Source organism: Siniperca chuatsi, linkage group LG7 (genome assembly GCF_020085105.1).
Source record: "Siniperca chuatsi isolate FFG_IHB_CAS linkage group LG7, ASM2008510v1, whole genome shotgun sequence".
Taxonomy (NCBI): Eukaryota; Metazoa; Chordata; class Actinopteri; order Centrarchiformes; family Sinipercidae; genus Siniperca; species Siniperca chuatsi.
In genome coordinates this window covers 6,304,134-6,566,429 of record NC_058048.1, presented here as the reverse complement: position 1 = coordinate 6,566,429, position 262,296 = coordinate 6,304,134, and the positions used below count along the sequence as shown (strand labels likewise).

At 40.8% G+C, this 262,296-nt stretch overlaps 13 protein-coding genes and 2 long non-coding RNA genes across 20 annotated transcripts; 7 read left to right on the top strand and 8 right to left on the bottom strand.

Annotated features, from left to right (window-relative positions):
* Window positions 1-2,784: 2,784 nt before the first annotated feature.
* LOC122878857 (E3 ubiquitin-protein ligase RNF182) lies at window positions 2,785-6,101 on the bottom strand. The gene has a single exon (XM_044202324.1). It carries the CDS (start codon window positions 5,798-5,800, stop codon window positions 5,030-5,032), a length of 771 nt encoding a protein of 256 aa, XP_044058259.1. The 5' UTR covers window positions 5,801-6,101; the 3' UTR covers window positions 2,785-5,029.
* Window positions 6,102-7,855: 1,754 nt separating this feature from the next.
* Window positions 7,856-26,960, top strand: sgpp2 (sphingosine-1-phosphate phosphatase 2). Of its 2 annotated transcripts, none has more exons than XM_044202322.1 (5): window positions 7,856-8,448; window positions 9,772-9,933; window positions 14,827-15,006; window positions 25,184-25,273; window positions 26,243-26,960. In XM_044202322.1, exons 1-5 carry the CDS (start codon window positions 7,993-7,995, stop codon window positions 26,786-26,788), a joined length of 1,434 nt encoding a protein of 477 aa, XP_044058257.1. In that variant the 5' UTR covers window positions 7,856-7,992; the 3' UTR covers window positions 26,789-26,960. The 2 variants fall into 2 exon arrangements, with proteins under 2 accessions (XP_044058257.1, XP_044058258.1); XM_044202323.1 differs by lacking the exon at window positions 7,856-8,448 and adding an exon at window positions 10,131-10,213 and having other exon boundaries at window positions 9,796-9,933.
* On the bottom strand, window positions 15,656-16,136 carry LOC122878859. Its single transcript, XR_006378561.1, has 2 exons — window positions 15,829-16,136; window positions 15,656-15,735 (listed from the first exon to the last, which is right to left on the bottom strand). It is a non-coding gene; the product is annotated as an uncharacterized LOC122878859 (long non-coding RNA).
* Window positions 22,987-25,177, bottom strand: LOC122878858. The gene is made up of 2 exons (XR_006378560.1): window positions 23,160-25,177; window positions 22,987-23,066 (listed from the first exon to the last, which is right to left on the bottom strand). It is a non-coding gene; the product is annotated as an uncharacterized LOC122878858 (long non-coding RNA).
* A 573-nt stretch (window positions 26,961-27,533) lies between the features above and the next one.
* farsb (phenylalanyl-tRNA synthetase subunit beta) lies at window positions 27,534-45,378 on the bottom strand. Its single transcript, XM_044202321.1, has 18 exons — window positions 45,241-45,378; window positions 44,732-44,787; window positions 44,323-44,477; window positions 43,957-44,029; window positions 43,708-43,823; window positions 41,788-41,938; window positions 41,591-41,699; window positions 41,194-41,264; window positions 41,038-41,099; window positions 40,445-40,496; window positions 40,271-40,332; window positions 39,318-39,525; window positions 39,132-39,212; window positions 38,610-38,702; window positions 37,643-37,760; window positions 36,919-37,071; window positions 28,981-29,128; window positions 27,534-28,538 (listed from the first exon to the last, which is right to left on the bottom strand). Exons 1-18 carry the CDS (start codon window positions 45,296-45,298, stop codon window positions 27,761-27,763), a joined length of 2,544 nt encoding a protein of 847 aa, XP_044058256.1. The 5' UTR covers window positions 45,299-45,378; the 3' UTR covers window positions 27,534-27,760.
* Window positions 45,379-48,211: 2,833 nt separating this feature from the next.
* On the top strand, window positions 48,212-85,836 carry acsl3a (acyl-CoA synthetase long chain family member 3a). Of its 3 annotated transcripts, none has more exons than XM_044202949.1 (16): window positions 48,212-48,390; window positions 54,618-54,695; window positions 54,919-55,476; window positions 58,075-58,252; window positions 67,113-67,222; window positions 68,262-68,400; window positions 72,250-72,400; window positions 74,386-74,509; window positions 74,913-74,984; window positions 78,418-78,557; window positions 78,690-78,862; window positions 80,599-80,673; window positions 81,211-81,402; window positions 81,851-81,965; window positions 83,870-84,027; window positions 84,155-85,836. In XM_044202949.1, exons 3-16 carry the CDS (start codon window positions 55,102-55,104, stop codon window positions 84,310-84,312), a joined length of 2,160 nt encoding a protein of 719 aa, XP_044058884.1. In that variant the 5' UTR covers window positions 48,212-48,390; window positions 54,618-54,695; window positions 54,919-55,101; the 3' UTR covers window positions 84,313-85,836. The 3 variants fall into 3 exon arrangements, with proteins under 3 accessions (XP_044058884.1, XP_044058882.1, XP_044058883.1); XM_044202947.1 differs by having other exon boundaries at window positions 54,618-54,729; XM_044202948.1 differs by lacking the exon at window positions 54,618-54,695.
* A 2,076-nt stretch (window positions 85,837-87,912) lies between these two features.
* Window positions 87,913-90,374, top strand: kcne4 (potassium voltage-gated channel, Isk-related family, member 4). Its single transcript, XM_044203297.1, has 2 exons — window positions 87,913-88,002; window positions 88,600-90,374. The coding sequence occupies exon 2, from the start codon at window positions 88,639-88,641 to the stop codon at window positions 89,173-89,175; it is 537 nt and encodes a 178-aa protein (XP_044059232.1). The 5' UTR covers window positions 87,913-88,002; window positions 88,600-88,638; the 3' UTR covers window positions 89,176-90,374.
* A 45,487-nt stretch (window positions 90,375-135,861) lies between these two features.
* Window positions 135,862-139,672, top strand: scg2a (secretogranin II a). The gene is made up of 2 exons (XM_044202408.1): window positions 135,862-136,012; window positions 137,429-139,672. The coding sequence occupies exon 2, from the start codon at window positions 137,437-137,439 to the stop codon at window positions 139,351-139,353; it is 1,917 nt and encodes a 638-aa protein (XP_044058343.1). The 5' UTR covers window positions 135,862-136,012; window positions 137,429-137,436; the 3' UTR covers window positions 139,354-139,672.
* ap1s3a (adaptor related protein complex 1 subunit sigma 3a) lies at window positions 139,453-145,146 on the bottom strand. 2 transcript variants are annotated; one of them, XM_044202412.1, is made up of 5 exons: window positions 144,989-145,146; window positions 143,759-143,937; window positions 142,895-143,003; window positions 140,162-140,299; window positions 139,453-140,073 (listed from the first exon to the last, which is right to left on the bottom strand). In XM_044202412.1, the coding sequence occupies exons 1-5, from the start codon at window positions 144,989-144,991 to the stop codon at window positions 140,038-140,040; spliced, it is 465 nt and encodes a 154-aa protein (XP_044058347.1). In that variant the 5' UTR covers window positions 144,992-145,146; the 3' UTR covers window positions 139,453-140,037. The 2 variants fall into 2 exon arrangements, with proteins under 2 accessions (XP_044058347.1, XP_044058348.1); XM_044202413.1 differs by lacking the exons at window positions 139,453-140,073; window positions 140,162-140,299 and adding an exon at window positions 141,976-142,686.
* A 1,697-nt stretch (window positions 145,147-146,843) lies between these two features.
* On the top strand, window positions 146,844-155,597 carry dhrs12la (dehydrogenase/reductase 12-like a). The gene is made up of 10 exons (XM_044202411.1): window positions 146,844-147,000; window positions 149,169-149,302; window positions 150,390-150,472; window positions 150,580-150,675; window positions 150,866-150,947; window positions 151,040-151,101; window positions 151,645-151,749; window positions 152,598-152,688; window positions 152,818-152,955; window positions 154,589-155,597. Exons 1-10 carry the CDS (start codon window positions 146,945-146,947, stop codon window positions 154,702-154,704), a joined length of 963 nt encoding a protein of 320 aa, XP_044058346.1. The 5' UTR covers window positions 146,844-146,944; the 3' UTR covers window positions 154,705-155,597.
* Window positions 155,598-155,682: 85 nt separating this feature from the next.
* wdfy1 (WD repeat and FYVE domain containing 1) lies at window positions 155,683-171,260 on the bottom strand. 2 transcript variants are annotated; one of them, XR_006378570.1, is made up of 14 exons: window positions 171,128-171,260; window positions 170,383-170,661; window positions 167,823-167,890; window positions 167,550-167,623; window positions 167,294-167,348; window positions 164,248-164,398; window positions 164,037-164,149; window positions 162,158-162,284; window positions 160,846-160,951; window positions 160,308-160,409; window positions 160,095-160,225; window positions 159,864-159,972; window positions 159,110-159,314; window positions 155,683-158,492 (listed from the first exon to the last, which is right to left on the bottom strand). XR_006378570.1 is itself a non-coding variant. In XM_044202409.1 (13 exons), exons 2-13 carry the CDS (start codon window positions 170,517-170,519, stop codon window positions 159,255-159,257), a joined length of 1,233 nt encoding a protein of 410 aa, XP_044058344.1. In that variant the 5' UTR covers window positions 170,520-170,661; window positions 171,128-171,260; the 3' UTR covers window positions 155,683-159,254. The 2 variants fall into 2 exon arrangements, 1 of the variants encoding a protein (XP_044058344.1); XM_044202409.1 differs by having other exon boundaries at window positions 155,683-159,314.
* A 2,626-nt stretch (window positions 171,261-173,886) lies between these two features.
* Window positions 173,887-183,939, bottom strand: serpine2 (serpin peptidase inhibitor, clade E (nexin, plasminogen activator inhibitor type 1), member 2). The gene is made up of 9 exons (XM_044203678.1): window positions 183,712-183,939; window positions 181,910-182,188; window positions 181,477-181,704; window positions 180,709-180,906; window positions 177,763-177,961; window positions 177,574-177,671; window positions 175,577-175,663; window positions 175,339-175,422; window positions 173,887-174,504 (listed from the first exon to the last, which is right to left on the bottom strand). Exons 2-9 carry the CDS (start codon window positions 182,169-182,171, stop codon window positions 174,467-174,469), a joined length of 1,194 nt encoding a protein of 397 aa, XP_044059613.1. The 5' UTR covers window positions 182,172-182,188; window positions 183,712-183,939; the 3' UTR covers window positions 173,887-174,466.
* A 2,240-nt stretch (window positions 183,940-186,179) lies between these two features.
* On the bottom strand, window positions 186,180-201,081 carry prss16 (serine protease 16). Its single transcript, XM_044203677.1, has 9 exons — window positions 200,831-201,081; window positions 200,336-200,517; window positions 199,422-199,654; window positions 198,290-198,425; window positions 195,737-195,851; window positions 188,840-189,041; window positions 187,775-187,865; window positions 187,412-187,614; window positions 186,180-186,515 (listed from the first exon to the last, which is right to left on the bottom strand). Exons 1-9 carry the CDS (start codon window positions 201,035-201,037, stop codon window positions 186,406-186,408), a joined length of 1,479 nt encoding a protein of 492 aa, XP_044059612.1. The 5' UTR covers window positions 201,038-201,081; the 3' UTR covers window positions 186,180-186,405.
* A 477-nt stretch (window positions 201,082-201,558) lies between these two features.
* Window positions 201,559-214,682, top strand: psmd2 (proteasome 26S subunit ubiquitin receptor, non-ATPase 2). The gene is made up of 21 exons (XM_044203676.1): window positions 201,559-201,749; window positions 203,111-203,167; window positions 203,257-203,421; window positions 204,735-204,856; window positions 205,573-205,797; window positions 205,943-206,101; window positions 206,837-206,981; window positions 207,551-207,611; window positions 207,852-207,998; window positions 208,205-208,311; window positions 208,746-208,873; window positions 209,116-209,203; window positions 209,292-209,454; window positions 209,721-209,822; window positions 210,017-210,168; window positions 210,314-210,397; window positions 211,459-211,627; window positions 212,282-212,376; window positions 212,473-212,599; window positions 212,743-212,861; window positions 213,933-214,682. The coding sequence occupies exons 1-21, from the start codon at window positions 201,627-201,629 to the stop codon at window positions 214,113-214,115; spliced, it is 2,721 nt and encodes a 906-aa protein (XP_044059611.1). The 5' UTR covers window positions 201,559-201,626; the 3' UTR covers window positions 214,116-214,682.
* A 1,032-nt stretch (window positions 214,683-215,714) lies between these two features.
* On the top strand, window positions 215,715-258,671 carry LOC122879504 (eukaryotic translation initiation factor 4 gamma 1-like). Its single transcript, XM_044203675.1, has 33 exons — window positions 215,715-215,813; window positions 222,251-222,304; window positions 222,608-222,726; window positions 223,404-223,490; window positions 225,711-225,743; window positions 226,680-226,700; window positions 227,320-227,514; window positions 227,836-227,938; window positions 233,692-233,831; window positions 240,481-240,573; window positions 241,336-241,426; window positions 243,385-244,395; window positions 244,535-244,623; window positions 244,895-245,096; window positions 245,654-245,787; window positions 246,162-246,287; window positions 246,393-246,803; window positions 247,638-247,784; window positions 248,000-248,236; window positions 248,415-248,519; window positions 250,502-250,795; window positions 251,086-251,197; window positions 251,298-251,412; window positions 251,605-251,864; window positions 251,982-252,109; window positions 252,593-252,765; window positions 254,692-254,817; window positions 254,946-255,027; window positions 255,239-255,337; window positions 255,645-255,779; window positions 256,386-256,467; window positions 256,712-256,852; window positions 257,111-258,671. The coding sequence occupies exons 3-33, from the start codon at window positions 222,655-222,657 to the stop codon at window positions 257,290-257,292; spliced, it is 5,226 nt and encodes a 1,741-aa protein (XP_044059610.1). The 5' UTR covers window positions 215,715-215,813; window positions 222,251-222,304; window positions 222,608-222,654; the 3' UTR covers window positions 257,293-258,671.
* The last annotated feature ends 3,625 nt before the right edge of the window (window positions 258,672-262,296 follow it).

Here is a 262,296-nt window from a genome sequence, read left to right as displayed (position 1 = left end):
GTGGACGCTGGGTTTGAAATAAGCAGGGCAGGGCTAACGGGGGGGGGGCTTTCACCTGCTGAGGAGGATGTCATTATCTTCAGGCAGAAGATTATCATCATGCTGAGTGCTGCCAGTTGTCATAACGTCGCTTCAAAGAGAGGGGAAATGTGAGTTTGTTTTAGACTGATTTTACATTTGTAATAAACCAGATACGCTTTGAAGAATGGCTCAATTACTATACTGCAGTTGATCATTATTTGAGAGAATGAAGTATTTCTGATTCTGATTCTGAGTCCCAATGCAGGCTCAAATTATCATCCAATGAGTGGTGGGCTTTTGCAGCCTTTAGGCAAAGAAATGAATAGGCCACTGTTTGTGTACATGTTTTCAGCAGTCTGAGCAACAGAACGCATTTAAGGATGAACTGTTGGGCTGTGTAAGCAGTCACTCACATACAGTTCACATTTGTTTGTGTTTCTCGCATTTGTACTGACTTATTCCCGAAAGGATGGAACCATCCGTCTTTACGCTGACGAACGTGACGATTTGGGAGTGTCCGTGAGCTTATTGAAATTTGATATTTCAACTAAGAGGCAAAAAAAAAAACAAAAAAAAAAAACAGAGGGGCAAATGGAAAACAGAGAAAGTCGTGATGCATACCTCGGCTCATTCTTTAAAAGCGACACTGAATCTCCGTGTCCAATCCATTACCGGGGGATGAAATTCAAAGTCAGAAATCTCGCTTGATGAGAAATAAATTAGTTGCATCACATGCTCTGCTGGAGGGCATTCACAAACACATATTTGTCAAATCAATTAGTTTCCATTTAACCCTATCACGGTAATAATTCACACAAAGATAGAAGGGCCACAATAGGGCTTTGTCTGTAAAATAATTGTATCCTAATAATTTCAGTTATGACGTACATTGAGCCTCCAGGCAGGATAGTGATCTTACATACTTTGTTGTATTGTTTTAATCACTTTAATATTATCTAATCTAGATCAAATACAGATGAAAATAAGATTCAAGTGACGTATTCTTAATATTTTTGTGCTTAACATTTTTATCTGAAATGGTCAAATCTAGCATTCTCATAAATGAATATAGTTCATATTCAGGCGTGGAAGAAGTATTGAGATATTCTACCTTAGTAAAAGTAACAATAGGCTACCACATTGTAAAAATACTCCATTACAATAATGCACTTAACATTTTACTTAAGTAAAAGTAGCCTACTGTACATCAGAAATAGGATATTTTATATATATATATGCCTGTTATTGGAATATTATTAGGCTAAACTTAGGTGGCCTAGAGCTAATTTTAACAACTAGCCTATATACACTGCTGGACGGTTTAATCTGTAATAATGCATAGCTTATTTCATAAACTGATCATATGTTTTATGTATAAAATCGGGAAAGTAGTAGGCTAACTACAGATACATGTACTGGAGTAAAAAGTACAGTATTTCCCTCTGAAAAAGGCCGAGCTGAGTGGAAGTGTAGAGTCGCATAAAACGGAAATAGGCTACTCAAGTAAAGCAGGCCAACCTCAAAACTGCAGGCTACGTAAGTAGCTAACATTCAACCACGTATTATTTTCATAGAGGTTAATATCGTTTAATATAGTCAAATGTGTTTATTATGGCTATAGTTAGAACTATGACTTACTGTCTCCTGACGCACTTAAATGTTTGAATGTTTTGTTGAGTGTTTCATGGTAGTTTTAATATTTTACTCTGAACCGAATAAGCCACGTCAGATGTCATCTCTGTAGCCCGCGCGGAGATAAGGCCCTGTGTAGTATTAGGCAAAACAAGGCGGAAATAAGTGAGTAGCCTGAGAGTAGTAAGCTAGGTTGTATGCTAGGCTATATGTTTATTCTCCTGTTGTTGACTGACAACGTCACGCTGTGTAGCCGAGAACAGTGATTGGAAATTTCAAGTTAAAAGGTTAAAAATAGCCAGTCATACACAGAGCCAAATGTTCGAATGAGAGGCATTAAAATTCATTAGCCCAGCATCCTTACAAAAACATGGCGTCTGATCTTGTTTGTTGTCATGGCTAATTTGTAAACACACATTTGCCTCAAACTATTTGCCAGTAATCAGTGTAACTGTAGCTGATTGAAAAATACAGCTAGGCTCCGGTACAATAGGCTGTAGTGTTGTGCTGCTGCACTGATTTTACCAATCAGTTAACTTGTGGTGCTACATATGGAAGAGAGGAGGTGCATCATTTAAGGCAATAGACTGTGTGACACCCTGAATTTATGGGGCATGAAACTTTTGGTCAACGTAAAGTTTTTATGTCCTAAATAGTAGCCTAACCTGTAATTGGATGGTGATTGGTCAACACTGGTTTTTATATATTCAGTTTGTTTATGAGGGGAAAATCTTCTTGCTGAATGGCTTAATTTATATCAACTAAAAGGGAGCCTTGTATGAACAGGTAAACACATGTGGAAAATCTCAGTCTGTGATATTAACGGCACAACAGCATCCAGTCCATAATGAAAAATGTATTTACTTTTAATCAAGTTTCAGCTACCAGAAATTTACACAACTAGACCTACATGAGAAATGACAGTTGACACAGGGTTTTTTTTTTTTTTATATATATATATATAGCATGTAGCACCATTTGTATTCCAGTAGGGGGCATATTTGATGCACAGCAGCAAGGGCCAAATCTTCAGTCAGGCACTGGGGGAACCATCATAACATACAGCCTTGGTAACAAGCTATTCTATGAGCGGCTGGCTTCACTGTGCCAAGACAAAGAAAAAATGCAATAGGTAGTCATGTTTCCTTTATTACTGAAATGTGTTTATGTAGCCTATGTAAAACAGCACATAAAGAACATTTCTCTGTGCAAATACGTTTGGTACTTTAACAACAACCACAGATTCTCAAAAAAAACCAACAACATTTTCTAGGTCCTCTGAAATAAATACAATATGCTTACATTTGTCAAAGGTAGACCCCCATTACTTGTTTCAAATAAGAGGGTGAAAGTGCATCATCAGAAAGTTGGGGAAAAGGTTGAGCAGGATGATTGAAGCAAGCATGGGAATCAAACAGGGCGGCTTCAAGAATCACGTTGGGCTGTTTTTTTTTGCTTTTTCCCCGTGCAGTGAGGTAGGGATACCATGAGTGTGCAAGGGCAATAAGTGCTTAGATTAAACCACTTTGGTGTCCGAATCATCTCCGAATTCTATACTCAATGCTGACAGGAAGGTCAGGGAGCCAGAACATAACACGGGAGTGCAATACACATGCTTCATGGACCATCACACATTTGTCAATATGAGGGTCTTACACTGCACCACAGATAAGGTATATCTTGTTGCCATATTCAAGAATTATAAATAAATAATTGTGTAGATTGTAGCAACAATTACATAAACAGAATTTACCAACGCTTCACAGTAATATTCATAATAAGAAGTTAGCTTTTTTGATTACACTGGTGTCTGAAGCTGAGTTCACTGAAACGTTCATTCATGTTTTGAGACAGACCCACAATGTATTTCTGAGGGGGAAACCCATATAAACCAAATTATATTAAGTTTTAGTTTAGTTTTAGCAAAATTAAATATTTGCATTGTGTAAGTGCAGGCACTGAAATAACACAAACTTTCTCGGCCCATACTGTAGTATTTTTTTCTCTCTAATCTCAGCCACACAGCTCATGGGGCTCTTTAAGTTTCCAGAGGTAATTATCACTCCTGACAATCTCAGAGGAACCAGACTGACACCAAATATATCCTTTCATAAGTTGTTCACCATGTCTGGCCTGGCCAAGAAACAGATTCTTTCCATTCTCACAAGTGGCTTTGAAAGAAGAAGAGGAGTGAACTTAAACATGGAAGCAGCTGAAGCTGGACTTCAGCCTGGATTGTATACTTATAGTCCCCGGTATCTGTTCCGACCTTTCTTCAAAGCCAGATGCGAAGACCCACATTTTTCAAAAGTATAAAAAGGTGCCGATTTGGGAGGCAGCTCCGTGTTGGAAACCCTGTTTTCAACTTCCGATGTGTGAATGATGTGACGGAAAGAGGAAATCCCTGCCGACACCCCAGCTGGACGCTGTCTGTGGCAGGAGGCCTGTGCATGATTTTGATCATGATTACAGTGAAGTTTTGCTTCATTCAGCAACAAGGTGAGGCACACGAGTCAGGAAACCACAATGTCCCTTCTGTTAAAAAATGTCAAAACAGAAAGCCTTGACCTAACATGCACAAAAGTAGCCAAACACAGGGTCAAAATCACAAGCTATCGCTTTGAATCCCTTTGAAAAACCTGAACGAGGTGCAGTTTTCATTGTGATAAAGGAAACAGTGCCATCCTGTAGGATAAGTTAGAGCACAAGGATTAGGAATGTCTTCAAGAAAGGCTGATCACGCCTATCCTGTACCACTCACCACTTCTCTGTGGACTATTTACAGGTCGGATTGTGGAAACGACTTCTTTGTAACGGAATGACATTTTAGAGGCTTCACATAAACATACAGGCCTTCATAAAAACCAAAATCCATCACCCGAAAACTCAGACGTGAACAATGCCAAATATCTGTACAATACAATAGTGCTTGGTTGAGATTTAAGAGTGAATCATCGTTGACAGTTATCATACAGTGAGTGGCATAGTGGGATATGCATATTATTTAACAGGATAGGGTGGGGAGGGCATCGAACCCTGGAAATAAGCACTTCACATTCAGTCATCAAACCCACCACAGCTTAGACCAACACCAGGGATCGAAGTCTTGGACTCATCAAGACGCCCAGTCAACTGGGCCTACTTTAATTCAAGTGCATAACTTGAGGAAAAGATTATCAAGGATCATGTCGGCCTATTGCTCCAAACAACATGAAGGCCTTTGGGTGTTTGCTGTACTGATAAAAAGGCCATTTTGGACGAGATTGATTCCTAGAAAAAGTAAAGGGAGCAGGAGTAGGCCTATTGGTTGTCAGTAATATGTACATAATCACACACCCACAGTACACCTTCATCAATAGTCAGAGCCTGCAGCCTATCAGGCGTTTCTCCGGGAGTTACTGGTGGCGGATGAGCGGCTGGTCTCATGGTCCGGTCTGTATTTGAGCCAGCAGATGAGCCATGTGACGACCACCGAGAACATGGCCAGGATGCTGGCTACCGACAAGCAAATGGGTCCCGCCGGCGAGGGAGGAATGCTGTGACTGTGCACAAAGATCAGGCCCATGAACAGCAACACCAGCATGGACAGAAAGGAGAAGATCACGCAGACGCAGCCGGTGGTCAGCGCCACTCTCTTGCAGCTCTGACAGCTGTCGTAGCGCGCCGAGTCCTGGGAGAGGGTCGTGGCTGTGGACACGGTGGTGGACGGGGTCGCCTGGCTTGCGCTGGACGCCCCCGACGCCTCCTCCCGGCGGAGGGCGACAAGAGCTGGGTGCAGCGGGGGAGGGTACGGCGGCAACGCGTCCTGAGGCAGGGGATCCGAGTCGATGTAGAGCGGAAAATCCTCGGTCACCTTGGTGTTGTTGGGCAGGTTTTGTATCCGATAATCCGGCACCGGAGTCCGGTGACGACAGACGGGGCAGCTGATGCGCCATGGCCGCTCCTCCCGGAGGTGAAGCGTGTTCAGGCACTCCTCGCAAAACGTGTGCAGGCACTCAAGGATCTTAGGAGCCCGGCGGTCAAGGTCGAAATAATTGTAGCAGATTTTGCATTCGAACTCCTCGTAGGGAAACACCGAGGAGGGCTCGCCGGGGGGTTCCGCTCCGTTCGGTGCCAAATCTACCTCTGCCATGTCATCTTTCGCCATTCACATTCTCCGGTGAACACAAAGGGAGCTGGCGGACAGATGCTGATGACGGTGCACGTCTCTCCTCCTCTCCCCCTCCTCTCCTCCCCGTTCATTGAAACGCCACCATCCCCAGCAGACACTGTGGACGCGTTCTAATAATCCCCACCGCGTCCGCTACGGAGAGCGGGCCGTCTGCCGCTCAGTCCGAATGATCGGGATCCCGGTCAAACATTAAAAAGCTCTCATTCCGTGTTCGGCTGCGTGGGAAGAGATGATGTAATGGTGGTGACTCCGATGCGAGGGCTCATCCATCCAGAGAGTCCGAGCATCCCACAAAACAGAGAGAGGGAGGGAGGGAGAGAGAGAGAGAGAGGCTGACACACACTCTCTCTCCGTTAAAGAAAGAGAGTGTGTGTTGTTGTTGTTGTTGTTTTCAGAGCTCTGTGGGCGCAGGGAGCAGCTGTGACAGCCGTGCTCGATCGCAATTACGTAGGTTAGACCATGCCAGACCATACCAGCTAATTTGGTCAACTGGGGGCGTCAATTCACTGTTTCCTGTAACAAAGAGAAGCTAAAGTCACACAGTGTGCCAGCATAACTTCCAGCTAATCAAACAATGGCAGTAGACTTTATTATTATTCAATCCGTATAAAAAGAGAAGGGGGAAGTGGCTCCAAAGTTCTGCACTTATTCATCAGCCACGTCAGAATCATTTGGAGGCTCCAGGCGTCTCTGCATGGTGCTGTAGAAAATCACAAATATTTCACCGTGTAGCCTATTTTGTAGAACCTGTTATTTGTACACTGTAAACAACAATAAGGTAGCTACTTTGAAATACAAGTGTTATTGCTGCGTTTAGGCTGTCTCAAAAACATGTTCTAATCTTGTGAAACTCACTACCTTAACTCAGTTCAACAAGCACATTTTCTCCCAAGTGTGCACACAAAAAAAAAAAAAATGCATTGTAAACTTGTTTTTAGAGATTTCAAATAGTCTATTGAAAGGGGTCAAATGGTCTGTGGTGACCATGTGGTGAAGATTCGGTTCTGAAGCAACAAATCCTTCCTGAAGTCCAGCTGATTACACTCAAATCACTGAGACCCAAATATCACGTGTGAGCACATTAGTCCTTAGAGGTCACCAGCTGATAGAGGCTATACAGCTGTAAGACACATGATTGTTGTTACATGTTATTATTGTATGATCAATGCCGTGTGGTTTATTTCCCTGCTCACCTGCTGTCATATATCCTTATTTGCTGACCAGACGAGTGCAAAGTGGATTCAAGTGTTCTTTCCAGCGCCTGGACAGAGTTGGCAAAAGTGGGTCATTTTCATAACAGGAGGATAATAGAGTTCTGAACTAAGGGGTCGCACGCATTGTCACAGTCCCCTTTGTAGATACACATCAAGCCTCGCAGACCAGAAACTCAGGAAGCCTGAGCCGATATATCTGTCTGGTATTAGTGGTGAGAGTGGATCCTTGGATTGGCATTCATACTGTGCAATTTGCAGAGTTTCCATAAACATATGACTAAATCCTCATTTTTTTCTGGCACCTTGAGGACGTGCTGAGGGTCCCAAGACTCCACTTTGAGGACCACTTCCCTGACTGATGACCAGGGAGCTCTACACCTACATATGAGACCTACTTCTGCATTTGTTCTGGAATCGTCCTCTAAATGTTGCTGTTTTGAGATTTCTTTAGCAGTTAGCAAACAATCACTGGGTCTCTGTTGGCGGGGGATTGATAGCAGCTCTGTAGCAACAGGAACAACACCATAGAGCCTAAAGCCTTCAAAATCCAATTTTAAAGCTTCATTACCGTGGTGATGGTGATGGAGAATCCTCTTTTAATAATGCAGTCTCTTTATTTTATCTAAAACATATAACCACATTTTCTGACAATAACAAGATAATAAATTAAATACATTTAATTTAAATTTTAAAAAAAAAAAAAACTAATTCTAAGATGCTGTTGATTTCTCTCTCAGCCACACACACACACACACACACATACAAATAGATACAAGTCTGTCCCATGGTACCCATGTATTGTAGCACATCAGCTGGGTCTTGGCCAGGATAACAGCAGATTACTGAATCAGAGGGCTCTGAGATGAAAATAAGATCAGTGCTTTGTATGACCACGTACTGCAGAAGGCCTCACAGAATGACCTGAGCCAGTTATTAACATTCCTGTCATATTTCATGTTGAACAATATAATTGAATCCCATGTCAGCCTGGAGCTCGGCCACTTGAACTGCCTGCGTACTGTATATTACCACTCCAGTCAACCGGTTCAGCCCCATTCTAGCCCCGCCCCACTGCGCACACCTGTGGCGCACAGCAGCCGCACCTGTGCGGAGCTCTGCGCCCTGCCCGGGCAGACATCACCTTCCATTACCGCTCACGCGCTTGTGTCTCCTTCTCCTGACATGCCGGAGCTCCTGGCTTACCTGCATGACCCGGAGCTCGTGGCCCGGTTCCAGAGACGATGCGGACTCTTCCCCGTCGAAGCCGCGCATCACAGCCGAGGGAGGACGGGCGCTCCGACTGGAACCCGGGTCCACGCCGACAAACCTTGTGGGCAGCTGAAGGGAAGATGGGACCGCCAGGATAATAATTCAAACTATGAACACAAGGAGAATGGATGTGCCGTTGGTGTAAGTCACTATTTAAGGGCTTTGAACCTTAAAACGACATTTTAATTAAAGAAACCAAAATGTCCACTGCAGTGACGAAGCCTAACTGCATTTGCGATTCATTTAAAAGGAATAAATGGATGGTTTTGGTGTTAGAGCTCTGGTCTGCTTTATTTTTAGAACGCTGCCATCGAATTCTTGAAACATAGGAAGTAAGAGTTAAACACGCAGCAGCTTTACGAGGTTAAAGAGCTTACTAAAACGGACACTGACACTTCTTTAGAGATGTTTAGATATGCTAAGCAAAGTGTCACTGGCTTTTCTCGTTTGTCTGGGTGTCTCTGTCTCCCTTGTCTTGGGCAAACAATTGATTTAGGCTATTAACAAAGTTAAGATGACCACAGTCAAATTACTTTGGCTTAGGGATCTAGGATCCTTTGATAATGTACAGTAAATGGAGCTCGTGGTGTTCAGCATGTGCATTATTATTGTAAATATTGTTGTTTATGAATCCACAAAGAGCAATATTAATTTATTTAAATACTCTTGAAGCTCCAGAAGCTGCAATCTATTTATATAGCCCATTAGGAATATAACATAACACTAAGCAAGTCTAAATGGCGTAAGTTTGAGCAAATAACCTACAAATGTAGAAACTCTTGAAGGGGCACTCCACCAATTTTACACATTGAAAATTACACTTCAGAAGTACTACTACTTGCATAATGCCTTCTGTGGCTCTGGAAGTGCCTTGTCAAGTCTAAGAAAGTAACCTTGATGATGTCATAATGATGTCATCAGGGTTATCTTGGCTTGGGCTTGGAAATTACAGATTTATAACAGAAAGTCTGCGTTACAAACTGGAGTGGGGTTTGAAAGATGTGGGCATTTAGGAGGCAAGGCGGTCTAATGAAAGATGCCAATCAGTTGCATTATGGGAAATGTAGGATCCAGTGTTTTTGGAACTTGATGCATACTAGAGACTAGAAGTCTCGGCCTCTGCTGCATCGATTTTTGACTCTTTGTCTCTTGTGAGTCCCCTAACTAAGTTTAAACTAAAATGTGCTTGCTATATATATGTGCCTGCCATTTTAAACTAAAATGTGCTTGCTATATGTATGTGCCTGCCATATAAAGAAATCCAATACATTTTGACTTGCTTGCTGGCATAAATGATGAAATGTAATGTAAAGAAGCTGCAAAAAAAGTGAAATGTGTGTAGCCAAAATAGGGTGTGACTGCAAGGTTGGCTGGTAGACCTAATCTGATCTGATACCGTTGCAGGAGCCATCTTTAGGCACCTGGTCCCATCATTTTGTGTTCATCAGTGTTTATTCTCTGCAGAGCTGCAGCAGGCCTCAGTATGAGGTGAGGAACTGGCTATTGCACTTCCTCTTCCTGTTCTCGGCAGGCCTGGGGCATGAAGTCTTCTACATCACCTGTCTGCCCTGCATACACTGGAACCTGGACCCATTCCTGTGCCGACGCCTGGTCAACATGTGGACTGTAAGTCACAGTTAGAGAGTGTGTGTGTGTGTGTGTGTGTGTGTGTGTGTGTGTGGGTGGGTGGGTGTACATGTCAGTCAGACCATCTAGTCTACAGTCTGATGGCCATTCGTTCCACAATGCCACCTCTCTTCCCTTTTGATCTTCATGTCCCTCTCTTCACCTTTCAACCTCCTTTTATCCTTCTCCCCCTCCAGTGACCTGTCTCTGACACCACCATGTTCATATATCCCCAGGCCTGGGGGCCACTGGGGCCAGCCTGACCGGGGCCCCTGACATGGTGAGAGGCCACACATGAGGACACATGAGTGGAAAAAGACTGCTAGGATCTCCCCATTAGATGTTTATTCTGATAGAATCCAGTACATGGCGACAAGAGACCCTGAAAACATGTCACATGTGATCCCAGAAGGAGTGTATTTGACACTTCACAGACAGACACAGACAGCCGTACACCCTCACTCCTGCAGTGTGTGTGATGGGCAGTGTGTTTTTGTGCCCTTTGTGTCCTCGCCCCGAACGCTTGGTGGGTGCCCTGTGTTTGAACCCCTTGTTTGGCCCTCAGGGGAAGAGATACCATTCTTCTGGCATCTTGGCTGCAGCAGGCCCCTGTGTGAACTCCTTTCAAACACACATAAACACCAACACACACACATGCTCGCACTCCCCACCTCGCCTGCTAAACACACTCATTGCCCTCCCTCTAGTTAGACATTACCAGCTTTACTCTGTGTTCTCCTCCCCCTAGTCTACCAGCAGAGTGTTTTATTGGCGTCATCAGCTCTCTGAGCTTTCTCTCTCTGGACCGACCATTTGGTCTGTCAGCCCTCGGGGCGCTTCACCCCACACTTCTAACTTCTAACAGCACCCTGCCATTGTGCTGGTGGAGTTATCTAAGGTTCATGGAGGGCTGTGCACTCTCTCTCCTCAGTCGCTCTCTCACACACAAAACTGGCAACTCATGCCAACGACTGAAGTGCACCCATGCTAATTAAGACTTGCACGCATGAGCAAACACATTACAGGCCCATGAATGACACACATACCCGCACATTATACACACACGTACCATTGTGTCCTTCACTACTCTCTGTTGCCTTTACTTGCAGGGTGACTTTGGTTGACTTAGAGAACAATAACTGTCATTAACCATATGGTTATAAATTACATTACCATGTTGTATTACTGTCGCATAGTGTTATGCAAATCATACACCGACTGTGCTGTTTGGAATATCAGAAATCTCAAGTAGTACTTTTACATAATGACACAGAGGGCATACACTATGATGTGGATAACTGAAGAATGTTTGGAAAGAAACTGCATGTAAAGTTTTCACTAATGACGACAGATGCTCACACTCAATGACAAAAACTCACTTTACTCCCAGAAGATAAAACTTTTTCAGCTATATGGCCTTCTCCGGTCCTGCATCAGTGATGAAGGCTAGACATCATTCAGTGTTCCGTCTGTGAGTAAAAAGACTTCTCGTCACTTGACAGAGTGCGACCTGGTCCTGTCATCCCTACAACCAAACTGTGGTCACTGCTGTTTGTACTGGCGTAATAGCTGCTACAAGATCAAAGTGGCTGAAAATAACCAGAACAAAAATGTACAAATTATAATTGACAAAAATCAGTAACAAACCGTGAGCTGTAAATTAAGAAAAGTATTGTATTAATGTGACGGGACGAAAGGCAGGGGCACACATTGCGAGTGATTAGCCGATAGCTGGTGTTGACAGTCAACAGATCATCAAATCATATTTGTGTACACACACACACACACACATACACTCTGATCCACATGTTGACAGATCAAAGTCCAAAGCTGCACTGGCCTCGATCAATACATTTATTCACGAGAAAACACACACTAGCACAACTATCGCTTTGTGTGTGTCCTCTGACTCTTACCTTAATGTGACCACACTGTCCCTGGGTCTGTCCTTTGATGTAACTCGTACAAAGACACCAATGAGACACTGGCTTTACTGGAGGCAGTTGAATATGATGTTTTTGTTGATGGTGAGTGCAGAGGGCGGGGTGAGGATATCAAATCATGCAAGCGCTTGAACTGGTCGGCAGATTCATTGTGTGAAGGCAGAGGGGGGAACACAGTGAATGTTGTGTACACAGTATGACTTGTTGTATGAATACACAGTCATGGTGAATGGATGGGGTCAGATGTGCTAAATAGGTTTACCATTGTCTGTCCTCTGTTTTTTGTCCACTTCATGGTACCAATTATTCTGTCTGGGTGCATGTGTGTAGGTACAGTGTAGGTAGATGCAAATATTGGAATAATAAATGCTACATTCGGGCACGACCAGAGGACAAAGAGCAATGGAAAAGAAAGATTTAGCTATTGACATAAGGTTTAATCTCGTTCTCTCCCTTATTTATGCTCATATAGCTTACTCTCAACTTACAATGGCCAAAAGTATGTGGACACTACTGTATACATGCTTTTGTGTACTTTTGGTCTGGGGCTGTTTAGGCAACTTAGTTCTAAATTAGAGAGTATGGAGCTAGAGACTGAAGGCTGTTAGCTTACCTTAGCATAAACACTGAAGGCAGGGGGAAGGTACTAGCCTGACTCTATCCAGTTCTAGTTCAAAAAGTATGCCTACCAGTACCTTCAAAGCTCACTAATTCACACATTGTACCTTTTTTGATTAATCTGTCCACAAATCAAAATGTAAAAATGCCAATTTGTAGTTTTGCTGCAAGCTAATGTGCTGTAGGCCTAGCTATCTCTTGACCGGGCATTGCTTCCCAGAGGCTTGTCGTCTCTGTGAGGTAGCCAGGCTAACAATGGAAACGCTGCACAAAAGTACTGGGTGGACAGATAAACTGTTGTTCTTCAAAAAGTAGTTACAGCACTTAACTCCCCCTAAAACCACAAATTGACATTTCTAGCAATGGGTCCAACAATACTTTGGTTTATGTCTAAATACGTGCAAAACGAATAACATTCCATTCAGCTTCATCTGTAACTCTGTGTTTAGTGCTAATTAGTAAATGTTAGCAGGTTAGCACACTAAGCTAAGACGGTGAACATGACATTATACCTGCTAAAAATCAGTATGTTTGCATTGTTATTGTGAGCATGTTAGCATGCTGACATTTAGCTCAAAGCACTACTTTGCCAAACTACAGCCTCACAGAGATTCTGGCATGGCTGTAAATTCTTGGTCTTGTTACATTTCTGATGTGTATGGATTAAACAAGCAATGTATAATGTATTAATGAGATGTTGAGGTGCCATTTGGTATATATTTGAACGTTAAAGGGAGCCAGGCTAGCCATTTCCCCCTTCTCAGTCTTTATGCTAAAACTAGCCTAAATGGGCTGGCACAGATATGAGTGTGTATTTCCCAAAATGTCAAAATATTCCTTTAAGGTAAATCTTAATGCCGAAGCATACAATGATGATGGTGTGCTTCTAACTTTGTGTCAACAGTTTGGGGAAGACCCACTGCTGTTTCAACATGCACAATGCCAGGTTCATAAAGAAGTGTTTTTCCCAGTTTGGTGTGCAAGAACGTGATTGGCCTACACAGAGCCCTGACCTCAACCCCATGCAACACCTTTGGGATGAACTGGAACGCCGACTGCAAGGCAGCCTTATCTCCCAACATCAGTGGCTGACCTCACTGATGCTCTTGTGGCTGACAGGGAACAAATCCATGCAGCCAGGTTCCAAAATCTTGTCCAATCTCTGCCTCCACTTTTAAGGGAAATCTTTTGGATGTTAGAGCAGCCTATTAATTCTCATGGTTTTGGAATGAAATATATATATATTTATACCCATTTTGTGTACTTGAATTTCCATCTCTTCCTTTGTCACTTTCTCATCCCTCTCTATCTGCGTGCCTCTGTGTCTACAAATTGCTGCACTAACAGCAGGTCAGTAGACTTACTTTTATATCTCATTTGCCATGGTAACAAGCATTTCCTGATTACAGTGTCAGTAGAGAGGGTAATAACAACCTCTCTATTCTCTCCCTTAAACACACACATTAGTGTCCTGCTTGCTCTCTGTGCGCTGCCTCCCTGCTCCTCGCTAAGACAGCCATTCATTAAATATACAAGGCAGAGCTTTAAATAAACCTGGAGCTGGAGCAGGCTGCCCCTCCGAGGGCCGCTGGGGATCTCATGAAAGAGAATAGGCAGCACATTTGGCAGGACACTCGCACACCTTGCTCTGACTGTGTCATTGTGTCAAGAGCCGTCTGTCTGACTGCACCAGCTGAAGACGCTGTGTCAGCAAACCCTGCCTTCTTATATTCTCAGTTTCTTACAAAAGATTTTGTTACTGTACGACTGCAGCATCTGCACTTTATACCAGGGTGGGTCTCCACTCATTTTTCTTCCTTTTTCTTTTTTCGTTGAGTGGGAACGGTGATTATTTATTTATAAGAGTGTGTGGTTAGTTTTAGAGCATAGCCTAATCGGGATTTTACTTCCTCTGCTCGTTATTTTATTATCATCTTCCTCCATCTCTAATTTGCGCTTTTGTGGCCATCACACTGCAGTACTCTTCTGAAGTCCTTTCTGGTATTTCATTGTAATGATGCTGTAGACTTATTTATGTCAGGTATAGATGATAAATCTATATTGCGTGAAGCCAACAATACTATTTAAATTCTCTGCATTCTTTAAATATGGTTCAGTGGTGCAACAAAAAGACACCATAATGGTTCTTTTCATGTAAAATAGTGTGAAATCTGATTTAAAAAAAAGTAGAATTTTTTTAACGATTCACAGTTAGGTTTTCCTAAAAATGACATTGCTAAAACATTAAAAATAAAAATGCCAGCTGAATACGATAAAAGATATTTGGTGGGACCCTGCTTCTAAGAGACTCATGTGCTCTCTCCTCTCTCAGGTGGTGATGTACGTTGGCCAGGTGATGAAAGATGTGCTGAAGCTGCCTCGCCCTTTCTCACCCCCTGTGGTCAAGCTGGAGACACGTGTCGATGCAGAGTACGGGCTGCCCTCCACCCACGCCATGGCCGCCACCGCCATTTCCTTCACGGTTTTACTGAGCGCTCCCTCCAGGATACAGGTGAGCATCACTGATAGCTGTGATTAAATACTGTAAACCAGCTCAAAATATAATATCTGAAATACCTGTTGAATGTGATCCCCTGACTTTTCCTCTAAAGCCACCATGAGGTTGGCATTTGTGGTTTTGAGAGAAATGTCTCGACAATTATTGGGTGGATTTCCATGAAATTTGGTTCACACATTCATGTTCCCCTCAGGAACCAGCACCATGGTTCCATCATACATTGTCTAGTTCATGACCAAATATCAGCAAAACGAATGACATTCCCATCAACCTCAGCTGTACGTTGTGTGTAGTGCCAATTAGCTAATGGTAGCATGCTAACACGCTAAACTAACCTGATGAACATGGTAACATGGTGTTATTGTGACCTTGTTAGGATACTGATTTTAGCATTTAGCTCAGTACAGTCAAGTACAGTCTCACAGAGCCGCTAGCATGCTGTAAACCCTTGGTCTTGTTTTGCTATACATACTCTTACCAAAGGTGAAAAATGTATTTCCATGCAAAAACATTTTACATGATTTGTTATATTTTCTCTTATTTTCTTTTCTCTAAATACATAATCTCTCCTGTGAATGAACAAAATACCGTTATTGCCCCATGATATCTTTCACTCCCTCCGGGAAATAAACGACGCCATGGGTCTGGATACTGATGGATTTATTGCCTTTCTCTTTCTTTTCTCCGCTATCACGTTCACCGTCAATGAAATCCACCGTCAAACTACAGTATGACAATGTAAAACATAAACACATTCACATATATTGCAAAACTCTATACAAATACACTCGGGAAACACAAACATACTTTACATACCTCGCTGGCTGCATATAACCAAGGGGGAATGAGTTCTTTAAATGCCCCGATCAAAATACAAAAATAAAAAACATCTTGTCTTCTTTGCAACTTCTTCACAACTTAAATTCACATGCAGAGACACCAACCTCTCACCAAAAGTCCGTTCTTTCCTATTGCATCCCTCAAAAATGTCCGTGTGCAACACATATGCACCCTAGTTCCCACTCAACATAAGCACTCAACATGCATGAATTAATTTAAACAAACACATGTTAAAACAACAGAAACAATATGTATGGAAATTATAGAACATATTAATTGAAAGAAATATGTACGGCAGTTATATACTCCCACCAAATGACAATTTTGTCATTTCACCTCACAATTTCGACAATTTCACACCTTAATTTCAACCATACTATATGCCTTTACCTTACAGTAACCTAAACTGGGAACAATAATATTTATTCTGCTTCAAGCAGTAAAACTGTCTTCTGTACAGGCCTATCAAGGTAGACTGGCTTGGAAACGCGTCTTCCCTGGCTGTCTAAGGTTGAGTCACTAATTAGCAGTTTCACTTTTCGAACCTTTCCATCAGGACTCAGATACACTTCTGTCACTCTTGCCAATCTCCATTGATTACGTGGCGAACTGTCTTCCTGTAGGATGACAATGTTGTCGACCTTTGTATTTCTCTTCTCTTTTTGCCATATTTGTCTTTGTTGAAGATTAAGGAGATACTCCTTCTTCCACCTTGTCCAAAATTCATTTGCCAAGAACTGCACCTGGCGCCATCTCTTGCGCAAGTATAGATCCTGACTCACAAATTCACCTGGAGGTGGGAATATTATGTTTGACTTCATCATAAGAATATGATTGGGCGTGAGAGGTTCATGACTTGTTGGGTCATTTAAATGCTCAACTGTCAGTGGTCTGCTATTAATAATAGCCATCACTTCGTACAGAAAGGTTCTGAGCGAGGCACTGTCAAGTCGTTTAGCAGACTGGTCAAGGATTGTGGTTAAAACGCTTCTGATCGTTCTAATCTGCCTCTCCCATACGCCGCCCATGTGGCTCGATGATGGGAAGTTCATTATGAATTCACATCCATATTCCTTCAACTGTTCAGGATTTATCCTTTTCATTGTGTTCATGAACTCTCCTCTTGCACCTACGAAGTTTGTGCCTTGATCACATCTTAACTGTCTTACATGTCCACGTATTGCAATGAATATTCGTAATGCATTGATAAAGGCATCTGTAGTGAGATCATCAAGCATTTCAATATGTATGGCTCTAGAACACATACAAGTGAAAATGAGACCATACTTCTTCAGTTCCTTCCTTGCTTCCTTCACGTAAAATGGTCCAAAACAATCAATGCCACAATATGTAAAAGGAGGTGTCATTTCCATTCTTTCCTCTGGCAAGTCCGCCATTTTGGATCTTGTGTGTTCCTTCTGTACTTTCTGCATGTTGTGCACTTGTAGATATGTGAGGCAACTGCACTGCTGCATCCTGTGATCCATATTCCATTGGATCGCAATTCATTCATTATCAGTTATTCCTCTTCCTTGATGATGCACCCTTTCATGGTAGTGCTTAATAAGCAACGATGATACATGACTCTTATTTGGTACAATAGCAGGATGCTTGACATGCGGATGAAGAACAGATCTTGTCAACCGTCCTCCAACCCTAAGTACACCATGCTCATCTACAAAAGGACTCAGCTTATGTAGTTTGTTAACTTTGTCTTTGGGTTTTATATCTTTGCCTTGCTTTATACCTTTGATTTCACTGCTGAATGCTTCCTTCTGAGCCAACTTGATTATGAATAGCTCTGCTTCCTTTCTTTCCTCAACACTTGTAGCTCCACTTACTTTATCTTTGATGCCCTTGATCTGTTTAGCATGGCGCTTTAAAGAGCAATAGCCTTGACAGCTCTTTTCCAGTCAGAAAACTTTGTTAGGCGGTCTAACAATGACCTATCCTCCCTCGCTTTGGTGTTGAGCACCAGGGTTCTTTTAAGTTCCGGATCATCATCGTAGACCTTTCCCACCATAACTTCTCCTTTGGGTAGCTCTCTTTCCCATAAGAAATCTGGGCCAGTAAACCAATTTGAAGCAAGAAGCTGATCTGCGGAGAGACCTCTCGACGCATGATCTGCAGGATTATCTTCAGACCTTACAAAGTGCCATTGTGCAGGATCTGTAATGGACTTGATTCTTTGGATTCTGTTTGCTACAAACACTTGAAACCGTCTGGCATCATTGTTTATATAGCCAAGGACGACCTTGGAGTCAGTCCAAAAATGTTCTTGAAGATCCTCTATTTCAAGCTCATTTCTGAGCATTACACTTGTTCTTGCTGCTACAACTGCAGCCGACAACTCAAGACGTGGCACTGTGGTTACCTTGGTAGGAGCAACCCGTGCTTTTCCCATGACTAGCTTGCAGTGAACATTTCCTTCAATGTCGACCGCTCTGAGGTAAGTACACTCCCCATAACCGATGACACTTGCATCAGAGAAGTGGTGAAGTTCGTACTGCTTTACCTCCTTGAAGTTATCTGGGATATAACACCTTCTAATTCTCACATTAGATAAGGTTTGAAGATCTTTTAGCCACACTTCCCACTGTACTCTTAGCTCTTGTGGGAGTGGCTCAAATCCAAGTTACTTTGTCTCTACACAGTTGTTGTAAGATCTGCTTTCCACTGAGAATAAAAGGCACTACGAATCCCAATGGATCGTAGATTGAAGCCACTGTAGAAAGTACTCCTCTTCTGGTATTTGGGTGTTCCTTAATGGTCACTCTGAACTGGAAGTCATCAGAGGATACACACCATTGAACGCCAAGAGCTCTTTCCATTAGTGGCTCTCCCAAAGCCATGTCCATGTCTTTGACACTTTCAGCACATTCATCCTTCGGTATCGATTTCAATACCTCCTTGCTGTTGGAAATGAACTTGTGTAGTCTAAGCTTGCCTGTGCTGCAAAGATCTCTCGCTTCCTTAATCAGCTGAATTGCTTCAGCTTCAGACGTTGCGCACACCAGTCCATCATCAACATAAAAATTTCTTCGGATGAACTTAACAGTGCTTGAGTTAAATTTATCCTGACCTTGAGTGGCTAGATGCTTAAGTCCAAAATTGGCACATCCAGGGGAGGACGCTGCCCCAAATAGGTGGACCTTCATCCTAAAAATTGAGGGTGGAGACTCTAGATCACCGTTCTCCCACCATAAGAACCTTAGGTAGTCTTGGTGCTGAGGCCTTACATGGAACTGGAGAAACATTTTTCCACATCACACATTATGGCAATCGGGCCTTTGCAAAACCTGCAAAGGACTCCCACCAAGGTGTTTGTGAGCTCTGGACCAGTAAGGAGTTGGTCATTCAGTGACGTTTCTTGGAATCTTGCTGAGCAATCAAAGACCACTCGTATCTTTCCAGGCCTTTGGGGGTGGTATATGCCATGGTGGGGAATATACCAGGCTGGTTGATTGTCAACCTCATCTTCAGGGACCTTTTCTGCGTGGCCACGAGCAATGATATCTTCCATAAACCCCAAGTAGTCAGTACAGTACTGCTGGTCTCTCCTAAGCTTTCGTTTCACTGACATTAGACGTTGAACAGCACATGAGTTATTATTTGGTAGACTTGGTTTGTCTTGTTTGAAAGGTAAGGGCATCTCAAAATGGCCATCTTGCTTCTGTCTGATTCCCTCTTTCAGTTTAGCCAAGAAATTAAGATCTTCTTGAGAGAAAGTTGTCTCTTCTTGACCTCTCTCATTGAAATCAGATTCCAATATCTTAATTATGTCATCTGGATTGACCATTTCACTGACCTTTGTATTGCAAACATAGTGGACTTCTCCTTTAAGCTTGACCATTGTACTCACTTCAGGCATTACTTGCTTCACAATGATACGGTGACTCACTCCAATTGCATCACCGTAGTGTTCACCTGGATCGCCATAACTCACTATGCTCCATCCTAAGTCGGTCTTCTGAGCAAATGGCTGGCCTTCCTCTCCACAAATGACTTCTCGTGGCATTAGAGCTTGTGGGCAATTGTACCCGATCAACAAACCAATTTCACAATCCTTTTGAGGCGCGACGTGATCAGCAAGATGCTCCAAATGAGGCCATGCCTTTGCTGTCTCAGGCAGTGGGATGTGTGTGCGATTAGCCGGGATGAAGTCACGAGTGTAAACTGTTGGCACTGTTAACTTCTTGGAGGAAAAGAGTCCCCTTATTTGTAGGCTATTAAGTCTTTTACAATGAATGATTGTTCCTTTTGATGACATCGTAGAGAGTTTTAACTTCACTTGTTCAGTGTTTGTATCAAGAACATCTACCACTTCATCAAGAATGAAAGAAGAATCACTCTGTGTATCTAACAGAGCATAAACAAGAACTTCCTTGTCTGGATTACTTGGCATTGACACATAGACAAGTACTATCGCAGAAGTCTGTGCACTATTAGCATCTTGTACAACTCTGTTAGAGGTTGATTTCTTTGTGACGACTTGTGGTGGAGATGTTTCTTTAGATTGTTCTTTCCTTAGTTCTAGGTTCCCCTTTGAACATTCTTCGTGCAGGCACGTGGGGTGCTTCTTTGAGCATGAATCACAGACCATTCGGTTACTGCAGCTCTTAGACTGGTGGCCAGGGTTCAAACAGCCAAAGCACAGTTTTTCACTTTGCATAAATTTTATGCGCTCAGCAACTGGCTTCTCTCTTAATTTGTAGCACTTGTGTAAGTTATGCCCTGATTTTTTACAAAACACACACATAACTATTTTCCTTTCAGTGGTGTTTGTTGTGAAGATCTTGGCACCACCGGTTCGGTTCTTGGATGTTGAAATGTTGTGGTCCCTCATCGTTGACTTATCAGATTCACTTTGCCGTAATGCATGGAAGGATGTAATGGGGTTGCAAGCGATGCTCGCCTCCATTGAAAGGAACGTCACAAAATAACTGAAACTTGGGAACCTTCCGTGTTCAAGTTGATATCGTGTGGCCTGTCAGTTCCATCCAGAACTTAACCAGTCAGGTAACTTAGCAGCAAGTTTTTGATTCTCAATTCCATCATTAAGAATGTAGAGACTGTCATTGTTAGCCATAGCACTTTCACAGCTGCGTAAAAGATCCACAAATTTTCTCAACTCAGCACTCTCTCTTGAAGCTATTTTTGGCCATGAATGTAATTTGTCTCTGAAAGCCTTGGCAATTACAAAGGGTTGGCCATATCTTTCATTGAGCAGGCTCCATGCTGCATTGTATGAATCTTCTGAACCAGACAGAAAATAACCTTCTAAGGCTTCTCTAGCAGCTCCTCCGACATATTTTTGAAGGAAGAAGACTTTCTCTGCAGTAGGTATATTCTTTTTCTCTATAAGTGTCTGAAAGGATGACTTCCAATGATTAAACTTGAGTGGATCTCCACAAAAATTGAAGGCTCTGGAATGGGTAGCCTGTTTGCTGTCATAGCTTCAGCTAAGACCTTTACCAGCTCTCGCATGTCGTTTTGGTGTTCACTTTTTGGAGTCACATTTCTGAACAGTTGTGGATGCTGATCAGCAATACTCGCTTGATTCAGTATCTGCATATCTGTAGGCAACTCCATCTCACATTTTTGTGGTACAAAGTCTTGTGTTGGATAGAACTCATTTGCATTGTAAACTTGAAGCTTTACTTTGGCTGCATTAAGCCTTTTTAACTCTTCCAAACGCTCAAGTTCTCTTTTCAAATTTTCCACTGACCTTTTCCTTGCAGCATTCTCTTCATGCTGTTTCTTTAACAGAGCAGCCTCTCGTCTCTCTCTTTCTATCTTGCGTTCAATTTCTTCCTTTTCTCTTTGAAGACGGCGAGTAGATGCAGCTGCTTCTTGGTCTGCAACTATCAACTTATCCTCAGTTTCAAGTCTTTGGAGTTCTGCATGGTGGCCTTCTTGCTCACACATAATTTTCAATACAGCCTGTGAATGTGCATACTCAGCAACAGCTTCTTGTCTTTTGGATGAGGATACAGCAGAGTGAATGGAATTAGACTTAGTATTACTACTCTGAAATGAAACACTGGAAGTTGAAGATGCAAATACAGATGAAGCATCAGGCCAAATAATCTCCTCCTCATTTCCTTGAATCTGAGACTGTGCATTCTGCATTACAGATCTGGTGACGGATGCACATCTGTCCAACTTGCGTCTCATCTCATGTGTTGGGCTGTCAATTTTTCTGTATTCATCATAAACATTATTCAGCTCTAATTCTTCTCTTTGAATACCTTTAATGTGTTCTTGGAGGATATCACTGGGATCTTGTTTGATTATGGATTTTTTAGCCACTTTTGTCAAAACTTTCCAGCGTTCATAAATACTGTCAAAGCGAAGTAATAATCCTTTCACCTTTTCCTTCTGAAATTCTTTTCCCTTTTCTGTTAATGTTCGATCTCTTTCACTTCTCTACGAGGCTCTGCAGGCCGTACTGTTTGTTGTACAAAGGTAGACTTCTCTGATTTTTGTTTTCTTTCACTTGTTTGTGACATCTTACTTATCTGGAAATTGCTTGTACACACTAAATTTTAGCTGCGTAAGTTACAGCAGATTTTTTTTTTTTTTTTCTTTCTGAAGTGAACGATCAAATTAAATTAGTTTAATGTCCTTTAAATCAGCACTTCAATGTAAGCAAAACAATGTAAAGGCTTGGTAATATTGTATGGTTGATTACACTTGACAAAATTCTTATGACCATACTGTAGTGAAAATGCTTAGAAGAAAAACTCTTCAAATACTGAAATGTATATATCAGCTTGCTCAAAATGCACAATAATTCCTTTCCAAGTTATCACCTATTTCAACCACAGTTAGTATTATTAAGGTTTCACACAGTTCCTTGTAGTGCTCAAACTTATTGTCACCTTTCAGTACACAAGCTTTAGTGTCTGCCTTATGGACGTCTTAATGAAACACTGATGAACTGCAAGTCCTTAACGCTAAATGTGGGCTTATCTGTGTGAAGTTACACATCTCCTTGCCGAGTTGTGACACAGCAGGTCCGGACCGGGCACGAGCGGGTTCGGGAACGCTTGCGCAGGTCCGAGTCTGACTCTCATGGTGCAGGTTCGAGTTTGACTTTCACTCCCTCCGGGAAATAAACGACGCCATGGGTCTGGATACTGATGGATTTATTGCCTTTCTCTTTCTTTTCTCCGCTATCACGTTCACCGTCAATGAAATCCACCGTCAAACTACAGTATGACAATGTAAAACATAAACACATTCACATATATTGCAAAACTCTATACAAATACACTCGGGAAACACAAACATACTTTACATACCTCGCTGGCTGCATATAACCAAGGGGGAATGAGTTCTTTAAATGCCCCGATCAAAATACAAAAATAAAAAACATCTTGTCTTCTTTGCAACTTCTTCACAACTTAAATTCACATGCAGAGACACCAACCTCTCACCAAAAGTCCGTTCTTTCCTATTGCATCCCTCAAAAATGTCCGTGTGCAACACATATGCACCCTAGTTCCCACTCAACATAAGCACTCAACATGCATGAATTAATTTAAACAAACACATGTTAAAACAACAGAAACAATATGTATGGAAATTATAGAACATATTAATTGAAAGAAATATGTACGGCAGTTATAATATCTGTCATGATCTGACTCATTAATAACCAAGGTAGATCGAATACTTCCAACTGACGAGTAACAACGTCAACAAGCTACAACATCAGTCTGATATTTAGAGATGGCGATAACAATGACTGTACATCGTTTCTTGATTGGCAACTGTGATATTACTGAAACTGCAATAGTCAATGGTTACACTACTCACTGCTATGAAAAATTATATTACCGCCATTGCTGACTGCAAATTATGTACTTAACCTTATTACAGCCAGGAAGCGTAGGCTGCGGACGTTGAACTGTAATTGTGACTTTAGGTATCTCATTAACAGTGCTATTAGATTGCCATTGACTTTTATGGATTCCTTTTAAGATTAACAAGGCACCAGTTAAACTAGTCGATCCAAATGAAAAGCTTCTCTCAAATCAAAATGTTGAATGCAATACAGTTTGAGGCACTGGCAGCCTGTGGATGGCAGCTTGCTTACGGGTAGCTGAGTGGGATGAAGGGAGTGGCCCCACTGTCCATCACTGAGTCCTGACTGAGCTGTTGGACAATGGGCAGGGAGGGGCGGGGCCAGCAGTCACCATCAGTCACCATCAGCCACACCCGTCGAGCTGCTGTTTGGTCTTCTGATGGACTCAAGTGAGTCAATGACTGTCAGTCTCCACCTCCCTCCTCTTCCTCCTCCTCCTGCCTCCTCCCCTCTTTACCTCTCCCACTCTACTGCCAAGTCAATAAAACACTCAGTGGCTCAATCATAGGCCGTCTTAATCAAGCACTGTTTCAATGAAGACCTGAGAGAATGCTAAATACTTCAGTTAGTAGTTTCCGGCCTCTACAGCTGTCAGCCTGATTCATGGTCACATCATTTCAGCTGTTTGCCTTCATTTTCTTGCAGTGCCGTTCCCAAGGTCAGCGAAAGATGTACAGTAGAGCACTTAACTGTGGCCTGGAATTCCTCGAGGATTCCCCTGAAAGAAAAGCTTAGCTATAGATGAGTAGCAGGCTGTTGCAGAGGCTCCTGAATGGCCACAAGGCCTCGGGGCAACTCGCCCGGTTCCCGGAGCAGGTCGGAGGTCGCGACAGTCAATCACAGAGTGACCCCCTCCTGTCCCCGGCATCCTTTGTGACCATTCAAAAAAAAACCTCTCTTCATGAACTACCAGTGAATAGGCTTCCAGCTGCAAAAGACAGGAAAAGACACAGGAAAAAAGGCAGAGAGGAGGAGAGGAGGGGGGCACAGGAGGGGAGGGTGGAGGAGGTGAATGAATACACAAGGCTTCTCTTCTCACTGTTATTGAAATAGAGGGGGAACAAATCCTGCCGCCATAGGTAAAGGAGGGAGGGTAGAGAGGATGGAGAGACTAGAGGAATAAAGGAGCAGTGACTTGATGACGGGCACTACGTCAACCCAGCAGAATGGACAAGTGGCAGAGAGAGGAGTTACATGTCGCCATTAAGAGGATTGACGAATTAATGATTTGATCACAAACGAACAGGAAAAAGAGGAGAAGGGTTGGAAAAAGTACATGACAACTGTTCTTGTGTTTTCACTGAGGAATGTTAGGAATGTTAGTCGCATGTGACGCATAACATTCTACTTCCTCAGATTTCATCTGTTGTCAATCAGGGAGTGGCGTTTGTCATTGCTGGTGTGAGGTATCTGCATATCAGTCGCTATGATGGAAGTGTGTGTTTTTTTGTGTCTCAGTTCCAGTTCGAGGTGGGTCTGCTGATCGCAGTGACCCTGTCATCTTTGGTGTGTCTGAGCCGCCTCTACACTGGCATGCACTCAGTTCTGGTGAGCTTGTGCCACCCCACACACACACACACACACACACACACACACACACACACACACATATACATACATATACATACATATATACATAATATACTACAGCATAAAACATTCAATTCATATCTATCTTGGTTAAACTGTCTGGCTTTGATGTTGCCTTCCTTTCATTTAAAAAATTTTGAGGCCATAATATTAAGTTATAAGTTATTAAATCAGTTATGTTTAAGTACACATTTATCATGGTGGCCTCATCACTGAAACACTGCTTTATGGGTAATATTTTTTTCCTAAATAGTTATTACACAATAATACACAATTCACTTTCTTGCTGAGAGTTAGATGAGAAGATTGATACCACTCTGTTAAATGTCCGTTAAACATAAAGCTAAAGCCAGCAGCCGGTTAGCTTAGTTTAGCAGAAAGACTGGAAATGGGGAAACAGCTAGCCCGGCTCTGTCCAAAGGTAACAAAATCCACCTATCAGCAGCTGTAAAGTTCACTAATTAACACACATAATCCGTAAGAAGGACAAACGTGGGGAATAAAATGAAAGTTTTACAGGGGTTGTGTCAGACTATTTCTTGTCCAGGACTTTGGGAAGTTACTGCGCCCGGCCAAGGAATAGTTGGGCACATAACCCCCATAAAACCACAACCTGTAGTTTTTACACTTTTTAAATTTTATTTTACAGAATAAACAGACACCATATAATGTGCTAATTAGTGAGCTTTAGATGTACTGCTAGGCAGATTCTGTTTTCTACTGACAGAGCCAGGCTGTAACTGCTGTTTCCAGTTTATCTAAGCTAAGCTGAACTAACTGGCTGCTGGCGGTAGCCTAATATTTAACAGGCATACATGAGAGTGGTATCAATGTTTTCATCTAACTCTTGCTCGCAGAGAAGCAAATTATTTAACTATTAACTATTGCTGTGTTCCTGATAAAATATCATCATTGTTCTGCTTTCAGGATGTGATCTGTGGCGCTTTAATCTCAGCCATCATCATCTTCCTCAGCTACCCATATTGGGAAACCTTGGACCATTTCCAGCTCAAGAGCCACATCTCCCCCGTCGTGGCATTGTCACTGCCCCTCTTCCTCAGCTACGCATACCCAGAGCTGGATCATTACAGCACCACGCGAGGGGATACGACCACCATTCTAGGAGTAGGGGCCGGGTGCTCTGTGGGATACTGGGTGAATGAGCAGCTGGGGCAGACTTTTGAGCCCCAGGGGGTATTACCTGTTCCCTTGCCCACACTGACGGCGAATGTACTGGCACTAGGTGCTGCCCGCTTCCTCGTGGGAGTTGTAGCATTAGTTGGAACTCGGCAGGTAGTGAAAAGACTGAGCCTGCACGTGTTGTATTCGTGGTACAGAGTGCCAAAAAATGACGACAGTGCCAGGAGGAGGAGAGAGATTGAAGTGCCGTATAAGTTCGCCACATACACAGCTGTTGGACTTGTCAATTCTATACTGGTCAATAAAGTCTTCATTTTACTCGGGCTACTATGACCTGTTAACATACGACTAGCAAAAATGTACCTCATATTTATTTCATTGTGTCTCAAACAACCTTTTTTACATGTTAACTTTCACATACAACAAGCTTCCACTGGGAATGATTGTGTACTTGTAACTGAGCTGAACACAAATAAAATATTTTGCTCACTTAGTGAGTCTCGAAGTTTTTATGACTTCATTCCCAGTGTGATCATTATGTGAATTGCGTAATCAAGGCTGTAGCACTGTTACTGAACTTGTGTATTTCAGAAGCTACACACGCCACATTTCCACATGCAAGTTCCCCGTTACCTCTTCCAATGGGAGAACCCCACCTAGAGCCAGACAAGCTCGTACCAGTCAGGAAAAAACTATAAAAACCAGTTTAACTGAAACTTGGCAACTTCATTTCAATGGCACCTGTCTTTGTCTGTCTTCAGCAGGTTAGAACAGGCCACGTGCTACACTATATGGGCCTGTTTACTATATCTTCGGGACTGACTGAGCAGTAGTGAAAGAGTTAACCTCCCTTTGCTACAGTAGGGTTTGAAGGAATGCCGGAGCACCTGTCAGACTGAATTTACAAGACGGCTTGTTATCTGCACAGCTCACTTTCATATGGGAGGCTACTGACTGCAACAATTTCCCTTTGAATTGACAGTAAAGCATCAACGGATACAGTGGAAGTCTGTGTACTTGTTACCTGATAAAAACATGTACTACAAAAAAAAAAATAAACAAGATTCAAAGAACTCAGTCAAAAGTTAGAATGGCTTTATTTGATGTTTGGAGTCAAGAATCTTTTGTACTTGTATCAAAGGATAGACAGTCTTTTCAAATGAAGGACCTGAGTTTCGGTTATTGCGTTACATGGATGTTGGAACAGTGGTTGAGCATTGTGTTTCATATTACATCACCTGTCTAAAGCCAAGATCAGAAAACATCAGATGGTACCATTCGGCGAATGTATTCTTTCAGTATGATTCAGATCTTATTGAAGGCAGCCACGTCCACAGACTGAACATATTCCTCAAAGGCGGTGATGGCTTCCTCCAGCAAATCCGTGCCCACTTTGTCATCCTCCACCACGCATCCTATCTGGAGCTTCTTGATGCCGTAGCCTACTGGGACCAGCTTGGACTGCCCCCACAGCAGCCCGTCCATTTTGACGCTGCGAACGCACTCCTCCAGCTTCCCCATGTCCGTCTCGTCGTCCCAGGGCTTGACGTCAAGCAGGATGGAGGACTTGGCGATGAGAGCTGGCTTCTTGGACTTCTTGGCGGCGTACTCGGCCAGGCGCTGCTCTTTGATTGTAGCCGCCTCGGCACTCTCGGCCTCGTCGTCCGAGCCAAACAGATCGATGTCGTCATCGCTGGCGTTGTTTGTCGAGGCGGGGGGAGTAGCTGGGAGGACAAACTGACTCTTAGCTGATGGGAGGCTGGCTCTTTCCCTCTGGAATGACTTGATGTGGTTATACCAGCGCATGAGGTGGCACAATGTCGGTGAGGGAGCAGAAGGGATGGCGTTGAACATTGCAACGTCAGCCTGGGACGCCACAAAGCCCTCCATGTAGCTTTTGTCTGCCAGAAAATGATTGAGAGCTTTAAGGCCGGCCGGCGTGCTCATGTCACCAAACACAGTTTTTGTGGAAGCTGGATGGAAGGACGGGGCCTGCGAGGATTCATCTTGCGTGGAAAACTTGTGCTTGATAACTTCCTGCATGGGGACGTCGTGTGTGAGGGTGGTTTCAGCAGTGTGGCCACTGGAAGAACCAAGGCAACAGGTAATGAGTCACCGACTTTAATCACCATGCACTAACCCCAAGGCACAAGTAACCTAAATGAAGACCAGGCATGCATGTACAAGCCCACACACAGATGCACACCATTCACATCACAAACACAATGGAGTCTTGTTAATTTTTAATTCTTCTGACTTTAGTAAAAACACCCTTGTGTCTGGTATATAAAACACAAGGGCTCCACATAGTGATGGTGCAGATTGGTCCTTTAGTTTTCTCATGCACCAACTAAACAGATAATCTGCAGCATATTTCAACCACAAAAGTCAAACACCCGTTATCTTTTTAACAAATCTCATGCCCCATATATTTTCCTTTTAAATCTAATTGCTTTCTGTTTTGATCTGAGAATATAAACTATGTATTTTTGAGTAGGGGTTTAGGTTTAGGAAGGTGAAATCACAGGAAGGGCTCGATGTCCATCTCCAGGGCCGAGCAGGGCATGGTCAGCTCGAAGCGGTTGACGACGTCTGGGTGGAGGACCCCGAGACGCCCTACGCTCTTTCCATGGACAAAGATCTCGGCGCAGCGACCAGGGAAAAAGGTGGAATCTAAGAGAAAAAAAAGAAGAAGAAAACATAATAAATATAAGAAATGAATCATTACTTTAAATGAGAAGACTGTTCCATGTGGATTTTAGGGTTATATCATTTAGTGGCTAACACCTACACCTGGCACTGACTTCTCTTTCTCTTACTAAAGCCCAGACTGTGAAGGCAGTTCACATCCTCTCACACTTCCTTTTTAAAACAACAATTATCACCTCCACTAGCTTGTTTGCAATCTGTTTGTATCTTGACAAACTATTTTTGACCAGTGTGTTACAAACGAGCCATCTGTTTGTTCTTGGTGTTTCTTGGATCATGTTGCTGCCACTATATAGTTACACACTTGTAGATGTATTTGCATGGAAGCATTCATTTTTCTTTTAAGTACTGATGACATCCTTAGTGTCAAGCGTTCAGCTTAAGTGGTTTTTGCACATAATATCACAGAATATGAGTCAATCATACAGTGTGGGCGGTACTGTGCTGCCTTTCTTGTTCCTGGATTTTCTCTTGATAATCATTTGGTTATCAATGATCAGTTCTTTATCGGTTTATTCCAAACTAACCCAAGACCTAAAAGGCATCACTTCCTGTGCACTAGATATTTCCAATGAAAGCCCTTTCAGGTGTGAAAAAACAAAAGCTTTGATGAACAGGGAGAAGCTGGATCGCTATTGTTTAATATCAAACATTGACAAAGCAGCAAAATGAGCACTGTTTATGTGAAACTGTCACAGTTCATTACTCTAAAGCAACTATCTCCGCAGGCCATTTGACCATAATTAGATTGTCTGTCTCTGTCACTTTCACACACACATTTCTCCTTCTGATTAAAATCGGATGCTCCAGTTTGTATGTCAGTGTCCGGAGTAAAGGTCACTTCAGTCCAGATGGAATAAAAGGCCCCCATCGACAGTGAGATGAAAACACACTTGCCAGTGTGAGAGGCGTTTGCTCACTTTGTTCAAAAACACTGACATGCAAACAGGCAGAAAGACGGACTTGTCAGAGATTTAACAAGATACAGGGGTTGCCATGACAACAGCCCCACACACAGAGACATGGCATTCTCCCATAGTGCATCACTTCTTCCCACGCTGCCTTGCTAATAGGTTCCAGAGCCCACAGCTTAGATGTTCACTCATTACTATGGATGAAGGCTTCCCAAAAACACACTTTCAAACGTGTGTGTGTGTGTGTGTGTGTGTGTGTGTGTGTGTGTGTGTGTGTGTGTGTGTGTGTGTGTGTGTGTGTGTGTGCGCACATATGTGAGGAAGCGAGTAGAGAAGGGAAATTCTACCATTTATTTCAGCTGCCTGTTCTTTGTCTGTTAGGTGTATTAAATCTGTGGAATGTGCTTGAGTCGGTTCACACGTCATCCACTTGTACCATGAGCGGGATGCCATGGCAACTATATAAATAGCTCTGGTATATCTTAAATAACCAATCAGTCAATGAAAATCCCACACTTGAGCCAGGCCACTTTCCGCCCACTCTCCTCCAACTTGAAGCGAGCTTTCAGCGGAAAGGAGAGTTAGATGGTTGCATCAGATAACCAATACAACTGGCTGGTACTTCCATCATTTTGCCAGAGGATTTATTACTATTTTAGACAACTGGACAGAGAATTCACAAATGCCTGATCCTGCATTAAGGAGCTGCTAACACACACAAAATGATGATTACTCGTATCTGTGACTTTCAAGGATGATTAGTCTGCTGAAATGTGTTGAAAATCATCACAATTAAAAAAAGATAATTCCAGTTTAATTCCTGGTCTTGTTTTCATAGTTTTGGCCATCATTTCTATTGGTTACGATAACATTGTGTGAGATATGGGAATGCGGTGACATCTCTGAAATGAAGTCCGATGGGAAAGCAACACGAGCAGTCAGATGATGAGTTAAAGGATAAGGCTGGCGATATTCTGTATTTTTGTTTTTTCTCAGTATTTTCCAACTTCCAAAGCTGTCTGCGGCTCTCAGCCCCATGACTTTTCACATCTACTGACGACATACATTTCAAGAATATAGAAAAAAAAAAAGACTAAACTATTTCCTAAAACAGCTGGGCACTGTAGTTTTTAAACAAATGTAAGTCAAACAGGAGGAAATGATCCATTTGTTTGGGACTATTTTCAGCTGCAGATTAATCCACATTTGGTGGACAGTGTATGTGGGATAGAGTCAAAACAAACTACAGTGTGTGTGTTTATGGCAATGAAGCAACATGTCCTCCAGTGCAACAGTGTGGCTCATTGGTGTGGTTTTAATAGTTTTTAAACAACAATTCATGATGGACACAGTTTACAGACCAACTTCTTTGTTCAAGAACTTCTTAGTTTACAACAGACATACTGGGTAATGATTTTACTGTTCTTTCATTTTCCCTTCCAAGTAAATTTGGATAATCTGGGGGGTTATTTAAAACCTGCCTAATCATCTGACTATTTCTTGCCCTGTTGGACTTCTTTTTAGCAATGCCACCTTGTTCCCAGAGCTCAGCAATTCATTTGTCAGTGTAATGTCATTATTTTGTACTTACAAGAATGAAGGCCAAAACTACAAAAATAAGACTCAAGTTGTAAATAAACAGAATGGTCCTTTAAAGGACCAGTGTGTAACATTTAGGAGGAGCTGTTGGCAGAAATGGAATATAATATTTCAATTTAAGTATGTTTTCATTAGTGTATAATCACCTGAAAATAAGTATCATTGTGTTTTCATTACCTTAGAATGAGCTGTTTTTAATCTACATAGACCTTCCACGGACACCAAGTTGCACTGTCATGTTTCTACAGTAGCCCAGAACGGACAAACCAAACACTGGCTCTAGATAGGACCGCAAACTGCAATTTCACCGCTAGATGCCACTAAATCCTACACACTGGACCTCTAAAGCGGCTATAATCGATATTATAATTCGTGACAATGTGAAAGTGGTGTCTCCTAGTGATTAACCTAGAGAGAATTATCACCTGAATCTGTAGCTTGCAACTTTACTGTTTTGGTTCACCCTCACTGCTCTCATAGCATTGTTTTTGGCACCAGAAGGCAGCAATTTTCAGCAAGAAAGTCCAAAAAACCCACTGTACAATACTTGTTCAGCAACAAACAGCAAACTGTTAGCAACTAGCTGGTAAATAAAGTGGAGCATTTAGCAGCTAAAGAGTCAAATATGTCCCTCGAGAGTTGGTAGAGACCAAAAACAGAGCTAAAAGAGAGTGAATATTGGACTTACAATCGCCAGGTAGACACAAACACGACTCCAAATGAATGATCATGTTGCTCCCTAACTGCTGGATGTGTAAATAAGCAACTGTTGGCCACATCACTTTAAAAGGTGATGACATCAGTGTTGTTCACAGCTTGTTTCTGCTCCCCCCAAGTGGCCAAAAAAAATTAAAATCAGTTACTGCAGGTTTAAATAAACTTAATAAACATCAGTACTAACCCTCAAAAATACATATAGGCTGAACACTTCAGGTCAATTACTGAACAAAAAAAAAGTCATATGAACATGGTCTATTTCCTAACAAAGTGTGTACAGGCCAAGACTTTGCATTGGACACAGTTAAGTGAAACACAGGCATCTGTCTCTTAAGTGGTTTCTTCTTGCACTTCTGATCCCTTGACTCTTTATTTCATCCCTTTCCCCCCGCTGAGTGGAGGAAACTCAGCTGACATGTATTCCCTCAGCCACTCACTCTCTCTCTGTGCTGGGAGTGATGGTCAGTTAGCTGTAGTGCTGTTTCACCCTGCTGATGGACACATCCTGAGGGTGTGTGTCTGTGTCAGGTGAGCTCTTACACTGGGGTCATGACCTTGTAATGGGGTTAAGGACACACTGACATATGTGTGTGTGTGTGTGTGTGTGTGTGTGTGTGTGGGGGGGTAGGCTAATGGTGCATAAAGTGTGGGAAGAAAAGCAGAGAAGATAGACACTGAGTGTGAGTGTGTGTCCAGTGTGTTGTGCATTAGTGCGTACTGTGAGAGCATGTCCATTTCAGCTCCCTTTTTAAGTGATTGTGTGTGTGTGTGTGTGTGTGTGTTTTGTGCCTGTCAGATGGACACTCTAAGCACCCGTGGGTGGATGCTGTATGTGCCAGTCTGTCTCCCTGCTCAGCACTGCAGTGGGTGACGTGACTCCCATGCACTCTCCCACACTGCAGACTTTACGCGCTTTCATAGCCTTTCTTGCTTACGCCTCCAGCCGTCGCTCTGTCGCTCTCCTATCACCCCCCCCCCCCTCCCTCTAGTCTCATCTCACCCCTTCTTCCGCTCCCCTGTCTGCCTTCCCTTCTCCTCACTGCTCTCATTCACTGATACTTGAGCTCATTGATTTGCAGTCTGAATGGGCCAACAGAGCCAGAGTATATATCCTGCAGTGTGACCTTGGAGCATGCGAGCCAAGGGGAGAGGGGGGGAAAAAAAGAGGTTGGAGTGTGAGAGAGACAGTATGGACAGGGGAAGGACTGAACGAGGAATCCAAAACTCAAATGATGTATGAGAGTCTCTCTGGGAAAAAGGGAGACGAAATGCATACAGATTGGCCTGTGCACTGCTTCAGACCCTTAGGTTGAACCTTTCTGATTACTAATCTCACAGGAATGGATCAGATGCATCAGAAAGATGAAACCCAACTGAGTCATACCTCTATTTGCCTTTTACACAACTTCATTGCAAGTATTATTGTGCCAGTCGCATGCCACCACTGGTTAATGTAACTCTGCTATGAAAAATTAAATTAACTTGCACTCTACAGTTTACAGGACTGTTGTTCTCCATTAATGTGCAAAACAGCCTTTCAGATTAAAGCTTGTCAAAAGTCTTACAGACGTGGGACGCTGACGCAACATGACTGACCGGGCCATCTCTTTCATGATGACTTAAGAGAGAAAACCTTAGAAAAATTTGCACTCTTACTCAGATGCATTTCATCATTAGACACAGTGAAGTTGTCTGAAATGAGTTCTTGGTCCACAGCCCATGAACCACGAGTGCTGATGGGACACCTTTGATTTTTATTGAGCAAAAAGGATGACAGGACATTGTGCGCCAATGCCATTTGGTTTCCCTCATCGAATGAACAGAGTTACCCTGAGTTATTAGGGTATGGTGATGAAATTGGTGATTTTGGAGGTAGAACAGAGGACAAATTAAATGGAATATCGTGAATTGTGGTTTAGAGGGGATGAAGAGCAAGTTTCCCCACAGTGGGCGAAGTCAGAGCCCATGACCTAAAAATGACACCTGTTCATTCATGGCTTGTTATTGTCAGTTTTTTTAAAAAGTGGTTTCTATTTCAAATGGGTTAAAACCTATCAAATAAAATCATTGTATACAACAAGTTGTCAAACATGTTCTACCGTAACCCTATAAAGTTATCCATTTGTATATTTCCCTGATTTTCTCCTGTCTGGACTAAAAAAAACTCTTAACTTAAAAGTGATGCTCCACAACTGTCATGGCCAGTTGGAACCTTGAAAGCTGCAGTGATGGCATTACTTCTAAAAAAAGGAGAAAATATTTTTTTATATCTGTAACACACAGTGGCATTGGTTCCTTTATCAGCAGGAGAACATGGAGGCTCCACGACCTGTGAGCTACGCACAGTGAGAGGTATCGTTTCTATAAAAAGAACAATCTCTAATCACAGTAGCAGTGTGACTTTACCGGAGAGAAGTGGTCAAGTAGTTAGAGCTTCAGAAAAAACACTTAAGTGACATTTGCGTGACATCTGTTTAGTGTTAGCTTGTGTTCACTGCACAGAGAAACAGAGACGATATCAGACAGCGTCAGATGGAACCAGAGAAGAGGGGAAGGATGAGTGTGCACACTACACATTTTTATTGGAATTAATCTGTCTCAAGACATATAACTGTATGTATTTGGGGTCTTTACAATGCTGCGTAAAAGTCTTGCGCTATTTTGATTTCATGATAGTGTAACTAATGATTTAGAGACACATGTTGGGTTCAATCGCTTCTCACTGCCTGGGCAGATCAGACTTGAGTAAACAACACCATATTAACCATATTGTTACAACTCAGAGTCTCAATTTACTCAACTTTTAAATCAAAAATATGTTGAGAGATAAATGTGTAAAGGGATAAACAGCCAACAATTTATTTCAAAATAAAAAAAGGCTTTGAGGCTGATATTTAAGGTGTAACTGAAGCCCAAATTCTGCCAGCTGCCTCCCTCCCAGCATATTTAAAACATGCAGCAGAGGCCTCGTGTGTGCCACGCCCCCTACCGTTGTGGAGGTTAGGAGACAGCGACCAGCGTGAGCGACAGACCGCTAACCGGCCATGAGCAGCTGCTGTCAGACTCCGTGTCCGCAGTCACAAGCACATTCATGGCCCTTTGTGAAGGTTTCTGTGTGGTACCTGTGTGGTAGCTGAGCTAACGTTAGCGGCGCAGAGTGACTGAGGGCTCTCCGGTGAGTGCGTGTCAGTACGTAGCCGTATCCCTGCTGTTTATCATCATCAAGGGGAAGAATGCCGTCCGGCGGTGCTTCTACAGCCGCCAAAAACACAAGGCCGAACCATTGCGCCAAAATTGAAAAATACGAAGTAGAGGGTTAGCGAAAACTAGCGTAAACGGCAGTGAATAATGCGTCTCGACCTGCATATATTTGAAAATGAGCGCTGTTTCACAGACTCCCACTCAAAGGCAGGGGGAGGTGGGTCGGCCACGTCTGATTAGAGGGCGTTAACAGGGCGGGTTTTTAGTTATTGTTGTTGTTGTTTTATTTTTTTATATACAAGTGTCATGACCTAATAGTCCCAAACGGTCGACTCTGTGTCAGTTTTGGCCTTGCGAGGTTCAGGGTGATTTAAAACAGTAGATGGCATGTTGAGCCATTTTCAACCCATGAAATGCAGATTTTCATAAATTTGGTAGGAATGTCAATATTAACACCAGCATTGATGTGCTTCATCACAGTACAGTCATATAATTTAGTTTACAGCTCAAAAAACACATTTGAGTGTGCAGTATTTTTTTCAATATTTGGAAGCTTAAACAAAATTCTTTTTTTTTTTACATAAACAAACAATCTTGATAGGATCCGGATTTGTTTTTTTAAGAAATGTGACCAAGATACATACTGAGCACAACATTTTGACAAATCATCTTGTCAGTGCTCTCTGGTGGACAAACTATGTAATGGTGACACTTTTTCCAAATGACCTCAAACCTTGTTTGGTATTTCTGTCCTGCAGGTTCGTGTTACTTAACAGCCGACATATACACCGATATATCTGCAATAAGCTAATATCAGCCGATGGATTGATCTAGCTCTAGTTACAATACAATGAAGCAAAAGTCACAAAAGTGATTAAGCGTTTGAAAGCTGCATTAATGACCCTTTTTTAAGCACTGAAGCGCATCAGAACAATCTCATCAAAACCCAGTATCTGAATATGAAAGTAAGCATTGATATTTTTGTCTCTGCTACCGAGATCAATATTAGATACTTGTATACCAAATTCTTTGTCTTTCCCCTCCATACATCTAATCTAAACTAGCCACCCATGTTGTAAGTTAATTTTGAGTTGAAGCCAAATTGTGCATGTCACTGCCATGGAAACAGTGCCCCCTCAATAAGACAGGGTACATAACGCCCTGGTAACAAACACAACAACGCAGTCGCTGCTTGTCCTAGACTGGATTTACATAATCTCAACAAAACTTGACTTTTAACCTCACGTGACCCAGAAGTTGCCCAGCTTAGCAAGTAAATAGACATGTTCTAGATCACTAAATCCGTCACTGGGATTTTCTTACCGTCTGCAGCCTGGATGTGGTAGCCATCCCCGCGGACGGACTTCACCTCCAGCAGTTGCATGGTCCGGTCCAGCAGGCCGTGGATCACCTCGAAGCCGGGACTCTTGTTGTAGTAAACGGCACAGAAACGCCGGCTGTTCCTCGCCCCGACATCTGGTTGGTGGGATGAGAGGGAGGGAGTGTTAGGGACACTGAGAACAGGGCTATACCAATGACATACTAATATTGGGTTTTTATTAAAAATATATCTGCCAGTAACTGTCATTGCCTTTCACATGTAATGAAAATGATGCTTTTTTTGGTTTATTTTTCTTATATTTATGGAAAAATGAATCAAGACCACATTAGTCGTCTATGATAAGCTCTTTACTAAAATTCATTATAACAACATTATTTCTATATATTCATTATAATATAGAAAACCTTGTCAGAGCTCACAATTGTATAAATTTAGTTATTATAGGCAATAATTTAGCATCCTGGTATCTAAATGCTGTTTCAGAGACTTTTCCAAACCCAACAAAGAAAAAACTGGGTACTTCATTATTTTGCACTACCATTCATTGTCAGATTACATGTTGACCAGCTATTATCAGCATCCGTCCAAAAATATCAGCGAGGCAACAGGGTTTCAAACTGTTTAAAGGGCGAGTTAGGTACAGTGTGTATGTGCTATGTAAAACTAAACGATTTCCTCCATCACTTCACACATGCAGACACCCACCTTTCGTCTCATCCTTCAGCACTACGTCAGATATCTCAAACAGTCTGAGGGGAAGGGGCATCTTCCTGTTGGCAGCCAAGGTTTTCAGCAGGCCTGGCAGCAAGGTAGTCCGCGCCACCTGGTGAAGACAGTGGTGAAGCTGGATACACAGCTACAATCTCTCAGGGAGGAGAAGAGTGCCCTCTTCTGGAAAAATAACACTACAACTTAAGAGAGTGGAAACACTTAAACATCCTCCCAAGTTTTAATATCATTTTTAGTGAGGCAAATTAGCCATAGTAAAAAAGAAGTATAATTTTCTTGATTCAATATCAACATTTTCAAATTTGTCCGCAACATTGAAATTATGACCCTGGACATTATTTGCAGTGCATACTAATCTGCAAACCCACTAGTCTGCGCTGTGGCTATTAAGATTGGTTTCACTTTTCACTGTATTGACATTAGTTAGCAAGGTGATTTTTCAGATGGCACAGAACTACCTTAAAGTGTCCACTAAGCATACAGAATATTATACAACTTTACCCAAGTATGGGCAATATGAACATTAAATACAAAAAAGTGAAACTGTTACTCATCCTCTCCTACACATCTGCAAATGAAGGCACAGGCCTTTAGATTATGATCTTTTGTCTTGCCTTACAACAAATTCAGATAAAAGCCTTTTGGATCAATGCAAGCCTTTGTTCTCCCAAAAGGAAACTGACCCTAATGTCACCTGAAATGCCATTGAAGTAGAAATGAGATTGACAGACTTACGAAAGCTTTTCTGGCTACATGTTTGTTTTTTTAACCAAATTGTGGATGGATAGAAAAAGGCTGAAAGATGACTCGAAACCAATAAATGTATTTATTTTCTTGTTTAAAACAATGCTACAGGTGTAGCAGCACTGCTTTACATCGAAATCTAACATATTAAAGCATTGTAGAGTTTTATTTATAGGATCTCTGTTATATTCTTTGTTACCTGGAACTCAGCTGTCTTGGGGTTGGAGATATGAGCTGCCCTGGTCTCTGAGATCTTCTTTCCAAGCTTGTCTGCTATATCTTCTTGAGAACACTACAGCAAGAGAGAGGGAACAAATTCCTTTGAGAACATTTCAAGTAACTTTTGGATACAAATGACGGTTATGAGATAATGCTAAATGCTACTGTTAAGCATTTAGCTAACTGTACTGTAACAGTAACACATGTGGAGCACAGTCAAAGTTAGCGAGCTGACTCAGTAATGTACGTTATACAGCAATATTTACCCACATTTTGCAAACATAAGCTATACCATAAGCTACTACTAGACCAAATAAGCCTGTAGCAGCAAAACCCCTGAGTGTTTTGAATTGAGCAATGGTGTGTTTTACTGCTTATGAATTCAGCTTTTCAATTGTAAGAGGAAGATTGTGTTATTTCTTCCCTCAAAAGATGCATAGACTCACTTTAAGGAAGAAAAAAAAATCTGTTTACATTGGTGGTCTTTGTGTCTTTTTCTTACCAGGGCAAAGTTGAGGGCCTCTGTGAATCCAGCAGCTGCCAGGTCTTGTCTCAACAGCTCTGTCAGTTTATTCAGTGGGAACTGTGAACATATAAAGAAAATACATAAGAACACACACCATATTTGATGAGATACAATGATATTTGGTTACACACACATCGAACATGCAGAAGAAAACCCAGGCACCTGGTTGGCTATGGTGTAGGTGCGTGGTGTGGTGCGAGTGATGTTGTTGAAACCGTAGGCCATGGCGGCGTCCTCCATGATATCACAGGCGTGGATGATGTCTGAGCGCGTGGGTGGGATCTCAACCTCGATCTCATCACCAACACCTGTAGCCTGGGAGCGAAGGCACATCCTGGTCAGCAGCTGGGCGATTTTCTCAGTTGACTCACTGTCAGGAGAAAACAAAACGCTGTTCAGTAAAACGTATGATTTATCAAGGTGCCGAGGATACAAGTAAAGTGTATGTAAATATTTTCTCATTACAGGAAATAGCTTTATTACAAAATGTAGAAAGGGCAAACGCTGATAGTTTACTTTTTCTTTTAAGAATTTAAATTGCAGCAAAGAGCACAGACAAATCCATCCAAAGCTATAAACTGGCTGGAAGACAGGTTACATAAAGTGTGTCTAATAAATCAGGAACTGTTCTGTGTGACTTTTGTATGAAAGCGCAGATTTACTTGGAAATTGTGAAACTAAATAAAACTAAATAAAAAAGTGCAACAAGGAAAACTTAAACCACAGTGGAGAATAATGAAAAGTTTGACTGTGTGTAACAAGTGGAAGAGCACAGTAGTAAAATTAACCCCTCAACCGCCTCCCATCGTGTCATGAACTGCTTTGGTTTAGCGAAAGGTTTTTTTTTATTTTTTATAGCATCAAACTTCATGTCAAACTATTCCCTCCTTATTTCTGTCACACAGTACAATGCTGCTCTGATGGCACGTTATTGACCGCTTGGTCCCCCTAATGTTGCAGAGCTACTGTACTAGATTGTGTTAGATAGTACAGGTGTACCTAATCAAACTGGTAAGCCCGTGAATTTGCTGAGACATGCACAACTTGTGACAAAAGCAAAACAGAATGCATCTTGTACTTTTGACTATTGTACAGAGTAGGTCCAAATGACTTACTTGATGCCAACCTTTCGGTTGATAAACTCGCTGGACAACTTCTCCTTCCTGTAAGCCAGCTCCTAAAGTACAAACCAAGAAACAGCAGCAGAGAATTAGGGGACAGTAGTAAAGACATTCATGTCACATTTAAAAAAAGGACACAGTACAAGATGATTGTAGTGACTACAGTACTGGGTATTTGCAGGTCTTGCCATCTGGGTACACCACCTCAGCCTCCTCTACCCTGAAAGAGCAAGAGACAGAAGAAAATATCACTCTCACTGTAATACTCTTACACTCCAGTCACTTACTGATTTTATCATGGAATTTCCATCACTTAATATGAAGAGAAAAAAATCTGAATCTTGACATATGACACAAAACCTCCTTAGGAGAAATGAAAGTCTTACAAGAAAGGTTTAGTATTTGACAAGTAATTATTGTTATTTAGAGTTGGTTAACGCAGGGCATATTTCATGCTGTTTTAAGATGAAAAACAATAATAATAACCACACTGAAATATTGCACAAACCAATGCCATCACATCCATGATATGCACTTTATTATATGTTCATAGTAGACAATTCACTGGGAGATGGTGGTGGCCACACTGCTAACAGATACAGCAACATCACCATTTTCTGCCGCTGAGCAAGTGTACAAATGTTTATTAGTAACCAGGGAATTTCATCATGTTCCACCTCGACATGCTGAGATGGAATCCCAGTTCTTGTCCATCTCCACGGAGATGAAAAGCTTGTATTTCAGACAGATTTGTGACTTACGTGAAAGGCTGTGAACAATACTCGCTGAACATGGTCACCATCATGTCCAACACGATCTTTGCCTGAAGAGAACAAGGTCAAGTTTAAGTCCGTTTTCCCTGATAACATTGACTGAACAACATATGATGGGATTCCTCTGTTCTCTCTCAGTTGTACCTTGGTCAGGTCTGTGGCCGTGCACTCAATGAAGACGTTCTTTGTTTTTAGCGCGATTTTTGAATGGTCCCCTGGAAGAAAGAAAGAAATGTTTACTATTATAAGACAGAGGGTATTATCTTGGAATTCAAAGTTCATTTTTACTTTTTCGTTCTAAAACTTTAGCTCATGATTTTTGTATGTTACTTTGCTGGTTACTCTTATTTATTTATTTGAACCTTTGGATTTAAAAAGCCTGAAACAATGTAATTTCGCTAGCTGGTAAGTCAGATCTCTGATGTTTCTGTCCGTCAGATGTTTCCAAGCTAGAACGTTTCGAAAAATACTGATAAAATATCTATTATGTGTAACAGAGGCAGAAAACAAAGCCAGAAATGAAGGCAGAAACAGTACTCACCATTGATGATGGGAGGCATGGATAGGACAATACCATTGCTGTCGTAGATGACGGGGTACACAGGCTTGTCTTCAATAATGTGAAGGTAATGCCTCAGGTGGCTGTCTGTCTGTATCAGTCAAAAAAACACCAGGTTAGCGCTGCTCAAAAAAGACAAACTGCTCTTCTAACTAAGGTCCAGCCAATTAGCTGTTCACCTTGTAGAGGCTCATGAGCTGGGTGGCAGTGTACTCTTTGGTCTGGTTGAGGGGTGTGAAGCTGATGTCTCCGGGAGGTTTGGCTGTGTATGTAAAAGGACCAGAGATGGTGTCCAGGTCATGGGTCCCAATGGCCACTAGGCTCCTCTTCCTGCACACAAAACACAGTTAACGGTTGAATAACATTAAAATGACAAAGTACATTTTCTTAACAACTACTATAAAAAGAATAATAGTGGTGTGTTTTTTGTATATCAGGCTTTGGCTACACAGAATATACTTCAGTAGGATAAGTAGGATGCTTTTGGTCACTTCAGGAAATCTCTTAATAATAAAAGAATGAAAGTACAAAAACATTGTCCTTTAAATAGTAACATATTTCCCTACTTCATTCTTAGAAAAGCAATATTCATTCTCACATTGAGCACAGTATTTTTTTTTTTTGTTTGTTTTTTTTTAAACAGGGTCACTGAACACATTATTATGGAAGCCCTGAGAGGCAAGGGAGAAAAAAGAATTCTGGTCTGATTTAAATTGTTTTCTCTCCTGTGTTTATGGCTTAAGAACAGGTGAAAAAATAAGGTTTTGCCAGGATAATATTTTCGTGGTAAGTCACCAGTTAATATTTTTTTCCATCTGTGAAAACAGGTGAAATAAAAAGGCATGTGAAAAAAAAAGGGTTTGTCGGGATCATTTGATGTTGTAATACTCATTTCGGCCACAAGAGACAGCAGTACACCACTACCCCATGTTCTAAATGGGACTAAAACTATTCATGTTTTCTTCCAGGTGATCCACTGATTAAAATACATTTCTAGCCAAAAGAAAAACATGACAGTAATGTTACATAACTTACTAACACACAATATCTGTACATGGAGAAATTCAAACTCACCTGGAAGAAAACAGGTGATCCTGACAAAAATAAATTTTTTAACCTGCAAAACCTTTTTTTTATTTCGCCTGTTCTTAAGTCATAAACACAGGAGAGAAAAGAAATTTAGATTAGACTTAGACAATGGATCATCAGAATTTTTTTTCTCATTTGCCTCTCAGGGCTTCCGTACATAATGGAAACAGATGCTAATAAGTACTGTTATTGTAGAGCTGAACCGATTAGTAAATTAATCGATCAACAGAAAATTAATCTGATAATCGACCAATCATTTGAGTAATTTTCTAAGCAAAAATGCAGAATATTTGCTGGTTTCAGGTCGTTACATCTGAGAACCTGCTGCTTTTCTTTGTCTTGCTTCATTGTAAACTGAGTATCTGTCTATACTACATGAAATATCTAAAATATCTATACTGTTGGTCTGACAAAAATGACAATGTGAAGATGTCACCTTGGGCTCCAGAAAATTGTGATGAACATTTTTTACTATTTTCTGGCATTTTAAAAACTAAACAATTGATCGATTCATCAGGAACATAATGGCAATTAATCGATAATGAAAATAATCAGCCGTAGTTAATTGTTCACATAATTTCCTCAAAGCTTGTACTTTGTTACTGTAAAGCTAGCACTTAATGCTCTGTAACACAAGTGTAGTGGCTGCAACATCTCAAATCCCCACCCTGCTGGAATTTTCATGGAATTACCTCGTTAGTAAAGTTCCAGTAAAAATCCTTGAAACAAAACATGAACATGTGGCCAAAACAAATTAACAGGGCATGGCAGCATCTGAATGGTGCTTCCATTGAATTGTTAAAAGCATGCTGAAAACAAATTCAGGTTGTACAAGGCAGGTGTACCTAACAAAGTGACTACGGAGACTATGTAAACAGGTTAAGCCAAGGCATTACACAAGTGGTAGTAACCACATTTCCTCCAGTTAATTTTGAATGACATCACTTAACAGAAAGTGACAGAAGATATTTCAGGTTTGCTGTTGTACTTAGTGCAACAGTTAATCTGACCTGCAGATGTTCTGGTGGAGTTTCTCCTGCAGCTCAATGAAGCTGTCATAGCGCTCCTGCGTGAAGGTGATGTTCCTCAACACTGCTGCCACAGCATGGGGTCGCACTGCCGCCGTCTGCACAGAAAAAACACATCAGTAACAAACTACCACGGTAATACACAGATTTATTTGATTCATAAACTAAACTAATGATAGCTTCAGGCTAAGTATTTGTTTGCCATTAAAAATGATGAATGTTACCACCCACCTCCTTAGTAATAATGAGCTTCTGAGGCTCCCCGCTGGCCGGGCTAACACGTCTGTAGCGAGGTGCCTCCAACCTGCAACACAAATACAATCTCTGTAGTAACAGTGTAGCAAGTCTACATGCACTACACCCATAATGGATGGAACCCAAGAATGTTTTAATGCCATTAAAACATAATCATACATATTATTCCTAAACACAGCCATCCTCCTTACTTTGGAGAAGGGCGTTGAATTACACTGTTATGCTTCTCTGTTGTGTCAGCACTGAATGAAACTGGTCTGGCGTGCATTTATTAATCATTCTTCACTTAGATTATAGCAACCACAGCAGTATGCCAGTTCTATCATACAAGATACCACTCACTTATTCTTGAAGACCTGTAGTCCACGAACCAGTCCTTCCAGACACAGCAGGTCATAGCGGTTAGCTGGTACATCAATCTTGTACAGGATGGTGTCAGATGCTCCTGATGCCTTGGAGTCACCCTGCTCTCGGCTGATTAGCTCCTTCTCTGAGGTCTGTAATGGGGTCAGCACTGAGTTCATTGGTTACATGTCATAGTTTCATACAAATGAGCTAGCAGACCTTTCTCACATTGGACACTTTGACTTGCCAAACACAGGTGTAATAGTTTTTTTTTCTTTAGTGATTTTATTTATTTATTTTTTGCAATGGCAAGTCAAACTGTACACCATTAGAAAGATCTGTTGTAATCATGAAAAAGGATACATATTAGCATACACTGTGGTTTGACATCCTTTAGTTTACTCACAATTTCATCCAGCTCCAGCCCAAATTCAAAGCACAGCTCGTCAAACTCTTCATCAGCTAAAATAAGAAACAAACAGCCATTATTGAAAACAGCTTTATATTTCGTAAAGTACCCACCGGCTACTATCTTCCCATTAAAGTCGCTGAACAGCAGACTGCTCTTATTTAAATGACAGGAGCCGGCTGAAATGATGCAATCACGTTGATAACCAATACAGAGATGTTAGTGCACGAAGACTACTTTCTTGATGCCACAAACATCAGCAGAAATAAGCTAATATTAAACGAATTTCATTCATTCAATTTTATTTTTCTCATTCAAGATAGTCATTGTAAAGCCAAATAACTAGGTAACGTTAGCCGCTCGTGAGCAGCTGCTGCGCTGCTAACCATCAAGCTAATGAGCTCAGACAATACTCTGAGTTCCTCTGTCGTTTAGAACAAAAAGGACATTTGATAACCAGGCAGGCAATCTGTCCGTTCCTTGAATATGTACTAAATATGACTTACTGTATGTTCTGCCCAAAGCTTTGAAGAGAAGATCCCTTTTTACTCCGACAGTCGGCATGTTGGCAGCTAATCCTCCTCAACCCAGTGGAAAAGGACCCCAACCGCCGGCTGTAGCTGTCTGGAGCGGTGCCTGAGTGAAAACCAGTTAAGTTAGAAACACTGTAGCCAAATTGTGGCTACAATGTTTCTAACATAACTGGTATCATCCATTTGTGACAAATGTAATTAATTCCATCCGAAATAAGGTCTCTTGTCCTAGCCACAGATAAGACATAACAAATAATAACCATGTCATGTTTCCCGTGGTTTATGGAAATAAGTATAGTTGCATAATATTAATTGAGCTCCAAGAGAAAAAGAAAAAGCATTAAATTGAACCCATGTAAACTTTATTTTATTTTATTTTTTCGTCAAAATAAATGTTTATTTTGTATATAAATATGTAATTGAAAGAAACATAATTAGTATTGATTATTTTAATGACAACAGAAATAATATAACTAATTATCCCCTTTAAAAACAATAAGTTACAAAGTGTTCTCCAGTAAACAAATCTTGAAATTTAGGATTTAAAAAAAATAGAGGAAAAAATATATTTAAAAAAAAAGGCACAAACAATATGCAGCACAATGTCTAATGTCTAAAGATTTAAATCGACATACAGGTGACCAGAACTAGAACTATTAATGGGACGTCATACCAAACAAACTGTTCAACTCCATTCAACTGGCATGACTGACATGCTATACAGTTAAATATAGCCTACTGTAAGGACAACAGCCTTGACCCTTCACTTTAGAGCGATTGATGAAACATTTCAGTTTGAAGATGGTTTGTTTCTTTATTTTAGAAAAACATCAGTGATATCACACACAGGACTTATACTGAATAATAGTGGAGTATAGTGCTCTTGTCACAATCAACATGTATGCAAATATAATTTGAATGATTCTGGTGAAGGCTAGATTGGAAATCAAAAACATGTTGCTATTATCCAGCATGTCTAAAAGTTGCCTAGAGACCATGTTTTCAAGGATTCTATACAAGAAACAGAGCTGGAGATGGACATAGAATTATATGAAAGCAAATAAGGCAGCAAGGGCTTAATATGCTTTAAATAATGATGCAGACAGTATCGAGGAAGTTACTCACAATAACAAGCCTTCATGAATAGCACCAACGATCTCTATGAGGACAGATTGATGCACAGCATGTAATAGATGACGTCTGCATATAAGATATATACAGATGACAGGACCATCAGATCTATTTTCATTAAAAGAACGATTAAAAGGACAATCTTACATCCAATTTTTGTATTGTTAGCAAAGTATGATAAATATTTTCCCTCGTGCTTAGAGGAGATAGCCTAAAGAGAAAAAAAAGTCTTATTATTTCTGCAGGACAGCTAAAAAACAGATGGTGTTCAAATTATAAATTTGAAAGAATCTGCTTGAGTCATCTGACTTGGTGCTTAGTGGTTAAAACTGATGACAGATACATTCCAATCATGAAATGATGAATTAACCACATTCTCCTATTAGTGATCAGATGGTGGAGTGCTGGGAATGAATGATTATTATTGATTATTATTACAACCCTGCTGTGAATGTGGAGACAGAGGGCAGCAAGCCTCATTTCACCATTTAATTTTTCCAGTAATAAGTCTATAATAATCTGCTTGTCTTTCTGTCTCTATGATATATCATACTGCCTCTGCATGACACTGCAGAATGAGTCATCACACCGCCAGTGGCACACTTTCATAGCTCCATTTTCTTAGGTCTATGACAATATAGCAGTCAACATAAAAAGCATAACATTTTTCACAGAAGAAAGGTCAATATTCATCGTACATAACAGATAATGCAGAATAAAGCCATCCCAGAAATTACAGAAATTTTACATCAGATAAACTGTATTCATTCTCTGCTTCAAACCCCCAGATAGCATCATGCATCAGCATTGTATGCCCAGGCTTGTGATCAGAGGGTTGACAGTTTAAATCCACTCATAGCCCTAGAAATGGATGACAAGTACACTCCCTGCCCTCAGTAACCTCCATGCGTGTGTGTGTGTGCAGAGTGTAAGTAGATACACATTTTAACATACATAACAGGCAGTACATTTTCACAAAGGCCCTTAGTGTCAAGGACATCTTCATTAAAGCAATGCTTTGACAGGTGGTTTGACAGCATCCCAACTGTGCATGTGCATGCACATGTGTGTGTTGTGCTGGGTGGGGGCTTTACAAATTGCACTGGGTCAAAGTAGACAATTCTGGGTCAAGCCATGATGCTAAAAATTGGATGGGTAGTGTTTTCTGTATGATCGAGGCAGTGGTTGTGGTGAAGCATTCTGTAAAGTCTGAAATTGTGCATTGTTCCTGGTCATGGTCAACCTCAACCCAACTCCCCCAGTGGAGCAGATAAAATCACGTCACCATATGTTTAACTTTAGACCATAATCACACACAAAATTTAGATGCACAGAATTGTTACTGAGCTGCAACCATATGCCTCATCTGCAAAACTAAATGCCTCAGTTAATGTGGGATAAGTCCAGGATGCCCACTTGGATCTCATCCTTATTCCACTTGGGTAAACTTAGGTGGACCCTTTGTGGAACCTGAAGAAAAACTCATACTTTACCTAATTATTTATCATTTGTATTAACGTTCACAAGAGATGTACAGGAGCATCACATATGACAGTTTTAACATTAGTGTTTCCTCTTTAATACCCTAAATAAACTGACAGTCCTTTAACATTGAACGCTTGCGGTGTGCGCGTGTGGCTGTGTGCGTGGGTGCCGTGCGCGTGGCCTCTATAGCTCCTTCTGACACTCAGTAACCTATACAGCCACCTCGAGCCCTCCATCCATCTGGCCCGGCCCCTAGCACGCGCCACCTTCACGAGTCCAATCATAACGCGGGGAATGCCTCCCCCCTCCCATTCCGCCATCCATCCTCGCACAACAACACGACGCGCGTGTCACTTCCGGGCTCAGATTGCAGAGTGCAATATCAACGTTTAGATTAGAGCCGCTGGATGATTCATTTCATACAGGGCTTGAACACAGCGAGGTTGAAAGTCGGCTCTCCGCTGCTGTAGCCGGGATAAACTGACACCCGGGCAGAAACATTCACAGGTAAGTTTCTTTGTCGTTTAGGTAGCCTACTGTTTTGTGATGCGCGTTTATACCCAGATGTGCGGGATGCTGCAGTTGCGTCAAGTTCCCCAAGACAGACACAGGCAATTTTGGAAGTAATGAACTTTATTTTACTAAAAAGTTTGGCTCACATGTTGCTGACTTTATTTCATGTTGTTACGAATGTAACACGGTGCAGTTACTTGCTAGCTAACGTGATGTTATCAACTGAACCAAACTGTATAAAGAGTTCGCTCGTCAAAATGAGAATAAAATGAGTAACTAATGTAGCTAATTCATATTTTTACCCTCAGATGAGAACTCTGGGGATATGGTATGAATGTATGCGCTGTTCAAATGCCATTGTGTTTAAAATGATAATTGTGCTGTTATATTTACAAGGCTATATTAGGTTACCTAATATATGATATGCTATACGCCCATGCTTAATGTGTTTTTGGACGAAATTTGGTTACCTCTTGTGTCCATTGCCTTAAACATTGTTTTGCCATTGATGAAATTAAATTTCCAGTAGTCAAAAATGTCGCAACACGAGTTTAACTATTTTATTTTGAAATTCTAAACCGGAAGTTATCTTGCCATTGTGGGGTTCTTCACACTCGCAAGTGCGCTTGGCTATTGCAGCTTGTGGCTCATCTCCGAGGCCACTGTAATTATAATGACATCTAAATTCCACAATATGTTTGAGTCTTTTGTTCTCATTATTAATTTTTAGTGTCATATGGTTTTCAGTGTTTCTGCACTCTATACTATACTCATTGTAATGAGCATATTTTTACATGGAAGTGAAATTTTATAAACATTGGCACATTTAAAAAAGAATATTTCTTTAGGTAGACACATCTATACAAATATGAACTGCAGACAAATAGTACACATTTCATAATAGCATGTGTTTTAATCTAAGGCCAGAACTGAAAATCTGTGTCACTTCACAACCATCGTCACTTTTACAAACTCAAGCTGCTTTGCCACTTTTAAGATCTATTTACACAGCTGAAGTGAACTGGCCTTTGGCAACCGTTATCAAATGATGCAGGTCCATTAGAGTGCTCCTGTACCTACTGACAGAGATGCTATTGTCTTGCAGGGATGGTCCGATGTGATTAGAAAACACACACAGACGCACACTCTTTACCCTGGTAGCCATATTTCTCAGAAGTGCAAGTGAGGAGGACACAAGTCTGCATTATTATGGTGTTATAAAACACATCTAAAAAGTAAATACATAGCGCAGAGTCTGCTGAGTGATGAGTGAAAAGAGTAAAAGTTTTCTTGGTTTTTATTTACTTTACTTATTTCACATGTGATAAATAAACATACTTAAAACAGAATCATACTTTTTATTGATTTAGCTGCGGTATAAATAACCATAAACCCAAGTCAAAAGCATTAAGAGAGCTTACAGTAGAGAAAGGAATAGGTTGGTGACTGGCATGTCTGCCAGTAGTTTATGTCACCATGTGCACACAAAAGCAGAGAAAAGCTGCAGTCTGATCCACATAATCCAACCAATTGTGTTTTGTGCTTTCACTCTCAATGAAATCATACTTCAAACTTTTCAGTCCTTTTGCAGGATTTTGATTATGTCCCTAATTGAAATGGGCAAATACACCTCATGTGTGCAAATCTGCCCTGCACCCCCACACACCCACGCACATGCACAAACACATCACATACATCTCGTCTTTCTCTTTCTCTTTCACACACACACACACACACACAGTCTGACCCTTGGGACCGAGTCGTGTGTGTGTGCGTCGTCTCACCACAATGGCCATGTTGAACTTTCTGCAGGACTTCAGCCTGCCTGCTTAGCTGAGTGGGTGAAAGCACGATGACGTCAGCACACAAAAGACCCCATTCACACAATCTCTTGAGGAAGCAATGATTCCCTCATACACACACACACACACACACATGCTTGCTCACCCCACCACTACATAGACCATGTCACAATATTACTCAATTAATCCAGTGAGTGGAGGCTGCCTGCAAAGCGCCTGCTTGTTGCATGAAGCCACCCATTGAGCAACTACTAGTCTACATATTGCGACTACCCATTTCTCGCTGTTAAAGGTAAGAGATTAGAGTCAAGCTTGCTTGTGTATTGCTATGGTGCAAATTAGGCCTTGGCCTTTTACAGAGACAGATAGAAGTTGGGCTTGTTAATCAGGTTGTGTGTGGTTGGATCTTTCCGAAAGCCCAGCAGGCCCACCCTGCTTATCTAAACCAGGGTTGGACTTGTTTTTTCTGGTCAGTAAATGGCTAATCATTGCTGCAGGTGATGCATATCAATAAAAAGGAAGAAGTGACTTGATGTTCTAATCACACGGATGCATGTTTATAGCAAAGCAGTTTGGTTACAGGTGGATCGCCATCATTATTTATTTTTTTATGCAAAGCTTAGCCGACATTCACGATTCCATCAGGTTACAGCCTCCTCCCCTCTGTGACTGCATCACCTTATCTCTCTGCCCTTGTGTAATCTGACCAGTAGTACCTGGCACTGCACACAATAGCACTCCCCACTGTTACCTCATATAATCATGGCGTAGTGGTGAAATGATTAGTTAATTGTAGCAGAGAATTAATCAGCAACAATTCTGGAGTAGTATTAAACCCATTAGATCAGTTGTATGACATATTCTGTGGCTCCGAAGGGAACTTTCCAAAGTATGGAACAATCTTGGCTTGAGTTTGATACTTCACATTTGTAACGGAGAGCCTGGGTTACAAACTGAGAGCCTGGGTGTGGAGTTTGAAAGGCGTGGGTGTTTACCAGTCAGGGAAGGTCTAACAAAAGATGTTATGGAGTTGCATTATTGGAAATCTAGGTTCCAGTGTTTTAACATTCAGGTCTAGATATTGTAATGCTTGCTTAGAAGAACAGACAATAGCCCTAAGATGATTTTCAGTGATCTCTGTGGGGGAATATGGTTATACCAGTGACAAGTTTTGGTTACAGCACTTGTAACCATTCAGAGTCTAAAGAAAAATGAAAAGCTTTGGTAGCTGACATGAGAACTGAAAATGAGAAACCCAGTCATTGAGCTGTCGCTTAAAGTATGTTAGTTGTGTTTTTTTATGGTGTGCAAAAAATAAAGGAAATTAAAATGGTGGGTGCATTTAAAGGCAACAGCCTAATATTTTTTACAGCAGACCTAAAACTTCTGTTCATTGTCTACACAAAACAGCAGTGGAAGAAGTTAAAGGCTGCCAGCTCTGTTGATTCTTTTCCTCTAGTCTGACAGTTTGTTTACCCCAGTCGACCACACGGCTTGTCTGTGGCCTCTATTTCATTGACCTTGACTTTCTGCAAAAAAAAAGAAGAATTGCAAGAGACAGTGAAACCAACAAGCAAAGAGTGGATGATAGCGGGCGATGGGCTAAAGCATCTGTTCCACCAGGGTGCAGTTTTGGTAAGCTGTAGCGTCCTGTGATGAAGCAAGGCATCCAGGCCAGGTAACAAGACACCAAGCAGAGCAACAGCTCTGGAGAGAATCCCACAGGGAACAGATGGTAGTCTGGGAGAGCACTGCTGGTAAAATCTTTGACTTATTTATGAGTCTTGAAGGGACACTTGAGGGATGAGTGTATTTGGAGACAAGTGCGTGTCAGTGGGGAGTTTTAGGAGAGGAAGGATGCGGTGCTTCAGGGGAGCAAGATGAGCATCTCCCTCATATCAATAATGAATTACTGCTGCTAGAATACTGCTGTGGGCCTTTAGGGTGTGTATGTATGTGCATGCATGCACACACCATTTTGACAGGGGTCATGGTTTTTTTTTAACTGCACGATTGCAAAGACAGTTGATGTGACTGAATAGAAATGTCACTATGCATTATGGTTATTTCTCACACTGGTGGCCTTAAATAGCAGTTTACAAACCTTTTTACCCAGAAATCATGTACCATCTAATGGGGGTTGTGAGAGTGAAGAGGTTCAGCTACCATTGGTGAGTCCAGCTGTCTCACTTGTAAGAGAAGCACTTTTGCAGTTGTGCATAGTAATCAATAATAATCATAGTTATAAATGTGATCACTGTGTGGTATCTGTAAGAGTATGGGACACTCATCTAGGGATGGCAATAAACCAAATTTAATAGAATCTGAAACACTTACAGACCCAGATTGTTTACAGATCCTTGAATCTTGAATCACAATTTTCAATAAATACATTGTCTAAATCCAATATAATCCAAATCCAAAGTCCCCCTCCGCTCAAAAATGTATTTTGCTTATTGTTACTTCACTTGGATGTGTGTGCTTCTCTGTGCAGAATGATGCATGTGCAGAGTTTGACACTAGAAGGCTGTTTTCACATTCATCACTTTCGAGTTTCTCTGAGCTCACCTTAAATCTGAGTTTAAGATGTGGACGTACGAGCAGGATTTTGTGACATCACAACTGACAAAATGAAGATAGATGCTGGATTTTTCAATAAGGGAGAAGGAACAGAGATCATTTTAAGAATGTATGTATTTATTTATTTATTTAACTTATTTGTGGAAAAAAACAAATCAGACACAAATTATTATTCAGAGCAGAATATTTTTATATGTCTTAAATATGTCTAGAGGGGATCTTTAAATTAGATTAGCCACAACAAATGGTGAAATACATAACCAGAAGTTTGTACCGTGATAATACTGCATTAATCAGAAAAAACATCTGAAGTGCAATAGCACAGAACATAGCACTCATGTACTAAAAAAATACTTAAATACATTTATCATTATCAAACTAATATGTGATATTGTGATTGTGATAGATTTTAGGTCATATCGTCCAGCACCTACACGTCACGCTTTGTAATTTATGGTGATAAGTAGGGCTGGGTATAGAACCTCCATACTTTTTTTTGGTTCTAACTGGAATATGTCTGTAGCACAAAGTATCAAAAACCAAGAAGTACAGAAAGTCAGCATTGGCTGTCTGGTCAGAGTCACTGTTAAGACTTCTGTTTGTGATTTAAATCAAAAGTTTGCACGTTTTAGACTTTTTTTGACAGAATAATCTTGACTTAAGGTCAATTTACTAGCTTTTTGCTGGGCTTTCAACCACATCTCATGGTCTTCATCAGCAGATGGCGTTTGCTCAGTTTTCATGGAGATAGCTCAGTTATCTGCTGAAGTAAAACAAATCTTTTACTTAATGTAGCCTACTATTGCAAGGCCAAGAAGGAACCTGCACGCTCAACTTAGACGTTTACTAGGCAAAATGATTGTGCGGCTACTTGTGTTTAGACAAATTTAACATTTAATAACTTTGGCTGCTTTGTTAAACAAAAGAAAAGGGTTTTTTTTTATAGAAAAACATGTTTATATTTCTCAAAATAAGGTTCAAAAAAAGAAGCAGTTTTGGTATCGGCCCTTTAAATCAGGTATCAGCCCTAGTATCAAAATTTGAAATCATACCTATTTATAAGACACCGTATATTTACATACAAATCTTGCCTAATTGATCTTGAATGCGAAGTCAAGTGTTGGCAGACATAGGTTAAAGTATAGAGAACTAGTGCTAACAGGAAACCTGTCAGCCGTGGTGGTGGGATTACCTTAACACTGATCTCTGTTCAGAACTCTGGACAGCTCCCAAACTCTGCCAGCACCTAATGCATGTTACAGTCTCCATCACCACCCTAGTAGTTCGCATTGAGTGGGTGTCCAACGATACAGTATTGTTACAATCGAAACTAGGAAGTGAGATTTAAAAAAAAAAAAAAATACACTCATACAGTCCAAACACCTGTCACCCAGTTGAGGAGCCGTGTGGCAGTCCATCTGAGCAAAACCCCACTACACTCTCTAAATCTTTCGTCATCGAGTTTAATGGGTACAGTTTGGCTAGTGGATCCACTACTTGGCAGTACACACTCCTCTCTCGGCCGTCTCCTCCTGTCTAGTGGCTTGTACACTGTCACACACACTCACATATGCTCATTCAGAAACCTCTTGTACATCTCGTACAACCTCTCGTCTCACACTCAGTGTCGTTTACGTCTGGTAGAGACGATCTTTTTCCGTTTCATTTCTTCACTTTCCCTTCTTTTGTCCTCTCTTTTCAGATCTTTTTTGTTTGATTTGTCTTGTCTTTCCATGCTGCTTTCTTTCTTTCTTTCTCTCTCTTTTTTCTTTGTCTCTTTGACACTAACAGTGTGTGACACTGACAGTTGCTTGTGCTGTATTCATGCTGTTTTCATAGTGAGTGCACTGGATACGGGGACTGCAGGAAGGAGAAGGAACATTTGAAACACAGAGCCAGTCTGCTTGTCACACCATGGTTTGCCAATAACAAAATTTCTCTTCTGCTTTTTGTGAGTACATGTGACTGATTGTTATGTTTCTGTTTCTGAATGAGTTGAGATTCCTGTACTTTAAGGCACTAAAAGCTCCAGATCATTACAAGTACAGGCATAATCTCATTTGGAAACTAGTTTAACAATAAAAAGGACTTGAACGTCAGTTGTTGCTATAATGCCAGGTTAATGTCATTTATTTTCCAGGAGTATTGTGGACCTGTGGGCATTTTCTTGCCAGGAAGGGTGAGTCAAGCTCTCTAAAAGACAGAAGGGATAGAAGAAAAGAGGGACTGACTGCAACAGCAGGAGTAGGAACTTTTTCTCACAACTCGTCTTCCTCCACACTCTCTCCTTGCTGCCCTCCATCATCTTCACAGCTTCACCAAGATGAAGCTGAAGGAGGACCTGAACCCCATGCTGCTGCTCCTCTTCCACCTCATGGTATGGATCTACACCTTCATCACCTTCCTACCATCCTACATCCTCAGCTGGGTCTCCAGGCCTGACGGGTGCTTCTACGGCTCCGAGGCGGAGCGAGCAAAGAGAGCGAAGGCCCGCTCGGTGCTGGGACGTCCCGAGGGACCCTACCGAGCGGTGAGCGCCACCAAGAGGTTGGTGACGTCGCTACACCCAGGAGTGGACACCCTGGATAAGATGTTTGAGTACGCAGCCATGAGGTTCCCACACAGAGACTGTCTAGGGACGAGGGAGGTGATCAGTGAGGAGGATGAGCGACAGAGCAATGGAAAGGTGTTCAAGAAGGTAAAGAGTGATGCGGAAACTTTGGTTATAGAAGCAGCAACATAGTAATAGCATGCAGCAAGGAAAAAAATCTAATATAAATAAGTGTAGAGAAAAAAAGGGACATTAAACACAACGTTAGAGGTACTTTAAAGGAATAGTTAAACATTTTGGAAAATACACTTACTAGTTTTCGTGCCGAGAGTTAAATGAGAAGACCACTCTCATATCTGTCCGTTAAATATGACGCTACAGCCTGTTAGCCTAGCTTAGCATAAATACTGGAAACAGTTAGCTTCATGTTTAGCATACAGATACGAGAGTGTTATCGATCTTCTCATGTAACAGCAAGAAATTGAATCAAAGTCAATTTCCCACCCTGCGTGTAATTCTTACCAATACTATCTCCCAAATACAGTGCATATAGCATAGATAATACTAAATTACCACCAATAAAGGCTCTATCATGTGGCTCCGTGGGATAAAACTGTATCAGTGGTGGCTCTCAGCCCCAAGCCCATTTGTTCCCACTGTAGACATACAATTTTAAAAACAGCTCACAAATATATGTATTTAAAACATTTTTAAAAGCCTAAATAATTCCTAAAACAGCTGGGCACTGTAGTTTTTAGCAGAAGTTACTCAAACCAGAGTAAAAAGTCCATTTGTTGGGGAATGTTTTTAAGTGCTAGTGAGTATTTACAGCTCCAGGACAGTGTATGTGGGATTGACTCAAAATATAGTGCAGTGTCCACCGTAATGAATGAATATGTCACCCAATGCAACGGTGGGGCCCATTCACAGTGGAGCTCCAAGGCACAGAGGAATATGATGTATCAGGCATTGGCTACACGGACTTGTTAGTAGGATCAATTGATTTTTAGTGTTGTTTTTCTTTCATGGGATTTGTTGATAATAAGAAAAATATAGAATATTACCAGACTAATCCTTTAATTTGTGTTTGTTTGGGGATCTACTGTAGTGTGAAAACATCTAAAGGCCCCTGCATTATGGCAAATTTTGTATAGTTTTTTTAAATGCAAGGTGGGATGAATGGAAATGAGACAGAATAAGAGATTGCATATCCAGGGTTGGACTGTGGTGTCAAGGCATTTAAAGAACCTTCAGAACGAATAGAAAAAGCAAGAATGAATAGATTAGAATAGTTTTCTGCACCACACATTTGTCACATTGTGTGAAGAAAAAAATCTATGTCCCTCCTTCAAATCATAATAGGATTGTTTAAATTATCAGCATTCCTCATTTTAACAAGGGAACTGCAATATCTTAGCCTTTAAGTCTTCTTCTGTGACTTTCTCGACCCACTGTCTAGAAAAACCTCTTGTAGCATTTTCAAAGTTTAAATGTAATGGTTACAATCATCGTTAACTCTTTGTCAGCTGACAACTTATTATTCGTCTAGACAACCTAAATTCCATTGACCTTACAAATGTTTAGAGAGGGGAGAGAAGTATGAATATGGAATGAAAAAAGGAAACAGGAAAGAGAGACTGGTATTTGTTCAAGAGTATATCCAGAATTTGTTCAAGAAGGAATGGCATTATGAAAAACAAGTAAAATTCTTGCTAAGAACAGACAGTTTTGGTGCTAACATGTAGGCTAGTAGCATGATTTGTGACTATATCATCTATTAGCTTTTAGAAAATGTACTAATTTAATTAAACACCTGTATTCACAGATTATCTAAACAGTTACTTCAGCATTCAGTGTAAACTTTACCCGAGCAGAGCACTTTGAAACGGTGCCAGTTGTGTGTTTTGGAGTGTGCATAGTGCCTGCACAGTCAGGAGTTGGCAAACTTTGCAGTTACATTACCTCTGAATTATCCCACTAATCCCAACAGGCTAATCTTTCTAATCCATTTAAACCCCGCTGTTGAAACACTTTTTGCTGCAAGAGAACATATCTTAACTGTTTAGCTCTTAGCTATTGTTTCCAGCAAGTGGAAAACAGGACTGTGTAGTCATCATTACTGTGTGCCTTTCTGTGTGTTTGTGTGCACTACCATTTATTAACCACTAGGAGCCAGTATAACCTCACTAAAACGTCCAGGAAGCTCCTGTGTGTGTGTTTGTTGCCTTTTACTGTATGTGATCAGTGTGTGAGTGTTGAAGAGTATATCCAGAAGCCTGTGTTTATCTTCTTCTCATGCAGATGATGACCGTGAAATGCCACAGTATGAGAGTGACAGCAGAAGAGGAAGTAGTTCTGTCTGGCAGTAGTGAACTGTTGCTGCCTCTCCTGTGACTTTTTAATATGAAACAGGCCAAACATGTGACTGTGGGCTATAACTCGCAGCACTGTGCTCCTGCAGTAAACTCTACCCATGAATACACACTAAAAGGAGGAATCCTCAAATGTTCTTTGGTTAGAGTAATGCAGATTCAATGGCTCAGTACATCCTCTAAATAGTTTTTTAAAAAAGAACCCAGCGTTGCATTTATTGAACACTTGTGTTTTGGAACATTGCATACTTGGAGCATTCTTCCTTCCTTCCTTTATCTACTGTACCTTTTTATTCCCCCTTTGCTTCATCACTTTTAAAACCTCACTGTACTTCTCTCTCACACCCTCCCACTCCCCTCTCTCCCCCTGCAGGTGGTTCTGGGTGAGTACCGCTGGCTCTCCTATGATGAAGTCCTCACGGCAGCGTCCCGACTGGGCAGTGGTTTGGCATCACTGGGTCAGCGGCCCAAAAACAACATCGCCATCTTCTGTGAGACACGTGCCGAGTGGATCATCGCTGCCCAGGCCTGCTTCACGTACAACTTCCGATGTAAGTCCAGCATGTCTGTGTGGAATACATAGAGGATGATGGACAAATGTTAATACCTCATGAAAAGGGCTTAAAATTTAAAGTAACTAAATCTTTATTATAAACACTGCAGTAAAGGTGCATCATACTATAGTAACTTATAAGTTGCATGTCAGTTAGAAACATCGGTCTCTTACATACTGTGTATGTCTGTCACATCCCTGTTGGTTTGTCCCCTTCTGCTTTGTCGATGCTGTTTGTATGTGTTTGGCATATGTTGTAATTTTGTTTTTCCAATCATTTCTTACTTGAAAAATCGCGTAAGCGGTTATTCGATTAACAAAATAGTTACAGAACAATCCTGTCAATTGACTAATCGATTAATCAACTAATAGTTGCAGCTCTAGTTTTTACGACAGACAGTTTTCTTTCACATGGTCTATATTTGTTTTAGACATTTGCCATTCTGCAAAAAATAAGTCTAGAAAACACTGAAATCCATGGTGACATTTACTTCCATTGACAGTACCTTGTTGGCATTCCGGCGTAAGTGAACATAGAAACACAAAACCTTTCCTAGTAGACCTACCCTTTAATATTTTTAAGGTTATTTTTTTGGCATTTCTGCTTTATTTGATAGTCACAGTAGAGAGAGACAGGGGATGACATGCAGCAAAGGGCCCGGGCCAGATTCGAACCCGGGCCGCTGCGGTAAGGACTCAGCCTTGATACGTGGTACGCGCTCTACCAGGTGAGCTACTGACCCTTGTAATGCTGAAAGTATAATATTATATTCTTACTTTTTCCTACAGGAACTAATGCTTGAAAATTCTAATGGTTTAAAGAGTATTTGTGAAAAAGATGGGAGACTGCAGTAGAACAGACTGAGCCAAGGTCATTTTTTTCATGAGCATTAATGGGAACAGTGTGCTTTACACTATAGTGTACTTTCAGTTTAGCTTGTGCTGCACTGTTCTCTTCAGTTTGGTCTTTCCCACTGAACGTCTTCCAAATGTGTCTGAATTAGGCTGAGTTATAGTCCTGTGTGTGTGTGTGTGTGTGTGTGTGTGTGTGTGTGTGTGTGTGTGTGTGTGTGTGTGTGTGTGTGTGTGCGCACATGTTAGTGTTTGCAGTGGAGAACTTGTCCACATGCAGGGCCCAGCTGAGACAGAAAAAGGTCAATTTGTCCCTTCTGCTTTGCTGTTATATAATTGTCCCATTTCTTCTTCTTCACTCCCTTTTTTTTCTCCACCCGTTTCATTTTCTTGTGCTGGAAACACACTCAAATACTGACAACAGTGCATTTTTATTTTATACATGTACAGCATTGCCACTTATACATTGGTTGTACTCTTAACAAAAAGGCTCCTTTTGTACTGGAAATGGTTCTTTCAGCTTGTATGATAGTAGCCATCATTTCTTTCATTGAACAAGCTAATCAGAAGTGTAAAATGCTGTACCTGTCAGCTCAAAATAGTTCTTGGTTTCTTCAGGTGAACAAGTCCAAATAAATCATTTAATATTAGCACAAGGCTGATTGTTACAGGGAACATTATAGCAGCTGTGACATTAAAAAAACATTTACTTTGAATTACTTTAAATAAATCAAATCAAATCTATATAAAATATGTTCCTTTGAATAAAACACTTTTTTCACTTTGAGAAAAAGCTGCTTATGTTTGTGATGTTAATGTTGAAGGACAAGTCAACACTGTAAACCACAGAGAAGGTTGAAGTTTTCAGTCTTGTTACACTTTCAACCTATAGAGAGCAGTGTGGCAGCAGCTTTCTCCCCTAAGGGACTCTTTACTCTTTAATATTTTCTGTACCAAAGAGTACTTTCTTTACTATGAGCATCCGCAGCAGCACTCTAAGTTCATTAAATCTTTTTGATTGTCCTTGAAGGACCCTTCATTTTCTCTGTGCGCTTTAGTTTATGCTCCATTAAGCTGTCACGCTTTGAAATCACGCTGCAAGTACAAGCCAATAAAGCATCTTTGTAAAACATCGTTCTCTTTTGCAAACACAAACATTAAGACAGTGGAAGGCCCGGGGCAGTGGATAACACATAGTGTGTGTGTGTGTGGGGGGGGGGGTGATGGCGTCAGAAGAGGGGTGAGAGAGTCTACGTGAACATCTGATGTTGACAGAGGCATCAGGGAGTCAGCCAAAGGCCCCCAGTGAGCTTGAACACTTGGTGTGTGTGTGTGTTTCTCTGTGTGTACATTGTTTATTTACTGTATATTGGCTCTTTGTCAAAAGGCAAATGTGCTCATCATTTGTGAGTTCTACGCACTTGTCATATGTGTGACATATAACAATCAGTACTTACATACTCAACATACTGCTGCTGTCATATAAAAACCTCATAATGCCAGTTTTGGCTGCTTTTTATGTTTTAACGTCAGTTGAAGGATGATGTGTTCTTCAGTCGAGGAAATTTGACTCTTGGGACCCTTTAAAAAATACCGTGGCCAAGTTAACACAAGGCTGAATTTCTCACAAATTCTTTGTATGTTGCTACGGAGTGGAGCCTGGACGTTTTCTGTATTAAAATGACTTGTAGTGAGGTGTGTGTTTGTCTGTGTGTGTGTGTGTGTGTGTGTGTACTTGTACTTGCTACATAGTGAGGACTGAAACATGTTTTTTAACTACAGAGTGAGGACATTTTTGGAGAGTGAGGACATTTTGGCCAGTCCTCACAACTTCAAAGGGCTGTTTGAATGTTAAGACTTGGTTTTAAGGGTTAGGTTAGAATTAGGTTATGAGTATGGTGAGGGTAAGGGTTAGGGTTAGACATTTAGTTGTGATAGTTAAGGTTAGGGTAAGGGGCTAGGGAATGCATTACTGTATGTCAATGATGGTCCTCACAAAGTACAAGTGTGTGTGTGTGTGTCAAGCTGGGGCCCAATCTAGTGTTTAGATCTCACGGCTGGAGGTGTCACGGCCCTCATCCACAGTCACTCACGCACACACAGAAGCAGAGCAGGAAGTATTGGAGCTCCATGACGCAAGAATGTGATGTTACTAAGCCCTGTCCCATAAACCCCTGTGTCTGTGTCAGTGTAGGGACGTGGGGTTAAAGACTGTTACTCTGTGTTTTTTTTCTACCTCTCTCTCTCTCTCTCTCTCTCTCTCTCTCTCTCTCTCTCTCTCTCTCTCTCTCTCTCTCTCTCTCTCTCTGTCCATCTACCGTTGTTTCCTCCTGTCATTTTCTCTCCTTCTCTTTCACTCTCACCCGTTTTCTCTTCCTCTGTCCGTTTTTTTCTCAGATGCGAGGATTGACCTGAAGCCAGTTTGCTTCTGGTGCTCTAATCTTTTAACAACCACCCACACACACACACACACACACACACACACACACAAAAGCAGAAAACAAGCAGAGGCACCAATTCACACAGCAAAAAAAGTCCCCCTCCGCTCAAAAATATGTTTTGCTTATTGTTACTTCACTTGGATGTCTGAGCTTCACTGTGCAGAATGATGAATGTGCAGAGTTTGTATTTTAGATATCTTTAAACATGTCTAGAGGGGGGTCTTTAAGGAGTGAGCCAACTGTTCAGACCATCATGAGATGCGATCTGTCAGATGACGTTGATTGATCTAATCGTACATTCGTTTTGCGGTAATTACATAATCAGGACAGCAATGTCAGGGGGAAAATGAAAACATTTCAAATTTTTATAAGGGGGGAAAACTCAAGGCAAACAGCTCAGTCAGTCTTAGTGAGGTGGGGATGTTGGAGGAAAAAGTCACTGCTGCACTGCCAGTCAGGCTCCAGGCTGATGTTAGTTTGGTAATCACCTCCTGGACACAGGTTGGGATTTATACTGTTAGCATGCTTCTTGTTTCTAGTTAGCATGCTTCTCATTTTTAAGCTGTATCAACATTTATTTCGTGAGTTTGGGTCTGGGGCTGTTTTTCATGTTTTGTGCTAGGCTCCTTAGTTCTAATTTAGAGAATACTCGCAGACTGCGAGCTAGGCCTTATCACCCAACATCAGTGTTGGACCTCACTAATGCTCTTGTGACTGAATAAGAGCAAATCCATGCATCCAGGTTCCAAAATGTGGTGAAAAGCCTTAAACCAGGAGAGTAGAGGTTGTCATGGCAGCATATTAAAGTCCATGGTTTTGGAAAGGCAAGTTTAACAATCACATATTGGTTTAACGTTCCGTTGTCCACAGTCTATCTCTTCTGTGAGGTGTTATCAAAATTGTATAGAATTAAGTGAGTTACGGTCTTCCAAAAGAAACACATTGTAATCAATCTGTATCATATCCACCACATCAGATGTGGAAGACACTGAAAGTATCAAACTCTAACCCTTAGCTCCAACTACTGATGCTCCTATGTGGATGCATGTATGCAAGCACACATACCAGCGCTCCATCAGAAATATGCACTTAGTCATAACACACCAACGCCCTCAGATCCCGATACTTTGTATATCCCCGAAAGAGCTTATCAGGCAGTGAGAACTTGTGTTCCATTGGCTCAGAGGCTGAGGCCTCTTGAGGTGCCTGATGATGTCATCAGTGTGAGGGGCCAAATCAGAACGACTGAGCGATGTAGACAGAGTGCACATACATTCTCCAAGTTCACGCAGGCTTTACTGTCTTTATGATGACTTTATACACACACACACACACACACACACACACACACACACACACACACACACACACACACACATACTTGTCACTAAGTTAGTGTCAAGCAATACAATTTATTCATGTAGTCTAGATAATTGGATTATTATTTATTCACAAATGTAGATATTTAGTCCTCTATTTCTGTTGATGTATTCATACCTGTAGCATTTACTGCCCCTGTCAGAGTAAATGAAAAAAGCAACCCCTGTACATTACAATAGTACAGTCCAATACAATAGGTTTCCAACACAACACCACCACAGAGTACCACTTCAAAACATACCATAAATAGAGTCAACACACAAACAGCTATAGCTGTAGTCTCAACAAATGGGACATTTTAAGGTTGACAGAGGTCTCAGATAGTATTTATTGCAGGGCTATTGCACTGTATTACATTTTTATATCTCTAGCCAGGCAATTTACCGTCGGTATCTTCAAATCTTAGGGCTCAGTTTAGTGACACTTTGAATTTGGCTCCGGTATCTGGCATCTGGCAATCTGACATTTTGGGAAAAGGCATACACATATGGAGTCATTGTGGACAGCAAGCCAGATCACAGAAAAAACAATAAGTCATCTGAGTCTGTTTATTCCAAGAAGTATGACTTATAACCAGTGTGTTCCCATGAAAACATTTTGTTGCGTAGTGTCTGTGTCTATTACTGCTTTCCTGAACTCAACAAGAGAGAGCAGCTCTTTCAATCAGTATCATTTTAACCATCCATTTGCAAAGGGACCAAGGCTATGAATCAAATTTGTCTTTCTTTGGGTTACCTTATAGATATGTACTTATGTACGTAAGTAAGGGAAACCAGGGAAGGCTGGGTGACTGTCCGAAGGAAGCATAGCCCTAAGCCGAAGCCCATGTTTCACCACCAACCTGTTCACATTTCTAACAAGTTCTCCCCACTCAGTGACACACCCGCTGAGAAACCAACTCTGATTATTGGCAGCTCCATTTTGAGAAACGTGAAGTTAGCGACACCAGCGACCATAGTCAAATGTATTCCTGGGGCCAGAGCGGGCAACGTTGAATCCTATTTAAAACTGCTGGCTAAGGATAAACGTAAATACAGTAAGATTGTTATTCACGTCGGCGGTAACGACTCCTGATTACGCCAATCTGAGGTCACTAAAGTTAATGTTGAGTCGGTGAGTACATATGCAAAGACAATGTCGGACTCTGTAATTTTCTCTGGGCCCCTGCCAAACCTGACCAGTGATGATATTTTTAGCCACATGTCTTTATTCCACCGCTGGCTGTCGAGGTAGTGTCCAGCAAACCATGTGGGCTTTGTAGATAATTGGCAGACTTTTTGGGGAAGACCCGGTCTTATTAGGAGAGACTGCATTTATCCCACTTTGGATGGAGCAGCTCTCATAGCCAGAAATCTGACCGAGTTTATTAGAGGACCAAAACCATGACAACTCAGAGTTGAGACCAGGAGGCAGAGTTGCAGTCCTACACGCTTCTCTGTGCTTCCAGAGCAGTTACCCACCCAAAACTCGTTAGTGACGGTGTCTGCCCCCCAACCACTTAAATTAATAAAACCAAAAGTTAACAGAAGAGGAGCTGTACATAAAAACCTAAACAAAAATGCTGAAATAGCACAACAAAATAGGAGAATTAAATGTGGACTCTTAAACATCAGATCTCTGTCATCTAAAGCTGTACTAGTGAACGAATTAATATCAGAATATCATATTGATTTATTTTGTTTTACTGAAACCTGGCTGGGTCATGAAAAATATGAAATGAATCCACTCCGCCCAGTCATATTAATTCTCATATTCCTCGAGGCACCAGCCGAGGAGGTGGAGTTGCAGCCATCTTCGACTCAAGCCTATTCATCAACCCTAAACCTAAAGTTATAACTCATTCGAAAGCCTTGTTCTTAGTCTTTCACACCCAACCTGGAAAACAAGACAGCAGGATACTGCGCTCCTGGTCCTTATTCTGAATTTTTATCTGAATTCTCAGAGTTTTTATTAAGTTTAGTCCTTAAAACAGATAAAGTAATTATTGTAGGTGATTTCAATATTCATGTGGACGTTGAAAATGATAGCCTTAGTACTGCGTTTATCTCATTATTAGATTCAATTGGCTTTTTGAGTGTACATGAAGCCACTCACTGTTTTAACCACACCCTTGACCTTGTTCTGGTATATGGCATTGAAATTGAACATTTAATAGTCTTTCCACAGAATCCTTCTTTATTGGACTATTGCTTAACTTTTGAACTGCTATTACTGGACTACACGCCATTAGGCAAAAACTCTTACTCTAGATGTCTATCTGATATTGCTGTGGCTAGATTCAAGGAAGCGATCCCATCTGCATTTAATTCAATGTTATGTCTCAATATAACAGAGGACTCCTATGCAAATCGCAGCCCCTCCCAAATTGACCATCTAGTTGATAGCGCTCCAGGCTCACTGCGAACGACACTTGATTCTATCACTCCTCTAAAAAAGAAGATAATAAAACAAAGAAGGTTAGCTCCATGGTATAACCCCTAAACCCGCAAATTAAAACAAACATCACTAAAACTTGAAAGGAAATGGCGTTCCAACAAACTGGAAGAATCTCGTTTAGTCTGGCAAGATAGTCTTAAAACATATAGGAAGGCCCTCTGTAATGCCAGAGCAGCTTATTACTCCTACTACTACTACTATAATTTTTTCAGCACTGTAGCCAGGCTGACAGAGTCATAGCTCTATTGAACCATGTATTCCTATAGCCCTCAGTAGTAACGACTTCATGAGCTTCTTTAATGATAAAAGTGTTTTGGCTGCTTTGCTCCTGCTGAACTTCTTCAGATGACTTTGACGATTAATTCATCTAAGCCATCAGCCTGTCACTTAGACCCCATTCCAACCAGGCTGCTTAAAGACGTTTTACCCTAAGTTAGCACCTCTTTACTGGATATGATCAATCTGTCTATTAACAAGCTATGTACCACAATCCTTTAAAATAGCTGTAATTAAACCGCTTCTTAAAAAGCCCACTCTTGATCCAGGGGTTTTAGCCAACTATAGACCTATATCTAACCTTCCCATTCTTTCTAAGAACCTCTGAGTTATCTTTGATCAGGATTTATCCTTTAACTCCCACATGAAACAAACTTCAAGGACTGCCTTTTTTCACCTACGTAACATTGCAAAAATCAGGCACATCCTGTCTCAAAATGATGGCAAAAAATGAGTCCATGCATTTGTTACTTCTAGGTTGGACTACTGCAATTCATTATTATCTGGCTGCCCGAATAAATCCCTTAAGACTCTCCAGTTGATCCAGAATGCTGCAGCACGTGTACTGACAAGAACTAGGAAAAGAGATCATATTTTTCCAATATTAGCTTCTTCGCACTGGCTCCCTGTAAAATCCAGAATAGAATTTAAAATCTTTCTCCTCACCTACAAAGCTCTTAATGGTCTGGCACCATCGTATCTTAAAGATCTCATAATACTTTATTATCCAACTAGAACACTGCGCTCCCAGGATGCAGGGTTACTTGTGGCTCCTAGAGTCTCCAAAAGTAGAATGGGAGACAGAGCCTTCAGTTATCAAGCTCCTCTCCTGTGGAATCCCATCCCAATGTGGGTTCGGGAGGCAGACACCATCTCCACATTTGGGTGAGTCCTGAACCATCCCTTAGTTATGCTGCTATAGGCCTAGATTGCTGGGAGACTTCCCATGATGCACCTCTTTCCTCTCTCCTTCTCTCCCTCTCCATCTGTATGCATTTTTATGCCATTACTGCATGTTACTAACTCAACATCTTCTCTCTCCCGTAGTTCTGTGCTTTCTCGTTTCTCTCTTCTCTCCTTTTGTTGCTTTCAGCAGGTATTTCTGCCTCCGGAGCTGCAGAGTCTGGATCTGTGGTTTTGGGCCACAGATCCAGTATCTGCAGTATGCACCCAGTATGGTGGGATTTGTTGGGTCTTTGTAAATAATATTATAAAGAGTACAGTCTAGACCTGCTCTATAGGAAAAGTGCAATGAGATAACTTCTTTCATGAACTGGCGCTATATAAATAAAATTTAATTGAATGTTATATGTACATATGTTGTATTAGTCACTAGGGCTCTTACATTATGTCTAGAAATGATTAGCTGTGTTACATGACTGGTGTGTAAATATACTGAAGAAACAAGGCCAGTAGAATATGTATGATTCAGTCATTTTTGATAATAGTGTTTTTTATGGGTGTGTGTTGCAGTGGTCACCCTTTACTCCACACTGGGAGGTCCAGCCATTGCTCATGGGCTGAATGAGACTCAGGTCACCCACATCATCACCAGCAGAGAGCTCCTGGAGACCAGACTCAAGGTTAGAATACACACACAAACGTATACTGAAAATGTGATATTATTCTCTGCAGATCTGTTTACACACATTTAATCTTCCCACAGACTTATCATGTGCAACTATGCATGGTTAGTTCAGTAGTTCTGTGTTAACAGGTAAATAAGACAAATAATATCAAGCAGTGATGACTAGTAGTTACCATATTTGTGTAGCCCAATATCACATATCTCAGTGGGCTGTACAGGCCAACACCAGCAACATTTTCAGGTCCCAAAAAGACATGAAAAAGTGCCCTTGGTAAAGAAAATGTAAGAGATCTCACCCCTATGGAGCATTAGATGGGAAGTTGCAAAAAAAAAATTATATTTAAGTTGAGCTTGAAGGTTACAAAAGAAGGTTTTTAGATAATAAATACTGTAAAGAATTACAAAATACTTTAGAATTACAAAAAGTCCAAAACTGATATAATAAGTCCAATATAATATAAATCACAGCTGCAAACAAAGGGTTACATTTTAAGAGACATTTCCCTTCATCTCAGTCTACAAACTCTTTTCCTGAAAATAAAAAGCTAAGTAAACTAAGTTAAGGTGAGTTTATCTCACTGATCCAAAGTCTGTCAGTGGTTCCTGTCATCAAAATGTGGCTGGTCTATATGACTAGAACAATAATATTAAGGCGACTTCTAGACCACCAATGTCCATCAGAGAGAATCTGAGATATTGGGGCAGTGCTGATTGAGGAGGAGGAGATGTTGAGTGTGTCACCATAGAGACATAACAACAAAGAGAAATGCATGTGCTGGATGTTAAGGACTGCTGTGGACAGGTTCAATCCCCCAAAGACAAATGGTTCTCTGGCAATTCATCTCGCCTTTTATCAAGATGGCATAAACACAGCTCCTCTGCTCTCTCTCACACATCCCCTCTCAGACCAAATATTGATGAAGATGATGTGCGTGGGTTTTTTTTTATTTTACTCATCCTGGTTTTCATCATGTGCTAATGTGTGCTTCTCACATTTGTGCTCATGCTTCCATTTGTGTGCGTGTGTGTTCCAGGCTATCCTAACTGAAGTTCCGAGGCTGCAGCATATCATTGTAGTGGACAACACACCAGCCCAATGGGCCGGCTATCCACGTGGCATCAGTGTCCACAACATGGCTGATGTTCAGAAGCTGGGAGCCAGGCCTGAGAATGGTAAGTTTATGTGTGTGTATTTGCTGATTTAAGTACAGTATTACTCATATGATATCTAAATACATTTGGTGAAAAGAAAAAAGTAGCAGCATTTTGTTTTGCTTTGTAGAGTTCACTGGAGTTGTAGAGTTACTACTATGGGGTTGTTTCAAAACCTAACATCACAAATGAAATTCCAGTGAAAAACAATGATAAAACCAAGGCACTTTCATGAATTTTAAATATTAAAATACCTGTTGAAATACAGCAGGGTTGTCATGGTGAAAAAAATAATCAAAGCGTCCACAGAAATATGGGACAACACGAAGCTTCCAGCAAAAAGGCTAAGAGCTTTGAGGAGGGAAATGGTTTGGCACAAAAGTATGGTATTTAGCCATAGTTTGACAAAACACATTCAGACCACTTCTTCTTCAGAGGCAGTGTCTCTATTTTTTGGTCACTGAGTGTAGGCGGAATCACTATTGCGTATTTAATATTCATTAGTACTGTGTATTAATAAGTATTTAATACATTAATATGCTGCTCCACAGGGAGTACTGTAGCAGGGCAGGCTGGCCAATTTAGGGCAGCCGAAGCAAGCTGTCAACAAAACATTGACATATTATCACCTTTTAAAGTTGATAAGACAAACTTGTTAGCAAACAGTTACTTATTTACAAATCCAGCTGATACAGAGCAACATAAGCATTCGTTTGGAGTCATGTTTCTGGTCAACTGACGATTGTAAATCCAATATTTACTCTCCTTTTAGCTTTGTTTTGCCTCCACCTACTCCTCAGAAAAATCTGTCTCTTTAGCTGCTAAATGTGCACTATGTTCACCTGCTAGTCACTAACTTTGTCTGTGTGCTGTTGTAGTTCTGAGCAGGTAGTGCTCAGTTGATTTATCAGAGCTTTTTTTTGCAGAAAACAGCTGTGTGTTGTGTCTGGAAATGATACTGAGAAGCGGCGGGACTGAACCAAAACAGCAAAGTTGCAGGCTGTAAACAATGACAATAACAATGAGTTAAAAGAAGCTAAAACGTTCCTTAGACCTGAGGGGAACTGCAGAGTTGTTCATAATTCTGTGTGGGTCACTACAAATGACCCCTTTCACACACACACTTCGTCATTTGATCCATTCTTAATATAAACATATTGATTATAGCAGCTTTACGGCAGATGAAGAAAAAACATTTAAACAGCACATTCAAAAGATGCCTCTACACTAAATAACAAATACTAGTATCAGCCTTCCAAAACCTCTACTTATCAAACCTAGTGCTTCACCTGTGTTTCACACTGTGCATCTTTGTTGTTTTAGAAGCGCAGTTTGAAACTATTAGAAGTTAGTAACAAATAGTCCCACTCTAAATGGGATGGTCATTGTGGGGGTTTTCTTGGGGTAGGAGGGTGGGGGCGGATTGGTATCAGTCCCATTAGGTCATGTGAATGAGGAAGTGCTCACATCTGTGTCAGATTAAGGTCGATACTATGCTTAGTCAGTTAGTGGATTGAATGGATGAGGAACAATCTTCGCCCCCTCTTTGCCTTTTGTGGCCCCTTGAACCGACTGACCCGAAACAAGAGAAGCTGGTAGTGTCATGTGCAGATAAAGAGGAAAGGAAGTAGGTTTAGGAAGGGAGGATGGAGCACTGGGATATAGGGGAGGGTCATGTTTACACACAGCACTGTTAACTTCACATGACATCAACTCTATGAGCACACACTCCTACATGCCTTGTATCCGAGTAAGAGGAAGAAGAGAGGCCTTCCCCTTGTGACTGTACTCTCCCTTCCTCTCCTTTATGCCCCCTTCATCCTCTGTTTGGTTTTTCGGGGCCTGCTGCACTCAAACATCTTAGTTCTGTTATTGTTCCACAAAATGCTGAACAGAGAGGAAAACCAAGACCGATCTCTCATTTCCCACATGAAGAGTACAATGCTGCTAGCCTAGCAAACCACCGACTGGTTCTGTTTCCCCCTTTACTGATTTGATCTTTACTTATTTATTCAGACAGGAGCCGCTTGACAGGGATCAGAAGGCAGGGGACTCATCACTCTGTGTCCTGTCATCTAGACATGGGACTGTCTTATCAACTATCTCCTAGTTATGCATTCCTTGATTTCAAGAAACACTCATCACAAGCTTTCTTTGCCTTGATAAAAAAGGCCCCCTGATTGTAAGCCTCGCCTACTGGCAGGCAATGATGTAAACAGTCTGTGTAACTTTGTGCAACGACAGCAACAGGAATCATGGAAAAAAGGGAAGCCTTAGGGCTCCCCTTAAGGACACGTTAAGACTGACTTTAGTTCTGGGTGAAAACACAGCCCTTTTATTCATTTGATTGAGTCAGTCCAGTTGGAGGTGCCAACTCAGGGGGCTAAACAACGCATGTGCAACAGGACATAATCTGGCAAGACGCTGCATTGGCCAGTCAAATACATGCAATCAAACATTCTTGGTGGATTACTTTGCAACAAGGACAATGTCTTTCTACTGTTTACCTTGCGATTGTCGCAATAAAAGTTAAAGTAGTAGTAGTAGCTGCTTTTCAGAGTTGTAAAGTCTTGTCTCATAGTATTATAAATCGCTGTGCTGCATTTTGGCGTCTGATAAGTTTTCAAATTCACAGATCTGTTATACTGGACTTCCTGGATTGTATTTCATTGTCTCACTGATGCCTGAAGCAACACACCCCCACTAACACAGCCCCTTGCATTGTTTTAACACAGGGCAGTTATCGGTCTGAATGCCCGCTTATGTGACAAATTTTTACTTTCCAAAATCAACAGTGCAACATTCACACCCACTTTTACGCTGAGATTGGCTACGTGTGTGGGGGTGAGAAAGGAGCAAGGGTTTGAAGTTCACTCTCAAACTCTCTCTCTACTGCTGTCACTTTTTGTATGTTCAAAGGAGTGCAACACCATACATTACTTTGTAGAAAGATTGTCCAGAAGTGTGTGATGTTATTCCCATTTGTATGATTTTTTTGCATCTTGCCCCTCTTTCTGATGGCAGTATTTTTGCCCTATCTTCGAGTGTGCTCATTTTGAACAGCTACAAACACACATTCCTTCAGACATGGTTGGATGACACTTAGTATAAACTAGTTTGTTTCAAGCATAACCCGGGCCGTCAGATTTAGCACCTCAGACTTTTATTGTCAACTGAAGAATCACACTTGTATTGGAGTACTTGAATTATTATGGTACTTGGAAACATGGATGGATACAATATCCATCAAAGAAGATTTAGGCCTACAAGGTGACTGGGAAGTCAAAAAAAAAAACACACACTAAGCTGACAGCCAGGGCTGGATTAACAGAAGGTAACATAGTGCCTACCAAATATACGCAGTTGAAGTCCTGATAAGAGAGAAAATAAAGAACAAGATTAAAGAGAAGAAGAATAGATGAAGGAGCAGGGACAGGGGCAAAAGAAGAAAGTGCAAGAGAGGAAGATGAGAGGAAGAGGAGAGATGAATAAAGGAGAGGAGATGGTGTTTTTTGGCTAGCAGTCAGACACAAACTCCTCATTGTGCCAAGAGGGGCCTGATTGTTTAATATCACAGCTGACTATTTTCCATCCATGTGCTTGAACTTTTACACAGCCTCTATTGAATTACAGACACTCTCAAATAGACAACCACTACATTTTCTTTTATCAGACACTGTTTATCTTGCACACATGCAAGAAATGGAACAGACAGAGGCTATTACTTTTATTCCAAGAATGTGTCTGTGTGGACAATGTATAAACATGGATGCATTACAATACAATATACACAAATCACAGTGTCATGTTACAAGCCATAGCTCACGTGTGTTTTTGCATGTATGTGTGTTTTCTCTGTTCACATTACAGCAACACGTGAGCGTAAGCAGCCGCTGCCTTCAGATATTGCTGTCATCATGTACACCAGCGGATCCACAGGCATACCAAAGGGCGTCATGATCTCCCATAGCAACATCATCGCTGGCATCACGGGCATGGCCGAGCGGATACCCAACTTGTGGTAGGCAACACAAACTCATCTAAAAACCACATGTTACACACTTGGAAATGTGTTAAATATGAGGGACCTTTTAGTACTTTTTTTGTTCTTGTATAGCAAGACTGTATACAGCACATTTCCAACAATGTCTGGTCAGATTTGTAATCTAGTTTACTTATTATTTGATCAGATAGTTCCTAGTAGTTTAATCAGAATTTTGTATTTTGATCTTTAGGTAAGGTTCCTGCATGGCTGCTTGTGTTAATCAACAATTAACATTTAAGTAGTCTGACTTTATTTTATTAAATCAAAAAAGATTTTGTAGAAAAACATGTTTATATTCCTCAAGGCAAGGTATCAAAAAAGGTATTATTTTCGTATCTGTACCAAAACAGATGTCGTCTTTGCATTAGTATCAAAAAATGCTTATTCACTTTCTTGCCAAGAGTAAGATGAGAAGATTGATACTACTCTCACATCTGTATGCAAAATATGAAGCTACAGCCAGCAGCCAGTTAGCTTAGCTTAGCATAAAGACTGGAACGGGAGCAAACCTCTATCCGGGCTCTGTCTGAAGTGACAAAATCCACCTACCAGCACTGCTAAAGTTCACTCTAATGCTCCTTCAGTCAGAAGTCACTGCCCCCAGAAGTCACTGCCCCCAGCCAAGAAATAGTCCCAGACATAAACCCCTGTAAAATCACAACTATTTGTTTTTACACATACGTTTTTGGACAGATTGATGCTAAACTAAGCTAACCGGCTGCTGGCTGTAGCTTCATATTTAGCGTATTGACCTGAAAGAGGTATCAATCTTCTGATCTAACTCTTGGCAATACAGCGAATAAGCGTGGATCCCAAAATGTAGAACTATTCCTTTAACCTAAACCAATTCAAGCCATTTGACTGGTGGAGCTTTTTTGTGGGAGGTGGGCTGCCTGGGAGGAAGTGTCCGGGACACAGTTCAGGGCAAAAGTCGTATCTTCGTACTTTTTACATTACTATTGTTGTGAGCAGAATTATGCACTATTACCTTTTTTATTTCTATCACTATTACTGTTTGCCCAAAGTGTGCAGGGTGCTGTATGCACCTAAATCCATTTATGCCTAAGAAAGTCTTCTCAGCTCAGTGTGTCTGAAGAAGAGACAAGCAGTTTAAATTGCATTATATCAGCACAGTGAGGACATTACCTTTCTCTTATCTGCTGTTTCAAACTCTCCTCTTTGACTAATCTCTGCTGTCACTGGCTAAAATGCCATCAGCTATAAGGTTGTGTGATAGCACTGTGTTTAAGGAAAAATGCCAAATGCTCTTTCAGGCTAACTTCTTGGTCGAGGCTTCCATGTCAACTGAGCATGTGCACAAGTATGAGTCAGCCAGTTAGTACAATCAGACAACACAAGTGTTTACATTAAAACAAAAACCGACCCTTCTCTCTGGTGAACGTGACAGGGGTGAGAGGAAATGCAGAAGGGAGGGAGTTCAGTATGAGTGGTGAAAAAACTGGGAGGATGTGAGTTAAGGTGTGAAGGATGTAGGTTAGAGGAGTTACGGATGTTACAATCTCAATCAGACTCCTTATAAAAATGATGGCTTTACTTGCCATATTAAGTAATATGACAGTTACCTCCTCCTCGTGTATGGCCTGAATTGCATACACATCAATTGAAATGTGATTCCTGAGAATTTGGAGGATCCAGAAGTACTTGTGTTAAGATAAATATGTGGCCAGTAAATCATTTTTAAGTCCAAGCAACGGAAAAGACGGCCCCTAGTTTGTACAGATAATCTTTCTGATGCACAACATTTATCTTCTATAGATTATTTTGATATGATTTATGATTCCAGAGATCATGATAGTTTGTAGTAAAACTGATTATACAGAAGATTGTACATGTATAAATTACATTTATTCAGCTTGTTGAACTTAACTAGAGCTATTGCTTGAATGAGATGGTACTGATTATTCTCAGAGCGGTTTATAAGAGTGTCCTTGTGTTTACAGTGAGGAGGACACCTACATTGGCTACCTGCCTCTCGCCCACGTACTGGAGCTCAGTGCAGAGCTTGTGTGTGTTTCTCACGGCTGTAGGATCGGTTATTCCTCACCTCAGACTCTAGCTGACCAGGTACAGTAAGACTGAAACAGGACTGTTTTTGCATTAAAATTATAAACTTAATGTACTTTAGGATTAAACCATCAGTATTAAACAACAGTATTTTGTTAACTGTGAAGTACAGAAAGATGACTCAAACCATAACTTTGTAACTTTGTTTTAGTCAAACTTCTAGTGGCTGTTTGTGTTAAGACAATGATAAATGCTAATGCATTTAAGAAGCTTGGCTTATTTTGTTAAATGAATCAAATCGATTAATTGATTTAGTCTGAGGTCTTCTTGGTGTATACCAGCAAATGTATCATTGTATCAAATGATAAATTAATGCATTCCTTTTATTGCGCATAATGCAAAGTTGAACAAAAAACATGTGTGCGATCATTTTTGTGATATCACTTCTTTTTCCCACCCAAAGTCAACCAAGATCAAGAAGGGAAGCAGGGGAGACACCAGCGTCCTGCAGCCCACTCTGATGGCAGCTGTCCCGGTATGTCAACACAGTACACTCAGCACATAATGTTTGAGAAGCCTTAACCTTTACAGTATCTCTCATCAAGTCACTCTTCCTTAAGTCTGTGTTTGAGCAATGCTGTTTGGCCTCGTCTGGCAGCAGATCAGATTTCACTCTGTCTTTGTTCATAGTCCAGCTGTGGAGTAGCAGTGACAGAGTCCAGCAGATCCAGGCCTGCTGGACTCTGTCACTGGACTGACTGATGTAAATACTCTCTGCCCCCTACCGCTGGCCAATGCTGCTCTTCATCACGAAACACTATTAGACACCCAGGGGCTAAAATGGCATATTTGAGGTTGGCTAGCCGTGCTTGTCTTTGAAGTATATTTGAGTGATTAATCTATTTCAACAGTGATGATGCCAGGATATGCTTTACTTAAGACCTTGCATGGCTGTATTTATTTTATCAGTGAAAGAGCAGAGCACGTATTTCACCCTTTTTAGGTGCTTTATTAGTTTTAGAAGGAGTTTACAGTTTGAGGAAACAAAAAAAGTAGGGCATGCAGTCAGTGTGAGCTGAAAAGTGAAAGTTTGCAGTCAGGGTGTTATCTAACAGAAAGTATTGGGCAAGCTACTTGGAAAGCGTAGTGAGCTAATACACTGAAGCTACCCCCCAGAGAAATGTAGCAAGCTAAGCTACCACAGCATGGCAAAAGTAGCTTATTACATCAAAGCTTTTTTTCTTTTTTTTTTTACATTGAACCAACTTCATTCAAAGTCAATGCTATCTCAGTGATCAATAAAACTGTCGATAAGCTGTGCTCTCTGCTCTCACTGCTCCAAAACCAACCACACTTAATTTTATTCATTTTCTGCCAACAGACAGTGAAGAATTTATAGCTAGGTAGAGGTTAGCTGTTGACAAGTTGCTGGATAGTGTTTGCAGACTCCACTGAATTGTGATGTTTAGCTTGGTTAGCTTATTCAATAGTTGTGTTGGCTTATTCAAGAATCACCTGAATGTGTAAACTCAAGCTCACATGTCTGTATTAACCTGCAGCAGAGATGTCGTAGGCATTAGCCCAAGGATTGGTACGTGATGTCACGTTATACGGAAGTGCTTCTGTCGGCTACACATACGTCCGTGTGTGACGGTGGCGTCACTTACCGATCCTTAGCAGTTTTATTTCAGTCTGCAGCAGAACTTCCTGCTGCTTTAGTTTCAGAAATGCTCAAGTTTACTCAAAATGCTTGGGTAAGTGTAACGTTAGCTTGTGTGGACGCTACCGCACTACTTGATCAATAAAAGAGCTAAGCTACTGAAAAGCTATTTGATTCAGAAAACAGCGACGCTACCACCACGCTACTGAGAAATGTAGTTAAACTAGTAATGCTGCTACTTGTAGCGCCACTACTGCCCAGCACTGCTAACAGGGTATCCATACAACCATCAATAAGGTTGATGGATTATTGCACTCAAAAATATGAGCTGCTAAAATGAATATTTTTATATGAATAATGCATCAAATGACTCTGCGTATGTGAAAGGGAGAATTATTATTCGACTCTGCAGTTCCCTTCAGCTCTACGGTGCGTTTTAGCGTCTTTCAACTCATTTTGAGCTGGTTTGAGTAAAAAATCTCTAAACCCTGTACGCTACTTGCCTAGCACCAAATAGTAGATAGACAAAGCAAGCGAAAAGGTGGTGAACATAGTGGAGCATTTAGCAGCTAAAGAGCCAGATATTTTCCTCAGGAGTTGGTGGAGACCAAAACAGAGCTTAAAAGGAGAGTGAATATTGGACTTAAGTTCACCAGGTGACTCCAAGACTCCAAATGAATGCTAAGGCAAGGCAAATGTATTTGTATAGCACCTTTCAACAACAAGGCAAAGTGCAATTCAAAGACAAAGACATTTAGAGAAGAATGTTAATGTTGCTCCGTAAATGCTAGAGGTGTAAACAAGCAAATGTTTGCTAAAAAGTTCACCATATCAACTTTATAAGTTGATAATGTGTTTTCTGACAATAGGAGATTATAGTTCCTTTCCTCATGTTTGCTAGACTGTTTGCCGGCTAGTTCAAGACTGTACGCCCTTGCTGCTGTATTCTCTCCGTCTCTCTCACACCATGAGCTCAGCCCCACCCCCATGCCCCATCTCCCAGTGGTTGTAGTGTAAAGGGCAGAGGGCCCCAGTGTCTGGAACCATTCACAGCTGTAAACAGAACGTGAGAAAGCCCCATGTGGTTATCCCCACGACACACACACTCATACACACTAACACACATTCTCACACACACATACAAATTGTTTGCTGTGATATGACAACAGACTGTTGCATGAATCCTGTGTCGACTTCCTCTCTCACTGCTTTAGCTTCACCCACACACACATGCGCACGCGCACACACACACACACACACACACACACACACACACACACACACGTACACACACACCAGCTGGTTTTTATTGTTGTGGATTTTCTTGTGCCCTTTACTCCATTTAATTATGAGTCCAGCTTTGGAAGACACTGCTGATTTGGATGATGAAGTGTTCTCTCCACTACAGTCCCTTTGGCAGTAGAAAATGCAAAAGTCAAGATACAAAATAACAATTCCTTTGATATTCCAGTTTATCCCTGACAAAGAAATCTAATCCAAATAAACAAAATTCACTGAATTCACTCTCATACACCCACTGTATTCTACCTGCCAGACCCAGCCAAAGTTACTGAGTGGCTGGTGAAAATTTTCAGGCATCTAGCTGCAAAACCAAAACAGAGCTAAAAGAAGAGTATATTGGACTTGAATGAAAGCTAATGTTGCTCTGTATCTGCTTAATGTTTAAGTAGGCAATAGTTTGCTAACAGTTTAGCCATAAGCTAGTGATGTGGGTGGTGGCTCTGTGTCTTTCAGTTTTTTTTCTGAATCCATCAACAACATTACTAAATACCGATATACAGTGGTTTCCAGCTGAAAAAATAATTTGGGGGTTTAGGTACAAAAAGTAACAGAAAACAAGCCCTGAATATAAGATATCCCAAATGTCTTTTGGTTTTGACCTCATCAAGTAAATATGTACTATGCCTCTGTACTTCAGATCTAGTACTTTGGTTTTATCTGGGCAAAATCTGGGCTCAATATTAGGAGCAGTAATGGCAATGCAACTGTGCTGCACGTCATATCTCTCAAACTTGTATCTTTTCACCAGGCAGATAACTTCTGTTCTGCTTCTGGACTTACTGACCAACATTTATGATATCTTCCCATAGTGTCTGGCTGTGTCTTTCCTACATTTCCAGTGTATCTCTGATTTGTCCCTCTTCCCCACTTTTCTTTATCTAATCTCCGACTTTTTGGCTTCCTCTGCATCAGTCTCATTTATTCATTTAGTCTCACTCTATATCTCATCATTTCTCTTTCTTTCTTTCTATCTCACCTCCATTTCTGTCCCCCTTCCTGGCTCCAGGAGATCATGGATCGTATCTATAAGAACGTGATGACCAAGGTGGAGGAGATGAACTGTGTCCAGCGAACACTCTTCATTCTGGCTTACAGCTACAAACTGGAGCAGCTCGCCAAGGGATACAGCACACCTCTATGTGACAAGTGTGTAGATGAGTTGTTACAGTGGCATTTTGTTTTGAATTTCTTTCGTCAGTAGAAGAGCATGTTATTCTCAGGTTCACTTACCTGCCCCCCCCCCCCCAATCTACCACTGCCTTCTGTTTATCCTTCCAGGCTGGTGTTCAGGAAAGTTCGCTCTCTGCTGGGAGGTCGGACACGAGTCTTGCTATCAGGTGGAGCGCCGCTCTCGGCCGCCACGCAACGCTTCATGAATGTGTGTTTCTGCTGCCCGGTAGGTCAGGGATATGGCCTGACAGAGACCTGCGGTGCTGGAACCATTAGCGAGCGTAAGCAGTAATGTCGCACAGTAGTATACTGTTAGAGAGATAATAATAATATTAATAATAATAATAATATTTAGGAATATCCAACAAATCACAAATAGAGAATAAAACTGGCCTTAAAACCTAACTCTGCGCTCCACACATTACACAACTGCTTATCACTGTTACTCAAAAATTCTACTGTAAAATATATATTATATTTACAGCTGTATACCTAACTAACTAACTAACTGACTGTAGACTGAGACCAGAAAGTTTAAAGTGATTGTACATATAATTTTGGAATTCAAAAAAGTGGAATTTGTGTTAAGCTACTCTTTACCTTTTGAAAACTCAGAATATCTTTGTCAGCTCAACTTGTCTGAACAAACCATGAAGGAAACCAAATTGTTTTCATGTCCAATATTCATGTCATAATTTTTCCTGATAAGATATTAGATTTTACTTTTTAGCCACATTAGCAGCTTAGCTGTATATTTGGCAATGCCATGAAATTTTTTACCTAATGACTTTAATGATCCCAACTCTTCCTCTAGCGCCACCATGAGGTTGACATTTGTGTTTTTTTTTTTTTGTGAAATGGCTCAACAACTATTGGATGGATGGTCATGAATTTTGGTACAAACATTCATGCCCCCCTAAGGATGAATTGTAACAACTTTGGGGGTCCGTTAACTTTCCTCTAGCGCCACCATCAGATGAAAAATGTTTATTTATCCACTACTTTGGTTAATGCCCAGCAAAACTAATGACCCATCACCCTCAGCCGTGCTTTATGTTTAGTGCTAATTGGCAAATGTTAGCATGATAACACGCTAAACTAAGATGGTTTAGCGCAGTTAGCTCTAGCGCTGCAGTTCCAATGTCACAGAGCTGCTAGTGTGACTGTAGACTTGTTTATCTGCAATAACTCAATGTTTGAGGACAGAAATATATAACAGTAATAACTACTTTTTAACTAGAACAAAATTAAAATCGTAATTTGCTCCAAATGAAAATTCATTAACTGGAAAAGTTGCACATCATTGAGCAATTGTGGGAAGTTACTCAGAAAACGATGGAGTTTCCAGAGCCTACAAGCAGAGATAAAAGCATTGGGAGGACATGAAGAGAGAGGAAAACAATAAGTAGATATATTGTGCGTGGGTTGTAATCAGAGGGCGAGTAGGTTGTTTTGAAAAGGAAGAAAAGCAGCATTACGAACAATTAATCGTGCACTGAGAATCCAGTTAGCATAAAGTTACAGCTAAATTAAGGGATGTGAAAATTTCCGCTGATGTTGTTTTGTAAAATAAATACAAATGACTGTCCCCCCCCCCAAAAAATGCAGACATTACAGCTGTACTATATTACAGCTTCTCGTAAACAGGGAAATCACTTTCTTATCTCTTGATAATGTGCATAAATGAGTGCTATTCATATCTGCGGTGGTGATGGTTGTCCCAATGATCTTTATGAACTTCGTAGCTTATCTCTGGCTTTCATTTCCAACACATTTGTCAAATGGTGGAAACACTCCCAGCTTTTCCCAGGCAGACTAAACCAATAGAGCGGTCCGCTGCCTGTCACTCTCCACTGCGGTCATTTGAGCCAGGAAAACACTGTTTTGTGGACATTCCTTTGGGATGGGGTTTCCATGGCGAGGGACCGAGTGAGGTCGGGTTGCTATGGTAATAAATGTCGTGCCTTGATGCTAGTGTGCTTCCTGATCATGTGTGTGTGTGTGTTGTCTGTTCCAGTGTGGGATTACAGCACTGGGAGAGTGGGAGGGCCGCTGGTTTGCTGTGAGATCAGGCTCAAAGATTGGGTGGAGGGTGAGTGAGACTGGAAGAGGAGCTACACACACACATACACACACACAAACACAGAATCCATGATGAAATGATACACAATGTCACGTGGATTCACAGGGACATACATCAGTCCTTGTTCCTTTTCTTTCTCACGTGTCATCTCATGCACACATTAACACTTTTCTGAGTTTACCAATCCATCCACCATTAATCATTTCCCAGGCCAGTGAGACTGTCAGCATATCAAGAGAGATCATTGTAGCAGATATATAACCTTTTAAGGAAAGCATACTTCTTTTAATTCCACTCCTGTACAACTTCCATGTTTTTACATAAGGGATCATAACTCACTTTTATTACACTCTGTTAAATCTTGATACTTATCAAGTTGAGTTTATTGCTTGCTTGGTTCGCAGAGCAGAAATAGAATTTAAAGTAAACATGCTGTCAGGTTTTTATCTTCACAAAATTATTATGTGGCACAATCGGGAGAATTGAAGGTTTGTTTTATTGCAGTTTTTTTATTTGCAGTCCACTGAATTCAAACCCTGCTTTCAGGTGGCTACCGTAGCACTGACAAGCCACATCCAAGAGGAGAGATTCTGATTGGTGGACCCAACGTAACCATGGGATACTACAAGAACGAGATGAAACACCAAGAAGATTTCTTTGTAGATGAGAACAGCCAGCGGTGGTTCTGTACAGGAGACATCGGAGAGTTTCACGAAGACGGGTGCCTCAAGATAATTGGTGAGAAAAGGTGGATGGAGGGATGATGGTTAAATGGAGAAGTGGGTGGAAGTGTAGAGGATATATAGGTGGTGTTACAGATGCAGATAACCACTTGGTTAATCTGTCGTTCGGATGCGTCTACATCAAAAGCACAAATGATCAACATTGTGCCCCAGATTCCTGGATTTTTTCTAGACAACCCCTCTGCTCCGCTTCCATCCGTCAGTCTGGCAGGAAACCATTTTAACAAATCAGATTTTACCTCTCTTCCCAGAAGAAGTCCTGTTTACTTCAGTCAGCCAGAACCCCCAAATTTTCTCTGCTATCTAGATTATGCTGGTTAGATATACACAGTTCAGTGGAAAATGGGTCCTTCCCCCAGCTTCTTCCCTTCTTAAGAAATACAAACATACCCACACTTACAGATGTGCACATGGAAATACACGTGTTTCTGCTGTGTTTCCAGATCGTAAGAAAGACTTGGTGAAGCTGCAGGCAGGAGAGTACGTCTCCCTGGGAAAGGTGGAGGCCATGTTGAAGAACTGCGCTCTGGTTGACAACATCTGTGCCTATGCCAACAGGTGTGTGTTTGTGTGTCTGTGTTCAAGCATTGATTGAAAAGACTACATTGTGATTCTATTGTTCAAATATATATACCACTGCACAAAACATGAAATATAGCTGAAATAGACTGTTAAACATTTTTATTGTCTATGTGGCTCACGCTTGCTTACATTTTCAGTTAGATGCAAGAGGATTCATTGAAGGAGTTGTAGTGTGTTAAAACTGCACTTCAAAATAAAATGACTACAAGTCATGTGAAGATTCAGTAGTAGTGACAAACCCACTGCGAATTATCACCCAACTCTGCAGCTCTGCCAAGCTTTTTAGCCTCTTTTAGCTCATTGTTTACATATGTTTTACAGTTTGCAAATTGATTTATTTGAATGTTCACTCACAACTCTCATCAACCCCAATCCTGTTCGTAGCAACAGCGGGTGGCTGCTTACAGCAAAAAGCTATAAATCCAACCGCTCACAGCATGGTCTGTTTCTATCCTCAGTGACATTTACAGGAAAAAGTATAACTATTATAACTATTACACAACTGCAATGCTTCTGGTGAAGCATCAACATAATAGGATGTAAAGCAGCTGCATTGTTTTCTGTTAGTAAGTTACTACATTTACTACATCTTATGAGTCACAGGGGCTCCATGTACACAAAGTTCTTGTCACACAAAGTCCTTTTGTGTGACAAGAACTTAATACCTGTTTGTTAATCATTAAAGGTAACCTGTGGAGTTTTTGGTGCTATGTGTGGGTCCCGTTTTGTTTGTTCCCGTGCACGCACACAAGGACACACAAGCACTAGCACGCGGGTGACGAGATACACATTCCTGCCAATGGTTTCACACTATTTTAGAGTCGAATCTTCAGACTCTACAGAGCTTTTTAGCTTCTTTCAGCTCAGTGTTTTGGTTTTATGGCCTACAACTTTACTGTTTTGGTTCTGTCTCACTGCTTTTATCAGTGTTGTTTTCAGCTGCAGCAGGTGGCTTTTTTCAGTGGAAAAAAAAGATCAGATTAGGCCCTGTACGCTACCTGCCCAGCACCAAATTACAGACAAAGTTAGCATCTAGCAAGTGATTTAAGTTGAACAGCTAGCAGCTGTAGAGTTGGTGGAGACCAAATCAGAGCTAAAAGGAAAGTGAATATTGGACTTACATTCATCAGGTGTCCAGAAACAAGACTCCAAATGATTGCTAATGTTGCTCCTTGTCTGCTGGATGTGTAGGCAACTGTTTGCTAACAAGTTCGCCATATCAACTTTTATGAGGCGTCAATATGTCATGCCTGTGTGTCTGCTCAGCTTGTTGTTGCGTTCTTCCCCTAATGACCAAAAAAATATTAATACAGCTTTAACCATCATCTTATTCAATCTTTGCCTTACTAATCAAAATGGTACCATATTGGGACAAAGTCTGAAGGTAATTCCCTTAATGCCCGTGGCTGACGGCACACTGTGGGACTTTTAGGAAGATCATAGCTTCTATTACAGATTTTCATTTACATAACAACTGATTTTGAAGGCAGTTGTGTCTCCTGTTCAATTTGATACCACAGAAAGCATTTTACACTAGAAAACCTTTATGATTTAGAATCTGAACATATTTTTGCTGCCTGAAATGTTTATTCAGTTGTGTGTCATAGTGCAACAGATACTTTTTTTAAAAAGATATTTGGAGGTTGCAATCTGTTCACACTCTGTCCAGGCATGTATGATTTCCATTTCCTTTTATGGACAAATATCTCACTTGGTGAAGAATTAATGGTTATTGTATGCACATATTTGTGCTCCATCATCATATTTCGGCCAAACAGTTGCTAGAATACACACAAAGACCAGTGTCCCTTAATAACTACACTCTGTTTTTCTTTCACTTTGACATCCGTCTTGTCGTCTCCCCTCCTCCCGCTCTGCAGTGATGAGACATATGTGATTGGCTTTGTGGTGCCCAATCAGAAGCAGTTGCTGGCTCTGGCTGACCAGTACGGTATCCAAGGCTCATGGGAGGAGCTGTGCAACAGTAAGGCCATGGAGGAGCTGGTCCTCAAGATCATCACTGAGGCGGCTCTAGCAGGTGAGAAGAGGTCAAAGAAGAGGTCAAACTAGCTTAGTGCTCCAAACACAAGTCGGTACAGATTTTACCATGTTGGAACTTTTTAGTGTTGAGTCACAAGTTAATGTTTCGTCTTCTTCTGTTGTAGCCCAGCTAGAGCGCTTTGAGATCCCTCGCAAGATCTGTCTGAGCCCAGACCCATGGACTCCAGAGACAGGATTAGTGACTGACGCATTCAAGCTCAAACGCAAGGAGCTGAAAACACATTACCAGGACGACATTGAGAGAATGTACGGTGGGAAATAACGGACAGCATTGTTCATTCACAAAGTACAGACCAACACTTGACTCTCAACACTCCTAGTACCCTCTCACTGCTCCCCTATATCCTTCCCCAAGAACATAAGAGCCACTGTGATCTGTCATAAACACTACTCTCAAAGAAAGAAGGACAAGGATAGGGTGTTACCAATTCCAACATGGAAGCAGCTTTTACTTGAATTTGTAACTAAAGACAGGCTGAAAAAGTGCTTAAAAGACAGAGTAAAACACAAATGATGTTGCCTTTTCCATTTTTCCGCCCAGGTGTATGACCTCTGTGTGGAGATCTTTATTGTTCCAGATGTGAGTTATGAAACAGATGGTGTGTTAGCCTATGTTGTCTGTTGAATTCTTTCTGAGTGCCACAGCAGAAGCTCAGGTTGGGTTGACAGGTTGCTTTATGTTCGCCCATGAGACACTCGATTGGTTGTGTATGTCTCTAAATCTTTCCTTTAGTTCATTTTGATCCTCTTTTAAACTTTTCGTAACTTAAAGGTTTCAAATTCCTTCTTCCTGCAGGTCAGGAGACAGTTAACTCTTTTGTTTCTTTTTTGTTCAGATGTTTTGAGTTCTTCTGTCAGTGGTTTATTTAGTCTCCCACCCACAGTCAGCACATCTTGATACCAAAAGCACAGAGTCATTTGAGGACAAATGAGAGCAGGTTGCTAAAAACGCTAAGGTCAAATCTGGTGTAACAATTTATATCTTTTCATTATCAACATTAAGGCCATTGTCCTTTTTGAGGAAAATGACAAAGATTGCACCTAATAGTCTTATTTAAAAAGAAAAGAAACAAAGATGCACTGTTGTTTAGTCTATTGTATTTTCCTACAGTGATAGAGTATACTTTTTTATGTGCTGTACAGACCACATTGTGCACAAAAATGCACATTTACATATTACAGCTGAAATGTGTAATCATTGTCATATTTGATAAATCACAGTGCAAAATGAAAATGCATAATTTCTGTCCAAATAAGGCCGTTAGGTTACAGACAGGACATAAATACAACGTTCTCAGCGTGCACGGGTGCACCGGTTGAAAAATGAGCCCACTTTTATAAGTGCGACTTCTGTGTGTATGACTAACATTTATTCTGCAGGACTGTCATTGCCATCTCAAAGCCTTGTCATCTGCACGAGTATGACTAAGTGAGGGACTCATCATGTCCATACAGGGCACAAACATGGCCCCAGCATCCCTCACAATGTGACACCTATTGCCTTCTCTTGTGATTCTGAGTCACGTCTTTCTAATTCCTGACTGATTTTGAATTTGATGTTTCTCCTTAATAGTACATGTATGTATGTGGAGCTGTGATTGGCAGAGGAAGCACATGTATTGCCTCTATTTTAACTTAAGCTTTATTATCATAGACCTGTTTTGGAGCTCCACTCCCTCTCTGTATCGAGAGCCTGCCTTGTAACATAAGTGCACCCAACTATTTATTTGTAATTTGCATTTGGAAAAATACTCAAATGACATCAATAAAGATTGTGTTTGGTCTACATGCAGCAGTGTTTTATTGTTTTGGAGAAATGTATATTTCTGCCACAATCACCAAGTCTAATGAATTAAATTGAAAGTATTATGCACTATAATTCCTTTGTATTCAGCATATCAGCCTCATTGGGTGTGAAATCGATGCCTATGTGACCAAAAGACTGACAGATGATGACATTTATTTATGTATGTCTGGCTGAAACAAAGGAACTGAGTGAAATCAGCCTTCACGGATTCAATAATAGTCATGAGTGATTGGAACCTAATCCAATTCAACCATTAATGCTCAACGTTTATTACGGTACTAAGGCGTAAATTCCCAGTGTTGTTAGACTGCTCGTTGGCTGTGTCTGGTGAAGAGGGAGGGGTTCGGTCAGACTATCAAATTAAATCAGTCATTTGGAGATTGCATTTTTAAAAGAAAACGAGTCACCTGTAGAATGACCAAAAAATTACTGTAAAAATCATGAACAGTTCAATCAAAAAGCTAATGCAAACAGCAATAAACCAGCAAAAAGATGTCTGTGCCTGTGAATTTGATACTTATTACACTCTTATGAGCTTTGGTCTGAGCTTTTACTAGGCATCACAAAGTTGGTGTTGCATGCACTAAGCAGCTGCAGGATTACATCTCCTTTTGATGGGACTTGTTCATGTTACGCTGTTTCTAAAATCCTAGCTTTAACGTAGAATTCTGCACTGGTGAAAAGTAACAATAGAGTAAAGTACAATTTACTCCAGTAAATTAAGTACAACTTAATTAACTTAAGTACAACTGTAAGATTTTACATTTAAAAAAAACAAAAAAACATATGATGAGCTTATAAAATACAATGCATTGTTAAAGACTAAAGCAAGAGGCATGCAACCTGTGGTTCCCAACCTTTTGGCAGTGTCTAGTTGGGGCCCCTTGTCATGTTTCATTTCTCTATGAATTGTTAGCAGTTACACAAAAAAATTTTCCCTCTAAACTTCTCAGATTGTGTCATTTAAATAACTGTTTGAAGCCCAAAGAGGGGAAATTATCAAATATTTTACAACAAAAACAAAGATTAACATCCAAAAAATGCAAAAATACAAATGTGTGTAGCAGAACTTTGTTTTTACTTCTTTCCTACCCCATTAATTATCCTGCTCCCAGATTTCGCAAACAGGACTAAACCACCAAAACTGTATATAAAGTAGTTAAAATGGCTCCACCTAGAGCAGGTACTACAGTAAAATGCTGCTCTAACATTGATACATCAGTATGAACAATCTAATAATGTAATGTATACTAATATATCAGTTACAGGTGAATGGGTATTTTCACTTTTGATACTTCAAGTACATTCTGCTGATAATACTTCTGTACTTTTGCATAAATAAAGATTCTGAATACTTCTTCTTCCACTGGAATTTCCCTGGAGATTAAAACAAAAATCACTGGAGATAAACAAAAACAAAAATGTCCCTTCCTGCCTGTCTCTCTCTCTGTATTATTCATGCACTGGTGGTAGTGGTGGGTTTTCTGAAAGAAATCATTTGGTTTTGATTGTAGTTGGCCTGTCATTTGCACCTTGTCTGTTTTGCATGATTTTATTCATAGGCTTAAGGTTCATTTGCAAGGAAATTGAAAAATCCTGTGTGATGAGATGAGGAGTAGATGTATTTATTGTTTGTTACCCAGGATAGTACAGAGGCTTGATGGAAAATAAGGAGACTGGTCCAGTGTGGCATATGTAGATATGGCCATGCATCCTTATACACTCCGAGTTTGATTGAGTGACTCTAGGATTAATTCCCTTTTTATCACTTTCAAAACAGTTGCAGTTTCTCCGTAAATGTGTTTTCCCCATCACATCCCCCCCAGGACCTCTTTCTGTTGGACTCTAGAGATGATGTAGTTTAATATACTCATGACATTTGATGATTTCATAAAATTCCCCTAGAGATGCAAATAATGTTAAAAGATATTTTTTTTTCTCTTATTTTTTAAACATAACGTCCCTTCAGGGCTTCCATAGGCACAGGACTCATCTTACAATCTGTCAGCATCACGTGACTCATGATGACACTCTAGGGTCTCTATATAAGTAACTTCATCCATGTAATAGTGCTGCAAAACTCCAGAAGAGCTGCAACAAGATACAAGCCAGAAAGGTTCACATGAGACTTAGCTCTTCAGTTTGGTGAGTAGACAATTATGACATTATTGTTTATAGATTGTTAGCTTAGTTTGATATAAACCAAATCATTTTGTGTAGACTTTTGGCAACTTTTAAACTTCTAAACGTTTTCGTCAACACAAAAAGTACAGACATTAAAATGAGAATTTAACAAGTACAAAACTTCAAAATCAACAATATGTTTTCAAAAGAATGAGAAGTTGTTTATTTAAGCATCATGATGGAAACTTAAGAAAATACTTTAATGATGCATTTAAAATGCAATGAACCGTAAACTGTGTGCACAATGAATGTCATTTGCAAAATCGTCTGGCAAAGTGAAGCACTGATTACTACTTATTTTGCGGTATATTTTTCTGTTTCAAGTTTCACTTTTTGCCCTACCCAAATGAAATTTCAGTTACAACTGAAGAGGTTGAAAACATTTTTTATAGTTTCATAGTTGTGGGTGTATAATAACTCTACAAATGTTTTTTCATCACTTTGTAATAACTTGTACAGCAAAACTTCCCTCAATGGGAACCTATCCATGTGCGTAAAGAGTGCGTAAAGCTGACAGAAATCCTCATATTTGTTGTTGTACTTCTGAATCTTTTTCAGCGCACTTTCTAGGTCCTCCACGTAGGCTGTACTGAAAAAATGGAGCACCTGGAGAACTCCACAGCATCACCCAAACGCCTCTTCCTGCACACACAGAGCACCGCGGGCTCCCAGGCGGACAAAAGCGACGGGAACGCGTACCTGTACATATTAATAGTCATGTCTTTCTACGGAGTCTTCCTCTGTGGTATAATGCTGGGCTACTTCCGCTCCAAAAGGAGAGAGAAGAGGAGGATCAACATCTTCACGCGCCTGGTGCACGAGGAGGAGCAGCGGGAGTGGGGCGCGCTGCCCAAGAAGAAGCACAGCCTCACCTTTCCCGCCGCTGTCTCGGGACTGCGCTCGGTGCAGGTGTCCCTGCCTTTCTGCGGTAACCACGGCAACCACTTTGGACACCTCCACTACGATGGCGCGCTGCCCTCCCCGCTCGCGTGCGCGCTGTGCACGGAGCAGAGCAGCATCAGCTCCCTGTGCTCCTCCGCGGACACGCGCTTCGCCATAGAGGAGGAGTCGGACAGCGGCACGGTGGAGGAACCGGCGGAGGAACCGGAGGAGAACACGAAGGGAGGATCATAGAACAGCGGGGATGATTCAGGCTGAATTCCGCCCAGAAAAACTGCGCGTTACCCTCCACGACCACAAAGAGAGGAAGCAGCACCTGGAGTGAAGACCAGGAGGATCTCACAGAGGCTCAAACAGTCCAACCATCAGCAACGGTTAAATCATCTATTTGCTATAAAAAAAACAACATCCATGATATGATATCCATAAAAGGGCTGGAAGTCAAACTACTATGTAGCCAATGTAATATGTATTAGACCTTAGTCAGTGAATAGCTGACAGTTTAGAGGGGGTATTGGCCCAGAATAGTTTTTGTTTGGTGTGTTTTGAACTGATTTCAAACATTTGACTCAATGCCACGCCTCACCTTACCAGTAACAACATGAAACCACACATACACACCACATAGGCCACATTTGGCCAAAGGAAATTTTCTTTAGTTCTTTAAATATCTTTTTAAATGACAATAGTGGTGAGAGTGAAACACATGACTACAATGGTCGGTTTTTTTTTTGTATCCCAGTTATATGTTGGGATAACCTAGTAGATAGTGATGTAATTATTCAGTTCAATTCTATACTATAAAACTTTATTTATCCCTGCAAGGGCAGTTGTGTGCAGCAGTTCACCCCCCAGGTTAACCTACACACATCAAAGGCTATATGCTGGAATCATTAATAAATACATTAATACATACATATGAATATCCAAATATATCTAAAACACACACACACACACAAGTAATGAAGCTGTACAAAAGAATAAAATGATATATTAAAATGTAATGATACTACTATACCATATTATTTCATTGTATAAGTATGACTTTGCCTCGCTTGGTGGTGACCCCTCCCTGCCTGAGCCCCCTCCTGACGCCACATTGAGAACCAGCTCACTGGTTTGGGCTGATGACTCACCCTGCAGGGGACTGAGTGAGAGACTTGCTTTTCGGCTGTTTGGACTGAACTTGACTTGCTCTTGCCAACATGGTCTTGAGTATTGAAACGTGCCTGGAACCCACTTGAAAGACTGTCTAAACTAAAATGTATTTGTTGTAGCTTCATGATCCACACTGTTCCCACACAGTCAATGATGTAGGTTTACTTGATGAAAGCAATGCGCTGTACATATTGTTTGTATTTTTCACTTCATAAGGCTTAATTTAAGATGGAGTCTTTGTTGTGTTTCAGATCAAATAAATGCTTATGAATCGACACGAGCCTTATTTTCTTCTTCTTCTTTTTTGTTTTTTTTTGTATTATGATGTTTCACCAGTGGAGGGCACTCTTGTAGTGCTTTGGTTGTGGTTGCTTTTAACAATTAAGGAAGATGAAAGGGAGATGAAGCGAGGGAAAGAGCAACTCTATTATTATCATGTTATTTTTAGAGATAGCCTACATTAGATCATTAGAATAATGCAGAATAGGGCACATAATAACTGAATCAATTCCACCAAAGCACCATAACTCGTCTTTTTTAGCTCATATCCTCAGTTAAACCTGTCTCTGACCCTCTATTTCTTACACAGAGAAGCAGCAGAGTGTGTCCCAATTATCCCAATTATGTTTCAAACTGACAATGCTCAAACGTTTGTTGGCAATTAAGCAGCCTGAAACAGAAAGGAGATGGTTTCTTTTTTCATTTATTAGTATTATGTCATTGGTGTGGAGGTTTATGGTTTATGGACTCTATTTAAAGTCCCATCAGACTGGATTATCACATTGACTGACATAGAAGACAGTCACTGAGGCCTTTCTCTCCTCTTTCAATGAACCGTTTCATTGCCCGAAGATAAAAATTCAGGGAAAGACGGCAAGAGGCAGCTTCAGGTTTTCCGTTCCTCTAAGGCAACGTTCTCGTTTTCTCTCTGCTGTGTCACTCAACCCTGCCTTCCTCTCTCTCTCTGACAGCTCGCCACACTAACATAAGCAATTACCCCAGTAGGTAAAAGTTTTTACTTATACCTTTAATATCTAAACATCTACTAGACTGATAGATGAAATTTGGCATTTCATCCAGCGCAGGTCAACATATTTTGGTTTAATGACTAAATACCTGCAAAGCCTCAGCTGTACTTTGTGTTTAGTGCTTCTTGGCAAATGTTAGCATGCTAACCCTCTAAACTAAGATGGTGAACACAGTAACCATTATACCTGCTTAACATCAGCATAGTCTTTGTGAGCATGTTAGCTTGCTGATATTAGCATTTAGCCCAAATCACCGCTGTGCTTAAGTACAGCCTCACAGAGTTAAAATAGGTAAATACTTCTAGATCACTTTGTAGAGATCTGTTTTTAAAGGATCTTTTTCTGTTGGTCAGTGTAAAACAAGCCACAGTAAATCCCTTTTTCGGGGTACTTTTATAGGCACTGCAAGTGGAATGGTTGAATATGCTCAAGTTTCTAGATAACTAAAAATACAAGACACCCATACTTAAAGTCTGAATTATCTTCTCTGTGCCCACAGAGAGATCAAGTAAGTGTGAATTGCTGTGAAAAGAAGAGCTAAAGAGGGAGAGAGAAGCATTTCCGTTCTCTCCTTTCTATTTTCTGGACAGCTTGTCACAGATACAGACTTGTTGAAGCATTTAAAATCTTATTTCCTACACAACATAAACACCCCACTGAATAATTGATGTACAACAAACACACACGACCACACAGTGAACCATTCATTTATTATCAACAAGGAAGTTCAGGGGGGTGCACTGCTGTGTCTCTAGCAACAAACAGCAAAAATATGTGCAAGCTGCCTTGTCCTCTTTTATGGTGCAACAACAGCTGTGTGTGTGTGTGTGTGTTTGAGAGAGACAGAGACAGAGAGAGAGAGTGTATGACAGAGATAGTGGGACACAAAGCAAGGGAGTTTTTCTCAGGAGGAAGAACGAGTAAGAGTAAGCAGGATGAGAATAAGAAGCAGATGTGATGCATGGAGTGTCTCCTGCACCATGACGCAGGATGTTTGTCATTAGTGTCCCCCTGTGGGAGTCGATGGTGGGGCCTGTGTCCTGCCTCAGGCCTCACACATACACACCATTAATAATTTTGGAAATTAGTCACTTCAAACCCATCATCTCTCTCCCTGTTTCCACTCTTACCCCCTCCTTCCTCCCTCCCTTTTGTCTCCTCATTAAACTTCTTTTCATTAAGTTGAGATTTCATTAGAATGGGGGGTTTGTAATGTGAGTATTACTAATTGATCACTGCACTGGTTGTCAGTGGGACTTTCTTTCTATCACATTCCATAAAAGTATAATTAGTATTAGTAAGTATTAGCATTAGTATGAGTAATATTTGCAGAAGCATTTCACATTACCATATTTGGGGGAGACACTGAACGCCTGTCATTTTATCTGTTGGCATAACATTGATCAAATTTAAAGCTGCACTAATCAATATTTTTACATGAACAATGGGTCAGATGACTATATGCAATGGGAAAGGGGTCACTTGAAGTGACAAACCCACAGAGAATTATTATCACCCAACTCTGCAATCCCCTCACCAGCTCTACCTAGATTTATGACCTGTTTTAGCTTATTGTTTTCAACATTTTTATATTAACAGATGAAATGATGTAATGTAATTACCAAATGTGTAATGTGAAAGGTGTCACTCATAGTGACGAACCCACTCCGCAGTTCCTCTCAGCTCTATAGAGCTTTTTGGCGTCGTTCAGCTCATTGCAGACAGACAAAGTTAGCAACTAGCTGGTGAACATATTAGCATTTAGCAGCTAAAAAGCCAGATATTTCCCTCCAATTTGTTGGAGACTAAAGCAGAGCTAAAAGGAGAGTGCATTATTTGTTAGATCACCACAACTCCAAATAAATGCTAGTGTTTCTCCATGTTTACTGGATGGCAAGTGTGAAAAGTGCCAAGAGTTCTGGGCCCAAGGAAATGTATTAATGCAGCTTCAAAGCTGCAATTATCAATATTTATATTAACAATCGATCAGATGATCAAATGTGTAATATCAAAAATGTCGCATAGTGATGAAACCACAGAGAATCATCACCTGACTGTGCGGTTTCCCTCAGCTCGACAGAGCATTTTAACATCTTTCAGATCTTTGCAGGCAGACAAAAGTAAGCAACTAGTAGGTAAAGGAATTGAATATTTAGCAGCTAAGGGGCAATATTTTCCTCCGGAAAAAGATTATTGGACTTACATTAGTCAGGTCTCCAAAAACAACTCCAAATTAATACTAATGTTGCTCAGCTTCTGCTAGAAGTGTACATAGGCAATTGTTTGCTGACACATTAACCATAACTTTATAAAAAGGTGATAATATGTAGATGTTCTGTTTACAGCTTGTTTCACTGCCCCTACACGCAAAAAACACAATTCATGCAGGTTTAAAGGGTTTTTTCCTTTGTGTCCTGAAACGTAATCCTTTTGTGGTGGGGAATCTTAGTGTAATTCATGTTGTTGGGATTTACAATGTTTAAAAGGGGGCACCCACTTGTGAAGGTGCGATCAATTAATTATGGCTATCAGAATTATCAAAGATAATCATAAATAAATAATTAAATAATACATTTAATTAATTAAGTCCTCGGGAGCACCACTCTTAAAGAGGAGAAATGATAGCCAGCTAATTTACTGAGTCTCAAAATACACTAAACTATCAATTTGGAACACAGATTAATAATTAAATGACTATAACCCGAATTTCCACCGATAGCTAACAAGTTGAAGGATTTGGAGTTCAACATAGATTGGCAAATTACTCACTCTTGTGAAAGAAACCAGCATAATGTTAAGGACAGAGCAGGCCGGAGACACCAAGATGAGACTGATATGTTTATTGCACACAAAGTAAACTGAAATGGTGAAGATGATAATGCTACCGTCCTTTGACTGGTCGGAGAGGAGCTCTGGGGTAGCGGAGACACACGCTGGAGAATGGAGATGCACTGGACCGGGATCGGGAGCGACCAAACTGGAGACTAGAGATGTACGGGACCGGGATAGGGGCTCTGGAGACAAGGAGTCGTTTAGCAGATACGAGGTAGAGTCCGTGGCGTTGTGGCGGTTGGATACGGTGATCTGTCCTATTCCAAACGAGACCGGACACTGACTGAGGTGAGGGATGGTGTTTTATAGGGGAGTGGAGTGATGATTAAGTGCAGGTGTGTGATAGGTGACAGGTGACTTGGATCAGTACTCGGGTGAGGGAGTGCATTGTGTGTGTGGTGTTGTGGAGGCTGGCGTGTCTGTGACACATAATTATATGCAAGCATTTATTTAACAGATAAACAAAGTAAAAACACACAATATAAAGACTAATTCTAAATACACTAGACTACAGAACAAAGGGTGTGTCTGTATGTGTGTGCGCAGGTCTGGGTGCGCGCCAAAAGAAATGTGTGTGTGTTTCTTTGTTCTGATTCTGTAAGTTTCATGTGCACAAGCATGAACTCACGTGGTCAGAAACAAAAGAACATGTGAAGCGGGAGCTTTAAAGTTTCTCTCTGCCAGGTGTGGTTGTCTTTAAGGGCCAAATAGAGGTGTGTGTATGATTTGTTTAGGATAACGGTGCCAAGTTAAAAGGAGTTAGTTAGCATGCAAAGACTGTGTGGAGCATAACATAAACTTACATCAACTTAGCTGTGGCTGAGAACTACGGTTACAATAATTCAATTCAGTTTTATTTATATAGCGCCAATTCATAACAGAAGCTATCTCACTGCACTTTTCCTATAGAACAGGTCTAGACTGTACTCTTTATAATATTATTTACAGAGACCCAACAAATCCCACCATGAGCAAGCATTTGGCAACAGTGGCAAGAAAAAAACTTCCTTTAAGAGGGCAGAAACCTCAGAGAGAACCAGACTCAATGGTGGGCGGCCATCTGCCGCTGCCGTGTTAGGTTATAATAACCTCACATTAACCATGGAGAAGATCACAACAATAAAACCTCAATGAAAACATATCAGTAACGTCACATGTATAAAAATATGCTTAGCTATATACACTGTTACTCTATGCTATGCCCAGTTGTTATGTTATCCGTCTGTGGGAGGGAAAGAGAGGTGGCTTTGGTGCTGCTGTTAGCTGGCGGTCAGTCTGTTGTAGACGAGCCAAGCTGGGAAGAATTGTGGTTCTGCTGTGGAAGCGTCTATTGCTGTCCGCATGTAGAGATCGGAGGAAGCTGGTCGCTCCACCTGTGGTTGTCCTTACAGAGTTAACATGTTAGCATGTGAAGTTAGCTGGCAGGCTTCATGTGTGGCAGCCATTTGCGTTACACTTTATTGCAGAGATCTAATAGGCCTTCGCAGTGCTCTGGTAGATCAGGAGACTTCGGTTCTGCGGCTTGTTTCTGCTCAGAGCAGATTACACCGCGAAGCCAGGAGGAGAAGAGTTCAGGTGGGTGTCTGCTGGCGAGCAGGCCACACTGAAAGGGAGAGAGCCACAGCTGTCTGCCACAGTGAAGGATTCCAGGAGAAAGAGAGACAGCTGATCGCTGAGCTTTTTATTGACCTGGTGACATCTGGGTCACAGGTCAGACTGGCCAATGCTGCATTCAATGGCTCTCAGGATTGTGGGACAAAAGAGAATGGAGTCTCCTAACAAAAGTTCAGTTAACAACCACCCAAATGAATGAATTCATTTGTGGAGTCCCAACAGTGTCCTTAAAGCAAAATTTGTGTTTCAGACTTATTTCATGAAATGTTGGAATATTGCTTCAAAACATTTCCAGCTTTGGTTAAAAAACAATTGGTATCAATATCGTCCTAGAAAAAAACCCTTACATAGACCCAATTGTTCTCCAGCAACTCTGGTATGAAGCTGGTTGTTTGTATCAGTCCACCTGATTGATCCACCAGATCCACCAACGGTTTCAGTTGATACGCAAGCCTGCATTGGCTGTAAATTACCAGACCTTTTCTGGGTCATGGAGATTGAGCAAATTATAATGTGACATAAAAGCAATTACAGCGATGTAGCAGGTCTGCCTCACTCAGGCTCCTACCAGCGCTGACAGTTATTAAGGAACAATCTGAAAATCTATATAAAAGGTAACTTCACTTGGTCAAACTACAGTCAGCCTGCCTGACAGACTCAAGATTACTAACAGCTTAATGATGCTCTAATTATGTTTGAGTACAGTTAAATGAAGGATAATATGCCTAAATTTATATTTAAGGGTCTTTGATCATTTTAATTCTCTTGGTGTGCTATTTTTGGAAATCTAATCTATAGCGTTCTTTTCATGTTCAAAAATGGTCTAGTATTTTTATTCACCTTTTTTTCTCACTTGACTGGGATGGTGAGAACTGAGAAGATGAGCTGACACTCCTCATCTGAGCTTCATCAGTCTCCCGCTGTTGGACATTTCATTATGTCTCCCTAATCCTATTTACTGTACATACTGTAGCTCACAGCCTCTTTGGCAAAGTAATAACGTGGCCTTTGGAAGTGCTGCAGTTATGGAAACGTACTCAGAGATAGGCACTGTTAATGAGCTTATTAGAAGAACCACAACCTTCTCTGGAGTTCTCCTTTCGACTCTGACCTTTTGATCTTTATCTCAGAGACCATTAGAGTCTAATCTTAGAAAGCTTCTCATTATATTTGTTTAATGTGCCATTCTCCCGAGCAGATCATAATAACTTTCTCCAACAATCATAGGCGTCTGCAGGAGTCACTGTCTGCTGAGACACTTAACCTAAGATTTTGGCTTGGTGTTCACCTTTTCCTTTAGAGCTTGTAGCACAATTTGTATTGTTTTGTGTGCCAACCTCCTCCTCTTTGAATAAACTAACTTAATTCTGTCAGTTTTCGTCAACAGTCCCTTATCCAAAAAATGCACTCACACACCTGTCAACACAAACAAAAGAGAAAGCAAATGGGCTCAAATGTTTGCTTGTCTGCAAATTAAATGTGTTGTGAGTGTGGATAGCCGTGCTTGCCTGTACACAAACAGCAGTCAAGAGTCAACCTTTTACCTAATGAGTGTTACTATGGAAACGTAAGACAAAGGCTAATTTGCATCTGTGTTTCTGGTCCGGAGAGATCACTGCTACAAGTCAAGAAAGCGGAGAGCCTCCAGACTACTGAATAAATGAAAAAGACAGTTAATCGCCTGGATAATGTAAATGTATATACAGAGTGACACGTGGCAGATTTAGCAGACAACTCTTGGCAAGAAAGCGAATAAATGTATTTCCCAAAATGTTGCACTATTCCTTTAATGGGTACTTATTGTTTATTGTTAGAATTGTTTAGACATAAAAATGTCATTTCATATTCATAAAAAATGTTCATATCAGTATCAGTATACTTGAGTGATCTCTATCAAACGTCTGCCTTTTGTCATTTGTCAAACCCACACACTCTTCTTAAAAGTACCAGAGATATGTGATGTGTCCCTTGAAATACCATGTCACCCACTGCATGGGCTGTCCCTTTTATAAAAGAGTCTGACTAATGAAACATTGGGGGTGTGTGGACATGGATGAGTGTGACATCAAGCCAGGCGTAGCAAGTCTTACCCAGGTTTGAAAGTACTTGGTCACGGCTTTGTTAGCGCTGTGTGTGAAGCTTCATTAAGTCAGTAGGCGGTGTTGTTCCTTCCTGACAGTTTTTCCTGAATCACTACTAACAAGCACAATCATAGTTCACTGTCCAAGTGCAGAGAAGTCAAATCTCACTGGACCAAAGCCGGCCACGTAGCCGCACACCGCAATCCTTCGCTTTAATGGCAAACAAAGCAAACCGTGGCTTTCTGCTGGCTGTTTAAACACACCTGTCTAATGAATGGCAAATTGAGCCACACTGGTTAATTACGCATTCAAAGACCTGTCCCCTATAGGCTTGTTACCATGACAACCATACGCCAATGCACAAGTCTCCATAATTATCTGCATAAAAGCTGCACTGTGTTACTGTCACTAATACACACAACTGATTCAAGTAAGAAAACTCAGTTAATCCTTCTAGTCTGCACTTTGTGTGACTGAACTGTAGATAGATTATGTGACTGGTGTGGTGTGTCTACTTAAATGAAGAGTCTGAGCCACTTTTATGAGTATTTTACTGTGGTGCACACTGGTACATAGTGTGCTGATAGCTGATACATGCGGGAAATGTTTCCTCTGTGGAGGGATTAAATGCCTCTGATACCTCTGCAATGTTGCAACAGCTCTGTCAGTCACTTCTGTCCGTATTTAAGTCTGGAGTACAAGGAGGCTGATTGTGTGTTAACTGCCATATGGTATAAGTAATTATAAGCTGAAATTTCATTTCGTATGGGATGAGAATCTAATAAAGCCTGTTAATGTGGCAACATCTTGAGTGATGCACATAATTTCACAATTATTTCATCATTGGGTGATTAGCATTTCATTAGCTCAAAATATGTTACACCACTAACAACCACTTTAGCAAAAGAGTTTTATAACATTTTGAGAAGGTATTAAACTTTCAGATGGCTATTACATCATTAGTTTCATAAGGAACGTGTAGTTGAAGTGACAGCCTTGAAATCAGGAGACTAAAGTGCTTTGTTAAATAAACAATAGGTTTTAAAAGGTGCATTCTGCACACAAGGGTTTTTGGCCTGAACTGAAGTAGTTGCTTCAGTAATTCCAGCAAATTGTTCTGGAGGTTTTGTGGGCTTTAACTAAATCCCCCAAACATGCCTGTGCTCACAAAACTCAGATTCCTCGAACATTTTGGCTGGGGCTCATGTTTATCAAATTAAGCAAAGTGTTGGCTCAGGCAGACTGAGCTTGTACAGGCTGGTTTGCATCAGCTGTTGGCAATATGCTTCACAATGATTGGCTCATTCACAGCTGTGTGGCAAGTAACGTCCAATCATATCACATTATCACTGTTACTCTGATGAGCACGCTCATGCTAGCGTTGTTTGCTGCCGCAGCTCCCTCCTCCACCCCAACCTCCTCCTCATGGGGTATTTCATGTTGTTGATTTTACGATTTAAGATTAAATGTTCATGTATGTGTTTGTTTATTTATTAAGGAGGATCAGGTCTCAAAGCAGAACTCCCTCAAACAGCAGAGCCTTTCCTGCCAAATCTAAAACTATAGCCCTTTGCTATAAATGGTCAGTTTCTTGACATAAGTGTCTCTGACTGAAATCGCAAATTCCAAAGTGACATTTTGGATTTAAGTGAAATAAAAAAAAGAAAAGAATGTGTCTCTTACACTGGTTAAGAGTAAAGCATAAAAGTTCATTCTTGACCTTAAAAATAGAAGTTTGACAAAACTATCCAAACTCAACCTACAATTACTGCATTAGCTTTTTCCAGGGCTTTCTTTCACACTGTAAGTGGACCCTGAGTTAGGATTGTTTTGCCCAAAGGATTCATCATTAGGGTCTTCTGTGCTTTAGTATGAAGACAAAAGCAAACCCACACCTTCTGAGACATATTTTGGTAAGACAAACTGTGCAAAGAATTATTGGACATAGTAAATAATATTTTATCTAAAGTGTCATGTATAATTCAGAATAGGGTAGTTATAACTTACCAATTGCAGCTGCTGCTTTCTTACAAGCTAAAGTCTCCAAACGCACTTTTGAAGGGATGTTTTGCGTTTCTCAAAAGGTACAAATTCTAAGAATAAAGCTTGATAATGATTTTGTTTGCAATCTCTTTCTATGCATCTTTTTTTGTCTGCACTTGTCTTGTCAATGTGGCACTATAGTCCTCTTATTACTATTTTAAATTTTTTGCTGTACCTTCTATAACAACAGCAGACTTTCCTCCCTGCTTCATTTGGGTTTTCTTTTTGTTTCTAATTTCCTATCATTTTAATTTGATCCCTATTTGGTTGGAGGCTACTTAATTACACGTAAATTACACATGTTAATTGCCACCGCAGAAATTAAAGAGGCACTCTGACACTCTGAAATAGAAGCTGCAGAGAGTTTTATTTTACAAATAAGTTCAATGCAAATAATATTTAGTTTTACCAAAAAAAGGAAAGGCGAAAAGGACAAAAAATTAATAAATGATTGACAGATGATTAAAGACAAACAAAAACACACACACAAGGGGGGTTGCTTAAGAATTCAGTATGAAAAGATTAATTGATGCGATGTGTCCAAATATAATGACAATGACTGTCGGTCTGCAAGTTACATATAAGGAGATTTAAAACTGGGATTCAGCATATAGTCCACCTGAGTTTCTCTAGATTAAAGTACTGTATGACATCTCTTAACCATAAAATATAACTGGGAGGCTGTGGGTTTTTCCAGTTTAGGTTAATTAGCCTGCGTGCTAATAACTTTATAATGGTTGCAATCATGTAATTAGCTCCTCTAAAAGAACCATTCTCTCCCAGGATGTCGCATATGGCAATCAAAGGATCAGGTTCTATCACCTGCCCAAAAATATCTGATAGAGTTTGGAAAATAGATTTCCAGTAGTTAGATAATTTAGGACAGAGCCAGAACATGTGTGCCAGAGTAGCAAATCTAATCTACATTAGGATATATTTTGGCAAGTTTTACTTTGGAATAATGAAGACGATGTAGTCTGATGTTGTATGTACATTCTCCAAAGCGTCTTCCCACTGGTACTTTGTTATGTCCAATCCCAAATCATTATTTCTTAAATCGTTGTATTTGGCTCCTGCTCTGAGTATACACAGTATGTGATTAATCACGGGATTACCTGAGAGCTGTTCCTAAAGGTTACTCTGACACTTTGCCGTTAGTAGGAGTGATGCACTTGATAAATGTGTCATTCTTCAGTCTTAGTGAAGAACCTTTTTTTTAGTTTAACTTCTTTTAGTTTAATATAAGCAGTTAGGCAAATACTGTGTGTTTATAGAAAATAGGAGCATGATACTTCTCTTAAATTCAAACTGATCTTAGGAAGAATTTTATCCTCATTTAATTAAATGTTTCATCACGCTAAAACACACAATCACATCACTTGGTTACTGACATTAATTTGAACCAGTAAGCTAAGCAAATCTATATTCTGTAACTGTTTCTCATTAACACCAAGATCATGTAATATTATCATCTGCCTAATTAGCACCAGGTAAGGTAGCAGCCTTCAACAGTGAGCTGCTGATGTTGTAACTGGCTGTTTGGGGACTAACTGCATAGCGACAGTGTGTACGGTGGCTGAGTGGAGGCAGACTATTTATGTGCCTGGATGGGTCTGCAGAGCAGTTCTTTATACTAATGAACAAGGGCTGTGCAGAGGTGTTGGGGGTGACAAAACAAAGTAGAGAAAGATGGAGAGAGTCAGACAGAGAGTGAGGGAAGAAGTAAAGACATGGAACTTGAAGAGAAGAGTACAGCCAGCCCTTTTATTGAACTGCCGCCACACACACACACACAAATACACACACACTAAGAGTAAATTGAACCAGAAATATATCAACCTGCTCCTCCCCTGTGAAGAAGATAAGACAACAAAGGATCTGAGTTGTTTGAATGTCAATTCACTATCCCTTAATTATGTGTTACTTTTTTCTTCTTCTTCAGTGGTACTATTTCAGAGGCGTTTTCACCATAAGAATTTAAAGCTTTATACCTGGAATCTTTCGATAGTTTGTTGACATGAAAACTTTGAGATTAAAAGCTGCACTTATCAATGTTTATTATGTTTATGGGTAAAATGAAAGGTGTCCCAGAAGCCAACACAGAATTATCACCCAACTCTACAGTCCCCCTAAGCTCTGGAGCATTTTTGCCTATTTGGGATTATTGTTTTGGTTGTCCAGTTTACAAACTGCTAAATAGGATTTTTTTTGGACGGAGCCCACTAAAAAAAGGTGAGAATTCTTTTGAGGACTACTTTTGCATTCCCTCACAATGTTTTGCGTTCTATCGCAATACTTTTGCGTTACCTTGCAGTTTGTCGTAGGTTTGTCGTAGTACCATTTAGTTTTGTGTGAAACCGCTCAGTGAACTACAGCTCTCACTCACACAATATACGTCACCAACACCAACATGGCCGTCCCTTGTACCGTTAGCTTACCTGATGTGTTTTATCCAGCAACTCCTGGTCCTTTTATCAGCCGGGAAGCGAAAGAACGAGCACAACCCGTTGCTCATGTGACTAAATCCCGTACTTTATACATCCATGTACAAAACACACAGGCATCGTAGCTTCAGCAGCTTTGGGTAGCTTGAGGAGAGAGAAAGTGATGACTTCACTTGCGCGACTTTTGGGTGTGTAGTGTTTCTAATTACGTCTTATACGTCAACATTTTTACGACAAACTGCAACTTTCTTGACATAAAAAATGATCTTTTAAATTGAATTGATTACATCATATGTGTAATTCATGGCATAATTCAAATGGGATCAAAACATTATTTGTCTCTTACCATTGACTACAGTACATATTTTTTCCAAAATAAGGGAATAAGGGACCACAATGGGACCTTATTACAGAGAAGTCTCAGGTGAGACTTCGCCTCTCTATAGCTGGCTATAGTGGCCAGAAGTTAAGAGACAAAACCGGACCAAAAAAATGTGCGTAAGGCGACCAAGTTCACTGTCAGCTGACACTACACAGAATTTTCACAGTATCATATCATGGCACATGATTGGAAAAGGAGTCTGAATGAGTAACTAGTTATCAAATCTTTATTATATTATTGTTGCTGTTTAGAGCATTACTTTGATCTGTTGAGTGTGTCTATGTTGCAAGGGAGAGAGAAAGACACGCTTTATACAATGAAAGTAGTGAATTATGACTCATCCACTCAGGGTATTTATAGACAAAGGGACAAAACAGAGCAATAATCATTAGGGGCAGATGTCACAAAATGATAACTTGCATGGAAACACAGTTTTACTTCATATCTCCCTGCCTCCAACCCTGCCTGACTGTTGGTCACTGGTAGGAGATGCAATGCGAAAGGGATATTGTATATCACTACAGTAAATAGTAAGAGTGGATTTATCTTTAATCCACTCACCGTGAGGAATCTGACGTTGTAAACTGAAAGAGACCAGTGACTGTAAAGTAGTGGTAGGGAAGAGTGTAGCCAGACAACACAGGATGGTAGTGTGTAAAATGACTCTGGTGGTGAGGAAGATGAAGAGGACAAAGGCAGAGCAGAGGACGAAGTGGTGGAAGTTGAAAAAGGAAGAATGTTGTGTAGTTTTCAGGGAGGAGCTAAGACAGACTCTGGGTGGTCAGGAAGTGCTCCCAGATGACTGGACCACTACAGCTAATGTGATCAGGGAGACAGGTAGGAGGGTACTCGGTGTGTCATCTGGAAAGAGGAAAGCGGACAAGGAGACTTGGTGGTGGAACGAGGAAGTGCAGGAGTGTATACAGAGAAAGAGGTTAGCTAAGAAGAAGTGGGACACTGAGGACTGAAGAGAGTAGACAGGAGTACAGGGAGATGCAGCGTAAGGTGAAGGTAGAGGTGGCAAAGGCCAAACAAAGAGCATATGAGGACTTGTATGCTAGGTTGGACACTAAAGAGGGAGAGGTGGATTTGTACACTTTGGCCAGACAAAGAGATAGAGATGGGAAGGATGTGCAGCAGGTTAGGGTGATTAAAGATAAGGATGGAAATGTATTGAAAGGTGCCAGGAGTGTGATGGGAAGATGGAAGGAGTACTTTGAAGAGTTGATGAATGAGGAAAATGAAAGGGAACGAAAAGTAGAAGAGGTGACTGGTGTGGAGCAAGAAGTAGCAAAGATTAGCAAGAGTGAAGTGAGGAGGACGTTGAAGAGGATGAAGAGTGGAAAGGCAGTTGGTCCTGATGACATACCTGTGGAGGTATGGAAGTGTCTAGGAGAGGTGGCAGTAGAGTTTCTGACTAGTTTGTTTAACAAGATCTTGGAGAGTGAGAGGATGCCCGAGGAATGGAGGAGAAATGTACTGGTGCCAATTTTTAAGAACAAGGGAGATGTGCAGAGCTGTGGCAACTACAGAGGAATAAAGCTGATGAGCCATACAATGAAGTTGTGGGAAAGAATAGTGGAAGCTAGGCTAAGGGCAGAGGTGAGCATTTGTGAGCAGCAATATGGTTTCATGCCTAGAAAGAGTACAACAGATGCAGTATTTGCTTTGAGGCTGCTGATGGAGAAGTACAGAGAAGGTCATAGGGAGTTGCATTGTGTCTTCGTAGATTTAGAGAAAGCGTATGACAGGGTGCCGAGAGAGGAGCTGTGGTATTATGTGTATGAGGAAGTCTGGAGTGGCAGAGAAGTATGTTAGAGTGGTGCAGGACATGTATGAGAGTTGTAAGACCGTGGTGAGGTGTGCTGTAGGTGTGACAGAGGAGTTCAAGGTGGAGGTGGGTCTGCATCAAGGATCAGCTCTTAGCCCCTTCTTGTTTGCTCTGGTGATGGACAGGCTGACAGATGAGGTTAGACAGGAATCGCCATGGACTATGATGTTTGCGGATGACATTGTGATTTGTAGTGAGAGCAGGGAGCAGGTGGAGGAAAATCTAGAGAGATGGAGGTCTGCTCTGGAAAACAGAGGAATGAAGCTTAGCCGCAGTAAGACAGAATACATGTGTGTCAATGAGAGGGATCCAGGTGGAACGGTGAGGTTACAGGGAGCAGAGGTGAAGAAGGTGCAGGACTTTAAGTACTTAGGGTCAACGGTTCAGAGCAATGGAGACTGTGGAAAAGAGGTGAAGAGGCGAGTGCAAGCAGGTTGGAACAGGTGGAGAAAAGTGTCAGGTGTGTTGTGTGATAAAAGAGTATCAGCAAGAATGAAAGGAAAGGTGTTCAAGACGGTGGTGAAACCAGCGATGTTGTACAGCTTAGAGACAGTGGCACACTAGAAAAGACAAGAGGCAGAGCTGGAGGTAGCAGAGCTTAAGATGTTGAGGTTCTCTTTGGGAGTGACGAGGATGGACAGGATCAGGAATGAGTACATCGGAGGGACAGCTCATGTTAGATGTTTCAGAAGTAAAATCAGAGAGGCCAGATTGAGGTGGTTTGGACATGTTCAGAGGAGAGACTGTGAATATATTGGTAGAAGGATGCTGAGGTTGGAGCTGCCAGGCAGGAGGTCTAGAGGAAGACCAAAGAGGAGATTTATGGATGTAGTGAGAGAGGATATGAAGTTAATTGGTGTGAGTGAAGAGGATGCAGAGGACAGGGTTAGACAGGGTTAGAGTGTTAGATGAATTTGTCCGTGCCCTCTAGAACGACACATTTTATGTGTTTTATGATCTGACGCCCCTATCGGCAGCAGTATCATTTGTCCGTGCCTTCCAAAACCTTTTTGATCACTGTTGAAAAATAAATGTATTATGATGTGACAACTCTGTGGTTATGGTGTGGTTAGGGAATGGTCATGGTTAAAAGTAAGCCAACAACGACTGTTGGTAGGAAACAGGAAAGCTGTCTCCAGTGTTAAAGTCCAAAGTTTTGTTGACCATCTACCACGACCTCCTCCCTACGTGGACTTTGCCGTTCTGTAAGAAGTTACGTGCGAGTCATTAGTCGATCGTTCCAAACGAACGACTCTTTTTACTGACTCAGGAGTCACAAGTCTTCATCTCCACTAACTCATTCACTGACTCACCCCTCCTACCTACTACTAGCTAGTGCAAACTGCTAAGAAGAGGCAAGACCACGTGTCACTCACACTATTGTGCAACTCTTTATTATACTACTCTTTATATTAACTGTATATGTGAAAATATATCAAGTGAATTAATTACTGTATTAACCTAGCCCTGTGAGAAAAGCAACCACTTTGGCACTTGTTTCAACTCAGTACTTACTCCCTGCCTTGAGCTGAAGGTCTGAATCGGTTGCACGAAATCACTGACTCACTCACTCAGTACACTTGCTCTGGCACTGCTCCTTGCCCAGAGCTGAAGGAGGCGACTGCGAGTAAGAAAGGCCAGACGGGTGATTGGGAGGACGGTGGGACAGCACAGCATTGTGCTATCTTAGTGTTTGTCTCTGGCTACATATATTATCTTGTAAAGTTTACCTAAAGCTGCGCTTAACTAAACAGAATAAATACGATACAGTAGATAGAAATGTTGCTGAAGTCGTCTGCTGAGTTGGCTGCAGTGGACTGTGTGTCTGTGAGGCAAGAGCTTTGTGAGCGTGACTGGCCGGCTGGCTTGTTTGCTAGCTACACCAAAAGGTACATGTGGAGCTTCTCAACCCTGAAAATGTCGGAGCACAATTTCGATTTGCCATACATTTTCGTAAAACTGCCAATATTCGAAATCTACACAATTGATTTCTCATCTCAAAAAACCTAGAAGTGAATTTAGTGATGAAACAGCATACGAAAACTGTAAAACAACTACAGTGTGGTGCTAGAACTGTCTGCCTCGCAGTCTGCCGTTGGCAGTCTGAAGAGATGCAATGCATTGTGGGGCGGTTGAATATGTGCAGTAAGTTCACGCCGCATACTCAGAAATTCTTGCTAATCTAGTATACGTCCGGGCATTTCTCATGTACACAAAATCCACATACTATGCAGCTGAAACGTACTACATACTCAATTTGGCATCATACTTAGTATGAATAGTACGTTAGTATGCAATTCCGAACACAGCCTTGGCCTAATCGTGTAAATCAGTGGGGACTGGGAGTGGGTGGAAGTTGTTGGTTCAGCGGGTGTAAGTAAGTAACTGGATGACTCAGCTGTCAACTCGACTTGAGCAGCAGCTCTGAAACAGGTTGAGTGCTTCTGAGCAAGCCCCACAGCAACGGGCTTTGAAGCCAATATGACAGTGGTCAAACCGTGTAATTACTACTTCAGAAGTCTCTGGTGCGCATGCTCTATGGGCACATGCTCTATGGGCGCTGGGGCTGGTGGGATTCACCAAGCTCTTGGTGACTGACTTGATGACTTGAGTGACTTGAAAACCCAACTCTTTTTAGTGAGTGAATCATACAAACCCGAGTCAGTAAAAAGAGTCGAACCTCCCATCTCTAGTAATTACATTACCTAACATTACTACGGCCGGCTTTGTCACCTGAACTTAAGGTATAATATGTAACTTTTCCATATTAAAATGTCTAAAAACAACTAAATCTATGTTGTATATTTTGTTGAGTTATGTACTTACATTATCCCAAATGTAAATACACATTTTCAACAATTTTCAAACCTAGAGAAATCCGTAATTTTAATCAAGGTAACGGTGCGTTTGGTCACCTGTCAATGACGTCATATCCCCCTTGCACATGCATCAGCGTTGTGGGTGTCTGCCAGAGGTTGTCATAAATCGACCCTTTATCCAGTTTTAAGCCACATTTTTATGATACACTTTTTAGATCTAGGTCATTTTTACTATATATTTTAACTGGACGAAGGATTTTAATCATCAGCTCAACAAGCTGAGCAAACATTATCAGCAGCTAGACTCGCAGTGTCCTGTGTCCGTCGAACAGCATCAGAGAAACACTGATTTTTAACGTAAAACTGCTTTATTCAGTGTTTTTACTGGTTTAAATCATTGGGTCCATTTGTTTTGGAGAGGAGACCTCTACGGATAATTTGGCTCCTGGTAAAAACCTCCTGCATGCCTGGATCTTAAGTTTTCGGAGAAACACGCTGAGCTAACGTTACAGCTCGGCTTGCAGCATCCTTTGTCAGCCAAATAGCGGCGAAACAATGATTTTTAACGTGAAACTGCTTTATTCAGTGTTTTTACCAGTTTTATTTACCTGGTCTGTTTGTTTTGGAGAGGAGGAGACCTGCAGATAGTTCGGCTCCCAGTAAAAACCTCCTGATCGATGAACACTGGAGGAACCCTAACCGGGAGAAGCTGACTGCAATGACGGCAATGAACGTGAAGACAACAACTCCCATGATCCCACGCTACTTCACGATGTCATCAAACTACGTCCTTTGTTATTGGTTTGATGTGAGAGACCCCTAGTGGCAGAAATTACATACTGTACGTTCAAAACAAGCGGCAACCTCCGGGGCTGAAAAATTAAGCCAATGTAGAAGTGCCAACAACTGCAGTTCCTCGAATGGCCACTTGAGGCTGGCACCAAAAGCAAGTCAATCCCTATTAACCCCCATGCTAAAATGTCCAACTTCACAGCAGAAATAAACATATTTACAGCCTGGTACAAAAAAACGGTTTTGGTCTCTATAGCTAATTTCCCCCTTCATGACAACTGTACGGGGGGTGAATTTAATAAAACTCAGCCATTTAATTTATATAAAGGCTTAAAGTTATGCACAATTAAGGACGTGGCTGCTTTGAGTGACAGGTGGGTGCCCTCTCAGGTGGCTTGCCCTAGGTGCTTTCATCAACCAAGTTTCATTCTGCCCGCCTCAGCTCCACCTCTTTGCCCATTTTTGGATTAGCCGGAGTCAGGCGCTGCCAAGATGGCGACAGCCAGAGCCACCCACTTTGAGCGGCTCTTCAGAAACCTATGGGTGGCGTCACGGACACTATGTCCATGTTTTATACAGTCTATGGTATAAACATATGTCATTTTGGGTACTTACTGAAACAACTGATGCTGTCAGTCTTCTTGGGAGGATAGTCTTGATTTGTGTGGTAAGGTTGTTAAGGAATACAAATCCTTTGGGGTTTACATTGACAATAAACTTCAGTGGAACTATCACAGAATTTCAGACTGAACAGATTTTCAAGAAACTCGACGACTATATTTCTTACAAGAGCTAGCATAATTTGATAGTTTTATTCTAAGATCTCCTAAGGCTTTTATTGTGAGCATCATAGGTACTAAGCAAGACAGTCTTAGCAACATCTATAGAGTCATCAGAGTGGAAACTTGAAATATTGCAATTTTTTACGCTTGGCTGAGGTGGAAAAGTTGGTGTATTGATAAACACAAAATGTGACAAAGTGCAATGGAAACAGACTTAAATAAATCATGATGTACATAAAGCATGTGACTTAAACATCCACTGAAGAGATGGAAAATTGCAGCAGATGAAACATAAGATCTGTGTGGAGCAATGAGGAGACTGTAATTTTCCTCAAAGTAATACACCCTCCTACCTCTCCGATCTCCTGAGGGTCTGAGGTGTGATGAGGGAAACAGAGAATGTCTAAACAGGCAGGGAAGGCTGTATAGCTGTAGACACAGCACCCCTCTTTTACCTCTGTTCCTCTCATCCTGGGCCACAGCTGTCTCGTGGCCTCCCAGGGCTGTGCGTCCGACCTGCTGCTTCAACAATTCATCCGGAAATTCAACGGGTCAAAGTTCATACAGCAGGGAGACTTTGAGTGACATGTGCCGGCCCTCAGATCCCTATCCAACTGCAAAGTCGACAAAGCTGAACTTTTTGGAAGGTGTGTGTCCCATTACATCTGGCGTAAAAGTAACACCGCATTTCAGAAAAAGAACATTATACCAACAGTAAAATATGGTGGTGGTAGTGTGATGGTCTGTTTTTTTGCCCAGTCTCTTTCTTATGGTGGAGTCATGAACTCTGACCTTAACTGAGGTAAGTGAGGCCTGCAGTTCTTTGGATGTTGTTGTGGGGTCTGACAAACTGACACAGAACAAAGGCAGCACACAGACTTATATACACTCAGGTGAGGGGAGATAACGAGACACAGGTGAAACTGGTCAGGGCAGGGGGAAACAATCAAAACTGTCAAGAAAAGCAAACAAAGACAGGAAGTAGAACTACTGCTAAATAGAACTACTTACAAAATAAAACAGGAAATAACTACATTTCAAGCCTCAAACCATAACAATGTTAAATTTTGTGCCTACATTGAAAGCTGATTTCCCTCTGGGAAAATGAAGGTAATCAATCAACCAATCAAGCCATCCACATTACTGCTGGTTGTAATCAATTTGGATTCACAGCAGTTAAAATGGATTCCAATGGTGAGACAGCAACATAATTCACTTCTCCGCTGTCCATTCGTAAACTTAAAGCTTCACCTTAGATTTGAACTTGCAAGCAGATACATGCAGTCATTTGTGCAAGTTAAAGTGCAAATCCTTTTTTTCTTCCACAGCTAGGTCTGTGGACACACTCTTGGGAACTACTTTATACAGAAGATATAGTACCATTGAAAAGGTCAGATCCCACAGAGGTCTGGGGATTATCCAGAGTAAACAGGATATTTTTTTTTATAGAAATGTTGCCTTTGAGTTCTCCAAATTGGATGTTCTATGCTGAACCATAAATCAAATTCCATTCACCTCCATTGTATTGGGGATGTGGAAGAAGTGTCAGAAGAGGCACTATCATGGTTAGATACCACCAGGGGTATGAAAATATAAATAATTTACCATGGGTGACATGATCCTTTAAAGCCACCTTTGAAGTCTACTATGGATAAATGTTTGGTACAAAAAGGAAAGATTTTGGATGGAGAATCGCTTTAATATTGTGAGTGTGGAAATGGATTGCAGCAGTGATGATACCCCATACGACTTCCAAGTCTACCTTCCAAGTATACCTCAGGAAACACACAAAATATAAACAATACCCTAAAAATCCCATGGCATTGTTCCCAAAATCAAAAAAACAGGCATGTAGCCTGACAATTTCTTGTATTTGAAGACCAATCTAATCCACCTCCACCACCATGCCCGAGAGGAGTTTACTGACTACAGTGACCTTGGCAAACAAGATGAGCTCTGACCCTTCAAATCTTCCAACTTCATTCCCTGAACAGTTTAGGACTAACTAAGTTCTCTTTCAACCATCCAGCAGTATCCCCAGCTGAATTCAGTATTTTTCCACCCTTAATGAGAACAGGCAGTCCTACCTACCTCCTCAATCACATAATAGGTTTGCAGTTTCACAGTTTAACTCAATGCAAACAAAGCCAAAGTTTTAAGAGTGTGATACTGTATAATTTACTCCCACCGCACACATACCTGACACACACACACACACACACAGTCAACGAGAATGGATCTCCACATCAATAACAACCTTTTATGAAAAGTATTTTATCACAAGGCCCTGGACATTTCTCTGTTTGATTGTCTCTCTTTCTATCCTCAGCGACCTTTACAGGAAAAAGCTTATTTTTGAACTATTAAATAACTGCAATGATTCAAGTGAAGTGTCAACATACTGTTTAGACAATAAAGCAGCCCTGTGAGGTTTTCTGTTGTTAGTAAGTTACTACATTTGACAGACATCTTATGAGTCACAGGGTGTCCATATACACAGAATAACTATGATATGGAAACAGTTTTAAAAAGTATATGAAACAGTTCTTATAACTTCATACTTTTAACACCTATCCTTTGTGTGGAAAGGACTGAATTAATTCCAGTTTATCATATCTTGCACTAATCGTGTCATATTTAACACTGGTTATTGAAGCATATAATTAACAATTTATAATTACTGTATAACTTATTACTTTATTTAAAGCTATGCTCAGCTTTTTATTTACATTTTTGTTGTTTTAAATTTCTTTGACAAAATGACTTCTTTGCTCACCTCATACTGATGGATTATTACCTGTTCCTTATTTACATCCTGTTGATTAACGGTGCTCTAATCAATATTTTTATTTTAACAATGGAACAAATGGCTTTGTGTGATGTGAAAGGAATCGCTTGTAGTGACGAACCCACAGATAATTATCACCCGACTCTTAGGGGTGGGCGGTATACAAAACGTTATGTATGCGCAAACCATTTTACTTCAGACTGCTTTCTCAATGAGGGCCAGTACAATGCAAGATTGGCTTCAAATCTGAAGCTCAAGGATGGATCGATACAGACATCTAATTTGGAACCTGTAATGTTAAGTTTTGCCATTTTTTATGTTGCTTTACTGTTTGTTTGTTTTTTGCAGGTTAGCCTCTTGAACTTGACGTTACGTGGCTAATGTGGCTAGGGTCTATTGTAATTTGTTGTTAACCTACACAAAAGGCCCTTCTGCTCTGTGATCCTTCGCCCGTGTGTGTCTGTTGCTGTGTATGTAAATGACCTTCATAGACATGCATCGTGGTACACTGACTAGTGTACTTATACTTTAGGTTTTCTGCCAAATAAATGCTGAGATGCCTACCTGAGATCCTACCCGTTGTGTATGAATCACATTACATTTACTAATTAACCTATATTATGGGGCAGACTACTCCTCCCAAAACACATGTAAGTCTATATCTCATTTTCATTCCTATTTGGAGCCAATAAACATCAGTTTTTCTTAAGATATGTTCCCTTACATTGCCAATGGAGTGAAAAGATGTAGAATCATGTTTTGAGTGCAGGATGTCTTTTATTTTTGTAATACCGTGATATAATACTGTCACTGTAAAAAACTAATTTATATAAATTGCAACTTTACTGTTTACAGTAAACAGTTGTCAGAGACCAAAACAGAGCTAGTAGAAAAGTGAATATTGGACTTACATTTGTCAAGTGGTCAGAAAAATTACTACAAATGAATTCTAATGTCGCTCCGTGTCAGCTGGATGTGTAAGTAAGCAATTGTTTGCTAACACGAATGAATGCAAGTGAATGCAAATGTATAACTAATCATGTAAAAGCTCCTTTTCCACAGATTTTAAGACATCACTCTGGCCTATTTGAAATTATATTTAATTCCAATTTAAATCCTAAACTTTTGAAGTTCTTCAATACCTATGGTGTTTTAATAAATCACTATTTTAATGTCCACAATTGTGAACTGTGACTGACTGAAGTCTCTACAAAAATAATCTTCAAATGTGATTCGAAAATAAGTCATTTTGATATCTGGATTTTTGATATATTTGGGTTTTTTTTATATTTTCATTTTATTTTATGCAGTTATGATCATTTCATTTTATGAGTCAAACGTATTCTTCTAATTATGTCATAGATCATACCTCAAAAAGTCACACACCCCCTTTCCCTGTGGTATTGGTTTCTTCCAAAGTTGCGGAATAAAATGAAATCGGTTCGCAACAGCAGGTACCCTGCAGCACTCTGTTGCGCATCAATGCTGAAGGAGACAACTTAATGGTGTGTTGCTGGTTAGTAGAGCATCACTCCTTTTTTCAAACGTGTGAAAATTAAATGCAATTAGGGAGTGAATTTGGAGACAGTTAGGGATTCCTTTTGGAGTCTTACAGACATACGTTAATAGGCATGAAAATTATGAAATTATTGCTTCCCCTCTCTAATTATATCAGTGTGTGTAACTTTAGGTGTGGTTGCAGGTTATATGTACTTAGGCTAGTGGTGACGATGGATCTGTCCAGGAGACTGAGTAGTTGGAAAATGTTACTACTGCTCAGTCTGAGCTTTTATTAGCAATGGAGCAGACACTGCTGTTTGATGTCAGCACAGTCTCATCTGTACTCATGCTGCTTCCTATGCATTGTGTTTGAAAATATAACTATTACCATGTTGACAGGTTAATTTCATCTATGGCTTTATTGTCTGTTTCCTTTAATTAATTTGTATTGTGGATATGCAGTAGTCTTTTTATGTGAATTTATGCTACTTAAAATTTTTGAGTCAATAACTACAACAGCCCAAATAATTGACATGAAAATCTCTAAATAAATATACAGTATTTACCCTAATATAAAGTGGGAGATTATTGAGCTACATAAACTGCTGTGAAATTCTAAAATAATCCCCCCAAAATCTTTGAATATATATGTCAAATGGCAGTAAATTGCATCATTATTTTCTTTTTTTCTGGAGAAGAAAGAAGGAAGGAAAGAACCAATTCATTAGTCAGTCAACATTTTTGATTGTTTTGGAAATAGCTTTAGAGTATGTAATGCATTAATTTTGCCTTATACATTCCTTATATATATTACTTTGATGACGCCTTAGACTGCTGGCACATCCAAGTGAATTGTCAAATTATATGTAAAACTAGAAAAGGCAAAATGTTCTGAAAACAATGTACTTTTGATCGCTGCTGAAAAATCACAGTTGAAGCATTGGAAAAAGTAAAATGCTGAAACAGTTGAAGTTGTTGAAATGGCAGTCAAAGTACAAATACTGAGAGAGGGTGCTGAAAGAAGATGAAGTTTCAGTTTAAGTGTAAGTGCAGAGTGAAGTTGAAGTATCACTTGAAATTGCTGAAAGGAAGTGTCAGTGATAAATTGAGTTGGCAGTGTCAGTTGAGGTGGAAGTCCTGAAAGAAATTAGTGCTAGTTAAAGTGTGTAAACTGAAAGATGATGTCAGTTAAAGTGAAAAGCAGTTAAAATATCAATTGACGTGTAAGTAGTGAGAGCAGTTTAATTGACATTTGAAGAGAAAGGAATGAAACGAGTTGAAATGTCAGTTGACATGTTACAACTGCCCTTTAGAGTGTATGAGATAAAAGCAGTTGAGGAGTAAAAGATGAATGCAGCTGAAATGTCAGTTACTTTGAAGTGGAAGTGGTAAAAGTAGTCCAAATTTCAGTTGAGGTGGATAGGCTGAAAACAGTTCAAGTGTGACACTTGAAATTGCTTTACAGTATGTAATGCATTGTTTTTGTCCTAAATGTTTCATGCAACATGCAAGTGAATTGTCAAATTTCATGTAAAATTCTAAATCACTGATATAAACATTATGCTGAGCTGAAAAACAACACATTTGTGTGTTTTCCTCTATGAAACACTTTGATGCAATCACTTTTAGGAGTGTGAAGACATCTAGTCCTGAGTGAAAGTTGTTAGTGTTTGTGTTTGTCTTGTGCCTCCCATGAGTCTCACAGCCAATCCAGTGACATTATATGTTAGCCGCTCCTCGGGAGGGCATTCATCCAGAGAAGCACCATCTTCGGTCTCCATGGATACCAGCTGTGCACCTGAACAAAGTGGAATTCATCGTTGGAGGAGAGTGAAAGAGAGCCTGGAGATGATATATGAGATCAGCAGGTGTGTGTGTGTGTGTGTGTGTTCTGGTAGCTTTTCAACTGTAAAAACATAGAGTAATATGTTCAATAGACCATGCTCCTATAGAACATGCACACACATACACCCTCCTTTTGCACTTTTCCCCTCACAGTCCCTCCTTCTCTCTCTCTCACCAGTGACTCAGAATAATTGCAGTCATTTTTCTCTCTCAGTAATCGAACTCTGTGTGGGGATCAACATGACATGACACGAAAAGTACTGGGTCTCAGTTCTCATTCTCCGGTGCCAAGGGAGCTAATTGAATTCACAATGAACCTCTGTCAACACACCTCAGATAATCCAGTTGTTTTGACACTTTCCACAATGAATGCCTTCCACCAAAATGAATGTGTGTATATGTGTGTGAGTTCTGGCAGTAGTTCTGTTCGCGGTAAGGGAGGCATAAAATGAAGATGAAGCAGCTAATGAAGAGAGATATCAACTGAGTATTTCAACTGTTGTTGGCCCTGCAGCCATTTGATGTGTGACAAGGGAGAGGAAACGGATGTGCGTACAGATTCTGACAGCCAAGAAAGAACTAATTTGTTGTTTTGCCAGGGGTGGTTTGTTAGCTAAATGATTTTCTGACTGGTCCAAATATCCTGAGGAGAAAGATTAGAGAAACAGAAAGAGAGAAGACAGTTTAGTAATCCATGGAAAGGTTATAAAACAGCATGCAGTACTGGCTTAGTATGTGTTTTTTTTCAAATCAAAGTCTGTTTTTGATTTTCAATAACGTTCAGTGTGGCTAACTTTTATTTAGACTTCATTGATCTGTATATATTGATCTCTCGTATTGACAGACAGTCTCAAGTTCAAGTCCTTGCAGCTCTCCCAGATTAGCAGTCTGGTTCAGTTGCAGAAGATGAGTGTGTGCTGTATGTGTGTATTTGTGTGTGTAAATCCTGTCTGCTCTGTCAAGCTGCAAATACACCCAGCTAACTGACAAGGCAGTCATCCAGTCGTGACGCACGTCAGAGCTCAGACATTCTGTGCAACTCTCCCATAGCTCTCTGAAACTATCACACACTGAATTAATTTCATTACTTTTTTAGCCATGGCTCTATGGAAGGCAATGTCGGCTGGTCGATTTTGGTTGGTCCCCCACTTTGGGCCAGACTGAAAAATCTCAACAAACTACAGGGTTTGCCATAAAATGTAATACAAAAATTTATGGTCGCCAGAGGTTGAGTCCTGCTGACTTTGATGATCCCCTGACTTTTCCTCTAGTGTCAACATGAGAATCACATTTTGGGGTTTTAGTGAAATGTTTTGACAACTATTTGATGAATTGCCTTGAAATATAGTATAAACAGTCATGTCCCCCTCAGAATGAATTGTAATTCATTTAGCACCATTATCAGCTCAAAAGTTCAATTTGTCCAATATTCTGGTTTATGACCAAATACCTGCAAAACGAATATTCTCATCAGCCTCAGCTGTGCTTTGTGTTTAGTGCTACTTTGTAAATGTTAGCATGCTAACACACTAAACTAAGATGGTAAACCTGCTAAACATCAGCATGCTGAAGTTAGCATTTAGCTAAAAGCACCACTTTGTCTAAGCACAGCATCACAGAGGCGCTAGCATGACTGTAGACTCTTAGTTTAGTTTTTTCTACTTTGGGCCCCTGGGGGCAGTGGAAACAAGCTGCAAAGACAACGTTGACATATTACCACCTTTTAAGTTGATATGGAGAACTTGTTAGCAAACAGTTGTTTACACATCCAACAGATGATACGGAGGACCATTATCATTAATTTTGAGTCGTGTTCCTGGTGAGTTCAATATTCACTCTCCTTTTAGCTCTGTTTTTAGTCTTCACTAGCTCCTGAGGGAAATATCTGGCTGTTTAGCTGCTAAATGCTCCGCTATGTTTACCAGCTAGTTGCTAACTTGGACTGTCTCTGGTTTGGAGCTGGGCAGATAACATACAGTGGGGTTGTCTGAGCTTTGACACTGAAACCAGCTGTCTGCTGTGTCCGAAAAATACAGCTGATCCATTGTAATTAGAAAAACATTGATTATAACCACTTCAGGAGAACAAATCCTCTCTTGTGAATATTGGGAACACAGAGTCCATCGTAGCTTCAGATTAAATCGGTCCCTGCTAGGTATCGCTCACTGCAGCACATAGAGCACCACAACCATTTATGTATTTAGATTTTTGCTCCTGTCCTAACTTTTATTATTAGACTCCTGTAAAATACAGAGTGCCAGCAGTAATTCAGGGTAATCAGGGGGGCTGTTTCATTAGGTCTCCTCTGATGTTGAAACATCCCAGAGCATTACAGTGAAGCCTGTTAACTCGCTCTGTCTCTAAATTGCTTGCGATAAGAGTGCAAATGAAGTAAATGAAGATGGACTCACACTGAATGTTCACATGTAAAAAGTAAATGTTCCATCAAAGAGAAATATCCCTTTGATGTATTTTTATAATCAGTGTTGTAAAACTGCAGTCAGTGAATGATTCACGGACTGACGACACAGAGTGGAGGGCAGTGGGACCTGAATGCTTTCTGCTCTCCCTCAGAAGCAAATTAACACTGAGGCACAGCTTTGCATACTGTGCAAATGCAGAGATGTGTTTTCACATGCACACACAGGTACACACACACACACACACACACACACACACACTGTCTCATTCACTCACGCAAATCTGACCTATGAGTCATACTGGCTGTACTTCCAGACGCCCCTCTCCCTCTGTCTCCCCCTCCCTCTCCAACCCACTGGATGTCACAGATGGATGCTGCAGACAGCCGCAGTCTTAATGCTGCTTCCTGTCTCTCTCTGGGCACTTAGCAACCGCTAGGCTCAGGCCAAGTTTAACCAGCAATTAAAGGAGCAATTCGTCATCACTCACCATCACGGAGAAGGTGCAGGACTTGATAAACCAAAACAAAAGCCACAAACATTGAATCTAACAGTGGATTTCAATCAGTCATATTTCCAGCCTGAAATGAGGGACTAATGTGTGAAATCAGCTGCAAAAATGTTTAGTTGGAATTAAAACCAACAAACCAGCTCTTTGTTCAGAATGACTCATGGCTTTATGGGAATTTGAAATTGGCCAATCTGTTTCCTGAATTGATCCTCTGCGGTCAGGTTGTTGCTATCCGCAAGCTGAAAAGAAAAAAGCACCTTTCTGCATGCCTCTAGGCCAAACACATAAAAATATATCAGCTTGGTGTGAGCTCTGGAGGTCCTATATGGAGGATTTAAAATGCTTAAATAAAAAAAAAACAAATGAAAGAAATAAAGTGAAATATATTACACATTGTTATATGTATTTCTTTTTTATGTATGCATTTACTGTGGCATAATTAAATGAAAAGCATTTGTTAAAATGTATTTAGCATAATGTTATGTATTGCAAAATTGATCAAACCTGTAGATTCAAATTCATTGCCCTTCAGGCAATTCTAGCTATCTTGCAGACATCTATTAGCATTACCTTTTCCTCTTCCATTAAACCAGTCAGTGTTTACTAACGCTAGCTAACTAGCTGTCAACACTTACCGAGAACTGTGCCAAGAATATCCCTCTGTGTGTGTGTACTAGTGTGATTGGACTGTTTATTGTTCTGCACTCCCTTGCACCTCCTCATGGAAACTAATGGCAGTGCTTTGTATTTAGTGTTGGCAGATTATGCTGCCCTGTGCTGGACAACAGTGAGATGCAATACACCTCTTCACTTTGTTTTCTGTGTTATGATTTGATTTTAATGTGGCATGAAAAATTCATCTGACAATAAAAAAACGATTCATTCAGTTAGTAAAGACAAAAAGGTAAATAATTGTCCTTTTAACATGTTTTCATTTAACTATTATGCAGTAAATGCATGCATTAAAAGGAAATACATATAACAATGTGTATTGCATATCAGTGTTTCTTTGTTTGATTTGGGGGTTTTTAGGAATTTTAAATCTTCCACAGTCCCGGAGCAACTCAGAATAATTCTGAAAATGCCTGAATTCATGCCGAAGTTTATTTATATGGTATTGTTGCATAAATAACTGACGTATGATTAAGGTCCCTGCCAGAATCAAACTGGGGACACTGTGGTTTGTGACCAACAAGACATGACTCTGAATCTATAAAGTAAAATACATCTGTTAACAACATACAACATGCATAAAAAAGCTGACAAAGGGCAGCCTGAGTCCTTTATGTCTACTGAGTCATACTGTAGTATCTTAACAGCTTCTAATCAGCTTGAACATGTGAACGCTTAGTGTGAACTGCCGAGTTGATGTTATTCCCATGTGACAGCAGAGTGTGGCGTTTCAGATACTGAGTTCTAAACAGCAAGTGTCACAGCTGTGAATGTAATATGTTATGGCAGGTTTTTGTCCTATCTAAGTCTGGAGGGAAGACTGTAACACAGGCAAACTTCAGGGTGTGTTTGCAAGGATGGAAGCTGTTGCAGACAGACGCCGCAAACATTTAGACTTTTTTAAAAGATGATTATTTGTGGCATTTTTGCCTTTACTTCATAGTTGATAGCAGATACCGAGAGGAAACATTGGAAAAAAGCTAGGGGGAATGCAACAAAGGTCCCCTGCCTGAATCAATGTTGCGATTTCATGGACTTCAGGGGCGCCCCACACACATTTAGACTTTGATTAATGATGGCATTCAGTACCCAGTAAATGCAGCACCAAAAAAAGTTAAGACAATTTGCATGATTATGCAGATCTGCCTGCATCATTTTCTGAATCAGTATCAAACAGCTGATGTGAGAAGTCCTTGAGATAAACAATTTCACCACAAAGTATGTAAACAAGAATTAACGTTAAATCAACTTTTAAGCCAACAGGAATGAGAAATCCTTAAAGTGCCCAGGAAAAAAATGGAAATTTGAACATCTACAATTCCATTCCAACTGGGCAAACTTCCTCTGCTGAGGAGGTGCATGTGATATGATCAAAAGCTCCAGAACAGCCACTGAATTGACCTTGTGGTGAGAATGTTTTTTCAAGTACAGTTTCAGTGTCAGTCAAGAATGACCTTTCAAGCTTAACATAAAATACTTCTACACTACTTAAACACTTTTACAATATAATGCAAACAAAAGGACAAAAGGCCTGCAATGAATATTACTATTGTGTTGTCTGACTGTCAGAGATTGTAATGCTTTGGTGGTTTTTGAGGTTGTAGCCTGTGGTGCTGTTGAAGTAGTTGTTATTGCTTAATAATGTGAGGTGTTCCTCTTATTTTGTCCACCCTAAGTAGGGAGGGGGATAAAATATTAGCTACCTAAAAATGAGTATATAGCATATATGACTAACATAGTGACATTAAAAAGCATTTGAGGGAGCATTTGTTCTAGGGATATTTTCCATTCATTCATTAGCTACACCCACTTATCCATTGCAGGGTAGTTTGGAGCTGAAGCTGGCCAGAGAGGTGGGGTATATCCTGGACAAGTCCCCAGTCTATCGCATACGTAGCTCCAGGGATACTTTATTGGATAGCATTACATTGTACATTGGTTCATGTTATTGTGACAACCCGAAATATATCTTTCTGTTATCAGACCAAGCATTTTTTCTTCGTTGGGGGAGGGGCCTTTTATGCTTTTATTAGAGAGTTAATAGTAGAGATATTACAGGAAATAACCTTTGTTGGATCTCTAAGTGGAGAAGTTGTGATTCATGGTAAATGACCACCAGGGCACCCTCAAAACATTTCTGTGCCCCAATATTATGGAGTAAAGATAGTGCACTGCTTGGAGTTGATGCTGAACTTGACATCAAACTTCCTGACATCCATCAACAGCTTGCTGGAGATCAGCAGGGGTGAAAGCTTACAGCCCTGCCAGCATCCCAAGATCACAGATGGTATTGTTGACTGTCATTCTCTGAGAACTGACTGAAGAACTGACTTTCTGGTGCTGCAGCAAGATATTGCACATCAATTGTTGACCACTTTATGTACCCGTGGGGTGTTGAGTAGAAGCCAGGAAAAAAGTACCAGCAGAGGTGAAAATATTGACAAAAGATATTTGGGTCTTGCATGTGGGAAAACACACCTGCCAGCCTCAGGGGTAAGCAGCAGCAGCTGTGCTTACTGAAAGTGGCATTTGACCTGCATCAGGTGAGTGTTGTTGTGAGCTCCCTGACTGAAGCTTTATTTTTTCCTCTAAGATGAGAAGGGGGTAGAGGGTGTCTGGGGTTTGCTGGAAAAAAAACGGTTGTTATTCCCTGAGTTTCAGTGTACATCCAAACAGTCAAAGTCAAATTCATTTATAGAGAGAAAGTTACCATTCGCTAAACCCTTCCCCCGCACAGAGTTTACACTCCAGCAACCCCAGCCAATGTTGAGATAGCATCACATTTGCTATGCACATTCATTAGTCCTCCTCCATAAAGCCTTTTCCCATGTAACATTAAAAGTCAAACATACTGTTTGAAAATTCAAACAATAAAGCATAAATCTAATGTGTTGCTTGTCCAAGTATGTAAGCTAAACAGCCAAACAGGGTTATTTTACATGAAATAAGGAAAAATGGGAGATCTAACAGTTTTATTTTGATTTCATTTTAGAAATGTATCTGTTATGTATAGTATCATACTTAACGTTATAATACTAGGCCTAACTAGCTCTACACTGCAATTCAAGAACAATGCTACTTCTTTATTTCCATGTCTTCTATCATAAACTAGACTGCTGACTTTTTGTCTTGGACATGCAGCTTTTAAATTATAAAGTGCAATTATATGTAAAAAAAAAAAAAAAAAAATATATATATATATATATATATATATATATACATACATATATACATATATACATACATGCATATATATATACATATATACACACATATATACACATATATACATATATACATATATACATATACATATATACATATATATACATATATATACATACATATATATATATATATATATATAATCAATAAACCTGCAAATAGTGGCTATATTTTGAATTATAATTTAACGTTGTCTAGAATGTTAGTGTTCTTGTTTCGGTGGTTGCTTTGTTTGTCAGCCTGCCACCTTAGGGAGAGTTAAAGGCCAGCGCCACATGATCTAAGACGTCTGTCTGGCTTTCATGGAACAAACATATCAGATACCTACAGATGTGCCAGGCTTGTAAGAGTATGTGGAACCTGAGGCTTGGGTAGTCTGTGATCTCATTAGGCCTTTGGTGATCAGGCACAGAGCAGAGAGCAGTATTATCCTAAATGTCTGACTGATCTCTGAAACCCTGTAAAAAATTGGTAAAGGTCATTTAACTACTTCTGCATATATTTATGTATGGTAGTTAGCTTGACTTGACTTGTCTATAGATCAGTTTTCATTCTTTTTGTATTTTAGACACTTTCTGTTTCTATTGTCACCCAAGATTTATTGTATAGGAAAATATTGGTAGGTTAGGAAAACAAGTATATCGGAAAGGAACTCAACATCTTATTTTTTTTAAACGGAAGATGCCCGCTGACTGCTTTTGCATTCCCGACATTATTAAATCAGTACATCAAATTAATGTTTAACTCCCCGTACACCGTCTTCAGAAGGTTGTTTGTGTTTGTTAAAATGTCAAGGATTAGACAATATATCACTTGAGAACCTCTCTTGTACAGCTTAATTCACTGGTGTCAGTGTGCAGCTGAAAGCACTGATTACATAGTTGGATACCATTTGTGATGTGAATGAAAACAAAAAGCAGCATAAAAACCACATATCCAATGAAGAAACAACATACACTCACTATATCAGTCTCAAAATGGACAACTCAGATTATTGTAAAAGAGTCTATAGAGTCTAAAACAACATAATAATTGAAAATTATGGTACCTCACAAATGACAAATTTTAAGTAGAAATCACCAACATTGCTAACAAAAGGAAAAATAAACAGCATTGGGAAAGTAAAAATACTATACAGTATAGAAAAATAGGTATTAAAATGCAAACCACAAGGACCTGTTGTATTGCATTTATTACATTTCCTCCGACTATGTGTCTATGAATTTAATGCTACGAGGTAATCTGCACAACAGGCAGTGGAGGCCAGAGAGTAGGACCTGATTGACTATATTCTGACCTGAGAAAGGAAACAGCTGATAATAAATGATTCAAGAGATCTGTGCAGTGGGAGTTCTGGGATGGAGAAGCAAATCAATAATCAGAAGCAACAGATACCAGATCCAAAGCAAATTTTATACAATGGAATGAAAAAGCAAGGTTGTAGAAGCTGCAGGTCAAAAAGTGCAACAAAACTGAAATGGAAAGGTTGAACAGAATTCCGCTAAAGTATAAATATAGAGATTTAAGTTGTGATCGTGGCTTCTGCTTCTGCAGTCTTGGACACTGGTTTATGTTATGTTGGCCAGTATGCTCTACATTCGCCCCAGTCTTCCTCCACCATTTACTCCCCACAAGTTCAAATCCTTGATGCACATTTTAATTTGTCCCCGTGCTCAAAAACAGATGGATCATAGATAGTGTGAAAGCTGGAGATGAATGAGTTTCTTCTTCATGATTGTCTTTTCTTTTTTGTGATGAAAAAGGTGGAAGATGAATAGGGATATTTTATGACCACAAGTAATAAAATATGGAAGCGTATACTGGACTATATTCAAATGATAATGTAAACTTGAAAATGAAAACGAAATTCCACAATAGCATTATAATTTTCCACATATGTATGTGTTATTTGAGTAAAAATTTAAATGAAAATGCAGTAATCCAATTGTCATTTTCATTTTCATTTAGACACCAAAAGAGCACAGTGACAAGTAAGTGTAAATGCAATAGACTGAGGGCGTTGTTTTGCTTATTGCATTTGAATACTGTCCACTGTATAGCAGATTAATCTTTGAAATGCAATTTTCATTTTCATTTTCAAATTGTTAGAAATTTTCATTTTCATTTTGACTTAAATATTGCTTGCATAAATGGAAAATCAGGTTACATTACATTTAATTTTCAAATTTGAATTAACATTTGAATATTGTCCACTGTACAGCGGGTTACAACTTTGAAAATTAAAGGTCAAACAGCTTTTCCATTTTCATTTTAATATAATCATAGAACGCCCATATAAGTATGTGAAAATTGGATTACTGCATTTCTATTTTTACTCAAATAACACATACATATGTGGAAAATTGTAATGCTATTGTGGAATTATATTTTCATTTTCAAGTTTACATTATCATTTGAATATAGTCCAGTATACACTTCCATACAAGTGTTTGTCAGTGTTGTTTCCTATATAAAGACCTAAAATGAAAATAGGAAAAATCTAAATACAAAATGGTATTCCATTTCTAAGGGAAACAAATTTTTTGGTCTACATCAGAAAAATCAGAGCAAGAAAAAGTTGAAAACAAAATGAAAAAAAAGATGACCGAGCAATAACTATAGTTGCTGACCTGATAAACTGGCTCATGTTTTCTTATTGACTTAATTTAAAAGTAAGTGTTTGATAGCAGTGAAGCTGTATCATGACAGTAGAAATAAGAAATTACCTGGAGATGATGAAAGTAGCCTAGTTAAATCAAAATACAAAACAATTATTAACACTAACAGGCCCAAACTATCAACCAAACTGCAGCAGCGATTCTCGCCAAACTCCACAGGCAGCAGGAATAATATCCACAGGCTAAAAGGCACTGAGTCTGACTCTGATACGAGAAGTGTCAAGGGTTCAATCGTTCATTCATTTTTCGGTCGGCAGTATTCAGTACCTCACGGGACAAAAGCAAAAGTAGAAAAAATCTAACTCAAGACTAAGAGTCTACAGTCATGCTAGCAGCTCTGTGAGGCTGTACTCAGGCACGGTGGTGCTCTTTGAGCTAAATGCTAATGTCAGCATGCTAACATGCTCACAATGACGATGTTAACATGCTTATGTTTAGAAATAGAAAACAATGTTTACCATCTTCGCCATCTTAGTTTTGCGTGTTAGCATGCTAACATTTGCTACTTACCGCTACACACAAAGTGCAACTGAGGCTGATGGCATGTCATAGTTAGCCCCATACCCCCTGATCCCTGTGTGCTCCAGTGTGCCTGTCTCTCCTTCTGTTTCTTGGCTGTCCCCTGTCCGTTGCTGTGTATGTATGTGTGTGTGTGTATGTGCGTTCTGGTCTGGCTTCCTGGTCTCCACTGCTTATCTACCAGGCTCTACCACACTACCAGTGTCAGATGTGTGACAGACAACTACATAACTCAGATAAGTGTTTGATTCGTTCTTGTTTTTTGTCTTGTGGTAACTTTGTCTCTGTCACGGAGTTACTCTCTGCCGGTGATCTCAGCCTCAGTCTGTCCTCGGATCTCTGCAAGTCTGTTACCACACCAACTGCCACGTCACCCTCGCCAGCTGCCTAGTCTGCCCGGCCAACCTCACCTCCAGAGCCTGCTGTCTACCGGGTCCAACCTCCAGTCTTCACGGGTCCACCGCCTGGCCGGTCCAGCTCATTCCACTACGCCCGCCAGTCCAGAGCCAGCTCTCCCAGTCTCCGTCCGGAGCGTCGCCACTTCTTCCTCGACCCGGACTGGTCGAGTCCTCGGGGTGACGACGAACTACGCCAGACTTCGTGCACAGATATTCGCTCTGTACAATAAAGACCGTTGCAAATATACCCAGCTCTGTTCCGTGTGTTCTGCATTTGGGGCTCAGTGATCGTGCAATACGATATGGCAGTGTCATTAGTTTTGCATTTATTTGGTCATAGACCAAAGTATTGACAAGGAAAAGTCAATGTAGATAAAAAATATTACAAATCATCCTGTTGGGAACATGAGTGACTGTACCACATTTCAAGACGATCCATTCAATAGTTTTGGAGGTATAAGTCTGGACCAAAAGTGTTGACCTGCTGTTTGGCAGTAGATGAAAAGTCAGGGGATCACCAAAGTTATTAGGATACATTATCTGGGAATCATGAATGTCTGTACAACATTTTGAGTCAATCCATCAAGAATAACTGATAAATAACTGATAAATGTTGGTGGTACTTGGTGAAAAGTCCGGGGCCCACCAAAGTCATGATATGATTCATACTCTACACACCTTGAATGTCTGCACCATTACCACCATGGCAATCCATCCGATAGTTTTCAAGATAAAATCAATCTCATGGTGGCGCAGAAGGAAAAGTCAAATAGTTAACCAAAGTCATTAGGATTCATATTCTGAGGTTCTTGAATGTTTACGCAAAATTACATGACATCCAATAATTCTCGAGATATTTCAGTCTGGACCAAAGTGGTGAACCGACCAACCAACTGGCTGAAAGACAGACAGACAGACAGACAGACTGACTGACTGACTGAACTGCATATGCCATCCCTAGAGTCTCGCTGCTAGCGTGGCTCAAAATCCATTTGATGATGCATTTGTTTAGTAGACAAGGAGAAATGTGTTTCCTTTCCAATACATCCTCACGCAAGGCTTTATGAGATCCCAGCACTCAGATAGTGAAACTCTAGGTTATACATTACTCTTTTGACATCCGAATTGTGCTCCTGCATGAATCAAACATCAAATCATGTAAATGCTTTGTAGCTTGTCAGCCAAAGCATTTGTTCATGTCACCGTTTCACTGATTTGTGTCACAGTTTCACAGATGTTTTTCCAGTGGCACAAGGTATATTGTGGGTTTCCCTGGTATCTATCTAATTGCTAGGAAGAGCTTATCCAGATGTAAATTGACAGAAAAGTGAAAGTCATGCCTACCGAGTACTCTGGTCCTGAGACAGAGGGTGAATTCCCTGCAAGTAGACCATGAAGCCAGGGAGCTCAAACTGGGGATTTGGCTTTAACCCTGCAGATACACTAAACACTCAACTATCAAATCCTCTGTTGTACCAGGGCTCACCCTCTCCTCTCTATCTCATTGTATTCTTCTCTGTAAGTGCTAAATAGTATTGCAATATAACCTCCCATTTAGCCCCCTGCTCCTTTACAAGTATCCCCACTGTTTTCTGATGTGTCGCAGCAGAAAGAGGCTGTTTCTCAGAAATGCCAGTGGGGTAGCAGAGGAGGGAGGGGCGTGTTTATTTTTGTCTTTCAGGAGGAGGTAAACAACAAATATTCCCTTTCGTGCCAACAACACAACTGCTCTGTGACTTTAAGATGGAGGAATGAAGCAGAGGCCTTATTAAAAACAGCAACATCAAAGCTCAGGACCATGAAAAGGCAATGGCTGTACTGTATTTCATAAGCAACCAAGTTTGGATGTTTTTTTTATATTCCGCAAACAAAATTCACTGAACCTAATATTGTAACTTGGCAGCAATAATATGAGAATAGCTAATACTAATACTTTTAGATACAGAGGTCTTTAAACCTAGGAAAGACAGAAAATGTGCTCCCCTCTATAATCCCTTCAGACGACTTCTTTTTATCTGTTTTTTAATCTTCCCTCTTTTTCTGGGTCTCATCAGCTGCCTTAGGCAAAAAAGACAGAGACAAAAGGGAGATGTGGAATACATCAGGGAACAAAGATCACGCACCATTGTACCATTACTGTGGTAAAGCCATGTTGCTGTATGATGTCTTGTGACAACACTGATAAACAGTGGCCGAGAATAGATACAGCTGAGTAGGTGGTGGACAAAAGAGAACATTGTCTTATAGAAATCTTGAAAAAGTTTAGAGAATGTCACTTATTATTTCACAATGTCATGCTTCTTGGCAGTGGAGTTGCCCCCAGCCTCCCTTAATCAAGAAAGCTCAGCTAAACTTTAGCCAGTTAGCTCTTGCTAGCTAGAGCAACAATAATGTCAAAGTAAGTACAGACACAATAACTATCTTCTCCGTTTATTTATCTTAACAAGGCTGGACATGCTACCTACCTTGCCGGCTCACTAGCTAAAATGGCTTGTGAGCTTTGCATGAAAGTGAAGAGCCAGGGTTAACGGCAGCAGCTAACTGCTGCTACCTTGTCAGGGTTTTGGTTCTAAAGATGTTCCTCAGAGAAAGACACACAACTTTGTGAAGAGAAAAAAAGTCTCTCTCTGTGGTTGCTCTAGCCAACATCTAGCTAGCTAACACTGCTAACACTGGCTCTTCACTTTGATGCTGAGTAACAATCCAAGCTCACACCGCAGCTAGTTAGCTGGCAAGGTAGGTAGCATTATTTACAGCAGCAGCTAGTAGGCTGATTCAGAATTATTTTGACGTTGTTGTTGCTCCAGCTCAGTGGTTCCTAACCTGGGCGTCAGGTCCGCCGCAAGATGATTAACAGAAGAGGATCAAGCAGAAAAAACACAAACTTTGATACACCAAGTTTTGCTTATTTTCACACTTCCTTCTAGTTTTTTGCTCTTTTTGTAAATTACCGAATAATGTTACTTCTGCTGGACTAAAGATTATTACACTAACACGGGGAAAAAATCAGTTGAACTGGTCTCAACTGGTTGAAACCAGAGACTGTATATAAAGAAACCAGGTTGGATTCATATGAAACCAATGACGCAACACTGGTAGACATTTTTTTGTTTTAATGTGGATGTATAAAGGAGAACTGGTTACCACTTTCAAAGATGACTCCCCATTCATTCCTATGAAAACTGCTCAGTAGGCATATGCCATGGATGTATTAAGGAGAACACAGGTCAAAAAGGGTACGAACCACTGCTCTCACTACCAGGAGCTAACTGAGGCTGGGGACATGTGATTGGCTGAAAGGTGAGGGGGCGGTGACTGGTGACAACACCACTGTCATGAAAAGTGACATTATGAAATACAACGTGATGCTGTAAAATAAAATGTGACATTATCAAAAAGCAACATTATGAAATAAAATGTGGCATGAAATAAAAATGTCATTGTAAAAAAAAATGCCCTTATGAAATAAAAGCAGACTTTTAAAATAAACATTTCTAAAATTAAATTAAAACAAAACTGTTAATATAAGAAAATAAGAATTTTGAATAACATTTCATGAGTCAGTCATCAGTACCACACCATTTTTTCATATGAATATTTATTTCTTGTCATATTTTATTGGTGTTCCATAATTAATTAGGCTTGTTAAAACATTTGGTGATTAATACATTTAATCTGATGTGCTATTTACTGACATGTTGGAGCTTTAAACTGTGCTATTATCTGTGTAATGATACAGATCTCAGTTACACTGCCTGTTCAAACCCCCACCTACATTAAGTACTTCCTGTTTTAATTTCCCATATATGCTAAAAGCCCTGCCAATATCTTTTCGATTTTCATAAACAGCCAAAGTAGTCTGATTGTTTCTGCTGTATTCTCCTCACAAAGCGTCAGTAAACCGAGTGACTCATACTCCTGTGGATACACAAATCATTTTTACCTGCAGTGGGCCTCTTCTGTTCATCTGAACAACAAACGCAACATGAAAATGGATTCGAGCACAGTTACATAAATGGTGTTTTGGATAAAGTACTTCAAAATTAGCACCCTGGGGAATTTTAATGGTTGTGTCACAATAACAATATTTTAGAAACGTCAGGCTCGTTGTGTTCTTCTTTTGATCCCTTTCTTTCTCTCAGTAGCACACATTCAGTCTCCTGTAGTCATGTGTAAACCTCACAGACAGATGTGAGGGCTGTAAGCATGCAGGTTTGGTAACTGAGCGATGTCATTGTTTTCATCATTTCAGGGAAAGGTGACAAACGGCCGGGGGGGGGGGGTGGAATCTGTATGTCTGCCCTGATGTGCTATAAATGCCTTGGAGAGACTCTGACAGAATCTGGTGCCACATCTCACATTTCACAAAAGAGCAAAAATTGATGCATCACACCTATTCCCAGACACACACACACACACACACACAATCGACCAGAGAAAAGAGGCTGACGTCAAACCCTGTAGACCCATTCACAATCTCTCCCTCCCTCTCTCTCTCTCCCTACATTGTGCCTGCCAAGCTTCTGACAACTTGAGTTAAGGAGCAGAATTATTGGCTGTCAAGCCCAGTGGTAATACATGGGGAGCAGCCGGTCAGTCGCCAGGGGACAAACACACAGAAAGAAAAGGTAAGGGGAGAGGAGATGACGCCCTCGACCAGGAGAGGTGAGTGTTTGTGTGTAAAGAGCACTTTTTCATGTGCGTTGATGTACCTGAGACCCCACAAACATCATGATTCATTCATTTAAAAGTGACACACATCACCTTTAGTGTTTTAAAGTCCTCTCAGTCAGCTTACTCTTACTCTGAGCAATGTGGTCCTACATGAACACACGTCACCAAATTTAGAACAGTTTTGGTTTTGTCTATTCTCACTGGTTTGAAGTGGGCGGGGCTCGGTCGAAAAAAAGTGACGTCACTTACTTCCATGCACCAATCAGGATTTAGCAACGTTGGAATTAAAATGTGATGGTTGTTTGCCTATGTTGCCAAGCTGCTGTCAGTTAAGTCTGATCACACCACACCCAGACAATCCTGATGAAGCAGATTAGCTGAGTTTGTCATAAATCTTTAATGTAAAAATCCTTAAAGACAGATACAGACAAATCTAAATTTTTGGCTTGTAAATCAAATGTTTAGCAAATTGCTTCAGTGCCAAAATCCAGATAATCATGTCTCTAGTCCATGATGGCATTATGTACCAATTTACTGATTGTAATGGCTTTGGTCTATTACAGCATTTCATTACAGACCTGCACTAGCAGATGTACCCATAACCCCAGATAATGACACTCTGTGCTGTCACAGTTCCCATAAAACAAAGTTGTTAGGGTTTTTGTCCATCCATCATTAGAAATGATCATTAGAAATGATCTATAATGGAGCGCCTTGGTAGCCGAATGGTCACAGCAGTTGCTGCTTCAATTCCAGCCAGTGACCTTTGTTGCATGTCATACCCCTCTCTCTCTCTGTTTTCCTCTTCACCTGTCACTATGAAATAAAGGCAATAAATGCCCCCAAAAATAATCCTAAAACAAAAGACATTATCTATAATAACTAAAAAACGACCAACAATCCCAATTCATGGTCCACTTACTCGTGTTTTCCAGAGCTTTCAGCTGTATCAAAAGGCCTTCTTCAGTGGATGGAGTTGCAATGGAGATGGGTCTGTTGGAATACAAGCTTAGCAGCTGTTATGATTTCATCCATAGCACTTTTAGAACTTCTCGTCCCTGTTGGCCGGTCGTATTAGAGGGTAGGAACAAACGACCTATGTGGTCGTACGGGTTGGAGGACTTGCTGCTTTTTCTGCAGCTTTCAACCATATTACAATGTCTTCATTGGCAAATGCAGTTTATAATACTGATGAAGTAGTTAGTTTTATTTATTATTCTTTCAGAAATTCTCTTTGTGCCTGTGGCAGACAAATACAACCACAACAAAAAGATATTTGAATGGTAAATGGACTGCATTTATATAACACTTTTCTAGTATACCGACCACTCAAAGCACTTTACAACACACGCCAACATTCAACCATTCACACACACATTGATACACTGATGGCAGAGGCTGCCATGCAAGTTGCCATCCTGCTCATCAGGAGCGATTAGGGGTTCAGTGTCTTGCTCAAGGACACTTCGACACTCTCTATGGAGGAGCCAGGGATCGTACCAGAAACTAGAAACACTAGACGTACCAGGAACCTTCTGATTACTAGACAACCGCTCTACCTCCTGAGCCATGCTGCCCACACTTAAAGGTCCAGTGTGTAGAATCTAGCGGCATCTAGCGGTGAAATTGCCTCACCCTCCCCTTCCAAGCGTGTAGGAGAAACTACGGTGGCTGCGAAACTCGCAAAAAATGTGAACGGCCCTATCTAGAGCCAGTGTTTGGTTTGTCCGTTCTGGGCTACTGTAGAAACATGGTGGTGCAACATGGCGACCTCTGTGGGAGGGGCCCCGCTCCCTATGTAGATAAAAATGGCTTATTCTAAGGTCATGAAAACACAACGATTCTTATTTTCACATGATTATACACTAATGAAAACATACGTGTAAATATTATATTCCATTTCTGCCATATTCTGCCAATAGACTCCCTACATCATCTTACACACTGGTCCTTTAAGTACCACAAAATGCAAGTGACACACACCTCATACCAAGATTTGTTTAACAGAGCTAAACTGGAAGGTATAAAGGATCTCTGGACACAGGAAGTCCACAAAGGCAGTACCCTGTACCTGTCCTGATGGTAACTACTCACATTCACCATAGAGAGGGCGTGACACATCACTGAGGATTGCCCGCCCTTTCACTGCCACTCAGGACTCACAAAGCAGTGTCACACTGTGTTGTTGTTGACCCTCTAGCAATCTTGCTAGACCTATTAATAATCTTATTGACTTTGTTCTTGTTAACTACAGATTGTGATAAATACAATAAAGCAGAAAGTTAGAATACTCTCCACAAATGAACAATAAAAGAGAACCAGTATGTGTCTGTCCGCTCCAAACTGTCAAAGCTTCCGCATGAAGTATAATCGTTGTAATCCTCTCCTGTAAATTACACCTGTGTTTAAATCCCATGACAGTTTTTCATCACTTACTGTCCCTAGATATTTATACAACTTCGCTACAGTCACCACTAATAACTACTTGTTGGTGTGCCCTTTTGCTCGCCCTGAAATTATGAAATGAAGATCATTTCCTTAGTGTTCTTGGTATTTAGCTGAAGAAAACTAGCGTGACACCAATTAACAAACTCATCCACACATCCATGATACTTTGTTTCATCTTCAGTGATCAAACCAATAATCACTGTATCATCAGCAAATTTAACATTGAAAATATCAGATGAGTTAGCCCTACAATCATTTGTATAAATGAATGTAGGGCCTTCTATAAACAAATTGCAGTCGGTCAAGTTTGTTTTGCACCTCACTGAGTACACGATCATTAATCGGTAATCAGTAATCATTTAAGGCCTGTGGTTTTGATGTTTTCGGGACAAGCACTATAAGTGAAGATTTCCAGGCTCTGGGAACATAGTGTGTATCAAGTGAGATTTGAAACAAGTGACTGTAAACAAAACTAAGCTCTTCCCTACACTCCTTCAGTACCCTACCAGGTAATCTATCAGCTGCCTTTCTTATGTTAACCCTTTTAAAAGTTTAACAAACTTCCTCCGCTGTTGTGATAACTTCCTGGCCAGGGCCAAGTTGTTGCCTAATCAAATTCCGCTCAGTATTGAGATCTGATGTGTCAAACCTGCCAAAGAATGTATTTAATTCATTTCAAAGGTCAAATCATCCCCATAATTACCTGCAAGTGATTTCTTCCTGTCCTATCAGTGTGTGCACTCCCTCACATGCCTGCCTTAAGTTGTTCTCCCTTATCTTCTTTTCTATCTTCTGCTTATATTTATGTTTACACCTAGTGACAATTTGCCTAATTTCCTTCTGCATAACTCTAACCTGCTTACTATCGCCCTGCTGAAAGGCTTGCTTTTTCTTCCTCAGTGCTGCTTTCAATTCTCCATTTATCCATGGTTTACCATTTGGAAAAATCTTAATACATTTCGTTGGTATAACCTTGTACACGCAAAAGTGTATATAGTCTGTTACCACAGTGTCGAGCTCATCCAAGTTCTCACTGGTATCTATAAAGATGTCCCATGATGTACAGTCAAAACATCTTCTCAGAAAAATCCACTGATACATCATTCCATGTCTGGATGGTTCTCAAGCTGTTTATAGAGGGGGACGAGGTGGACAGTGTTGTGGTCTGAGTCACCTAGTGGTGATTTTGGATACCCTCTATATGCATCCTTTATGTTGCCAAAGCACTGGTCAGGTCGGGTTTGATTCCAACCCATGGCCCTTTGCCGCATGTCATCCCCTCTCTCGCTCTCTCTCTCCTGCCTTTCCTGTTTATCTCTACAACTGCCACTGTGCAATAAAGGCAAAAATGCCCAAAATCAACTTTGATTACAACTTAAAAAAATTTTGCTTAATGACATCAGAGATGATGATAAATAATTTCCAGCTTCATTCGAGGTCACAGTAACTTCTTAAGTTTCATTATTTAGCATTGTTTTTTATGTTTCCAGTGCAGGATAAACTCATATCAGTCTTTGTAAAAAAAAAAAAAAAAAAAAAAGGACTAGGACCCAAATAAAGAGTCACACCAGCCCCTTTACATTCTGCAACCTGAGGTGAAAGTAAATGTATCACTTCCTGTGCTGGAAAAGGTTCATTTCCAACATCTTACGAAAAATGTGACCCCAAACAGTCACACCACACTGCTGTGTGAAAAGGGGAAAACTAGTAATTGCCTGGAAGAAACGTCTCATTTGATCTGAGAAAAACCTTGTGTTTTTTTAGTGGACAGGCAGTGGAAATGAGGGTGGAACTGAGCTGTAATTGGTTTCTGTTTACCAGTAATCCTGCCACAGACACAACCACAAGCAATTAGCCAGACAGCTCTGGGTTTATCAGTACAAAACTGGCACTGGGTGTGTATGGATGTGTATGTGTGTTCGTCATGAGGGAAAATGTAATTAGGCTGAGGGAGACATGAGATTAACACCAGCTCTTTTGTCCTGGTTTCTTTTGGTCTCCTGGTGCTGAAACATCTGGTATGACAACATTAGAAAGATAGACTTTACATATACTAATAAAGGTTACTCTCACTGCAGTCCTTCAGAAAACTAGAGATCAGTGCAAAATGTTTGATGTGCCTCGGTATGAATCCATATCTAGACGTTGTGAATGTGACAGGACGGAGCCTTTCCTTAATGAGTTTGAAAGGATATTCACGTATGACTCATCACATTTTTCTCCACACTACACATGCAATGGATTTCAAAGCACCAGAAAATAATTATTTGGCTTTGAAATATGTCAAAACCTGTACTGGTGCCATAAGTAACATTTTATGAAAGGTTCTTTATTGTTAACGCGCTGATTTCTTCACTCAGATTGAGTTGTTTACATTTGTATTTCAACAGTCAGATGGTTTCTGATTCACAGTGGGCAGAATCACAAACAAATATGTTGAAATATTTTTCTGTATACAGAGAACTACTTGTATCCTGCAACTGTGACAAAGCTGAACACAAGATAGTTTCTCTGAATATCAGACAAGCAGGTCAGTGGAGGATAGCCTGAGCTCACATCAAACACAGCAAGGAGGGGGATTTATGAATGAAACTGCAAGCAGTGCGAGCGCACGCGCACACACACACACACACACACACACTGATCCACATTGGACAAGATTTGACAGGCAGCCAAAAATAGAGACCACAGTGCGCGCTAGCTGACAACGAAAGTGCTCTCTCTCACACATACACCCACACACACACGTACATACACACACACACACACACACACACACACACATGCACATACTTCTCTGCAGTCCCTCTGTCACCCCGCCCATCTCGGGCTTTGGCGGAGTCCGTATGTGAGTCATCGGTGGACTTTAACTGTCTGTGTCCCTCAGTGCCGCAGCAGAGACACAACAGCAGCCAATGACAGCAGCTATTCAACAGTCACTACTACACCGGGAAATATTAGGCTACTCTGATCCTCACATGCAGGCAGTGAAGAAGCTAAATTAATCAGAAACAATCATTTATTGAGTTCATCAGCAATTTGACACAATTCACTTAGCAATTAAGCAAAGAGGAAGACAGTTAAAAGATGAATACCTTTTAACGTTTAAGCAGCTTTATTTCCACCACTCTCAAGCATGTGACGACTTATGATCTTTAACAAAACGCCCATTACATGTCTTCTTAATAAACAGCCTCATAAATCCCATAATAGGTCACATTATTGCACAGTCAGTCAATGGTTCTAAATATAACCACATTATGAATTTATTCATTTCACCATAAGCCGCGACACGAGCCGTTATGCAGCCGCTGAGATGTACTGGGTCACAACTAGTTTCTGTTCATATTCAAAGAGAGAAGCAGTTTTGTTTGGCTGACTCAAATTAACTGCGCGCGTGAGTGTGTGCGGGAGTTGTGTATATGTGCGCGCGCGCGTGTTGCGTATCTTCTCGCTCTCTGACGCACGAGTCAGGTGGTTCCTCTAATAGCACGAGGAGCTGTCCGCCGTGCTGAAACCAGACTCACACTGCGCGACAGAGAGATGCTCAGTTCACCCACGACCCTCGACAGAAACTAATTACAAAGGTAAGACTTGGTTGTTATTAATTGCATGACCCACATTGCACCACTACTAATATTTCTTATCACACGCCATATGAATGGAGTTTGTTTGTTTTTTGTTACTTAGACTAGCTTCTGTTACAGTAGCTGTTTACCAACCTGATGCACCGCCACAGATGTTGAGGCGAAGAGGCTGCGTTGTGTTGCCCGCAGTTTCTTTGTTCTCATTTCGCTTCAGAGTATTCAGAATTGCGCGTGCTCGTGTTGCTCGAAAGTGCTACTTTTCTGTCACGGGTTAAAAAACATCAACGACTAAGTGAAGTTTAGTAATTAAAATGAACGCTGAAAAAATGACTGGAAAAGTGAACGTCCAAATGACAAAACATTGGTTGTGCATCGTCGCTTGTGGTCCATTATGCATTTATCTTTTTTTGCTTCGTGTTTTGGAAAAAGTCCCTGTTTGAAATATGTCAATCTAACATTCATTTTGCACGCAAATAAACATTTTAATGCATTTTGCACTCATGATTCATATACTGTAAGATCATAGGCAGAACTGATCCCACTGGAGGGCAGTTTGTTTCAAAGAACAACGCTCAATATGAGTTAAAGCTTGAAAAACAATAATAATTGGAGTTTAGAGGTTTTCAGCGATTTAAGGAAAGGTTCCATGGAAACATCAGCCATACCGGGTTACCCTGACAACGGGACCATGACTCACGGAGAGCAGCAATTTGACGACTAATGAGATTTGCACGGGAGCTGAATGCCGCTGCTATCACTGCTGCTGGCAAACAGGCGGGAGGATTCCAGTGTGATCCTTAAATACCAGCAACAAGCAGGAAAATGGAGGAGAGATACAAACACTCTGGGTTATATTTTATGCTGTTATATACCATTTCCAGATTATTATTATTATTATCATTATTAAGTAGAAGATTGGCCACCTGTTCCTTCTCAGCAATCATTCACTTGTTTGCTGCATCTGTCATTTTAGCTTTGATGCAAACTGTAAGAGCTACATAAAAAAAATAAAGAATACAAAAAAATTGAATTAAAACAATATAAAAAGCGTAGTTCAAATAAAACAAAGTCTAAATAAAGTAATTTTCACCAATGGAAGAAATTGGGTTTATCTTACTTAACTGGATTTTGTCAGGTACTTCAGACATACAATAGAAATATTGTTAAGATAAACTGATGTATTTGACCTGGTTTACACATAAGCAAATGAATGGATCAGATTTTAAGCCTGATCTCCTGCCTTTAAATTAATACAAATGTCTCCGTGGTCTGTGATGTTATCATCAGACTAGACATTTAAAGTGATGATAAGGGCAAAAGACATTTCAGAAATGCCAGAGCGGTAACCGTTGCGAACCTGTTAGTTCATGTGTAAAGGTCAACGCTGACATGTGCCTCTTTGGCTTTCCTCTGCAGGCGTCACCATGCCGTCACTCCCCAAGACCTCCACCACAGGCAAACCTTTCCTCATCTGTTTGGCCAACCTCCTCTTAATCCTCCTCTTCCTCAGTTCCTCTGGCGCTCACGGGGCTTCTCTCAGAGAGCACAGACTGCGAGGAAGTGAATCAGACTCTCAGAGAGAAAATGTCCACGAGGCTCCTAATGCTGACATGCTCAAAGCTTTGGAGTACATCGAGAGCCTCCGTCAAAGAACCGGCACAGACTCCCAGCAGCACACCCCTCTCGCTACAGAGTACGATGCCATCCATATGGATGATGCTGAGAAGCTGCGTGCCATGCTGAGACTGGCTTCTAACCCTATGCAGAGCAAAGATGAGGAAGAGAAGGAGGGAAGGGAGGATAAAAGTGAAGAGCTGCTCCAGGCTGTGCTCAGCACCCTCCAGCAGACGGAAAAGGCCTCCAAGCCAGCTTCACTTCGGCCCAGCGTAGAAGGAGCAAGCATAAAGGAGGGCACGTACCCCAGGGTGCAGCAGACGCAACATGGCATCAGGCCTCACAAGAAGCTGCCGCTAATGTTTGAGGACGAGGAAGAGGGTGAGGGCGATGAGGAAGAGGATGAGGAGGGCCCAGAGCTGGAGCATGAGAGCCCCTTCAAACGCACCAATGAGAACGTGGAGGAGAAGTATACGCCTCAGAACCTGGCAACTCTGCAGTCTGTGTTTGACGAACTGAACAAGCTGACTAGTGCGAAGACCATGCATAAACGCCAAGATGAAGAGGATGACATGGAGGAGGATGATGAGGAGGAAGATGATGATATGTTTAATGTGAGGAATGTGGCATACGATGATGTAGGCGGGGATCTCGCAGACTGGGGTCCTCTACAAGAACAGGAAGGGGACGAGGAGGACGAGGAGAGGGACGACAAACACGAGGCCAGCCGAGGGCTTGATTATGTTGACGACAATGACGAGGAAGATGATGAGGATGATGAAGATGATGAAAGCTACCCTGTCAAGAGGTCAAAAGATCCAGATGATGTTGCTAACCTGGTGGACTATTACCTTCTGAAAGTGCTGGAGAAAACAGAGGAAGAAGAGCAGAAACGAGAGATAGAGGAAGAGGAGAAAAAGAGGGCAGAGAGGAGAGTGGCTCAGACACAGTACAGAGATAACATAGATCCACAGGCCATCTACCAGCTCATTCAGATCTCCCAAAAATACCAGATTCCACCTGAAGACCTGGTGGACATGCTCAAAACCGGAGAAACGATGAATCAAGACAAGTCACGAAAGAGCAACCAATTAGCCAGAGCAGAAAGCAAGCTTTCTCAGATATCCTCAAAGAAGACACACAAGATTCCTGAAGCTAAATTCTACAACAGACGCTTTCCTGATAGACAAAAGACCCCAGAAGAGCTGAGGACAGAAGAGATACTAAACATCCTTGGGTTAGGGGGTGCGGAGGATCGAGCTCCTGTCAGGAAGCAGAAGCAGTACAAAAGCTCGCTGTCACGACTTCACACTCAGCCTCCAGGACGTTCGGGGGAATCCGCTCCCACGCAACGGCGCCTTCCCAGCACATTAAAGGACGACTATGATGACAGCGTGGATGAGGATGAACTGGCAGCATATTTAGCAGCTCAGATGCTGGCACAGTATCCAAACCCCGTGTACAGCAACAACAACAAGGCCAGCCAAAAGCGGGACGAAGTTGGACAGAGCGTGACAGGCTCTTTTGAACAGGCGATACAGGATTATTTTGATCAAATGGACTCAGATAAAAGCCCAAATGAAAAGAGACAGTCTGAGGAGGATAAGAGGGGTGATGACACGCAAATGCAGGGTTTTGATAATGAGGCGGTGATGAAATTGCTGAGCTACCTGAACCCAGAAAGTGAAGAAAGTGATACTGATGCCAAAACTGCCCAAGGAAAATAAAGAAGGCTGTGGATACATATACATATATATATATATATAGTTTTGGTGGAGAGAGAGGGTGAAAATGAAGTATTTTGAAGAATAAAACATGCAGTCAACCTTAGTTATTCTGTAGGTTTATAAAAGTTCTTATTCATTAGCATAAATATGAGTGTTTAGACATTCATTTGATGCTTTTTTCACCAGCCTTACATTTCAATGCACATACACACAACCAAAATCAGTGTTGGATCCCCTAGATTCACTTGTGTTTTTTGGTAACTCTTTCTTAAATGTGGTCATATGTGACATACCTGAGGTTAATAAAGCATTGACTTTATTTTTTCCTTACTGTCTAGTGTTTCTTCATTTACCATCAAACAATGCATTCGTTTAAACATGAATTTGTCTTGCCTGACATGTATTACAATTCAGATTACATAAACATATTTAAATATGAAACAATGCATTTACTCTTTTCAGTCATATCTCCTGTTATAAAATTCTGAGATTCATAAATATGAGTCTTAAAAGGCACTTGTAGATGCAAACATTATTACAATTCTTTAAACTTAAGTAGAAACATGAGAAATCACCAGGATTATGCCAAATGAGTCATTATTAGTCACTACATAAAATTGTTGCAGAGTAATACGCTTTTTGCTTCAAGTCTTGAAATGTGAGCCATCCTCGTCTTCTCTTGGCTCAGTAGGCAGGTTTGCTCATGTATTCCTCCATTGTCTGTGACAAGAGCGGGGATATAAAAACACATTTCATGAGTAACAAGAAAAACCTACGTTCACGAAAAGTCTGTTAAACCTTAAAGTACCTCTTGGAGTGTGTCAGCCTCCTCCATAGATACACCCACAGCTACTTTGGACGTTTCTAGAACTTCTCCTCCCATCAGGAATTCGTCCAGGATGAAGTAAGCCTTCTCAAAGTTGAAAATTATGTCCAACTCACACACCTGAAACAGAATAATATACCATCCATAAGACTAGATATAAATTATACTGCCTTGATCAATGGTGTGGAGGGTAATTTCACCCATGACAGATGGCAGACAATATTTTTGCCGTACTACTATGGTTGACCAGGCCCTAATTAAGTTATTATAAAGAATATAGAAATGGCAAGTTGATGAAATAAAGAAATATAAGGAAAAAAACAGACAAGATCTTTAAGATCTTTTTCATACCTCTCTCCCAGTTCCATCTGCTCTTTCAGTTTTATTGTTTGAGTTTTTTTAAGTAAGACGGTGTGGCTCTCGCCTAATTTTGTAAATCAACACAAGCTGGGTGTACCTCAAGTGGTTCTGGATCAGAGGCACCTTATGGACACCAGGGGGAGTCAGACTGGTAAAGAGCACAGTGGCATGTCTGTGTGCAGAGTCAGGGGGAAAGGAAAGGATTTTGCTGAACTCCTGCAGTGTAGTGTGACACAGGAGTCACTGAAGTACAGACTGTATAACCTTTAACCTGTACATTATTGTAATAAGTACTGGTAATACTGATAGGAACCTCACTGTTTCCTTTTCCTTTACTTTTACAGTGTCACAGCTGGCATAGAGTTCCAATGATGAGAAATCTTAATGCTACAGCCAACAGTGTATCTTTGTGGCAACAGTTTGAGTTTGGCCCTTTCCTGTTTCAATTCGTTTCAATTCAGTTTTATTATTATAGCGCCAGTTCATAACAGAAGTTATCTCATTGCACGTTTCCTACCGAGCAGGTCTAGACCGTACTCTTTATGTTATTATACCAACAATTCCCACCAAGAGCAAGCACTTTGGCGATAGTGGCAAGGAAAAACTTCTTTTAAGAGGCAGAAACCTTGGACAGAACCAGACTCAGGGTGTTGCAGAGAGAGGGAGGCTTGAGGCGTAGCGGGGGGGGGGGCACACTGCAAATTCCACTGCACTGCAAATTCCACCTATGCTCCCACCTCAACCCAATTCAACACCTTTGAGATGAACTGGAGCGCAGACTGCGAGCCAGGCCTTATCACCCAACATCAGTGTTGGACAACCTTTAAAATGATAAACAAAAAAACTCAGTTCTAGATTTAAGATAAATTTAATCAAGCAACAAGTTAGCCTTTGGCTAAATGAATATTTTACACTTTAAGTCCCCCTAGTTAATATTTTAAACAGTATATAAACATTTAATAAAAGGTTTATAACACACTATAATTTAGTTTTTAGCATGTATTAGTATTAATATTATAAGTGCTAATTCATGCATTTGTCAATAGCTATAACTCCTCCTGTCGGCACCCATATGTGGAGGCTGTAAAACAGAGATAAATGACACTATAGTAAAATGCAGTTGTAAAAATATAAAATATGTCTTCATAGGAGAAGTTATAACAGTTGACAAATAGTGTAAATAATAAACACTTAAAATGTCCTTATATCTGCTTACAACTATATTATAGTGAGTTAATTAAAGGTGGGGTATGTGATTCTGGAGAAATCCAATGCCATGACAAATACCACGACACAGAGCGAACAACGACACAGAAAGTAATGTAACTAACGTTAGCTAGGTTGTGGGGTTAGCAGACTGTAGCTACAGTTGCTGCTGCGAAGCTAACAGCCAGAGAGACGGTTTCCCAGAGCCAGCACAGCAGCTCCAGACAGCGATACACACAACTCTGCTGCTGCTATAGCTAACATCACAACAACAGCATATCTTGGCAAACTAGAAAGGAAGCTGAATGTCCGTGGGCAAGTCATTTAACGTTACCTGACACACAAATCATGGCTAGCGGATGGTGAGGAGATTGGATTGGATCAGAATCGCATACCCCACCTTTACTTAGAGTAAAGTGTTACCTGCACATCCATGTACAAACACTAGAATCCTTCCAGCAGTGCCTCCCTTTTCTAAATCTGTCAATTTAGGTTTTTGTTTTCAATTGCCATTTCATAATATATGTTTATTATTTCAGTATCGCACTGATGAAACTTCTTGGATCAGTGGTGAAATGCAACAACTCTACTTGCCCACGACTTACTTCCACTACACAAGATGATCCCATGACCTAGACGACTGAGCATTCTCAATCCTTTCAATTTCTCTATTCGTTTTAATTTTGGATGAAATGGTCCTCCATGAAACGGCTCCTGTCCAGAATTCATTAAATATACAAAAGTATGAGACAGTGTAAAACACATTCTTAGACAAAAGTAGTGTTTGACACGGGGGTCATCTTGATCTAATTCATTGGTTAACAGCTCCTACACAGCCGCAGTCCACCCACGCAGGTGTTTTCACTTTGCTTGATTACACCTTTTCTGAGGACTGTGTGAGCATGTGCAGACTGTACTTCATTGACGTCTTCCTCACTCTGCTGTTAGAAATTAAAAGTTAAACAAAAACAAATTAGACCTTTAACATTCTTATGGTAGACTAAAAGTCTGGTGACCTCACATAATTCCAGACATAGCTCCAACCCAAATGAATCTGAGCAGAGGTCGAATTAGCCAGAATAAAACAACAGATGACATTTAAACAGAGTCTCTTAACAACCAGAGAATTCTGCTTGGGCCATGACTTACGTTGCCAAAGTATTTATCCAACAACTCGACATATCTGTGCAGCACTTCAAGGCTCAGCAGCTCATTATCCCGGTCCTCCAGACCAGCACAGAAATACAGACTGGCATACCTGCATTTGAAGAGGATAAAGGTCAAATTTTACAGCAATGGTTGCCACAATGTTGTGAACAAAACTAGGAAACATTACAAGCACATTTGGCAGCTCTCTGAGGAGAACATGTACTTACTGTATATGACTGCCTGTATGGAAGTACTTGGATTTAAACTTATTTCAAAGAGAAGAAAAAGGGAAGAATATAATTTATTGTATGCACTTATCTGTTCTGTTGCTTAATGGTTTTACTGTAGATTTCCCTGCATATATGTACGTATATATTCAGGGGGTGATCAAAATAACAGAAACAAAATCAAAAACGACGGAAAAGTTTAATTAAAAAAAACTGCACTTATTTTGTTCTAATTTGTCATTGCAGTGGATGACATTATACTGTGAGGTGTTCCTGTTATTGTATCCACTTTTATTACAAGGTTGTTAGTGTGAGTGAAGGAAATGACAAACCATGAGAGGATAAGCACTGTGTTGTGCCATCACTATCACTGTCCCATCCGTGATCAAGGTGACGCTCTGTGTGTTTAACTAAACCTTGACTCTAGCCAGGTCTTGTTAACCCATTGTTGAGAATGGGTGTGTCTGTGTTCTGTGTGCATTTTGAAGCATTAGCAAAGAGGACACACAAGTTAAGCATTAAGCATAAACAGAGACACCTGTACCTGCCAGGAAAGGACTGCTGATGACAAAACACTGAAAAAAATAGCTTGTAATTATAACACAAATGAAAAAGCAGATGCGTCTCTTGTAGGCACCTCTTGTAAACGATCTTGAGGTCCCTCCATTGGACGAAGTTGCAGGATCGTGGTGGACGGGCCAACACTAACATCATCATGTCCCGGATCACCTTCTTCTTCTCCCGGTCTGTTAATGGTGTGAACCATTTCTGCAGCCGCAGCTTCCCCTGCCGGCTGAATAGCAACAGGAAGCGCATCTGGAGAGGGCAGAAAGTGCCTTGCAATATTAAGGATGAAAGGGAGTAAACCAAACAGGAGGAACATCTTGTGTTACGAGGGTAGACAGGTAACTAAAATGTGGTTAATGTGTAGCTTGTTAACAGAGGAAACCAAACACAGACATACAATGAAGCAATCGCATTACCGCTCACTTAGACACATGCATGTGCAAACACACACACTGAGTAATAAAACCCCCACCTACAGTCAGAGCTGCCTGCAACTAAAACAAAACCACCCATAAACGAGGGTTACACCAAACAGCAATTGGATTTCACAACTAGAGATGAAGATCCCCTGAGAAACAACACATCTATATCACCTTTGAGTGCAATAACAGTAAATACAGTGTGTGTGTGTGTGTGTGTGTGTTGTGCGAGGGCAATAAATAAGAGCTCTTTGCCCTGAGGGGCAGCTGCAAGCAGCACTGCTTCTGCCTGCAACAAGATAAACCAGGACACCAGGAGTAAAGAGGAGTGCAACTCCAACAGAAGATGAAGAATGATGTGGGTTCACATACTTCAAAGCTATATGATTGTTTTATGTGACGTTTCAGATTCATCTTTATTATATTGTTTAATAATAATGTCTAAATCGTAAAAAGCACATTTAAACTTCTGCAAATGAAACCAACGTTTGGAGATGTGCACTAATTTGCCCGTCACATGGTTGTTACATTGCAAAAACTGTCCTTTTCCAAGCTTTTCACTTCCAGCTCATTTTAGAATGCAATGTGATACATCTGGCAAAGTATTCTGCTGTATTTCCCACGTTTTACAGAGAAATATCAGGATCTTGAAAAGAATAACGCCACTACAGTAGGCTGCATGGCCTTTGATCAAGTAACTAACTACCAAACTGATTCGCAGTAAGAAGGAAGATAATCACGGCACGTGGAGTTTTTGTTTAATTTTTTGACAAAAGTAATCAGAGGACACAGTAGTTGACTTGGGCGTTTATTACAGTGTAGCACATCTTATTGCCAACAGGTGCATGGATAAAACTATAGCAATAAATCCGGGTACTCACCATTTTGTCACAGCAGTCCGACAGAGGTCCCCCAAGTTCAAATCCTTCAGGTTTATGATAAACCCTGTCCGAAAATCCTAGATTCCTATCCTACTGTGGTGTGCGTTTTGAGATGCGGCGACATTGTTAATATTCCCAGAAATCAGTGCGCTCACACCTTCTCCAGTCAGAGCCGCGCCCTGCTGCGCTCCAGCTGCTGATTGGCTGCCGAGGAGCTACGGGGCAAAGTGCACACAAACAGGTGAATCAGAGCAGGGCCGTCAGGGAGGAGGCAGCATGTCGGTCTGACGTTCCTGTTCAGGCTGCAGGAATATATATATATATATATATATATATATATATATATATATATATATATATATTAGTCAGTTAGTCTCTTTTGGCCTATACATTACCGTAATATTAAACGACTAAGCGCAAGTGAAAGTCCACACATTTTTGGGCCATTAAGTTATTTTGTCATGTATCCAATTTCGGGTATTCTAAAAGAAATTGCAACATTTTGTTTTTCCAAAATTTCAAATTTGGTTCAAAAAAAAGTTTTAATTATGAAATAAAAAGTCCAACACAACCACGACCATTGTATATTTAATATGGCAAATGCAGCCTGTTCTATTTTTATCTCCCCTTTTGTGGGCCATCGTAATCCATCCTATTGTTTCTCATAGTTTTTGTCTACATTTTTGTTCTCTTCGCTATCATTAAGTTTGTCTTCACTTGTCGATATATCGATTTAAGTGTATTGGCACTGTGAGAATTAAAAATTTAAATGAAGGTTGCTTGCCTATTATATTAATACCATGTTGAGACTTTTGTACACATATACACACACACACACACACACGAGGGCATGAGGTTTAACAATTTAAAGTGTTGTCCTGCAGACTTGCTGACTGCAGGGAAAAGTTGATCAGCTGTTGCAAACAGGCTTACATTTATACAAAGAAACAGGGATATCAGAAAGATCATCATGTACTGAGGACAGTATGTATTGGAATGACCATGAGAGGAAAAGTATCAGTTTTGGGGAACGAAGCAGAGACTTTAGCAACTTACAAACAGAGGAAGTGTAGGATTCCTCCACACGAAGGGTGGAATCGTGTGCCAAGAGGCTGGGACCAGCCTGTGCACCACCGGAGGGAGAGCTAAGTCTAAACCACAGCTCCTCCCCACCTCTGGAGAAACCTATCAGATAGTTGTACCTTTTCATTTAAAACTCTGTGTGATGTTAAGAATAGCATTCTTTTTTTAGGATGATGGCTACAGATTAACAGCTTGCTGACTGTGGTTTTCTGAATAGAAAAGATCCTTGTACAAGATGCTTTTGATCCTCCATTTCTTTAATAAATGCCAAATTAAGGAATAGCTTCTCTCCAGACTTTTCTTTTGCAAATAAACGAACGCGCTGACAGCACTTATAAAGTGATTTTTAACTAAACACTGCTAGCTTACAGTTCCGGTAAACCAAGCTAACTAACTAGCTAGATTTGCGCAGGAGCTGGAGCTAGCATTTCTGTTGACATGTAGGTTCTGCTTCCATATCTGTCTCTGTCAGCTATGTTTTATTGTGTATGAGTTACATTTCATGTTTTACCACAAGCCCCTTAGGAGCTGGAGCGGGCCATTTTATTTACATGGGATATGTCACGTTAAACACCAAAGAATAAACCCCTAAGAAAGTGCACATACTGCAGGAATAACGTTACCAAACGGCAGGGATATTACAGCGTGGGTAAGCCTACCACACCCTGTCTAAAGGAAGGCATTAGGACCACAAATGGGATATTATATGTTTGTAGGTTAAATAACACTGAACTAATGCATCCGTCCCGTCGCTGGGTGGCCGGTGGAGCTGTCGCCCACTGATGTTAATTCAGTGGAGCTACACGTGGTTTTGGTCCAGCGTAAAAGCGGAGGAGAGAGCTCAGCGCAGCGAGAGGCTTCCAGAGCAGCACCATGTCTCTGTACCGCAACTCCGCCTGGTTCCTGAAGGGAGTGACCGAGTTCACCAGGTAAGGTGTCTTCATCTGCTCCTGTATCCTGCTGAGACACTGATCACTGCAGAGAGAGTCTGTGACCTACTTCTGCGTCCTGTGTGCATCCTCCCTAGTGTGTGTGTGTGTGTGTGTGTGTGTGTGTGGAGGGACAATTTAGTTATTATTATTTCAGTTTAGTTCACAATAATAACTTTGCTGGAAGCGATGCGAATAATGCATCATAAGCTCATCATATGCACAGTATAATTTAAGAAACTCAATATGGAAGAAAAACTAAAGATTGAATACTTTGCCTCATGATTTGATTGTGATTTTATTGTATTGCTGATTCTAATGGGAGTAAACATACAGGGCTCTTTGAGTTAAGTGCTACCATATTTAACGTTAACAGGCACCATTCTAACACCAAATTAATAAATGTGACATTCATATCTTTATACTCTAATTGCCTAATTTGAAAAGTTGCCAATATGGGCCTCAAATTTACATTTAAAAGTAGTTTGCTTCTTGTGAAAAAATATATATGTTGTGTCCCTATATAATATTTTTTTATTTCTAATGCCATAAATTGAGTTTCTGCTTATTTAAAATAAAACATGTAAATATCAGTATGGTTGTCTATATGTAGAGATCCTAAGAGATAGGGTAGAGATAGAGTAGAATTGAAATGAAGTGAAACAGGAAAACCCAACTAAACTGCTGTCAGGCCTGTTCATTCAAAGACTTTCTTCAAGATTTTGAAGAACTTTCTTATGCAAGTTAACGCCATGATAAGTAGAGCTGAAATGAGTGGTACAAGTCGATTTATCAATTAGTTGAGCAACAGAAATGGAATCGCAACTATTTTGATAATTGAGATATTATTCAAGCAGAAATGCCAAATATTTGCTGATTCCAACTTCACATGTGAGGATTTGCTGCTTTTCTCTGTTTTATGTCATTATAAACTGGGTTTTGGACTGTTGGTCGAACAAAACATGACACCTGAAGACGTCACTTTGAGCTCTGGGAAATTGTTGGCATTATTCACTATTTTCTGACATTTAACAGGCCAAATGATGAATCCATTAATCCAAAAATGAATTTCCAGATTAATCTATAATGAAAATGATTGTTATTTGCAGCTGTAATTTTAAGTAGTATCTAACTGAAATATATAGGTTCTATGAGTTTCTATGAGGTTGGGTAGGTCAAAGGTTATATAAGGGCTGGATCTTTGAAAGGGCTAAGATGTATAACTTCATGTATTGGTGAAAATGCAGCTGGTGTTTGTTTCTGCTGGTGGTTGATGAACACTGACTGGAGGTTTTAGTTTACCGACCTTTTGGTTGCCACTACAGCGATGCATCACAGAATGGAACTGCAGCGCCTCTTTGAACATCATTGATATATGAATTGAGTAAAGTTTACAGTGACACAGCAGGAGCCATGTAAGCCCATAAGTCAGTTGTCCAACTACAACGGGGCTGTAATGCTTTATCAGTCCTATCTGATCTATTGCAGCCCTAAGGCGCCTTTCCTCATCAGTATACAGCAAGCCAAGTTGTCTGAAGAGGTGCTTTTGTGATTGTTTCCCATCTCCCCTTTGTTCTGTGTTATCTTTTCTGCCAGAGAGCTGCCCGGTAACCCGCTCTGACCCTGCTCTAATAGCTCTCTGCATGACACCATCGAACAGAGCGGGCATTTTGCCTCAGTATTACCCACCTCCCTGCCCCCTTTATCCCCCCCCCTCAGCCGCCCTCAACAATGGCATCCAGGACAATGGGGGGAATTGAAGTCCTTGGTGCCACACACACGCACACACACACACACACCGATCCTGTTGTCACCGTCGGTAGTCTCACCCCAAACCCCTTCTCATAAGAGATGATGCCAGGCACACTCTCGTCTTCATTGTATCTGTACAGTAAAGCTGTGAAGAGACGTACAGTAACCAGGCTGACCTCGAACACTGACCCTTTCTGACACACACACACACACACACACACACACGCACACTTTCTCTCTCAGACCTGCCTTTATTTCATTGCTGTCGCTCTGCACTGAATCTCATTTTGACCCCTTTAATCTCAATATATAAAGTGTCATCCCAGCCTCACTCAGCTGAGCCCTGAGGCAGAGCTATACCGCTGATGCATGGATACTTGTATGAATATAATGTAGTAAATGTTCGTGTCCTGCAGGAATGCCTTCCTGTCAACCTCCAAGAGGTTTGTGGAGAAGGACCTGGAGGTGTCCATGGCTGGACGCGCCTTCATGATAACAGGAGCCAACAGTGGCATTGGGAAAGCCACTGCCATGGCCATCGCTAAGAGAGGTACCAATCCTACTGCCTGTTTTTCAGCAAATCCACTCATATATGAAGACAAACACAAAACATGTGTTGTGAGTGATATTTATACATAGTAAAAGGTATTCGTAATGCCACTATTATTAGGAGGAGTAATTGTAGTGATGACAGCAGTAGTTGTACAAATTGTCTTTACCATTTTGGATTATACAAACCATCAGCTCTGCAAAAAGCTCAGGTAACAGTTGGCCTCATACTTACAGTACATTAACCCAACACCATGGAGTAACAATAAACCCTTCATGATATAGCCCAGGCCCGGGTTATGGATTACTATATCCCCAGCTTCCTTACAGTTATCTATAGTGATTGTTATAATGGCATATGGGTTCACTAAACAATGACTTAGCTATGGTACTGTACTTTTTAAATTACCATAACTGTATATTTGGGAACTGTGTTCAAACCCGCGTTTTCCTAGGAGAAATACACAGATATATCTATTTGAACGTCACATATAAAACTTGCACAGCATTGTTCTTGTCTTTTATGGCACCAACTACTAACACACCTGATCTCCTGGATTCTACGTTCCACACACTACAATAAAGTAAAAACATTCAGTGCATCCAGGTAAAAACCATTAGCCCTTACACATTTCCCTTTAAACGGTAAATCAAAACTACAATGCATTCATATTCCAATAAAATATATCAGGTACGGTGGGAAAAAGGCAGAAACAGTTCTTGAAAAAAGCGGACACACAAAGAGATTTCAGAATGTCTAGCTGTACTGCATAAACCTTTCTGGGAGCATCAGTGTTTGCACCTTTTTTTTTTTAGAATGCTTCTTTCTTTTGTACCATCACACAGTGGTGTGAAATGGGTCTAAACTCAATGCAAGAATATTTCGGATATTCTGTGTGCTGTAATAAAGTGGCTGTGGACAAGCAGGAACAGTGCACCACTGCAGCTCCTACACTGATTGCATAAAGTTGGATGCATCACACACAGTTGACAATAAATCCAACACTCTTCTACTACCCTTGTAAACGTGTTCAGATACTGTTTTCCTCAGCTGGTAAAGAATGATGCTAATGCCATCTTTGTCACAGGTGGAACGATCCACATGGTGTGCAGGAACAAGGACAAGGCAGAGGAGGCGAGGGCTGATATCGTCAAGGAGACGGGAAATAAAGTACAGTATGACTCACTTCTCAACAGACATTTTAAAAAACACTGGACAGACTGTGGTTCCCCAGACGTGACATTATTCATTATTCTAAATGGCTGGTGTCATTACAGGAAGTCTATGTCCACATCCTGGACCTGTCTGAGACCAAGAAGGTTGGGGAGTTTGCTGAAGCCTTCAAGAGAAAGTACAAGGCCCTCAATGTACTGGTGAGTGACACGAGTTACCTATTTTCATATCTGTAAATATATGGCAATGTGTAATCAGATTATTAGCTCAGTTTTACTGTTGTTCACTGCGTCCGTGTTGACTTTAGGTTTTGTGCTGGCATTTTTTGATACGTTTTGGATCAATATAAGTCAGAAAACTTGATTGTCTCATGTGTCGTAATCTGTGCAGATCAATAACGCAGGTGCCATCATGAGTCAGAGGGAGGTGAATGCTGAGGGGCTCGAGAAGAGCTTCGCCACCAACGTCCTTGGTGAGTCAAAGGTGTGAAGAAAACATTGATAAGAAAGAAAGATGCGGATGATTATGACATTTTTTAAATTATTTTTTTTAATCGTCCACTAGGGGTTTACATTCTCACCAAGAGTCTCATTCCCTTGCTGGAGAAGAGTGCAGATCCCAGAGTGGTGAGTCTGAGAGACACAACCTGTGTTTGTTTCCCTCCTACTATCTACTCTGCTGTAGGTTTGTCTTACCTCATAGAAGTTATAGACTCCTATTGTTAGAATCCATCTTTTTAATGAACATTTAATGGGTTTGGGCTGCTGGGTTGTGGCTATGGTTCACTGCTGGTCACACCAATGAGACATGCCCTCAGAAAACATCCTGAAAATTAGTAAAAAGAACATTCCAGGTTCACAGGCTGCAGAAAAAATGTATTCATTATTTCACTGTAAGAATTTATACCGTATATACAGTCAGCGGTGGAAGAAGTTTTCAAGTGCTGTCCTAAAGAGTATCAAGGAGCAAAAAATGGGAATACTCATGTATCTCAAAATATTATTTAAATAAAATACTTGACTAAATATACTTAGATATGTTCCACCACTGTATGCAGTGCACATTAAAATACAGTACATAGACATGATATGAAATTGGGTTTTATATCATGCCTGTAGCAACCCCAGCTCCTCCACTCCTCACCCATGTTTCCATTCGTCCATGTTCAGATCACAGTGTCATCAGGGGGAATGTTGGTGCAGAAGCTCAGGACAGGAAACCTGCAGTCTGAGAGAGGCCGCTATGACGGCACCATGGTCTACGCCCAGCACAAAGTAAGACCTGAGCTTGAAACCTGCTGCTCCGTGTGTTAAGACACAGCAACTCGCAACTGATGGACTGTCAGGCTTTACCGTCCTCAAGTGCTCTGCGTTTGTTAGGAAACAGACATATAAAATGTATTTTCATGTAAAATGTATTATAGAAAGAAAAACACAGACTAGTGTGATCAGCCTATAGGTAAGTGTATGCTACAAAACACAGGGTAAATAGTTGTAGTTTGCAGTAGATATTACAGCTGATTTGGGCCTTTTGTTGTTCATTGAGATCATTCATTGATCAGACACTAAAGTATATGGCGCAGAGTGTTTGATTATATGCTGACAGTACAATTCATTAGTACTACAAGGAACCTCAGTTGAATGGTGTGAATGTTGGTGTCACATTTTGATCAAATTCCATAGAAATCTGCATGAAAGTTGCTATCCTGCTAGAAGTGTTAGGATGAAATTGGCCAAACCGAAAGATACTGCATGCTGCATATGAAGCAAAAATACTGTCAAATGGAAGTTTCAGTCCAATAACATCACTAAGAGTATCAGCCTTCAAAAGCCCAGGTCAGCTACATCCTGTTTCGTATGATGTCATAGAGAACTGTGATTCATCAAATGGCATGAGCCTGGACGCCTCTGTGTCTATTTCATGTGTTTTACGTTGAATATTGAAATGTGAAGCATTATGATGTTTGGTTTAGCTGACACTGACGTGTCAAAGAGACATGTGAGCTTCACCTGCTTATAGTCCAACCCTTCAGACATCCTCACTGTACAGAATCTCTCTGAGACACGTTTGTTCATGTCTGTGTGTGTGTGTGTGTGTGTGTGTGTGTGTGTGTGTGTTCCAGAGGCAGCAGGTGGTGATGACAGAGCAGCTGGCAAAGACTCACACTAACATCCATTTCTCCGTCATGCATCCTGGCTGGGTGGACACTCCCGGTACCGCCCGCTCACACACACATGCACAACACTAAGAGTTAACAGCTACCACTTTTTGCATGCTCTGTTTAAAAAAGAAAATGAGCCTTATTGTTTCGCTCCCTCTCTATCTCTGTCTGTCTGTCCCAGCGGTGGCCAATGCCATGCCAGACTTCCACAGCTCCATGAAGGACAGTCTGCGGACCCCGGAGCAGGGGGCTGACACTGTGCTTTGGCTGGCTGTCTCTGAGGCTGCAGCCACAAACCCCAGCGGACGTTTCTACCAGGGTATGTTGCAAAACTGAAGCAATCTTTGTCATTTTCATTTACCCGCATATCTATTAGACAGACAAATACAAAAAAAATACAATTTTAGTACCCCGAGATTACAAAGAACAGTAAGAAAGGGAGAAGAAAAGAGAAGAGAACAGTATTGGCTGAACTGTTTGTCAGTTGTGGGTCGGCATGGTGTGTGTGTGTGAGTGTGTGTGAGGGTTTGGCCGGTGTCCATTGCAGCTGGAGTGGGCTGCTTTTGGTGCCAGATACTGCCAGAGAGTACAGTGCCTCTATGAGCACACACACACACACACACACACACACACACACACACACACACACAATGAACCCAGCAACCTTGAAGAGGGAGGCTAATACGAAAAGCTCACTTCAACAGAGACGCAAACATTCTGCATTCATCTTCTAATGTGATGTAATATGAGGCAGTTATGTCTGGTGTCCTCATTTTGACACGCTTGAGTACTGCTAACAGAAGACATCAAGTCTGGTTGGATTTTGTTGCAGGATAAGCTTTCATATCTGAGGTGTTTCCCCAAATACCAGTCAAGCTGTCTGTTTGGCTTCTTCCCATTGCTTTATCTCATGTCAGCAGTCGCACAGCCAAACTGCCAAAATTGTAACAGCTGTCAACGAGGCAATATTTACTAATATTGTGGCAACACTGACACATTTTGATTTTTGCATTCCCATGTAAGGTGAAAACCTGGGATAGAATCTTGTACATATCCAGATTTCAATCCATTGCTATTGCTTGCTCGTGTTTATTCTGGTTGAAAACCACAGAGGTGGACAGCTGAGACAGGGTGGACATTTTATTCTGCAAATCAGGACTCTTGAAGTTACAGTCAGTGGTAAACTTTTAGTGGCCAGGGTCATGGCTAGTGTCAAAGGTTACGGGTTGTAGGTTCACATAACCAGACCTACCTGCACACTTAATTTCACTCTCTTTCAAGGTATCTGCAGGTCTTGAAAAGTCTTAAAAAGCATTGAATTTGGTTTCCTCCAAAATGGCCTTAGAAGGTATTAAAAAGTCTTAAATGTCATTTACAAAAGTCTTAAGTATTCCCTTGCTTGCCTGCTGCGGGCAGTAATGTTCATTCTAAAATGTTTTTGTACCCTATTGCGGGCTGTTGGGAGACATTACACACCTATAAACTACAAAAGAGACTGGTGTGACAGTGGATTGTGCACGCAGGAGGCTGTTAAATCCTTTCAGACAACACCATCAGAGCTGTAGCACTGTCACTACTGCTAGCTACAGTAGCTAGGCAGCTCATCATCTCATAATGGGCAAGTGTCAAAACTTAAATGAGCTAATCATTTTTCTTTGGTTAATCCATCCATCTGGGTCCAGGTCACATTCATTTAATTAATCATACATTTAATTCGGTGAGCCCTGCAGAAACCCTGGTGTTTGAATCACGCGTCAGGAGAGATGGCTGGCTGGGCCATTGGGGATGAGAGCTGAAAATGAATCCAGTGTTTGCATTTCTTCAACCAATCTCTTTCTAAAGTGGCAGGCTGATGTTTGTACATGCGCTCGGCCTTTATTGCCTTTTAAACACACACGTTAACCGAGCTGACCCTCTGACATGTCAATATTTATTTGTGTGTTTGTGCACAGACCGGAATATGGTGTCCACCCACCTGCCGCTGGCCTGGACCCACAGCTCTCCCCTGGAGGAGCAGAAGTTAATGTCTCTGCTGGAGGACTTGGCCAAGACGTTTCAGCCACACTGAGACAGCAGGAAGTGGTTAGCAGCACACCACCAACACTAACACTGACCGAGGCTGGGCTCAGGATTTCACCCCCCCCCCCGATGATATAATGCACTCCAGGAGAGGGAACAGATCTGGGTCCATCTTATCCAAAGCATTTGGAGCGTTAACACTACCTGTGGTCACTGGATTAAAATGGGACAAATATGAAGATATACTGTGAGTTCTAAAATGTGTTTGGGAAACCCAGCCTTACAATGCCAGATTAAACTCACCCATAACTGAGGGATGAGCGGGATTTGTAATGCTTTATAACTATTTATATAACACATTTTCTTATTTGTGAGCTCGAGGACTAAAAATGTAATTGTATAGGAGTGTTTGATAGTGATGCTGCCTTTAAATGTTTTCAAAGGATGTTATCTTGCTGATAGAGAGAGCACCTTCATAACACACACACACACACACACACACACACACACAACCCAGTCTGTTACTGTGACTTTATGAAAGTTGTCAATCAGATGGGAATCTGATGTGACCAAAGTCACTCACACACCCTGCATTAATTCACAACACCAGCTATGAGTTCAGTCTCATACTTGTGTCTTGATGACTTACAAACGTGCCAAGTGGTGTGTATTTAATAGCTATGTAAGTAACTTGTGTATTTGCTATATTGTAGTGCAGCTTCTGGACTGTGCAGGTTGAGCTCAGGCTGGAGATGAAGTGCTCTCTTTATTAGCCGTGTGCCTTAAATACACCTCACAGCAGCATCACTTGACATGTGCAATAAAACCCATTTATTTATGACTCAGTAATATCTGCCGAGCAACTTTAACCTTGACCTTACCGCCTGACTTTGGCTTGAGTTTATCTTGTAAATGCCTGCTTGAATAAAGAAAATGACTGATTGTTTTGCGTCTCATTGTGTTGCTGAGTTCCATTTCGATTCAATTCGTACAAAAACTCTCCAGAAAAACAAAAAAAACAGTCAAATAAACATATCAGAATATCTTTATTAAGCATTAATACTTTAGTCTCTCTGTGCCCTCAAACCAGGACACAGAGAGAGTACTGTGTTGTCAACAGAAGTATTTAAAAATACAATTATTTTGAGATGTACATTAACAACATCATGTTGGAACAGCAAGTGTCTTTTACAAGCATCTGAAGTCAAACCGAACAGAAATCAGTTTACAGAGATTGAGATTATGGGCCATGGTGATGTGGAAAATGAGTCATCTTTAAAGTGTTGATGTGGCCTCAACATGAAGGCCATCCATTCTAGTGCTGGATGAACTAAAGAAGACAAAAACAAAAATGAACCCTACAACTGCTAATAATAATAATAATAATAATAAGCCATTTACAACATGAGGAAATCTGTTCCTTCCTTCCTGCAACTGGCTGGCAATCTGAAGATTTATTTCATTAGCTGTTTCTGCAAACAGCACATCCTGCCATCCATCATACCATAAACATCTTGTCCATCTGTTATGGAGTTAAGCTTCCAGAGCCAGAAAGCCTTTTATCATCAAATGCAATCTGTTACAAAAGGACATAAGAAATATTGACTGGAAGAAGCTTTAATGTCCAGTTAACTGAAAAAGGAAAGGAGAGCTTTGCCTCCTGATTGTACGGTAGCATCTTCAATAACCCTGTAGCTCCCTGATGACGCTTTGTGACATGACGTTTTATGATACTTAGGGTTGGACTGGTTTGCCAATACTGACGACACGGCTGACAGACAAGGTTAGCGACAAGCTGGTGAACACATTCAAGCATTTAGCGGCTAAAGAGCCAGATATTTCTCTTAGAATGTGACAATATGTGAATGTTGTTTACAGCTGGTTCCACTACCCCTGAGTGGACAAAAAAAAAATCCATCCATGTTTTATAGCTTTAACATCTTGCACATTTATCCATTAACGACCGATAAAAAAAATGTTTTTAGCTAATTGTTTTGGTTTTCTGAGGCAGCAGCAGCAAGCTAATGTTGCTCCATGTTGTGTAAATAGGCACCTGCTTGATTACATGTTCACCATATCAACTTTATAAAGTGATAATGTTGTGTGTTCAGGTTGTTTGGCTGCACCCAAGTGGCCCAAAAATAAAAAAAATATTTTTGTTCTGATAATTATGCGGAACAATTTAAGGCATGTTTTATCCCAGAGGTTCCAGAATCCAGACCCTGAAAAAAAGTCCTGGTCTTTAGAGGCCACCTTTGACCTTTCAATCCATTTTTGGCAGGAAACAACAAAAAAGGACAGAAATGCTCAAATTTAAAAATAATGAACATTCGTGGAAAATATCTTCTACTGACAAATTGAATCAGTGTCAGCTTTCAGTCTAACCCCAAGTATGATTGTGTGACATCTAAATATCATGGAGTAAGGTCTTGATGATGGGTAACAATAGTGGTCACATGACAACCACTGCCGTCACTTGATTCACCAATCAATCTCTGTCCATGTTAGGATGTAAAATACTGCATGATCTGCAGTCCGTCTCCACATTAATGAGTTTGCATGTGCTTTATTAAAGACTGTTTAACATGTTCTAGTTTGTTATTACGAGGAAATAAGGACTACTAGATGGGCACAAAGAAAAGTTAACCATTTACAATGATAACAGATAAATACTTTACTACAAATATAAATATACACTACATGATCAAAAAACTGGAATGTGACTATATTTTGAAATCAGGAAGTCCAACATTATAATGCTCATTATTCCACTTACAATAAGGCAAGCGTTAGTCTAACATTAGAAGATCCTAGCCGCTATTCACAAGGACGCTACATCGAATCCAGCTATTACCCCTCCCAAATTTTACAAAAATGTTTTGTTTAATTCAAACACAAAGACCATGAGTTGTGCAATTCAGTGCAGTGGTGAGAGCGTAGAGAGACATCCTTCATACACAGATGCGTGGGGAAAGTAGGAGAGCTCAGAACAGAATTTGGAAAAAGCAGGATGAAACGAGACGCAAACGAGACATCCAGAGCTTTATAACGAGGTGAGTGCATGAGTGAATGAGCATGAGTGAACCGTCGTAAGCACTGACAAGCCTTTGTGAGTGTGTCCTCCTCTCTATAATAAGGCTTTTGAAGGATCACCCACGATTCAGCTGGGGACAATTCAACACGCCTGCATTTAGTGCTACATTTAGTTTAGAGTAGCTGTCCAGTACCTAAGTGCCTTTCTGGTGGGAGGAAATCCAATTTCGCATCACAACAAAAAAATTGCAATATTTATATTTTTTAAATTACAGAAGAAAAGTAATTCTCATAAGGCATTAGAGTCTTGGGCACCATCAGTGCCGTGTGGTATCTACCTACACAATGACAGTTTTTTGCGGAGAGTGATACATATCCAGGAGGCGGTGATGCTGTGCTATCCCAAAATAAAGCTGGAGCCTCAACCCATAAAGCTGAAATGATCACAAGTCACACTAATCAAATCTTGTAGTTGTAATTCTACCGGTGCACCTCAGGATGACTGTGACAGGGTGTTTGATGCTGTCAGTGCGTGTCACCATAGCAACATATTCCGATTTCCCATGCCTCACCTGGCTGGGTCAGTGCTGCCATGCAAACGTCTGACAAGTACATCAAATTTCTATGGCAGCATCTTTGAGTGTGTCAAGAGATTTCCTTCATCTATCGAGAAAGAGGCTGTTCCATTGATTTTCTTACCATGCTTGAGTGATTACACATTCATAATGGTTATGACTGACACGAAGAGTCCCGCCCAGTGACAACCTACTGATGTCAAACCTCCTGAGAGTGATTTAAGGCCAACTAGTGAAAGACAAAAACAACAAAAAAAAAAAAAAAGAGAGGAATAAAGTAAAGTAATAAAGATCAGTGAGAGTCATTTCAAGCAAGTATCTACTATACACGTGATGCAGGGGTATATACAGATGATTAGGGTTTTTTGTACATGTTACAGTGACTGAGCAATAGGCAGTTAGTGGGCCACAGTAATAAGCAAGCTAGTGTATGTTTCTACAGGGATGGCAGGTCAGCGATTTAGTGAAAACTAACTTTACAGTGCAAGGGTAATAAAAAATGACCTTTGTCAAAAGAAGCATTGGAAATATTAATATAATGTAAACACTAATATTAATACCATTCCTCCCATAGGAGAAATCATTACGATACATGCACACATGTACACACACACCTTTGTGCTTAGGGTTCTGTTTCGGATCAGAGCAAAAAGTCAAAACACACACTTTCATGTAGGACTGACAGTGAAATTAAAGACAAATTTGTTATGAGAAGCAAAAGGAATGTGGAGGGCTGCACTATCTACACACACATACACACACACACACACACACACACACACACACACACACACACACACACACACACACACACACACACACACACACACACACACACACATTCACCAAGAGCAGGCCTGGTTGTAGCTGAAGATCCCAGGCGTGATGGGCAGATACACCGTACAGAGGGGTTTCCATGACATTGGAAGAGTAGGCGGAGCACGGGGGTGGGGTGGGGGTGGGGTGGGGACCATGTAGTGGGCTGGGCCAATCAGCGCGGAGAGAAGCCTGTTGCTAAGCTACAGCCAACCACCTGCGTCATATCCCAGATCTGTGGAGACAAACAGCCAATAACAATGACAGAAGCGGCCTGGTGCAAAGCTGCATTTAAGGATTCTGCATTATTACTGAGAAGACTCATGAACTGCATGTAACAGGATGTTTTCAGGTTATCAATCTGCTAGATTTAAGACTTTGAGACATTTTTACTGATAATTTACACTAAATTACACAATTTAAGTAAATAGAAATGTGAAATAAATGAACCAATGAAAACGAGGGGCGTCCTCACAGCCTAATCAATAAGGCACCTACCACATACCACAATGTACACGGTTCGATGTCTACTGTCCTAGAAATTTGAATCTTAACACCCAGAAATCCTGGTGACATCCCCAAACTTCAAAGATCTTCAAGTTAACCAACCCAGGTGGTCTGTGATGCTAAATCCCATACATGACCTTATGACATAAAAGGTTTTAGGACTGCCTGCAGACACTACGATTTCATACCAGGAATCTGAAAAAAATAATAGCCTGTAGTGTTTGACACCGCCTGAATACATGCATGAATCATCTGCTATCAAAGAACTGTTGTTGACCTTAACAATGCGGTCGCTTCCACAAGTGACCATCAGGCCTCTGGATGGGTCCATGTCCATGTGGGCGATGTTGTGTTTCCCCTCGTGGAACGTGGCCAATGGTGTTCGACTGCACCACACACACACACACACACACACACACAGAATTTAATAAGAGTTGCCCTCAGTACTGTGAAAATAGGGGTATGATCTGACCAATTATTACAAAATTTAGAGATGCCCTTTACTCACTCCTCTTCTTTGATGGTATCAAAGCAGGCATCACACACCCGCACTGGGAACTCGAAGCCCATGATTGGAAATGTGGAGCGTTTAGAACTACATTTTCCACACACAGCCTTGCCACACTTCCTGCAGTGGTGCTGCACAAAGGAAAAACACCCATATATTAGCATGACTGATGGGCTGAGGGGACTGCTAAGGACACTGGTCAGACTCTCCTACCTGTCTGAGTCCCAGGGTTTTAGTGTCCCACATCTGCTTGATGTTCCAGAAGAAAGGCTGCTCGCACTTCTGACAAGAGTCGCTGTCTAACCACTGGGGCGCCTGCAGAGACACACGTAGTTGAAGGCTACTATTAAACATGCAGGAAAAAACGTAATCTAGACTCTCCAGGTGGACAAGTGCTGCAAAAATCATCTCTACCCACGCAAGGAGCATTCAGACCAGAACTGAGACAAAAACAGAGAGGAGAAACAAAACTCTTTACCAATTACAACTTCTAATACTAAAACACTACACGTTCACTACTGTATGCTGCTTTGACTCTGCTTGCATTTTACACTATGACAACATCTATGAGAAAAACTTGAACTAGAACTAGACAAAAAACTATAAATAGTGAATTTGAAAATAAAGGTGAAAGACAGTTGACTGCAACTCTTGTACTAGGGGTGCTGCCGCGGATTTGGCCAAGCAGAGTCTTACCAGTTTGTATCATTACACCCTGTATTTGTGTGGCAGTTATAATAGTGATGCAAACCTCTTCTCTCTGTGTGTCCATGTTCCACACTGCAATGCCTCCGTCAGCTGAGCACGACAACAACTGCCTGGTCAACTGGAGGTAACGCAAGGCCTGAACACGCTCGCTGAGGGAGAAAGGTTCGAATCAAATCCATGACTTCAAATCAAAACAAAATCCTAATTTAAACCTGCATTAAGCAAAACTTTCACGGAGAAATCACAGAGGATCAACATCCAGCTCTGCAACGCTACAGAGCGTTTTGGCCCCTTATTTCTTGGTATCAAGGCTGCTGCACGTTTACTGTGTGGCTCAGTCTTAGCAGCTCTTATGAGCCCAAACTCTGCTACCTGCCCAGCACCAAACAGCAGACAAAGTTAGCAGCTAGCTGGTGAAGAAATCCGAGCACTTAGCAGGAGAGTGAATATTGGTGCTAAATTTATCAGGTGAACAGAATCTCCAAATAAATTCAAATTTTTTTGTCCGCTTGATGTGTATGTTGACAACCGTGTGCTAACACCTTAGCCATAATATCTTTATAAGCCGTCCAATGACAGCTTGTTTTGTTTTGCTTGTTTTTGTGGCCAAAAATTGATTAATGCTGCTCTCATACATAAAGTACCACACGTATAAAGATTAGAATAAGAGGTAAAACAATATATCATACAATTAAACCGACAGACCTTTAAAAAACAATACAAATGCTGGAATGGCCTTTTGGCATTTAAGTTTACTTACTACTTACTCACTTAGTTCACTTACTACAACTTTTAATATTTTTGCAGACTACTCTGACATTGACAATAGCACTTCTGCTCAACTGTCATACCACTTACTGTTAAAACTGTTACGTCCCATAAAACAAAGTCTATCGAATACATTTTAATACATTAGTTAAATAGAGGAGAAAAAGAAAAAAAAAAGGGAGTGACAAGGACACCAAAAAGGCGTGAAAAGAGATAAAGACTGGGTCACACAGGATTTAGGACCTGTCACGACTACAGAGCATCGCAACTCTCATTTTTATGGGTGTCTGAGAGACAAACCTCTGTAAATCCTGCTAGGGTGCAACAGGATCTACGGAGGCTTACTCTGACACGCATCAGTATACACGGGCTTAGCTGATGACTCCTGTAACGGGGGGAGGGGGACTAGGAGGTGGTGAAATATGTATGAAGAGCGAGAAGTGGAGAGTCAGTGCCCGGGGACAGCTGTTACTGACACCACCTTTTCCGTGATTTAGTTTTTAAGACTCCCGGTCCCTGACAAACACAGAGAAGGCCAAGCAAATTCATCCAGCATCCATGCATATACGAAACGCTGACAGACTTACTGGTGTCCCTGCAACAGTAACGTACGTCCTTTGCGGCCCCCAATGTCCCACATGATGACGCTGTGGTCGGAGGCCCCTGAGAACAGCAGCCTCTGGACGGGGTCCCACCACAGGGTTGCTATACTACCTGAAGGAGACAGAGGGATGGACAGTGAGAAAAAGAAACACAATTGTTACATGTTGCATGTTATTATGTGCTGCAAGAGCCTGCTGGGGGACAGTGTGATGGTCTGAGCTGTTGGCTCCATCTGGTGCCTGCTGGGAGAACTACAGGAAGCTCATTTTACAATGAGAACCTGTTTTTCCATGATTTAAGCCTGTAAAGCTAGCAAGCGAGAAGCCCGTTGGTTAGCTTCTTGCTAGTTAGCTTACCTGCTAAATGGAAGCAGCTCTGTTTGTTTGAAAGATTAAAGGGCTATCCCAAAAATCTAACCCAAATTAGCTGTCTGTGTCTGCCACAGGTAGAAAGTAACAAACTACATTTACTCAAGTACACTTTTGAGGTATTTGTACATTACTTGAGTATTTCTGTTTCAGTGTGAAATATAGCACTTCCTACTTCACTACATTCTGATTCCTAAATCTGAAAGCTATAGTGACAAGTTACTTCACTGAGTAAGATTATAAAATGATGATCAACAGTGCAAGGGAAGTGACATGAAAAAAACAAAAGGCAAGAACAAAAAAAACTACGACATATACTGTAAAGGTGTACTGGAGTTGCATTTGAATGACAGTCCATTATATGTATATCTAAGCCACTGGTCTGGCAAAGGGTGGCCACAGAAAGATTTGACTAATAAGTTGTATTCAGCTGATCCGACACTACAACACAGATCATCTGCCCATTCTCGTCAGATGGTAAAGCATATTACATGCTAAACACTCACAATCCTTCTGTGGCCAAAAAAACAGCACACAGCCATGCTGTTACAGTACAGTGCACAGACCATGACAAAGCTTTAACAGTATTTCTGACTTTGTTCCAGACAAGCCAACTTGCAAAGACTTAATTTTTTCCCCACATTTCCAGTGAAACCTCCAGCATTCAAAGGGAAGAGAACTCTGGGACAGACAATGAAGCTCTTGAAGTTAGACCAGTCATATAAAGAATAAATAGCCTGTGGCAGGTGGTGGTGGACAGGCAGTAACTGTAGCTACATGAGACACAGGCCTACCACACACACAGAGCACCATACTAACATGGAATCCTGTCATCTAAGTGGCTTTTTCTTGGGAACTTCCCATTATACACACTCTCATAGAGCTGCACATTATTGACAATGTTTAGAACTAATGTGGAAAAACACTTGTTATAACTTCACTTCCCTCTGCTGAAGGTATGTTTCCATCAGCTGACACGAGGAAAATTGGACTTATATCTAAACATGAAACGTTAATGTCAGAGATGAAAGATGAAAACTAAGATGTGAATTCATGCTCCATTTGACATAATGTATGTGGGCTCTTCCTTCATTTTGGCACTTAACTCTGACCAATATTAACACTGTTCTTTCTGTTCAAACAATAAGCTTTTTTTTTTTTTTTTATAAAAAAAGCATTTTTGATAGTTGGAAAACAGTTTAAACTTTTTAGGGAAACAACAGAGAATGTCTTCACATTGGATTCAATATTGGATTGCATTTTCTTGCATAATGACATCACGTGGAGGAATCTGGGTCATCAATTTTTTTACTGTGGCCACATCAGCATATCTGATTTCAGCATCAGAAGCCTGCTAGTGTGTAGAAGTATGCGAGACAAACTATTTGTACAGGGGCCTTGTGTGACTCACCTACGCTAGGAGAAACTACAATAGTTCTGCGTCCATGATAAACGAGATTCTTTATGTGTAGGCAGGTGTGTATGCGGTGTGTACCTTCGTGACCCTTCAGTGTAGTGATTGTGGAGTACGTCTGCTTCTCCAGTTTCAGCAGCGTGATCTGTCCTGAGTAATCGCCAACAAAGGCATGCTGCGTCTCGTGATCGTATCTGAGCAGGGAGTCAGGGCTGGAACACGCTCTACATGTTACTACTTAGCTGACAGATGCTCCTATATACTATACACACAGCGAGTGAATGAAGGATACTGTAGGCAGGAGGCCCAGGCGGTGAAGTAGTGTCTCCCCAGCATGCTGCCACTCTGGGTGCACATCCAGCTCACGCTCTTGTCATGGCCGGTACTCACCACCCACTCGCTCTCCAGGGAGAACACCATATCTGACACACGGTTCTGGTGGGCTGCAAAACACACACACACACACACACACACACACACACACACTAAGTGTTAAACAGGCACAAGTCATGTTGGATAAACATCAAACAAGACCACATCTTTTCCGTTGGGCTTTATATCTGAGCCGTCATGGATGAGCACCATCAAAGACTAATTTGCCCTTTCCATGCGCTGATCCCATCACAGGCTCTGCTTAGTGTCACCATAATCCAGACTAAGACAGACGAATCTCTTCAAACGATTTGTACTCCCATCAGTCTTAATGGTCCATCTGGGGATCACCTCTAAGGTGCACGCTTTTGTTGTCAACTTTCTGTATTAAACCTCTCTCGCACAAAATGTGAACACAACATTGACATATTATCACCTTATGAAACTGATATGGCGAACATTATTTACTCATCTTGCAGATACAGAGCAACATTAGCATTCATTCAGAGTTGTGTTTCTGGCCACCCCATGAATGTAAGTCTAACATTTAAGCTCCGTTTTGGTCTCCACCAACTCTTGAGGGAAATTTCAGTCTCTTTAGCTGCTAAATGTTTTAACCAGCTAGACACTAACTTTGTCTGACAGCTGATCAGTGCTGGGCAGGTAGCGTACAGTGGATTTTTAGATCTTTTTCAATGAAAACAGCTAACTTCTGCTGGAAAGAGTGAACTAAAACAGTGTAGTTTGTGGGCCGTAAAACCAAAACAATGAGCTGAAAGATGCTAAAATGCTCTGTAGAGCTGAGAGGAACTGCGTAGTTGGGTGATAATTCTCTGTGCTTTCAGCCAATGTTAATGTAAAAATATTGATTATAGCAGCTTTAAATTAACAATTTTGTGTCACCAAAAAACACCCTCAAATCCACCACCTCTGCGTCCATCATCTCAAAAGCATGTTGTGGAGTCAGTGCAGCATTGTTCAAACAAATGTATTTTAAATCTAAGATCCCAAAGTTTCCAAAGATACTACATAATATGCCAAGTTAAACTATGTGGAAATGTGTAATAATTGATGAGGAGGACACCTAAAATAGTTCCATCTGATGTAACAACTTAGCTATGTTGGGTTTGAATATTTAACTCGAAGAATTAGTGGGGAAAAAAACATTTTTCTCAAAAACCTTCCATTTTTCCAACTTCAAAGCAACTTAAAAGAGAGGGAAAATAGGCAAAAACCATTGCTGCACAGTGTAACATAACTTTACATGCTCTCTGGACAGGCCTTATGGCTGTATTAGACTTCACTGAGAAGTGCTGTATTGGATAACTCAAGTTATTATGGCTCACAGTAATGCAAAGCATCACTGATAAGCTCAAAAAGGAGTAATTTTTCTTCTTCAAGTGTACAAACCAGTAAGATTAACTATTAGAACTGTGGCAAAAATAAGCCTAAAGACATGTCTAATTGTATGCTACATAAGGCTACAGGTACTATCTGTTTCCTGTACTACTTTTTATCAATAAGAAAAATCACATTTTTACTGCCTCATGACCAAACCATGGCTGTGGCCAGTGAGGCTGAAACTCTGATCTTCGGTGTCCTCTTTCCTATCCTAGTGCTCCTTTTCCTCAAAGATTCTTGATGAAGTAACGGACATTTTTTAAAATCACCTAAATATGTCTATCTTACTACTGTGTTTTCTGTAACCTGTTGTCTGAGTGTGCAAAAGACGGTGCTTTTCTGCATCAAGCCACCATGAACATGTTCACATAGTAACGCAGTACAGATTTAGCTAAGTAATGACTCTGAAGTACAGAGAGCAAAGCATCTCCCTAAATCAGTTCCATCATTCTGTCATATCATTTTATAGCCAGGCTGAACATACGTAAGCTGTTTTTTTAATCTTTGGCCAATGGGTTGCTAAGTCAGTATTGCCTTGTCTGCAGCTCTGAAGAAAGTAACGCTGACTGCCAAAAGGCAAATGGCGATGTTAAGCCCTGCCTGTCTTTGAAGTGCATAGACACATCCTAATGCCTGTTTGATCTGACAGTGACTCATGTTTTTGCTGTTCAGGCTCTGCTGCTTGCTTTTGTTTTTGTTAAGTGGAAGAAACCACATGGAGCTTTCCAGTGGTGACATGTGGTGTTTTGCCCACTAAAGCAAAAGGCTGGCCATTTTCCCCTGAAGCTTGATTTTCCACTGAGGAGGCTAAATGGCTGCTGATACAGTCACAGGAACTGTGCTCTGTTCATAACCTACCAATTATGACAATGTGACAGGAGATGAAATCAAGATGTAATCACTAGGGCTGCAACTAACAATTATTTTCATTAATCGATTGTGAAAAAAATGCATCACGACTTCCCAGAGCCCAAGGTGATGTGACCAGATGTCTTGGTTTGTTCGACCAAAAGTCCAAAACCCAAAGATATTCACTTTATAATGATATGTGACAAAAAAAGCAGCAAATCCTCTCATTTGTGAAGGTGGAACCCGAAATTGTTTGGCATTTGCTGTAAAAAGGAAAATTAAACAATTTTTTAAACAAGCTGTGTAACTCATTTTCACTCAGTAGTGTACTGACGCTTTCAGCTACATCAGTCATGCTCAACGTAGCTGCCGCTTTAGAGTCTCCTCAGGCACAGCTCTGAAAGTACACCCATAGAAACACTTGTCAGCCATGCTAGATTTTGCTTATACTATCTGTTGTAACTTGAGTCCAGCACACATCACAAATTAAAAATTAAAAAAGGTTCAATTGTGATGTTGCAGTTTGCAATCATAAGAACAATTTGAGCCTGTCATTCAAACATAAGCAACACATTACAGGGTGACAGTGGGGATTCCCTGGTCTACTGCAATTCTGCAAAACTGGTTAAATTGGACTTGACAGTTGTGTGTGTGTGTGTGTGTGTGTGTGTGTGTGTGTGTGTGTGTGTGTGTGTGTCCTTATCTCACATTCTCACCTGGATATGTTTTGACGTGGTTCATCTTGTTGAAATCTTCAGAGATGAGAAACTCCTAGAAGGCAAACAAAAAAAAACACATTTCATATCAAATAACTATCCTGCCCCCACAGGCATTTGAAGGAGTCCAAATATTGAAATTGTGGCCTATTTAAACCAGATATACAGGTTTTTTAAAACTAGACTGTTTGAACAACCAAAAGACTGAGCCTGGAGCGAGAACATGAGGCCACTTGTTTGAGTTAGCTTCACTCACCACAACAGCTCCATTGTCCTGGCCTATGAAGATGCGTCTGCTGTCATGGTGGTACGACATGCAAGAGCATGGAGCTAAAGGAGAAAGAGGTCGACAGTCGCCATGAGCAGGGAAATCACTACACACATGCCATGTCATAGATAGGTGTGCATTATATTGCTGTAGTGGTCCAAAATAACAAAAAGCTTTTTTTCCAAACACACACACACAAGCATGTGCGTACACACATATTCAAAATTCCTTTTACTACTGAAGCAATCCAGTCTTACTTACAGGAGACTGTGTGGTAGATGCTTGGCCAGTACTGACCGCTGTCTCTTTTCAGCCACACTCGGATGGTTCTGAAGGAAAATGTCAAAACATCAATGACCAAAGCACTCTCCGATGTCTTCACAGGGTCATTCTATAGTGTCTCGTGTTATGAGGGTCAATTTTTATACAGAACTTAAAATGCATTTCTAATCTTTTACTTACTGTTTGTATGGACCTACCATGCAGTTAGACAAATATATACTTGATGTAAAAAGGAAACTTGGCACTTTTTAATGGAAAATACTCAATGGAAATATCCACTGAAGAGAGCCCTCATCTAGGACTGGGATTAATCCTCGTCTGGGAAACCAGCCCTAATTCTCTTTACACATAATGCTTGATTCTGTTCACCAGACAGCACTGAAAGGGGTAAGATTGACACATTTAGTAACAGTGTGTTTATATAATGTCTGTTGGTGAAAAATTATTCTTGGCAGGTCACTTTTTTATCGTATCTGAATGACACCGCTTGCACGTAAGCTTTGTGAACGTTACTGTTGAGACCGCATTACAGAAGTGACGGTTCAGTACTGAACCACTTCTGAGACTGTACTTTTGGCCTTTACCAACTTCTAGTACTTTGTTTTATATAACAAAGCCATTTTGATACTTATTTTTCTTTCAATAAGTGTTGTGCTTTCATACATTTTAACACTTTATGGTACAACCCTCCCACCACCCCCTCCTAAAAATAATAGAAGACACTGGACAACTTTGCAAAGATCACATGTACTGTCATGTTATTACGATCGATATAAATACGATCTATTTTAAATCTTACTGATGCAGAAACTGTTGTGCATGCTTTTATCTCCTCACCTCTCCTTGATTATTGTAACAGCCTGTTCACTTGTCTTAATCAAAAAACTCTGACACGACTGCAGACTGTACAAAACTCAGCTGCTCGGCTGTTAACCAGGACCAAGAAGTACGACCACATCACACCTGTTTCAGCCTCTTTACATTGGCTCCCTGTTTGTTTTAGGATTGATTTTCAGATCTTGCTGATTACTTTTAAGGCTCTCCATGGCCTGGCTCCAGATTATATTTTAGACCATGTAATCCCTTATGAACCTTCACGTAGTTTGAGATCTTCGGGCAGGGGTCTCCTGTCTGTTCCTGAGTCCAGGATGAAAACTAAGGGGGACAGAGCTTTTGCTATCAGGGCCCCGAGGCTCTGGAACAACCTGCCCGAAGAAATTAGGTTGTCTGAGTCAGTGTCTTTGTTTAAGTCTCGTCTCAAAACACATTTTTATCTGAAAGCATATCCTGATTTTACCTCAACTGGCTGTTTATTTTACTGTTTATTTTATTGCTTTTGTGTATTTTATGTATTTTATTTCTTTATATTTCATCATTCACTGTGGTATTTTATTTCTCTTGTTGTGAAGCACTTTGTACTTTGTTTTGATAAGTGCTCTATAAATAAAGTTTTATTATTATATGTTGGGTGATTACGTTTTCAGGTCAAGTGCATTGAAGACAGCTGCACCATCTTCGCCCCACAACTTCCCTTTTGCATATCAAACGGGTTAGATGTGTGACGGAAACTTGCATTTGTTCACAGCACCTAAGTTCCTTTATCTTTAAAGGAGAAATGTCACTTCCTCACACTTGTAACCAAGCATAACAGGTCTTATATCACTTATCATCCAGTGAATGTGATGGACTGAAATGACCATGCTCACACCTTCACAACTGAAATTATTATAAGTGAGAGCAAGTGAAGAGGTCTGTCAAAGTATAGCTGTACAGCTGCCATCCAGTCTTGTTGAATATATGGTATTGACTTTATGCTGTTAATCACTCAAAAAGCCACAACAAAATGATTTTCTCTTATACCCAAGTTTTCAAGATGTGATGTTCAGGGGCTTAGAGATCACAGCCATTTCAACAAGTATTAAATCATGCGTAGCTTGGATGCCACACATTATAAAGTAACCTGTAAAATAAGATAAACAAACAAACAAACAATCTAAAAAAGGTACCCTTGGTTATTATTGTTTCCATCATGGCAAACAGCGGCCGCTGAATTAATACTTTTATTACAAGGCGCAGCTTAAAGCGTTTCAGTAAAAGCACGACAAATAAAATCTTCACAGCATACGAGGAGCACTTGAAGACAGCAGTGGCTAGTTTGTTTGTCAAGTAATGTTTAGCTAGGTAGTTAAGTTAATATAGCCTAACGCATTATGTTACGTATAGCAAATCCTAAGTCGTTATATTATAAAAACCAAATGTTGTATTCCCGTTTACTATTGCGGTTTATTGCTTGCTCGCGGTGTTTTATGGAAAGGACTCATTCTTGACGGATTTCTATCACCACACCCTCCTACGCGAACCTTGGAATGTCCCAACCAAAACAAAATTCATTCTGAGAGGCAAACACTGTTGCTTCTTCCCTTTTGTGTTGTCCTTCCTAAACCAGTGCACCAGGAATTATGAGTGCAATGACCAGCAAATAGACCGAGCCCGCTAGCTACTGCTGTTACGCTACCATTAGTCTGCATGGCAAACTCACCTGTCCTCGCTAACCGTGATCACTCCATCTTCTTTTGGTATTAAAACGGCTGCGTTGACAGCGTCTGAGTGTCCCTCGATCTTGTTCAAAAGAACAGGTCTAGCGGTGTGGGGCCTCGAATGAATCTCCGCAGCCATGGTTTGAACTAGCCAGCAGTGTTTTCGTTCAGCTGATTTTCCTCCTCACTCGCCAGTAAAGGATGATCAGCTGACACTCGGAGCCGCTGTCAGGATTACCGTAATGATTGCAAGAATGCCCCCAACAAATTCAGAATGTAATCTAAATATAGAAGAAACAAATGTGCAATTGTCCAAAAAAAGTAACTTAAGCTAAAAATAAAAGTTCATAACCCTTTTGCCCGTGACTGAAACAAAGGTTATAGACTTTCTAAAACTGAACCTATCCTTTAGTGCTTGCCTCTTAATGTTAACATTAGCTGCCACACTAACATTAGGAGGCTAGCTAGCTGGCTAGCGTGGTAGCTAACAATAAATAAATGAACGTGCCTGGCATTCGTACTACTGTCCTTAATGAGAATGTCTAAATTTATAAAACTTTGTGAAACATGACATGTTGCTGAAGCATTGTCTGTTCTTAAAGGTCATTAAATAGTCTACATTTAAACATTATTTTCCCCCACCCACCTTTAATTACTCTGACCTCATACCCCCCATTACATTGCCTAAAATTGCATATGTTGAAGACCGTTTAAATATAATTTTTTTTTTTCCATCTAAGACCTTACCTTCCCACCACTTTTCAACACAAAGTGAAGCCCTTGCATTCCGGCCGGAGCATTAAAGGACCTCCAAAGTTTTTCACGTCACCATGGTCTGATATCAGCAAAGAGACTACCAAGATAAAAGGATTACATGACCAGAGTGGTGCCTGAAATGGCACAAAATATTGCATCCTATCGTCATCCAATCAGTTATGGTGGACTACTACTCTGGGATCAGCACTTTGGACAGGGGTTGTGGTCACATGTTAGTGCAGAATTAAAGGACCAGTGTGTAACATTTAGCAGGAGCTATTGGCAGAAATGGAATATAATATTAGTATATTAGTATTAGTATGTTTTCCTTAGTGTATAATCACCTGGAAATAAGAATCGTTGTGTTTTCATTACCTTAGAATAAGCCGTTTTTAGCTACATAGGGAGCGGGGCCCCTTCCACGGAGGTCGCCATGTTGCACCGCCATGTTTCTACAGTAGCCCAGAACGGACAAACCAATCACTAGCTCTAGATAAGGCTGTTTGCGTTTTTGACGGACACCGTAGTTTTTCCTACTCGCATGGAAGGGGAGGGTGAGGCGAGTGGTATTCAAACGTTGCAAACTACAATTTCAAAAACCTCTAGATGCCACTAAATCCTACACACTGGACCTTTAATGAGCCACCTGAACTGTCTGAGGGCCACTCTTCATACAAACATATATGAATGAATACGTATAAACACATATTTGTACACACACACACACATATATATATAAATATATATATACATACACACACATATATATGTATATATACACATATATATTTATCTTTGATTAGGATTTATCTTCAAGGACTGCCTTCTTTCACCTACGTAACATTGAAAAAATCAGGCACATCTTGTCTCAAAATGATGGCGAAAAACTAGTGCATGCATTTGTTACATCTAGGTTGGACTATTGCAATTCCTTATTATCCCGCTGCCCCAATAAAACCCTTAAGACTCTCCAGTTGATCCGGAATGCAGCAGCACGTGTACTGACAAGAACTAGGAAAAGAGATCATATTTCTCCAATATTAGCTTCTTCGCACTGGCTCCCTGTAAAATCCAAAATAGAATTTAAAATCCTTCTCCTCACCTACAAAGCTCGTAATGGTCAGGCACCATCGTATCTTAAAGATCTCATAATACCTTATTACCCGACTAGAACACTGCACTCCCAGGATGCAGGCTTACTTGTGGTTTCTAGAGTCTCCAAAAGTAGAATGGGAGCCAGAGCCTTCAGTTATCAAGCTCCTCTCCTGTGGAATCAGATCCCAGTTTGGGTTCGGGAGGCAGACACCATCTCCACATTTAAGAGTAGACTTTAGACTCTCCTCTTTGATGATGCTTATAGTTAGGGCTGGCTCAGGTGAGTCCTGAACCATCCCTTAGTTATGCTGCTATAGGCCTAGACTGCCGGGAGACTTCCCATGATGCACCTCTTTCCTCTCTTCTTCTCTCCCTCTCCATCTGTATGCATTTTTATCCCATTATTACATGTTATTAACTCGACATCTTTTCTCCCGTAGTTCTGTGCTTTCTCGTTTCTCTCCTCCCTCCTTCTGTCGCTTTCAGCAGGTATTTCTGCCTCCGGAGCTGCAGAGTCTGGATCTGTGGTTGTGAGCCACCTGCTGCCCCCGTGTTCCTGCTCGACAACTGCTACTACAGCTGTTTTTATTGGCTCTGTTACTATTATTGTCATTATTATTCCTATGACTGTCATTTTTATTATTATTACTTTATTAATATTATATATAATATTATATTACTATTTTAAAATTCTAGGTGGTATTTGCATTGTGCCTCCCTCTCCCCCAATGTTTAGCATAGACTATATCTTCTTTTCATACAGGTACAAGGTTAAAGCACACTATTTCAGTACGTGTCCATGCACACATACGTTAGATGAATGTGCAAGTCCCTGACGGAGTGGAAAAATAAACAAAATGCGTCCCCAAGGCATGGAAGGCCCCTAATGTACAAATCCAGGACACAAAAGTGATTTTGTGACCAATCCCATTGTCTGCTCCAAGGACGGAGTTGTTGAACGTGCTACTTACTAGATGCCACGTGGGCCCCTGCTACTGGCCGTATGATCTCTGTGGCTCTGAGGCCTCTAGAAAAAACAAAAGTGTAGGTTTTTTTTGTTTTTGTTTTTTTTAAACCAGAGGGATCAAAAGTGGGTCAGGCCTACAGTGGCCCTGAGAGCTCAACTCTCTGCAACTTAAGAAAACACATGCAAATAGACAAAACACAAGCAAATTAAGAAAACATCTTCACCAATTTGACAATACGTACAGCATTTAGAAAACACACTGCAAAGTTAGAAAACCATAACATTATAGAATTGAAACTTAAGATTTTAAAACTCTAGAAACTCTAACTTAAACATTTTAGAAATGAAATTTGCCTTCTAAAACTTGGATATTTAAGAACTAGAAAATCAAATTCTAAATTTGGAACTCAATTAGAACTTCTGATTCAGTATATATTAGTCTGTCTGTATACATAAACTCCAGCCATGAGCGACCCTCAACAGGGTAAGTGGTTTAGAAAATACATGGATATGTTTTAATAGTTGCTGAATAGTTTGAATGAATTGTTAAGAAGCTCTATCACTAATTTCTGTAGCTGAACATGTTATAATTGAAAATGTAAACACAGCACTATAGAATGTCACATGTAAACAAACATTCCCTTGTCAGAAATACTATTACCGAAAATAAGTAAGCCAAAATCATTGATGTTATAAATATGTGTATTTATTTGATCAAATATGAAGCAAGTATGGTAACATAAGACTTCCTCAGTGAGGGAAACAATTATTGTAAAGTAGCTGAATGCAAGTCATTCATGATGTGATGTACATTGCCATAACTTAGGAGTGAAACTTAGAATGGACTGGAGTGACATGACTTGAGATGGAGAACTTTTAAACTGAAACACTGACATGATAAACAAACTGATTATCCTACTCCAGAGTTGAGAAAATACACAACTGACATTCAAAGCCTTTTTCAAAGTCTTTTAAAAATGTAATAAATCCAAAAGAAGTATACAAAAAATTAAAACAGCTGGAAAATTTAGTCTGCAAAACATTTCATAAAGCATGTTATGCATTACAGAAAATGGGTAACATAAAAAGCAATATTTAAAACATAACATATGTCCACAATGTACATAAGTCTACAGCAAGTTTGTGTGTGTGTGTGTGTGTGTGTGTGTGTGTGTGTGTATGAGAGTGTGTGTTCATGCATGGCAGTGTAGAAGCATTTCCTGTGCTGGCCTATGATGCTACCAGGGGCTGGCCAGTGATGGCTGGGCTCAAGGCTGGTTGATCTGGCCCATAAAGAGAATGGTACCTGGGGACAGAGACAGAGACAGGGAGAACTCAGTCACGCAGCGCTTTCTTCAGACACCACTTTCTTCAGGTTACCTGGTTTCACAAAGCCTAACATTGGTGATTAATTGCCATATTTATAATGGTGAAATGATTGGTGCAGATTTAAATAGGAACAGGTTCCTGTTTCAATGTCAAGTGCACAATAATGCCTCTAACAAGCTGGAATTAACAGGCGTGTTGCTTTAGCAAAGCTATTCTTAAAACTTAGTCCAGGGTTAGCACGGTTGGAAGTGGATCACAGAATAGCAGCTGAACATACTATGGACTGACAAATCACAGTTTAAACCTATGCAGTCTATTCAGTCTAACCACTGAGTAGACTGCAGAGGGCCCAAAGAAAAACGGGTTCCCAAAATATTTAGAGCCCAATCGCACAGTTGTGGTTCAAAAATGGTCGATGGTCACTTACGCATTTCTAGAATGGAAAACAAATTCAAAATCAAAGAGCATTTGGGAGGAAATAATGGTTACGACAGTATTCTCCCTTGTCATGCAACACTGTGGCGACATCGACTAAACGGAAGTTTTAAATATTTAATTATTATAAAACTCCTTCAAATGTAAATACTACATTTGGTGTATAATTATTCTGTTTTTATCTGTTAAAATAGCCATTATTGAAGGAAAGAAGAAAAACATCAATATCACAGGTGATTCCAAACTTTTGAACGGTAGTGTGTGTGTGTAATTATATATATTTGATATATAGATATATATAGATAGATAGATAGATAGATAGATAGATAGATAGATATATATATATATAGATATATAGATAGATAGAAGACTGTACCTGTTGGGTTATGTCTGATGAGGAAGAGGAAAGGTCTGTCCACTGTAACCCAAGGTGGAGAGGACCGAGCCAGCAAAATGGCAGCTAAAACCAAGGAGTATAGGTTACTCTTATGAATGTACTATACTTTAAGTGCATTATCAACCGTTACATAGAACATTCTAATCAACTAAGCATACAGCTTTCTGTTTGGCTCAACATTTAAGTCCAAGACAAGGCTCACTGTACAAATACTCACTAGTGGCAGCTGCTGCTTTTGTTCCATCTTCATTCACCACAACTTTGGCTTTCTGGAGTGCCTTGGATACATGCACAGGTTCAGCACCTGAGAAAACAATAACTGTTCATTCTAGCTTCAGACACACACAATATGTTAGTTTACGGATATGCCATGCCATCATTGCTATTTATTAAATGATCTGATATTGATCAGCCAATGCTGTCCACATCCAACATGACGGGTATGATGGAGTTACTTTGTGTACATTTTCAGTGTAGTAATATATTAGCATTAGTGAACAAAACTACACTATTTATGAGAAATCCTTGAAGGCCCTACTTGCCCATGGTTCACCCACACAGGTGTTTTCACTTATTTAGCCTGATCAGAGCTCATTGCTTCACTGACATCTTGAAGACACATTTGCTTCCGGTAGCGAAATCGCGAGGCTCTCCAATGTCCAGCTGCTTGGAGAGACAGGATGGGATTGACCTCACATTCAGGAAATATTGTTTGTTTATATTCTTGTTTTATAACTGCACGACAAAATAATACAAGCAGCAGAGAAGAAGAGATGCTGCTTGTCTGTAGCGAGTGCAAGGAAAATGACAGAAGTTAATGACATTTAAATGTTTAATAAAACACTGTATAATTAATAAATGTGTAGACTGCTGTCGTTGCATTCTAGCCATGCTAGCTCCTGCAGGTTCTGTTTATGTTTGCCATCACTGTGTTGTTGCATCTGTTAAGGCGGGACTGTTGCATATGAGCTGAGGTCCAATCAGCCACAACACTTGAAGCACCTGTATGGGAGTGCAGAGCCTTTAGCCTGAAATGTTAAACAGGCAATTTTCACAGCAGACATTTTGACTTGTCGCAGTAGGAAAAGCACAGGTGGGTAAGCCATGACAGTGAGTCAGCATGAACAATATCAGGACCCGAAACTGAAGTAGCTTAAATGAAATTAACATCATTAATTTTATTATTTACACGTGTGCTTTTCCTACTGCGACATGTCAAAATGTCTTCTGTTAAAAGGCCTATGCAAATAGTGCTTTAATTGGACTACACACAGGTATGTAAATGACAAAGCATATTGGCTTTCAATAGAGAATTTTAGAATCCTGTGGTGGTGACTGACTTTTAGGGTGCTTTCACACCTGTAGTTCATTTGGACCAAGGAAGAAAATTATGCAAAGCTGCCTTGATGACACAGACTTATGACAAATGAACAAACATGTGTAAACGCAAAGTTGTAGGGACTGACAGCTAACTCATTAATTGGACAGTTTTGGTGACTGTTATCCTGCATCATCAGTGCTACATGGACCTACATTACTGACAGCAGGTTATGTAGCACTTTACTGAACCTTATGTGCGTATTTATCTTCTCTTGTATCACAAAGAGCTCACAAAGAAATAACTGATTATGTGCATTATTAGTCAAGACGGCAACTGGACCTCGTATGTCATAAATAAAGATGAAACCGGACAAACAGGCCAAAAGAAGAGGCATCTTGTACAACAATAATAATAAAGGGGAATAGTTGCAGTTTGGCCATTTCACTCATTTTTCAAAAATACATAATAAGAGCTAATACTGATGAACTCTACTCAAAAGTTTTAGTATAAAGGTATTAACTGATTGCTACATTACACCACATGATAGCAGTAGAGCAAAAATCCACATCTGTCAGACAGCCCCTGGTTTTTCCTGGAGTAATCCTATTAAATCCTTTGTAGACTACACCACATGATGGCACTAGAGCACTTCAATTAGAGAGCCTTTCATTCAATCATGCCGGGAGAAGACGAAGGAAAGAAAGAGAACACGAGTGATTCTGTTTTTCACACTGGACAGCTAGACACAATTCATAGTTCTTACTGGCTCTGGCAGTAAACAGCCAACAATGTGTTCATATTGTCAGGCCTTCCTCGAATCCAAATAAACCTGTTGTAAATACTCTGAGGCACTGCGTCACTTTTGGATTTGGACTGACTGTGCTTTCACTCACTGAGGTGTCTGAAGTCAGCTTTGTTCTGACTGAATATGTCTGTTATTCCCAGTGCTGAAAGGGGGGCTTCCAAATCTACCTCCTCATCAGCAGTAAACCTACAGACACAAACACAAACATGCACACAATGTTACGGTCACATTCAGTCAAAGAAGTTTTAAGAGCAACTGTTGTATGTGTGGGTCTTACTTGGGGATGAGCAGGCGGGCTTTTCTCATGTGCATCAGTTTGGTCCAACTCTGCACTGTGGCTGTGCTGATGTGTGGGATAACACGGGACAGAGGCGTGTCCTCTTCAGAGGGCAGAACAATCAGCATGCTGATCGTGTTGCCGTGATAGGGCAGCTCAATCACCTTATATTTCAGTCCCTGAGGTGTGGTGGCCATGCCTGGCAGAAGAGAAGAGGTTTAGGGTCAACAGTTCCAAAGGTCAGGGTGATGGTAAGGATGAAACTTGAGTCATCCTTACATTCGCTGATTTAGAGATGACTCATCTCTTTTCTTCCTATATCTTTCTTATATCTATTAACCCTTTGGGGAAGATGTGCATGACTGACTGGAAACCAAGACACTTCCTCTTACTTGTACATCTGACTACAGAACAAAATTCCTTTTACTTTGAAAGTTTTCTATTCACAAATGTGTAAAACGTAGACCACTTCTCTCTTGTTTTTCAGAGACAGTAGAACCCATATCTCCACTTCCTTGTGATGCAAGAAGAGTGGAATGAAATGACCATTTTCCCCCAGTAATAAATCTGTAGATTTTGGTATTTTGTATTCCTATTGTTCCTTGCATGAGCTGATTTACTTAAGCCTTGTACAATGCCACATTATTTGTGTGTTCATAAAGAAGTAAGAGTGTTTTTTATGCTGTCCAACTATGCATTTTGCCAGGATTTTCTGTTGAAGAGCTTCACCTTTCTGTGGGTGATGCTATTTTCTTTGTCTCTCTGACGGTGATGGCTTTAGTCGCTCAGTATATTTATTTAGTCTTAAACTAGAAACAGAAAATGCATAATTTCCTGATGACAAACAGATTCTTCCTCTGAAAAGACCTACCAGACAGCAGATGTTTATCATAGCAAATGTAAAAGACTCGCTCTAACAGGTTGTTAGTTGAAACAATGTTGTTATATCATTCAGCAAGGGGGAGTAGCAAAACAGTGATATACTGTAGATTCTGACTTTATATTTACACAGGGATGCTGTTTTTAGACCGCTGTTGTTAATATAGCTTCAAGCTTGAGATGGCAGTGTGCTGGACTGTATGGGTCCTTATGACTTTAAAAAAAACAAAACAAAAAACGTTTCCATCTTGTAAGGCACTTAACTGCAAAATAAGAATGACAAATGTACAGTTCAACTTAAATAGTCACAGCAGTACCAGTCTCACACCACAAAGATCCATTTAACAGTCCCTACAGTTGTTCATGCTTTATATGGCCATTAAACTAAATCACAGCACATTATGTTCTGAAGTCATAAAGCCAAGTATTTGTAAATCCCATTACATTCATAAAAACAGTATTAGTATATCAAGCCATAGCCAAGTGGGGCTGTTCTCTTAATGACCTATCTGCAGTAATTTGGGGACAATAATCCAATCAACAAGTTACAGACTATGTACACTAAAGTCAACACACTGCAAGATACTGAAGAAAGACACAAACATCCGTGCCTCACAGCTGAACATGGCCTTAGTTTAACTCTAGCACTCTGAGAATCTATCCAGAGCACTCACTATGCTGACACAACTCTGACAGCTCATCTAAATATAGATGACTGACCGGTATATCATTTTATTTCACACAGGAGTAAATAATGTCCTACGGATGTGGCATGTCTAAGCCTGCATTCCCTTACAACTCAACACAAGCTGACGTATGAATCATCAACTGGCAATGGCTGGGATTACATCATTAAAAAAAAAACTAAATTAAAACAACTTAATCATTAAATCTACAGTATATCAAGCTGGCAGACCTGAATGGTATAGCAGCTGCTGATAGGCCTATTTGTACGAACTTGATTTGGTGAAGATTAAACCATGTCAAGACAGTCCAGACATGCACTCAAAGAAATGTATTCCAACTTAATGTTGAGTTAAAGCAGTGGTTGTCAAACTTTTTCTGTCATGCCCCCTTCAGAAGCAGAAAAAAAGTTCATGTCTCCCCACCACACGTAAACGGCCTGAATTCCTATCAGTCATTAACAATATTAGGGCAGCAACAAATAAAAAAGGAGCCAAGTTGAATTAAATTGAAAGGATTCAGGTCAGCATGGTAGCATCAGCAAACTCTTGTTTTTTCATTTCCCTACATAAATCATATTCATTCAACTTAGCTCCACTCCGTATTTTTCGCCTGGTCATCCAAGCCCCTGCATCCAAGCCCCTGCCCCTGCACGCCCCCCCAAAGCTAGCAAACATAGATTTAAACAATACAGGATTAGACATATTTAAAGAATTTATAAGGAAGGAAATGCATTCAATGTATTTGTATTATATCCTCAGATACACACAATTCATTTTGGTGGAAAACACTGAATGTAAACAGAATTTTTGTTAACTGTTCCCAAGAAAAGTCCACAGGGCACCTTTAACTTTAAGTTACTGTCTGGCATTCATTATATGCTACTATATGTAAAAACCCACTAATCCAGTATCTAACAGATCTGTAATACAGTATGACTAAACATACCTCAAAAATCTGACCAACCAATCCAATTCCTGATAATTCATTTTAGAATTCATTTCCTCTGGATACGCAAACACAGATAATCAAAAATTTGTATTTATCATATTGTTTAAGTGTAATTGTATTTGGCTTGTCTCGACTGATAAAAATGATAACCTAATTAATTTCAACCAGTCTGAATCCAATACTGTAACTATCTACAGCAGAGCCTTCTAATGGCACAACATATCTTTAAATGTCATTTGGTGGTGAAATATAATAAAGAACATCTCGTATTCAGCATCATGATGCATCTAAAACATTGGCTGTATTTAAGCAAGTCAATGATATCAAAGCAAAATCATTTATACTGAATAGTTGCGCTCATTAAAATTATTCAAAAGGATTAGTCTCACACAGCAGGCCATCAGTGGAAACCTCTCACACGTCATCACTCACCGATGTTAAAGACAGATAGTTGGGACATCATTCGAACTTTATATACATTTCCGTTGCCCGCGTTGAAGGGCCTCATCTTGGTGTTCTCGGGCTGGAAGCGGGACTTCCATAAGCCTTTGAAGTAGATTGAGTTGACGGTGACCAGACGGGTCAGAGGCGAGTCTAGCATGTCTGCTTTGATCAAGCTAGGGATGTGACCTGGATAAATATGCAACACGGAAACATTATTCAATTAGAAAGGTTTGATAAAAACCTCCATCTCTTTCATATTCACTTCAGCACAGATGAAGAAGTAATAATGCAGCATCATATAAAGGCTACGCAGTAGAAAACTGACCACATCACAAAGTCGAGGCTTTATACTGTGGTCTGTGAAAAGACAAAAGAGTTCAGTGGTAGTTTTAATATGTGCCTTTGTTTTATGAACACAGTATAAACTAGACTTGCAGGTAAGCTGAATAAGGCTTAAACAGGTAGACCACAACAACTGTTAAATCTGTATCTTATCATTCTCAATGAACCATTTTGCACTTAATTCACAAGTGATAAAGGGTCTCTTAGTTTCAGTTCTCTTCTCTCAAAACTTAAGAAATAGACATACTACTTTGATACATAACTGACTGAAACGATGAGGGTTTTTTTTTAACAAATTTCATAACTGTCTCAAAATACATACTCACATCTGCTGCTTACACCTGCCTTTATGAGGGCACTTTGAGAATATTTTTAATTGTGTAAACAGCTGCTACATCCATCCATGACTCCTACCTTTGGTCTTGTTCTTGACCCATTCATTGATTTCATCTGCTGCCCCATGGGAGTTGCTGAAGTCCAGGCTCCTGCTCTCACATTGGAAGTTGACTTTGTTGGTGTCTACAAAGGCCTCCTCCATGGGGAAGCCCTCCTGGCTGAACATGCCGTTGGTAATCATCACAACGTCCTGGTTGGACTTAGCAGTCAAGGTCTTGTGCAGCTTCTTCAACATCTTGTACGGGCCTGTGCAAACCAAGTAAACTTTGAATTATTTCTCAATTATTGCTTAGGGTCTAAAATGTTAACCAAAATCTTTGAAGGCTCATCTGGCAGCAGTGACTTCAGTCAATTTACCAAATTCTAATACCGAGACACAATTTGCATAATAATGTTTATCAGTACAACTCCAGCTAGCGCCTGAACTTCTATTGCAAGATAAAGTCCTTACCATTTTTCTTGTAACGGAGAGCATTGAGGACCTGCTTCCGAGTCTCTCCATGGGCTCCTGGAAGCAACATCCCAAGGATGGAAGCTACCCCGTGGGGTGAAAGCACCACATTTTCCAGGGGCTTTGAGCGGACTACTTGCTGAAATACCTGTATGCCAAGATCAGAGCCCCGTTCACCGTAGGAGGGAGCCTGGGACAGCACACCCTTATGGCCATACAAGGTCACCAGTGCATACATGCACAATAATGAGAGGTGCTTCATTTTACTTTCCACAGCACCTAGTAAAGAACAAAGAACAGAATCTTAGAGGCATTTTATAAGAACCATGCCAGTCTCATCTGTTGATTTGTTCTCCAGTAAACACACTGAGTATTGGTTGCATCAATTGTTGACTCTGAGCATCATCAATATTTCTTCATTATGAGACCTACCATCTGAACAACTACAGATTTATGAAAACATCAATCTACAACCATAGACATTCCTTAAAAACACTTATAAGGGAGTTGGATATCCCTCCATATGACTCATCACGGTTAACCACAATTATCTCATGGACCTTTGCTTGTCCTTAGGCAACCAAACCGTTCATCCACTGCTGCAGGGTCTGACTAACGCTTACTCACACTTTCTAAATATTACAGTCTAACCATAATCAGCCTACTGAATCTGGGCACGTCTTTCATTTTAATTTTAGACTAAATTAAATCTTTCAGACCATTTTAGGAAATGATTCAGCCTGCACCCCTCACTGAAGCAGATGAATGTAGCCAAAAGACCCAGTCAGAATGCCTGCTGGCCTGCTTGCTTAGAGGGAAATATTCCATCTATTTGATTTATTGTGTGAACTGTGCAAATGTTTAGGTTATGGGTTATAGCCGTCATGGCTTATTCGCTGATTAGATTTGCAGTTAAATCTCTGAGATTGTTCTCACAACCTTTGGAAAACGCAGTGAAATCGACGCAGTTTGTTTTATGGCAAACCAAACTCCACTGACAAAAACTTGGCAATTTAATGGCCTTTTGACTTGACTTGAAATCCCTGTACCGATAATGATAGTGTTGGGCATAATATGTTCGACCAGTCATCATTAGTTTCAATAAAATTGCTATATTAAGATACAATACCCCATAATATGGCCTATTTTTGGTGGCAAAGTTACGGGAAATTCGTCCAAATGATAAAAATTGACATTGTGTTAAAATATATGGATGTAAATATTTGGATGTTCATTATGTGGATGTGCAATATGCCGAGAATGTGGGACTCCTGGATAGGTTATGTATGCCAAAAAAAAAAAAAAGCTACAAAAACAACAGCAAAGAAAATTTCAAAGTTTGTCATGTGTGTCTGTCAAATGTCCCTACACAAATGACAAAAAGCCATCCTTGACCATCATGCTTCTCATAAGTTAGCGTTACATTAAAACTGCACCTAGACTAAGTCCAGCAGGGAGTACACGACAGCAGCTCGACCCTGGATGTGAAGCGCACTTTTTGCTCGAACTATTGTAACGTGAGTCACGTTAACATAACTTAAACATACACAGGTTTTCTGTGGTACGTTTACGTAATTATTTATAGCTAATTCTAGGTGTGAAACAATTATTTAATATCAGCTATAACGTTACACAACTTAAATGGGTACGAGAAACCTCTTGCGCTAGAATGCGGACTACAAAGCGGCGCTAAATGTTGTTAAGCTAGGTACAACGTTTGCCCCTTTATAGAATAGCTACATGTATTGAGTCTACTGTAACGTTAAAAGTAACGTTAAAAAACGACCTTAACGTTAACTTACCTATCACGAGGTGACGTTAGTTCGATTTGTCCCGCAGGTGAAACTGTAACCTTATTAGTCCGCTTTCCACTGCCGTCCAAACGAGAAATTAAGGTTCGTCCCCAATGCAAATGGAGAAAAAACAACAACTCTTTAATCCAGTGAAAGTGAGAACTATTACTGACTCCACCGTTGTCTCAGGGAGGACTTCATTGGCCTGAACTCCGCCTTCAAACTAAACAGCCGAGCATGAAGCGTGTCTTTAGTGTCAAACTCAAAATAACAGAATAAGAGCTTCCGGTAGACTTTCAAAATAAAACCCAATGAATTACCATATTGTTGTCTATTAACACTGAAATAGTTTCACAACCTTTATAATATAACGCCCCTAATTTCATATTAAGATTCAATTTTGTTGCTGTACTTTGCCGAGTTGTCGCTCATTTTCCTACTAAGCAAAAAAAAAAGTTTCATGTTTACGTTCATGTAACTACGTCCGGTAAGTATTGGCCAACTCTGGCTAACTTGACGCAGCTAAGAATTTACAAGGTGTTTACAACAGGAAGTGACAATAACGGGGGATATTTAGAAACATGTAAGAGCAGTCATCTTAGTTATGTTTTGTCATATTCAATGGAAAATTACTGAGGCCCCCCAATTCACCTTGCTGCATTCACGTAGGCTACCAACACAAATACAAAGCATTAACATCAGCAACATTCTCTGATTAGAAAGTAAAATTGGTCCTGGTTTTCCTTTAATATTAAGTCTTTACTGAACAGAGCAATGATTAACAAAATATTAACTGGTCAGTTTGCTAAATTAACATGTCTCATATACCATCTTATAAGGGAGTTTGGTCTTATCCAATTGTGATGTGATTTTATATTTGCATAACCTCCAAGTGATAAAAACTGCACAAGTAAATTTTGGCATTATTTGCCCAACACCTGATGCTTTTCTATCCAGTTGGGTGATACAGTTTGGTGGCGACACACATAAACATACAGGAAAAGACTCAATGACATCCCTGCTGCAGCCAAAGAGAGGATTATGAGTAGGTGCATGGGGGTTTGAATTACAGGGGATTAAATGAGTGTATGGGCAATTCTGACTAAATCCATCGTAAATGTTTACCTTAACAAAGAATAGATTGCGGGCTGTCAAAATAATAGATATTTCACGTTTATTTTGTGGGCAGGACCTCTGCTTTAATAGATTAGTTTCACACAGTCTGACTTAATACCCAGGTGGAGGCTTTAAGAATTCACTGCCACACCATGGGACACCCATAGTAGGGCTGCATTCAGAGCAGGACTTTGGTCTACAGTCTTTGTGGGTGTGGGTTTGTGCTCGGAGTGGGGGTCTTGCATGTCCAGCTGAGATACAGAGACATGGGACTGTTGTGAAAATAAACACTGCTATGCGAAGCGGGGTCATTGTGTCTGTGTTCTGACAGTTTTGAGGAGGTAGGGCATGAACACACAGCTGCGTACTAGTATCATGCCATGCAAGGCCGCTTCTATTTTTCTATTGCAGATTCTGCTTTTAAACTAAATCCATCTACTTCAAGACAAAGGATGAGAGCTTTGCAATATGTAGTCTAAATTACAGTTTCCAGAAGTTCTTTGTGTGCCCAATACGCCATCGTTGGGTCCCGCTGGAGATATCATCATGCTCCTGTTGAGCAGCCAAGACAACATTTTAGTTACATTCTTATCATCAAACAAGACTAAGCTTGTGCTGAACAAGACCAGATGTGTGCATGTTTGTGCAACAAGTATCCCATGCAAACAAATGAACCATTTCTGGGCAAATTCTCTGTTGAAAAGTTTTCTATGTTTCATTGCTGCCTGTTTAAACATGATTTGCAGTGTTGTGGAACCATCAAAAGCTACAGTGAAAGGGTAATGTGTGCAGTCATGATGTTGTTGAGCTTACTGATAACTTATATTTTGAAAGCTCCTGAAATTTCCAAATGCTGCCATGAAAGAGTATATCTCAATATAAAATGTATTTGTCAAGAGTTACAGACACAAAGTGTCCTGTATGCAGATAGGATTGGTCAACATCATGCAACAAAAGGCAGTGAGATGGTGTATTGTATCCAAAAGCAAATGTTGTGCTGGGAAATTTTGAATTTCACATACTGTATTTTGGTACACTAGAAAATCTTGGAAAATTTTAAATTATTGAGTGTGTTGCCCTTGTAAACAAATATTTCTATAACACAGATTTCTTATCTTCAATAAAATAGTTCAAATAATCAACATGAGTCCACTGACAGACATTCATTTGAAGTTAAACCTGCCTCCTTAAATTTAATTTAACTAGGCTATCTAGGACTATTCAAAACCATGTCTGAGAAAGCAAACTCTACTACTACTCCTTGTTTGATGTATATCCTGCCCAGAAACCAGCTCATGAAGTGCATTATATTCACCTTTGCAATGGTACGTCAGAATAAAACTAAAAATGCAGAGAGAAAATAGCTAAAAAAAAACATCTTTATTCATCAGCTCAAAATTGTCTCACTCATTTAAAATACCTGAACTTTGTACCTATAGATGTTTGTGTAAAGTGCCTTTTCAAGCAGTCATAAACGTGGCAGTAAAGTAGTAATAAGCAGTGTCACACCAATGTCAATGATCTGGACAAAAGAGTAATTAATTAGTTTGCTTTGCAAAGCCATTGATTGGCCCGTTTGGCTGTCAGTCATTGCTTCAACCACTGCTGGAGAAGTAAGAAGATGTGGTCACGGGCCAGAGCCAGCTGGGGGAGATCCTCGCTCCTGGCAGGATACATGTTGGCACAGTGGGCTGTTCCTGGATCATAGAAAAAATATAAATATAATGGATATGGCAGCGAAAAACAGTAAAACCGAGATTTTCTGAGTTACAAGAACAATTATCCACCTAATAAAGCTAGAGTTGAACAAGTAAGCTATTGTTCTACTCTGAAACTGTTGCTTGGCTTCTGTAATGTAAACCAACCACTAACGAAATTCAGTGTTCAGTTAACTTGTGTGACTCAACAGATTTTAGACGTGGAAATACACAAATTAAGTAAGTTCCTCAAAGGCTTAATGATGAACGGTGGTCAAAGGTTAGGTCTACTTACAAGGCGCCAGCTATAACTGCTGTACATAAACAAGAACAGACAAAATCAGATGTATTGTATGTACGATTTGGGCTTGAGTTTTGTACTTCGTGCCATTTGATATGTTTTAAATCATACTGTGCAGATACCAAAGTTTGACTCTATTTCAACATGTAGTTAACACATAGCTACACATTCTGCTTTTGAAACATTGGTTATATGTAACCTACAAGTTTAAAAACCGTTCACTTTTTATTCAAAGTCAGTCCAGTTTTTACCTGGATGGATTTTGATCACTAAGTCACTAAATACGTGCTTATTCGGGAATAAATGGGCGCATTTATCCTTCAAGTTAGCATTAGCTAACAAGCTAGCTAGTTGTTGCCAGTTACTTTGCTATCTAAGCTAGCAAGTTGGATAGCAGCAAAGATGTCTATGTGGTAAAACTGCTGAATAATGGACTGGGCATTTTGGGTTTGTTTTGTTTTTTTAAAATCAGATTGAATCATAATATACATTTTAAAATCTTGTTTCTAGAAGACAGTATAACATCAACTTTCTTTTGAGCTGTAAACACAAAGTCACACTGCTTGTACTTCAGTGGGATTTTATTCTTTCTCACCTTTGATGAAAACAGCAGGGAGATCAGGTGTGATGTCCTGGGTGATTCCCAAGGCGTGCCAGGGGTCAATGGACCCGTTGGGAAAAACTATTCTGGTGGAGCGTATGCCATAGCCGCCGTAATACTCATTGGTCTGGGCCACGGCCTCCGCCAGCTGCTCGGCACTGACATTGTAGAAGTCTGCACACTGTTTCAAATGATACCTAGATGAGAAAAACACAGATGAACAATGCAACATCTAATGAAGCTGGAAGCAAAGAAAGAAAATGGCCAGTGTATGCTGTGGGTGAAGGGGGAGCAGGTGCAGGGGTTAAACATAATTATGAGTTTAGTAGGCAGAGGGGCAATGTTTAGTGTACTCACACAAGAGGGAAGCCAGTGAATGGTTGGTTGGGCGAATCAGTGCTCTGGTAGAATCCAAATTCAGTGCAGGTCTGGTAGACCCACTGTCTCCCTGACAACACACACACACACACACACACACACACACACACACACACACACGAAATGTACCCATGGCCAGCATATTCAGTTGGTTAATATAAATCAAGGCACTAACAACACAGGTCTGGTAAAGCTAACAATTGGTTTAAAATGGCTTTGCTCCCAAAATCACTTTCAGTTATTCAGCCCCAATTAAGAGAGGAAAGAGTGCAACTAAAACCCACATGACTGGGGGGGGGGGTTATGCAGACACATCCCAGCAGTGGCTTTTTAAGAGACCATTTCCTGTTCCAGTGATCCCCCTCTAGCCCTCCTACTCATGAAACTGAAGCTGGGAACTGGAACCACAGCCCATGGCAAAGGTACAACATGGAATATAGAGAACCCACTTTTGGTTAAACACACCTGGGATGTTTTAAAGCCTGATAAAAACTCTTAATTTAACTTTCCCCCCAGAAGAAAAAATTGGGATGTTCATCATTCCAAGACTTGCTTAGTAGTTAAGTGATGTAATGACATTTTTTGGTGCACCTATTTTGCCAGAACTCTGCCTAGTCTACTTTTATTTAACTTTTCCTAAAAAAGCCTTGTGACAACACCCAAAAATGGGTTTGCTATGTTATGACTGTACCCACATCGCATACTCAACAGGCTGTGTTATATTCTGGTCTCCTGAGGCTACTGATGATGGAGAAATTGGTGGTTCTGCCTCTACTGCAGTTGATTGCTCCTGTATTATTGTTGGACTACGGTGGAAAATTTCAATGTGACATCACATTGTCTATTCCAGTTATGCTCTGTCATTAGAACATAAACACACCACCTGACAACCTACTGCACCAATAAGAGGGACCCAAAAATACAAGGTACATAAAAATAGAAGTGTCATGAAGTGATTGCGGAGACATTTTAAAATAGAACCCACTAAAATAACCATGTTTACACACACAAACATACCAATTCCCAGTACATGTCCATACCCACCTCCCCCTGCAGCCAGCCCATCCCAGGATGTATTAGTCATGTCTCTGAGGTAGTTACTGAAGCTGGCATCCAGGCATTTCATAGCGAAGGTGTCCATCATGAGGCGGGCCACAGCAGCATACCGGGCATAAGGCTCCCCCAGTGAGGTGTCACCCATCACACCACACAGCACCTTGATGGTGATGTTGGTGCCTATCACGCCCTACATTGACAACCGCGCCATAAAGAAGAGGGGAAAAAAGCAAATGAATTAAGACGACGTCACCTTCTCAATATATAAGGTTGAAGCAAATGTATCAGAACTTTATGATTACCTCCCAGTTAGATGATAACTAGCAATTTATGAAATTTTTTTAATGTAATTTTCTGTGGGTGAAAGTATTCCCCAAGCCTTTATTATAATAGGAAACATGAACTTGAACATATGCGTACACGTTATCAAATTATTTTCATTTTACTCCAAAGAGAAACTGATCTCTAACAAAAGCAATATAGGATGAAAAGGAATAACTGCACTGTAAATGTAATGTCACCGGGGAGATCATTCGCAGGGAGAGATCGCCCATAATTGGAAAGCAGATGAGGTTCAATTTCATCTTCCTTGAGCTACAAACTAAACATCAACTTCCTCTCTGTGCTGTTCTGATCATAGTACAGAATATGCCAATAAACTGCTCTAAATAAGATTTTACAAAAGCAATTACGTTTTCCCAAATGTACATTGGAGTCACCCAATAACAAGTTCTAATGTTCTTCCTCAAGTTTCCTGAAAATATGACTGGTGGTGCAGCAAAGTTTTGTCAATACTGGTGCTCCTACAGAATGCACTGCATAGGTTGTTGTAAATTGCACATCCTCAAGGTCCAGCTTGAGGGCCAGTGTGTTTGTTGACCTGGCTGTCAATCTCGCAGTATACCCCAATCACGCTAGAAATAGGAGTTTTCTCACACACAGGCCTCCTGTCAGAACTTGGAAGTTTTCTCTGTGTCGTTCACTGCCACCCAATGGACCGCCGTAGGCAAATGGTTAAAGGCTTGGTTCATCAGGAGAAGTCTGAGAGGCCATTATGTTAAAACTTGAACTATCTGCTTGGCTACATACCACAAGAGATAAGTGAGCAATGAGGTTTTTGTTCATCTTGAAAACAGCAGCTGAAAAAACAAACTCCAAAACAGCTGTTAAACGGACTTTGTGGTGAGATTGTTTTGTCAACTGTTATTTTGTATTTTGGGTAACTTACTCTTTAATACTGTCATATGAATAGTTGCACTCTTTACATGGTGTATTATTTTAGGGCTACCTATTACTGTTTATACTTTTTCCACATTGTGTAGATGGAACGATGGTGACACCAAAATGAATTGATTCCAGGCAAGTTGGAAAGAAATCTATGCTCTGAATCAGCTCTGACTGATCTATCAAGATTGTAGTTGATGATGTTTTCCACATTCCAGAACTTCAGTTTTGTAATTTCATGGTTTTCTCTGCTAAATATAACTGCAAATCATTTCCTTTCTACTTAAGCAGCTTTCACCTAAAGGACAAGGGCAATTATCATATGAACTGGCCTGATTTATTATGGCTAGACATATACACGCCAGCCCCAGGTGCCTTCTCTTATTGTTTATTCTTGAAAAAGAACTGGCCTTGATGTAACATTAAAATCTCTGTATTACAGTTATTGCACTTTATGGCAGCAATAGGAGAGCTTATTTATTTCATTTGTTTAACCTTTACTTAGGGGGAAACTGAAATAATATTATTTTCCCAAGTGTACCCTGGCCAAGTTATGCAGCACAAAAAACAAAAAGCAAACAAACTGGTGATAGCCTCCACAAAATGCATTACATAATATTAATGTACAGTAAATACCACCCATTTAAAAACCCCAATATGTAATCATATCATACACAACAAGACTAAGAGTGTACAGCCACACTAGCAGCTCTTTGCAGTTGTACTTTGGCACAGCAGTGCTTTAAGCTAAATGCTGATGTCAGCATGGTAACATGCTCATAATGACAATGCTAACATGTTGATGTTTACAGTTAATGATTACCATGTTCACCATCTTTAGTTTAGCGTGTTAGCATGCTAACATAAGCAAATTAGCAACCAAAAAAAGGAAAAGTCTGGTAGGCTTCATCCTTTGGGGACCATGACTGGCTGCATAGAATTTCATGGTAATTTATGCAATAGTATAGATTTTTCAGTCATGGTGAACCGTCCAACTGAACAACTGACCAACTGACCAACAACAATTAAAGTTAATGTCTGAACTTTGTTGTTGCAATAGAAGAGCTTATTTTTCTTTTTTTTTCAACCTGTATTTGACTAAGACAAGCCTCACTGGAATAAAAAAAAGGTGTACCCTGCCCAATTTGGCTGCCTACCATTGAGTCTGGTTCTGCCCGAGGTTTCTGCCTCTTAAAGAAAGTTTTTTCCTTGCCACTGTCGCCAAGTGCTTGCTCATGGTGGGATTTGATGGGTCCCTGTAAAATAATAATATAAAGAGTACGGTCTAGACCTGCTGTATAGGAAAAGTGCAATGAGATAACTTCTGTTATGAATTGCTGCTATATAAATAAAATGCTGTGTAGTAGAATGTATACACAAATCTGTGTTCCTTGTGAGGAGATGGCAGCATTATTATTAGTGCTACAGTGCATAAAGGCACATGTGAAGTGTAAGGAAGAACTCAGAGTGCTGTCCTGCAGGGCTTTCCCTCCACAATCACTAGACATGTGAATGTATCATAGGTGGTTTACAGCACATTACAACCTTGGGGATCTGCTGTTACTACCTTGACATGAATCAAAAGGTTAGCCCAAAAATTGGAGGAGTTCATTGCAACTTTTGGATAACTGTGGTGATCCCTTTCCTGTATACCAATCCTCAATGCTCCTCAGTAATACACTATGGCTACTCAGTGGCATCAGTCCAACACTGTGGTTGTGCCCTTTCCTGATATAAACTTGCCTAAAACAAAATGTAGTACTGGCATGAGGGTTGGAGGAGTAAACAGTTGGCAGTGATTACAGTTCTTACGTGCGAAATGAAAGCCTTGTTAACTATAAATGACCCATGACAACTATCCCATCTGCACCTCTCTCATCTTCTGAGTAGAAAGAGGAACTGTTAGTACTTGTTCAACAAGCTGTAGCGTTACATAATGTCTGTCCGTATTTTATAAAGCACCCCATTGATAACCCCTCGGCTGTGAAGCCACTGCTGTGACTCTTCCGATTGAGTTACACCTCGGTCCTAGTTCTTACCCAAATTCCTCAGTGGTACCTAAAACCTGGTAGTTTGCTCTATACCCAGCCCTTTGTCTCAGAGAGGCAGCTGTGGCTGTGTTTGTCTGCTGGTGCTGTGGACTCCGTGGCCCACCGCTCCTCTCGGTTCTTTTATAAGCGTCTCTTTGGCTTGGGGCGACAGGAAACCAAAGAGACCAGTCTTTTGTTACTTTTTCACATCAGCTTATTGGTAACCGGACTCACGTCTCCTCAAGGCACCAGGGGGACAGAGAGGGGATGGGATGAAAAAAAGGGGAGGGGGAAAAAGGGGTAACTGGTAAAAAAAAAAAGGCCACCAAGAGGGAAAAAGAAAGGGGACAGAAGTACAGTAACAAATGATGAAAAAACATGTTGTGAAACATGTTGTGTGTCCTACTTGAAACTACTTTGAAAGGGCTGTAAGATTTTCCACAAGTTCAGGACTAGGGCTGGGCTATATAATTCATTGCCTGTCTATATAATTGTAGTATGGGAATTTCTTTACTATGTGAAATGTGATACACAGTTTTCAAGTTTCAAGGTTGCTTTTATTGTCTCCTGAAAGAAAACAATTGTCTTGGATTAAAGGAATTGCAGCACAGAAAACAGACATGTCACAAAAAGTCAGTTAGACTACAACGACGCACACAATAGTATGAAGTGTCCATCGGTTACCCTTTTGTCTGTCCCCCAATAGTTGCCCTTTGATAGGTTTAAAGAGGAACTCCAGCAATTTTACACATCAAATCTGTTACCAGGTGTTGGGGAGTACTACGGCATATGTTGTATAAAGCCCTTTGTGTCTTCAGAGGGAGCTGTGTGGCGTCTGATAAATCGCCTCAAGTGATGTCACAGCGTCGGTTGGGGCTGAAGACTACAAGTTTGAAAATGAAAAAAGTGGAAGGAAGTTAGTTTGCCAGACCTCTGTATGCCACTTCTCATCTCTGCTTGAGGCTAGCGGCTCAAGGCTATACTATCCCCTACTAGCATAACACACTCGAATCTCAGCGTTCATGTTGCATTGTGGGTAATGAAGGTGCCAGGTTTTGGCAAGGAAGAAGAATGCACGGAATAAAAACGATATCTCTGCTGCATCGATTTAGTTACTTTTTTTAGAGATGGCAATGTCCACTTTTGTATGGACTGAAATATCTCAACAACTATTGGATGGATTGGCATGACATTTTGTACAGACATTCATGGGATGAATCCTAATGACTTTGGTAATCCCCTGACTTTTCCTCTAGCACCACCATGAGGTTGACATTTGTGGTTTTTAGTGAAATGTCTCAACAATTATTTTATGGATTGCCATTAAATTTGGTTCACACATTCACATCCCCCTCAGGATGAACTGGAATAATTGGTGATCCCCTGACTTTTCCTCTCGCAGCACCATCAGGTCAAATTTGTTCAACGCTTTGGTTTATGACCGAATACCATCAGCCTCAGCTGTGCTATGTGTTTTGTGTAATTACCAAATATTAGCATGCTAGTAAGCTAAACTAAAATGGTGAACATGGTGAACATTATACCTGCTCAACATGTTAGCATTGTCATTGTCAGCATGCCGACATTAACATTTAGCTCAAAGCACTGCAGAACCTCAGAGAGCCGCTAGCAGGACTGTTGACTCTTAGTCTTGTTTAAAACTGTCCATCGAGTGCAATGCTAAATCAGTGGAGTATTCTTTTAACAGATAGAGGGACAAATGAATGTTTGTAACGATAGTGCCTGCACGATAGGACCCTATGACACTTACCAGAATTCATTACCTCGTACTCAGTTCAACACATGAGAAGAGACAGATAAAATCCTTATGGCCTGCTGAATAGTGCAGAAATGTTAATAATCTCAGAAATGTCTTGGGGGGTATGGGGTGTGGACATCCCCATGATCTTCCATGCCGTCTTTACCAGACTAAGAATTTGATCCTTAAACTTGACCATAGGATGCACTCTATGGTAACAAATGAGCATAATACTGTATAAGAGAGTGAATAAAATGGAGGTGCTGATGTTTGCAACATCCGTGTGTCAGTTAAGACCGCTGTCTATGTGTACCCCTAAATATTTATAAAAAATGACCTGTCTGATGTCACAGCTGCTCACCAACTGAGCTGGGATCCAAAACAGTTTCCTCAGTTTTCCAAACATTGATGTGGAAATGATGATCATCACACCAGTACATAAACCTGTCTATCTCAGCTTTGCAGCAGATAATGTCAGAGTTGCAGATAAGCAAACTAAGAAGAGAAGTGTCATTGAAATTTCCACTGCAAACTACAGATTGGGAGCTGACATAGTTGTTTCTGTACAAAGTAAATAAAAAGGCTGAACTGACACACCCTGTCCCTGTGTTGCTTACTGTTTTATTACAGAGTAACAAGTTTTTTCGTTGTCTAAATTAACAGTACAAAGCAATTACTGAGTCAGAGTGTTTTCCAAAGCATTTAACCATGCCACCTGAAAATGAAAGTGAAAGTCAGTTTGACTTCCCATTATCATGGCGTCATTATCATGGAAATCAACCAGACACCTTGACATGTGATCAAATTTTTTATTTTATTTTTTTTATTTTTTTAAGCCCAGTCTTATTCGGGCTCTCTTCTTTCTACTGCCCACTAGGTTATTATGACACATACCCAAGTATTGTGAAAAATCTGACACAATGGGAAACCATTATGTGTTTGCTGCTACAGAAGCTTTATTACTCAAATTCGAGAGAAATCTAAGGTATTACATTTCAGCACAAAATTTGGGCAGCATTAATCAAACTAGACTGGTGTCATTCTTCAAAAACCTAAAACTCAAATCCTACTTCCCACCTTCCTGTAATTTTACTCAGTTGGTCCCTTCTTTACTGAGTCACGAGCCATCCATAATGTATGTAGGTAACTAAAGGGGCTCCGCTTCTCATATAGAGATACAGACAAAGTAAGCAAGCAAGCAAGCGGCCCCAGGAACATCCCTGGAGATCCTCTTACAAGGCAGGATCTCTGGGCCTCTCGCTGTTAAACAATGCAGGGTTTATTGTGTTTCAGTACACTGCTTGATCTGTCTGAAACCCTCCTACACCTCATAACTGCCTTCCACTCAACCAAGACTGGATCCTGGGTCAACCCCTGACCTACAAAGGCTGTACACAAAACTTTCTTCTGTCTCAGTTCAACCTGCATACATCATGTCAGATCTGATATACTGTATTGTGTTTATATCAGATGTCTGTCACCCCTAAGGTGATTTAGTAAACTATACTGGAATAATTTCTCAGGTCAGTCTATAAAAATCTGCTCATCTATCCTTTGGAAAGAAAGCGAATAAGCACAACTCCTAATTTTTACTATTCCTTTAAGCAGCTAATAACCTATGTAAAGAATTTTCTGTTTTATTATATGCAATACAGAGTTTCAATGTCTAATGATGGTTTATATACCATTTGTGAGCAATGAACAACTTTTTTTGGCATAAAAAAAACATTTAACAAATTTAAAGACAGCAACTGTTGGCACAAAATGTCCGCTACTGGTTGATTCAATCCAAAATAATCAGTATCTGCCTCCAAAATCCATGTTTTATGATGTTTTACTGATGTTGTTTGGCATGCGTCTACTCTCTCTCACCTCAAACCCCCTGTTGTCTTCATTGTACTGGACCACATCCATGAAGTTGCCAGCCAGCGTTTCCAGGAAGTAGGCAGAGTCCATCTCTGTCTGGATCTGCAGTTTGGAACACAAGCTGAAGGAGGAGAGGAGGAAGATAGAAGAGAGGAGGCAAGGGAACAGGGAGGGAGATGAAGAAGAGGTGGAGGAGGAGGGGAAATTGGGGGACAATGGAGGTGGAGGAAAAAGGGAAGGTGGGGATGACATACAGGAAAATAAGAGGAAAGTTAAACCAGGGTGTGTTTTGGCAATCGTACAGTGCGTCTTGCCACATAGTCTTTTCCTGTGTTCTCAGGAAATAAAACCTCAGGCCATTCACTGCAAGTACACAACTAGACACCAGCAAGTGTTTAAAGCTTCTTATGTATGATAACCAGCCAGACAAAACAGCTACACTTCTTTAGAGGGCAGACCACCATGGATGTGTTGAACCATGGATGTGGATGGACTGTGTTGACCTCTATTCAAAAACGTCCAACTTAACTCTCCAAATACAGAATAAAACACTTTATTAGCCATTCTAGCGGCGTGGCTCTAGGGACAGCAATGACCGTCGGTCAGTCCACCGCTTTGGTCCCGACTGAAATATCTTAACAAATATTGGATGGATTGCCATGAACTTTTGTACAGACATTCATTGGTTCCCAAAAGATGCATCCTACTGACTTTGGTGATCCCCTGACTTTTCCTACAGCACTTCTTTGTGGTTTTTAGTGAAATGTTTCAACAACTATTGGATGGATTCATTGCCATTAAATTTGGTACAGACACTGATGATTTCCAGATGATGGGAGGATGAATGAATAACTTTGGTAATCCCATCAGCCTCAGCTGTACTTTGTGTTTAGTGCTAATTAGCAAATGTTAGCATACTAACACGCTAAATAAGATGTGTTTAAGAGGTAAACATGTGCTACTGCTACACATCAGCATGTTGCCATGCTAGCATTAGCATTTAGCTGTGCCTGAGTAGCATGGCTATAGACTCTTAGTCTTGTTTTTCAAGATGAAGTCTGAACAGTTGATTACAGACATAGACAAACGCACACGCGTCTGTGAAAAAGACTGAGGTGGTAAAATGATATCTTCCTTGAGTGTCTGTGAGACCTTTACTCTGGTAAATGTAGTTAACAGGCTGTTGTTGTGACATGCTGATTTTAGAAACAATTCATCTGTGTGTGTATATGAGTTTGTGTGCAGTGAACGATACTTCCGTCATGATGAAATTGTGACGCAAGTAAAGTATTCTCTAAGTTATTGTGGTTTGGAAACTAGACAAGTCTCCAAACCACCTTTGTGAACTTTGCGTGTTTGTGCCTGCATGATGACATGTCTGCATCTACGGTCTCCATGATCTGCAAGAAGCTAAAATAAAATATGTCCAATGTGGTCAGGGCAGTGCCAACATAAAGACAAGGCTTTATGGTGTCTCCATGACAGTATTAGTTCTGTGAGACTAACCACACCATCATAAAAGCCATTTAAGCCGGTTTATTCATCATGCTGACTGATCTTACAGTCACTATAATAACCTAAAATACGCAAATATAAAACAACACCAAAGACCGCCATAATTGCAGACATAGCACAAGCATGCTAGGAATAACTTCATGCTTGAAACTGAAAACAATGGAAGAAAATGAAGGACATAATGTAACAAGGGGCTGAGAAAAAAAAATGCTGAAGGGAGACACTTTAAATAAAGGCCCACCATCAGCAATATTCAGTATTTACATTTTAATTGTATTCTTGTCAGGGTGTATAAGCCTTTGAAACAGCATTTAGACCATGTGACACTAAAGCTACCCATTGAAACCTTTGACTGCAGTAATAATAATAATAATAAAATAAAATGATAATAATAATAATAAACACAATAGAGTAGGTGTAAATAAACTGGATCACATCTATCCTATAACAAGGGGATGGGTTCAGTATGGCTCATACTGTTAATTCTGATATCTGCCCATTGTATTCCTCTCTGGAGAAGATCCCACATTCCAGAGTCCCAGGCTCAGTCCAAAAAGGCTTTAGGGACACTCATGAAGCTGTAACAGGACCTGACTCAAACCAGGAACCAAGACGATCCTCGCTGCTGCTTTGAACCTCTCACATAGCTCCAGGTATAACTATAGTTGGACTGACGCTATAACTGCTCACATCTAATGGTGCTGTTTCACATGCAGCACTGCACAACATTTTTGAAAATACATTTATTTTCTTTCTTTCTGAGAGTTAGATAAGACTACTGATCCTGCTTTCATGTCTGTACAGTGAATATAAAGCTAATATATCATAATTTCCATCCTCATCCCTTACCAGATAATCAAAGGGAAATTATTTTACATGGTTGGCTGGTTAGCTGGTTGAGAGTACATTTATGGAGTTGATTATTTGATATTTGAAAGAAGTCTTGTAATGCCATTCCTACTGCCTTAGTCAGCTCACATTTTGCGATTTCTTGTAAATTACAGGGGAGATAAGTATGGGTTACAGAGAGTTTAGACACCGTACTTGAAGTCTTTGGTGATGTTGTCATAGGTCTTGGTGTCCTTCAAGCGCTCCAGAAGGTTATCTGAAGCCTTTTTTACCAGTAGGGGGCACTCTGTGTTCTCTGAGGCCAGCGAACGCCACACAACCTCCAAGTACTCTGGCAAAACATAAAGACAGAGAGAGGGGTGGACACTTAAACCTGGGCTGCTATAAAAAGACCACAATAATACACAAAAAACCCTGGTTAAACATACATGACTATTTTGAGGCACAGCAAAAGCACCAATTCATCTTCAAAATAACGCATGAACCCAGCTCCAGTCAAGTGTTTGAGAAAGTATTTATTTAAAAAAGCTTTCAGTGAGGTTGAATGTGAAATAATGAGTCTCAACCAAAGTAAATTTCACAGTTTATGAAACTCTAAAAGCAGGCTCTCAGAGGAGAAACTCCTCCATTACAAAATCTTGGAATATTTCCAGCTGGAGTGAAAGCCAAGCTCTAACTGCAGTGTTGTTTTCAGAACTTTGTGGTGCCATGGACTGAGTGGGGAAAGACACTTGACGTCATCAGCACACCATGTACACTATTCTCTGTGCGTTTTGTCTCGGATATTTTCCTAGAGTCAAAGAGAATATGGCCTGACTATGTGTGACAGTGTCTTCAAGATAGCGTGAGTGTGTGGGTGGAACAGTACAGGTGCATGTTCAAAGCTTGCAGCTGAGCTTGATTCCAGCCTGCAGCCTTCCGGAGGAAAACAATGGGCTCAGCCAAACACAACACAGACACAGAGAGAGATAGAGAGTCAAGCCTTCCTCATCTTTGATCTGTCTGAGACTCTTACTTCCAAGACACTGAACAAAACTGAACAATTGTGGCAAATTTTAATTTAATGCTTGAAGTGTTCTACAGAGACGTTGATACAAGAGCACACTATAGGGATTACAGGCTAAATTCAATTTCAATTTCCTATCCAACTTAAATTCCCTGTTTTTTTAAATAGAGTTTGGCATAAAACTGTGTTTATCCAAAAAGGAATGGCATATATCTTTAGAAGATGAGAATAAAGACCAAAATAAGTGTGTGTGAGTGTGAAGTGTGCGTGTGTGTATGTGTGTCTGTGTGTGTTGTTATGTCATGCAATGTCTCTTCATACCTGGGAAGTTGACAGTAGCATGAACAGGTGCACTCGTGGCCACAGAGGCATGGACCAGGTGAGGATACTTCATCCTGAACCAAGCAGCGAGAGAGCCTGGGTACGACCCGCCAAACGCCACCCATTTCCTGTCTGTAAGCCCTCGGGTCTCCGCCACCACCGTGCGGAAGTGTGCCAGGTCAGCCAACGCCTGACGACTACTGAGGAAACGCAGGTTGTCTGTGCTGAGGTCACTAAATTGAGAGAAGATGGAAGCTCAATTTAAATAGTAGTTTGAGTGAGAACCTACAGGCCATCATTCAGTCTGGACAATACTACATGGGCCATGGGCAGGACTGTCCTTAGAATGCAGGGCTGCCATCTAGTGGTACAACAGCTACACCAGCTGCTGTACACACCAAAAACATGAAGCTAGAGGCCCGATGGATATTTGTCCTTTTGTTGATCCCACAGTATTGTGCAACCAGAATAATAGATGTGTCGTACAGAATCAAAGGTTAGTTCTTGGTTTATTAGCAAACTCTAACCCCTAACCCTAACCTGAGATTCATGAAGAAAACAGTGCAGACATTTGAGTTATACTGGGTTTTTTAAAGCACGGCTGTCAGATGCCAATGTCTGCCTCCTTCTACCCATACACCTGCTAATTTCCTGGTTTCAGTTTTGAATACATTCGCAAGAACTGAACTGCAGTTCTCTTGGAAGGGCAGAACGACCAGCATTCTGCGGCATTTTGATGCTGTTATTTTGTGCCACCTGGCATTGTGTTACCTGCATGCCAAAAAAAAAAAAAAAAAAAAAAAACCCAAAGGAGTAAAAGTTCCAGTTCCTCAATCTCAAACAGATCTAAACAGGCTTGGAGTGATCACACCCTCATTCAAGTTCAAGAATTAAATCAGCAAGGCCAAACGTACACGGTCGGGTGACTCTTTCCATAGAAGCGATGTTCCAGCATCAAGCAAAGTGCTCCTAGTTTCTCGGCATAGGTGAGCCAGGTGCCGTACTGCATCCAGGCTGGATTGGCCGGGCCCTCTCCACCTATCATCAGAAACACTGGACCACCCGGCTTGTAGAAGGCTTCATTTACAAAGTACCTCTGAGGGAGAAAAAGGGGGGGGAGAGTTGTTAAGAGTGGAAAAACCTACAGACAGGGGGATATCAGGTTTGCATCAGTATGTCTGTAGTCGTTAGAATGATCCAAAAAAGGTTAGGTTAACTTTTTAACAGATGGACAGGTGCAAATTGATACCCTTTTCTAACTGTATTGGATAGGATCATATACTAACTAAATGTATTATGTTTTATCTTAAACTAAGCCCAGGAGAAAGCAAGGACTAGCTAAATCTGATCACTTTTCAAAATATATTTCAACCCTTGTAAGAATACGCATAACACATAAACAGACTTACTTGCTTCCACTCTCTGCTGTCTGCACCATTGAAGTGATCCAGTTTCTGAGTGAACCACTGCTCCTCAAGCACTGCTTTCTGTCTGGTATCCTGCCCTTGATTAAACTTCCTAAACCCCTTATACAGTCCCTCTCCGACAACAAAGACAGAAAACAGGAAAAATAAGGTTACTTTACACAGAAGCAAACCACACGTTTGAAAAGCCATTTTGATATAAACAAGGAAACAGTCAGGGGCATGTGATTTAGTTCCATGTAGTCACATGACAAGTTCTTCTGCTACTTTAAATGACTCGCAAAACATGGGAGATATAGGGTTCATACGCATCTTAACGTACCACTGTAACACTTTCAGGACATTCTCATCATATGATTTTTATTATTTGTTATTATAATGTATGTTATTATAATAATCGAAATGCTTAAAATCGATCGACACAAATTGTGTTGAATGTTTGTATGTGACACCACAGTGTGTTTTAAAATATGGCCTCAAATGTATCACTCAAAACGTGGATACGTGAACATACTGCTAAATAGCAAATCGAAATGTTAGTTTTCCTGAGGGATTTAAACTGTTTTGAACGGAAAATCTCCTCTCCTTCCACCGTGAAGTCGTCACTCGACGTTGTTCCGGTGTTTTGTAGGAATTGAAGTAAACAATCCTGTCAAATCAGCACCAGCAGGGGCGGTAAAGAGAAATCACAACAACATTTTCCATACTGAAGAAGAAGGGGTCCGCTACACCAGTCCTCCTCAGTTCCGTTTGCTAGCCGACAGTTCATAGAGCCACAACTATGGAGGAGGCAAAAAAGAAAGAGAATAAGCAATCCGAAAAGAGTGATGAGAAGGAGAAGGACAAGGAAAAGGGGCACCAGCCCTCAGGGAAGGATAAGGATAAGAAAGAGGAGCAGGAATTGGTAAGTTGGGATATTTTTCTCATTCAAATGTGTGCTTACTAACGTTACAGGAGCCAGTGGTGTTATTTTGCCTTAGTCACTGCCGCTTAGACAACATGGTTGAGCAGGCCGAAGTCATTGCCCTTAAAGATGTCTGACAAACTCGCCGTCATTATAAAATTATTTCTCATATAAAGCGCCCTCATTTTTATTTGTTACAATTCCGTTGCCCTTAAAAGTCGTAAAGATGTTCTTGCCAAGTTCGCTAACTTTCGCCTAGCCTAACTTAGCCGGTAAGCTAACGTTAGCTTGCTAGTTGTTAAAGCTGTTGTCTGTACTGTCATCAATGTTAGCTTTGCTCGCTGAAGTGCTAGCATATTCCGCTAGCCAGGTTTAACGTTGGGTAACGTACTGTATGACACCGCAGCTAACACGAAGTCAAACAAATATTTGTAACACTTATTCTGAATCAACCTAACGTTCACTGTTACAACAGACTGGTTTGGCAGTTTAGCTAGCTTGTAATAGTGTTTTTATCAATTAACGTTAGCCAACGCTAAGTGTCACTGGTCAGATTATTTTGTTCCGGTTAGCAAGTAAGGGGACAGCAAACATGGACATTTATTGCTGTCTTGTTTATGTCTTGTGTAACATTTCAACATTTCAATGTTCATAATTGGTTAACATGTCATTATCACAATTTACAAAAATACACCCCAATGGGTTCAAAGATAGGACAGTAAACTTGTACCAAATGTTAAAATTGAATTAAAATAAAGTGTTTTTGGAGCATAAGATTAAATTAATAAACCATAGGTTACAGTAACTCTAAATGCACCAACCAGGCATTCACTGTTAAATTGGACAGCTACATTAGAAATAACAAAGGACTTCTACATGGTTACCTGCCAAATTAGCTAGTAGACTAGAATAACACTTCATTGTCAAAGTTTTGTATCATTTAAGTGGTGGCTGATGATCAATTCATCCTAATTGTGTACGCCAAATGGCAAACAATGCTTGACATCATGCATCTACAAGGTTATTAGGTGTATTATTTGTCCCTATGGGTACAAATAAGCAGCAAGTATTCGAAACAATAGTACAACATGTTATACTGATAGGCAGCAACAGCAGTAGTTAGGTAGTTGGCAATGTAAGGTGTTAATGCAAAGTTTCAAGAAGGCAGCATAAGTAAACAAACACTATCACTGCCATCACCACATTATCAACAACAAAATGTTGGTCATCCCCCTCCCTTTGAGGCCGAAGGCAGTGGAGGCAAATAAACCCTTATTTAAAATGTTTTTTTTTTTATAAAATAAACTTATGATTGTGATTAATAATGGATGATGTTATTCTCTTCTTTCACTACTTCTCAGTCAGAGGAAGACAAGCAGTTACAAGAGGACCTGGAGATGATGGTGGAGAGATTGAGTGTAAGTATTAGATTTAGTTTAACAACTCTTGTATGTCAGGGTGTAAAAGCCTACAAGGCAGAAAACTCATATTTTCTACACATTGGCAGGAGGAGAACACAGCGCTGTACCGTCCCGCATTGGAAGAGCTGCGCAGGCTAATCCGCTCCTCAACCACCTCCATGACGTCCGTACCCAAGCCCCTCAAATTCCTGCGCCCACACTATGGCAAGCTCAAAGAGATCTATGAGGGCATGGCTCCTGGAGAGAACAAGGTAAGGCTCTACTGTGTTGCCAGAAAATTAGGAAATTCATGCATGGGCACATTTTGCCCACTTTTCAGTTGAATCACCATATGAAAAATTCACAACACACAGTTTCATAGCACAATAAACATGAGGTCACTCAGTTACATTGGATGATATACATAGTTAGTTACATAGCCATGTTTGCCCCCAATAGTACACTTTCATTCACATTCACTTTTATGTTTCACAATTGCATTTACTATAGTTTCAGTTGTCAAACTCTTCATTAGTCAGGTATATATCCCATTTAGTCCAATACTCTTTTCTTTCTGTAATCTTAAGATGAATGTCATATGTTCCGTACTGTATATGCTGTTTACAGTATCTACCCATTGGTTCAGGGTGGGAGGCTCTTTAAGAAGCCAGTGTCTTGTAATTGGCTTCTTGCTTGTTACCACGAGAATTTTTAGTAAATGTTTGTCTTTGATATCTAGTTCCTTAGATATGTTTGCTAAGTAGAGAGAGACAAGTAAACTCAATATCCAGTCCTAATATACTCTTAGTGGCAGCTTGAACATCAGTCCAGAAGGGCTGTAAGATGGGGCAAGAAGATGTGAGTGTGATTTGCCTTTAAGTGCCCACATTGTCTCCAGCATTGTACTCCACAATAATCCGTCTGGTGGGTTCAGTTGTGTGCTTTTATAAACATCTGTCTGACATCAGAGGGTTCTTCCTTATTCGGTCCCTTCACCTCTTTTATATAACAGTGCTGCATTTGCAAGTATCTATAAAAATCTTGTCTTTCTAATCTGTATTTTTCAGACAAGACTGGAAGTCTACAAATCCCCCATCCTTTACTTAAGAAGAATACAATGTGATACCATGGCTTATCCATTGTCTATATCTTAAATCTTGGGATGCTGGTTTAAAATGTGGGTCATATGTTGGATATTGATTCTGGATATCGAACAAGTCTTTGATAATAGATGGACAGCTCAAAAAAGATTGTACAGGTCTACCTGATATTGATAATTTATTGTTTTTCCAGTTGGCATCATATTGAGGGTTACACCAAAGAATCAATGGTCTTAATTGTGCTACTACATAATAATGCACATGTCTTAACTAAAGCTGCAACTAACGATTATTTTCAATATTGTTTAATCTGCTCATTATTTTCTTGATTAATCGATTAGTTGTTTGGTCTTTACAACTACTACTGTAAAAAAAGAACATACAAAGCACAAACTGATAGTCTTCAAATGCCTCTTTTTGCCCAACAGTCTAAAACAAAATGTTGCACCTCAACTTCAAACTGTAGATGGTGTTTGTATTTGCAGCGTTTCTGTGCTGATGTGGTGTCAGTGCTGGCCATGACCATGAGCGGGGAGAGGGAGTGTCTGAAGTACCGTCTGCTAGGCTCCCAGGAAGAGCTGGCCTCGTGGGGACATGAATATGTCAGGTAAGACACGACTCAGCATCATCAGCCAGTACATGTAACTTGTACTTGTGGTTATTGGAGAAGCTGCTTTGTAAACAGAAGAATGCAGAGATTCTTTGATGGTATTTTAGTTTTTATGTGAAAAATGTACCTATACAAGAAAAATGGCTTCTGTTGATTGCTATGAAATTATTCAGTCCTTTTTTTTTTTTTTTTTTTTTTTTTTTTAAAAATTATGGTGTTCCAATTTTACCAACCATTACAATAGTTGATGACCATTTAGCTTTGAATATGGACATAAAACCCAGTATTATGTTCCAGCTTTTCATAAAGAAAAATGAAAGACGCCTTTTGAGAAATTACACTGAGCAAGGACAACTAGGGGAAAGAAGCTGGGGTCAGCTGTAGAGCCTCTGATTAATCATGTCATGGCAAATGAATTGTATTGTTTGGAAAAAGAGACTGATTGCATTTTCTCCACTCAGAGTGCAATGTCGCCATAAGACATATTGTGTGAAAAGTATGGTATAAAGGTCACTCCTATGAATGAGGAAATTATGAAGTACATAACTAATGTTGGGGAGAAAGCATTTATACAAAAACTGGGCAGATGATGGGATTTGTCCTTTTGATTGAAAACAGGACATTTTAATATCTTTCAATACCTTCTACTGTATCTGCTGTTTACTTCATTTCTTGGTGACAAATACAGTACCTTTCTGTCCGTTGTCCTCCAGGCACCTGGCCGGTGAGGTGGCAAAAGAGTGGCAGGAGGTGGAGGAGAATGACAAGACGCAGCAGGAGACGCTGCTGAAACTAGTGAAGGAGATTGTGCCCTACAACATGGCCCACAATGCCGAGCATGAGGCGTGCGACCTGCTGATGGAGATTGAGAGGCTGGACATGCTGGAGGACTACATCGATGAAAACGCCTATGGCAAAGTCTGCCTGTACCTCACTAGGTATGTTCAGGTTTTACACTTTGCTCAGAAAACACAAACCCTATTTTTGAACATGCTGTGTACATTTCAGAAACAGGACTCATTGATGTATTTGTCTTTTAAATATGTCCATGTAGTCTCTAAACTTTCTGCATCACTCCTTCAGCTGTGTGAGTTACGTTCCCGAGCCAGAAAACTCAGCGCTGCTGAGATGTGCCCTGAACATCTTCAGGAAGTTCCACCGTTATCCAGAGGCCCTACGCCTGGCCCTGATGCTCAACGATGTGGAGCTAGTAGAAAACATTTTTACATCCTGCAAAGACATGTAAGGACTTTAAAAACACTATTCTTAGAGCACACAAGATAGCTAGCAAGATATCAAAGCTATTAACCTGTAAAGGTGGATGAGCACCACAGCAATATTTAAATGATCCAAATTTTTCATGTCCATCTTAAAACAATACTCAGGTGTCCATGTGAACATTGAAACAGTTTTTGCTTGGTGTCATCATCCCTTCTGTTCATACGGGCCAAATCCCTTCCTAACATGCTTCCAATGTACATGATGGGCGACAAAATCCACAGTACATTCTGTGCGAAAACACATTACTTTAGCTGAAGATGATATAAGGCTTCAGCAGTCTGAGTTAGTCAAATCCAGGGAGTAACTTCCAAGGTTACAGTCTTTTTAGTACAAGATTCTCTGTGTTTCCACCGCAGCTCAGCAAGGAAACACTGTCCGGGGAAATAAAGAGGGAATTTTGCTTCAAAACAACTGTAACTTTGGAAAATACCCACCCAGCTGCGATTTCTGAAGCCTTATTTTAGCTTCAACAAAACTTTGGAATGTATTTTAGCATAGAGCAAGATTTTGTCCCCCATCTCTTGTGAGCATGTTTGGAAGGTATCACTTGATGGCTAGCATGAACAAGAGGAAAGATTACACAAAGCAAAAATTGTTGGAATGTACATTTGGACATCTGACTACTGTTTTAAGACTGTTTTGGCGTGCTGTGTCATAGTGGGTGGTGTATGAAAGACAAACTCTTTGCTTTTGCAGAGTTATACAGAAGCAGATGGCCTTCATGCTGGGTCGCCATGGCATGTTCCTGGAGCTTAATGAGGACGTAGAGGACTACGAGGACTTGACAGAGATCATGTCCAATGTGCAGCTCAACAGCAACTTCTTGGCCCTGGCCAGAGAGGTAAGAGACAAATACCGGTAGGACATCGGTGACTGAACTTTTAACAGTTTAGCTGTAAAGCAAGTTAGGAATTCCACAGTCATGGTAAAGTGGAGTTATTTACAATGGCATGGATATTTATTCAGACACACTTCAAAAGCTGGATACATTTTTGTCAAGTTTGGCAAAAACATCTTATAAAAACAAACCTATTTCTCTGGAATAGTTGGCAATTACAAATCCAAAGCAATATTATTTGGCTTCACATAAAATTGACTAATCAAACTAATTTTTATATAGAAAAGCTGACATGGATGTTATAGAAATAGCACTATATGTGATGAAATGGTCAATAGGCATGCACTGATGTAACTATTTGTCTCCCGGATACAATGCTCTCTTTTTCCCAAATTTAAAATCTGTATACCTCACTGTGTGCAATGCTTTTGAATATAAGGGGGACACTTCAAGAATAATGGTGTATGATTCATAGAAGGAGATGGAGGATTTGAACCTAAGCTCAACTTTACTGTCATGATGACTCAACACATTTCACCTTTATTAATAACACACTTGTCTGTCCTCCCCAGTTGGACATCATGGAACCCAAAGTCCCAGATGACATCTACAAAACACACCTGGAAAACAACAGTGAGTCCATATCTGCAGGCTGTGTATGTGTTCAGTTAGGTTGGGTAATGGTTGGTGATTGAGACATAAACTCACTATAAATCAGTTTAGATAAGGGTATTATCTAATGTAAAATAAGAATGGCTGCTGTGTTTTGTGATTTACTGGCCACTGTGGCAAGTGAACTGACAATTATTTTTCTTTATTGATTGTTCGTCCATTGATTGGCATTTTGCATGACCACTGTGCTGTATGCAACAGGGTTTGGAGGCAGTGGCTCCCAGGTGGACTCCGCTCGTATGAACTTGGCCTCTTCCTTCGTGAATGGCTTTGTCAACGCAGCCTTTGGACAGGACAAGTTGCTCACAGACGACGGCAACAAATGGTTGTACAAGAACAAGGACCACGGTAAAAGAAAACACAAATGTTGTAGTTGTTGTAGTACTCGACAGGCCTTGTAGCCATATTACTCACCGGACTTTTCTTTACATTAGTCTTGACTTAGCTAACATATTGACATGCATATATTCATGATTTCTTTTATTTGTGATTTTTGTATTTCAGTGCATTTTATTTGATTGTGCAGTGACTAAAGATGATATAAATGTCCTCAGGTATGTTGAGTGCTGCGGCCTCCCTGGGTATGATCCTGCTTTGGGACGTGGATGGCGGTCTGACCCAGATTGATAAATATCTCTATTCCTCTGAGGACTACATCAAGGTAAACATTGGGCTAGGAAGTACTGGAAACTTTTCCACGATAGAGTTCATATTACTTTCAGATAATGATATGGTGGTAATATCACAACTATATTAAGGTGAGCCATTAAAGATATCATTGTCCCATCTCAACATCTTTAACTGTTCTGCACCGCTGCTTTTTTTCATTTATGTTTTATATTTTGGCAGTTTCTTAATGAGATACTCTACACGCCATCAGTTCAAGAAAGTCACTACAACACATTAGCTTAATTAGTTAACATAAATCATTGTATTGACTAGATTGCAAAAGTATTGCTTCCTTACTGAGAAATGAATTTGACTTTCTGTACAACAATGATTGATTATCTACTATTAAAATTATTCTTAGGGTTATTACCCAGGAGGAAAATCTTTCTTGTTTTTCTTACAACTGCATCATCTTTCCCTGTGCAGTCTGGCGCCCTTCTGGCCTGTGGCATCGTCAACTCTGGTGTGAGGAATGAATGCGACCCAGCCCTCGCCCTGCTCTCTGACTACGTCCTCCACAACAGCAACATCATGAGGATAGGAGCCATCTTTGGGTGAGGAGAATGTTAAACATTAGAGCACATGTACAAGGACATTTTCTAAATTATACAAGGAAACATTAACCAGGTCTAGGATATAATGCTGCATATAGCCTTTTAATGTTTTCTCTATGTATCTGTAGCTATCTCTGGTCTTTTTCCTACTGCTGTCAACACAATCTCTCCTTTGGGGATCAGTAAATCTTATGATTGCACATTATGGCTGTGTGTCTTGATCCTTATCATCTTGGTTTCAGACTGGGTCTGGCCTATGCTGGCTCCAACAGAGAAGATGTCCTTTCTCTGCTTCTCCCTGTCATGGGAGACTCCAAATCCAGCATGGAGGTATGGATGCTTGTTTTGTCTTAAGGGCTCCTCTCGCTTTACATATGCTCAGTTTAGCAACATTCAAGTGTGTGTGTTTAATCTCCAGGTGGTTGGAGTGACAGCGCTGGCATGCGGAATGATTGCAGTAGGGTCTTGTAATGGTGATGTGACCTCCACCATCGTCCAGACCATCATGGAGAAGAATGAACAGGAGCTGAAGGACTCATATGCCCGCTGGTTGCCTTTAGGCCTGGGACTCAACCACCTGGGTAAGCATGGGCAGCCACAGGCCTCAAAATGACTAACTATAATAATAATAACGAGACATCAAAACCGTGTGACAGAGTTGCAATGGCAAAGCATCCAAAGGAGAACAAAACAAAACAATAAGTGATGTGTGACAGCTTTTTCTAAACCTTTTATGTAGGTCAGGATTTATTATAGAAGTCAATTCAATTACCATTTTATCTTTTCTTCCCTTCCCATATTATATAGCTGCCGTAACTATTCTGTTTGTGTTATTCACTGTCCATAGGTAAAGGAGAAGCGATTGAGACGACCCTGGCAGCTCTACAGGTTGTACCTGAGCCTTTCCGCAGCTTTGCTAACACACTAGTGGATATCTGTGCTTATGCAGGTCAGTCTCATAGTACTGTCATCCAGCCATTTCAGTTATTTTGTTATTAATTCCTCAATCTCAGCATTTATTCACTTCTGTATAAGCCAACCATATACAGATCTACCTGTAGAGCAATGTCTGCTCATTTGAATCTTCAAATCTCCAAAACTGTCATAACTCACTGTAATAATTTGCCTCTCCCTCCATCTCAGGTTCCGGTAATGTGCTGAAGGTGCAGCAGCTTCTCCATATCTGCAGTGAGCACTACGAAGCCAAGGAGAAGGAAAAAGAGGAGGACAAGGACAAGAAGGATAAGAAGGACAAAGATAAGAAAGATACTGCTGCTGACATGGGCTCCCACCAGGTAAGGACCAACTTATTACCATGATTATCCTCAAACATCGATTACTCTTTTTAGTAGTTCCTTTCCTTTATCAGCTATATTATGGATCCTTGGGAAGTTTTGTATTGGGGGGAAAAGGAGTTTAATTTTATGTTTTTCCTCTCAGGGTGTAGCTGTTCTTGGTATTGCCCTGATTGCCATGGGGGAGGAGATTGGTTCTGAAATGGCACTGCGGACATTTGGACATCTGGTCAGTAGCACTGCTTTCTGTCAGTTTTCTATTCTCATTTTATTTGGGTTTACCTTTACTGAATATGTTATTGTTCCCCACCATTTCTTCTTGTTTTGATCTACCCTCACATTTTCAGTGACGTTGATAGGTTTTCAATGTAATGAGTCCACACTACAGTTTGTCAAAAAACCCAAATTTGTGTTTTTTAACAAATTGTAGTGTTAAACTTAATCAGGATTTTATCGATACTACTACTACTACTACTACTACTCCTCTTACTGATACTCTTATCAGTTCTTTTTCATTACTAAATAATTGCAGGATTAGAATAGAATATTTTAAATGTAACTAAACATTGTTTCTAGAGCAGCAACAGTGTTTACAACAACAAAGTCACTATATAAACTCAATAATATCTCACTGGAAGCAAATCTAAAACGTCAGTAAAATAAATCATATTCCTGACATCAAAATAATGAGTGAAGTTTAGAAAGAATGAAGAACACAAACATCAGTTAGTATCAGTCCCTCCTCCTGTCCTCTGTCCTCCTCCCTCTACTGCTGCTGCGATTCACTGCAGGTAGGTTACCTGGTAGGGAGTTTACTGCGTTCTTTCGGATTTTAATGTGTCAGAGACGCAGGACGCGTACCTAGCAACATCACTGCATTTTTCCTTCCTCTGAGTCTTTTCAAAGAGACCTTTGTGTTGCTGTTTGTTGGTTATCTTGACCTAACAGTGCTTTCAGACTTCACCATCTGTCCCTTTGTTCCCATTTTTGTGATCCACATTACACCATCCCTATTTCCTCTTGCTCCATATATTTTCTCTTCTGTCTTTACTCTGTTATGATCTGTCATTTGTTACTCTGTTCTTACTCATCCTGATGTCTTTAAAGAATCAGACTAAGATCATAGTATAAAGCATTCCTTTGTCAGCTATGTATACTGGGTTGTGACATATTAAGTAGGCAATTAAAATAAATAGAGCCAGATTTTTGTTCCTCTCCTCATCTTTGCATTTTAGTTATGAATTTACACTGTCTTAAACTCTCTTATTTTCTCTGTATTCATATCATCAGCTGCGTTATGGTGAGCCCACCCTGAGGCGAGCGGTGCCCCTAGCCCTGGCTCTCATTTCTGTGTCCAACCCTCGTTTGAACATCTTAGACACCCTCAGCAAGTTTTCCCACGATGCTGACCCAGAGGTGTCCCACAACTCCATCTTTGCCATGGGCATGGTGGGCAGTGGTAAGTGGGGCATTACATAGAATAATGTTAACTGTGTGTTAACGGCTGTGACGACACTAAACCTCTGTATAAGTGTTGGCGGAATTTTTGACTTAAGGGCTTTGATGCACAGCAGCCTGTTAACTATAAATAAGTAAGTAATGTAAAAGTGATGTTACCAATAGTAGTATCATGACTTGCAAATACATTTTTTGCGTGATAAATAAAGCCTACACTATTTAATAATTAAAACTCATTAAAACTTTCTTAAAAGCAAAGCGGGGTAAAAAAAAAACTGTTATCATAATCAAGCACTGATATACATTATCTGATGGTGGACAACTTAAAGTTTGGTAATGTTACAATTGCTGTGAAAATTTCCATTTCATAATTTTTTTTTTTTTTTTTTACTAGAGGCTTGGTATGCTGAAGGTTTTAAACTCAACATGACATTTGAATGACAAATGTGTCAGTCCTCATTAAAATCCCCTAATTTGCAATATGAAAAACTGACTCACTCAGGTTTTTCCACTAGAAATGGCATTGAATGCTTGAAGATGTATGTTACATATTTGTCATTGTCAATGATACACAATTCCGCCTCCTCTGGGAGTGACTCTACTGTTAACTTCCTCAACATATTTAACAGGCTCTTCATTTTTTCCATTTGCTCAGGCACAAATAACGCGCGTCTAGCTGCCATGCTGCGGCAGCTGGCCCAGTATCATGCCAAAGACCCTAACAATCTCTTCATGGTCCGACTGGCTCAGGTGCGTAGAAACACAAAAGGCCCTCTGTACAAGTGAATTTTTGGGAAAGTGTGTGTGTTTGAGCTACTATTGACTCTGTTGTTTGTGCCTCCAAAGGGTCTGACTCACCTGGGCAAAGGCACACTGACACTCTGTCCCTACCATAGCGACAGGCAGCTGATGAGTCAGGTTGCTGTGGCAGGACTGCTCACCGTGCTCGTGTCCTTCCTCGACGTCAAGAACAGTGAGTTCATTTTCCTCCTGCTGACTTTGCCTCTGCTCTCTGCTTCCACACACACACTTAACATTGTCCGTTTCTGTTTTATAATTTGAAGGTTGATTTCCCTGTGTTAATATTTCCCCTGGTGTTCACTGTGTGCATTACAGTAATCCTGGGGAAATCTCACTACATTCTCTACGGCCTGGTAGCGGCCATGCAGCCACGTATGCTGGTCACCTTCGATGAGGAGCTACGACCACTGCCTGTGTCTGTTAGAGTTGGACAGGTAAAGCCTAGGAAAATTAGTATCAGTATAATTAGTTTTCCAATTATTGTGTATTGCAAAGAAAGAAACTGCTCTACTATATTTACAAAAGTTAAGATTATTATGATTTTCCAGAAGTGCTTTTTACAGTACACTTTATTATGAAGTGTCAAGCTTTGAACAAAACGTGAGATATTTAAACTTACAAGGGTTGTCAAAGTGGGTTCTCAATTAAGTTTGTTTTTTGTGTGCCCAAACCATTTTTTTAAGGATTTATTTCTTCTATTTAGACATCTGCTTGGAAATGCAGTTGAAACTGAATTCATGGAAAATTAAAAAAAAAAAATTCCATAATCATGAGTTTGCTTGTTAATGCAACAATATTGTGCAAACTTCATTGACTCTTAAAGGAATAGTTTGACATTTTGGGACCGAAGCTTATTCACTTTCTTGCTGAGAATTAGATGAGAAGATCGATACCACTCTGTCTGAAATGCGAAGCTGGAGCCAGCAGCCAGTTAGCTTAGCTTAACATAAAGACTGGAAATGGGGAAAGAGCTAGCCTTGCTCTGTCCATAGGTAACAAAATCCACCTACCAGCACCTCTAATACTCACTAATTAATTTATTAGTTATATCTTGTTGTCGTCAGCATTAGGTTGCTAGGCAACTTGCAGAGACTCCAGGAAGTCACTGTGACTGGCCTAGAAACATTCGGGCACATAACCCCAGTAAAACCACAACGTGCCGTTTTTACACTTTTGTTTTTGTATGGATCAAACAAACAAGGTATAACATGTTAATTGGGCAGAGCTAGGCTAGCTGTTTCCCCCCTGCCTCCAGTCTTAATGCTATATTATAAATATTATATACAACGGACAAATATGAGAGTGTTTGAGTATAGACCAACATCCAACACCTGACATATTCAGCCAAAGTAAATATGTTATTTAGAAATGATGGAGGTGAATTTTATCAGCGACCAAAATCTAAGAATTGTGGTCTGAAGGTGAAAGGAGAAAAGGCTGTTTAATAAGGCTTTTTTATTTATTTTTTTGTATTTTTTTTTATTTTTTGTCTGATCTGTCTACAGGCTGTGGATGTCGTGGGCCAGGCGGGTAAGCCAAAGGCCATCACAGGTTTCCAGACCCACACCACACCGGTGTTGCTGGCTCATGGAGAGAGGGCTGAGCTGGCCACAGAGGAGTACCTCCCTGTCACCCCCATCCTGGAGGGCTTTGTTATCCTCCGCAAGAATCCCAACTATGAAACCTAAAAAAAAAAAAAACCCTATTCTGACTGGCCTCTCGCTCTGTTTGTAAGGGTAGCCCACCATGGCTCTTTGCAGTTGTTATATTTAGTTGTTTATTGCATGGCTGAAAAGAGCAAGTTAGGCCTATCCTTCTTCCTCGCTGTGTCTTCTCACTGTCATCTGTGGCCCAGCTCCAGCAGTCATTAAAAAATGGTTGGGGTCTGGTTAATTTGGACTGGGGTGACACAGGGAGGGTAAAACTGGGACCTCATCCACTCAACATAGATGGTTTCCTCATTGCTCTAATTTTGATCCACCTGGGGCCAGTTCAAAAGTGGGAACTGTTCACCAACCTCCTGTATATGTCAACAGTAAATGAATAACAACTGCTCAGTCCACATCAGTGCATCAAATGTGTTTTTTCCCAACTACTTACATCCTCAGTCATGTTTTGTAATTAGAGCATTTAAAAGTATGTGTTCTTCATCAAGTTGTTCTTGTTATTTTTTTTTGGGGGGGGGGGGGGTTGGTTTTGTTACAGTACTGTAAAAGTTTGAATCAAAAATAAAAACTCAGATCCACATGGTCGAATGTGCTGGCTGTGTGTTATGTTGATTTTAGTGCAAGCTCACAAGCACTGTCCTTCAAATTAAGCAGGCTGAACAGCTTCTCCACAAGGAGGCGCTGTTTAGCTAGGGGAAAGAAAAGTGTTAGGTACCATACACACATACTTAATACATACACACTTATATATACACTTGTGTATATATTTATGGAGGAAAGTAATGACAGCAGTCTAGAGTTGCAGATTTATTTCACTGTCACCAACAAGGAACAAAAGCAATAGCTGTGACATATTAGCATTGGTGTGTGTGTTTCTGAGATTTCTGATACCTACCTGTTAACCTGAAATAAGCTAATAAATTGTAAGAACTAATTTCCAGTGGATATTAAATACTCAGACAGAACTGCTTTATTAGATAAGTGTATAATTTGTTTCTCTCTCTAAACCTCTGTGAAGCAGATATGACACTGCCTCTACATCCCTCTCTTGGGCCCGGTTTCCGGTGTATGCCATCAGTTTGTGTGTGCTTGGTCTTTCATGTCATTGAATTCAGTTTACCCTTAAGGACATTTGCAAAATTGTAATAAGGGTTTTGTTTTAGAAGATTTATTGTTGATAGAATTGCATGGTTGATTTTATGTTATTTTTTTATCAATTAAAATGTTAGATATCCTGCACTAGCTGTGTTAACCATTTCGCTTGAAGTCATGCAATATAACGTACAGGCTTGTCCCATAAACAACGGCTGATAAGTATTTAGCTTTAGCACATGAAAATAGTTTTAATTAATTTTCTTACTGCTCCATGCAAAGCAGTTGTTGAACCTATACTATAACGTATAATTTAACAATAGTCAATCTAATTAATGTTGGAACATTTTGGTGGCTAACTTAAATTTAAGTAAAATTCAAAATTTTTATCTGCATGAAAAATGGCTTTATTTTAGGATAAAGTTTAAATGTCTTGGGTAACATTACAAATCAAAACGTGTTTATCACAATTAAGATAACCCAGGCGACAAAATATATCAAAATACATGGGAGTGGGCATGACTACTGGGCAAGTTTCACGTGATGGGATTTTGCCGGAATTACCTAGCTACCGGCTTCCGGGAAGATTTTCCGTCCGTCCGGCTCTGCGGACTCAAGGAGAGAAAGGTAACGGCTACTGAGCTAAATTCTTTATTAAAATGCTCAAATATTCAGATAGGTGTCAAGTCGCTGTTACATAGAGACTCGAGAAGGACATTCAAATGTACATATCGCCCTTTAGCCTGGAGATATACCTAGCTGTGGTGACTTTATTCAGTGGTTGTTGCTGACTGGTGTTCCTGCTGTGTTTTCAGGGATTAGCTAGCTAGCTGGTTGCTAGCATTCCATGCTAATGCGACGTGGGTGTTCTTTCTTCACTTTAGCTAGTCCAGCTAGCAAGCTAACACTACGATAGACAGCTGAGTCCTGACTTGTGTGACGTTTTGAAACACATTATATTGTGTGTAATATATTATATATGACACGCAACAAATAGACATCACAATGTTGTTTTCGCCGGTTAACCTAATTCATGCTGCTAGCTATCCAACCGTTTGCTAGTTAGCTACACAACAGGCTATATGAGTAGTAGTAGGTTAAATCACTAGCTGTGTCGAAGCCGTGTTTTGCCCTGGTGCAAGCCTCCCAGCAGACAATGTTGGGGCTTGTGTTCTCATATTTGCCAGCCTAGCTGTATATAAACAGATGTCTGTTGACAGTTGTGATTTTAAATAACTTGCATACTGATAACTTGATAACTGAAACCATGTGATGGCGATGTAACGTTGGTGCCAGCAATCTGAAACCATTTTTGTTTGGCGGTAAAGTATATAAAGGTGGTTAAAAGGTCTTTTCGTAAACAGTCCGCCTGTTCATGCAGCAGTGTCTCTCTGTTCATGAGCCAAACAAACGTTACTCCTCTAGGTACCCCGACAACAAAACATATGTGACACTATATGCTGTCAAATATTTAGTGGCAGTTATAACATGCATAAAGGAATTATGAGACACTGCCGGTGGAGGGTAAAGAGGGTTGGAGACTGATATGACAGGACAGTTGTTTTGAACCTTGAAGCCTGTGCCACCTTCATTAGGGCCTTGCTGAGTTGGTTGACAGGTCGCTGTGCCTTCAAATTAGCCGCTGTAATGGAAGTTATGCTACACGGGAACTTGGTAAATATGGGATTTCCAATCAGCAACTCCCAATAAACAGCATCCCCTGTAATGCATGCATGCATGTTAACGCAGGCTGTCGCAATGGTGATGTTGCTGTTAAACTGGGCGACATGCTGCGAAGTGAACCGGAGGTGCCTGACTCATTCTGGCTAGTTACAGTACTCTTTATTGTCACGACACCGTTGACAGCACTGCTACAGTGTTCATACCTAGCTAGCCAAAGCATTCAAGCAGAGTTAGTTACTGAATGTGAGTAGCATATTGAGCTATTGAATACGAATGTGCGAGCTAATAACCAGTAGCCACCTCCTTAGCTTGACAGTTATCTAGGTTAGTATTCCCATTCATTGGACACGACCACCGTTACGTCTGTCTTAACAGCTGACACCTTAAAGCGTCGTTTGTTTGGTATGGTTTATGCTTTACATGAAATAGATGGTTGTCATAGTCGATATCGGTTGAGGTGTGGCTGGCATGAAGCCGGCAGCTGGAGTGTGCATCGCGCCAATAGCAGGAGAAACCACGTGGTAAATCCAGATTGGGCCTAGGAAAGTTAGCAACATGGCTAACAGCACAACATACAGCTGCACGTCTTCGCACCCGTATTTGGCGAGGCCGAGTGTTTGATAGGTGTGTGTTTATTTTAATGCCATGCAAAGCTGTCTTTGTCGTACGTTGTGTGTGTGTGTGTGTGTGTGTGTGTGTGTGTGTGTGTGTGTGTGTGTGTGAGACAGGCAGACACGCCCCTGTGTCGTAGCAAAAGTGTCCCACAGTATAAGCAGACGAAACACCGGTCTTTTACCACTGGTTAGTTAGCTTGGTATGAGCGTCGCAGCTGTCTTCTGTCACTGACATTGTGTCAGATTGTTGGTTTAGAAGGCGGCATCGCTGGTATGTTCACGTTTAAGCCGTTTGTTGATCACTTCACCTTGCTTGATGCGGGAGGCATGGGGTTGATGTTAAGGACTGCAGACATGTGACCTTAGCTGAGAATTTGGGTCCAAAATGGATGCAGTTTCCTGTGCATGGCAACGGGCACCATGTAGCTAATCTAGGCAGATGTTTATCCCTGTCTCTGTCTATCTACGAACATCCATTTTAGATTACCACTCATAAGTCCAGGAGAATATTAAGCAGTGATCTCGACTCAGACATGCTTTAGTCAGAGTGAATGAATGAAACTAATAGCTGAAGTGCAATCGCAGGACAAATACATGATGTGTCAGAGCTAGGCTGTCACAGTTTGCCTGACATAAGGACACTACTGAGCTTCCTGTTGTGAAACTTGAAAGCCTAGAGTCTGGGCACGTGTGGGTTTTGGCAGAATATTACTTAACCAGAGGAACATGGGGGTGCTGGTCAGAACAGGCTGTGCTGGTGTGATGCTGTGTCACTGGAGCTTAACTTTCACTGTCTGCGCATCCATCTCATCCTAAAATGTCTGACTGAAGCCACATTTGCAGTTAAGTGCTTGTCACTGACACTTAATGGTTGGAAATGTGATCATGGGAAACCAATTTTGTTTCAGGTATTGACCAGTGTCAGAGCAGTATTGTAAATGTGTGTTTGTTCTGTTTAATCTGTTGTTTTATTTAGTGTTGTTTTGTGTTTAAGATGCTGTAGCTTTATGTTAAAGGAGCACTCCACTAATTTTACAGATAAAGATTTCTTCTCATGAGGAGCACTAGTCAGCTTGTGAAACAGTGGTACAATGTCATCTGTGGCTCTGAAGGAAGTTTTCTAAATATGATGCTGATGATGTCATCAGGGTTATCTCAGATTGGGCTTGAGACTTCAAATTTGTAACAGATATCTAGCTTTACAAACTGGGGGTGTGGTGTTTAAAAGATGTGGGCATATACCAGATGGGGAATGTCAGATTGGGTTGCATTGTGGTAAATATAGTATCCAGTGTTTTTGGAACCTAACCCAGACTTGGCACTAAAAGTCATGATATCTTGGCCTCTGGTGCTTTGATTTTGAACATTCTATTTTAAATGAGTCCCCCAATTTTATGTAAATGCAGTATTAAATCAGTGGAATGCCCCTTTAAGAAGTAGCATGGTACTGCAGAAACCTAATTGCTAGTGTAGATAACTTTGACTCCCTTCTGTTTATGTCAGTCAGCTTGAATATAGGCCTAATTTGTTCAAAATGTGTTGGTTCTGCCTGTAAAGGGTGGACCAAAAACACTACTCTGTTTTACAGTAAAGGCATTTTGCTCCCCTTTATCTGGCCTGCAGGCTAAATTTAAGCTATAGTTTTCCACAGTTAAAGTGAGCTGAGTTAAGTGAAGCCTTCCACCACTGGAGCTTTTGTGTCACTACCACAGCCAACACAGTGGTTCTGTGGCAGGTACAGACTGCCATCACAGCCTGCATGCCAGTGAACTGTGTAACAGAGGAGTTACTAACTGAAAGCATAAGTAAGGGGCAATAGGCTTTTAGCAGAAGCTGAGCAATCAGTGTGTGCAAGTGCAGTCTAAGTAGTACTCACTAGGACTACTAAGTAGTAACTATGTACAATGTATATTAAGGCATTTGTAAACTATCTTTTAATCTGCAGCCGGCTGTAAACTCATAAAGCCAGTGACTCGTATTTTTTTCACTGACGTCACCAGGCAGTAAAGTTTGCTTAGTTCTCAGAATAGATAGTATTGGGGAAATGCCATTTTAAGGTATTTAACAGCATGTGCAGTGAGTCTAGATCATGTGTATAAACTCGCAGTGGCTACACCCTCTATAGGTGATATGATAGCCAACTTCTTTAGCAAATGTTTTCTCCCTCTTCTCCTTAGCAGGTCATGGGAGTGCATACAGAGGCTTATGCAACAGTTGAAGGAGCATGTTTCACCAGCAGTGGTGCTGGTGGCTGGATCTCCACAGTGGTGCATGTCAGATCAGCTCGTATGACTGTGATTAGTGGGTGGGGTGAGGTGGGGGTGACTTGCGTTAGCTCACATAACTCCCCTAAAACACAGATTCCTGCAAAAACGAGGACCCCTCTTTGCTAGTTCTGTAGTGCTGCAGACTGCTCACAGGATTTGTACTGATTTATTTTTTTGTAAATTCTGCAGACTAACCTGTATGGTGTTGATGGTGTGTGTCATTGGCACAGTAGTTGTTAAAGAAGCCGGCCACGTCTCACCACTTTAGGGTAAAGCATTCCCCCGAACAACTAAAGGTTTTTATTAGTGTGTTCCCCAGTGATGGGAGTAAAGCCTGTGAGGCAGTGTAGGTTTTTTGTCAGAGACCCTCTTTTAGCCCTGATATTGTTTATTCAGCATTTAATTTCCCAGCCAGCCCTGTGCTGTCTGACAATCTTTTTGTCTGTGGATGAGGCTTTGTACTGCTGCCTGACACCCCTCTACAGTCTTTCCTACTTTTATATTGTCGGCGTCTCCAAGCTCCAAGGCTCCAGTATATTGGGGATGAGCCTACCATCAATGTCAGTCAGTGTTTTTCTAAGCCAAGGATTTCATCTCTCGCTCAGTTAAAATACATTATCTTTTTATTTTCTTTTGTTTGTGTGTTGGTATAGTCATGGAAACAGTCATGATTACAACCATCTTTAAAAAGGGGGGGAGGGAAATACCTGATTCATCATGACTCAGGCTTTTTACACTGCTGCTTCTGTGTGAGTGTGTATCAGGGAAAGGGGGCATGTGTGTGTCAGTGACAGAGATAATGTAGGCTTCGACTATGAATACCAAATGTGTCATTATTGCAAGGACTATATAACCTAAGGAGGATGATTACAATGGAATCAGGAAATGACCCTTGAGTCAGTGGGGTGACAGTATCGTGTAAAAAAAATGTCTACCTAGTTTCAGCCATTCTGACAAAAACAGGACTTTGTAGGATTTGGTTCATATATATATAAAATTCACATTTGCAGAAGTCCAAAAATAGCATTGGTTGAATGTCTCCGCTTTAGGTCACTGATGTATAGTTTCAACTTCATGTTACCTTACATGAACAATTGATTCCATCATCATCATCAGTTTCACTCAGTAAGGTAAACAGATTTTAAACAGAATAATGAAAGAGCACTGGTATCAGATCTGTACTGATACAAGACCAATAGAATTTGTATGCTGCTGATCACTTTTCCTGAGTTAAAAAACACTGATAATCTGTATTCTCATTCCACCTACATGGACAAGGAGTAATTTGTACTTTAGCAACAAAGTGTCATCCAAAATGGTCCAGGAAATAAACAATGCAGAACTGACAGTTTGGACATTAAGCAGACAAATTTCTGTGTGTAACGGGACATTAAATGTTTCATGTAACCTTTGTAAGGTCAGACACTGTTATGCAGTTGTTTTTTGGACATGGATTGTATTGTAAATGTGATTGGATTAAATGAGAAAACGTTAAATTATCCACTGGATGACAGTGATTGACGAATGCGATGGTGGAGAGAAAGTGGTTAGGAGGCATGCTGAGATAAATGCATTTAATTTTCCTTTATTTTCCTGACGAGGTAGTATTAGCCTAATTTTGTGTATATTTTTTGATTCAGGTAATGTACCAAAAACCTTTCCTTGTTGCCTCCTTTCTACCTCTCAACAAAGTTAAATATTAAAGTTCCTCCTCCTCCAAATATCTAACTTTCAGTTGTGATGCTCTGCGGTTTCTTTTGCTGACAGTCAACAAAACTCAGTTCACTTTAGCTTCTGGTTGCTTAAGTTAAATGCCTACTTTTGCTGAACTATAAGCACAAAGTGTTGTGTTAGAAAGTGGTGGCAGGTAATGTCAAGTGTTCTGTGAATGTGAAACATGCAAAGAAAATTCTACATTTTTGGTAACTTGCTATGAAGCTTTGTTTTGATAGAACTAACCAGATGGATATGAACATATTTCTGCTAATACATAGGCCTGTTAGGAGGTTGTATGTATGAAAAAGTTGTTAGGTGAGCTAGACCCTGTGGGCTAAAATGACTGTTGTAATGTGAGCTACAGGTAGTAATGTTTATGACCCACCTGCTTTCATTCTTCACTGGATCAAATACTGTTTCAAGTGTACTTAAGACAGTATTCAATTAATTAGTCCCATACTAATGGATTTAACAAGACTTATTGTTTACAATACTCTGGTTAAAAACACCTCTGAAACTTAACCTTTTCACTTTCAAACTGTAATTCACACTAATGTACAGTATGCTCATTTTTTTTCTGCCTTTTTAAGATGATGTTGACATCATCATAACACACTGGATGTCGTACCAGCCTTTACACTTCCTGTCTGTTTGGTACATAGTAAGTTCTTTGGTTGAAAAAAAAAATCAGGTTATCGTAGATGATGTAAACTATTTGAAATGTGCTGTTTGCCAATATCCATACTCATTGTTAACAAGGTTTCTTTTTCTGTCTGTCTTTTAGGAAAAAACGTTCCTCAGTGTAACCACACTTAGGACCTTTAAAAGATTTATAAATGTAAGTATATGAGCTGTGACTATTAACAGGAAATATCAACTGAGTTTAATCCTCCAGTTAAATCTGAATGTTACTTAAACTCGAGCTCTGCTAATTTAATTTTCAAATACCTATTTAAGTAAATCTTTACCCATTCTCTAAAAACAAAATGTACCACATTCCACGCTATTCTTTCTGCTACACATTGTATTACATTGGCCCATTAGGCCTCACCACTGTGGTACTGAATGTGACAATAACTTCCTGGTAAATGCCTGGTAATTTTTATAAGCAAAGACCAATTTAACCCCCCCATCTCTTCAGATTTGTGCACAGGTCCACATCTGCCTCCCCATGCAGAACTCCGTGAAATGAATAAAGCACCACAGCCTATAACAGGACCCCCTCCACCCCCACCCTGCCCCCTCCCTGGCCTTTCACAGGTAAGTAACCCTGTTACTTAACGTCCTGTATTGGCTCTTTTAGGACGTCTTGCTTTATCCCACTTTGTTTCTCAAAGAAAAAGGGCTGTCGTGGCAGCATTTTGTGCACATAATGAAAAGCAGATCACACAACAATATTCTCTCTCTGGTGTAGAATGATTGCAGCAGCCGCAAGCCGTTCTTTGGTACAACTCTCAACCATGTAGCAGAAAGTCCCACAACACACTTGTTGTACTCCATAGTGATTGTCAGAAATAACTAAGGCCATGGTTACAACTGCTAGTATGTCCATTTCCAACCTTGCCATCACATTGTGAGTTGCCAATGTAGCCTGCAGCATCTTCATTGTTATCAGGCCCACAAAACTTGTGGTTGATACCCCATGGTCTTCTTTAAAATAAGTATAATCAAATTCAGAAAGTTTCCCCTCCTTCTGCTTAAGGTGCAGTGTGTATTCCAAAGAACACACTTCTATGCCCTTTGTCTCCTCCCCATTAATATGAAAAGATAGTGGTTTCTGAAAAAAGCAGAATTATGTGACCACAAATATCGGCCTCAGTACCTGAGTACCTGTGCACTTGCTGACCACTTATCTACTGTTCATCCTCGCCTTCTCACTCCCTATTCCTCCTGTGTCCCACTCTTCTGCTGTTGATATCACTTCCTGTCTCTTGCAGCCCTCATTCCCCCCTGGGCAGCCCTCTTCTGTTGTGTTTGCCACCCCACCGCCTCCACAAATGAACCCAACGCCACAGCCCCGACAGGTAGGCCTGCCCACTGCTCACCGACCCCACAGCACACTTGCAGCGGTGGACTTTGCTTCATTCCAGAGAAAAATACTTCTTCCATCGCATTTCAGAGACAGTAGTCAATAAAACAGCTAAACTGCACCTTTCTGGTGCAGGAATGTATCTTGTTCCACACAAGTTATTGAGTTAACTTCGTTGGTGCATTATGAATTGAAAATTAGTTTCGTTTATTTCCTAACCCTCACTTTTGTGCCATGAGTGACAGAAACCAATCAGGATAAAAAGTTGGAATAGAGAGTGGTGAGGTCTTTTATTCCTGCTGGAAATGTGTGCAAGTTTGGCATAATTGCTGCTCACTGTCGCTATCTGAAATCTTCCCAATAGAAAATCTAGAGTACAGTGTCTTGAATCCATTTGTGAATTTCTTAGAATGCCTGGATGTCTGTTTGCCTACTTCTCACCAGTTCTGCATCATTTTAACTGTCAGTGTCAGCCTGTCCTTTGTGCTTTACCTCACAAAGTATCACAGCTTCTGAGCCTCTCTACATGATGTAAACTCTTTTACTCCTTATTGCTAACTCCTAACTGACTGGAGGAAATGCAAGCCGCTCCAACTGCATTTTTTATAATTGATTAGTGATTGACCAATAGATTGCCAGACCCTTGTTTCTTAGTTCAAGTTTTAAATGAAAGAATTAATCATGGTTATTTTTTTTGTTTTTGTTTTTTTACAGTTTTAATCATTCAATTCAATTTAAAACCAATCAAGAAAAAGTACAGTCAGTACAGAAAGTGGGCCTGGCTGTCTGTTTCAGAAAGCTAAGACCCCTCCTGTATGACTATTGGGAAAGCAGCTTTCCACTGTTTTCGGACTGTCTGAACGACAGTAAAGGTGATAACATTGATAACATCCAGCCACTAGATGATGCACTCCCCCTCCCCCCTTCAGTTCCATTCCAGTGGTTGCCAGTTCTTTGCACAACCTGCATATTTCATGGTCGAGTGGAGTGAGACTCAGACTCAGTCAAATCAAGTGATTAATCTTTCGTGATAGAGTAATGAATTCATGTTGCACCATATAACTATACATTAGTTATAGATTTAGGTTACTTTATGTGGTGGTGTTTCATGTAACGTTATCTATAGTAATCTTAGGATATGGCTAGCTAGCTTTAGGTAACCCTTTTTTCCCCCATCATTTAGTAGGGGCCCTATATTGCAACACTTACCATAAAATGACAAATCATCCTTACACTATAAGACATTAGATAAATATTTACATTTTAATCCAGTCAAAGAGTACAGTACAGAACATTGCAGGGATGCTAGTAAAACCCACAGCGCTCCACATTAGACAGACAGCTACAGTAAAAGTTGACGTTAGCTAGCGTTAGGTCTACGCTAACACTAACATTAGTTGAAGTGTTTTCTTGCTGTAAACAAATCTGTATGATCATGTCAGTAATTTTTTGATATTAATGTGAGTACCATAGCTGTTGAGCTCAACGCAGCTGGCTACATGGCTAGCTAGCCACAAATACCTCAGCTAAGTGTCTCATAATAAGGCTAACGTTAGACTGCTATATGAGATGACACCCTCAATAACAGTCACGATTTGGGTCTAAACTGTATAATGAGCAGATTTACAGTAGTTCAGTCGAAGGTTAACTTTAATTTACCTTCGACATGACACATTGGTAATATATTGGGATCCCACATCCCCCCGTTCTTAAAGTCTGGTCTGGACGGACCAGTGACTGGTCAATCAACTTGCCCTGCATAAACTTGTACTGGCCCCGGGCCATCGGTTATGTCAGACCCTGGCCCACTTCTAAATTACCTCTGATACGCATCTTCATTATAACGTTACATTGTTTGAGGGAACTATATCATTAGGTAACTGGACAGGACTATAACTGTCAGTAGTAGTTGTTTATTTAGTTTAAATATGCAGAACTGTAACTATACCACGTGATACCAACAACGTTATACCATTGGCTCACAAGCCTTGTTAGAAGCAGGAACCAAACGTCAGACTTCTCACACAGAGATAAACAAAACATTCAGTTTGGACCCGTCAGAATTTTTTAAAATGATTAATGTTATCAGTATAACCTTTTAAGTGCGCGTGTAAAGGTGCAGAACTGGAAGGAGTCTGTCAGTGGAGAGTGAAGCATGGATCTTGTGCTTTTGTCTTTGTCTTAACCCCTGCCCTGTCTGCCTCTCCTCCTCTAGTTTGCCCCAGGGCCCCGGCCTATACACCAACAGGTACTAACAGCACAACTGACTCCTCTAACACATATTAGAAGTAGATTGAGAAAATTGAGAGGCTCCAAGGTGTGCTTTGACTAAAGGACTATCCTCACGGAGAGCTACACTAACGTTAGGCAATCTTGACAGAATCAAATACCACAGTAGTTTTTTGACTAAATACCTTGATATCATAACATGATTATGTTTTAGGGGTGACCATTGTTGCTTTTAGGAAATATTTATACATAAACTTACAAGAATAAAGTTAGTTTTTCAAACTTGACATGGACCAGTACATGTTCTAGTGCCACCAAATTTAAGAAATTAATCAATCCATTAAGGACAGAGGAAAATTCTCCATTTCATTAAATGATATACCAAAAATTCTGATATAAATATAGAATATAAATTTAGCTTGATGGCAGAGAATATTAATTACTGGTAATAAATATTTAACAGTATGTCATACTATTTCAGAAGAGGTATTTTCATTTAATATTTCACCTACTGTACATGTGGGAATGTATTAAAATCATGCTTTAGTGAATTATAGCTGTAGCTAAATATAAATATGAGTAAGAGTGTCCTATGTAAAGGTATACCTAAACAGGTGTTTTACCAGCTTTCATAAAAATGTTATGAGAAAGTGATTAGTTTGATATATATAAAACAAAACAAAAAAACAAATCAAAACCAGGCTCTCTCATTGTTGAAAAAAGTAAACATCTAGGTGATTAATGCCCATCTTCCAGTTATAGTTCTTGGAATTCACTGTTCTGCCTATTCTCTGCATGCTGCTCGTTAATTCACTGCTTGGCTCAGAACGAACAGTGTCTGGGCGCTTTGCTCTAACTGATTGTGGTGCTCTTTTTCTCAAACCTTCCCTTTTCACCCTCCTCTTGCTTCCATTTGATGTGTCTCTGTGTGCGATCTGTGTTTGCGCTGCTGAAGGGAAGCTTCAGGTCACTACAGGTAACTCAATTTCCCCTTTCTTTCAGATTTTCCTTCCATTTTTTTCTCACCCTCTTGAGGAGTGCACGTGTGTGTGTGTGTGTGTGTGTGTGTGTGTGTCTAATATTTGGCAGTGTTGTGCTTTGTTGGCTTGGTGTCATTTTGCTGGCTACGGCAGTTAGCTCCCAGGCCAGCAGCAGAATGTAAATGAGGAGGCTCTGAATGAACCAGCATTAGCTGCTTTATCTCTTCTGGCTGGCAGGGCCAATATGTTTCCAGTTGGAGTCTAGCCATAGATTCATGGACAAACTATGAGAACTATGAGCTTGTTAGGCTGGACAAGCTAGCTCCACTTGGTCCAAGAGATAAAAATCATACAAGACCACAGGGGATGGTTTTTGTGTCAGAGGTTTCAGATAGTTTACTAATAATTCCTTTATTTGTCCCTCTCTATTTTACCCCTATTTCTATCCCATTTATCTTCCCATATTTTCCTGTGGCCTCTCTCTTTTGTCTTTCCCACTGTCCTCTACATTTGTTCCCTGTCCTCTCAATCACTGTTCATCCTCACTTGTTTTTCTCACCCTCCACATTTCTACTTCATCTTCCACCTTGGTTTGCTCCCCCACCTCTTCTCTAGCCCTATTACACCAACAGGGCCAGCCTGCCTCCCAGCAGCGGCCCTCGGGGTGTCCCGCCCAGCAGCGGCCCTCGCCCTGTGACGCCCACCCACGTCTACCAGCCGGGCCCTGGCTCTCAAATGATGATGATCCCTGGGCAACAGTTGCCCTTCCCCAGCTCACCACAGGGACCCGCCTACTTCATACCAGGACAGGTAGGGGACACAGACTGGGAGGTGTTAAAGTAGTGATGCTGCCAAATTTTCTGTCATCTGTCATATTGAGCTTTTGTTGTATTTTTCTTGTGTAAATAAATTCTATAAACATTGTATCCACAAACTATTGATTAGTACCTTCAAATGGCCTAAAGCTGTGTATTGTGAAGAGAAGTAAATGTATTTTGTTGTGCAGGCCTGTGTTTGCACTCATGATTTATATTGCTCTTATGACTGTATCTGCTAATATTGTTTGTTTCTCCTCCCTACCCTTGCTCCTCTCTTCCTGTCTTCCATGCTCCCTCTTCTTTGCTTCCTTAGTACCGATCAGCAACCTACGTGGCCACACCCCAGCAATACCCAGTACCCGCAGGCACCCCGGGCTTCTACCCAGGCACCAGCCCTGCTGAATATGGTACTTATGGTAAGAGGCTCTGCCTGGGGCCTCACCTGAGCCACTCACACAGAGAGAGACACTTAGCAGGGTTTTTAATGGACACATGAGCCATCCTTAGCCCAAGAACTTGCAAACTTAATCAGTCAGTGAGCCAAACAATTATGTAACTGAAAAGCAGTAGGATCCAAAAAAAAACCCAAAGCATAACACTTCTTAATGTAACAAAAGGATAATGTTTCACTAGAGTGCAAGCAGTATGGCAAGTCTGTGTTTCCTTAGGACACTTCTAGTTAATATGAAATGAGAAGTGATAGACTAAGAATAGATGTGTAGGGGTATTAATCACGCTTTTCATGTACAGTAAGTTCCTCAGAAGCAAAGAGCAATGACATCTCTCTAAGACTGTCAGTTGTGCAATGACATTCAGCAGTCACACAGGGAGAAATTGGCAGAGATGACTTTCTTTCTATCCAACATAGCGCACATAACCATAATGAAATGCAGCTACGAGACGTGTTGTGTTGTGTTGTCACTGAAGGGTGTGGCTGCGTTCTGGAAAATGTTAAAAGTTGCTGACTGTCATAGTCAAAGCAGGTAGAGTGAAATGGCCACTCCAGAAAAATAAATTAAAGCATGTCAGCATAAATAACATCTGCACTGACTATTACAGATTAATGTTACGTATGTCACAGTATGAGAGTATGTTTCTATTATACGCTCAAAGAATAGCTATCATAGTTCATACACATGAGCATTTCTTTTTGTACTTTGTGTTTATTCATTCCAAACATTCTCTGTTGTCATATTGCTTTACATCTCCTACTAAATACAGTAGCACTGCAGATGTTTGCTGTTGTCCCATGTGTTGTCACACCCTCTAGAGGTGGCTGAGTGTCGGTACATCACAAGAAGTGATGATGCCCTGAAAACAAAGTTGCTGACCACCCACTAGCAGGCATCTGAACTATGTGTTGTCTTTGTTTAAACTGTAGCTCATCAGCAATAGAATGCACTGGCCTGAATACAGGACTGTAAAAACACAATTCTTAGGCTCTCCATGTCATGCTCTTTGCACATCAGTGTATGTGCACTGTACGATGTGCATGGTACTTGAACAATACCAATGGACACTCTGCACCTGCATATGCATGTTGTCAAAAAATACAACTGAAAATAAAAAAATGTGATGAATGTTTAGTAAATCTTTCATTAATTTTTTGCAGACTCAATTGCTATATTCAAATCTCTGTGTAGTGTTTTCAGATAGCTATTTATTGTCCTAGGGCAGTTTGTCTTTTTGAAATACAGCAGGCAACAATATGTTGATTTCTACACAAGTCTAACTGGCTTGTATTTAACTTTCTCTGTCAGTGAAGAAAAGATAATGTAGAAAATATGTCATCAAGCTTAGTTTATTAAGTAGCTAAATTGAGCCTAAATCACTTTATAAAGCTTTTCAGATAAGCTGTTCTCTTGAAGGGGATTGCGTTATGTGTTGCTCGCAGTCACAATGGAACATTGCATTTTGATGTAAGATTTCAACCCTGAACTTGATGTGTGGATCACCAGTGCATTTGGAAGCAGCTTGAGAGTGTCTGACTAGAATGGTTTGATCAGATCTTTGAGCCTGAGTTGACCTCATATAGTTATTTATTTTGCTTGTTGCAGTTTCTTGTGGTTGCACAAGAAATTTGACCTGATTAATCTTTGCATCCATTTCATCTGTTGAATGAAGTGAGCATCTCTCACAGGCCTTTCCACATTGGGGTGAGATTAACGCTTTACATCCAGCAATCACTAACATTAGAAATGTCAAGGTCAACTGTCTTTTTCCACATTCTAACATATTTTCATTGAACTCGTCACTCTGTTTTCTGAACATTACATCGATCTTTTGTTGTGTTTTATATGGCTGATGATTGAACAAGCCTCATTTTTAGAAAAATGTGAGAATGAGAATTTGTTTAGGGAAGGCAACAAATTTCCAAAATTTTAGATGGTATAGAAAATAAATCCTTCTTGTGTCATGTTGAGGATTCATGTTTTTTTGTCAACTGCTTCAAGGGTGTCAGTCTGTACATTTTTTCAGTAAAATGTTTGATTAACTTCTGATTGACTTGATCCCATGCCTTTTTGTTGGGTTTTGAACCCAATCCTGTGACAGCCCTCAATACTGGACTTAATGTTCTATTGTTGGTCTGTATTCTGTTCTTACCAGTCCTGCACCACAGAGTCCATTTTCTTAGGGAAGTTGTTTAGTGCTCACCTGAGTTTGAACAGCATTCATTCACAATTGGAAATATGTAGTATGAAAAAAACATGAGTTTGACCCTAATGGGAACACTTCTGGTTCTGTACTTTGGAATGTAATTAGAACGGTTCACAAAGGAAAAGCTAATTCCAGAAAAATTAATCACCTCTTAAATACTTTCCTGCCTCTTCTTCTTATGGCAGCACACTAGAGGCACACACTATGTCTCATATGTCTGTTATGCTTATTGCTGTGACTTTGCCAGACTTAGTGCTAATTTACTGTATTTGTCTGGATATGGTACACTCTTCACAATAACAGGCTGCTGGTGGTAGGAGAGGGCTGTGTTGCTATTTATGCCAGCTATATGACCACACGGGACATAACCTCCCATGTGTTTGTGTTGGTGGGTGTGTGTCACATTGGTCATTCTGCTAGTCACATGGCGTGTCATGACATGAGTTTGGTACATGACCCTAAATAACTGGTCATGTGACACTTAGACATGGCTTTCAAACTCTGGTGTCTTATGGGCTTCACCACTATATTGGCTTTGTCAAGTGCAGAGGTGTAGAGGACTGTTTCAGGTTTCCACCATGTCACAGAGGCAGTAAAGTGATACAGATATCCTGGATATCTGGAAATGGCTTTTAGGACCTACAATGCCCAACAGAAAGTTCTGGTAACTGCATAGTAACAGTAATATCAGTAGTAATATCATTCCAACACCCCCCTCCAGTCCTCCTAAGTGGTGCAGTCTATCTGACCACTGAGTCCTTTTCTAGCAGTCAGGTAAAAACACACACACATACACAGTGCTGACTGAGTATGGTGACTATTTTTAAGAGTCCCACCCCCCAAGTTGAGTGATTTGCTTAACTCATCCCACATAAATGTACAAACACACAGCCCACCCCCTTTGTAATAGATTGTGACATCTTTGCCAGCATGGATCAGATCACTTGTCCAGGGTGGAGAGATAAGGGAGTCTTCAGGCAAATCAGAGCCACTCGGAATGACACAACTGAATAGCTTTGCTTGCTTGCCAGTACACTCTAGAGGGAGGGAGGGAGGTGAAAAAAAAGTAAAAGGCAGGGAGGAATCAGGAAGGTCAGAGGGAGGAGCAAAACTGAGACACGCTGGAAGAGGGAGGGCTGAACATTAAAAGAAGTCATTCTAAGAGGGCACCTGTAGAGAGGCCAGGAGGGAGTTAGAGAGGGGGTTTGAAGAGAAACCCCCTCTCATTTTTCTGTCCATTTGAAGTTTTTCATTCAGCATGGGGAACCGTGGGTCTCAAGAGCAGCAGGACTCTGAGGGTAGGTGTCGTCTAGACAGTGTGTCTCTTTGCAGCCCCCTCCCATTGCTGTGTCTCCTGCACTGTGAGTCATATCTCAAGCCTCTTATTAACTTTATCGGGACGCTGTCCAAGAAAAGTCTCATGGCTTCTGGCTTTCTGGTTTTGAGCATGCTCCTATTCTCCCTCTCTCTGTTTGTCTTCCCTCCCTTTCCCCCTCACGCGCTCTCTTCCTCCAGCCGGTGTGGGGTTTTGACTATATTTAGGCTGTGCTGCTCCTGGTCAACAATGCAGACTCAGTAATGTGAGTTAGACTGAAATGCTTGCCGAGGGGGAGAGAGGCAGAGCAGGAGCTAGCTACCGCAGGGCTGAAAGAGAGGCCTCTTCAATCTGAGGACTTTTTACCCCAGTCCTTTTGAAAGTGGGCTACAACTGGTTCTGAACTGTAGCTGAGGCCAGTTACAAGGCCAGGTAATATCACTGAATGGTTGGATGTCTTGTTGACACTATTGACTGGGTAGATGTTCTTTTGATTTATTTTTTTTCCCTTGGTCAGGTTGGCAGCAGCTTTCTTGACAAATTTGTGAACGTCATAAGGGTCACCAATGAAGGGATGGGCAGAGGGAATGACTGCTGAGTCATGGTCTGAAGGCCTACCTTTGGGGCCTTCCAGGTGCCATATCCGCTTCTGTTAACTGTTGCATTTAGATACAACATGAAGGGAGATTTTGAGATGGCACAAAAGTATACAAAGTCAGTGGAAAGACACCCTTGGAAACAGTTAGATGCAGATTGAGGCAATGATGTCTGTTCAAGTGGATTTCTACTAGGTGCTGGAAGACTTATCATGATAGGACAAGTTGATAATTGGAGCTTGAAAGTATCTTAAGAAGCATTACTCCACTGCAGCAATAAGAAAAGGGCCTGATGGAGATGAAGCAAGTGGAGTTTGTGGTGTTTTTTTGAAAAATGTTTTATTACAATCATTTGATACTTGATTTCAGTCACCTGTTACTCAGACTGCATGGAGACACGGGCTGCAAAAAAAAGTGTAGAGCTGAAACGATCAGTCTTACTGACTGATCGTTTCAGCTCTACACTTTTTCATCAGTCGATGAACAGATAAAACAGCACCTATTTTGATAATCGATTAATTGTTTCATTCATATTTTAAGCAAAAACGGCAAACATTTGTTGTCCTGAAGTGAGAGGATTTGATGATTTGTTTGTTTTCATATATATTATAGTAAATTGAATATCTTTAGGTTTTGGACTGTTGGTTGGGTAAAACAAGCAATTTGAATAAGTCACGTTGGGCTCTGAGAAATTATAATCAGTATTTTTGACTATTTTTCAACATTTTATAGACGATACAGGAAAATAGATTCAGCAGATTAATCAGTAATGGAAATGATCATTAGTTGCAGCCCTTCACATGTGATTAAATTTGCTCAAGTGAAGCAAGACGAAAAAATTCAACTTGTATCGGATTACACTTTGATTGCTTGCTTGTTCATTCACTCATTAATCATAACTTCACGGGACTCCAGGGTGCGACCAAAAATCTGTCAAGTGTGACTAAACATTTTCATTGGTTGCACTGGTGCGCCTGAAATTTAAGATTCCTTAAGATTACCCTGTCCATTTTTGACAGAGTTGTGACAATAACACTGAAATTCTGCTGTGGTAGCAAACAAAAAAAAAACAAATGTAATTTCTCTCCTTAAAGGTGTCTCTACAGTGTTCACATGAATATTGTCAGGACACTAAAGCCCAAACGTAAACATTGTTAAAATTTGTAATCTAGGAATTGAAGTTTTATTGAGGTGTGTTTACACAGATGGTAGGTTGTTCTTTTCTGGAGCATTTGATGGATGCCTAAAATGTAACACATCCTCAGTTGGCAGTGAGAAGACCTCACTGTAATGACATTATAAGTTTGCTGTGGACATAAAACTACAGCTGTTGCACTACAAATCATCAAGAAATCAAACCTTGACATTTTAGATGCAGCTTTTCTAACTGCCTCAAAGTAACAGGACTAACAGGAATTTCAGAACATTAGCAATGTAGACTGTAATGCCATTGTGTAAACACTAGCTATGTGCTTTTAAGTAAATGTGTGTAGGTCCTGTGCGTCTGTGTGCAACAGACTGATGTGTTTGTGTCAAGTTATGGCTATAGGATTAAGTCAGTACCTGTTGGTTTACATTCTTCTCTCTGTCTGATCCACAGCAGGGGCCTACTACCCCGCCCAGCCTCAGTTCACCCCGTCGGTGCAGACGGCACCCGTCATTATGAACCCTGCCCCTCAACAGCAGCAACCACCACCTCAGCCTCCCCAACACATCCCCACCAAACGGGAACGGAAACAGGTACAGTCAGTATTCTACTGCACAAAATATCTCACACTTTAAAATGGCTTATTGAGAAAGGATCTCTGCTTCAGGATTCCTATATTACTTACTTAAGACTTATAGTCTCCCCACAATTCCAATTATTAACATTTTATTAGTAGAATGAACCACTAGTAAACTTAGAATAGTCCTTTTTATATTGTTAAACATGGTGGACATGTTAACAGGAAAGTATCGCAGACCTAACAGCTCACCTAAAATGGAAAAACTTTTTATCAGCCCTGTTTGGACAACATCTGTTTATCAGTGAAGGGTCAGGTACTTTAACTGGCACAGTTCTTTGAAGTTAATTCCATCTAAATACATAATATGTGTTTTTTACTAATGAAAGTTTTCCACTCCCAAACAGCTACTGTGTGATAAACTCAAGGTTACGCTGATAATTCTAGACCTATCTACGTAGACATCGGCGTATACATCCTGGTGATATTACAGACTAAGAGACAAATGATATTGTTAGCTTGAAGGATGCACCGATCAACTTTTTTCCAGTTCCGATCCGATTCCGTTACCTGAATTTGTATATCTGCCAGTATCGAGTACCGATCCAATACCGGTGTTTAGCATTAATTAATAAGCTGTATCCCTCACTGTGTGGAAGAGACTGGGATCATTATTTTATGTGTAAGGTAACATCAGGCTTGACTTAAACATTGCTTTCCTAACTTTGTAAAACAAAATGTAACAAATAAATACATAGGTATAAATTTACTGAATCATTATTTATTATTAAAATAATAATCCTGCACCAGCAACTTGGTAAAACATCTTCAATATTAACAGGAATAACAGTTCAGTTGGAAACCATTTAAATGCAGCAACAAATTGGTCAGGAATTAAAATTCCATTTTAAAACAATACAACTGCATCAAATGAGAACAAAATATAAGCATGCCAAGGTGCCTTGGAGTTGTGTGATGGCGTCCTTCGACCATTGTGGGGCGCTGTAGGATTGTGCCTTGTGACGTTTAAGTTGCTGTTTAAATTTTACTGCATTGCTAACAAGCTGCAACCTCCGGGTCTAAAAAGTGAAGCCAATGCGGAAGTGCCTTAAACCTGCATTCTTTCTAATGGCCAACAGGGGGCGACTCCACTGGTTGTAATAAGAAGTCCAATTGTAGTCTGAGAAAATGACCCTACTTCTCACTTGATTTTGAGTATCGCGGGGGCTTTCAAGAGTGTTGTGTGGGGAGGACCAGGCGGAGCGGTGGGACAGCGCCGCTGCTCGCCGACAGACAGCTGCTGAGCGCCGGGGAGCTCTGAGGAGAGAGCCGGGGGGAGGAATAAACACCCGGAGCCAGTCCAGATTCTGCTCTGTATGATGTTCTACAAGCTGTTTTGAGTACATTTATTGGCATTTTTAAAAACTTAAATTAGAGCTTTAAATAATACAAATCTGTCCTTTTCTGTTATTTTAGTTTGGGTTGGCACACTGCACTAACCATATGCTATACTGATAAACTTCACCACTATTTCAACGAACATGACAGTGTATAGGAATTGCCAAAATCTTATATTTTGGATGAATTGATCTCAAAGGTTCAGATTTATCTCCTAATATTGTGTTGTCAACAACCAAGCTGATGTGCTGCACTCAGATTTGAGAGTTTTAGGAGCAAACTTCCTGTCAGGGGCATTTTTTTTTTTTTTTTTTTGGCTTGTGATTTTTTTGCACAACAGTGTTCACAATGGCTAGAGAAAACTAAGAGTTCAACTTGGAGAGAATGTGTTTTGTCATTAAAGGGTAACCCCACCGATTCTAAACCACAAGCTCCCCATCTGTAGCTCCTCATCTCTGCTGGAGGCGGCTCCAGTCTACATTAGCTGCTACTAGCATAACACACCTGAATTTCTGACCGAACTGTCTGTGTTTGCGTTGCATTGTGGGTAATGTAGGTGGCAGGTTTTGACAAGGAAGAAGAATGTGTGGAATAAAAAATACGATATATCTGGTTCTGCTGCACCGAGTTTGATCGTTGTTTTTTTTTTACTGCCCCACCATAAGTCCAACAATGTTATAGGAGTGCAATGCTTAATTGGTGGAGTAAATACATTGCAATTCAAAATGCATTATGGGACATTCAAGAAGCAGAACACATTGTTATAAATGTTAGCCAGACAGAGTTGTGTGGGTTGGTGGGTTGGTTGGCTAAAATTGATGCAGCAACAATGTAATACTGCAGCTTTCTTTTCAAAACTCATTATAGCTAACAAGTTACCTGACTGCTGTAACTTGATATTAGTCACTTTTCCAAGTTGTTCATTTAACAACCCTTGCAGTAATATGAACAAGTAGTGCTGTTTTTTCCCCATAGTAATCCAATGACCTGATGGTTTTGATATAATCCGGCTAGTCATTGGTGTTGCAATCTCTCTGAAGATGATTCTTGAGTTATTCTTGAGTCTGGGCTCAATCTTGAAACGGATAGTGGCGAACTTGACCTTAACTTGGTGTGCTGTAAGACTAAGCTGCTGTACGACATATTCCCCAGTTCTACAGTATGTCTAGTGTTTCCTTTGCTCTCTAAGATGGCCCTCGCCTGGTATGTGGTAGCTCTCTGTGAACTGTAGCCCCAGTGTGTGCCTCTCCATGTAATCATCGTTTTTACATTTGAGACTTCTGTGATGCTGGCTACATTTGAGGAATTATTTTTAGACATTTCCAGATTCCTCAGAGACTCTTCTATCCAGCTAGAGTGAAAAAATATGAAGTTGTTTTTCAACCTGTTTCACAAGATGCAACTTTTTTCATTCAACCGAAGATTGTAGCCTAAGTGACATATCTCGTTGGTCATCTTGAATGACACATTTTTGTTTTCTAACAGTCTTCTATAGGAGGGTCTTTGTGAAATCAGAAAATGTCTTTATAACAAATAGCCTTAACGACCTGCAGGGTTTTCCAAGTTTTGTATTTATCTGAGAAAAACAGAGGTATGTATACTCTAAATCATCAAAGTGTGAAAATAAAAAATGATGATAATGAGAGACACAAGCCTAAACGATTTGAACATGTTAACTAGTGGCTGTATATGCATGGTTTTTCTTTAATTGCTCTGTTCCTCAACTTTGTCTGTGTGTCTTGAAACTAGTTTTGGCTAGCTTGGAGCTTTTGCCACAGTTTGTCTGTGTTTGGGGTAAACTGACTGACCAAAGTTTGTAACTTTTCTATTTGTCTTCATCTGATTAAACTTCTCAAATCTAATTCATGCTTTGTTGAAAGTAATACGATGACATCATTTGTAGTCTCTTTGTAGAATCCTTCATATATTAAGGTTTAGTATAGTGCGAATCCCCCCATCTGTTACCAATACCGCCAGGAAAATGCAGCTAGTGTTACAGTAAATGCTGGGACTCTGTTCTTTTGCCGCAAGAATTGCATGATGTCTGGTCCCTCTCGCCGTGAAACTTGGCTGTTTATCAGCGACTGTGGTCGCCTGGGGTGTACTTTGGCCCATTCCTATGGGCCCCGACCGGTGCTACAACATTGGCCTCAAGGCCCTGCGCACACTCACTGTCTCTGTCAAACACATCCACACAAAATTAAAAACTCTCATAGTAAAGTCAAGATGACAGACAGGGAGTGACTGGAGGAATTGCAGCACAAATCTGCTTGAGTGAGTGATGTTAGTGCTTCAGCCATAGGACCGTATTTGCGTTCTTGGTTTTTGGGAGTGATGCACTTTAAGAGAGCAGGTAGAGATTTGGTGTCTTGTAACAAACATGTCAACAGGGCACATGGCTCTAGTGCAATCTCTGACCTTCCATTTACAGGACAGTATGTGTAGAACCGCAAGGCTATTTTGCTTCCCAAAGGTACACAACCTTTTATGTAGTTACATGCAAGCCAAATAGAGAGCGAGAGGGATTGTGTGTGTGTTTGAACTTTCTAGATTTAAAAAAATAATATTCAGTATTTTCTAGCCTATGGCAGTCATGCTTTTAGTTGCCACTATTACCCAATTTTTACCCTTTTAGTACCTGGTGATGTGCAAAAGTTGAAGCTTTGCATATTGCCTTACCCCCCCAACTTTCCTACTCTCTTGCTCTCCCTCTCGCTGTGTGTCAAAGAGAAAATCCAGAGGGGAGTGGGGTGAAGGACATGTCAGCACATAGCTCAGCTCCACGTGGCCACCGGTCTCCTCCCCCTTCTGAGCCGGAAGAGCTAACCAACCAGCCTTCCTTTGCTGCTGTGGCATATTCCCCCCCCCACTTTCCTCTGCTCTCAGAAGGGGTTAAAAAATATCTCAGGAGCAACTTGAGTGTGCAGGATGACAGAGCAGACAGAGAGAGAGAATTAGGAAAAGGGGAGTTTCTTCTGCTAGCTGCAGCTCATTTGATAACGATAACATTTTTTTTCCTGGAAACCCACCCATTCCCCCCAACCCTGCCCCTCCCTCACTCTCTGTCCCCTTTAACTGTCTGTTAGTCTCTGTGGGCGGGTTGTGCATTCCAATACCATAGCTTTACAAGGCCAGTCACTTTATTCTTTTTTTCCTCCTCCCTTTTCTGTTCAGCGTATGAGAGAGGGAGAGAGAGAGAGCCAAGTTGCTAACTAGCATACTGACAGTCAGGCACAGCCCTGCTCTGTCATGTTCTGCTGGTGTGTAGCTCTATATTACAGCCTGGATGTGTGTGAGTTAAGCTGAGGTAAAACTACACTGGCTACGTCCACCCACCATCCTGCTTTGTGGGGTTTAAAGTCCAGCCCAGAGTCCGCTGGAACGGCTACTCCAGCCCCAGGATGAAAGAGGCCCACTAGGGTTTGTAATGCTGCAGGAGAGGAGTTCCAGACGGACTGAACCAGTGAAAGGTAGTGACAAGCAAATATTTTTCTTAAAATCTCTTAAAATCAAAAGTAGGCCGAAGAGCAGCAGTGTTGTAGCAGCTCACTGTTGACTTTTACAGTTTAATCCTTGTCCAGTGACTGTGTGCGTCACTTTATTTAGTAGCATTGTGGCTCGTACTAGTTTCATGATAGCTCTGACTTTCTAGAGTACGTTTGTAGAGTGTGAGTGAGAGAAAAAGGGAGCTGAGTAGAAAGCATGTGTTTGTAATGTATGAGCACTCCTTGTGAGTGAGTGATCAAAAATGAGTTTCCCTCTGCCTGAGTGTTGTGTGTGTTCACAGGAAAGCTGTCTGCCTGATTGTGCTTTACCTTCATGAGAGTCAGGCATTTTCACAACTTAAACCAGCAGTGAAATTTGGCTTAAAGTTGGTTAACTTGATTCTCGCTCCGCCAGCTCAGCTTTACTGGTGACTAAAAGGCTGAAGCACGTTTAGTTGTGCAGCAGAGGAATTTGTATGGCAGTTAGTGTTTGGATTTGTTGTGCGGTGCCTCAGTGTTCACAATGTGAGAAATGTAGCTTTCATTGAATCAGAGGCAGCTAGCGAGTCATAGACCCAGAAAGGGCTGACGACTGTAGGCATTGCATCATGGGAAGGCAACTCTTCTCTTCCATGCTGCTGGTCCTCACCCTGAAACATTTTAACCCTTTGCCTTTCCCCTTACTCGTCCTCATTTACAGTAGAAAAGCAGCCAGTTCTCAAGTGCTTTCCATCACATACAGATTTATTTCGTCTTAACTTTTTGACTCACCAGCCAATGAGACTGGTAGATGAAAAAATCCACCGGCCAAAATAATTCATTGCCTTTTTGTGTCACATATACATTTGTTTAAATACATTTCATCGAGATAATAAGGTATTATGTTGAATACAAACTTAAAGAAGAGGCCAGAGCAAAATTATTTTAATATATTGATCAACCGTTAATCAATTCAAGCTTGAATGCAACTCAAGTGCTCATCTCAAAATTCTACTTAAGTATTTGCTATTAAATGTACTTAAGGATCAAACATAAAAGTAATGGGTCAAACACCGGACTTTCACACAGGAGACCGGGGTTTGTTTCACATGTGAAACCAATATCAGTGTTCAGTGTTGATTGTTTAAGGATGCAGTTATTTTAACCCAAAACATTCCTAAACCTGACCAAGTAGATTTGGGGCCTAATCTTAACCAATCTGTGACCATCACCTGAAATGTTTCTCAGCAAGCTTTATCTTGAAAGTCTAACCGGACGTTGCATATTTATTATTGCTAACTTGACTTGACTGCGGAATGAGAACGCGTTGAAAACGTGACACTGCCGTGTGTATTACACACTTTGGCGTGATACCGGTTTGCAGCAGCAGGCCGTCGGCAAGTGATAGTTTAGCCGAGTATCTGATGTCCCGTACGGTGCCGCAAAACTAGGAGCGCTCCAGACGGTCAGTTTCACGGCACTGTTTAGACGCAAGTAAAAACACATATGGTAATGGTAGTGTCAGTGTATGTATGTCAAACTCCGACACAGACAGCGGAGGACAGAAGCAGTGGGCCCGTAAATTACACAAAAGCGCAGTAGAGACTCTCAGCATAGTTTGTTAGTACACGACTATTTTGGTACAAACATTTACCCGCCAGTGTGGCGGATAACCTTCCGAAGTGTACTCACCAAACGGAAAATCTACCTGCATTTGGTGCTTGGTGGGTATTAATTTAGGACCCTGTCTGTCATCATTTCTGGTCTCACCATGACATTGGATCTCTTCCCTCTGCTCCATAGATCAGAATAAGAGACCCTAACCAAGGAGGTCGAGACATTACAGAAGAGATTATGTCAGGGGGCCGCAGTGGCTCTACCCCAACCCCACCACAGGTGAGCTACAATACCACGATGCGGACCAAACACAGTCAACACAGCAGACATACTAGCACACTGTTACTATTTACATTTTTAGTTTAGTGAATTTACTGACTAAAGGCATAAAACTTGCAGATCAGTAATCAGATCAGTGCAAATGGAGTGAGCATCAGTGGTTTACACTGAGATTAAATGTAGACACTCATAGATACAATTAATTAAGGTTGGTGTAGTTCACAAAGATGCTTTCAGTACATGTCAGCATCAAGTTTATTGTTTAGTGTTTATATGGATCCCCATTAGTTGTTACCATAGATTGTATATACAGTTACGTTAGACTTTTTATATATGCTAGATACTGTGTATACAGTCTATGGTTGTTACCTGGCATCAGCTACTCCTCTCTGGGGTCCATATTAAAAAAATATATAGTCTGGTCTTATGTTTCTTATAGTTTCTACTGTGTAAATGTCAGCTTAATCTATTATAGCACTTAAAATACATTTAAAACAAGAATGTACTTGCCTGCACTGTTCATATGTTAGTACTTAATGGGGAATGCTGCAAGATTGCCTGCCCTCAAACATGAGTTACACTACAACCTGTCAAAATCAAGCTGATCTATGATTTGCTCTTAGAGCTCTGACATGTGGCTCATATAGCCAACTAGGGACTGACGTGAAACCAGTTTTTTCCCCTAGTCAAGTGGGAAAATGAGTGTTGTCTTCACCACTAAAGTCATACTTTACCTTTTTGTGTGTGTATGTCTCCCAACAGACAGCCATATCTGGATCAGAAAGTACAGCAGTGGCCCAGGCCAACGGTGAGAATGTAACAGCTGCTGCTTCACCAGCACTGGTTAGACCAGGTGAGTGCCACATGCACAGAGCCTTAAACACGCAAAGATTTAAATACAATATCTCAATTATCGTTTTTCATATTTTACTTTAGCTGCTAATATTTGCCTGGCTTATTACATGCTGCTTTATTTTCTTTTTTTTTATTGGTATATTTTATTTAACCTTTTATTTAACCAGGTAAAAACCAGTTGAGATAAAAACTCTTTTTCAGTGATGACCTGGCCAAGAAGGCAGCAAAGTTACGCTTCATTCCACGCCAATTACACAATAAAATACAAAACAATACAGTACAAGTGCTACAGAATAAGAGCTAATATCCACGCATCAACAGCAGGAGGGTTAAATGAACACAGAAAGTATATGACAAACTGAATTATGCATTGTAGCAAGAACATTTTGTAATACAAACTTCAGTTAGCTTTTGTTTAAAACTGGTTAGAAAGAGAAGGAGGCTAGATTGGGTCTAGACTGCAGGTCATCCCAAGACCAAGGGCTGTAATAAAATAGACTCTTTTTACCAGACTCGTTCCGCACATGTTGCACCTTTTTTAAGTTTAGCGTATCTAAGATTGTAGGTATTATGTACACATTCAAACTTAGAGCATGTATAAATGGGTAATCTGCCCAGAATGGCCTTGTACATTAATATATACCAGTGCTGCATCCTGCTCATAGCAAGTAAAGACCATTCGACCAGAGTTTATGTAGTGATGAGTCCTGTAGCCTGAATTTGAAATATATCTCAAAGCAGCATGATAAAGTGGGTCACATAAGGTCAAAGTAGTGGGACAAGCAAATCTGTAAATGGTATCATCATAGTATGAGTACCTGTATAGAACCAAGGCATGTGTATTAACTTCTAATATATTTAATGCAGTTATTATTTTATTAAGGATCTTATTTTTGCAGTGGCAGGTTGTTTTGTTCTGCAGAAGTACTTTAACTACTACTACTACTACTACTACCACTAATAATAATAATAATAATAACAATAAATGTTCCTATTTGTCCATTTGCATTTTCAAAACAGTCCTTAGCTTTCATTTAGCCTTTTAAATAGGTCTTAAATTCAACTTAAGCAGCAGTATTCTCAAAGCATTTTATCTTATATTGTGTGAAAATGACACTTACATTTCGACAGCTTATGGTTTCCTCTTAAGATCAATCTACCGTTCAGAGCAGTAGATGAGGTATGGAGCTGTAAGCGAAGAGAAAGATTGGGTTTGACCTTGTTGCTATATATGACCTCATGTTTCATGAATGAGCTTACTTACTACAGTAATTGGTTAAAAGGGGAATAAATCTAATTAGTAAAACAAGCCAACCTTTTGTGAGCTTACATTTTGTAACAGTTAAACTGTGTGGATATAAGGGCATTACGAATTACAGCCTGCAGGGACAAATACTGTGACCAAGTGATATCAAACAGCAGCCTCTGGATAATAAGGGATTCATGAGTTCAACCGGGACAATATCAAGTATATTGTAGCCTCCATCAACCATTTATGTTTTGATGGCAGTTAATACATGTTCTGGTTGACAAATATGTCTTCATCTTTCAACTGTGCAATTATTTGGACGTGTTTTTCATCTGTAGGAGCAACTGCACCAGGTAGTCCAGTGATAGCTGTGATTGGATCGATAGCTTCAGACAGGCAACAGCGCTTCAGAAGAAGCTATACTCTTTTAATACTAACAGTTAATGCAACTGACTGTATTTTGTAAAGCTCAGCGTCATGAACTGTCAGTTTGAGGGCAATCCAGTACAATGTGATTTAAATCAGATTTTATTCAGGACATGGATGACTTGAAATAAGTATGTATGTGGTTGGGGAATGTAGGAGTGTCCATATACAGAGGGCAGGAGTTGTGGATTTTGGAAACATAATTGAGCTGATGAACTGAACAGTGAAGTAATAATAATGCTTTTCAGAAGTGTAACAACATTTTTTTTCCGGCCCCCCAGATGACAGAGGGAAACCCACCCCCCCTCCTCTGTCAAAGACCCCTGAACTTGCTCAAGGTGACCCCATCCCCACTGAGGCTGCCTCCTCTGACACAAACACTAAGTCCCCTTCCCCCCCTCCACTATCAGAAGTGGAGGACAACCCTCTTGACACTATTTCCACAATTGCACCCAGCGCACCTGTTGCAGATGTGATGGATGCTCCTCCACCTCCCAGGGAACCCACCCCACCCCCCCAATCAGCTCCTGAGGTGCCTGCCTACCCTGCACCCCTCCCTGACCCTGTCCCCACCTCTGCTACACAAGACAAAACAGACAAGAAAGCCACAGCGGAAAAGGAAGAGGTGGCGAAAGAGGACGAGGCTAAAGCAGAAGAGGCAGCTGCCTCTTTGGACACACCTCTTGCTCCTCCCTCCACCACTAACGGTGTCGCAGAGGTGGAGCCAGAAACGCCGTCAGTCATGTTGCCACCCAGTCCCCCGGAGGCCCCTCTGGAGTCTCCCATTGCACAGCCCGAGGAGCTCTGCCTCCCCAATGGCCTGCCGCTGCCAGCCCCTCAAGACCCCGAGGTGCCCGCCATCGGTCCGGCAGAGCGTGACGACAGCCCCATCGCTGAGCCTGTCACCAGCCAGCAGCCTGTCATACAGACCTCCACAGCCATCACTCAGGCAGCGCCTACACCCGTTGTCCAAGCCACACCTGCACCTGATGACCAGCGAGCAACTGCACCCGCTGTCCAGGAGATTCCTCCTGATCCAATTGTCCAGGCAGCACCCACCCAGCCTGAGGTCCAAGACACGGTTCCTCCAGTCGACCTAGACATCAAAGAAGATTCCCCAGTGCCCCAGTCTACCGCCAAGGAAGAGAAGCCATCTCCAGCAGAGATGATTTCCACAGCTGACAGCACCCCAGAAACAGTGCCCACTCCTCCACCTCCCACAGCAGAGGAGAGGGAGGACACTCCTTCTCCCCAGATGGTCACCCCAACCCCTGTAGAAACTACTATGCAAGGTCAGTTAATTGCAACATGCTAAAATATTTGATAGTTTAGAATTATAATCTCCATCCTCCATCATTAATAGAGAATCTTCTTTTGTCATATATGTTTGTGTTGATCTACGGCTGATTGTGTTTGTCTTCTTTCCTGTAGCTGCTGTGTCTGTGCCAAAGAAGAAGAGGAAGATGAAGGATCTGAACAAAAAGGAGGCAGTGGGAGACCTCCTGGATGCCTTCAAAGAGGTGTGTGCGCAGTAATGCATTTATTAATTAATTTCCATGCTTTTATAGCCTGTTTTAGTGAGCCTACAGTTATTTCAAATCTGTTGACACTGGCGAAGATTTAGATTTAAGCCTTAACTCAGTGTATAATTCAAATCAACCCCTAAACATGCCAGTCCAGTGAGAAAACGAAGTTTTAGCCCCCCCAGGGTGGTTTTATTTTACATATAAAATTTAACCGTTCTAAGATTGCAGTCTGGTTGTCCTAACCCCTCTCCCATCTTTGAACCAGGAGCAGGTAGTGGCCCCACCGGAGCCCGAGCCAGCCCCATTACCAGAGACCCAGCCCCCTGCTGCTTCCCCTCCTGCCCCAGAAGAGGCAGACCTGACCTGGGAGGACAAGGAGGACAAGGAAGACAAGCTGGATGCTGAGAACATTCAGCCAGATCCTCCCGAGTCGACCGCCACTGACAAGAAGTATCAGTACAAAGAGGGTGGGTCTCTGAACCTTGATACCTTTCAGTGCCTTATGCTGGCAATTCAGTGTGAGCAATGATCTTATCTCACTTACATTCACGAGTTAGCAATGCGTCATTTGACTACGTTTATGTTTGCTTCGTTGAAAATGAGGGAGTGGCATTTTACTTGATTGTGCTTCTGTTAATAGAGTTACAGAGTGTTCAGCAGAAAACGATAGTTATATGATGGCAAGACATACTCTTTAAACAATAAGACACACAAAGCTGTGATATCAAAATTTTAGGTGAATTGTAAGTCATGACCATTTGCCTTCTTGCAACCAGTAGTAAATGAAACATGTACCTTCAAAATCAAAGCATAAGAGAATAAGCTTTGTTTAAGATGGTCACTCATTAAATACTCCCTCTTAAATGTATCCACAGATGTACTTTGTGTTACACAAAACACATTTCCTGTACTGTACCTGTTCATTCATTTGTGTCTATTCTGTTCTATTATTAATGAATTAATTTACTAGCCTATCTACCACCTTGAACATTCTGGTCATTTTCTGTTTTGGTTTCTCTTTCAGAACAATGGAAGCCAATCAACCCAGAGGAGAAGAAGCAATATGACAGAGAGTTTCTTCTGGGCTTCCAGTTCATCTCAGCCAGCATGAACAAGCCTGAGGGTCTACCAGCCATCAGTGATGTTGTCCTAGACAAGGTGCAACCTCTCACACTAAAGTCATGGCCATACATTTAGTCTTGAATAATTTCTCTTATGTAAATAATTTCTTAAGTTAGTAAAGAACTTTGAAATTGCCTCAGTGTAGTTTAAATTATGCTGTATAAATACACTCACCTTCTCTTGCCATAGACAATCCACCCTCTCTTGCCATAGTCTGTATAGAAAAAAAAAAACATCCTGTGAGTCAGTGCAAGTTATTTATGCTAGGTGTTTGATCACCCCTGAAGCACTGATGGGATGTAATTAATGTGGCTAGGACTGGAAACATAAAAAGACATACAGATGACAGCATTACATCTAAGAGAATATCTGAATAAAGTTTCAATTTATGTTTATTTCTGTCTTTTCAGGCTAATAAGACCCCTCTGCGTCAGCTGGACCCTAGTCGTCTACCAGGAATGAACTGCGGCCCTGACTTCACACCCTCCTTCGCCAACCTTGGCAGACCTGGCATGGGAGGAGGAAGCAGAGGACCAGTAAGTTAACATTTTCTCAGTGTGATCCAAGAGCTCTGCACTTGAAGTTCATAGCCCATGAATGAAATGGCGTCTTTGTCCCTTCCTCACCTCTTCCCCTCCCAGCCTCCAGGTATGGGCATCGGAGTTGGTGGTCCACGTCGCTCTCAGCAGATCCAGAGGAAAGAGCCAAGGAAAATCATCACCAGCATGTCACTCGGTGAGGACGTGCAGCTGAACAAGGCAGAGAAGGCTTGGAAACCTTCAACGAAGAAAGCCGCTCGCAGCCGCACAGCAGAGGAGACTGAGGAGAACGATTCAGAGCAGATTAAGACCCAGGAGCTGTTTAAACGGGTTCGCAGCATCCTCAACAAACTGACCCCCCAAAAGTTTCAACAGCTAATGAAACAGGTGACGGATCTGACTATTGACACTGAGGAGAGATTGAAAGGAGTCATAGATCTTACCTTCGAAAAGGCCATCTCCGAGCCAGACTTTTCAGTGGCCTATGCCAACATGTGCCGCTGCCTTATGGGGGTAAGTGTTGCCACACACAATATGGAAATATTTGAGTTGGTTGTCATCTGTGTTTGTCTGTTTTAAGGTCTTGAATTCTACATCGAGTATAATAGAACCACATTAATTATGTCAATAATTATTTGGTGATTGCACTGATCGGTAACTCTGTTATATCACAATCAGGCCGATTGATGATCAGCACTACAGCACTAGGGCCCTTATCAGCATCTTATCACATCCTTGGGCCCTTTTATCAGTCCCCTCACCTAGGGATGATAAAAGTTGGGTATTTGATAAGGACATTTTATCATAACTGAAGTGTTACTGGCAGCCACTCAGCAATTGATTATCTAAGTGCATCTAGACCCGTTACAAATGGGAGGAAATGACAGGACAGACCTTTGAAAATCCGCTACCTGCTAAAAGAACACAACAGGAACACAACAACAATTGGAACAAGTCGGAAAGTAGTTTCTGATACAGGTACTCAAGCTTAGATATTGACCAAAAATCATTTAAATGGGGGAAAATAGTTTAATGAAGAAACACTTGAAAATAGTGCAAGTGTTTCTATGATTCATTTATAATTCAGATTACTTCACAAAGTTGTCAAAAAAAATTCAAAACAGTAACTTGACAAATAGTAAGTCAGGCAAAAAAGCAGGACTAATGACATCCTTGGAGGTGTTGCGGTGATGTGGTAACTGTGGCAGTCCTAGCTTACAAATGCCTCTGGTCCACTGATCTAAATGATGGGATTGAGGAACTGAGGAGCGACTTAGACTACATAACCCTATACCCTATCTTTTCCTGCTTTTTTTTTTAAATATACATTTTCTCTGCTCTTTTCAGCTTAGAGTCCAAACCACAGAAAAGCCGGTAGTCACTGTGAATTTCCGCAAGCTGCTGCTAAATCGATGCCAGAAGGAGTTTGAAAAGGATAAAGATGACGATGTGATCTTCGAGAAGAAGCAGAAAGAGCTGGAGGCTTCCTCAGTGGTATAGTACTGCCTCATAAAATATGGGTTGGGATCTTCATTTATGCACAAAAGAAGTCATGTTGATAGTTAAACTGTGTGTGGTGTAAAGTATTTGAAGGTGACCATATATCGGGAGGAAGCCATTATGCTGAGATTTTTTCATACAGCTAACCATCCCTCAACAATTTCCTTTTTTATATCACTCTTTGTATGTGACATTGTTTTCTCTGGCAGGAGGAGGAGAAGCAGCGGCTCACTGAGGAGCTACAAGACTCTAAAGACAAGGCCAGGAGGCGCTCACTGGGCAACATCAAGTTCATTGGTGAGCTGTTCAAGCTTAAAATGCTCACAGAGGTCATCATGCATGACTGCATTGTAAAGCTGCTCAAAAACCATGACGAGGAATCCCTGGAGTGCCTGTGTAGACTTTTGTCCACCATTGGCAAGGACCTAGACTTTGAGAAGGCCAAGGTACAACACACACACACTCACGCGTGCAGTTAGATAGTGTGATGAAGAGGGGATAGCATTCATAAGTACACACACCATATACGTACATATGCACGCTGATAAATGTGTAGTTACGTTAAGTTTTAATGTTGCAACTGCAGTGTAGGAGATAGACTCACCAAACTGCTGTCATCCTCAGCCTCGTATGGACCAGTACTTCAATCAAATGGAGAAAATAATAAAGGAGAGGAAGACCACCTCCAGGATCCGCTTCATGTTGCAGGATGTGCTGGACCTTCGACGGGTAAAGCATAAACACAGCACAAACAGACACATATACAGTACACACATGCTACTTTGCATACATAGCTTGGAGAATTTTAGCTTTTTCTAACAACTCAAGGAAAGTGGATGCAAGCAGAGCCAACCACACCGCATGAAATGATTGACAGTGGTCCAATGCTACCACCACTGCCAAGCCTTGTTGTCAAAACATTGCCAAAATTACACCATTTATCATAGCCAGAAGCTGAAAACTGAAATGATCATTGGATTTTCAAGTTTCCGACGGTCCTTGAACGAATCATCTCTTGTGAACACTTTGAACATGTAAAACAACCAAATCTAAGCTTAAAATCGTGATATTTCATCAAAATCACTTTATTCTACATGTCTCATTAAAAAAATTGCCAAAAACAAACCATTTGCACTAACCTGATCCTGTAAAAAAATATATATATATATATTAAATTCTGCACTCCTCAGCGAAAGTGGGAAGCTTTGAATCAGTCAGCTGACACCAATAGTCACGTGACAACAATTCAGCCAATGAGACTGAAGTGCAGGCTGTGTTTACACAAACAGATAGAGAGGGCATGGAGGGCAAGGATTCATGCAACGATATCTGAGTATATACATAGCCTCCATTTTTTCCCCCAGTATTGGTAACACTTGTGGGCACTTGGAAAAATGTTGTGTATATATAGATTCCGTTGTTTTTAGATTTTTGTAAATTAAATTAGCAAAGTAATTCAACTAGCAGTTATGATTTAAGGATTTATAACTGTGTTATACTGCACAAAAGACATTTTTGAGTTCTCCCTGCTTCTAGCCATGATTGTGCTGTTTCCATAGAGGTTCAGGACTTATATATAGCAGTAAAAATTAGCCCACAGCGAGTAAAAATGTGACTGGAGCGAAAAGCACCCAGAAACTGCTTGGGGTTCAGAGGGTTATCAAACTCATATGAGTCAGAGTTTAACAAGGCATTGCACCATATTACTTGCAAATACTTGATTACTGAATGTCACACTTTGCTGATCATCAAACACCCTCCCTTTTACTGAAGGATCAGTGTTGTCCAAGGTTTAATAATTTCCTTCTTATTGCATGCTTTCTGTGCATATGGAGTGAGTGTGTGAGTGTGTGTGTGTGTGTTAAAGATTATGTCTACACTAAGCCGGCTAAATTCGAAAACACATCTATTCCTCTCAAATTTTCTCTTGTTTTGGCATTTCAGTGGGGATAGAACTTTTGTAAACTAACCTGTAAAGCAGCATTTTCTCATGTCACACATCTTATTGTTGTGACTGTGCGTAGTGCTATACACACACCCAGAGACACCCATGCTGGTCCTTTAGCCCTGGGCCGTGTGAGTCTCATATATGGGGAAAGAAAGAAATGTATTCCTCAGCTCTTTAATGCATGGCAGCTCCCAAACACAGAGCTCCTCTGTGCCATAGGCTGAAACAACAGACTGTTCAACAAACTCCACCATCTCTTCCAGTAGTACATAAATTCAGTTCTACTTTTGGCTGAAATGACATGTTTTTAACTAGTTAATTAAAAATAGTATCTAGTATTTTCATTTGTTTTGTATCATGGTCATTTCCACTACAATTGTTTTGTTGTGTTATAAAGCCAGTTCATTCTAGTCTTGTTGAAGCTAATTTCTCTGAAGGAATGCTGCAGTCCTGTAGTTAGGCTCCCAGTCCCGCCCACACAGTGTTACAAAACTTGCTGTCTTCATTGTTTTTCCAAGCCAAAATCAGCTGCTCCAAGTCAGCACATTGGCCAAATTTAACTGTAAAACACATTTATTTCCTTTCTAGGCAAAGGCTGAAGTGACTATGATGTTGATCTCTTGATCCCTTTCAATTCTAGTCTCTCCCATAAACACCATAGTCATAATGTATCCATTGTCAGCATTAATACTCCTAGATGCCTTTGTATCGCCAGTCAAAATGAGAAATGCTACTCACAATCTCTCCATGCACCCCATCACAGAACAATTGGGTGCCCCGGCGAGGCGACCTGGGCCCCAAGACCATCGACCAGATCCACAAAGAGGCTGAGCTGGAGGAGCACAGGGAGCACATGAAGGTGCAGCAAGCCCTCGTCTCCAAGAAGGAGTCGGGTGGCGGCCCTGGAGGCAGGATGGGTGGAGGAGGTCCCGGGGGTCGTGGAGGCCCTCACACCCCAGGCCGGGGTGCTCCTCCCCAGGACGAGGGCTGGAATACAGTGCCCATCTCCACCAAGAACCGCCCTATTGACACCTCTCGCCTTAGCAAAATCACTAAGGTAGGAGAGAAAGGCATTTCACCTGGTGTTAATATGTATCGTAGTTAATCAGTTGGATGTACTGCACACATTAAATCTGCTAAAACTATGAAGTTTCATGGTTTGCCAGTTTTCACTTAGACAAACCATTTCTTTCCCACTTCATCACAGACTTGTTTCACATCAGAACACATTTTCATCTCTTTACCTGAAATAGGACCCATCAGAGATCTATTAAAATTCCATTAATGTTGTATCCTGTTTGTAGTTTTAGCAGGTAGTGTGTTTTTAACAACAGTCTCTTCTTTCAGACTCCTGTTCTTGACTTCAACAATCAGTTGCTTGCCCCGGGAGGTAAAGGCACATGGGGCAGCTGGGGTAAGGGCAGCAGCGGTGGCACCAGCGCCAAACCTGCAGATTCTGGTAGGTTTCCCAGACTGATGTGGTTATACATCAAATAAATAAAGTTGAGCACCTCAAAGCTAAAACTTAACATGGGCTTTGTGTGTATTTTCATCCCCAGGCCCAGAGTCAGGCGGCCGTCCAGCCACCAGCACTCTGAACAGGTTCTCAGCTCTACAGCAGGCTTCGTCCTCCTCAGGCTCCTCACTGGACTCAGACAGACGAGTTCCTCAGAGGTGAGGAGCAGGACACTTTTCAAAGCCAACTCAGTGTATTCAGACTTCTTCTGAATCTTCTTTCTTCTTTTACCAACAAATGCACTGTGGGACCCTACAGAGTTTGCAGTTGTGTGTTTTTGTTTAGTTTTTTTGAGAATCAGCCTCTGTGTTAACTTTCCCTGACTCAGCTCTCCCTCTGTCCTTCTTCAGAAACAGCTCTAGTCGAGAGCGCAGTGATCGCTTCGACCGCTCTGATCGCGGCAGCGACCGATTTGACAGACGGGACGAGCGACGGGACGACCGTGATCGAAACCGGCTGCAGGTCACCAAGCGCAGCTTCAGCCGGGAGAATGAAGAGCGGAGCCGGGAGAGAGAGCAGCAAGGGTCGGCCGATCCTGTCCGCCGAGTAGCGAGCATGACGGACGACAGAGACAGAGGCAGCAGAGAGCGAGCCAGGAGCAAAGAGAATGGTAGGTGCATGACATAGCGGTAGTGGAAAAAGGTTAATATTTGTACTTTTGCTGAGCATAAATTCAGATTTGCAGAATAGATTTTTTAAATTTCTTTTTTGTTTTGTGTGTGAACAGCTAAGCGGGAGACAGCTGCCACCCCTCCACCTCCCCAGACCCCCACCAAGCCTGCCTTGACCGAGGAAGAGCTGAACAAGAAGTCCACAGCCATCATTGAGGAGTACCTCCATATCAATGACATGAAGGTACACACTGACATGCATATGAAAATGAAAAGAAACCATACTTCCCTTACAGAGGAGCACAAATCACTTTCTTCGTGTTCCATTACTTTCTTGTAAAAATTCTCTGACAAAAAATGCTGAAAATGACTGTTGTCTGGTTTTGCAGGCGCATTTTTAGTCAGTGCTTTCCTTACCTTACCTCGGTGCATTTCCCCAAATAAGGTCTTAAAGTCTTAGCATTAGCAGTAACAAATACAGCTCTGATACGACTGTAGCAGACCTGTCGCTGAATAGAGAGGCTTCTGTCAATAAGAAAGAATTGTAGTGACAGTAACGCTGGAGTACCTGCATACACCGTTTCCTGTGACTCCCTCGTGCGTGTGTATTCCAGGCACAGTTACAGCCTTACAGAAGCGTGTCACCTACTACACCTACTAACAGCCATGAGAGGTGTGTAGCGGCCTGAACATTTGCAACAATCTGTATGCCCTTCTGTTCCAACAGGAGGCCCTGCAGTGTGTGCGGGAGATGAACAGCACTCAGCTGCTGTTTGTGTTTGTACGAAACGGGCTGGAGTCGACGCTGGAGCGCAGCACCATCGCCAGGGAGCACATGGGTCTGCTGCTGCACCAGCTCGTTAAGACCGGCATCCTCCCAACACAGCATTACTATAAAGGGTCAGTATGGAGCCCCAGAGAGGTGGTTGTGTAGGAGAAGTATGTAGTTATACGTATATATGTATGTATGTATGTATGTATGTACAGTGGGGCAAAAAAGTATTTAGTCAGCCACCAATTGTGCAAGTTCTCCCACTTAAAAAGATGAGAGGCCTGTAATTTTCATCATAGGTACACTTCAACTATGAGTCAGAATGGGGGGAAAGAATCCAGGAAATCACATTGTAGAATTGTAGAAATTCCTCGGTAAAATAAGTATTTGGTCACCTACAAACAAGCAAGATTTCTGGCTCTCACAGACCTATAACTTCTTCTTTAAGAGGCTCCTCTGTCCTCCACTTGTTACCTGTATTAATGGCACCTGTTTGAACTCGTTATCAGTATAAAAGACACCTGTCCACAACTGTCACACTGCAAACTCCACTATGGCCAAGACTAAATAGCTGTCAAAGGACACCAGAAACAAAATGGTAGACCTGCACCAGGCTGGGAAGACTGAGTCTGCAATAGGTAAGCAGCTTGGTATTAGAAAATGGAAGGCATACAAGACCACTGATAATCTCCCTCGATCTGGGGCTCCACGCAAGATCTCACCCCGTGGGGTCAAAATGATCACAAGAACGGTGAGCAAAAATCCCAGAACCACACGGGGGGACCTAGTGAATGACCTGCAGAGAGCTGGGACCAAAGTAACAAAGGCTACCATCAGTAACACACTACGCCGCCAGGGACTCAAATCCTGCAGTGCCAGACGTGTCCCCCTGCTTAAGCCAGTACATGTCCAGGCCAGTCTGAAGTTTGCTAGAGAGCGTTTGGATGATCCAGAAGAGGATTGGGAGAATGTCAGATGAAACCAAAATAGAACTTTTTGGTTAAAAACTCAACTTGTGTTTGGAGGAGAAAGAACACCATACCTACTGTGAAGCATGGCGGTGGAAATGTCATGCTTTGGGGCTATTTTTCTGCAAAGGGACCAGGGCGACCGATTTGTGTAAAAAGAATGAATGGGGCCATATATCGTGAGATTTTGAGTGAAAACCTCCTTCCATCAGCAAGGGCATTGAAGATGAAACATGGCTGGGTCTTTCAGCATGACAATGATCCCAAACACACCGCCCGGGCAACGAAGGAGTGGCTTTGTAAGAAGCATTTCAAGGTCCTGGAGTGGCCTAGCCAGTCTCCAGATCTCAACCCCATAGAAAATCTTTGGCGGGAGTTGAAAGTCCAAGTTGCCCAGCGACAGCCCAAAAACATCATTGCTCTAGAGGAGATCTGCATGGAGGAATGGGCCAAAATACCAGCAACAGTGTGTGAAAACCTTGTGAAGACTTACAGAAAACGTTTGAGCTCTGTCATTGCCAACAGAGGGTATATAAGAAAGTATTGAGATGAACTTTTGTACCTATGATGAAAACTACAGGCCTCTCTCATCTTTTTAAGTGGGAGAACTTGCACAATTGGTGGCTGACTACTTTTTTGCCCCACTGTATAACGCGTCTTTGAGTTTGACAGAAATGAATAGCTATAAAAACAGTACATAAGTAAATATAAATCCAAGAGCAAGTACAGTTCGATCAAACGCTGATCGAAGTGAGATGTATTCTAGCAGAGGTGGAAGTGTTGACTGAAATGAAGTTTATAACAAATTTAAGATGAGCAGTAGCCCACAGGGGAAATGCTGGCTTTAGTTAGTAAATTAGTCTCTGAAAAGTAAGTATTTTTTTTAAGCCGTTGCTTTAATTGAGAAATTTTTAAACTGTCTGTAGCCAAAAAACAAATCAATTACCATGTTTGTGTCAGTGTGGTACCATATTGCTTAGTTTTCCCATCTGTTGTGTCATTTTGAACTTGTTCTTAATCCTATAAAGCTTGAATAAACTTTAAAATGGGTGCCGTGTGTGTGTGTGTGTGTGTGTGTTTCCTCAGGCTTCAGGAAATCCTGGAGGTGGCTGAAGACATGGCAATAGACATCCCCCACATCTGGCTGTACCTGGCAGAACTGATCACTCCCATACTCCATGAGGGAGGCATCCCCATGGGAGAACTTTTCAGGTTAGTCCCAGGCCTCACTTGGCCCCTCAGCATGTTAGAAAGGGAAATCTGCAAGAGAAGATAACTTTTGGGTAGTATTTAATTTGTTAGTTTGATGTCTAACCTATGTGGACCGTTTATGCCTCCAGGGAGATTTCAAAGCCTTTGATCCCTCTGGGCAAAGCCGGAGTCCTGCTGGTTCAGATCCTTACTTTGCTCTGCAAAGGAATGGTGAGAACCAATCAATTATTATCCCTCATCTATATTATATTGTATCTAATAGTTTATTCTTCTGACCGCTAAGGGTTTTTAGTACCAGTAGCTAATATTTTATGACACTAAGCAAATATGTAAATTTGAATCAGCCATGATGAATGTTAGCCACAGTGTGATCAGCGAGTGTGTCCATCCATCTACAACCAATCTGTATCTTCCTCATCAGAGCCATAAAAAGGCGGGCACAATGTGGAGGGAGGCTGGCCTCCAGTGGACAGACTTCCTCCCTGAGGACGAAGACGTCAACAAGTTTGTGACAGAACAGGTGAGAGGTCGCTCACTAGCTTCATCAACTGAGGAAATTCGCTACAATATTAAACAGTTGTTAATCATCTATTAGGGGCCTATAGTATAGTGAGACTGCACTATAGTACCAAAGTGCAAAATTAAGTAATCTCCAGTTCTTTTGGTCAGGACTGTAGTCCATTTTCCATATTCCTGTGGTGAAAACAGATTGTGTAGAAGTTGAATGTGAGTTTGTTTTCAGGCACTGAATGAGAAGTGGAGTGAGTAGAGGTAACATGAGGAGTATGTTGAAAAGAGCCTGTTCCTGTCTCCATGGTGTTAACTAGGATGTGGAGTTCACACTGGGTGACGAGTCGGAGAAGAGCAAAAACACGGAGCTGAGCTCTGCAGAGCTGATCAAACAGCTGGACCGACTGATCCAGGACAAGGCCGACAACCAGAGGGTCTTTGACTGGGTTGAGGTTTGTATTCCTGCTTGTGTGTAATTTATAGTACTTACAGTATTATTTTACTTCTATCTTCATTTCCATTTGGTTCCATTCATGATCTTTACTTCTTTTTTTTACAGGTTTTGCTCATGTGTGTCAAGCACATGACCTTGTGTTTCGAACTGCATATTAATGACATCAGCCATACTAATTTCAGGGTGTTTCTTAAAAGTAAAGTGAGGTCTAGTCATGGCTGTACTATTTAGACAACATAAGACCAAATCTGACTAAAATGTACCTTTTTGGGGGGGCAACTTGTTTTATTAGAGCAGACCTGCTGCATGACAGTTGTAAGACATTTTTATTTTAAAGCAAGGGAAATGAAGGGCTTTTATAACCTTAAATGTGGGGTTCAGTCATTTTTGGGGAATCAATCACACAGAGAAAACATGCCAAGTTCACAACAGCTGCTGACTAACAAAGCAAACGGAGAAGTAGGAGTCTTACCTACATAACTCAAAGTTTGGATGTTTACAGGTTTCCAACATTATGTTGTTATTACATGTTTGCTGTTTATGAAGCTGTTAAGGTTGCTTCCAGTTTGTCTGCATGTGTGTAAATACATTTGTCTCTGTGCAGGCCAACCTAGATGAGCAGCAGACCTCCTCCAACATGTTTGTCAGAGCTCTGATGACCTGCATCTGCCATTCAGCAGTCATCTGTGAGTCAGCATGTACCCTTTACATTCCTCATTAAAGCCCACTAATAGTGGACTCAGATAAGGATGAGACAGCATTTCACTAATCACTATGGGGATGTCGCTGGTGTTGACTGAAATGTATGAATGAAAATACCTTAGTGAGTTACTAGATATAGTCCAGTGTATCTGTTGTAGCATGTCAAGTCAATCCTAACTCAGACTATGCCTTTGTTAAATTATGTTTTCCTAAAATGGCTGCCTGTAGGTGAGAACCCCTACAAGGTGGATGTTGACCAGATCAAACAGAGGGCCAAGCTGCTGCATAAATACCTGAAGGATGAACAGAAGGAGCTGCAGGCTCTGTACGCTCTGCAGGCCCTGATGGTGCAGATGGAGCAACCTGCCAGTGAGTGGCTGTCTTCAAGCTCATAGTATCCCTGTTATCTTTTGTTGCCACTTTTAGATACTCTAACATTTTGGTTTTGTACAATAGTTCTATATGTTATTTTTTTTCTGCAAAAATAATACAGGCAAAATGACTTGAATGTCAGGTGTAAATTCTGATAAATTGTTAAGCTTTTTGATGTGAAACTGGTTTTAAAATTTTGCTTAAATTGTCATTAAATATTTTGTGAACATTTCCTGTCTCTCTTCCCTCCATCAGATCTGCTGCGGATGTTCTTTGACACTCTTTACGACGAGGACGTGATCAAAGAGGAGGCCTTCTACAAGTGGGAGTCTAGCAAAGACCCCGCCGAGCAGCAGGGCAAGGGCGTGGCCCTCAAGTCCGTCACCGCCTTCTTCACTTGGCTCCGCGAGGCTGAGGATGAGTCTGACAACAGCTAGGGCCCCATCGGACCGCTGGGAGAACTGGTGGGAGTTTAGGGAGGATCCTTGGGGAGAGCGAATGTTCTATGGATGATTCAGAAGACTCTGAATCAGCAAAATCCTTCTGCATAAACAGAAAAAAAAGCAAGAAAAAAAATTCTTCAACTGGGAGAGATTGTATTATGGATCGAACGTTCGATCATGTAATTTTTTTTTTTTTTTTTTTTTAGTTTTGGGTTTGTTGTTTTTCCTTGCGCAACTGAATGTCTTTTTTTGAAATAAATAAAAATGCAGGATTAAATACACAGAATAGATTTGAGAGAGAGAATGCTGAGAAGCGTTACAAGCCGTGGGAGATAATGCTGTTTCCTTCAGTATTTTCTTTTAGGTTTATCTCCTATTTCAAATGGCTTTTCTTCGCCACGGCAACACTATTCAAGACACTTTGCTTAATGACAGATATATAAAAAAAACTTTAAAAGGCGGTTCACATCTATATTTTTGATGACTTCATCCTTCATCATGTGGACACGACACAGCAACATTGTCACGTCACATGTACGGTGTTTAATCTACATGACACGCTTGTGTAGACGGCTAGCTTTTTTTCCGGTGTTGGATGATTGGAGTGTATGTTTTGTAATAAAATAGAAAACTACAAAGAAAAGTGGCGAGAGCTGTCCAACGGACATTTCAGATAGGAGGTGAAGTAACGGTTGTGGACTCCCGAGGATTTCACGCAGATTTTATGAGGATGGTGTCACTATGGGGACTGGCGATGAACATTGACCATTTTGCTGCTGGGGAGTGACGATGCTTCCCTGACGCCCAAAACCCCAGTATACCCTCCAATGTCTCTGTTTCGCTTGTTTCCTGCGCTTCAAAAACAAACTGTGGACTGAGAAAGAGAGCGAGGGCTCACGGCTGCACCCTCCTACAAAGCCTATTGTCGGATTTTAAAAGATAAAATATCGTTATTGAAACATGAAAAAAAGTATACTGACAAAAATCCACTTTAATGAAAAAGGACTTTAAGAATAGTTTAACAGTACGAATCCTAAGGCCTTTTCTGCTTCCATGAGTGGAAATGCATTTCAGGAGAGTTCTGTAAATATATGATGGATTGTTTTTCTTTTTTTGTTTGTTTGTTTTGGGGGGGTTTCGAAGAAAAAAATGCTCTTTTCCCTGTATTTATATTTTTCTCTCCTCAGCTGGCAGAAGGTGCTTGTAATTATCCAACCCAAGTCATTGATTACGATTTAATTGAAAATTTGTACATACTTTTTTGCTTTACTTTATTAAAAAGATATTTAATTAAAGAAAATTAATGCCTCTTTTCACATCCAAAACTGGAAGAGATAATAAAGATTGTTGCCAATAAAAGAGAAACTCCCATACTTGTGCATTTGTGAAGACTGATTGGAGGCTGATTTTCCTGCTGATGTAGGACTGGCCTCGCCGATCCAAATACTACTTTCCCTCTGTTCTGCCCCACAGCAGAGCTGATCTCCTCTGTTGTACGTTAACAGTCAGCAGCACAATCAGAGCTGTTTATGGAAAAGCTTTGTTTTGTATATACTTTTGTTTTTTGTTGGTTTTTTTTATAGGAATGGTGTGTTTCCATGCTGCTGAGGGGTTAAAAGCTAACCTAGAGAAAAAAGGTTCAACCTTGTAGCTCTGATCCGAACTCTGTAAATGATGAACCATGTAGGATCTCAAAGTATTTTAAAGGTGCCTTGGGGAGTTTTCTTTTAAACAAAGTTTCTGTTTACATTCAGTGTTTCTCAAATCCTTGAGGTCCAACAAACATGTTTAATGCGTTCCTTCCTCATTTGCAAAGCTGTTTGAAAAGTTGTTGAAATTTTGAAACCTGCGTTGTTTACATTCCGGCGTTTCTGGCCGTGTTGCCGCTACCTGTAGATCGGTTAGTAATAGCCCTAATAGTGTAAAACCATTAGCCACAGTGTTTATTGCATTGCCTCCTGTGCATGCATGTGCATCGTAGTTACAGGCGACCCCCTTATAAAAACATTGCTCCATCCATGCTTGTGGTCAAAAACTCCACAGGGTGCGTTTAAGGCAGTCAGAATTTGCAAAGTTTCCTCGTGCTGCCAAACATGTAATGCCACCTCACATCGTGTCAAAGTGTTATACAGACTTTTTGATTTGACAAAACAAGTTCTACTTACTAAAAAGAAAACACAAGTCCATTTACTAGCTTTTTCTAGAGCTTTCAACCACATCTCATGGTCTTCATCTGCGGGTGGAGTTTGCTCAGTTGTCATCGTGTACTACCCCCCACCCCCCAGGTATGTAACTTAGGTCACGGGATGACAACCGAGCAAACTCTGCTGATGAAGGCCGTGAGATGGGTTTGAAAGCTCTGGTAAAAAGCTAGTAAATGGACCTTTATTTATTTCTCTTTTTTTGGCGGGGGGGGTCAAACTATGAACTAATAAACTTTCAGGCTCAACTCGTCTATAGGCATTCATTACGAGCACAAGCTGTAATAACAAGGTCTTTAATATTTTGGCCATGTTTTAAGTGTCATTTTTCTGAAATGGACAAGTTTCTATGATTACTGACTGTGGAGCAGATGCAAATGAGGCATTAGCTAATGGTAGCTATCTATAGTTAGCTAGTGTCCCTCTTTCTTAGCTAGCCTCTGGTCCACATTTCCTCACGTAGGATTTCTTTCATCAGTTTTTGTAAAAAAGCTGACACATGATACTTTGGTTTTCTGTCCATATTCTAAACTAAGTGGCTATTACAACTGTACTGGCTGGTAATGTGAACACCTAGTTTTAACAAGCATTTCACAATGTAACATTTGACAACGAGTCTAAATTCACAGAGGCTGTAGTTATCAGTTGTTCAGTGATATCCTAGATTGGAGACTGATTGTGCCTCAGCGACTGAAAGTACTGTGTCTTGGGACAAAACAGCCGGCTGCCTAAGGCTGTTACACTGGCCATTAGGAAGAGAGCTGTGGTCGCTGGAAGAAATTATGTAACTGGTGGATAAAAATGGAGGAAGCATATGTGACGTCATCCCCATGTTTCTAAAGGGATTGTTGCCCACAGTGCTGGACTTCTTGGGGAACTCCAGAAAATAAGACTTGGCCATCCTTGAACTTTCACTATTTGGTTACATAAGTAGTTGGCTAAGTTTATGATGGACAAACAGCCAAGAAACACAACTATGATTCTGCAAAGCTCTATGTTCCATTTTTCATCTTGTCAAGGCTTCCATACATAGGATTTGACTCTGACTGCAATGGGACTCTGTCATTGTGTATATGGAGCTGGTGTCTGTAGTGTCAGTGTGGCACTGGCTGATCCTGTCCTGTACACCCCAGACAGAATTGGATGTTCACTTGTAACTAGCATCCAGCATTGTAACTGTTGGAGATGAAATGACATGTTACTTATTTCTGGCATTGAGATTTGGTTGTAGTAATAGGTCACAGCACCACAAAGTAGAACACACATTTTAGCAAAATAGATGGTCAACAATGTTATACGAGAATTTCTATCAAGTGAAATGAATGAGTAGACAAACAGGAGTCTTACAACTTAAGTATCTACTTTGTAAAAACAATGTGGAAATACAATATGTGTAAGCAAACTTATATTTTTACAATGATATTACAAAAAACAGCACTTTATACACAGGAGGTACAAAACGTGTATTGCATTTCCTTTATCTTGACTAGATATGTACAGAAGGTCAAGGTTTAAACATTAGAACTTGTTCACCTCATCAAATATATCCATATACTGTATTTATATGAAACAATGTAAACTTACTTTCTTTAGACAAAAAAAACACCAAAGTTATGCTACGTATAACCAAATGTCATGGGTCGAAATGTATACTTTAAACTATTTAAATCCTCTTCTACAGAGAAAGATCCTCGCTTCTGACATCTACCAGAGGCTTCCCGTCGAAACAACAGGCCCAGTCCAACACCGCCGCCGACAGCATCAGTCTCTTCATTGAAAGGTGTATGGACCAGTAAAACCACTGGCTTTTTTTAACAGCTGTCACAGAATAGACTGAAAAGGCCATAGAGTTCAACACAGTCATGATGTTCCTTGTAGAAAACACGCCTCCTGTTCAATAAGATTTTAATGTTCAGTTTAATGCAGTGACGCAGTGGTCAATTCCATGTACTCACACTACATCTATCTCAATTAAAGCAAGAAAAGAGAAAGGTAATGAATATCCAGTGCTCAGTGTGTGTGTTCATCTTGCATTCGTGTGTGTTCCCCCTGGATGCTCCGGTTTGCTCTCTCAGTCCAAAGACATGCGGGTCAGCTTAGCTGGAGAGTCTTAAGCAGCAACACAGAAACCGCTGGACTGTTTCCCAACATAGTTTTCCAAAAAGCTGCTCTGTGTATCACTGCCGTTTTTGTCAGAAGCTCTGCATGTAACCTAATGTAAATAAGCCTGTATTGTACGCTTTACTTGTGGTAGAGAGGTAACGTCGGCAGCTCAAGTCTCCAGACTGTACAGAAATATCAGTGCTGGGGAGGGGAGTGGGCTGTCGGCCTGGACACTCGGCCCCCAACATTAGCCAGGAATAGAAAGTGTGGTTGTGCTGGGCACCTCCTAAATGCATCTTGGTCCAAAAGAGTGTGTATGCTCAGCAAATTTTGCTTGGGCAAATAATAAAAAAAAAAAAAGAAACTCTTAAGCATAAATAACCTCAGGGTTCCCGCATTTTTACTTTCAACATTTGCAGGCAGTGGATTTTGTTTGATCACTGCAGAGCTCTGTTGCACAGCCCACAGACTTCTGGAGTAACATCTGCCTCTTTTAACCAAACACACAAACTCAGTTGTTCTCTGTTAAGCAGCATTTCACACAATAGATCTACAGCAAAAAGCCTTTGTAGGCTGTAATTCAACCTGTAACCTTACCCAGAGTCCGGCCATTGTTTTCTACTGCCCTTATCAGCTTATCTCACTTGCTCTCTCCCTGCTGACATGCTCAGCCTCGGGGGAATCGCCCTATCTC

Excerpts from the sequence above, each read along its gene's own strand:
- LOC122878857 (XM_044202324.1), bottom strand. The coding sequence starts at position 5,800 with ATGGCGAAAGATGACATGGCAGAGGTAGATTTGGCACCGAACGGAGCG.
- sgpp2 (XM_044202322.1), top strand. The coding sequence starts at position 7,993 with ATGTTGAACAATATAATTGAATCCCATGTCAGCCTGGAGCTCGGCCAC. Across the intron at positions 9,934-14,826 it reads GCCTGGTCAACATGTGGACT|GTGGTGATGTACGTTGGCCA; the intron begins GTAAGTCACAGT and ends CTCCTCTCTCAG. Across the intron at positions 25,274-26,242 it reads CTGGCATGCACTCAGTTCTG|GATGTGATCTGTGGCGCTTT; the intron begins GTGAGCTTGTGC and ends TTCTGCTTTCAG.
- farsb (XM_044202321.1), bottom strand. The coding sequence starts at position 45,298 with ATGCCGACTGTCGGAGTAAAAAGGGATCTTCTCTTCAAAGCTTTGGGC. Across the intron at positions 41,939-43,707 it reads CTCCACCAGAACATCTGCAG|GAAGAGGAGCCTAGTGGCCA; the intron begins GTCAGATTAACT and ends TTTTGTGTGCAG. Across the intron at positions 41,265-41,590 it reads CATGCCTCCCATCATCAATG|GGGACCATTCAAAAATCGCG; the intron begins GTGAGTACTGTT and ends TCTTTCTTCCAG.
- acsl3a (XM_044202948.1), top strand. The coding sequence starts at position 55,102 with ATGAAGCTGAAGGAGGACCTGAACCCCATGCTGCTGCTCCTCTTCCAC. Across the intron at positions 78,558-78,689 it reads AGCACACCTCTATGTGACAA|GCTGGTGTTCAGGAAAGTTC; the intron begins GTGTGTAGATGA and ends TTATCCTTCCAG. Across the intron at positions 78,863-80,598 it reads TGCTGGAACCATTAGCGAGC|TGTGGGATTACAGCACTGGG; the intron begins GTAAGCAGTAAT and ends TGTCTGTTCCAG.
- kcne4 (XM_044203297.1), top strand. The coding sequence starts at position 88,639 with ATGGAGCACCTGGAGAACTCCACAGCATCACCCAAACGCCTCTTCCTG.
- scg2a (XM_044202408.1), top strand. The coding sequence starts at position 137,437 with ATGCCGTCACTCCCCAAGACCTCCACCACAGGCAAACCTTTCCTCATC.
- ap1s3a (XM_044202412.1), bottom strand. Across the intron at positions 143,004-143,758 it reads CTCAAGATCGTTTACAAGAG|GTATGCCAGTCTGTATTTCT; the intron begins GTGCCTACAAGA and ends CTTCAAATGCAG. Across the intron at positions 140,074-140,161 it reads AGGCTGACACACTCCAAGAG|ACAATGGAGGAATACATGAG; the intron begins GTACTTTAAGGT and ends CTCTTGTCACAG.
- dhrs12la (XM_044202411.1), top strand. The coding sequence starts at position 146,945 with ATGTCTCTGTACCGCAACTCCGCCTGGTTCCTGAAGGGAGTGACCGAG. Across the intron at positions 150,948-151,039 it reads CTTCGCCACCAACGTCCTTG|GGGTTTACATTCTCACCAAG; the intron begins GTGAGTCAAAGG and ends ATCGTCCACTAG. Across the intron at positions 151,750-152,597 it reads TGGTCTACGCCCAGCACAAA|AGGCAGCAGGTGGTGATGAC; the intron begins GTAAGACCTGAG and ends TGTGTGTTCCAG.
- wdfy1 (XM_044202409.1), bottom strand. The coding sequence starts at position 170,519 with ATGGCTGCGGAGATTCATTCGAGGCCCCACACCGCTAGACCTGTTCTT. Across the intron at positions 160,410-160,845 it reads TGGACACACAGAGAGAAGAG|GCGCCCCAGTGGTTAGACAG; the intron begins GTTTGCATCACT and ends GTGTCTCTGCAG. Across the intron at positions 159,973-160,094 it reads GATACCATCAAAGAAGAGGA|TCGAACACCATTGGCCACGT; the intron begins GTGAGTAAAGGG and ends TGTGTGGTGCAG.
- serpine2 (XM_044203678.1), bottom strand. The coding sequence starts at position 182,171 with ATGAAGCACCTCTCATTATTGTGCATGTATGCACTGGTGACCTTGTAT. Across the intron at positions 175,423-175,576 it reads AAAAGCAGCAGCTGCCACTA|CTGCCATTTTGCTGGCTCGG; the intron begins GTGAGTATTTGT and ends CCTTGGTTTTAG. Across the intron at positions 174,505-175,338 it reads CATCAGACATAACCCAACAG|GTACCATTCTCTTTATGGGC; the intron begins GTACAGTCTTCT and ends CTCTGTCCCCAG.
- prss16 (XM_044203677.1), bottom strand. The coding sequence starts at position 201,037 with ATGGCTTTTCAAACGTGTGGTTTGCTTCTGTGTAAAGTAACCTTATTT. Across the intron at positions 189,042-195,736 it reads AAGACAACAGGGGGTTTGAG|GGCGTGATAGGCACCAACAT; the intron begins GTGAGAGAGAGT and ends TTGTCAATGTAG. Across the intron at positions 186,516-187,411 it reads CCCTGCTGTTTTCATCAAAG|GAACAGCCCACTGTGCCAAC; the intron begins GTGAGAAAGAAT and ends TCTATGATCCAG.
- psmd2 (XM_044203676.1), top strand. The coding sequence starts at position 201,627 with ATGGAGGAGGCAAAAAAGAAAGAGAATAAGCAATCCGAAAAGAGTGAT. Across the intron at positions 209,455-209,720 it reads CCTGGGACTCAACCACCTGG|GTAAAGGAGAAGCGATTGAG; the intron begins GTAAGCATGGGC and ends CACTGTCCATAG. Across the intron at positions 210,398-211,458 it reads TGCGGACATTTGGACATCTG|CTGCGTTATGGTGAGCCCAC; the intron begins GTCAGTAGCACT and ends TCATATCATCAG.
- LOC122879504 (XM_044203675.1), top strand. The coding sequence starts at position 222,655 with ATGAATAAAGCACCACAGCCTATAACAGGACCCCCTCCACCCCCACCC. Across the intron at positions 240,574-241,335 it reads CTACCCCAACCCCACCACAG|ACAGCCATATCTGGATCAGA; the intron begins GTGAGCTACAAT and ends GTCTCCCAACAG. Across the intron at positions 245,097-245,653 it reads GAAGTATCAGTACAAAGAGG|AACAATGGAAGCCAATCAAC; the intron begins GTGGGTCTCTGA and ends TTTCTCTTTCAG.